Source organism: Triturus cristatus, chromosome 1_1, assembly GCF_964204655.1.
Source record: "Triturus cristatus chromosome 1_1, aTriCri1.1, whole genome shotgun sequence".
In the NCBI taxonomy this organism is placed as follows: Eukaryota; Metazoa; Chordata; class Amphibia; order Caudata; family Salamandridae; genus Triturus; species Triturus cristatus.
This window is the reverse complement of record NC_140579.1, coordinates 1025063705-1025352062: the sequence shown is the minus strand read 5'-3', so window position 1 is coordinate 1025352062 and position 288358 is coordinate 1025063705. Positions and strand designations below refer to the sequence as shown.

At 46.6% G+C, this 288358-nt stretch overlaps 2 protein-coding genes across 2 annotated transcripts; both read left to right on the top strand.

The window, feature by feature from the left end:
- The first annotated feature begins 57535 nt into the window (after window positions 1-57535).
- On the top strand, window positions 57536-203154 carry LOC146871476 (homeobox and leucine zipper protein Homez-like). Its single transcript, XM_085651080.1, has 2 exons — window positions 57536-57929; window positions 198813-203154. Exon 2 carries the CDS (start codon window positions 199030-199032, stop codon window positions 201733-201735), a length of 2706 nt encoding a protein of 901 aa, XP_085507206.1. The 5' UTR covers window positions 57536-57929; window positions 198813-199029; the 3' UTR covers window positions 201736-203154.
- A 33906-nt stretch (window positions 203155-237060) lies between these two features.
- On the top strand, window positions 237061-269593 carry LOC146871475 (uncharacterized). The gene is made up of 5 exons (XM_085651081.1): window positions 237061-237919; window positions 252440-252518; window positions 260438-260500; window positions 266913-267181; window positions 267930-269593. The coding sequence occupies exons 1-5, from the start codon at window positions 237849-237851 to the stop codon at window positions 267976-267978; spliced, it is 531 nt and encodes a 176-aa protein (XP_085507207.1). The 5' UTR covers window positions 237061-237848; the 3' UTR covers window positions 267979-269593.
- Window positions 269594-288358: the final 18765 nt, after the last annotated feature.

The window sequence follows — 288358 nt, the reverse complement described above, 5'->3', positions numbered from 1 at the left end:
TCTGCAAGCGCCATGAGACTCGCAAGGAGTGATATGTGCGCGATATAAGTTCCTCTGACTTAAGGAGGAAGAAATTCCCCTTGAGGGCTCTTGCAAGGATCCTAGGCCTTCCATCCTTAACAATCCAAGCAATCTACCCAGGTTCCTTGTACTACCGGGCACTCCAAAGAATCAAAGCCAAAGCCTTGAGAACATGTCACTTTGGAGGCTGAGAAACGCAGAAGCATGGAATGGCAGAGCCAATTTTAGAGAAGATAGTGATAGAATCGGACACGAGTTTAGAGGAAAAAGGTGCAAGATGTGGCGACTCATCAGATGGGGGATGCTGGACAGATTAGAAGGAGTTGCACATCAACTGCTTGGAATTACTGGCAGGTTCATTTGCAATTCGCTACTTCACCAAAGACTAAATTAAGTGTTCTGTGATGCTACACATGGACAATGTATCTGCGGTCAGATATGTCAACAGAATCGGGGGGCCATCACTCTAAGGATCTTGCAGATTTAGCCAAGGTCTACTGGAGTTACTGTCTGAGCAAGGGCATTTCAATAGCAGCGGAGCATATCCTGGGATTGGGCAACTGTGTTGCGGATTGGTTCTCCCAGAATTTCAGAGACTCCAGCAATTGGAGGTTGAACAAGGACATTTTCCTGAGCATTCAGTCGGTATGGAGAGCCTTAGGGGTGGATCTCTTAGTAGACAGATTGAACACTCAACTATCAAAACTTTTCAGCTGGAGGCGGAACCCTCAGGCCTTGGGGTGGGTGCCTTTCTTCAGAATTGAAAGGGCCTAGCACCTTATGCTTTCCCTCCTTTTGTCATGCTACCAAGACTACTGTTGCACGTTCAAAGGAACACGAGGTCATGGTACTGATAAAACCACTTTGGCGGTCACAGGTCTGGTTCCCAATCCTATTACCAATGAGTATACAATCTTAATTCCAACTTTCAGGGAAATAATTACAGGCACAAAAGGAGAGTCACGGCCTCTTGTAGAGCAGGGACTACTGATGCTGATGGCCTGGAGGATTTCAGGAGACAGTAGCAGAGCCCAGGCCTTTCGGCAGATGCTTTCAGACTCATATCAGAGTCATGGGCACCTGGCACGAGGAAAGCTATAGAATGACTTGAAAGAAATGGGTTTGTTGGTGTCTTTGAAGTAACTTCAATCCCATTTCAACTGATTTAGTACATGTAGTTAATTACTTATCTGATTTCTTTACATCTGGACTCTCTTATAGAACATTTAATGTATACAGATCGGCTATTGCAGCAGATCACTGCCTTGTAATAATAAATCATGCAAAGTATGCAGGTACTAAACCCACCTTATGCAAAATATGCTGCATTATGGGACGATAGAGATGTGCTACAGGTCTTAATAAGTTGGGGCAAGAATTCTGGGTTATCCCTAAATCGTATCTCTTATAAACTCACTGCCTTGCTATGCCTGGTATCTTTTAGATGGCCGTGAGACGTAAAATCCTTAGACATCACCAGCTGGGCATACCAACCTGAAGGGGTTTGCTTTTAGGTCTGCAAGATACCCTCAGGGCTGTGGATTGGTCCATTGAACGTATATTTAAAAGTTGCTATTTTAGACCTGTTACAAGCGCTATTGACAATGTGTTAATTGCACGTTAAACTTGCATAATGTTAGCCTTCTTGTCATGCCATAAAATTTTGATTTTTTACAGCCTGGTGGACGGAAAATCATCTGGATTTTATAAAAGACACGAAGGCTAAGATTATCCCTCCACATTGGCACCCTCCCTAATGGAGAAAAGTTATTGATTTTGTATTGTGTTTTTTCTTTTCAGGATTAAGAAGGTTTTACTGATAGAAGTTTTCATTTGGAAGTTATGAAACCATCTTGTTTGCAACGCCAAAGAAGGGAGAACACTACGTGTGGGGGGGACTTTACAGTCTATTAGAATGTTATTTTGAAGTTCTATATTCTTCAATTTTTGTTGCTCTGATCTGGCAATCAAGGAGATTTGAAAAATCTTAGCCTCTGTGTCTTTAAAACAATCCAGATTGTATGCCCACCAGGCTGTGAAAAATCAAATTGTTCCCCCTTTTCAATGTGGCCCATTTACAAACAGTAGGCATCTTGCTTTGAGTGGCTGGTAGACACAGTGCCATATTTATAACTGAAAAATATAGACATTTTCTATTGAATAGAAGAAATTTAAAGTGAAGAAAAAAGTTTCTATTAAACATTGTCCTACTGTTTTTCTCTACTTTAAATTAAGCCAATTAAGTCCTAATGCTTTATGAAGCATGTTTCTTCACTTTAAATTGCTCACATTTAAACAAATGACTGTCATGTTTAAATAGGTAATATGCCTACTGTTTATAAAGACTTTTTGACTGACATAGGAGAAAATTAAAATGATGAGTTTAATGTAATGCAGATAAACATAAAGTTAACAGTTCAGTTGAATTTTCTCCCATTTCAAAGTGTTGCATTTACACAAAGCAGGCATCGTGCTACCAGTCGCAGGTAGACGTGCTGCCATATTTGTAACTGAAAAATACAGCCATTTTTTTTAAAATCAGAGAAATTTGAAGTGCAGTGAAGTGGTTTGTATTAAGCATATGGAATGTTATCTAGGAATGTTATTGTGCAACAATGGTCGCCCGTGCATGGAGTGTGGGCTGGTGCTCAGTTCGATGTACAACGAGAGTTGGAGATCGACCTTCAGACCAGCAATGCGCTCCATGTTGTGGGTGAAGTCTTCATGGAATAAATTACTTCTCTTACTGGAACAATGACTCTGGAATGTTACTTACATCCTTACCACATTTGGCGACGATTCGGGAATTACTTCACCCACCGCCGACAAATTCCATGCAGTTGGTTCAACTCGTCACAGCAATGGCAGCTGGGGTCTGGTGTGCACAAAACCAGCGGACGCGCACAGGAGGGAAGGTGCCGCAGCGTCAGGGACCTTTGAGGACGCCGGCACAGGAGGGCAGGTGCCACAGCAGTCCACGGTCAAAAAAACACGCGTCTGCATTGACTCCGCGTGGTTACAAGCTGCTGCATGGTACGAGCGGCATTTGATGAAGCAATACCGCTGTTCATGGTTACTGGCGCGGGGGCTGGAAACCTCTGTATCACCGCTGGCCCGAAGTTCCTGGCAGGGAGGCCGAAGATTGCCCAAAATTAAAAATTTGCTAACATTCGTGACAAGAATTTTCAATTCTATTAAGGACAAGGAGGCGAGGATTATGCTTTCTCATTTCTTTACTAGAAATGCTCAGCAGCCAATAAAAACACAGTATAAGAAAAAAACTACAATACCCATCAACACCAGGGTATGACGTATAACCATAGAGTCCACAGTATATAAGGTAATCTGGCAAGTACAACATCCTCTTTCTTTGGTGAGGAGAACAGTTCCAATAGAAGAAAACAGATGAAGAGTCACGACGACCAACAGGAGGGACCACCATCAGAAGCCGCAGGAGTCTGTAAGGCAAAACGCACAGCACTGGAAGGCGACAGGACTCTGGTAGCCACAAGCCATCGGATGCAGATGAAACCAAAAGATGCAGTAAGATTGTCACTTCGGGTCAGAACCTGAAAAGAGACAGACTGCCGTAAAATACATCCAATATAAGAAAATGTAACAAGGGGGGGAAAAATATCAGAGAGCAATATAACAGCAGAAGATATATAATACATATGCAAACATCCGTATAAATGCAAATTAATACATCAGAAGAAACATAATGGGTGGGATAATCCTCGCCTCCTTGTCCTTAATAGAATTGAAAATTCTTGTCACGAATGTTAGCAAATTTTTAATTCTATGTCAGGACAGGAGGCTCCGATTATGCTTGTTCAAAGCTTATCCACCACTACTGAGGCAACATGATCAATAGGTTTATAATAAAAAGCCTTAAACATGGAATCAGAAGACCAATCTGCGGCCTTCATAATGTCAGACAAAGTCACACCCAAAGAAAAAGCTTTAGAAGCAATAGCTCCTCGTGCTGAATGAGCCCCAAAAATAGACACATCAATGCCGGCTTCCGACATAAGCCAGCGCACCCAACGAGCTAAAGTAGCCGGGGTAACAGGACGAAAAGGTTTCTGCAAAGCAATCAACAGTTGACCCTGTAAATCAGAACGTAAAGAAGCAGTACTTACCTCATAATCCTTGACACATTGGACCACACAAAGGTTGGGACGGAGAGGAAAAGAAGGATAGGATATCAATGAAGTATTTGTCTTGGTACGACGAGAAATTCGAAAAGTGACACCCTCAGGAGTAAAACAACGACCAGCCAAATCTAAGGCCCGAACATCAGAGACCCGTCTGCAAGAGACAAGGCATAGTAACATGGTCAGTTTGGCTGACAACTGTTTGCGGGAAAGCAAGGAGTTGGAAGGCCAGGCGTCCAAAAAATTCAAGACAATGGAGACATCCCATAAAGAAGTGTATTTAGGACAAGGGGGAGTCGTCAGGCGAATACCCTTGAGCAATTTAGTAATCAAAGGGTGTTCACCAGCAGGTTTACCTTCAAGAGGGGAATGGCCTGCCGAAATGGCAGAACGGAAGTTGTTAACAGTCCGACAAGCTAAGCCTGAAGAGGCAAGAGACGCTAAAAAATTAATAATTAGAGAGACATCCGCTGTAGCGGGATCAGCTTCCCGTTGAACACACCAATCACACCATCGTTTCCAAGAACCTGCGTAGCGTTTGTGAGTGTTGGGTGCCCAAGATTCACTGATAAATTTGCAAGCGTCGCTTGAAAGGCCTGGGACCGACCAACGGTCCCCGAAAGTCGCCAAGCCAGAAGACGGAGAGAGCCTGACTGGATTAGGGGATGCGGATTCCCTAGAGGGTCCAGCAACAGATTCCACTTCTGGGGAAGAAGGATCGGCACCGCACAACACATTTCCAGAAGAACTGGGAACCAAGCATGAGCCCTCCACAGAGGAGCAATCAGAATCAGCTCCGACTGAAATCGCTTTGTTCGAGCCAGGACTCTCGGAATCATCATGAACGGAGGAAAGGCATAGCACAGCAGGGCAGGCCAGGTCTGGAGAAATGCGTCCGTGGCCAGAGCCTCCGGATCCGGTCTCCAACTGAAGAATCGGGGAAGTTGCGCGTTGAGGCGAGAGGCAAAGAGATCGATGTGACTCTGCCCCCAAAACCGACTGAGGGAACGAAAGATGCGGGATGAAGTCTCCAATCGCTGAAATCCCGAAGGTGACGTGAATGCCAATCCGCAATCAGATTGTTGCGGCCTGGAAGATATTCTGCAATAACAGTGATCTTCCTGTGCAGACAATAATGCCAAAAATCTTTGGCGATCTCCGCTAAAAGTTTGGACCTCGTGCCGCCCAACTTGTTGACGTAACGAACCGCGGACACATTGTCCATGCGGAGAAGAATGCAACAATTGGCCTGCAGAGGCGTGAAGCAACGAATCGCAAAGGAGCCCGCCAGGAGTTCCAGACAATTGATGTGAAGAGACAACTCCTGCGGGGACCAACGACCCCCCATTGAAATAGGACCGCACCGGGCTCCCCAGCCCCACCGGCTGGCATCTGACTCTATCACTATCTCCGGAGAAGAACCGAACAGGGCTCGACCATTCCAGGCCTCCGTGTGGTCCAGCCACCACTGCATCTCGCATCTCGCCTCGTCTGACAGAGGAATCTGATCTGAATAGCGAAGACCCTGCTGAAGATGACGGATCTTCAACCATTGTAATGCCCTGTAATGCAGAGGACCTGGAAAAACCGCCTGAATTGAGAACGCTAATAGACCGACTACACGAGCTATAGATCTCAATGACACAATCCGTTTGGAGATAATCGACACCAACTCCCGTTTGATATAACGAATCTTCTGAGAGGGCAACAGAAGTTGACAGGTCAGAGAATTGACCTGGAAACCTAGAAACTCCATCACCTGAGAAGGAAGGAGGACAGATTTCTGAGGGTTCACAAGAAACCCTAAGGATTGGAGAAGATCGATCGTCCAATCGAGATGCAGGGTCAATTTGTGAGGACCATCCGCCATGATCAGAATGTCGTCCAGATAGACAATCATGCGGAGACCCCGAGCGCGTAAGTGTTCCACCACTGGCTTCAGAAGTTTCGTGAAGCACCACGGGGCCGACGAGAGGCCGAACGGAAGGACCTGGTAATCAAACCAGTTCCCTTGCCACTGGAACTGAAGAAAACGCCGATGAGGCTTGAAGATTGGGACTGACAGATAGGCGTCTTTGAGATCGAGACGAACCATCCAATCTCCCGCTCGGAGAAGATCTCGCAAAAGATGGATCCCCTCCATCTTGAAATGTCGGTAAACCACTCCGCCGTTGAATTCCTTTAGATTGAGGACCAGGCGGGAACCGCCCCCTCGTTTCGGAACTAGAAACACCGAACTTACAAACCCTCTGGGATGGCGGGTAGTTTGAAGAATAGCCCCTTTCGCAAGAAGAGAGACGATCTCCGATGAGATGATCTCCTGATCCTGAAGAGAAAAGATCAACGGGGTAGGAAGGAGAGGTTGAGGCATGGGCTGATAAAATTCTATTTTGTAGCCCTGAACAGTTTCGAGAATCCAAGCATCGCTGGAGATTAGTTGCCAATTGTGGAGAAAAAACTGGAGCCTTCCCCCCAAAACCACATCGGAAAAAGGAATCAGTCTCACCTGAAGTATTGGAGTCGTGATGACCTCCTTGCTGTCCTCCGAAGCGACCCTTCCGGAATTGTCCCCTTCCCTTGCGGGAGGGATAGAAGTTTGAACAGGTGGTAAAGCCGGAATCCTGTCCACCGCCACTGTGGGACTGAAATCCTCGTTGAGAATTTTGCTGGGATCCGCGGCCGAACGAACGTCCCCTAAGACGCCCGGCCTTTGCAAAAACCGGCCGAAACGCCCGCCGCAGCGAGGCCTGGGCTTTGTCAAGGCCACTGAAAGTGGCCACAAAACTGGAAAGTTCTTTGAGGAATGGTTGTCCAAATAAAAGCCCCTGAGCCAAGGGACCGGCCTCAGAAGAGGAGAGCTCCGCTAGCCTGGGGTCCAGGCGGAGAAGGATGGAGCGGCGTCTTTCGCATGAAAGCGCACAATTGGCATTACCCAATTGACATATGGCTCTCTGAGCCCATTGAATGAGTTCATCCGGGTTAACAAGAGCCGATGATTCTTTAGCCAGAACACCCAAATCCAACATTTTTGTGAGTGGGCCCAATAAATCTAATAATTTATCCTGGCAGGAGCGCCAAGATCGATCCAAACCTTTTTTGGGGTCTCTTGCGTACTTCTTCAGGTAGGTGACCATGGTAGGATCAACCTCCGGAGTGTCGGCTAAATGATCTGCCAGATCAGGACGGGGACATTCAGATCTCATGCGTGCTCGGGCATCTTGAGGAAAAGGTTGGCGAATGTGGGATTGGACATAATCCGCCACCGCTGGTGAAGGTAGCCAAGAAGTGGAATGGGGATGCATAATCTCTGAAGGTTCAAATGTAAGAATGGGAGGAGTGGAAGGAGCGTCAACAAAATGCTCTTTGCGAGCCCTTTTCCGAGGAGGTGGTTCAAATTCAGACAAGGAGGAATGTGCATCATCAGCGTCAGGATCATGGGAGGATGAAAAAGAGGTCCCAGCCGACCCTTTAATAGAGGTCGTGTCCGAAGACAGCGTCTTAGCCAACCTCTGAAAATCAGACTTATGAGGATTGACAGGGGACTGTGACGCACGGGACGGTAACCAACCCTGTTGCTGTGCATACAGAGACAAATGTCGCTTCAGAGGATTTATTGCGCGCACAAGCGCCTTATTCATGGAGTGCTGCACCCCTTGATCTAGAGCTTCCACCAAGTAATGCTCCAAAGAGCCAGAAGGATCCTCCTCATAATAATAACCATCCTCGTCATAATTTTCTTCCATGCTGACACAAAGTGTAACAGTATTCAATGCCCACAATAAACAATTAAATCAATAGTGGCCAAAGGCACAATGCAGGGGGGGAGTGAAAAACCCCACAGCAAGCCGAAGTGTAGATAAAACTGAACACTTCAAGTAAACAAAATTCAAATGTGGAGGGAGGGCTTGCTGTAAACAAAAAACTAGCACTCTAGGCAATGCCTATGCATAATTATACAGCCCAAACCTTGTAGAATAGCAAAATGGGCGTAAAAAGGGGGAAATACTGTGGCTGTGGGCTCTCGGCGCGTAGCGACCGCTCTGACAGGCGAGAAACACCTGTAACGGCCGCCCAGTATTTGCAAAGACGGAGCACTCGCAGCACAAGCGCGAGTCTCCGAGCTCCTGTCTCCCTCTCCACAACTCTAGACGCGGGCGCAAGGCGCCCGGCAACGGGAGGTGAACCACACGCTCCCCGCACCTGAAATGATATGCGCGGCGAGCGAAGACGAAAACAACAGCGCGGGCAGAAAAAACTGCGTAACCATGGTGATTAAATAACAATGCGCGCTAAAACATGAAACCTTGGCAGCGAAGAGCAATATTAGCAAAGCTGTAAACAATGCACAATAGATGCAGTGAAAATGAAAATAAGCACTTAACTGGCTGCGGAGCAGCAAAGAAAGAGGATGTTGTACTTGCCAGATTACCTTATATACTGTGGACTCTATGGTTATACGTCATACCCTGGTGTTGATGGGTATTGTAGTTTTTTTCTTATACTGTGTTTTTATTGGCTGCTGAGCATTTCTAGTAAAGAAATGAGAAAGCATAATCGGAGCCTCCTGTCCTGACATAGAATTCGGCTGGTGGGGTGAGTGTGACTCTCGCGCAACCGCGCACGCTCTGGCAGTATACAGCGGCTCTCACGCTTTCCTTAGCTGGCAGCGAGCGTCCTGAGCATGAGCTTGTGTACCTAGCCCAGCAACCTTCAGTGCGCACATTCTGAGCATGTGCAGATGTGAGACTACTTATGCTGGCTCTTTGTGTGTCTGCGCTTGCTCCTTTGATGCAATTGTGTGGGGAAGCGCTACCGCTGACAGCTAGGAGCAGCGTCTGCGCTGCCTTTTTGTGTGCCTGGGCGTGCTACTGTGACGCAATATTGCTGGGGAAGCGCTACGCTGATAGCTGGGAGTGGCTGTCAGCAGAGCAGCATCTGCGCTCACACACCAAAGGAACCTTCTGTGGATTCAGAGAGGCGTTGCGGTTGAGCTGCCAGGCATCTGAGAGGTAGTGGAGCGTTCTGGTGAGCTTCCGGGAGAATTTGAAAGTAAGGCACCTTTTTGGGGCTTTATATGCCCACTATTATTGAAACTGCCAGGAGGTTTGTTATTTATGACTTTTTTTTTGCTGGGTGGCTGAGAGCAATTTTGAGGCTGTTTTTTACGGCACGTGGTGGGGAATTATCAACTGGAAAAAGTTGTTTTGCCATAAGTTACCTCTCACCGGGGAGCAAGAAAAAAAGGAAAATGGCAACCCCGCAGCAGATCACACAACCACCTCAGTTTCTGGGGAAACCTGCAATGATGTGGTCTGAATGGTTTAGGCTATTCAAAAACCATTTGGTAGCCATTGATGCTACGGAATATGCACCTGCATGTAAATTTGCCCTATTGTTTGGAAGCCTGGACCAAACTAAGCAATGTATTTTCGATAGCCATCCCCGATACCTCCTTCCCCGGGGGAGTCTGGGGACAGGCCGTGGAATATCAATATGGAAGCATTAGCAAAATAAAAAAGACAATTTTCTGACACCAAATATAATGTTGGAAAGGCATAACTTTTACAAACGTTGGCAAATGGAAGAGGAGAAAGTGGATGAGTACATATCAACCATGAGGGTATTGGCAACCTCCTGTGGATTTTGTCCATTATTGGATGACTACATCTGGGACCAGTTTGTATTTAACTGCGCATCTCACAAAATTAAGGAAAGATTGCTAAGTTGTAAAAAGCCATCACTGTCTGAGGTGATCGACATAGCACAGAGGTCTGCCATTTCGACGAAGGCAAAGCAATTGGGTTTGATACCTAAACTTAATTTGGTTTCAGCTCAGGAGGAGTACTGTGAGGAAGGATTGTATGCTGTAGGCACAAAAGATAAGTTACAGAAGCTTTGCAGAAAAAGGCCAAAACATTTGCTATAGATGTGGGTCTAAATTTCATGTCAGTAACTCAACTGGGTGCCCTGCTATAGGTAAACGTTGTTCCAATTGCAAAAGATTGGGCATTTTCAGAAAGTATGCAGAAGTCAGAAGAAACCGGTGAAGGTGGGTAGGTGGATGTGGAAGTGGATCTATGCTCAGAGTCCCTAAACATTGTGGTGTTAACTTTTGATTATGAGACGGAGCCTGTCAAGATAAAAAGTCCTTTATGCACAGCCATCATTGATGGAGTTGAGCTCCAGGTTATGGCGGATTTGGGGTCGCCCTTAGCAATTCTTTGTGATTCCATGTTCTATGAAAAGTGGGGGTGAAAACATTTCGTTGTCCAAAATTGACGTGAACCCCAAAGCCTTCAGAGAGAAGGACATTGACATGGTGAGGCTCTTCATGACCAAAGTGCAGGTTATGGGTCGGGAAACTTGCACTAAGGTGTATGTGGCCATCAAGGGAAAGAACATAGTGAAATGGAGAGATCTAGCACGAATGGGTCTGTACTTGGTACCCAAGTACGACAATCCTATTAGGGTGTGTTAGACCAGGCACCATTGGCGTGGGTCTCCCTTCCATTTTTTGCTGTTGCCTCATGTGTTTTTGCTGGTTATAGATGCTTTGGGCACTGTGCCACTGCTGTTCAGTGCCACAGTGCAAGTGCTTCCTATGGTAAATTGAACTATGCATTAGTGACTCCATGATTGGCTTGATTGGTTTACTTGTCAGACCCTCATACAGTGCACTGCGTGTGCCCAGGGCTTGTAACCAAGGCTGCTGGTGGGCTTGCAGCACTGATTGTGCCACCCACCGGAGCAGCTTGTAAAGTATGTCTCAGGTCTGCCATTGCAGAGCCTGTGTGCAGTCTGGTACTGCCATGCTGACTGGACAAGCGCACCCACTTGCCAGTCCCTAAACCTTCCCTTTTATACATATTAGTCACCCCTATGGTAGGCCCAAGGGCAGAGTGCATTGTAGGTAAAAGGTAGGACATGCCCTGATGTGTGTGGCATGTCCTAATAGTGAATTACTGGCATTTTCGTTTTTCACTATTGCAAGGCTACCTGTTCTCCATAGGCCAGAATGGGCAGTTTGATTATTACATTTTATAATCCTAACTGACTCAGGGAACATGGTAGAAATTCAAGTTTAGTATGCCTGAACTCAGAATGATAAAATACATATTTTAGTGAAGTTGGTTAACATTCTGTGTTTAAAAATACCACTTTTAGAAAGTAGGTATTTTCTTGTCTAACCATCCAAACCTGCCTCTGCTAGGCTGTGTATTCCTGGTCTGGAGTTTCAGTGACAGGGGCTGGGGGATTCCAGGAGACAGGGTGAGTCAGCACAAGGCTGAATAGAGAGATCTGCATCTAGATGGATGGGAGGGGTTGCACCTGGGACCTGAATAGGGCTGGGCCTTCCCTCCACAATGCTGGCTCCACCTCCTGCGGTGTGTCTGATGACCCTGCCCTGCACTGTGAATGGAAAGTAGGAGACATGTCAACAAAGTGTTCCAGGACTGACCAGAACTGGTTTGGTTAGGCAAAGGCCTCTCTGCCTTCAGAGAATAAAGAGAAAAGTAAATGGAAAGAAGTGGAGGTGGCACCAGGTATGAAGTCACAGTCACGTGAAAATGGATTGGTTCACTGTGGTACTTTATTCTCCTTCATATAACATGTAAAAACAGCCAACGCGTTTCGTTCCGTTTAAAGGAACTTCATCAGGGCTGTAACCAATACAGAATATACATATAAATAACGACATAGATATAAACATGAACATTTACCATTACTAAACATTCAAAAATATATCCCACATGGCACTAAACAGATAAAAGACACCATGTCTTTTATCTGTTTAGTGCCATGTGGGATATATTTTTGAATGTTTAGTAATGGTAAATGTTCATGTTTATATCTATGTCGTTATTTATATGTATATTCTGTATTGGTTACAGCCCTGATGAAGTTCCTTTAAACGGAACGAAACGCGTTGGCTGTTTTTACATGTTATATGAAGGAGAATAAAGTACCACAGTGAACCAATCCATTTTCACGTGACTGTGACTTCATACCTGGTGCCACCTCCACTTCTTTCCATTTGTTTTCTCTGGTTTTCCAGTGGGATCCAAACACAGCAGATCTCGGAGTTGCCTGGCACAGGAAACGTACTAATATGGGACTTTGATATTGATGTGCGCTTTATCAGTCGGCTGTGTATCTTTTGTGTTTGTATAAAGAGAAAAGTAGTATATTCGGACCCAGACCCAAGAACTTTAGATCACTTCTGGGAATCAAGACGAACCTTTGCTGAGGAGAAGAACCAGGAAGCTGAAGGAGGAGACTACCTCTGTGCTGTGTGTTTGGGGGTTGGCCTGTAGTGGTTGCTTCATTACCAAAGAGAGGAGAAAAGGACTCAGTGTGCTTTCTATCAACTTGAAGAAGAATCTCCAAGGGCTTGAACCAGAGCTTGCCTCCTGCCTGAAGTCTCAGGGATACAAGACTTCACCAACCAGCTCCCCCCTGAATTCCCTTGCTGGGAATTGAAGTGCCTGCTGTTGTGATGGGCCTTCTGAGAGACTGCGTGTCGCTGGGAGCTGGAAGCGCGACGCAACAACGAGAAGCATGTCGCTGCCGCAGCCGCTGTCATCACATCGCTGAGGAAGCTAGCCGCCGCTGCCGCTATCATCATCGCATCACCGAAGAGTGGCGCATCGCCGGAGAAGCGGGACGCTGCCACAGAGGTCATCGTTGCATCACTGGAGAAGCGTGTTGCAGGGCCTGTCAGGGCTCCAAAGATCATTGAGTCGCCGCATGGCCGTCGGGCGTGCACGCATCACACCAACGTTGTCGCATTGCAACCAAGATGCCATTTTGTCGCATCGCACCGGAGAAGAGTATCGCATCGAGATGCCAGCGTGTCGCATCGCACCGGAGAGCAGTAAGAAACTGACGCATCAACTCCCCACAAAGTAAAGAAGCGAGCATCAACTCCCCTGCGCAGCAGTAAGGAACAGGCGCATCCACTCCCTTGCATGTAAGGAACCGACGCATCACCTTCCCTGCAACCCTTTTATTTTATTTCCATTACGCATCTAAGGTACATTGAGAGTAAAGTGTCGCCTTTACAACTTGAGAGAACTGAGCTATTTTATAACATTTGAGAGACTATTTTTGAGTACAGTATTGTGGATTTTTGTTGTTTGGTCTTGTGTTAAGTCTATATAAAAATACTTATTTTTATAAATACAACCTGTGTGGTGTCCATTTGTAGTGTTGTCACCGTATTACTGTATGTGTTCACAAATGCTTTACACACTGCCTCTGAGATAAACCTGCCTGCTCGTGCCAAGCTACCAAAGGGGTGAGCAGGGGTTATTTTAGGAGTGTAGCCCCTTACCCTGACTAGACGCAAGGGTCCCTATTTGTCACAGGTACCTACCTATGCCAACTAGAGACCCCCAAATCTAACAGGGTAAGGGAAATACCAGTGTGTAACGAGACTAGAATAGACTCAAAGGAGCTATTGGCTAAGTACCGTTCTGTGGTCAGTGATCAGGTGGGTCTGGTGAAAGGAGTGGAACACAGAATTACGTTGTTGCCGGGGGCTCAGCCGGTAGTGTACAAGGTACGGCCAGTGCTTTTGAGTGTGAGAGAGGAATTGAGAACCAGGGGTTATGTGCTCAGGGCATTATACAACCCACTCATCACAAAGGGTCGCACCTACTGTGGTAGCCCGCAAGAAAACTGGTGAAATCAGGTTGTGTGCAGACCTCAGGGGTCTAAACAAGAATGCCGTAGTTGACTACCACCCTCTTCTCAGGATCCAGGAGCTTCTGGTGAATTTGGGGGGGGGGGGGATGGTTCTCCTTAATTGATCTGAAATCAGCCTACCACCAGGTGCCGTTAGCAAAGCAGTTTCAGGAACTAACAACTTTTGTAACTCCTTTTGGGGCATGCAAGTTCCTTAGATTTCCCTCTGGCCTGGTGTGGGCAGTCAGCATATTTCAGAGGCTGATGTACATGCTATTTAGGAACACAAAGGGAGTGCAAGCTTACTTGGATGATATTTTGGTACTTGTGAAGAAGGTGTTGTTCATTCTGGGTGAACAAGGCATGTCTGTGAGGGAGGATAAATGCAAGTTCAGGGTGAGAGAGTGGGAGTATCTGGGGCACACAGTGTCGGCGGCAGGCATCAAACCCGAATTTTCTGTGATAAGGGCCATAAAAGATGCAAGGGCTTCCTACAATAAAGATACGGTTCGCTCTTTTTTGGGGCTGGCGGAGTATTATGCCAGATTTGTGGTCAACTACGCTCAGACTGTGAAACCCCTGCGTGAGCTACTCAAGAAAGGTCAAATATTTGTGTGGTCAGAGGAGGTTGATGAGATATTTGCAAGAGTTAATCGTTTCTGCCCAGGCCCTACATTTTTTGAGATGATTGTAGCTCAGTTATAACTGTGGATGCAAGCGTGAAAGGTTTGAGGGCTGTGCTCAGTCAGTGGGTGGAAGGCAGGGAGCATACAGTTGCATTTGCCTCTAGGTTTCTTAAGCAGTTTGAGTGTCACTATAGTACCATTGAGTGATAGGCGTTGGCTTGTGTCTGGGAGGCTCAAAAATTTTAAATGTATATTTGGGGTCGCAGGTTCGAAATCTGCACGGATCGCAAGCCGCTAACCTTCATCTTTAGCAGGGTTAACGGTAGCAGCAGGTCAGCCAGACTGACCAGGTTGGTATCGAAGTTGCAGCAGTATAATTTCGAGATGAAGCACGTTTCAGGGGGAAAACAATTCTGTGCAGATTGTTTATCCTGAATGTTGATGGAGAAGGAGGATGAGGAGGATCTGGTTGAGAAGGATGTGGAGTGCGTGGCTGTGGTGGATGCGATTTAGGAGTGGGGTTCGGTCATTCAGAAAGTGAATGGAGGGATGCTGCTGTGAAGGATGCTATATTATCCAAGGTGTTGGAGTATTCCTCTCAGAAAAGGCCAGAGGCAAGAAGTTTGTCTGGGGACTTGAGGAACTTTGCTCAGGTGGCGGATGAGCTATGAGTGAAAGATAGCATAGTCATGAGAGGGAACAGGTTCATTCCCCCAGTTGGTTTCCGGGATTCCTTCATAAAGGTAGCTCACCAGGGTCGCATGAGGGTTACCTAGACAAGCATGAGGGTGAAACAACACTATTGATGGCCTGCCATTGACTCCCAGGTCAGCTTGGTGGATAATTGTGAGGAGTGTTTTCTGTTGGACAAACACTGGGAGACTTCTCACACACCATTGCATCCAACTCAGTTCCCTGAGACAGCTTGGGAGGAAATTGGTCTGGACTTCTCAGAGCCTTACAATGTGTTACCAAATGAAATGAAATACCTAATTTTGGCCGTTTACTACTATTCGAAGTGGATGTATTACAAGTTTGTGGAAACACCGGATACTGATAATACTATTGGTGTTTTGGAAAAAAGTATTTTTGTTGAAGGGGGCTGATAATGGTGCACACATTTTGAGTTAGAAAAAATTTGCACATTTTTCAATATGAGATATAAAACATTTCAAGGTGGCATTGTATTCACCTGCTTCAAATGGACTTGTGGAGCAGGGTAATAAGGTTCTGATGGAAGGGATTGAGTCAGCTATCGCTTCGGGCATAGATGTAGGAAAGTTCCTTGAGGAGAAAGTGTGAAACTATAACACATCACTGCACTGTACCACTGGAGTTACTCCTTTCGAACTGCTAAGGGGCATAAAGCACACACAAACTTATTTCCTTCCTGGATGGAGGGAAAAAGGTCAGAAAAAGCAGGAGAAAAGGTTAGTGCAGGTGAGGTCACTGACAAGCTCAGGGCGAAGCAGTTACGGATGAAAGAGAATTTTGATAGGAAGAGTTATCCAGTGGGCAAGGAAATATCGGTAGGCGATCGGGTGATGAATAAAAAACCTGTGAAGGTAAAAAAGGGGGACTCTGTGTTTTCAAGCCCAGTGCAAGCTAGTAGGGTAAGCAAGGCGGCAGCTTTCTTGGCTGGTAAAGGATGGTGCAACAAGAGGCAGTTGGTGAAGCTGACTCAGGATCAAGCTAGGATCAGGATGCGTAGGAAGGAAGGATTGAGAGAGCAGGATCACGGATGGACTCATTGGTTGCAGGTACAAACTGAGTGTGGATCAGATTTGGACAGTGCAGGGCGGGCAGTTAACGGGTCTGTTTGGAGACCTTCGACTTTGAGCTCGTCAAGCGCTGAGCTTGGTAACCAGGTCAGGAGGGCTCCAGCTAGATTCAAGGATTTTGTAAGACACTAATTTGCTGATTAATTGGATATAATTTTGCACTTTGCATTTTATTTACATTGGGGGTTTTCTTTGTTTTGTTCCTGATAAGTGGGAGGCGTTGTAGTGGTTTGTATTAAGCATATGGAATGTTATCTAACAATATTTTAGTGCAACAATGGTCGCCCATGCATGGAGTGTGGGCTGGTGTACGACGACAGATGCAGATCGACCTTGAGACCAGCGACGCGTTCCATACTGTGGGTGAAGTCTTCATGGAATAAAGTAATTCTCTTACTGGAACAATGACTCTGGAGTGTTACTTACATACTTACCACATGCAGAAAAATTTTCCTTATTAAGAACAATTTCGCAGAACATTTTTCTGCATTTTAAATTTCCTCTGTTAGACCTGGCACCATTAGCGTGGGTCTCCCTTCCATTTTTTGCTGTTGCCTCATGTGTTTTTGCTGGTGTTAGATGCTTTGGGCACTGTGCCACTGCTGTCCAGTGCCACAGTGCAAGTGCTCCCTACTGTAAATGAATGTATTGATTAGTGATTCCATGATTGACTGATTTAGTTTACTTGTCAGACCCTAGTATAGTGCACTGAGTATGCCCAGAGCTTGTAAATCCAAATGCTGCTGGTGGGCTTGCAGCACTGGTTGTGCCACCCACAGAAGCAGCCCTGTAAAATGCGTCTAAGGTCTGCCATTGCAGAGCCTGTGTGCAGTCTGGTACTGTCATGCTGATTGGGCAAGTGCACCCCCTTGCCAGTCCCTAAACCTTCCCTTTTCTTCATATCAGACACCCCTATGGTAGGCCCAAGGGAAGGGTGCATTGTAAGTATAAGGTAGGACATGCCCTGATGTGTGTGGCATGTCCTGATAGTGAATTACAGCCATTTTCGTTTTTCACTATTGCAAGGCTACCTGTTCTCCATAGGCCAGAATGGGCTGTTAGATTATTACATGTTTATAATCTTAACTGACTCAGAGAACATGGTAGAAATTCGAGTTTAGTATGCCTGAACTCAGAATGATAAAATACATCTTTTCGGGAAGGTGGTTTTAACATTCTGTGTTTGAAAATACCACTTTTAGAAAGTAGGTATTTTCTTGCCTAACCTTTCAAGCCTGCCTCTGCTAGGTTGTGTATTCCTTTGTCTGGTTTCTGTGAGTGACAGGGCTGGGGGATTCCAAGAGAAAGGATGAGTCAGCCCAGTGGTGAATAGAGAGATCTGCATCTAGATGGAAGGGAGGGGTTACGCCTGAACCTTGAATAGGGCTGTGCCTGCCTTCCACAATGCTGGCTCCACCTCCTGGGGAGCGGCTGATGTCTCTGCCCTGGACAGTGAATGAAGAGAAGGAATCCTGTCAACAAAGTGCTCCAGGGCTGTACTTGCCTTCCACAATGCTGGCTTCACCTCCTGTGGGGCGTCTGATGTTTCTGCCCTACACTGTGAAAGGAAAGGAGAAGTCTGGTAAACAGAGTGCTCAGGAACTGGTTTGGACTGGGCAAAGGCCCCTCTCCCCTCAGAGAACAAAGGATTTTGGGGTATAAGTAGTGGGACCCTGATCCCAAGAATTTAGATCACTTTTGGAACAAGAAGAAACCTGTACTGAGGAGCGGAACCTGAAGAAACTGAGGAGAGACTATCCCTAAGCTGAAGTGCTGCTTGGAGGATTGGCCTGCAGTGGTTTGCCTGACTGCCAAAGGAAGGAGAAGAGACTTTTTGTGCTTATTTCAACTTGTAAGGATCTCCAAGGGCTTGGAGCAGAGCTTGCCTCCTGCTGAAGTCTCAGGGACAACAGACTTCAACCCCCAGCTCCTCCGAGTTCTTTGGAAGTGCCTGCTGCTGTTTTGGGGCCTTCTGAGCGACTGCGTGTTGCAAGGAGCTGAAAGCGCGAATCAACGAAGCCGAAGCGTGTCGCCGTCGCTGCTGCTGCCGTCGCACTTCTGAACAAGGGGGTCGCCACTGGAGTGGTCGCACTGCACCGCATCGAGAGAAGCGTCTCGCAACGAAGAGGAAGCGTGTCGCCGTCGCTGCTGCCTGCCATCGCACTTCTGAACAAGAGTGTCACCGCTGGAGTTGTCGCACTGCACCGCATCGAGAGAAGAGTCTCGCAACGAGGAAGAAGCGTGTCGCCGTCGCTGTTGCTGCCGTCGCACTTCTGAACAAGGGTGTCGCCGCTGGAACTGTCGCATTGCACCGCATTGCAGAAAGCGCCTCGCATCCCCGAGAAGCGCGCCGCCGTCAGAGCTGCTGCCATCGCATTTCTGAACAAGGATGTCGCTGCTGTAGTTGTCACATCGTGCGGAAGCTTCACGCATCGTGGGAGAAGAGTGTCGCAGTTGGAGCTGTTGCCGTCGCACTTTTGAACAAGGGTGTTGCCGCTGCAGTCCACGCATCGAACCAAGAACTTATCACATCCCCGGAGAAGCGTGCCGCTTCTGGAAGATCTTCCGTCTTTATTTCTTTGCACCAGAACTTTGCCGCATTTCCATCGCTGCGACATTGCTTGTTGTGGAAGCGCAGCGCATCGTAAGGTACATTGACGCAAAGTGTCGCATCTTAAGAACTGAACTGAACTAAGCCAAAAACTACCATCTTAAATTAATAGTATTGTGTATTTTTGTCGTTTATGGTCTTGTGGTAAATCTATATAAAGCATACTTATTTTTGATATGAAACCTGTGTGGTGTCCATTTGTAGTGTTGTCACTGGATTACTGTATGTGGTCACAAATGCTTTACACACTGCCTCTGAGATAAGCCTGTCTGCTCGTGCCAAGCTACCAAGGGGGTGAGCAGGGGTTATTTTAGGAGTGTACCCCCTTACCCTGACTAGAGGCAAGGGTCCCTATTTGTCACAAGTACCTACCTGTGCCAACTAGAGACCCCCAAATCTAACATCCCCATTAAAAAAAAAAATTATGATTATATGTTTGTGTTGTACATGTAACCGTGCTGCATTTGGCGAAAGGTATGTGCTGTGGAAATGTGCCTTTTAATGAGCACACCGGTGCAGGGCTCATCCTTCTCTGTCCACGGGTCCTTAGACCAACAAAATAGAGATTGGCAATGAAGCTGGAATTCAAATAACAAGTTTATTAATCACCAATGAGTGGGACTACGTCCACACAGCACTCTCAATTGCTGCCTGAGGTAGTACATTGAAGTCACAGAACACGGGCCTTATATACAGCTTTTTCTGCACTGGAAAGCATGTGGATACAAATAGAAGGTACAGGCCTACACAGGAATAGTAACCGACAAACATGGGCAGATGGGAGATCACTTAGTCAGCAAGGTGGGAGGGGAAGCAGGAGTGCTTATGGCAGCAGTAAGAGATTGACAGTTGAGTTTGAGACCAGGTGTTCTGGCAGCTACAAACTCTTAGCATACATATTGCTTATAGCTTAGTCAGGAAGTCAACTAAAATAGACAGCACAGGCAGGGAAAATGACGAGCAGCAGAGGATGGGAGAATTACAAAGCCAACAAAATGGATGCCACAACCAAGATGGCTTCAGCTTATGCTAACAAAAATTACTCCAGATTTCCACAGATGACCCTTTTAGCATATGCTGAAGACATCTTCCTATGCTTTTGAGGGAGTACGGAATACATTGTGCACATCTATCTGCATTAATTCAGTAATTTCTTGGTCCATTGCCAAGCGAGCATTTACATTTGTGACATATCATTTAGTTGGTATACATGAGGTACAAGTAGAAATACATAGTGAACAGAGCATTGGGCCACATAGGCAACAAGTAAAAAGAATAGCAAAAACTGATACATAGGGCTGACAATACTTTCCAGCCCCATACAGTAAACATGTTCCATTGCCATCCAGTCAAAGTCCATGTCCCTGAATCCTGGTTGATTTCGGTGGCTATTTTGTGCATCTTGGAAATTGCATCAAAAACAGAAGGAGCGTAGTCAGGGATTTCAACGCAGCAGCTACTCCCAATGATGCGACATGCTCCACTACGGTCAGCCAGGATGACATCAAGGAACATCCTATTTTGGAACGTCACAATTCTCGCAATTTGTAGTCTTTCTGTGATATTTCCAAGCGCCATTGCTGTGTGATTGGTTACAGCCTCTACAACACGTGTCAAGCGTCGGATCTTTCTGCTATTTAAGGCCGCACCAACAAAGAAGAATAGTCCCAAATTAAAGTCAATATACTGCTGTAGTGCAGTATCAGTTTGATCCACTTCATCATTGTTTATTGTCCTCTTGAATCGACTATTAAAAATGTCATTATACAGTTTATAGTCTTTATGGTAAGATGCAGGTTCCAAAAACAAAGGTGGAAGCAAAAAGGACACATAGCAGATGCCGGACCAACCAATAGGTAGATGATAATAACCTTTACTTCTGCAAATTAAATAGGTGTTGTGTGAGGACAAAAAACTGGTATTGTTCATTCCAGTAATTTTTAACACTAAAGTATAGTCACTTTTTCCCACAGGGATATTGCCAATACTGCTTACACAGAGATCTGCTCGAGCTCTAGTAACAGCAATAACAGGAGGCCCATTTCCCTTGATGGTTCGAGTGTTGGGGAAAACATAGTGTGTGGAGGAATTTCCTCGACGACACTCCTCCATTTCCCATAAAGTTCCTTTAACTTGTGGCTCTCCTTCCTCATCAGGGTAACAGACCTTATTCAACTGAGCGTTAAGTCTTACTACATCAAAGTTAGTAAAATTACCGATATGAGAAGCCCACAATATTGCAAACCAGGCTCTGCAGGAGCCATTATGTGAAAACGGCAAAGGAATAAAAGGTGTTTCTCCCTTTTTCTGATGTGCTGGCATCATTCCACATACCCAGCAGTTGGTAACGTTCGTAGCATTGCGTGTATGGTGCAACATCTGAATGAAAGTGTTATTGAGGTAGGACATTCTTTGCTTCTGCTCATGATAAGGAAGAGTAAAGTAATGATGTTCAATGGGGACAGGAGTAGTAGCAGTCAATAGATTTCGGACAGGAGCTACTTCCTCTACATTCCATGTTATTATAGCAACAGTAATAACAGTCAAAGTAAGTCCAGTAGCAATTATTGTTCTTTTGCTACAAACGCTTGCAGCAGTTGGTTTCTTCTCCTTAGGCATATTCATTTTGTCGACAAACAACAAAACAGATGGTGCCCTAAGGTGCTGTACCGGCTCTGATTTCTTTACTAACATTGAGACGAATAGTCACTAAAAGACTACCTACCTTTGGAGTCAGTCTTTAACCACCCAGGACAGTGGCTCAAACAGTCTTTTTCCGCAACGAAGTGACTTTCTTCCTGGGTCGCAACTGATACCGGGATGTACCAGGAATAGTGTGGTCCGGGAAGACTTCCTCAGATCCTTCAGGTGACGTGGCTTGTCCTTTCTCGGTGACCAGGATATCACGGCGATCTGCCAACGCAGCTGGGCTCACTAGGTCTTGCAACACTTTTCGACAGTGTGTCGCATGGACCCAGTTCTTCCGGTTCGTCACTCGAACTGCAGTCCTGGTAGCCAATAGTACCTGCTCCGGTCCTTGCCACCTCGGTGCTAGGGAGCTGGTTCTCTGGAGGAACTTGATTACCACGTAATCACCAGGGCGCAAGCAGTGGCCCTCACCTTGCAACCTGTCTGGAAGAGTCTCCCGAACCTGTTGATAAATAGAAGACAAACTATCAGTCAACTGAGACAAATATTCATTCATCAAAACATAAGGTACATCATGTATAGGGCGTGGCTTAGGAATCCCCCAAATATTCATTGGCCTTCCGAAAACCACCTCATAAGGTGTGAGGCCAGATCGTGTTTGTGGTATTGATCTAATAGATAGCACTGCTAAAGGCAGTGCATCAGGCCATTTCAAAAATGTGGAAGCCTGTATCTTGGCCAATTTTAGTTTCAGGGTAGAATCGTAACGGTCCACTAGTCCTGCTGATTGTGGGTGAAAAGCAGCATGAAACTTTTGCTTAAATCCCAACCTTTTCATGAGATACTCAACAACTTGCCCAATAAAATGGGGTCTGTTGTCACTCCACAAAACTCGGCAAATGCCAAATCGGGGAAAGAACTCCTTTAGGAGCACCTTTTCTGTAGTAAGAGTTGTATTATCTTTCGTAGCGTATGCCTCCACCAATTTACTAAAGGCACAAACCACTACCAAGACATACTTCAGGTTGTTACAGCGCTCAAGCTGGATGTAATTCATTTGCAGGACCTCAAAAGGTGCAGTTGGTATTGCAAACCCTCCTGTTGGAGTTTGTGATCCCCTTCGAGGATTATACTGGAGACAAATCAGACAGGACTGGACTATTTTCTTAGCTGTACCGACAATCTCTGGATGATCCCAAACTTGCATAAGTTGCTTTGCTATTGAGGATGCTCCAACATGTGCTGGCCCATGTGCCATATGAATCATTGGGTGTAAATAGGCTGTGGGTAACTTCCATTTGGTCATTTCTTTATTCCTTCAACAGACCTCATCATCCAATGCTCCATTCTTGGACCATTGCTCTAATTCATCAACAGAAGCAGATTGTTGCATGTCCAGGACCTCTTGCCTGGCATCATGCCAACGTTCAGCCTGTGATTTAACTATATATGTGGTAATTTGCTGCCTTGCGGTCTCCCCAGCTGTGTAATCCGCAAAGGCATTGCCTGCTCCTATTTTATCGGTCACTTTCTTATGTGCGCTACATTTAACAATTGCCACTTTCTTAGGGTAGATCAAGGCAGTAAGGAGATTATGTACTAATTCCCCATGTACTATTTGTGTCCCATGTGAAGTGAGAAAGCCTCTTTCTTTCCGTAGCTGCCCGAAGTTATGAGCCATGCCGAAGGCGTATTGGCTATCAGTGTAAATGTTAACAAGCAAATCTGTAGTAATAATAACCTTGAATTTGTAAAGCGCACAGCTACCTCCGAAGTGGTTTCCCGGCACTGGGGGCCCTCGGGAAGATTAAGCGAGCTATTGCCCATGATGCTGGGCTGACCTGCCGCCTCGCCGGGGATTGAACTGTGAACCCTGTGGTCCGTAGTCAGGCACCCTGGCCGCTGTGCCACACCTCTTCCACTACTAAGCTCACATGCTCTTGTCAGTGCTATCAACTGGGCTGATTGAGCTGACTTCTGTGGGATATGAGCTGTCTCAACTACCATCTGAAGTGTTGTAAGTGCATAAGCAGCAGATGTAGTGCCATCAGGCAATTTCAGGCAGGATCCATCAACCCACAATTTCCCATCAACACTAGAAAGAGGTGTATCTTGTAGGTCAGAACAAAGAAGGAGGGAGGGACCCTTTCTTAATGATACTCGGTACGGGGAAACAAAAAGTCCCTAGTCAAAAAATCCGGATCATGTGTTGAGCCAATGGACTGTAGTAATTTAACAATTTACATACATACACACTCAATTTCTTTAAACAAAAACAATAATAAAATCAATGAAATTTAAATTTCAAATTTATTCCAATTTGTTAAAAAAGTTTTTTTCCTTTTTAAAAACTGAACATCAGTACATACACACTCTATGTCTTTAAGCAAAAACAATAACAAAATCAATGAAATTCAAATTTCAAATGTATTCCAATTTGTTAAAAAAGTTTTTTTTCCTTTTTAAAAACTGAACATCAGTACAATATACAAAGTTAAACACAGTACATAAAATAGTGTTGAAGAATCAAAATCATGAAGAAAACTACACTTAAAAAGTCGACGCGGCGTTTCGGCGTAACTTAATTAAAACACCTTCCTCAGGACAGAGTTTTCTAACCAGCTGTTAGGTGATTCCTTGACATATATCTAGGCATGGAACCTTCTTCCAAATATGGATAAAAACAGGAGAATACCTTTATATGTGGTTCTCATTTCATGATCAATGCGTTGTGTGGAGCCACAGATGAAGACAAGAAACTATGTTTTTTTACACCATTAAAAGTTGCTTGCTTAGCAGTGTCTGGAGATAGATGCACTGTGATTGTGCTGCTATTTGTGTATCTCACGGCTCTCTCTATTTTATGCCTAGTTATATGTCAATGAATCACCTAACAGCTCGTTAACTCTTTCCTGAGGCAGGTGTTTTAATTAAGTTATACCGAAACGCCGCGTCGACTTTTTAAGTGTAGTTTTCTTCATGATTTTGATTCTTCAACACTAGTTGTTGTATTTTATGTACTGTGTTTATCTTTGTATATTGTACTGATGTTCAGTTTTTAAAAAGGAAAAAAAACTTTTTTAACAAATTGGAATAAATTTGAAATTTGAATTTCATTGATTTTGTTATTGTTTTTGCTTAAAGAAATAGAGTGTGTATGTACGTAAATTGTTAAATTGCTACAGTCCATTGGCTCAACACATGATCCTGATTTTTTGACTAGGAACTTTTTGCTTACCGTATCTTGTAGGTCAACACGACCCTTTGTATGTTCTTCATTAAGGGATATACAGTCATGTAGCTCTTGTGACTGAGACTAGGTAGCTTGAAGTGGCTATAATGTAGCAGGATTCAGAGTCAAACATCTTTTCAACGTGATATGAGGGGCCAAAAGTGTCAATTCATATCCTGTCAAGCGAGCACTTGTCAGATGCTGTGTCTTTGTTTGATTTAGCAAGGCATCGACTGAATGAGGTACTATCACAAACAATCTATGTGACAAGATTATTCCCTCACTCTGACGTATGGACACAGCCGCTGCTGCTACCGCTCGGAAACAACCAGGCAGCGCGCGAGCAACTGGATCAAGGACAGCTGAGAAATATGCACAAGGACGTTGTTTATCACCGTGTGTCTGTGTTAAAACCGAGAGGGCACAACCTTCCCTCTCATGTACATAGAGTGTGAAAGTCTTAGTGTAGTCTGGATTTCCTAATACAGGTGCAGAACAAAGAGCTTGACGTAGCTGTTGGAAGGCATTCTGGCATTCAATAGTCCATGGGAGAGGCATTGGAGTGTCTTTAGTCAAAAGGGCCAACAAGGGTTTAATAATGTACGAAAAACTAGGGATCCACTGCCTACAGAAAGAAGTAAGGCCAATCAATGCACAGACGTCCTTCTGAGTACTGGGCACAGGTGTGTCTGAAATGGTCTGAATGCGATTTGGTGTGAGTGCACGTCCCTCCTTAGACAGGAGGTGACCTAAATAGGTAACCTGCTGTCTACAAAAATGCAATATCTTCCGAGAGACTTTGTGATGATGAGAAGCAGGAAATTATAATAATGCAAGTGTTCCTTCTTTACACTGTTCAGGGGTATTGGCAGCCAAATCAAATCAATTACACTGAATGTGGTGGCAGTAGGAGTAACCATAGTAAGAAGTGTTGTGATGACAGAGACTACCGGGTATTGGGGCACCACAATTTTATTAACCTCTCATAAATCAATAAGGAATCTGTAAATTTTAGTGTCAGTGTCTCTTTTCAAAATAGGAAGGATAGGGCTATTACAAATGTTATAAGGGACTTCTTCCACAACCCCCACCTTGATCAAATCCTGAACAATGTGCGTCAATGCTTCCTTGCCTTCCCGAGATATTTTATATTGGGGCAGTCGGGGCAATGAAGCACCTTCCTTCACTTGAATATGCACTGGTGGAATAACCATTTGTCCCACATCGGTATCTGATGTAGCCCATAAAGTACTAGGTAATGATGCCAAAGCGATATCTTCTTTAATGAGACAAGACCTGTCAACCATTGGATAGTTATCATTTAAAATAACACGCACACCTTCTGGGGAACAATGTATTGTAGCACGAAAATGTTTGAGCATATCGATACCCACAATGTTATCCGGCGTGGTAGGGGAAAGCAAAAATGGACACGCTGCAGTGAATTTATCAAGACTAAATGCAAGTGGCTGTGACAGTGGGCTAGATGTAGGTGTCCCATCGAATCCTATCGATGTTATCATTGTGCCAGATAGGGGAGCTCTAGGAACCAATTTTTTAGACAGAGCACTACCAGTAGCTCCTGTATCAACCAGAAACCGATCAGTAGAGCCCAAGACATTTGCATCAACATGAGGAACTTTCTAATCTACTGGGATCTCAACCGGTTCCTTATCCCATTCTAGGCATTCCTATGCATAATCAGCATCCCCAAGACCATCAGCCGAAAAATCTGACATTTGATATTGATTTCATCTATCAAAAGTATTAGAATAATTTGGCCCATGTTCAACTGCCTCAAACCTGGGACGAGTTCCTATTCCTCCCCTATTTCCTGAATTCCCTGGGCGTCCTCTCATACTTCCTCTACCCCGTTGATACTGCTGACCAAAAGAGGGCACTCAGAACGCCAATGTCCAATCTCTTTACAATAAGCGCACTGATCAGAAGACAAAGTTGATCTAGAGAAAGGGGGTACACCATATACTGCACGTCCACCTCTACTACCACCTCTGAATGGTGGACCATATACTTGAGCCAACATAACTTTCGTTTTTAACTCCTTTGCCCTCATATCCTCTTTGCCTTTTGCTTCCAATTCCTGACGCTCATAATACTGGGCCATAGTCAAAAGGGAGGCTGGGGAAGACGTAGTCCATGAACTCTCGCTGGCCTCTAGGCGACTAGCTATTTCTGGCAACATGTTAGCAACATGTAAGTTTGTCGACGAACAGATGCTTACCCATGTCATCTGTCAATGACTGTCCACTAAAGTCATGGAATGTCTCTTCAAATCGTGTAAAGAAATCAGAAACTGACTAATCCGCTTTCTATTTACAAGACGCTAACGTTTTCCAAACTATTTTCTTTGGGGGTATGAGAGTTTCAACTTAGTCACAATACCGTGGGAAGTTCTAATATCTCCTGTTGTGGTTTCTGTGGAGGCTCTCTAGCCGCATCTATTTCTTCTAAATGCACCCAAGTATCACCATATGCTACATTATCATCTATTTTCGGAATTCTTCTCCACATATAAGGGGGCAAAATAAATCCAAAAAACATATCAATATCTGGCAAGGTCATAGTGCAGGAGCTAATGGCGCCTTCAACTTCTTCATAGAAAGCGGACGGATGTTTATGCGGGTCAATCAAACCAGCTTTAAGAGCCATAACATCTGCTCTACTCCAAGGAGTATAGACCCAATTATAGACAAAATATCCCTTTGCATCATCTGAATCTTTATCAGCACTTGTTCCCGTACCCTTCGGAGGAACATACAAAGGCGCAGCTTTACGCATCGGTTTTACAGTAACTACAGTATCACTAGGGTAATTGTCTGTCCCCAAAACTTCTTCTTTTGTACTGGGGTCTGAACTGTTTGTGCAGTTTTAACTTTACCAGCTGATTTTTGCTCCGCTTTTAAAAGTAGTGTATCATGTCTTAATTTAACTACTCGCCTAATTAAATCAGGTATATTTGACAAAAGATAAGTTCCATCATTTAATTGTTTATAATCAGAATTAATATCATTGGGCTCTAGGTTTTTAGAAATGTTTCTAAAACCAAGTATTACCTCCCAGGTAAACTTCTCTGCAAAATATAACTGCTCTAAATCCTTCCACTGCTGAACCATCGCTACAAGGTCTGGGGCAGAAGTAGCCCCATGAGCTTCTTTGCGAGCAGTGGATCTGATAGTGGCTTTTTCGTCAACAGTCAAAGTAGAGCGAGTCTGCCGCCCATCTTGCTTATCTAAGTCTTTATCATCTGAAGAAAGATGTTCTTCTTCAGAAAGATCATTCTCAGGGGCAGAGGGAAATTTATACGGGGGTCGAGGTCGATCTAACAAGATGGAATCATCCTGAGGTTTGTTGAGTATGGGATAAATGGGGCGCCTAACAGGGTACTGGCCAGTTGCCTCTAAACGATGCTCCCTTTTCTCTTTTTCTTTTATTGCCTTCATCTCTTTATTTTTTTAATTCCAATGCTTTTTGATATATCGTTTTTTTGCTGTTCTTTTTCTGCTATAGCTTCTTCTTTCCTCACTCTCTCTTGCACTTCTTTCTCCCACATTCGTACACAATCAAACATATCTTGTCGACTTTTTCTCTTGAATAAACACTGCTTTACATATTGAATCTTTTTAAAGTCAAATGACCCATTCACTGGCCATTGTAGATCAGGATCCTTTTTCGTATATTTGTTCCACAGTGTACTATACATTATGGAAGAAATACCGTATTTGACATACATATGTCTATTAGGTGTCCCCTCTGGGGGAGCCGGCTGACTTCTTTCTAAATCCGTTTTGGTACCACCAAGACAGCAACACAGCCTACGGAGTGTACTGAGAACAGGCATCCTACCAAGTTTTTGTAAAATATTACTTTTCAAAATATTCAAAAATAGAGAAAAATCTCCACATTACCTGCCTTTATTTTTTTGAAAAAAATAAATCAAACAAACAAAACCAAAATCTTGGCCAAGCAAACAAGAGTGCCGCTTCAGCGACCTTACCAAACAAGAGTCTCCAACCTCCAACTGCCAATCTCTTGGTCGACCTAATGGTCACTGCAAAAAATACCACAAAGGATACCTCAGTCGGGACCGGCCAACACCTGGAGGGTCAAATCTAGAAAACCGGAGAAATCACTATGGCTGCAAAGACAAGGGTCTCCTCATGCAGGACATCTCCTCAGCAATATTCGACTATTCCGCTAAGACCACTCCTAATGACGGCCGTGTCTCCGATGAGGACCCACGTGTCGGGCGCCAACTGTGGAAATGTGCCTTTTAATGAGCACACCGGTGCAGGGGTCACCCTTCTCTGTCCACGGGTCCTTAGACCAACAAAATAGAGATTGGCACTGAAGCTGGAATTCAAATAACAAGTTTATTAATCACTCATGAGTGGGACTACATCCACACAGCACTCTCAAGTGGTGCCTGAGGTAGCACATTGAAGTCACAGAACACAGGCCTTATATACAGCTTTTTCTACACTGGTAAGCATGTGGATACAAATAGAAGGTACAGGCCTACAAAGGAATAGTTGCCGACAAACATGGGCAGATGGGAGATCACTTAGTCAGCAAAGTGGGAGGGGGAGCAGGAGTGCTTATGGCAGCTGTAAGAGATTGGCAGTTGTTCTGGCAGCTACAAACTCTTAGCATGCATATTGCTTTTAGCTGAGTCAGGAAGTCAACTAAAATAGACAGCAGAGGTAGGGAAAAAGACGAGCAGCAGAGGATGTGAGAATTACAAAGCCAACAACATGGATGCCACAACCAAGATGGCTTCAGCTTATGCTAACAGAAATGATTCCAGATTTCCACATGTCCTGTGCCACAAACAAATATGACACAAGCTCTTAGTCACCCATACACATATATCCCATTCACACACGTATATACATTCCCTAAGACCACGCACTTGGTCGAACATTACGCACAGTGCCATGGCAGCCCTATAATAGTAAACCTAGTCACAGTATTTTGCTCAAACCATTGGGCTACATGGACATTAGTTTTAGTCAATGAAGCTGGGTATGGGATGTCTGATAAGAAACATTTTGGGGCCGATTCCAACCACAAAACGAACCGACCGACACGGACCCAGAACGGAGACCGACCGACAGGGACCGGCGCCGTACGACCCGGGCAGTATGATGCAACGCTTGTGAATTACAACCGACACGTACGGAATACAAGCCGTACGACCGAGCCGTAGGGAAAACAGTGATTCGGCCGGAAAACCGATGCGAGTTGCACCGACCGACACGTACCAGGAATGAACCCGACCGACACGTACCCGCGATGTCCGATCCGTGCAGTACGATGCAATGCGTGTAAACCCAGACCGACTCGCACGGAGCCCAAGCCGCATGACCGACACGCACAGAAAACAGGGACCTCAAGTAATAGAGATCTCTCCGACCGACACGTTTGAAACACAGAAGAAAGTCAGCGTGAACGACCCGGAGAAGCCCGCACGAGCCAACATCAGCGTCCGTCTCGGTCAGAAGAACGTCTCCTTCATGCCTAGAAAACCCAAAGGAAAAAATACAAAAAAAGGACCAAACAAGCAATGACAAAGCCAATAAATATCCAAAAAAAAAACCCGGAACAAAGACACACCCACAACTCCACCTATATAAAGGACATCAATCACTACCATGATTCTTTGCAAATAGGAGACAACAGCCAGCAGAAAACATCATCACACAGCAACCACAGACACACTCACAACTCACCCATCACACAACTTTCACACCATTAGCACCTCACCAAAAGCACACACACATACAGCTAGCAAAACCAACACTAACCCACCCTCACTTGCACCCTCACACACACATCACTCTCCACCACCACCCATCACCATGCCCCCAAAGAAGAATCCAAAGTTCACAGATGATGAGTTAGAAGTGCTGATAGACGAGATCATCAGAGTAGAGCCACATTTGTTTGGTACATTGGTCCAAAGGACCCCCATGTCACAGAAAACAAAGATGTGGGCGAGGATTGTAGACAAGGTGAACGCACAAGCACCAACGTTGCCCACAAAGGACGATATCCTGAGCAGGTGGTATGATGTGCGCAGGAGGGTCAAGAAACTCATCGAGAAAGATAACGCCTTGAGTCAGCGCACTGGCGGTGGCCCTCCTGCCAAACCAGTCTACTTCAGGACCTGGGAGGAGAAGGTGCGGGACATCCTACCACCAGAGAGCATCCATGGTCTAGCAGACATACCAGAGCCTGGTGAGTACACAAACAACATACTCAATATTGTGTGGCAAGGGGACAGTGAAGCCATGCACCGTTAGCAAAGCCACAGTAACCAATGGATAATCATCCTAAGATGCGTATGCTAGTCAGACAAACACAATACCTGCCATCTCATAGTGACTTGGAACTGTGTTATGACATGTACCAACCTACAAACAAATAGTGCAAGGCAGTGGCACAAAGCCAAATAAACACTGCCAGACAGTTTGCCACCATAAACACACTACCTCACAGTGCAGCTGACTGACAGGAAGGAATATTGGGTATGCAGGTGAAGTGAGTGTATCCAAAGGCATGATGGGGTTTGTAGTCACAGATAATGCTCCCCCTCCAAATTAGCCCATCAAGACCTCTCTGAACCGTGCCCACATCACAGGGAGTGGAAAATGACTGACAAGATGGCTGACACTGGGTCCTGCTGTGGGGAGCATAAGGCCCTGGTAGGGCTTGTGCGCCAATCAGAAGCAGGACACCACTGACTGACATCATGAAAGACAACTTGCACGCCCTCCAATGGAAGCACGTTTCATGGTGGGATGTCTGGCCAGGTGGGAAGGAGGACTGACAGCTCTGACCATACTTACCAGCATGTGGAGACACATACACCCCTCAACACAAACTCCACACAACTCACCGGGTAGAATGCATTGACTCACACCGTAGTGAAATATCAGCCAAAGATACACCGTACTGGGCGCTGCTGTGTGAAGCACAGGGTCCCTCTTCGGACTTGTAGCCAAACAAACACAAGGACTTCACAGTCAGCCATCTTGCCATTGCTGTCACACCCCCTCACAGGGAAGCAGAGTCAAAAGGAAGGAAGTATGGGCATGCTGGGAAGGAGGGTGTAGCCAAGAGCATGATGGGAGTTGCAGTCACAGACATTCCCCACCCACCCACATGGCCCAGCAAGCTCACACTGAACCATGCTCGCCTCACAGGGAGTGGGAATGGACTGACAAGATGTCTGACACTGGGCTCTGTTGTGGGAGCACAAGACCATGCGGGGAACTGGGCACCAACAAACACCAGGACTGCACAGTCAGCCATCTTGCCATTGCTGGCACACCCCCTCACAGGGAAGCAGAGTCAAAAGGAAGGAAGTATGGGCATGCTGGGAAGGAGGGTGTAGCCAAGAGCATGATGGGAGTTGCAGTCACAGACATTCCCCACCCACCCACATGGCCCAGCAAGCTCACGCTGAACCATGCTCGCCTCACAGCGAAAGTTAACCTGCACCCACTGCAATGTTGGCACGCTTCATGATGGGTTAACTGGCCTGGGAGAGAAGGTGGCCTTGACTTGTAAACAAATAACACCGATGCTGGCCATATACACATGCTAAAATACATTGCACACATGGTACCAGTCACTCACAAAGATGTTGCCCGGGCAAGATGTCTGACACGTGGGCCTGAGAAATGATGTGGCTGACAATCACACATATACACTGGCCAAACAAAACCCGGTCGCACACACAGCCATTTCAACCATATGTTCAAACTCATTGTCTGGGGATGCAGTGTCCAGGGGTGCCCCCTGGCCTGGCTGGGGAGGTGTGTCTTGCAGATGACAAGTGTGGAGAGCCATATATGGTACATTGCACAAAACACACAGGAACTCACATATACATCATTGACAGGAGACATCTGACAGTGAATGGAATGGACACACCAATATAGCCAACACCATAGCATGGTCTCATTCACACTTGGTGCTGTTGTGAGCTGCAATCCACTCCTACATCGTGCTGAAACATATGCATCCTTCACACAACACACCACTCACTGACATAGACACTGTAGACACAAGGTCTAACCTGGACTGCATTGGAGGAGACATGCTACTCACAGCAGCCAAACTGCAACACACACACCACCGGCCCTCACTGTCATGAGCATTGAAAAGCCAGAGTGCTACCTTGCCCAATCCATGTCACCATGGAGAACATTGACAAGTCAAATCACAAATGCACATACAAAACTCAGCACCAGACTCATTAACGATGGTGACATCATCACTTGTATGAAATGAGATGGGAACTAGGAACGCTGTAAAAAACACTTCCTCCAAAGAGATCGCAGGCATACCGGACTGTGACCATGTCGTACCAATACACCAATGTGGCACACAAAGACTAGCAAAATCTGCTACCACACATGCCCCAATCTTACAACATATCCTCAGTGGAATAGCATGTATGTCCTTGTTTAAGCTCACATGTGTACAGGGATGACACACCTGTGTCAGCAACGTGATGGCCCTTGAGTAGTAATGGTCATGTACAGACAAATCTATACATGAGCTGGGCATGCACACACCTCGACAGTCATTTTGGCTGGGCAATGAGCCACAACAATATCAATCTCTGTCCGTGACAACCCTGGGCAAAGCAGTGTACAGGCAGGCATCCGGACGTACAGTAGAAAATGTCATGTATGTGAACCATTGATGCCTGCAGAAACCTAACTTACATTGTGTGTCTCTTCCAAACACAGGTGGTGCTGGGGACACAGCACCAAATGAAGAGGAGTCCCAGTCCCAGACTCTGGTAGACCCTCAGCTCTCTGGTGTGGATCCGTCTCTGTCCTCTTCGGATGATGACGAACAACCTGGCACCTCCGGTGTGAGTCATCGTGCAGCACCAGCAGTACCAACATCTGCACCCCCTGTACCCATGCCTCCAGTATCTGGCAACAGACAGGGCACCCCCGCCAACACGGACAGACCAAGGCCACAGAACAACGACAGCACAGGGACACAGGACCCCCAGGAAGCTACAGACACCACCACCAGCAACACCACTCAAGGGGTCCCAGTGTCACCTGTGCGTGCCGCCGCAGGTCCTGCCCGTGTGGATAGGGGTGCTGGGAGGTGTGGGAGGCAGAGGGCGGGCCTTGCAGAGGGGTCTGCACTGCATGATGACCCCCAACTGCTACGCATCATAGATGCGTACCAGGATAGCACCAGAGGATTTGGCCAGGTAGTGGGGATCCTCACGGACATTCAACAGGAGCAGGCTGCCCAACATGCCCGCATGGAGGCAAAGTGGGATGCACTTACTGCGGTGCATTGGGACATACTCCTATGCCTCCGTCAGATCAGCACAAACATGTCCACACCTCCCTATGTGGCCATAACATCTGTTGCCACACCATCTGCCAGTGCCACAGGGAGGGAGGATGACTCTGGTGGAGAGTCCCCTGCACGTCAGACGCCTGCACCTGAGGATCCCCCCCCCCCCAAGGAGAAGAGGGGACATCTGAAGAAGGACAAGTGAGACGCAGATGTCCCTGCACATCCCCCAGGGCCTCTAAACCTGTTCTGGACAATGTTCTTTGTGCGCAACCCGTTCACCTTGTCGTATCTGACACAACTCGCCTACATGACATGAAGGGTTCATGTTGGTCCAATGCAGCAGATGACTGTGGACTTTACTCTGGACATTTCAGCTACCAACACTTCCAACTCTACTGTGAACTTTGGATTCAAAACCCAATGTACAGCACCCACCATCCTGTGCACTATCCTCACACATGTTTGTAAATAAACTCACCAGTACACCATACTTGCCTCTGTTGTGATTCCAACTTGTCATGTGTCATGGAGATGTTGATCTGTGTATGCCAAATACTACAACAATGTGACCACCGTTATGTGAGTCATGGTGATGTGACACATGTGAGGGAAACACAACACTATGGCACCACAACACATACTCACCATGTCCATGTAACTCATCACACACAATGATGTTGACCTGAAATACATTGGTATGCACAGACACAACACCTATCCACAGTCAGTGGTAACAAGTCCACAGGTGAGGTAAGCAAATGTCAGTCAGATGTGGGAAGACAGACGACGCACCTAACAAAGCATAGCACAGGTTCATTACACATCAGCAACATGTTTATTCCACAATAGTTGCAAGGTAATTGTACGTTACAGTGGACACACGGTCACAAAGTGTCGGAGAATTGAAGTCCAGGGGTGTTGGATTCTGGGTGTTGGGGGTCAGTGTTGACCAAACAACAGGCAAAGTACCCTGGGAAGGAATGAAAAAGCATTTGTAAAGCGCCTGGTTACCCGGAGGCATCCCCGCGCTAACGGACACTCTACTCATTGGTAATAATTCATGGGAAAAGTAAGGTTTTTAGCTGTTTGCGAAAGTGGACATGGTTGATCTGGGACCGGATATGCAGGGGGGCCATGTTCCAGAGTTTCGCCCCACAGTAGGAGAACCTACGGCCTCCACATCTGGTGCATTTTACTCTAGGAACTGTTAGCAGGTATTTGCCCTCTGATCTTAAGGTTCTTTGTGGTTGATAAGGGTGCATCATAGCCTCAATCAGCATGGATCCTTTCCTAGTCAGAGATTTTTGTATGATACACATAGATTTAAATTGGATCCTCTCCTGTATGGGAAGCCAGTGTAATGAGGATAGTGCCAATCTGGCTGATAGACGTTTCGGAATATTCAGCTGGAGTCGAGCTGCGCAATTTTGTACAGTCTGCAAGACTTTAGTAGTAGACAGCGGGGCTCCAAGATAAATGGCATTTGCATAGTCCAACCTAGACAGGATAAGTGCCTGTCCCAGTAGTCTTCTAGCCAAAAAGGGGAGCAGGGGGAGAATCCTCCTAATCATCCGCAGAAGACCGTAACAGGTACCTGCAACTTTTCGCGCCTGTTCCTTAAAGTCAAGATTGGTGTCTAACACGATTCCTAAACTTTTTATGGTTTTTTAGGGGTGGGTGGGGGTCCAAGGCTAACCGGCCACCAGGACTCAATGGTTATAGATGTAGCTTTACCGAGAAGCATAACCTCCGTTTTTGCTCCATTAAGCTTCAGGTAGGAGGCCTCCATCCAGCTAGCCACTCTCTCCAGACATGCCGTGAGAGCCCCTCCTGAGTTGTCATCATTGTTCAAAGAAACGACTAGCTGAGTATCATCTGCATAGGTGACAATATGCACCCTGAACGGCGTAACAATGCTTGCCAGTGAACTCAGGTAGACGTTGAACAGGGTGGGGCTTAATGCTGAGCCCTGGGGGACTCCACACGAAAGCGGTACTAGGTCAGAGATGCAGTCATCCACAAAAACGGAGAAGACTCTGTCTTCTAAAAAAGAACTGAGCCATTTCAATACAGCACCCCTGACCCCAATGTCTTGAAGACGTTTAATCAGGAGTGAGTGGTTCACAGTATCGAAGTCTGCGCTGTGGTCTAGTAAGATAATTGCAGCGCAGCCTCCGTTATCTAAGATCTTCCTGGATTCCTCCACCACCGACAAGAGCGCGGTCTTGGTGCCCTGTTGTGCCCTAAAGCCGATCTGCGATTAATGCAGCAAGCCGTTCTTTTCAAGGAGGCTAGATTACACAGAATTAACATGCTTCTCGGCTATTTTACAGACACCGGGGAGCAGGGATATAGGTCTCTAGTTCGACCAGTCTTCCATATTCAGGTTGGACCTTTTCAGCAAGGCCCTAACCATTGCCTTTTTCCACAGGGGAGGTACAATACCTGTGCAAAACGAGGCATTGATAAGTTCAACCAAAGTTGATAAGATGGTTTTCCTAATTTTGAAAAGAGCAGTAGGACAGACACAAGACACAGTCAAAAGCACAGCAGAACAGGAGAGAAATGCAATACACATGCACAAAACATGTCACAAGAAACCTACACAGAAACACGTTTGCAGTTCTACACTATTGTGGAGTACAGACAACCTGAATGGACACATCACTGCACGCATCCAGTCAAGTGGCACACAGACACACTCAAACAGCAACAGAGCAGCCACAACACATTTCAGGCTAACTCCATATATTGACATAACAACCCTGTAAACTCACATTCAGGTGAAGAAGTTGTTGATGAGCTGTGTGCGGACGTCACCCTCATCATCATCATCACTGGCATCATGGCCCAGGCCTGGATCCTCCACAGGTGCCGGAGGTAGGTCATCGTCATCCTGGATGAGAGGCAACTTCTTCCGCACTGCCATGTTGTGTAGCATGCAGCATACAAGGATAATTTTGCACACCTTTGCAGGCTCATATGGGAGGGCCCCTCCGGTCTTGTTCAGGCATCGGAAGCGGCTTTTCAGGAGACCAAATGTCCGCTCAATCGCCCTCCTGCTCCGACCATGTGCCTCATTGTAGCGCATCTCGGCTGGTGTCACAAGGTTCCTGAGGGGTGTCAGCAACCACGGCATGTTGGGGTATCCGGAGTCACCTACACACAAACAATTGAACAATTAGCAGAGTTTTGAAGGAGGGTGGAATACAACATTGCCAAACACACACAATGGTAAACAGTCAGTACACACCGACAAGCCAGGCACGCTGGTCTGGCATCTGTGACATTAGCGTTGCAATGCTACTACTCCTCATGATGTAGGCCTTGTGCACAGAACCGGGGAAACATGCACACACATGTGTGATACACATGTCTGCAAGACATACCACCAGAGCATTGATGGAGTGGAAATGTTTCCTGTTACGGTATGCCTGCTCATGTGCCTGTGGTGGTAACAGGGCCACATGTGTACCATCAATAGATCCAATGACGTTCAGCATCCTTCCCAGTGTATAAAAGGCATTCTTTCAGTGAGTTGACCTGGGCTAGGAAACTTGATGTACAGGTCAAGGAAATGCAACATCCCCTCCAAGACATCGCGTAGCTCATGACTAAACATAGTTTGCGACATACCACCAGCAGTAGCCACAGTGTACTGGAAGGTACCAGTAGCAAAGAAGTGCAGGGATGCCATCACCTTCACCTCTGGGTCAGTGCTGTAGGGTATGTCCGGCCAGGTAGCAGATGTGGCGCCAACTGCTCCGCCAACTCCTCAATCAGTGGCCTGGTGAAGCGGTACCGTCGGATGCAGTCGCGTTCCTGCATGGTTTCAAGGTCTGAGAACGGTCTATGGACAGCTGGTGCCCTGCAGAACAGAGATGCACAAAGGAAGATTGTTGGTTCATCCACCCATGTGGCTATGACCAAGTAAAATATCACATGATACATCATTACAATACACAATGTACTGAGGTGTGTGCTGTTGGGCATGGACACATATGTCACCTACATGGCCATCACCTCACATCTCAAGTCTACATGTCCACATAAGTCCCATGTAGTGCAATGGCCAATCATTGGACTGTGTCACCGTACCTATGTACTGCTGTGACATTACAAACACACGCCACAGTGACAAGTGAGGCCTGATGTCTACCAGGCATCACAGATCTTTGCCATGCAGATACCCAGGCTCCTTGTATTGCCACATGAACACTGGCATGACATGGCTTATCATGTACACACCACAAGGCAACCGTGAGTCCCACAGGTAGTGGCCACTGTTGTCTCTGCAGGCCCTACATGTACGTCTCGTAGACACACACACAACATCAATGTTGATGCACAAACCACATGGATGTGGAGACTGTCTCCCATTGGGCACATTTGATCAGCCACATCTGAGACACAACATGCACACAGACTGTGGGTGTACATCAAAATTGTGGCTACAGGTCTCACTGTGACGTACATGCCATCACCCCCAGGACTCAGGGTGTATGTGACATGTTCTAAACATATCCAACATGAAAATGTGTCCATGACTCATGCCCATAGCTGTACAGTTGCACATCACAGTGGTAATGTGCACAACACACAAAGGATTCTGTCCCCATGAACACGTGCACAGTCTAGGAGTGGCTGCACAAAAGTGCCACACAACAAACCAAATGTTGCACCCCCCAAACACACAGGGAATGCAGCCTTACATGCCATGGGACACTGTGTGGCCAATGCTGTAGTGTGGTAGGTGTGCACCTGAGTCCCTTGCAAGTAATTGTGTGCTGAAGCCGTCAAATAGTCACACCAATGAGGCCCGACGCGGGTGACAATGCGTACGCATTGCACAGTTCAGGACCGAGCCGTGCGTACGCTTAGCCATTGACTGCAATGAGGTCCGACGCGGGTGACTATGCGTACGCATTGCACAGTTCAGGGCCGAGCCGTGCGTACGCTTAGCCATTGACTACAATGAGGTCCGACGCGGGTGACAATGCGTACGCATTGCACAGTTCAGGGCCGAGCCGTGTGTACGCTTAGCCATTGACTGCAATGAGGTCCGACACGGGTGACTATGCGTACGCATTGTACAGTTCAGGACCGAGCCGTGCGTACACTTAGCCATTGACTGCAATGAGGTCTGACGCGGGTGACTATACGTATGCATTGCACAGTTCAGGACGAGCCGTGCGTATGCTTAGCCATTGACTGCAATGAGGTCCGACGCGGGTGACTATCATGCATACGCGTCAGGCAGGCATGGTCCGAGACTGGCGTACGCCTTGGCCATTGAATCGTATGGAGACAGGTGCATGTGTATTTTCAGACTACGCGTTGTACAGTCAGTTGACCGAGCCGGGCGCACCCATTGGCTCTGGACTGTCATGGAGACAGATGCAGATTCAAAACTTGTACTAGTCGTGCGCTGGAAATTCAGTTGGATGCCTACAACAATGTTGCAATTACTAGGGTTTCATGAAGGTGAAGATTTGAACGATGCGGAAGACGTGTACGAGTCGTACATTTCCATGGATTGGCCAGATTCATAGAATGCAACCGTGTTGGACCTATCACTTGGGACACATGGCACAGAGTCTGCCTCTGCAGCACCGATATACGGCTGGTTGGCCCCCAGGGAGCTCACTTGCCTGCACTACATGCTACTGGACCACATCCCTGCTACCACTGCTGCTGTCTCTGCATCCTCTGGCTACTGCTATGGCACGTACTCTGGAGAGGGCCCCAGCCTTCACTGAGGAGGAGAACCAGGCCCTGCTGGACGGGCTCCTTCCACAGTACAGCAAGCTGTATGGGAAACCAGGGCAGCAGGTGAGTGTGCAGTCCACTGCCTTCCCAATTGTGCATGTTGTCTGACTAGCAGTACTAGCAGTGTGTACACCAGTGTCAAGCATACTCACTGAGTACTTTCATCCCCCAAAGTGTGTAGGTACATGTAATGAACAGGAGTTCTGCAGCTACAAGTGCATTTGTGCAAGCTTCAACTTCCCAGGCATTGTTAACATGTCAAACATGCAGGGCATTTGTCCTTTTCCATGGGTGCACTACCTGTGTAACTCATTTTCCTTTGTGATGACAACATGTATATCCAACTGTGTGCAGCACAATTATGGGGCATGTGTGTTAATGGACTTTTAACTTTGTCATCCTCACAGGTTGATGCCCACCAGAAGCAGGAGATATGGCTGACCATCGCCCGGGCAGTTCGATCGGTGGGGGTCTACAAGCACCGGATCCGCAACTGCCAAAAGAGGTGGCAGGACCTTCGGGGCTGGACCCGGAGGATCGCAAGGGTCCAGCTGAAGCTGTTGCCTCCTCGCAGGAGGGGCGGACACCGGACACTGACTCCCCACATGCACAGGATCCTGGCGGTGGTCTTCCCGGACCTGGATGGGCAGCTGAAGGCCAGACAGCAGCAAGGAGGGGGTAAGTCCATGCCTAATCGGTGTACTATGTCTGACATGCTAATTGCAGTCTTTTGGCCTGGTCATACTTCCACATTACGTAGGTCTTGTAGTCCAATACTCATGTCCCTCAATTGTGTGATGCACCCTCCTCATCTGATCCACAGGTGTGGACCCTACAGTCTGTTGCTTGTGTCACTAGGGCACCGTGTCCCTGCAGTCAGCTATGCTCCAGCTTCCGGACAGCATCTGTTACCGTGACTCTGTTGTGTGTTTCATGGGTGGGTCAATTGTTTACACAATGCCTGAGATCTGACATGTGATATGTGTGTGCCCTTGATATGTGTTACAATTGCTGGTCTGACTCACCACATGTGGCTGGGGTATTTCAAACAAACACATGCAGCAGGGGACTCCAATTTGTGGGCCTCAGGAGTATGCATATCAAGTGTGTCACACTTGCTTAGCCACCTGACTACTGTCCAGGGCTATACACTGTTTCACGTAGACCTGGGCAGTCTTGCCTACTCAAGGGCATTTAGAAACACTCTGTAATCCCAATCCTGTGCATCAACTTACAGGTTGTGCTTAGTGACATGTGCCTTCAGGTGTCTGCCTCTGTGTCATTGTGGTGTGGCTTCCTTTTCCGTACAACTGTGGTGTTCATGAGTTTGAGGGTCAGCAGGACATCTGAGATGTGACTATGAAAGACAAGACCTGTGTGACATATAGGTGTGTGATCACTTGACAGTGCACAATGGTGTATGCAACTGTGCACTTCAGGCAGCTGTGTTACATGCACAGCAGACTGTGATGTGCTAATGTACAGGGAGTTGTGTTCGCAGAGACTCATATGTCTGTTTTGTATGATGTGGGGTCTTCTGGGTCCGGGATATGTTGTTTGCAGGGGTTGGGCAAGTGCACTTGTCAGCTGCAGAGTTTGCTTTACCCATGAGCTATGATTGTGACACAGTGCATACTGTTGTTGTCTGGATGCCCTGCCCCTGTGACAGGAGACAGTGTTGACTGACTTTCCAGGCATGCCAGTGCCATGGCATTTAAATTGCTATGAGTGATCCTGCATTGGGGTCAAATGTGCTCCATGCACCCCATTGTGGCATTGACTATCAGGACATGAGATCATAGTGTGTGTTGCTGGCATGCATCACAAGCATGTGAAATGAGAGTCTGCCCATCCCTTTATCCTGACAACTGTGCTGAGTCAGTGGCAAGAGATGTGATGTGTGTATAGTGACATACTCCTACATGTTCACTTGCATGTCCAACAAATGTGTAGGTGGTGCATGTCGGCACATTGGGGTATTAGCATCCAACATGCAACAGACATATGGGTGCAAGTCCAGGAGGGATATGAGTGCCATGGTTGATGGTGAGACTGACAATTGGCTTATTCGAAACAGTGTGAGCACTTTGAGCAGTGTTCAGCTGATGATGCCAGGGCTTTCCCTGTGATGTGATGTACTCACTGTGGTGTGTGCAGTCAGTGCAGGTGACTAATGTTGTTCTCTTTTTTCCTAATTATATCCAGATACATCCAGGGCCACAGGAGGGGACAGCTCCACGGAACAGGAGGAGCCACAATGCCTGACTGGGATAGAAGGCGAGGAGTCAGAGGGACCCAGTGGCACGGAGGGCGAGTGGAGCCACACCGAGGAGTCCTCAGCAACATCCACCCCAGCTGAGGGCCAAAGCAGCTCGGAGGATGACTCCCTTGTGGAGACGGGTGTCAGCAGCCACCAAACCCCAGCTAGTGAGGCTGTCCCCGCCACCGCCCCCACCATCACCACCCTCCCATCGGCTCCCATCCCAGAGGACCATGGAGGCTCCCGTGTTCGGGAGCATGTCTCCTTTGTACCAGGCACCGCACCCCCTTCTCCTGTGTCCCCTGCTGCCCTGAGTGAGGAGTCTGTGGACTTGCTTCGACAGATCCATGTAGGGCAGACATCAATGCTGAGTGTCCTCCATGCACACACCAGTCTGTTGACAAAACTGGTGTCATTCATGGACGGCATTTCATCGGGCATGTCTGCCCTACAGAGGACCAATCAGTCCATGGCCTCCTCCCTGACGGCAGCAGTGTCCCTCCTCCAACAGTCCCGCACCCCTCCTACCCCTGCACCACCCACGATTCCTAGCACCCTACCTGTCCCAAGCACACACACACCTGCACATTCTCACAAAACCACAGACACGGGCAGCACACAAACACCCAAACCAAGGGCTAGACGTGCACACAAGCAAGCGCAGGGGACTGATACCACACCCAAAGGGGATGGTTTGCAGACACACACACAGTCATCCACAACCACTCCGCAGTCCTCCGATACCTCTCCCTTCCAGCCCCCTTCCCTTGCCTCACCTTCAACCCCATCTCCACAGAAGGAAGCTCTTCCTCTGTGACTTTGGCCTCTTCCCCACTGACCCAGCAGATCCATCTTACAAGGGGAAGAGGAAGTCCCCATACACAGAGGGGAGTGCCCCTCACACCCGGACACCCTCCCCCAGGCACAGTCAGACTGAGGCACCCACCCGCAAGTCCCACCCGGAGCAGGAAGAGCAAGACCCCACCCCCGCCCCGCAGCTCCACGACGAAGTCTCCGTCCTCCATCCCCAGGCCACCACTCCAGAGGTTCCCCCGCCACACCCTGCCCCAGGTTCGCCCAACCACTGATACACCCTTCCCAAAATGCTGAGGCCCTCCCCCCTACCACTTGCTCTTCCACCCACGGTCAGACAGTTTGTGCCACTGATGTGGGGACCGTGTCCCCCCCCCCTCTGTCCTGCCGACCTCACCTGAACCCCATTCCACTCCCATTGAGTTAGGCACTGCAGTGGAGTCCACGACCACCCCGTCTGACTTGGGCACTGCAGTGAGGACACAGTCCACTCCATCTGACCTGCCCACTGCAGTTGTGCCGGCACACACCCCATCTGACTTGTGCCCCACAGTTGTGACTGCACCCACTACTTCAGTCAGCTCCACTGCAGTTGCCAGTGACTCTCCTGCATCCACCACCCCTTCACTGCCTCCTTCTGCTGCACCCTGATCCTGTCCCTGCGGTGCCTGGCCTGCCCCCATGTATGCCCCTCCGAGGGGATGTCCCCTGTCTTTACCAGTGCAGGCAAGCAACGTGTGACAGATGTCACTCAAGTTAACTTTTTGTCATTTGGATATGAACTGGCCATTGGCATTTGTTTTGAAAGGACTTTGCATTTTAAAATTGCTGAATAAAGCTTTTTTCTTTCTCCTTGTGAATTTGATTTAGCTGTACATTATGTTGATGATGTTTAGCATGACCTTGCAGTTGTAATGCTGGATTTCAAATGTTGAATACTGAGGTGTTGATGTGAGGTACTCCATGTGGTCCATGAGATATGTATCCTATTCTGGTTGTTATCCATATCCTCCTTTGCAGCTAAATGGGTGTGTCATGATTAACAATTTGTGGGCAGCTCTGTAAACATTTCATTTGCATGGTCACATCTATGGCTTGCACACATGCACATTTGATGTGCTTCCCATTGTCCAATTTGTCTATTTCCCTGACTGTGGGCGCATCTCCACTGAACATGTAAGTGTGGGCATCATTGGGGTAGGTGCAACTGGGTCCTCTGTGCAACTTGCTGGACATATGTATTGAGTATGTGCAGATGACTTAAGGGAGTCTCCCATACCCAGGCTGTTGTGACCAGAGCCTTCATTGTGTGGTAACTGATGGCTTACTGACCAAGTGTTCTGCTGACATGACTGAGACCTACTGTGACTATGTTTGGCACAGCTGAGCCTCCACAGGTGTTGAGTCCCCTCAAGTAAGTGTGTTGTTCCGTGACATTGCCTGGGCCCATGTTGTGTGTTGTGTGGGCGTGTGTGTGTGTACACATCCCTTTTCATACACAGGCAGTGTTCCCTTGATGTGTTCCTGTTGTTGCTGCTTGCTGAGTGGTACTGTGTTCATCCCACAACTTTGCCATGGGCTACCAGATGTGTGGGTGCATGACACACTACTGTTAATTGGTGTTTCATCATTGGGATTTGTCTGTTCTGAGTGGTGATGATGTGGTTAGACGCAGATGGGACACAGTAGGGGGTCCCCAAGGCACTTCTTTGTTCACAATATCATGAAGTTGTCCCTAGGTGGTACCTTTCAGTGATTGAGACATATGTATGTGTGTGTGAGTGATCCCACTTGTCCGGTTCAGGGCTGCGATGTTTGCAGGTGTCAGCATATGTGCCTTGTGGTTCTCCTTGGCTTCTGCATTGTCCTGGGACTGTGGCAGGTATTCAGAAGGTTACGTGAGCTTTGACGTCATGGCCATGTACTGCATACTGTGCAGTATGTCTGTCATTCACCAGGGTTGTAAACTGTCCTTGTGTGATGAGTCTGTGCACCTTAGTTCCTCCCAACATTACTGTGTTTGTCATGGGTACATGTGCAATATCACCTGTCCATGTGGGCTTCACAGATTCACATTGGTGCAGTTAAGGGTGTGTGATGTTGAGGGTGGACTGATGTAAATGTTTGCATGAATGGGCCCCTAGCTCCTGTTTGTCCATGGATGAGGGGCCATGCTGAGTGATTTGTCTTTGTATAGGTGTGATGTACGTTTGTGGCACAGGACACATGTCTGAGTTTCACAGTTTGTACGACATCTACCTTTGTCAGCACAGTGGACGTGTCATGCATGCTTGTGTCACCCCAATGTCTGGTCCCTGGGGGTAGTGCTGTTGTGTGTCAGTCTCTTGCGGTGTTAGTTGCTGTTCATTTGAGCTTGTGTCACATGTGTCTGTTGTGCTCCCTCTCATCTCACAATGCCTGATTGCCCACTAAGGGGGGCCCATTGATGGTTTACTTTTGTATGGCACTGTGTCCACATCTGTCTCACCGTGGTTCATCCCACCTCATGTGTTGTGCAGTTGCCTGGGGATACTGACACACACACACACACACACACACACATGTTGTGTCAGATGCGCAGTGTGAGGTTGCCTGTTTGTGTTTGTGCATCTGCACCAGTGCATTGGTATTGTTGTTGTGGGCCATTGTCTGGATGTTGTTTTTGTGATTTACCCTGCTGTCCCTGTGAGTCATATCACATCATTCTGTTCATTCATCCTGGTTGTTAGGTCCAATTGCTGGCATGGAATGGGAGTTTGTGACCTGACACCTACAGTCTACACAGGTTGTTTTGATTTGTGTGTCTATTTTCAAGATGTGTGTATGCTTTGTGATGGTCACTTCTGCTTTTGTGTCATTGTACACTGTATGCATTGTCAGCCCCCATGGGCGGTGCTTGTCTGCACATGGCCGAGAGTATGTTAGGTTTTCACAGCACTGTTAGCCTCACCACATCTCTGTGGGTATGGGACCCAACCACTACTTTGCCCCAAAAGTGTTTCATGTGTTGGGACCAGAAATCATACATGCTGTTTGGCATTTGCAGCTTTGACCATGATAACACTTACCTTTTGGTCACTGTGATGAGGGGGGTTTTCGAACCCATCACCACAATGCTCAACATTTGTTGCAGTTTGGAACCACACACTTAACTTTTGTTCTACACACCGAGGGGGTATTATTTTTACATTGACACAGTGCTAGTGATGCTTGCCTTGTGTAGGCCACACTCAGTTTTTGGTCACACATGTGATGGTAGTTACATTGTATGTTCGAAGTCATAATCACTGTTGTGGACATTTGTCACAGACTACACATTGTTGTCATGATGTTAGGGGGGGATGTATTTTGCTGATATACCTAATGTTGGTGTATGATGGATGTGTGGCGCATCACCCATCCTATGAGTGGGGGTGGCAGTAGTGATGGGCAAGAGGTCCCCTATGGGTGGGGGTGGCAGTAGTGATGGGCAACATAAGCCCTATGGGTGGGGATGGCAGTAGTGATGGGCAAAATAAGTCCTATGGGTGGGGGTGGCAGTAGTGATGGGCAACAGGTCCCCTATGGGTGGGGGTGGCAGTAGTGATGGGCAAAATAAGCCCTATGGGTGGGGGTGGCAGTTGTGATGGGCAACAGGTCCCCTATGGGTGGGGGTGGCAGTAGTGATGGGCAACATAAGCCCTATGGGTGGGGGTGGCAGTAGTGATGGGCAACAGGTCCCCTATGGGTGGGGGTGGCAGTAGTGATGGGCAACATAAGCCCTATGGGTGGGGGTGGCAGTAGTGATGGGCAACAGGTCCCCTATGGGTGGGGGTGGCAGGAGTGATGGGCAACAGGTCCCCTATGGGTGGGTGTGGCAGTGGTGATGGGCAACATAAGCCCTATGTGTGGGGGTGGCAGTAGTGACGGGCAACATAAGCCCTATGGGTAGGGGTGGCAGGAGTGATGGGCAACATAAGCCCTATGGGTGGGGGTGGCAGGAGTGATGGGCAACAGGTCCCCTATGGGTGGGGATGGCAGTAGTGATGGGCAACATAAGCCCTATGGGTGGGGGTGGCAGTAGTGATGGGCAACAGGTCCCCTATGGGTAGGGGTGGCAGTACTGATGGACAACATAAGCCCTATGGGTGGGGTTGGCAGGAGTGCTGGGCAACATGTCCCCTATGGGTGGGGGAGGCAGTAGTGATGGGCAAAATAAGCCCTATGAGTGGGGGTGGCAGTAGTGATGGGCAACATAAGCCCTATGGGTGGGGGTGGCAGTAGTGATGGGCAACAGGTCCCCTATGGGTGGGGGTAGCAGTAGTGATGGGCAACATAAGCCCTATGGGTGGGGGTGGCAGGAGTGCTTGGCAACAGGTCCCCTATGGGTGGGGGTGGCAGTAGTGATGAGCAACATAAGCCCTATGAGTGGGGGTGGCAGTAGTGATGGGCAACATAGGCTCTATGGGTGGGGGTGGCAGGAGTGATGGGCAACAGGTCCCCTATGGGTGTGGGTGGCAGTAGTGATGGGCAACATAAGCCCTATGGGTGGGGGTGGCAGTAGTGATGGACAACAGGTCCCCTATGGGTGGGGGTGGCAGTAGTGATGGGCAACATAAGCCCTATGGGTGGGGGTGGCAGTAGTGATGGGCAACAGGTCCTCTATGGGTGGGGGTGGCACTAGTGATGGGCAACATAAGCCCTATGGGTGGGGGTGGCAGTAGTGATGGGCAACATAAGCCCTATGGGTGGGGGGGCAGGAGTGCTAGGCAACAGGTCCCCTATGGGTGGGGGTGGCAGTAGTGATGGGCAACATTAGCCCTATGAGTGGGGGTGGCAGGAGTGCTGGGCAACGGTTCCTGATCCGGTCATAGATGTACAGTACTGGTATGACCTGCACGATGGGATTCATGATGTGTTCATCTCGTACACACTGCTTGTTGCTCCGTCTCGTACCCGTTGCAAGCTGGTCCGTCTCGTAGCCGTGGATGGAGTTCTGGCGCGAATCGTACCTGATATGCTTCTTTTCCGGATGCTGTGACGTGCCGTACGTGGCGAACTGTTCGGCGCGTATGATGTGCGCATCGTACTTGTCTGGCCAGAAACTACTATGGATACTGCTTCTGGGCGACTCGGTTCGGCGTTACGGCTCGGACGGAGAATGAAGCTTGAATCACAGCCTACGTGTCGGCCGGATTTTTGTCAGTTATACGCATCGTACTTCATCGCCAGGACGGACCGACTCAGGGTACGAGTTGGTCGCAAGGTAAGGATACGAACAGCTCTCCGAGAGCTGTTCGACCCAGATCGGAATCGCCCCCTTTGTGAGTTACCTTGCCTTCAGTAGCTCACGCGATTTTCACTGATCAAAAGTAGCTCTCTGTAATGACCCTAGTACAGAAAAGGTCACCACAGCAAAAAACACACAAAAAGATCACAAGCAAAGTTGAAGTGGGTGCCATCTTGGAATGGGATGGGTGACCAAATAAATTCTGTAACAAGCATTTGCAATGCAATAGGTCTCGCATTTACGTGAGTTTGAGCGATTGGCACTGTAAATGACAATGCTTTTTATTCATGTTTTGCTTAATAAAAATAAATAAAAGGCATTGTCATTTATAATGCTAATAGTTTAAACTTGCGTAATGCGAGACCTATTGCATTGCAATGCATGAAGGAGACCCTTACTGCTCCATGCTAAAAATTGAGCAGCTGATGTCAGCTTCCCCTCCAGGCATGGAGGAAGACCATAGTGAGCTTCTAAGTAGGGGTGAGAAAGAGGTGTAATAGAGGGGTGGCTGTTAGAGCCTCCTTGGTGTTAAACAGTAATGGTGTTTTTATCGTCAACATGGCTAGCTTTCCGTTGGTTGTTACGCGCTAGCACTTTTGCAGTAGTCCGTTTGATACGCTGTAATATTCCTGGTAATGAAGCCCAGGAAGCTGCTTTGATGCCTCTGGTGCTTTAAGCCACTGAGCTATCTTGCTGCCCTTTGAAGTTGCAATATGGCGAATGCTCACAGATCTCTGAAGTAGAGGTTCAAAATCGTAATTTAGTTTACTACACTTCACTGGAAAGTTATGTTGGACCAGTATTTCCATAGTACATTAACCTGACAGAATGAGAGTTATCCTAATATGCCATTTATGGTAAATGTAAATAGCCGACGTTACTAATACCAACTTTAGCAGCACTCTATGTATTGACCGCAGAAGGCTAAACCCTCGCGTTCACCATGCCAGATCCGGAGCTTGTGAACTGTAGCAGACAGCACCGATGTCAATGCGGGCGCTTAACTCGCTGAGCCGAGAATGCTGTACTGCCTCATTTTACAGAGCAAGGGATTGCTAACTGGATAACTCTGCCTCGTGACCTTACAGTGTTAAGTAGCAAGCTCACGCATTGTTTACTCGAGACATTTCCTGTTGTCAGAGAGTGAGGAAGGTGGAAACTGTAGCGTGCACTCTAAAAGCAAAGATGGCTGCTTAAATAAAACTTGTATGCAAAACAGCCAGTGAGGCATTGTTTTCCTCATTATATGTTTATAGCACTTTGCTCCAGATTTGTTCTCACTAGCGCCGATGCAGTTGAATATTCACTTAATATTTGGGCAGTGCTGCTTTAATGTCTCGTGTTTTCAGCGCAGCTGTTGGCTACTTTCACGTACATGTACGAAGAACCCGCTCTGCGTTATCTATAACCGAAGTCACTGATTGGGGCTTCGATCTCATTACCATCCCCCGACGTTGATTGTGTTGCGAAGCCACCTTCTTGCAGCACCGTCTAAAATTGCATTTTTCTCTCTCCACAGAATTTTGGCTTTGAGAGCGCAGAGTAGCAGCAGTGAGAAGATGCATGCAATAGTAAAATAGACCTATAAATAGACCTTATAAGAGTTTAGCTAGAGCTATTGGCAATGTTTTAAGGTATGTTGTAGAGCAGTGTTTAAAGTACGAACTAAAAAAAAATGTAAACAAAGGACCGTTAATTATTGTAAGGAAGACAGTATGTCTTGAGCCAGCCTCTGACGAGGTTATGCAGCATAAAGCCTGGCTCTGGACCCTAATAATTATTTCTAAAAGCGGATCGGGAAAACAATAAGGCGCACTTCTGCACAGCCCGTGGTAAAAACTCTGCAGCCAGTCCCCTAGGGGACGATAGCATAACAAACCCCGTTATAGCAGCAGCCAGGAAAACCACAGCTGCACTTTTAGGCTACAGCAGTTCGTGTGTACAACGCCAAGTGTATCACACGTAAGGGGGTGTTTTTCTTAAAATGGACTCTACCCTGTTCCAATAACATCAAAGGCTGTACACGCCGCACCCCGGATTATGAGAGACCATTAGAAATCAAAGTCCAATTACGGGCTGTACACAATAAATTAGCATACCTACAATGTTAGGCATGTGTGACGTACACGATAGCTGATACCGGACGTTATACAATATAAAAGTGAGCGGCTTCTAACCAGGTTCACTTCTGGGTCAGAGCATCAAAGGCTGTGTACACCACATCAAATGTAATGGGGCGGAGTCTGCTGACCTTGCAAGGATGGGAGGCAGAGTGGCCTAACTGAGAAGTGATCCTGTGGCCGGCGTGGTATTTATTTATTTGTATAAAATATTAGCCAACAGCTATGACACGCAGCATAAAGCCCGGCTGCGGGCCCCACTAATTGTTTACAGAAGCGGATCGGGTTAACAATTAGGCGCACTTAGGCACAGCCAGTGGTAGGAAACTGCACGCAGTTCCACGGGGGACGAGAGCACAACAAACCCCATCAGAGCAGCAGACACGACAATAGCAGCTGCACTTTAGGGATATAGTGGTTGAAAGTGTGTAAAACAGTGTGTAAAATGAGGGCCGATTCCAGCTTGTACACGGAACAATACTGTGTATGGTCACTATGCGCTAATGCACAGAGTACGAACCATTCTAAAGTACACATTTAATTGTTGGCCATGTTCATTATGAAAAGGTACATATACCCATTGCGGATCGCCAACGTAATCCAAAAAAATTGTGTGAATGGCTACATAAAGCATAACCACAGTCCTTACTGCAGAGTCCAAGTATCATTAAACTGTGCACAAAAAAAACCCAGTATTTGAAGGTTACTTCTTTGCATAGTGTACATCATATACTTTTTGTAAATGCAGCACATCCGTTATTTCATTAAACCGATGCAAAACGCAGATTGTGCTTAAAGGGAGCTTGTAAAACACTCGCAGTAAGATGGAAGAAAAATACTGCACATGTATAATTACAAAAGACGTGACAATAAATAAGCATACCTACGACGTTACAAAACATTACACACTGATTAATGTACAAACTAAATTGAACAAGCGCGCACTGAAGTTGACGAGGAGGGAGTGGGAGGGGGGAGTGGGGCGGGCACAGTGGTGCGGCCGCAGTTGTAAAAGGCAGGGAGAGGGTGAGATTGAGAAAGGGAAAGATAGGGATCAAAGGAAACAATAACAAGCAGGAAGGGGGTGGCAAATGGTGTGCACTTTGATGTCCTCAGGGGCCGCGAAAGTGAAAGCAAACGAGTGCTTTCAGGCCTCCAAATGGTGCGCGCACCCGGACGGCGCACATGCACTGTATTTGGAGGCCTGAAAAGCCACTGTTTGCACTTCCAAAACTCGCTTACTATAAGTCTCGCCAGAGCAGCGCTAAAGCGCTGTCTCAGACGAGACCTAAAAAGGAAGATAAAAAGGAGTGCAACGGAGTATATTTTCTGTTGCATACGTATTTATTCATGGCGCGTGGTGTCCACGAGCAATCTTGCATCTTGCTCGTGGAGACCACGCGGAGTGTTGTGGTTTAAACAGGGTGGCTCGGGTGGCGGAGAGCGTTAGAGGCAATGTTAGGCATTGATCGTTTGTACTGGATGTTGAGAGGTTGAATAAACTTCCGTTCCAGCTGAGCTTTGTTGTCTGCCGTTATTTTGATATATAAAGACATTTCTTAACATTGGCGACGATCGGGCACGGACCGCCTATACATGCTGAAAGAAGAAAGTTATTTAAAGGAATTATTCTGCCCAGATGAAATGGACATCGGAAGGAGCGGTTTGAAAAGGACGACGCAAACAATTTCAAGTACTTCGTGGATTACAAAAGTTGGCTGCAGCTGAGGTATTACAACAAATACTTAACCTGTTCTATGCTGTTTAAGAGTTTTGAATACAGCGCGGAATTGTGTAAAAAAAAAGGCAATAAGGAAGTGATTAAGGAAAACGAGGATTTCAACAGGAAGAAGAGATATTTACTCACCATTGCAGAGCAATCCTGGATTTGTTCCTTTTGGATTTTTCCAGTTTTGACGCGCATGCGCACACTGCATCAGCGCGTAACGTGTTTCGTCGAATCTGTAAATGTGACTTTGTTTATGGATTTCTAGATTCAACAAAAGCAAACGAGACGACATAAACGTGCAAAATTGAGTGTTAGTCACAGGAGGCGCATTGTGTCATCGCGAAGGGAAGTAAATATAATTTTGTCTTTGGATTGTTTGATTCAACACAAAGAACCAAGACTTAAAGCAAGAAAACCCAGCTTGAGTTACTGAAAGTAAGGTTGGGGCGCATAATAGTTTTGGTACCATAAGTCATTGACATTCAGAATAACAACCATTGTGCATGTAAAATTTAAAGTTTATTTACCATTTATAGTGCAATATGTCTGGCATTGTACCTCCCCCTTCATTTCTATCATCATCAGGCGATCCTCCCATGCCATGGGAAGTATGGGAACCAGTATTTTTGGCATATGTGGAGGTTTTAGAAGGCGAGGACTGTGAACCAGAAAGGAAATTGTCACTGTTAAAACACTGCTTAGGTGGATTTGGCTTAAAAGAATTTCAAACGTTACCTGCGTTAATTAGCCCAGGGAGAATTAATGTTTACCAGTACGCTTCGACACAGCTTAACATACGTTTTGGAAAAAAAAAAAATGTAGTGATGGAAAGATTTATTTTTTATTCCCGTAAACAACGCAGCGATTAATCCATTGAAGACTATGTCTCAGCACTCAGATCGTTGGCAGCTTCTTGCAAATTTGAGAATATATCATACGAACAAGTACTGAGAGATCAAATTTTAATGCGCACAAACAGCAAGAAAGTTCAAGAAAAATTATGGTCAACATCTGACTTATCATTAAATGCAGCTATTGATATTGCAAAATCTATTGAACACTCTGAAGAGTTCGTGAAAGAAATTAGAGGAAATGAGAAAACAGATGTATTCAGTGTCAACAAAGAGTTAAAAGATGGTGACAAACAAAAAAGATTTGTTACTCAAAGATCAGAGAATTTTGGGAAAAATGGGAACAAGCCTAAGTATCCAAATTCTAGAGTTGAGAAACATAATTCATCATTACTTTGTTTCAGGTGTGGAAGCAATAGCCATCTAGCGAATTTCAAAGGGTGTCCTGCTATTGAGAAAGTTTGTTCTAAATGTAATAGGAAAGGTCATTTCAGTAGGTTTTGCAAAACACCCACAAAGAAAGTAAATTACATACAGTTTTCTGATGATTATGAACCGTCCTATGACAATGATGAAAATGAAATTAACACAGTTATTAATGTATGTAGTGATGACAATGTTTCGAAATTTCCTTCCTGTCTCATCAGTGTGGATGGCGTTTTTTTGAGATTTTTGGTTGACTCTTGCGCTTGGTATTCTATTATTTCTTTAAAGGTTTTCGAGGATAACTGGCCAAAAAGGGAACTTAGTGACCCCGATGTTTCTCCGGGCGGTTACACAGGGCACAAGATTGATTTGGTTGGCTATTTTTATGCGAATATAAAATTCGCAGGACGGCAAACTTACAGCAAAATTTATGTGGCAAGGCCAGGGAAATCACTTTTAGGGTGGCCACATCAACATGAATTAAGCATCAAACTTGACCCTAGAGCCAATCCTCCAGTCTTTGTTGTTGACCATGGAGTTCACCATGGGTCGGTCACTGTGGGTGAGCTTATTAAGGAATTCCCTAGTGTTTTCAGTGGTAAGCTTGGGAAATACGAAGGGTTTGAACATGAAATCAAACTCCACGAGAATGCCATTCCTGTGCGTCAAAAAGTGAGAAATGTTCCATTGTCATACAGGGATAAATTGAAGAGTATGTTAAAAAAACTGTGTAATGATGGCATCATTGAACCTATTGAATCTTCCCCGTGGGTTTCTCCCATCGTAATTTCAGTCAAATCTTCAGGGGAACTTAGATTATGTGTGGACTTGCGCAGTTTGAACCAAGTTATTTGGGTAGATGCACATCCTCTTCCTAATTTGCATGAGATGGTATCTACTCTATCTGATGCGCAAGTATTCTCCTGCATTGATTTGGCAAGCGCGTACCACCAGGTAGTTCTTTCTGACAGCTCAAAAAATTATACGGCGTTTATCACACCTGAAGGTCTATTCAGGTATCGTCGTATGCCATTTGGGTTGGCTAGTGCTGCTTCTGTTTTCCAGAGGTTGATGAAAGAAACTCTGGAAGGGCTGTCAGGAGCCATCGCTTTCCAAGACGACATCTTAGTTTTTGGGAAGAATGATGAGGAGCACGATAAGAATTTACATAGCGTTATTGCAGCTTTAGCAAAAAAAGGCCTCACTCTTCGGTTAGATAAATGCAAAATAAAAGCTAAGGAAGTGGATTACTTAGGACACACCATCAGTGGGAAGGGGATTAAACCGAAACATAAGCACATTGAGAGCATTACTAACGCTCCTCTACCGTCCTCGAAGGAACAGTTGGTTGCTTTTCTTGGACTGATTGAATTTTATGCCAAATTTATTCCTAATTATTCCATGAAAACTGAACCGTTCAGGTGTCTGTTAAAAAAAAATGCAAAGTTTGTGTGGACAAATGACATGACTGAGGCGTTTGGGAAATTGAAGACATTCATAGTCAATGCACCCTGCTTAAGACCGTTTGTTCCAGGGAAAAAATGCATAGTTATGGTAGATGCAAGTAATCTAGGTCTGGGTGGTGTTTTAATGCAGAAAGATAACTCTAGTGAATGGATTGTGGCATATGCGTCCAGGGTGTTGAGAGATGCAGAGAAGAACTACTCTGTCATTGAAAGAGAGTTACTTGCTTGCGTATGGGGAGCAGAACACTTCAGAAGTTTCTTGTGGGGGACCGATTTCATAATAAAGACTGATCACAAACCGTTAGTTTTCCTAATGTCTCCTGGTGGTGGTAGATCCATGTCTGCACGGTTAGCTAGACTGTCATCAAGGTTACAATCTTTTCGCTTTCACATTGAATATGTCCAGGAGAAAGTGAATATGCATGCGGATTGCATGTCCAGGTTGCCTTTGGATAGTGATAAGGATTATCAGGAGGATGATTGTGAGGTTGCTTTCACAACACACGATATCAATCTTTTACATGGTGATAAGGCGAGTTTGGATGAAAAAGTTTGGATGGAAGCAATGAGAAATGACAGTGAATTGAGCAAGGTTAAGAATTACATTGTGCAGGGATGGCCGGAAGAAAGAAAATTATCTGGTGATATGATGAGCTATTCCAAAGTCCATGATGAATTGGCCATTGAGAATGGGTTGGTTATGAGGATGGACAGAATAATTCCTCCTTTTCCTCTTAGGGAAACCATTATGGAAATTGGCCATGAGGGACATTTAGGAGTCTCATTTACTAGAAGGCGAATAAGGGAGGCATTTTGGTGGCCTGGCATTGATTCTGCTGTTGAACATTTTGTACGCAAATGTGATAAATGTTCAAATAGTGATAAATCTGCGGTGCCTTTAAGAGTTGAGTCATGTCCTGTGGAATATCCTATTGGGCCATGGAGGAAACTAGGGCTCAACATTATTGGTCCATTTCATGTTTTGCCCAAGGATAAATGCTTTGGAATTGTTTTAATTGATTATTTTTCCAAATGGCCTGAAATCAAGATGGTTAAAGAAGTTACGTCACATAGTGTCATTGAATTTCTTGATGGTATATTTTGTAGGGAAGGTATTCCTCAGGAGATTGTCACAGACAATGGTCCCCAGTTTATTAGCAGAGAAATAGAGTCATTTTTTGGAAAATGTGGCATAACTCATAGGAGAATTTCAGTATTCCATCCAGAGTCTAATGGTCAGGTGGAACGTTTTAATCGTGTGGTGAAGGAAGCGATTCAACTTGCCGTTAAGGGTGGACTCAATTGGAGCAATGCTTTACAGTCCATGCTACTGCATATAGGACATCTCCCAATTCAGTAACTTTAATCAGTCCTTTTGAACTTTTGAGAGGACGGAAACCCAGCACTTGTTTGGTTCCGTGGTGGTTAAAGAAGGGTATGGATGACAAGAAGTTGGTTGCTGTTGACTACAATGTAGTTAGACAAAGGGTCAGTGAGTATAAAAAAAAAATGAAAGAAGTTATGGACCAGAAACGAGGCCCAATGAGCACACAAAAAATTGGAGTGGGTGATCTTGTTCGCATAAAGAGGAAAGAGAATGTTCTTAAGGGTTCCCAAAGCTGGTCAGACCCAAAGAAGGTTGTACAAGTTTTCAGCAATGCGGTGAGAATAGAGGGTGGAAGTGTTTGGAATTTGAGCAGAGTATCTGTGTTTAAGGGTTCTACTCAACCATCTGGAAATGCATCCAATGATATGTGTTTGGATGATGTAAGCAATGACATTTCATGTAGGGATGTTAAAAATAACACACGATTGGAGAATGTGTACAAGGATATGAGATATGACCAACAACCAGGTTGTTCTCATTGGGGAATGGATTCGTCTAGAAGAAAACGTGAACACCATTGTCCGGGAAGGTTTAAAGATTACATTATGGTTTAGTTTGATGAATAATATTGTTAAAAATAAAAAATAAATAAATTTTTAAAAAAATAAAAAAATACATAAATAAAGGGGGGGAGATGTGTTGCATACGTATTTATTCATGGCGCGTGGTGTCCACGAGCAATCTTGCATCTTGCTCGTGGAGACCACGCGGAGTGTTGTGGTTTAAACAGGGTGGCTCGGGTGGCGGAGAGCGTTAGAGGCAATGTTAGGCATTGATCGTTTGTACTGGATGTTGAGAGGTTGAATAAACTTCCGTTCCAGCTGAGCTTTGTTGTCTGCCGTTATTTTGATATATAAAGACATTTCTTAACATTTTCGTTTCTTGCAATTACTGACGATAGTGTAGCGTGTGACATAAACCAACTGTGGCGCATGCGACAATACATACAATACTGCATTTGGATACTCTATTAAAAAAATGTATGAAATAAAAAAAGGAAACCTCGGTAACATTAGCAGAAATTATCTAAATTAGGAAGCCCATCCTCATGGCATATAGACATCTCAGACGGGCAATCTGAGCTTTTTATGCCTGCCTCACTCAAATTCCATAAGCAAAATTATCAGTGTTCATGCTTGTACGCGCTAGGTGTTCCCTCAGATCCTTTGGGAGAATGACTCACTTTGTAGCATTCGTTTTACCCTTTTTCGAGCCCCTATGGCAAATGTTTCTCGTTGGGCTTGTTTTGGTAGGACGAGTGTTTTTGTTTTGGGCTTCTTTTGAAGGTGAGTTGTGCTCGTTTTATATTCAGATCTGGCCTTAATTACGGGACTGGAGACGTCAGTTAAAAGAGTGATAATGGACCACAGATTCCAATCTCAAATAGCGGACTATGGAGGGAAATTCTGGAAATCTGGCCACCCGCGCTATCCTTTATCAGAACCTGCCACTGACTGACGGATCTACTTCTCGATTGGCCAAGAATCGATTCGACGGTCGGGAATCAATTATCCGAAAGGACCCAATATTAGATTCACCGATTGAGTCAAAAATAGAACCAAGAATAATGAATTCCACTGTGGACCCAAGAATCTACTCACTGATTAATCCCCCAAATCGACTCATTGATCGACCCAAGAGATACTCGCAAATCGAGCATTTCATTCCAGTGGACAATATCAGGATGAATGCTCGATTAAACCACCATACATGTGAGTACGAAGTAATTCACTCGTAGCATTTTAGCGGGCCAGACCTCTTGCTAAAACATACTCTTTGTGTCTGACCCATTGTCTGGAGTCCGGTGTCAGACCCCCTTATTGTCTCACTTCGTCTCCCCTCCCCATTTTTTGCCTCTCTTTTCGTTTTGTTCACTTTACCTAGCCATCCTAATATCTGTAATCTATCTAATTTGCACCCTCCATCGTCTACCTTTCGCTCCCAATTTTTCACCCTCATGCCTATCTTTGTAGCTGTTACTTTCTTTCTGCCCATCTCGGATTCCTTCATTAGTATTTTTCTCTCTCCTTGTGCCCACTCCGTCTGTTTCCATCTCAGTCTAACGCATAATTGATGTGGGTCATGTGCATCCTATTTTGGGCTAGATTCTTATCATGCATGGAGCAATTGATGTTGTCTGCTTGAAACCTAGCCAAACCTTTTAGGCAGTTGCTCACATGAATTCCAAAAAGACTATTTAAGCAGGGTGTAACCTGAATCTGATGTCGGGTCTGTGGAATAACCAGGCGGTACTAGTGAATGCAGAAATTTTAGGAACATATTAGCAGATAACGCCTAACAATAGGGGCAAAACATTCCTGTGAGGGCGTTTCGTCCACAAAGTATTGTAGTTTAGAACGTTAGTGCCGTAGAGGTGACCCAAGACTAAAACTTACGTAATGCAATGGTTTGGTAAATCAACGTCTAGTACCGGTACTTGGTGTCCCTGATGGCATGGTGTCGTCTGGTAACCATTTTTCAGGAAAAGGAGTGACGCGACCGGTGGAGTGTCCCGTGATTCAATGAAAGGGCCTAACCGTGGTATTTTACCCAGTTGTGGGGAGTAGGGGGTTAGGGAGGGGTTAGGCGAGCGGTGGGGCCGGGGAACGAGGAGGTCATCTTTTATAGTGTATCCCCTTTATGGTGCTCTACTTGGAATGATCTAAAACGATATTTAGGCCATAATTCAAGCATTGAGTCCAATTCTGGGGGCCGCCTCTGGCTATTGGTCACTTGCATGTACTTCTTAAGTGTTCTCTTCGATGGATTTAGGCCCAGATCTCTGTACTGGGGTGAATGTATTACATTGTTGTTGGACCTGGCCCTTTTGGAAGTTTCACCCCTAAACTTTTTGCATTTATCCTAGCCTTTTTCCCTATGTAGTGTTAGTGGTTTTAGGCCTCTAGGCACTTTAGCACTGTGTCCCAGTGTAAAGTGCGTGCGCTCTGTGTTACATTTAGTGAGACTGGCCTGCCATTCCATAGGAATGCATGGGGGATATGTGTGTCCATGGTAATTCCTGGTGTGAGAAGAGTGCAGGGTCAAGTTTAGTATGTGCGAACCCGTGAGAATAAATGCTGCGCAATGGTGTGCGCAGATTTATTGGGACTGGTGGAGAAGTGCCATTTTTAGAAGTTGGCATTTCTGTGTGTCTGCCTGCCTGATGTTGAGTGCATGTCTGGCTTGTGATTGACAGGTGCTGGATGGTGTGGGGAATTCCAGGAGCCAGGGTGAGTCAGCCCAGTGGTGAATAGAGAGATCTGCATCTAGATGGGAGGGAGGAGTTGCACCTGGGACCTGAATAGGACTGTGCCTTCCCTCCACAATGCTGGCTCCACCCCCTGTGGTGCGTCTGAGCACCTAGCCCCCACCTGACAATGGAGAGAGGAGCTGAGCACAACAAAGTGCTCCAAAGCTCCCCCAAACCAGTTGCATCTGGTTTCCCCCTGGCCCTGCACCTTTGTGACAAAGGAAATCTGTGTATAAGAGAAGGGGCTGTGACTCCATGAATTTGGTGTTCTGCTGTGCTGGTCTTGACGCTGGGGGCTGCTGCTGCTGTGCTCCAGGAGGAAACGCCACAAGGGACTGCCTCCCTGCTGGAGGGCCCTGTGTGCAGGCCTGCCTGAGCCCAGCCTTGTGCCCCCTGAACTTTGCCTTACTTTGAAAGAGCTCTTTGCTGCTGGCCAGAGCGCTCCATTCTTTTCCCTGGATTTTGGGATTTCAAGCACCTGGGAAGTGCTATATCTTTATTTCCTGGTGAGCGCGCTGTTTTTACGCCCACGAGGAGCAGCGCTTCGATTTTCGGCAGCAGCATGAAGCTGCAAACATCTTTATAAGGGAATCCCCGGCATGGAGATTCCCCCGCAATCCGACTTATTTTCGGCGCAGGTGCCCACCCCGCATATCTGCCTTGTGTTTGTGTGCTTTTGGCGGCAGCCCACCCCGCTACTGACTATTTGATTAACGGGAGCCTACCCCGTACTGGTGCCAGGAGAAGGAACCACCGAAAGCCCTGAGGGCTGCCTGCGGCGACCTGGAAGCAGCCAGGGAAGCCCTGGTTGTGGGCGGGGCTTGGTAACGCGCCCCCGGAAGTAGCCGGGCCTCCCGTGAGCTGGGGGAGACCCGGGTCACTGCTGAAGACAGGCGGGAGCCCACCCCGCACTAGCGACCAAAGAAGAATCCACGCGTGGCTCCTGTGTGGAAGACGGAGCCCCGCGTGGTGAAGTGCCGCATTGGAGGAGAACGGGAGCCCACCCCGCCTCCCGCAGCAGAAAGGAGAAAGTCCCGGGTCCAAGGAGGGGGCCCGGGTGAACAGACGTACTGGCCGGAGTCGGGAAGCAGCCTGTCTCGAGGTGGGGCTCCCGTGACCATGGTAAGAGCCCCGTATGCCGCCAAGCCTGCCACGGAAACTTCTCGCGGTGAACCGAAGAAGACCGCCTGAAGAGGAGACGGCCCCGGTACAGGAACACTCGAGACAGTCCCGGTGAGTGGGGCTGTAGTCCTGTTGTCAGGGGGTGGTTCGAAGCATATTTTCGGTGCTTGCCCTCCCTCCATTGTGCAGTGATCATTGTTCCCAGAGGAGAGGGGCTTCTCGGGGCACAGTGGTGCCAGCGTGCTTGGGGGCTGCCCAGCGGCACCGCAGTTGCGGGCCGCTGCAACGTCTTGGCAGTTCCTTTGGTTATTTCTGAGTCCCGGAGGGGACTCCAACGTGTCAGTACTTTGCTGGTCTTCACTTGCGCCGCCGTAGCGGGCAACTGCAACTTGGGGGCGCATTTTGTTTTCAATAGTCCCAGTGGGGGACTCACGGCCAGGTGGTGCCAGCACCATTCCCTGTGGGGGCAGTATGATTTCAGAGACGCCCCAGTGAGACCCAGAGCAGGGCCCCCGAGCCCAGCGCCATTCTTACAGTGAGTGCCCACATTTCTGCCTGCACAGCTGCCCAGCAATTAGTGGGCAGCTGCCACGTTTAGGCGAGTTTGGCGCACTTTGCTTTCGCGGCTATTGCAGCCCGCCCTGACTTTACCGGACATAGAGCGCAGAGTTCTAAAGTGGCGCATAAGGTGGTTTGCGCCTGATGTGATGCTGATGGCATAATATGTTTTATGTTTCAGGTTCTACTACTGAGTCCAATGTCTGCCAGTAATCACTGGTAGTGTTCCACATTGATTATATGTCCTATATCGACTGGTGCTCATGCTTTCAAGTATTACCTAATGTATTTATGCTTGTGATGCTAAGTGCGTAATGCGTTATGCTAATGGTTTTTAGATCTCAGGTGTTTATGCCTACAGTGATTGCATACTGTGTTCTAGACATAATGTGATTATGATTGCGTAGTGTGTTCCTAACTTTTACCAGTAGTTACTGGTTGTGTTCTACATCTATAATTTATACGACAGTTAGCATATGTTCTACATTTGCTAATTTCCCTTGGTGATTGTTCTGACAGTGGCCCAATTGGCCCTGTCAGGTGTATATAATCCCCTGTAGATACTGCCCAGTGCCAGTTGGCACAGTGTATATTATGTGATTATGATCTAATGTGTTTATTATAATACAAAGGCTATTTTTATATATAACCTTGTGTGGAGTTCCTTTTGTGGTGTGCCTGGGGTGTTGTTGCTGTGTGCGTGCGCAAACGCTTTACACATTGCCTCCGGGATAAGCCTGACTGCTCGTGCCAAGCTACCAAGGGGGTGAGCAGGGGTTATCTTTGGCATGTAACTCCCTTGCCCGGACTAGAGTGGTGGTTTCTGCCTGGCTTTGGCGCAAGCCTTAGCCAACCAAAAATCCCATCTCTAACAGTTGTGCATTCTGTCCATCAACTGTTGTTTTTGCATTTGTCACCCCGAGTGGGACGGGTATGCCAGATGTTGGTCCCGTGCTCTCCATGCCACTGGAATCAAGCTATCCTGGCTGAAGAGGGGCGAAACCCCACAACCGGTCCTAGGATGCTTGTTTCCAGTCCAGGGAGGACCTTGCTTGGCAGTTCGGACTGGGTCAAGACTGATTTACATATAGCTGAGTTCAAAGTGGAATGGCATGGTGAGCAAAAAAAACGATGGATTTAGGCCCAGATCTCTGTACTGATGTATGACATTGTTCTGCATTCTGTCCATCAACTGTTGTTTTTGCATTCAACCACAGACAACAACGAGAAAATGTTCTAGATATGGAGGTAGTGCGTGGATTATAGGGCTTAGTTCTGCAGTCTTCATTTGACAATTGTGTTTAGCTCTGGGTGCAACGCATGTAGCATGCCTACTGGATCTGGAGGCCCTATTTTAATAGTATTTTTTATTTAAGGCTGCATCTGCAGGATTGCATTTAATCATGGTGGGTATATCTCCATATTTGATCCGATTCTGGAGGCATAATTTCTTTAACTATAGTGTCTAGTTCAGATTCAGAGTATTAGTTATTATAGACCATAACCATGTCCTATTTGTTCAAGGCTGGGACAAGTGAGTGTATGCGATTTGTGGGAGGTTTGGCGTGATGCATGAGGTTCTGAGTGATGCTTTACATCTTGCACATTTTGCTTACACTTGTATTTACAAGAGTACGAGGTGAGAGTATAGTTTTTTAAAAGTGTCTTTCTATTAGCCTTCATGGAATCCTGAGGAACAGGATTCTGTCTCCTTGGTCGGTCCTAAAACTATATTGAAAGTGTAGTGTTGACTAAGGTGCGCATACTGTGGGTTAGTGTACATAGGCGACTAATTTCTGTCTCATTTAGTAAAGGTCAGAGCCGAGTACCCTAGCTACCTGCAGGATACTAGTGTTGAAGAGGAAGAGGCCAGTAAAATAGGCTATGCCTTTGGTTCTGCAGAATGTTCTTAAGATGTTGGAGTCAGAATGGGTTTGTAGAGTTACCGTAGGATGTCAGAAGCATTCGCAGTTTTAGGAGAAACAAGCAAAACCTGAGGTTTGTGAAAACATGCCGTTGTCCAAAGTTAATAGGTTAGATTCTGCTGTGTGGTTTGTAGAGCCTGTGAAGGATGTCCAATACCATACGTGCAGAAATAGTTGTATGCAGCGGAAGGGAGGAACTTGTTTCGAGGTATTGGAATACCTGTCTTAATCCACTCTGTGGTGCTGTGATGGATGTTTGACAGTTCCACCGGGGATTACCGATTATGTCCACTCCATTTGAGAGAGCTACTGCTTGTAGTCTCAAATGGATACCCATTCATCGCTTAGGACTGTACCGGATGTTATAAAAGTGGAACATAAGTTCCAAGTGGCAGAAACTGTTGGAATCTATTTTAGTTAAGGCGCCCTCTGCAGTATGCATCTCATGGATTTATTTTACACAAATTGTTTACATTCTTTTGCATATCCTTACCGTACAGAAAAGGGGTTTCATTATGCATGGACAATCTAGCACCTGTGCTGCATTGATATTCTTTAAATAAATGATTTTTACCAGAATTATTCTGCACCCTTAGCTATGGTCTCCACTGTTTTAAGTATCATATCCCATCCACCTCACTGCCTTTCCCTTTCCCCCTCTTATTATCTTTTATCCCAGTGTCCCAAAGAGTCTAGACCAGGGGTACTCACAAACTTTCTCTCAGGGGCCAAATTTACAGTGTGGTTTGTGGCCGAGGGCCTCACTGGTGGGGGCGGGGTCAGTGGCGGAGGGGGCGGGGCTAGCGCAAAAAAAACTATGTCCATGAGGTTGAACACAGGCCCCTGCAGTGGACGCCTTCGTCCACTGAGCCACCAAACCTGGCATACGCACATCTCTCTGTCTCTGTCTCTCTCTCTCTCTCTGTCTCTCTCTCTGTCTCTGTGTGTGTGTCTCTCTGTCTCTGTCTCTGTCTCTCTCTCTCTCTCTCTCTCTCTCTCTCTCTCTCTCTCTCTCTCTCTCTCTCTCTCTCTCTCTCTCTCTCTCTCTCTCTCCCTGCCTGTCTCCCTCTCCCTCCTTCCGTCTCCCTCTCCCTCCCTCCCTCTTCCTCCCTCTGTCTCCCCGTCTCCCTCCCTCTGTCTCCCCGTCTCCCTCCCTCTCCCTCCCCCTCCCTCCCTCTGTCTCCCTCCCCCTCCCTCTCCCTCTCTCTGTCTGTCTCCCTCTCTCCATCTGCCTCTCTCCGTGCCTGTTCCTGTCTCTGCCTCTACCTGCCTCTGCCTCTGCCTCTGCCTGCCTCCTGCCTTTATCTGTCAGTCTGTCCCTGTCTATCTATATCTCTCTCTGTCTCTGGGCCTCGGGCTGTGTCTACATGTCCCCGACACCAGCCCACAAACAGCCCCCCCCCACTCCCCCCTCTCCGTGTGTAATGTAAAAGCCAGCTCTCAGACCCTGCTGCCCTCCGTCACCACACATGGCTCTCACTCCCTGCTGCCCCCGTCAGCCTCTGCCATTTCACCCGGCTCTCACTCCTCGCTGGCTCACTCCCTGCTGCCCCCCCCCCCCCCTCACCTCACTGGGCACTCTCACCCTGCTGTCCTCTGTCACCTCACCCTGCATGTGTGGCAGCCCGGCTGGGACAGCTTCCCGGGCTCACCGGAGAACTTCACGGGTCTTTAAAAGACTATTTACTTGCTAATGAGGCTTTGTTGTATTTCACCTCTTCTTAGCGCCCCTGCAACATCAAAGCCTCGTTAACAAGCAAAAGGTCTTTTAAAGACCTGTGAAGTGCTCGGGTGCAGGGAAGCTCTCTCATCCCGGGCAGCCAAACACGACGGGGGGCCTGTCTCCACTCTTATCCTGGAATCTCCTGGCCCCCATAGAGCAGTCTCTCTCGGAGTCCGGCGGAGTTTGCTGACACACTTTGGAAAAAAATAAAAAACCAAGGTACGATGTCTGCATGGTCCGCGGGCCGTACTCTGGGTACCCCTGGTCTAGACCATCAGTTGTTAACCTGTGGGCTGTGGACGCCTGGGGATCCCCAACACCTACTGATCAGGCCAGCAGCTGTTTAGGAAATCAAATAATATTAGCAGATTATTAAAGTATTTGTGCATAGAAAAAAAGAAAAGTTAACATTTTTTAACACTCATGAAGTAATGCATAATTTGAAATTGAGGGATAAAAAATAGGTTTGCATCCTTAGCTTGATTCATGGGGTCAACACAAGTACAGCACACTGAATCTAGTATGATCGATCAGTGTCCTGCATTGAAACACTGATATGCGCAGACAAAAAGAAAGCATACTTTATAAGTAAAACCAGCATTGGCAAAGTCCATAAACCTCACCTATGCGAGAGCTATTGACTTTGGCAATGTGTTTTAGACTTGTTGTACACCAGTGGGGCTGCTTTTGAGCATGGCTAAAAGTTAGTGGCATGGGGTAGATTAGAGTGGGTTAGAATGGGGTAATTGTAGTGAGAAAGATGGAGCTAGAGTGAGGTAGACTGAAGTGGGGTAGATTGGAGTGGAATATAGTGGGGTAGATTGGAAATGAGTGGGGTAGATTGAATTGGGATAGTTTGGGGTGGATTGGGGTAGACTAGGGTGGAGTGGGTGAGTTTGGGGTAGAATAGAGTAGGGTCAATTTAGGTGGATTGGAGTGGAATAGATCAGGGTAGAGTGAAGTGGGGTATGTTATGGTAGATTGGAGTGGAGTGGGGTAGATGGGGGGAAGAGTGGCAGGCCTCAACAAATCTACTCGCCCACTCAATATGGTGAGTCAGATTTTATCAGAGCAAGCCTACTTGCCCCTTCTGGTGAGCTAAAAGATAGATGTTCTGTTCACTCACAAAGTGAAGGAACATTAAAGATGCCTTTAAATCTTGTTTTTAATCTTGTCACATTTATTCTGTGTTTAGAGACGGAGGTCAAAAGTCAGTTTAAATCTAAAATTACTTTACTTTTTCTGACTGCAAAGATACAGAATTTTATTAATTAAACTATCTGAAAAACGTGCTGTACAAAAAGTGTGCAATGGAAGTACTGTAGAATGTCATGTTTTGTTCTAACACGCAAATAGCTAAAATGTTCTGTACAACTATTTCAGAATAAATTTCAGTTGCTACGAAAGCACTTGTTTTGTAATTCTGCGTGATGAAAACAAATATTTCAATAGGACGTAAACTAATCGGAACACTGCTTTGTGATGTGAAAATGATAAATATGTTTGCTGAAACCCAATTTCCACAGATTATTGTTATGCACTATATACTTTTAAAAGTAAAACTGCATATTAGTTGAAATGTTTTTGGCTATTTCAATATAAAGTGTGCTGTCTGTAAATGACAGTGCACTACCACCTCATGCTTTAGTAATACATTTACTAAAAGTAAGTTTTCAAATAGGAACTCACAAACAGTCCTGCAGCTGTCCTAATGGCAATGCTGTTAATTAACTAAGAGGCAAGTCATGGGTCATGTGCATCCTATTTGTGGGCTAGATTCTTATTAAGCATGGAGCAAACGTTTAGACTATTAAATCAAACCAAGGAAGAAGGGGGAGTTCTTAGATAAAGTATAACGGGACAATTGCGGGATCCAAGTCAGTTAAAAATACTGTGGTGTACCCAGGTTGTTCACCTTTAATGCTGGGGAACTCTGGTATATCTAAAAACAATAACGGGATAGAAAATGAGGACAATGGCGCAATCCACCCACTGCCCCCTTTAGAATACAGTGTGGGGCAGCCTACTTTAGCCACTGGTTAACCTCACAGTGAGTGACTTTACGCCATTATAAGAAGCACATCCACAAATGAAGTAGTTTCCATTAAGTGTTGAGGACTACTGTGGCAGTCAGTCCATGAGACCAAAGCATTCTTGTTTTTAATCATTTTCTAAAATTATTGTTGGAGAAGCTGCCAGACACTTATCAGCTTTGCAAAAATCACAACTCCATAAATATTGGCTTTGCTAGTGCTCGGTCTCGCAGTGTTTGTGTACGTCTGGGCTAGGTCGGAGATTCTATATAAAGCAAAGATTATTAAAATGGTGATTGTAAAAAATGAGGCTAGATTGCTGTGGCTTCCTTTTCAAGTACCTTTATATGTGGTTCTGTAGATGCAGCTTTGTGTTGGAAGATGCCCCTCGTAGCAGGATGGTCTCCAATCTGGAGCACCAATAACAGAGGTGTGAACTATCTGCACCTGGCTATTAAGAGCCACAAAGACAGATCATGATCAAGACAAAAAGGTGGTTTTGCCTAAAGGACCCTTCTAGCTCTGAACAGACTGCAGCCCCTTCATCTCCACCATCTACTAGGTGGCAGTTCCAAAGGAAGAACCTAATCGAACTTCTATAGGAGCCTTGTCTCCTTTGTTCCGCATTTCACTGCCTAGGTCTTCTCCCTCCTGCATCCTGATGTGCTTCCTCTGTCAAAACATTACTCTTTAACTTGTGCACAGTAACAGGCCCTATACTTTTGAAATTGAGCTTGCATGCCTTCATAACTCTGCTTTACTTATATATACATACAACTACTGCATTAGCCAAATATATAAACATTCACAACATACACTTGAATGGGATTAGATTACAAAACAGGTTATTATTATGACTGCACATTGGCTGGACACTCAGCCAGTGCCAAGTAACTAACTGTTAGTGTGGGAGTGGAAAAAAAGTTAATTTACAAAATTGTGAGGAAAATCTTTTTACAAGACTTTATTTATTTTTTCCTTTTCTGCGCTAACTTCTGGTGTGCAGTATACAGACGCTGTATCAATGTTGGGATACTGCAGACTTTTCAAAGGGGCTGTCCTAGACTTGGCACACAACAGGCTAGGGCTTTTAATGTTTAAATGATGTGTACACTCAGAAGCACATGTTTAAGTTGTCTGTCCCGGGTATAGAGCACTATGTTTCTTTCTATATTTTATGTTATGTTAAGAATTTTATAAAGCGCAACAGCTGCCCCAGCTAAGAGGCGTCCTGGCGCTAAGCAGCAAGAGAATGGCACGCACAGAAGCGCAGGAGGCCTATAAGGGAGGAAACAAAAATGTTTTAATGGCTTTCCTAAAGTGAAGATAGTTAGTAAGCCCACGAATGTGGGCTGGTAAGGAGTTCCACAGAATGGCAGCTCTATTACGAAAAGAGCGCCCGCCGGCGCGGACTCTTCTCACCCGGGGGATCACTACCAGACATTGTCCCATGGATCGAAGTGATCGTGTAGGAGTGTAAGGTAAGAGAAGATCAGACAGAATTTGTGGGGATGGCAGTTTCAAAAATTTTATAGGCTATACACAGTGCCTTAAACTCAATTCGCCTGGCCACAGGCAGCCAGTGAAGGCGACGGATGGCACTGGTCACTGTGCAAGTTCTGCCGCCCCAAAAGAGATCTTGCGGCCGCGTTCTGGAATCTCTGTAGCCTCTGTATTTCAGATTTATTAGCTCCCAGATACAACGAGCAAGCATAATCGAGCCTAGACAAGATCAAGGCCTGAATAATGATCTGCCTAGTCGTAGCATCGAAGAAGGCTAAGATGGGTTTGAGCCCGCGCAACAAAGCGAAGCATGTTCCCGCCACTTTTTTTGTCTGAATCTGAAAATTGAGTGAGGTGTCCATCCAGACCCCAGGTTCTTCACTACAAGCTTAGGGACGGGAGCCGTACCTAAACTCTTGGGCCACCACAGCTCGCTCCAACAATCGTAGTTCCCTCCCACCAACAACACTTCTGACTTGTTGGTATTCAGTTGGAGACAGTTGGCGGTCATCCACTCAACCGCCGAGTGGTCGCCCTGAAACTTCCTGGCGTCCTGCTTGGTGTCATTCGAGAGAGCCACCACCAACTGAGTATCGTCGGCATAAGAGACCATGGTCAGCCCTCTGCTCCTGGCTACACCCGCCAGAGGTTGAACATAGAGATTGAAGAGCAGAGGGCTCAGGGACGAGCCTTGTGGGACCCCTTGGCCTATAGGAAAAGTACCAGAAGCAAAAGGGGGGGGGGCATCCACCTGAAACGTCCTGTCAGTGAGGAAGGAGGACAGCCACTTAAAAGCTGAGCCAGTGACTCCAGCCTCTGACAGACGATTCAGCAAAATGACATGAGGCACCGTGTCAAACGCGGCACTGAGATCCAGAAGGATCAGTGCCGACATCTGCTCCGCGTCTAAAGCCTTCCACAGAGGTTCAGTCACGGCCAGAAGCGCTGACTCGGTGCTGTGGCCGTTCCGAAACCCGTTTTGAGAGGGGTCGAGCCTATGATTTACAGTGAGATATTCTGTGAGAAGGGAATTAATGTAGGCCTCTGTGATCTTCGCAGTCCAAGGTAACCGGGAAATGGGTCGAAAACGTTCAGGTTTTTTGGGGTCTAATGAAGGTTTCTTGAGCAGTGGTATTACCCTGGCCTGCTTCCAAGCCCTGGGCACAACCGCTGCGCTCAGGGACCCATTAATCACCAGTTCCAAAGGGTGTAAGATGGTAGGTAGGATTTTTTGGAATTGGTCAGGCTTCAAAGGGTCAGCAGGGGAGCCCGACTACACCTTGGAGCAAAGTGTCAGTAAAACCTTTTGAGTGATGGGGGGAAAAACCTCAAGGATACCATCAATGGGGTCGCAAGATGTCCCAATACTCTTAGCTGGATTGGAACTCCTGCTAATTTGCTCGGCGTAGAATGCGGCACGCTCAACATGGAGGGCCCTATGGTATCGCTTAACGGCAGCGCGGTAGAGATCCTTGGATATAGGCTCAAGTCCCGTCGTCAGGTTCTCTCCAGCTTCTTACAGGTCTTACATAAGATAGCTGGTTTAGCGTAATACCAAGGGTTAGATTTGGTATGCCGATTCATGGACAGCTTAAAAGGAATGAGGCCGTCCAAAGGCTGAGTGATCCAATTGGAAAAGATCGAATGGGCCTCGTTAGGATCAGCCGGAACAACCGGGGAAGTGGCAGCGAGATGGCTTTGAAAATGATCCCAATTCAATTTATGCCAGGGGCGCTTAAAAGACAAGGTGTTAACTAAATTGCGCGCTGGCGGAATATTGTGAATCACCATGGGAACTAGATAGTGATCAGACCAGTCCATCGGAACAGGAGGTTGAACCACAAGAGAGGGTATGTTTGTAAAAACAGGGTCTAGTAGATGGCCAGCCAAATGTGTGGGGCCTGAGACCCGTTGCTCGAGCTGACACGTGGCAAGATCATCCAGGAAAGATAGCACATCAGGATCGGAGAGGTTTTCTAGATGTAAGTTAAGGTCGCCTATAACAGAAAAGTTAGAGGCATTAACCGCCAGAGTGCTGACTGTCTCAAAGAGCATCTCTGAACCCTCCGGACGGACCCGGGGGATGGTAAATCAATAAACCTGACATTGTATAATTGAAATTGAGAGTGATTTTAAAAAAAGGCACATTCGCAGTCGGTAACAGCCTGCTTAGCGAAAGTACAGGGGAACCCGGTTTTAAGGGTGACCGCAATGCCCCCACCTCTCGTAGATCTATTAAGGGTGTGAATCGTATAACCCTCCGGATGAGCAAGTACCTGCTCTGTCACCATGTCCTCTGAGAGCCAAGTCTCAGTAAGGAATAGGACATCAGGGGACTTGTCCTCCAGGAGGTCATGGACATCAGCAAAGTGCTTGGCTAATGAGTGACAATTAAGCAGAAAAACCGTCGCAAAAGTACAGGGAAGTGGGTTGTTGGTCCTGGCCGGGACCAGAAAAGCAGAACCACAGCATATACACCCAAAAGGGCCCTCTAAACCATGTAACCGTGGTTGTGAGCACTCTATTGAACACCTCCCAATCGCGAGCAGCTCAGACTGGGAATAAGCATACCTAGTTTCAACCGAACTGGCAGCATCTCCGGCAACAGACTGTCGCAGACGGGCTTGCCTTTGGCGCGCCCGCTGCGCACGGCCGCTGTACGGCCGGGCACCTATGATGTTTTAATAGGCCCACAGAAAGCGGAAATGAGGGGAGGGGGGAGGAGCCACGTCCCTCTGCCGCGATCGGCAACCTACAGTATCTGGACCTGGAGTAGCGAGTAAATGGCAGAAGAACAAGTGAGCCTCGTTGACAGTGCCTAGGAAATGCGGGGAAACATAAAGGAGCAACAGTTTAAAAAAACAGAAAAAACAATGCCGCACATAACATCAGTTTTAAAGCAAGTAGCGACTTAGCAAGTTGGCGCGCTATCCTCTAGTGCAGCGCGGCCGGACACCTATGTTGTTTTAATAGGCCCCCAGGAAGCGGAAATGAGGGGAGGGGGGAGGAGCCACGTCCCTCTGCCGAGATCGGCAACCTACAGTATCTGGACCTGGAGTAGTGAGCAAATAGCAGAAGAGTTTACATTCTCCGAATGCTTTTTAACTCTGAAAGCTTTCTACCACCATACTCCTAAAACCTTGCATGAAAAATTGAACTCAGCACACTTTTTTATTCAGAGTGATCCTCTTCTTACCTTCCATCCTCTGCATACTTTTATTTCCCAGTATAGCCTCGTCTGTCTCAAGCCTGCCTGCTTCAATCCTTCTTATTGTAATTTTGCCGTTGGCTAATAACTCATATAATTACAACCGCTCCTCTCTAAAACCTTATCCCTGTAATCCAATATTACTGAATTGCCGATCTATCGCACCAAACATTCACCTGAAACCGCATAGCCTCCCTGCTAATGTTAACACCTAGCTGCTAATAATATACACAAAGTAACTGGAGTGAATGTAGGCAATTTCTTTCTTGAGCACACATGACTAATCCCAAAAACCACCAGATTAACCACTGACCGAAGTAGCATGCTACTCGCCTTAAATCGTTTTTAACATCTTGTCAGTGGTAGTAAGTGCTAAATAAATCCAATTACAGTTACTAAATGAGTATTAAGAAAGGCAATATGTCTTGCCTCTGGCACCTGTTGGCTTTGCCACTAGTTTTTTTTTTTTTAGCCTTGTGGTACAGCATCACCCATGCTTTGCAACAAACAAATCAAAAAGAGGAGCTATGATGCAATCTCTTTATTTACCTATTGGATTGGTAATAAAGTTTTTTTTAAACAATCTGTTTATTCAGGTTTGGCTCTACCTCAGAAACGCCTTCGACAATTCACCTACACATTGCCTTTATTTTGCTTTGCTTCTATGCCTACTTTAATTGTTGTTCTTTTAGGTGCTGCTCAAACATGTTATACAACTATAAGCTGTATCTACCTTAATAATGTGTCGGCTACTGATCCCCACACCTTCATATGGGTCGCTTATGTACTGCCTTTCTGTCTGCTATGTCTACATCAATATAAATGATATATATCTCTCAATTCCTTCAGTGTAAACATCGTGAAGTGTTCTGATGCCTTCACGTCAAGTTCGAGCTATATAAAACTCCACAAATCCAAAAAGAACCTATTTATTTTTATCACAGGAATGTTGAACTCTCATATTGGAAGGTGTTCTCATATATGATGGGTTAGATTGGGGTAGGAGGGGTTAGATTGGGGTGTGGAAGATTGCATTGGGATGGAGTGGGGTAGAGTGGAGTACATTTGAGTGGAGTGTGGTAGTTTGGAGTGGCGTAGATTGCAGTGGGATAGAGTGGAGAGGGGTAGATTGTGGTATATTGGAGTAAATTGGGTTAGACTGCAGTGGGGCATATTGGAGTGGGGTAGATTGCAGTGCAGTTGGATAGATTGGAGTAGAAATCGGCGTGAGGAAGAGTTGAGTGGAGCGGAATGGGGTAGATTGGAGTTGGATGGGGTGATTGGGTTAGATAGCCTGGAGTGGGTTAGATGGGTTGGAGCGGGGTAGATTGGAGTGGTGTAGATGGTAGATTGGAGTGGGGGAGACAGGTAGATTGTTGTGAAGTCGGATATATTGTATTGAAGTTATTGGAGTGGGGTAGTTGGAGTGAAGCAGAGTAGGTTGGAGTGGAGTGCGATAGATGTGAGGATTGGCGTGGAGTGGGGTAGATTGGCGTGGAGTGAGGTGTGTAGAGTGGAGGGGCATAGAGTAGAGTGGGTGTGTTGTGTCCTGGAGTGAGAGGTGTGGAGTGGCTTGGAGTCGAGTGGCATGGCGTAGAGTGGAGGTGCATAGAGTAGAGGGGTATGTCATAAAATGGAGTGGTGTGGCTTAGAGTGCGACGGCTTAGAGCAGAGTGTTGTGAAGTGGTGTAAAGTAGAGTGACGTAGTGTGGGGTATGCATGGTATGGTTTTGCACGCCATTACAGACAACACATTTTCAGATGAAATGATCATTACATTTGCATATACATATAGTTTTACTGTGCACAAATTATAATGTGTGGTAGTGTAATCCCCTAGTTTATTGATGTAGATTGTATTCAAGTATTTGTTTCCACCGCACTTCTGAATTAATTTCCTAATTCTGATATATTTTAAAACATCAGCACAGTTAATCTTTGTTGTAATCTAGGAATAATAACATCATACACCCTATCCTCTCACATGGGTACCCAGCAGGATTATCCCATAAATACTCTCACTTTCAAGTCCGAGAAAGTAAAGTAAACACCAAGCTCCCTCGGAAGACCAAGCCTGACATTTTACCTCTGTCTTTGAATGTTCAGCAAATGTGGCAAGATAAGAAAACGATTTAAAGGCCTGTTTACAGAAAGAAGGTACTCGGAAAGATGCAGTAAACAAGATATTCTCATGGGAGGGACACTCTCAAGCTGGACAGTCTGAAGCAAATACAGCAAGCAAATAAAAAGCAAGCAACTGTGAGTTACAAACCACAGAGCCAGTGGTAAGCAATGGTTAAAATGCATTGCCAAGAAAGTTTTAAAAATGGCCACAAGAAGTCTTGAGTAAACTAGATATCTGTGCTCTCTGGTATGCTTACGACCTAAAAATGAGGGTTTAGCCCAAACAGAGAGCCAGGGCACTATTGGAGTCCTACCCACTATGTCAGCCAGATACTGGAGGTCTTCCCCTTCATGAGCTATAAACAAGGGAACTCTGCCGGGCAATGACAGCAGTTTTCTCAGAAATGTATTCTCACTGATTTGCACATGCAAGCAGCCAGTGTGTCCTCACACATCAGCACCATACGATACAATAGAAACTGGTATGGCTTTATAAAGCATAATAGCAGCATCAAGGGGCATAGAGCGCAGATGGGATACAAATGTAAAAAGCAATGCTGTTTCCTATTCAAATAGGGTACCTCTCATATACTTTAAATGGCCCCAAGTTAAATTACTATCAAACAGAGGCCCCAAACAGGTGAAGGTGGGAATACATTTAACCTTAACTTGCTTGCACCACTCAAGACTATCAAGAATAAAAGGACCTTCCTCTCTAAGCCTTTGTTTGATGACAATCTTAGTAGCCATAAACAAGCCGGCTACAGACTTGAAAGGAAATGGCTCACTCAATATGAACACGATAACATTTCCTACAAACAGTCTCCAAAGCAAAATTTAGTTACTTTACAACCAAAATAAAGGCCTCTCCAAACGTCCCAAAAGAACTCTTGGCAACAGTGAGCAAGCTGAGTAAGTTACCTGAACTAAAAAAATATCACAATCAATCAAGAATTCTGCAACTCTTTGGCGGATTTCTTTCAGAACAAAGTTAAAGCGGTTTTTAATACATTTGTTACCAACCATCCCGTTGAAGGAAAGTCTGAGGAGATAAATTCCCCCATCCCGGTGGGGAATACTTCTTCTGACACCCCCATTGGAAAATAACTCTCTTTTGGAAATGTTTAACCCCCTTTCAGAACCTCTAGTTCAGGCTCTTCTTTGTCAAATAAGATCAGGGTCTACATTGGATCCCTTTCCACCAAAGTTCCTCCATTTAGTGCTCGACATCACGGCCTATTATTTAAGGGACATCTCTAATAGGATGTTTACAGAAGGACAATCCCCCCCCAAGGAATGGAAGAAGGCTTCAATTCTTCCCCTGCTCAAAAAGAGCAATTTGGATGCCAAGGACCCGTATAATTATAGGCCAATTTCACAGCTTCCTCTTCCCGCAAAAATTGTAGAGAAGGTCATTAATACAGAACTATCTTTGTTCATCAAGAACAACGATCTCCTAGATGCTACACAATATGGGTTCAGAGTTAGCCCTGATAACTGCAGGGGTGTGGAATTTAATAACATATATACTTGTCCTTGGGGCAGGTTGCTTCATAAATCTACTTGACCTGTAACAAAATCCACCTGTCCCTTTGGTGCCATGTAGTGCGGCGACAAATTATGGCAGCAATCTCATTATATAAGAGATCTGAGATAGCCTCTCTGATTATTCCAGGGCTCATACCATAGTAGTGTTTGAATACTTGCAATCCCCTAATGTTGCCACGTTTCCGCAGAACTACATACTGGGGCTTGAAGGTAGTGGTAAGCAAACAGGGTTAGAAGGCCCTTTTGAGTCTGTGCAAACCTATTATCTTGCATGTTTTAAGGGTTTTCACCAACTCTCCTCTAATCTTTTCCCATACTGAGAAATGTCGGAAATTTACTCCCCCGACAATGGTAGACGTAAACATTCTTCCAGAGTTAGGAAAAAAGTGTTGGAGGGAAAGTGAGCTTGCAAACACTCAGGTTTTTGCAAGAGAAAATTTACACATGCATATTTGAGACACCTAAGAAAAAATTCATTTTTCACCAATGAAATACCTTAAATAAAAATATTTTGTCATATAAAAAATACACAAATGGTCTTTGTTACATATATATATACCTAATTAAATGTATTTCACTGTGTTCTTTGATCAATAAGATATAGAAATGTATGGCCTGATATGCTTTATATGATCATTTTACTTGCCCTTACCCCAACCGCCTAATTGGTGGCCACAGAAGATGGGAGAGGGTGAACAGTCCCAATATCGAATTTTGAATATCGAAATGGCAAAATATCGAGTTTTAAATATCGAGTGGACATAATATCGAGTCACAAAGATATAGTGGTGCAGAATATCGAAATTCAGGTAAGAAATATCGATTTTCATAATATCGAAGTTAGTTATATCGACAGTCCTAATGTTGTTAAAAATATAGATTTTTTTTTATAGTGTTTTAAGTGTTAGTATATTTGTTAAAAGTATGTATTATTTTTGTAATGTATGTTTGAATGCGTGATTTAATTCCGTAGCAGGTTGTGGGTTTATAGGGGAATAGGGTGGGAAGTAATTTAATTGTAATTAAGTAAATATTTATTTTTAGTTATTGGTATTGATAATTTATTGTTAATTATTAATCGGTAATTAATTTGTATTAATTGGTAAATAATTTTGATTGATTATATTAATTGTATTAAATTATTATTCGGAGCGGGTTGTGGGGTTATAGGAAAATAGGGTGGGAAGTAATTTAATTGTAATTAAGTAATTATTGAAATTATTTTGGTGTGTTGGTAATTCATTTACTGTTAATAATTGGTAATTTTATTTATTGTTTGGTATCGGAAATTAATTTGTTAATTATTAATGGGATAATTAATTTTTAATAATTAATATTTATTGGTATTTATAATTAATTATTAAATTTGTAATTGGTAGTTAATATATTTTTTTTATTGGTATCGATAATTAATTTATATATATTTAATTATTAAATCATTACTTTCCCTACTGTTGCTCTCACTGGAGTGTGAATAGTAATTTTCACCCGTATGCTATCCAACACGTTCCCTACTGTTGCACTCTCTGGAGTGGGAATAGTAATTTTTACCCCTACGCTATCCAACACTTTCCCTACTGTTGCACTCGCTGGAGTGGAAATAGTAATTTTTACCTCCCCGCTATCCAACACTTTCCCTGCTGTTGCACTCACTGGAGTGGGAATAGTAATTTTTACCCTCCTGCTATCCAACGCTTTTTTTACTGTTGCACTCAGTGGAGTTGGAATAGTAATTTTTACCCTCCCGCTATCCAATGCTTTCCCTACTGTTGCACTCACTGGAGTGGGAATAGTAATTTTTACCCTCCCGCTATCCAACACTTTCCCTACTGTTGCACTCACTGGAGTGGGAATAGTAAATTTTACCCTCCTGCTATCCAACACTAAAAATATTGAATATTTTTTTATATAATTAAGTTAACATATATATGTATTAAAAAATAAAAATGCATGTTTATTTTTTTTAATTTACATTAATTATTTATTAAGTTTAAGGTTATTTAAGTATTTTTAAGTATGTTTTGCTTAATTATATTTATTTCATTATTTTACATTACTTTTAAGACATTTAAAAAATTCGATATTTTAACAAACTATTATTTACAACGATATTTTGGATTCGATATTTTTGTACTTACCTGTTTTGTAGATAGGAAGTCGATATTCTGTCATCTTAAATTTTTTCATCGATATTTTGGCAGGTCGATATTTTGCTTCTCGATATTCTGTCAGTGATCCACCCCAGTCACCAAGGTAAAAAACATAGGAGTCTATTTTGACGATAACTTTGCTTCAACGGCCAAGTAAACTCCATAACGTCATCCTGTTTTTTTACGATAAAAACTCTCGGGGAAAGTCCTGCCTTTTATTCCTCTTAACGTGCAGAAAGAAGTAATTTCCATACTAATAATGTCAAAAATTGATTACTGCAGTGTGCTTTTGAAAAATATCCAGATAAGATTTTCAAATAAATGACAGGTTGTTCCAAATGCAGCCGCTCGTTTGTTGCTGGCTATACAAAACATCAGTCTGGATCTCATGTCTTGCCATTGCTGCATTGGCTTCCAGTAAAAAGACGGATTGAATTCAAGTCCCTCTGTATTGCTTTTAAGGCATTGAATGGTCTTGGTCCTGAATATTTTAAACCTAAATTTCTTTTGTATTTCCCCACCAGACATTTGTGATCCTCATCAGCTTTTAATCTTGTGATTCCTAAAGCCAAAACAGATTCGGGGGAGGAGGGCTGGCAGAGGAGGAGGTGGGGTTAAGCTGGTACAGCCAGGCTCTGGAATTCTCTGCCACTGCTCTTAAGAAAAATTCTGATCACATTCCCTTCCATAAAGCCATAAAAACCTGGCTGTTCAATAAGTAAGACCAATCACACAGAAGGGGGCCCCTAGTCAGATAAATAGGCAGGGGAAAGCAAAATAATACTCAGACAAAAACCCCACTGCCTAATAACTCATTCAAATAGTGCTAATAGTCTCTGGTATTCATAAACAGACGGAAATAACTATCCCTCCCACATTACAGCACACATTTCAGGGAAATATGTCAGGATACCAGAACAAAATCGATAGATATAATGAAAGTAAGTTACATCAAATTTATTATATTAAATCACATAAAACATGATCATGGAAAATGAATAACAATAATAGATATCCAGGCACAACCAAAGATAATAGCACACGACCATTCATTCAATCCAACACACACTCATTCATTCCCACATATCCTCAAATACACACCAGTACAGTAAGACTAGCTAAAACAGTTACATCTAGTGACTAGTCCACCCTCCAACAGAAAAGTTGACAATGTTGGAAAGCCACAAAATCCTGGATCCCTAGGTAATGGCGTCAACACAATATCTGTTCGTCTGTCAGATCCACATGGTAATATCGTTGGTTGACACAACAAATGAATGTCTTGGATAAAAAGTTTGTTTGGCGGAGTCAAAGGAAGCAGGAACTTCAGCGCCGACGCGCGTTTCGGTGTGTGACCCCACTATTGGGTCCCACCTTCTTCAGGGCGCAGTATGAAGACATAACAAACAAGGAAGTGCCTGGACTCCAATAGGCGGGGATCACATACAGGTAGGGACAAAAAGAGAGAAGAAAATCCGGAGGCAGATACGTCGAACCGGTGTCCTACAAAAGAGAAAAGAGTTCAATCGGCGAATCCCATGCTATAAGGGTCGATGGTCCAATGAGTGGGGTCGCTAGAGAGGGCTCCTTGGATGATAACGCGGGGGTCCAAATCCGGTCAGGTGCTTCGTGGAAGACCGGAAAAAGGGAAAAACAGTCCTATTGGATGCATATGGAGGCTGGGAGACGGCAGCAAGATGGGGATTACTCCTATCCTTGCAGGCAGCGTGATAGCGTAGGGTCGAGCGCAGGACCCCGTGCAGAGATCAATAAGTAAGGCTTTCGACAACCTCTTTCTCTGCCCTCCAAATCAGAGCTTGGGCGCCTAGACACCTCCAAGTAGTAGTTTGCGGTACAAATTTAATTTTCATTTATTATTATTTCATTTTATTTGAGTGAAGTAACACATATGCGAAAAGGAGGTATCCTACTTCTTGGACGACCTCCCACCATGGCATAGGACTTAGATTTATTTGTAGTGACGCCTAAATCCGTCATAAATTGTACAAACCCATTTAAGAGTTTTTGCAGGCCCCATTGGCTCTCAAAAATGCCATTAGTGGTTCTCAGTACAGTAAAGGCACGCCTGTAACATCTGGATTGTTAGGGTTTTGATGCCAGTGCTACCAAGATTGGCGGATGCTGCTCACAATGACAACAGCAGCTGCTTTTGGAAAGTGCTACCACGTTACTACATAGGCACTATTTCTTCAAATTTCTTCTGTATGTTTTAGCAGAATGAAACATACAGGCACATAATAACAAAAACAATAAGCAGTTCTATAAAGCCAATAGGTCTTAACAGCCCTTCATTTTTAATTTGCTAGCATATGTAATGCGCATAAAACGTGTGAAATAATAAATGGTCAAAATAAGGTCTGCCTGTATACAAATTAATAAATACATAAAATGACCCAGTAAAAAATTAGATGAAAGCATTTATCGGTCCACCAACCTTGGCACTTAAGTATACTACTTTTTAGCCGGATTTGCACATAGTTCAATCAGTGTTCTTGTAAAGCGTGACTACTCACCCGTAGGGGGTCTCAAGGCGCTGAGTTGAGGTTTTGCTGTTCAGTCGAAGAGCCAGGTCTTTAGGTAGTTGGAGATTGCCTGAGATGCAGTGGTAAGGAATTCCAGGTTTTGCAGCGAGGAAGAAGGAGGATCCTCTCCCAGCAATGGGACTGCGGATCAGTGGGATAGTGGCCAAGGCCTGATGCAAAGTACAAGCAAATACTGTCACCCACATTGAAAAGAAGCAATCGCTGAAGTGAGCTCACTATTTACCCCATGTTGAGTGCTGAGTGGGCAGAAACAAAACGTGAATGACACTTGAAAAGGCCAATGGATGAAGGCTGTCCGAAAGCCCCCATGTATATAGATAAGAAAAAAAAGAGAGTTGTTTTCAAGAAAACATGAGGCTATCATGCCATGATCGGTACTCAATGGAGTGTCATGAGAATAGTGGTAACATGCTCATGGTGTCAGGTTTTTCAGGTGTGGCTAGGTAAGTGGAATTGCCAAAAATGTTCTTGAGACTGGACAAGGGCATTTTCTGGGGTATACAATGCTCTGTGTACATAATGGGAAAGACTGTTCAAACTTTTTATTTCGAAGGAGTGTTGTGTATCCAGAGCATTGGAATCTTTGATCGCTATATGAAAGCCTGTCTCTCATTTCCTTATTAAGTTAATTTGTGATGTCCCTAGTCCCCTGCAATAAGAAAATGATGTAGTTGCTCGACTATAATACATTGAGTTGTGTCATAAATACGGCTGCCGGAGCCAGAAGTCAAGGTGAAATGTAATTGACTGCTGAGGCTTTTCCCGCCCCAGTGCAGTGCATTTTTTTATGTTTGGGGCACTTCTTGCTTAAATCGTCATAAAAGTCTCTCATCACAAGGTACCTCAGCCAATTTTTTTCCCCATATGTAGGGATTTGGCATTGTACCCGGGTTTGTGGATTCCCCTAGAGACAGGTTTTTTTTTTTTTAAATTGTGAAACAAGTGTGCAATGGGGGTGGCATCTGCTTTTTTTCTAAAAATAGTATCAATAAATAGTTTGCTGTGCTGAAATCACAATCTTCCCAGCTTTCAGGGACAACGAGTTGTAAAAAAAAAAAAAAAGCAATTGGCCCTTGGTTTTTTGCATTTTTTTTTTTGAGTGGTACTCCATTTCCCTATTTTTAGGTCTCGGCGCTGCTCTTAAGGTCTCGGCTGGCAGTAGCAGCGCGCATGCGCTGCTCTGGGAATTCGAGAGCTTCTTGAAATAAATACAGTTGAGGAAGGGGACATGAAGCCCTGCCCCCTCTTCCCATTGGCTCGCGTCATAGCTTAGGCTAAACGCTGGCATTCTATTGTTAAGTAGGCTCTTTAGGTCCCTCCTTGTTGCCGTCCTGTCCATTTTTGTCCCCGCCCACCGGGACTGGATCTTTTACTGGCGGCAGTACACACACTCCTTTAATTATTAGCTAGGCACTTTTTTTTCCCCATTTGTGTAATGTGTTGCAATAACAATCAGACGCGCTTGTTGCGCCCGGGGTAAAAAAAAAAATCTTACCTCTGCAGCAGTGCCACTCGTCACTGCTTTTGAGGTCAATTCAAGGAGACTCGTTATAGTTCTTTCAGTCTTATCATTTCAGAACGGAAGCATTTTCAATGTTATATACAAGGAAGCCGTAGTTGTTGCTGATTTATCTTACACAAACAACAACCATTGGCAAAGCCAATAGCCCTGGCTTGCTGTATGTGTAATGTTACTTGCTTTATCAGTATTATATGTCTGTATGCAATGACAGAAGCAGCAAAATACAAGTTGTCATACATGACCACCAGCAAGGCTCCGTTTAATGGCACTGTGCGTCTTAATCTCCAAGTCTGTCCAGCTGCAAGGTTGACTGTGGCGTTACAACCAGAACTGCAGAATTTGTAATTTGAGAACCATGATTGAATCTCGGCGTGCTCAAAATCCTGTAATTCTGGGCACATTACTTCTCCCCGTGCCTCAAAACATGAATGTGATCTTGTGTAATTTAACCGGTGCTCATGTACAGTGATCCAATATCTTTGTGTGGAGTTCGTGCTATATAAAACTGCAATAAACGCTACTCCATCATTGTTGTGTTTCGTTTTAGATGCCCGTACATTGGTTTCCCTGAATCATGTCCTTATATAGGCACAATTCGCATTGCCCTTATTTAGGCACAGAATCCCAGTCCTTATTTAGCCATGCTATCCAAATACAGGCATGGTCACCTACATCTGTCCATCCCCATGTCACAACGAGTTCTTAGAAACCAGACCCTTAACCCATCGGGACTTTCCCTAGCTAGGATTATTGATTTCTCCAAGAACTTGTCTATTATGCATGACCTACTGTTCCTTAGGGGTTCATTCATGATGTCTTCCTCTGCCTGACTTTACGTCAGTGCTAGCATTCCTAAGCACCTTCCAGGTATAAATATACCTTCCCTTACCATGGCAAGCACGGCTCAGCTCGATACGGTTCGCCTCGGCAAGTTCGGAAGAATTTGAGTTCCCGCCTGACGCACTGACCAGACGCTGTAATCCCTGCTCACAGAGAATCCAGCTTCCAGTGTTCTGACTCCCTTCGTGGGGTGTTGGAGTTTGAGATTCGGAAAGAGATTCCCACCTTTATCATTCTAAGGTATGGAACTGACTAGAACCTAGAGGGACTCTTGGCATATAAACTTAGTATATACTATACTATAGAAAACAGCACCTACTTCTTACTTTGTACTACACTTAGGTTAGGTACACTGGGGTAGAACTATTTAGAAGCATCAGACAAGTATTCACGTTTTATTTATGTATGTATATATGAATACAAGTCATAGCTAAAAGACAATGCTATTGCAGTATTATTTTTTCTTACTGCTTACGCTGTGCATATTATATCTTGCTTACTGTCTAATGATTGTAACAGCTCATATCTCTTACACCAAAAACCAGACTGTTCAATAAATCCTTGTTATTGAAATGCCCGTCTATCTATTTCTGTGTAACTCTGAAGAAACTAATCATGCACGATTGACTGAGTGAAACTGTTATCTATTGTTTCCACGATTCTGAGACACGTTCCGATTCTAGGGGAAACAAAGTTGTCATTTTTATGCGGTTGTCAGAAACTACTTCCTTCTTGTTTATTCGAGAAGTTTCTAATGACCTCTGAGTTAGCTGGTACACAAGTAATTAAGTTTAATGTACTCGATAGAGGCATACTGACCTTAGTCCTATGCAAAAACCATAGTGTATATTATTCCAATGCGCAGAGCCTATAAGGGAAATGGGAACTACACTACATCATGGTTTTACATTTGTTTTCATCTTGTTACTTGGAGTCGAGCAAAATGCTGCGCATGGGCGGCCTGCTCTGCCACTTCTTTTCAATCTCCTAGTACTTGGGACGGCTCCTCAGGCGTCTCTGCTGCACGAAAAACCTCTTGTGTGCCTGCGCCAGTAGCGGCTCTTCCTCACACATTTCAGGTTACTGCTGCTGCACTTTGACTCCAGGGAGCACTTCAGCTGCATGCTGCAGATCCTCGCTGATCCCCCCCCCCCCCTGCTACCCCACTGCCAGGGTCTTTAATGGAGCACTCTTGTGTGCCACCGACCGAGGCTAACAGAGGGCACCTTGGCCCCAGAACTGCAGCGGTTCGTATTCCTCGAAAGCGTTTGCCTCGAGGTTAACTGCAAACGTGAAGCACTCTTCAAAATTTCACCACGCAGCACACTGTTTATTTGCAGTGTGCACCCATTATTGTGTGCCACTGTGCTTGTGCAAATTAACAAAGCAGTGCTTTCTTTTAGCTACATAAATAAAAACATTCCGATTTTGAAACGCAACAGTCACTTTATTTTCAGGTTCAATTACGGGTGCTTTTTGTTGTACATGTTTTGTGTTTAACGCACTATTCATTTATTTATAGCCTGTAAGATTTATTGCTCAATGTTTCTCACTTTTGTGCTGAAATGAGGGGGTTAAATTACTTAATTGGCGTTAGTTCAACCCCGATACGCAGCGGCAGGGCTGTTTCAGAGGTCTCCCTTCTGTTGCTCTTCCCCCCACATCTGTGCTTTTATGGCTCTCTCGCCAGTGTGCCTCTCTGCTCCGTGCACTTCCCCCACATGATGGACCTGGCATGCTGTCCTGCTCCTCTGTATTCTTTCTGTTCTGCCACACTTTTCACACACAACAGCTATTTATTTTCTCACATGAGCGCCTGCCGAGCTGGGCCTCTTTGCTTCGCTAGGTGACTCTTTTCCATAAATGAGCTCCCTGCCAAGATTTATGGCTGCGTCTGCTACTCCACCCTCCTACAGTGAGCCATTAGACTTCACATGTAATGTCACCAGGGCAGTGTCACAAACCCAGCACACTAGCAGATCAAGACTTTGTATTTATATTACCGTGCACTTTGTATGTCTGAGTTCTAATCGTATTTCAAGAAACATGTTTAGAGTTTGCATTTTTAAACATTTGAAATGCTGCTGAAGCTTTATTCATTAAATCTGCATTCGCCACCTAAATTATGTTTAAAAAGTTATGGGCTAGGGATGACTTAAAGTGCTGCATCCAAATTGTAATATTACCCGAAACCCTTCATTTAAGTCTTTCTGGCAGCATCTCCAGGATCTGTGTTTATTTATTTTTTGGAAATGTTGAGGCGGTTTCTGTCTGGTAACTTTGCATCCAACAACTTACTAAGGCTAAAACAGGCCCTGCAAACACATACAATTTTGACAGTCCTCCTGCAGCTGATTTTACCTTTATTCATAAAGGATAATAAAGTACATTCAATATAGCCTTTGCACATACGTGCACATTAATCATTGCCACCTAATTACACTCCAGATAAATACATCCCAAATAAAACCACTATGCCACATAGCAACCATCCATACAAATACACTCCACACCATGCCACATAATTCCCATCAGCATAATTTCACTCAAAATACCACACAATTCAGCTCCACACTTTTTCCATTCTGCACTACATAATTGAACAAAAAAAACACATAATTCAAATCAACACACTTACACAATCCACACCTCAAAATTCAACATCATGTCACACAATTCAACAGCTCACCACATCATTAAATTCTACTACATACCACGCCACAAGACAACATACCAATACACATATTTACACTCCATAACACTTCAATCCCATTCTACATAATTCCAGCTAACTTAATACCACATAATTACTATCCACATAATTCTACTACACAAATACACACACACACACACTATTCCACCCCACACAATTCCACAACTAACAAGTTCAATCCAATCCTTATAACTAAACTCCACACTACATACATCCACTCCATAAACAAAAGACATTGTCGTTTACAAAACCATTAACTCCAACTTTCACTAATGGGAGACCAATTGCATTGCAAATGCTTGTGTTATTGTACTTTGTGGCAGATCTGCTCCACTGTATCTCTTGGGGCTCTACAAACAGATTTGGTGATGAAGAGTAAATTGTATTTTTCTTGACAACTTTTTAATAAAAAAGTTCTTCTCTTTAATTTCCTGTAATTCCCATAGTTGAAAAAACAAGCATTTGCAATGCAATAGGTCTCGCATTTCGCGAGTTTGTACTATTGGCAAGTAGGCTGCTGGATGCTGTTGGCGTAGGAGTGGTTGATCATAAGAACTCGCAGGAGACACATATGAACTCTCGTTCAACGTTGTGTGGTGCAGTGTGGCAGCAGAGCGGTGAGCGGCAGCCAGACCTGAAAGCACAGAGGAGTGCAGCACGGTAGCGGGGCTTGGGACAGAACCAGGGTCCCTGGTGCTGGACACGGTGCAGGTGCAGATAGGCGCAGCTGTGCCTGCTGCACGCATCCTTTCATCATCCGTTTTGCAGCTGCCATTAAGTAGTTTGTGGGAAAAAGGAGGAGTGCAGGGTGCCGTGGGCGGGAAATGGAAACCAGTTATGTCACTTCCTGTACGATGGATGATCGGAAATCCAGTGACGTCCCTTTCTGTGCAGATGGTTGATAGGAAATTAAGTTCTTCTACTGCCTAGATATGAGCCCTCATTTATTCCCCATGCTTGCAGTGCAATACAGCAGGTTAAACATTTACACTACACATATAGCCAGCGCACCTTTGTGCATGACAATGTTTACATGCATGAGCACATTGAAGCTTGGTACAATCAGACTACAGCATTAGTTCTGTATCGAAGAGATAAAAGTTGGAGAGATTGCGGCTCTTCTCGAGAATACATATGGAAAGATAAACTGTTTTCAAAGCCTGCGTTCTATACGTTTTATCTTGAGTAACACAGATGCAGGCCATGGAACTGCTAAGCTCGGCGTTTCATTATTGCAAAATAGCCAAGATCAGGATTGACTGAAAAATGGTAAATATAAAACTTTGCATCTCTTTGAAATTAACACGAAGGTGTGTTATTACCATGAGTGCTTGGCGCTGTACCTGTGTGCGTTCCATCAGTGCTTGGCGCTGCACTGTAATATCATTTTTATAAAAAAAAATCTCTGGGGTAAAAATCTTTAACAACAGGGCACATAATTTGACAGATTATTTTCCCCTTCTTACTACCATACTCCCGTCGGTGCACTGTAGTCACCACTAAGCCACTTTCGTCCTCATGAGAAGAAATGACTGCAGCCGTTTCACCAACTGTATGAGGTATACGGCTGGGTTTGGCAGGTACCATGCATGCAATCGGAACAACTCGCTATAGGTCTCGCCTTTCATTAAGTTAAAACCATTTGCTTTGGTATACGATACCATTAGCAAAGCAAATGGATTTAACTTAATCAAAGGCAAGACCTATTGCATTTTCAATGCTTGTGTTTTTAGATTTCAGTCTTCTTGAAATTTACAGTGGAAACGTGTAAAACCCATGGGTGTAACTGGAAAGGTATACATTTCTAAAAACCAGACCTAATTCTCAATGGGTTTATTTGTAAAGAACGTTCCTGGATTATTCAAAGAAACTGATTGTTGGTATCAAAAATAATGTAACAAAACAATAAAATAAAAGAAATATGACCATCTGTTCATTTGTATGTTTATTTGCCCTAATGGCAGATTCACAAAAGTAATATACTGTTGTGTCCGTCAGACTCTTATAGTTACAGGGAGCTATGGTGTTTGTTGGTTGTCTAAAATATGTGATACCCAGAACCAACAACTAAGCTGCAGCATGTAAGATTTTTAGGTCTTGCCTACGCAGCGCGCATGCGTTGCATAGGAAGAGACCTCTTGGAATTGATTCGCTTTTTCGGGCAAAAACATGCATGTGTTGCAATGCTTTCAATAGCAACGCGTGCACGTTTGGCGATTCCCTTGTGGGAGCGAGCGGCGCCATCTGTTAACACTTATCGCTCCTGCAAGGTAAACGCTGCGCGTCCCTGCTCTCGGCCGCACTCCCCCCACCCCTCAAGTACTCTTTAACTTTCGCGGCCGCGGGCCCGCGCTTGTCTTACAGCGCCCATGGACTACCCGCCGGCAGTAACACTCTCCGATATGCATTCACGGCTGCGTGTTGTTTGCACTCACTAAGCCTCGGCCAGCTCTTAAGCTCTCATTTTACGCTCACTTACAGTCACAGTAACCTGCCCCATGGACAAGTCAATATTTTATTAAATTCCACTCCTCTGATCGTTGCTTCCAATGCCCGCAACAGGAACAAATCAAACCAGGGACCATGACATTTCCCATGGTCCCTGGGTAGGAACATCTATTGGGATACACACAAGTTACACTATCCTGGATTTGCTTGGTTCTCTAGGTTTCAGAAATGGCCATCGTTCTTAGGGTTTTCTGGCCTCCACCTGATCCAGAGACCAATTAATGCAACCACTTATCATGGCCAGCAAGAGGAAATTGGGATTTGCTGCCTCTCTACTGTCCCATCTGTCAAAACTGTGCCGAAAAGCACCCAAAGAATACAGATTTCCTCCTGCTTGCAACGGCGATGGGGATGTTCCATGCCCAAGGCACAGGGGCAGACAAATTGTTGGGGCTTTAGGAGTTTGGGGGGGGGGGGGGGGCGTCTTATGCCAGAATGTGCCACCCCAACCCATTATATAAAAAAATATATATCCTTGACATCCAATGGGCTTTCACCCCGGGGAGGAGGCGGGCAGTTTGTGTTTTTATTTTTTTATTTTTTATTATTTATTAATTTCTAAAAAAAGTGGTACAATACAGTACAGCTTGGTAGTGTGTAACCAATCAAATCCAGAGCGGGAACATTTGACATGCACAATCGAACAGACATTTTATATTGTGAGGGCAGCAATGACATTATAGAACTGCAATAATATCATCCAACTTTGTATATATCTTCCTTCCGGCGCGACTTCCTTGACATACAAATGAAATATGAACTCCACGTGAAGTGCATTACTATATACATTTATCATTTTCTTTCAACATTTATTGTCGTCTTGTATCCCCCCTTTAATCCTGCTTCATATATTGGTTTCTAAGGCTCAAACAGACGTTTCCGCATCTCCAGCATCTCCAGTATTAACAGAATCAACACCATGTACCCGAACCCATTCAATAAAGGGCGCCCATATCTCCCTAGGCCTAGAGGACGGTGGCATGAGATCCCAGTATGTTCCCAGCTGCGTTTGACCATATGTTGCTGTCCTTCTTTTCCCCCAAACAATTGCTAACTGACGTCTGGCAAATAATAAAAGTAGCGCATGCAACTTGCGTTTTTTAATATGCATGGTCTTGACGTAGCCTAGTAAACCCACCAGAGGGGAAGGAACCACCCTTGGGTCCAAGATTTGATTAATAGAGTCAAAAATACTAGACCAATATGTGCCAGTTGTAGGACACTCCCATGCCATATGGAGGAACGATGCAGCATCCGCTCCGCACCGCCACCAACAGTCATTTTCTCTTACTCCTATCTTGTATAGACTAAGAGGCGTTCTATAATAGCGGTGTAAGAATTTAAAATGGATTAGTCTGAGTTTATAGTTAGGGGAGAGCTCAGTCATCTGGGCGCAACAGTATGTCCACTCCTCATCTGTCATGGGGTTGGTCAACTCAGCATCCCATACAAAATCGTCCCAGGGGCACCCGTCTGCATACGTGAGTATAGTCTGGTAATCAATTTACGTGGCGATGGAGTGGTCAATTCGTTTTCCAATGCATTTAGGGTAGGTGGTGGGGATGGGAAATCTGTATGCATCTGCCGGCAGACCGCCCTAAGTCTGTGATACAAAACACCTCTCCGAACGGAGCCCTCTCTCCCTCCTCTGCTGACGGAGGGTCCCTGAATTTCCCACCTGGGTACAGGTCCGCAAAAGTTTTAAGTTTCATCGCTTGTGCAATCTTAACACCGATTTCATCGCTGACGTTAGGCAACATAGGATTATGTGCAAGGGGAATCGAGGGAGTATCCCCGCCCGTCTCCACATGCCCTCCCGCGCCCATCTGAGCGTTTCAGCCGTGTCAATCCCATCGGTGGGCCGTCTATGTTTCTGATAGACCGCCACACAGAGTGGAACAGGCTTCACTGCATCCCCCTCCACAGCCATGTGTGGCTGAAACGGCGTTGGATGCACCCAATATTGTAGAAATTGTGCCTGCGCACAAAGTGCATATAGTTTTATGTCAGGGGCGCCTAAACCTCCCATCCTAGTAGGCAGTGACAACAGTTCCCATGATACCCTAGTTTGGCCTCCCGCCCACACCAATGAAATAAGCAACGATCTCAAAGTCTTAAATACTGAGTGAGGATGAGTGGCAAGTTTACGAACGAGTACAAGAACTTAGGCAAAATTACCATTTTGACCAGCGCAATTCTACCAGCCAGACACAACGGGAGTTTGCTCCACAGCGCAACCTTGTCCTCCAACCAGTTGATCGTCTTGTCATAGTTCTTGCATATCCCGGCTAATCCATATGCCTAGATATTTCACCACATCCTCTTCCCACTTTAGTGGGAATTCCGAGTTGATTGCCTTAGTATTGTCAGTTAGGGGAAATATCACCGACTTGCTCCAATTTATGGATATTCCCGCTAGTCCTCCAAATTTGATAAATTCCCTTGGCACCACATCGAGGTTGCAATCGGGGCTCAGTATGTTTAGGGTGACGTCATCAGCATATAACAATATTAAAAGACTCCGAGCGCTAAAACCTGTATCTTTGTCTGTATGGTGTTGTCGAATACACGCAGCTAGGGGTTCCATCGCTATGGCAAAAAGCAGTGGGGATAGTGGACATCCCTGCCGTGTGCCACGCGTGATCGGGAAAGGGTCTGAGATAAGGTTATTTACACGAACTCTGGCAGCCGGTGCGGAATACAATAATTTTATCCACCTGAGAAACAGTGGTCCGAATCCCATTTGTTCCAGAATTTTAAACCGGTACGGCCATTCGAGCGACTCAAATGCCTTTGTGGCATCCAGGAACACCACCGCAGCCTGCACGTCGGGGTGGAGTTAATGCATAACCGAAAATACCGTACGAAGGTTATGAGAGGTGGATCTACCGGGTATAAAACCTGATTGGTCAGGTAAAGCAATCATGGGGAGCATAGGCTGCAGTCTATTTGCTATTAGCTTAGCTAATATCCTAACATCAACATTTATAAGCGACAGTGGCCTATAGGAGTCTAGCTCATTCTCCGGTTTCCCTGGCTTAAGTAGTGTAATAATAATTGCTTTGCGCATTGAATGAGGCAATATGCCCGTTTCATGTGCCTCTCCAAACACTGCTAATAATCTGGGCGCCAGCTCCTCAACATATACCTTATAAAATGCAGTTGTTAGCCCATCTGACTCAGGGGCTTTGTCTGACGGCATACTCCTGATTACGTCAGCGACGTCTTCAACGGTAATGGGCATGTGCATATATTCTCTATGACGGTCATTGAACCACGCCAACGCCACAGAGTCTAAAAATTCCTGCATACCTTCTGGGCAATCTGTTTGAGTTGCAGTGTATACATTTGCATAGAACGACGAGAATTTATCTATAATAGCTGGAGAGCCTCTAATTGGGGTTCCACACTCCTCCTTAATTTCAGGAACAAAGGCCGTGGAACGTGGAGCTCTAAGCATGCTGGCAAGCGTACGCCCTGATCTATCCCCTTCTCCATATCTACGGGCCTCCGCATATTTCCCTAAGAATTTGACTTCCCTTTTTGCTTCCTCCTCGTATTCCAACAACTTGCTTTTCAAATCCGCCAGTAAGGCCGAATCTCCCTCCCATTGAATGCGCAACTATAGATCTTTTAGTTGGGATTCTATGGTTCCCAGATTGGTTCTAATGGCCTTTAGGACCCCTGCTTGTCTAGATATACATTTCCCCCTGATGACCACTTTAAAGGCTTCCCATAACGAGGCCTCTGTGTCCACAGATCCTATGTTCAGTGCAAAGTACTCTGAAATATCATTGCGGATTTCCTCCTTGAATGCTTCGTCCAGTAGTGCATGCGAGGAGAGTCTCCAGGTGAATGCTCTACGCGTGGTATCTGGAAGGGAGAGAGTCAACAAACACGGAGAGTGGTCAGATAAGGCTCTAGCCAAGTGTTTCACCCCAACCACCCAACTAGCCATATCTCTAGTCATCAGCCAGTAATCCAGCCTGGACCAGGCATGACTATGTTCTGAAAAACGCGTGCCTTCCTTTGTCAGCGGATTCTGTAGTCGCCATATATCCGCCATATCCCCATCTTCCAGCAGAGCATTGAGAACTTTGCTTGCCGCTGGGTGGTGAGTCCGCGCTGTACCCTGTCCATCTAGTTCGTCGTGTAAAATGGCGTTGAAGTCTTTCCCCCCCCCCCCCCCCCCCCCCCCCCCCCAAGGGTCATGGCGCAACCGGAAGCACGCACCTTGGCCCACACTTCCTGAAAAAATTCAGGTGCGTACACATTTGGGCCATATAACGCCACCAATGTTACCAGAGTGCCACCCAGGTATCCCAATAAAACAATGTATCGTCCCTCTGGGTCTGTATAGACTTCACGCTCTCTCCAGTCCAGTCCTCGTCTTACCAACACTGCCACCCCCCTTGTATAGTTGGAGTACACTGAGGCATACGATGATCCCCATCTATTATGTCTAAGCTTCACAGAGGTCAGGTATCGTAGGTGGGTCTCCTGCAATATACATATATCAATATTGTGTAGTGTAAGATATGCATGCACCATACGGGCTTTTCTGCTGTCGTTAAGTCCGCGTATGTTCCAGGTTAAACAATTTATTATAGTCTTAGGCATGGCAAGGTCCGTCCACACATCTCAATTCGTGTCCCGGCCATAACTGCAAATGTCTCCCTGTCCCGCACATCATACCAAACCCAGCAATGCCACACTCTACCAACCCAGTACGAAACTTCCCCAAAACTCCCCCTCCCACCCACAACAACCACCCAATTGGGTTGAAGTATATCCCCACCCATGCAAACCAACAAGAAATATTTATCTGGGAACTCTTCCATGGGTACGTGTGAAAACCGAACGACATCACCTACCGAAGTGGGGTGGCTAAGAAACTGCAAGGACAAGACCTCGTTCCAGTCATGAATAGAGCTATCCCGTGGCCCAAGCAGCATTTCCTCCACCCTCCCACTCTTGCTATTACGATCAAGTACCTCCCGTCGTTTGGTAGATAAGCAGTAGACCACTTGTAAGTGCAATAACATAGCTACAGAATACTTCAAAGAAACACCTTACGCATTTGGCTATCTACAACTAGCAAGATCTATACAGTGCTTTATATCTAACAGCGTACATAACAGTTCAGAGTCCTATGCCCACCATCAGAACTAAATAATATATTCCTGGTATCATACCGAGAAGGGTAGAACATAGCAAATGGAATGTCATAGCATACACATCCGTCATTATCACTTAGCTGATTTTCAGTGGCATCTTCAGAGCGATGGCCTGATTTCTTCTACTTGCCTCCTATGTGTTTAGGGAATTTCAGGGCTGATTTAGCATCTGTGAAAAAGTGGGCGGAGCCATTATAGCACACTTTAAGTTTGGCTGGGTATAACAGAGAATAGGCAATTTGTGCTTGTAGGATCTGTTTCGCTGCCAAAAATTCCTTCCTGGACGCCTGAACTGCCGGAGTGAAGTCCGGATAAAAGGCAATCTGATTTCCTTGGTGCGTCGTAGTCCCCTTGATTCGAGCTTGACGTAGCACCACATCCCGGTCCTGATAATTTAAAATCCTCGCCAGAATAGGACGTGGCGGAGCTCCAACCGGCGGCCGAGCTCCCAAGGTACGATGTGCTCTTTCAACAGCAAACATAGGTGATAAGTGTTCAGCGAATAAGTCCTTTAGAAGGTCCGTAACATAATGACCCATCTTAGTGATCGCCGTCGTCTCTGGGACGCCCGTGATGCGTATGTTATTCCGTCGCAATCTGGCCTCCAAATCCTTGTTCTTCGCTCGGATCACACCTAAGAGCCTATCCATTTGCGACAGCTGGTCCTTGGTCTCAACTTGGAACTCGTGGAAGTCAGATTGTTTATTTTCAAGAACGTCCAACCTATGCTCGTGTACATCAATCTGGGTTTTCACAGACTCCATCCGTGTGGTCAGCGTGTCTAGTTTTGCGTCAATAGTGCACAAACTGGAGCGCATTTCTAGCATAAGGGTACGCGTGTCTTCGCCACGGTCTTCTTGCTGCCCCCCCACTGCCCCTCCAGATGCTGACTCCGCTTCCGGCTCCATTTGCCTAGTCGACCTTCGCTGTTCAAAGCTAATCTTGGGCTGCTTGGCGTCTGTAAGAAAGTGGGTTTCTGTTGCAGTAACCCCCCCTTTTTCTTTTTTGCCTAACAGCTGATGCACTTTTTCTTGTTGTGCCCTGGGCTCCTGCCAATCAGGTGCCCAGGGCCTGTGTTCCTTCCCTAAAAACTGCCTAACAGCCAAAACCCAAATTGGCAAACCCTGGCCACATGTCAGCCCCTGGTAAATGGTACCCTAGGTACCCAGGGCCCTATGACCAGGGAATGCCTCTAAGGGCTGCAGCACTCATTGTGCCACCCTTAGAAGCTCTGTACCCTAACACACACACACTGCTCTTGCAGGCTGAGTGTCTGGGTACAAGGCAAAACAAAGTCCCTGTGTGCCATGCCCACCACCTACACTGCCCTGGCATACATCAGCCACCCCTCTAGCTGGGTGCCCTATGCCAGTGGTGTGGGCACAGGAGCATGAGCCCTGTGCCCCTACAGTACCCAGGTCCATTCCTGGGCACTGTAAGTGCAGTGCTGCCATTTAAGAGTACATGGTGCTGAGAGCTCGTCAAACACGAACTCCACAGCACCATAATGGCAACACTAAAGGCTGAGAAGTTTGGTATCAAACTTCTCAGCACATTAAACCCGCACTGATGCCAGTGTGGGATTTAATGTACCAAGCACCCCAGAGGGCATCTTAGAGATGCCCCCTGAAACCTAACCTACAATCCACATCTGGTCTGGGAGGCTGCCTAGGCTGCCACACAGCAGACATGTTGCTGGACCCCTGGGTAGGAGAACCTCTGCTCTCCTGGGCCTGCAACAATGCACATCCTGGGCAAGGTGCTAAATCTCCTCCCCCAGGATGGGCAGGGGGAAGCTTCAAAGGCATGCCGCCTCTGTGAGCTTCCCCAGGCCACTGTAACCCCCCACTCTGGCGGGAAGCTTGGCCGGAAACCCCAAATAAGGACAGGGGATGTGCCAGACTGCCAACCCCACCCCTCAGGTGGGGGAGGCAAGGTGAAGCACATCTCCGGGCTCTCGCCATCTTGAAGATGGGAAGCTACTGCCCCCCCTCCCACAGGAGAGAGGCAGGATAGGGGGTGTACCCACCCAAGGACAGGGACCCATTGGTCCCTGCCCTTCACCTACCTGTAACGCCCCTAAATCTAGTATTTAGGGGCACCCTGAACCTTCCTTCCCCAGATTCCAAAATCCGAAGAACAGCTAGAAGAAAGAAGACCTGCCCTGCAGCTGCTAAGAAGAGGAAGACACTAACTGCTTTGGCCCCAGTCCTACCGGCCTGTCGACCCTCGAACCTGCTCCTGCTCCAACCCGGCATCTCTTGTGGCCAGCAACCTCACAAACCCCGGAGGACCTGGCTACCTTTTGACTCTAAGCCCCTGGGACTCCCATGAGTAGAGGCTCTACTCAAAATCTACTTCTAATCCCTGGCAGCAGCCCGGAACCGCGAACCCAGCACACTCTTCACCAGCCAAGCCTGGCCTGTGCCGGAGTGAACAAAGACCACGAGGACGACCCCACGGCGGCTGTGACCCCGAGTCCGGCACCCAAGGACCTCCCTCGACACTCCTGAAGAAGCCTGCAGCCTCAAAACAAGGTGCCCCCCAACCGCGATCAACAGAGGGTAAGATTTCCCGACACCAAAAGGCACCCTGGCGCCCCGCGGCCCCCTGTGCCCAATCCCGGGGTACCTACCTATCCTCCAACTACCCAACTTACCTCTCGAAGTGGTGGTGGCACCTGAAGAATCCTCGTCCCCGAGCTTGCAGTCTTTTTCTAAACCGGAGATTTCCCATTGAAATCAATTGAGCGCCCAAAGGCTCAAAAGCACCCTGCACCCAGCCGCCCGAGTGGCCCTGGCCGTGCAACCTCTACACCTATCTACTTCCCCACTTGCCCTGAGTAAGTGACCAGGAGCCCAGCTCCCACAGCTGCGTGGCCTGCTAGTCAGCAGCCACCAACCAAGGCCCCCCTACCTCTCTTAGGATAACATTGGGCCTAACTCTCTCTGCACCCGGTCACCCTTGTGCCGCTGGTGGTGAACAAACTGTACCTACCTGACCCTGGGAGACCCCTGAGTCTATGCCCAGAACCTTAACTCTGCCAGTTGAGTACTTACCTTTAAACCGATAACTCAATTTTCTCCATAGGGTAACATTGACTGGCTTTTTCTGAAATTTCTTCTAAGTGTGGACTTTTCAAAACTTAAAATATTCACCAAAAATCAGCCGAGTAACGAAAACGAAAATACTCACCTGCTCTTAGGTGAGCTCCCAGTGCTGGATCTTGGTGCCCAGCACTGACTGAAAAATACTTACAACTGTACTTACCAGTAACCCAATTTTCTTCCATAGGAAATCATTGACTGTTTTTCTGTGACTGTGTGTCAATTTCTGCAATCTTTAAATATTCTTTAAAAATCGTATAATATCTGAAAACGTAATTACTTACCTGTTTTGGATAAAGGTCCCAGTACTGAGTCTAGGCACCCAGTACTGGATTACAAAAGTAACGAGAACATACTATACCTGCAACTTGAATTTTCTGCAATAGGGAATCATTGACTGTTTTCTATGAAATATTTTCCAAGTGTCAACTTTTAAAATATCAAAATATTGTCTAAAAATCATCACAGTAATTAAGTCGACTTTTATCACTTGATTCCAAGTACTGACCCAGGACTGAATCTAAGATCCAGTCCTGGAATTCCAAAAGTAATCCTAAAAGTAATCTGTGGCAAATAACATGAAACTTCCATTGAACTCAATGCATTATTGTGTTTAAAATAGTGTTGCCTATTGCAACCACTTGTAACTGTTTACAAAAGTCAATTGCATATTACAAAAGTATTTATATAAAGCATCTCATTCTGAGAAAGTATATTTTAATTCCAATTGTTGGTTCTTAAAATAAAACAAGCATATATTTTTTATATATAAACCATTGGCCTAGAGTTCAGTTATTGAGTGTGTGAGACCATTTGCTGACTGATTGTGTACAACAAATGCTTTACACTGTCCTCTGATACTGCCTTACTGCTCGACCAAGCTACCACTTTAGAAAGTAAGGTTATATCTAGCTTTAGCCTCTGCCAAACCTCTGGGGACTGTGGACTCTGTACACCCTGTACCTATTTGGGAACAGTATATACAGAGCCACTTTCTCACAGTCCTGTTTCCCCATGACGGTGCAACAGCACTAGTGCCCCCAGGTCGCAGCGGTCTGGACTTCTGCACCGCAAACGGCGCGATGTAAATCACCCCAGTGAAGGCGTCCTCTTAGGCTTGCTTAAATTAGTCCATCCAACCTCCCAGGGTCTGGGGGCGCCGCCTTCTATTCACTCCACTGCCGGTGCTCCAGGGGTCAGCAAACCGACTACACGTGCTCAAGACTGACAGCCACCAACTGTAGCAGTCATGCACATGCAACACCCCTTCTACTGCACTAAGAGCCTAAGTGACAGTGCCCCGCCGCTGCAGCGTGTAGACCAATGCTAGGATTGCAGGACAGCACAATGCAGGGGAGGCTCCACTTCATATAGCCCCAGGGCTTATCTTTCCCAGCCTTCAGTAAAATGGTGGCCGTATAGCAACAAGCCCCCAGATCACTGGCAGGCAATGTTCATTCACTGGGCACCCCTTCCTGAACTTCGAGTTTGGCAAGCAGCATTCCCAACTCAGTCCAGCCCGCTGCATTCACTGGGCGCCGCCACGATGTTGCTACCAGTCGGTCCTCCACCACGGGCGAAATGGCGGCCGCTATCGCGCGGACCGCCACCGGGCGCGCTCCCCGCAACTCCGATGCACCTCCTCACCTCTTAGCGGGCAGCGGCAGCCTTCTTCATCTGCCACATGTCTCCGGGCTGGCGTCCCTGACGCTCCGATGGGGCAAACCGCAGTCCTCCGCAGGCCCGACTCGCAGACGCGGCCTCAGGCAATGCGCTCAGCCGCGACCGGGGTCCACAGCCAACGCTGCCGCATCTCGCTTACTGCCTCGCGGGCCCTGGGAGTGATCGCGCCAGCTTCAAATTCGCCCCAAATTCGCCTCGCCTGTTGCCACAGATGCCCTGATGCTCAGAGGGTATCATGATTCGAAAGTCCGTCCTGCATTATGTGCGGATGCCATCTCGGCCATCGGAGCACACTCGGGGAGCAGCCATTCTGCTTCCCGGCAAGCCACGCCCCCCCCCCCCCGAGGAGGTGGGCAGTTATGTTAACATGATTTGCTGAGTGCACATATCGCCCCAAAAAAGGTTATCCTTGTGCAGAAGTGGGGAAACTGAGATGACTGGAGTGTGAAGGACAGTGAATCAGAAGTTTGGAGATTTCTTTTGCATTTTTTGAAACCAGCTTGTGGATATGTTTAAGAGGAAACTTGTTCAACTGCTGTGCATCCTGGTCCTCGGCATCTTAGACGGATATGGGGGAAGTGTGCTAGACAAAGGGAGGAGCACAGACGGGTCCTTGAGTTGTTGAGGAATGAAACTCTGCTTTTGCGGTAGATAGTACCAGCTTTGTGGAGGGGCTTTAACTTGTGGCAAAAGAGTTTAGAATCTGCACGTTTTTATGTACCTGTAGCCAGTGGAGATTCCAGAGCTGGTGTGAGAGGTATGAGTGGAAAGATTAAGTGCCAGTCTGGCAGTTACATTCTATACAGATTGTAGCCTCTTCATCAGATGTTCGTAAATGCTGACATAAAGCACATTCCTGTAGTCCATTCTGCTGGTATTAGCATGCATGTTGGTTTTACAAATGTGAATAGGTAACCAGGAGCACGTTTTGCACAGTTTTATTTGTCCAAAGCAAGCGGCCACTACAGATGAGTTTTGCTTGGCCATGGAAAGTTGGTTGCAAAGTATGATAACAAAACGCTGGCACTGGGATGCGACTTGGCTCAATAGGCCACAATTTATTGGACCAGTGAGAGATGGTCTTCCCGAACAGGACCACCTCGGTATTATCTCGATTAAGTTTTAGAGCGTTACCTTGCATCCAGCCTGCGATATCACACATGCGAGCATTTAGGTTCAATTGCGTGCTGTGAGGTCCTCAGAAATGGAGACTATTAGCTATGCATTATCTGCATGCAAGATGACTTCAAAGCCACTGGATCTAATGATGGGATGAGGGAGGCTATGTAGTCATTGATCAAGGTAGGGTTCGGCGAGTTTCCCTGGGGAACTCTGCAGGTGACTTCAGTACAGTTAGATTGAAAAGGGCCAAAGGAGTTTGATTCAGGGTGGTCGGACAGGAAGCAGCAAAACCAGTTTATGGTGGTGAGACAGATGCCGGAGTCGCGCCGATGCATGAGCAGCCTGGCATGGGACACCATACCAAACACAGCAGATAAATCTAACAGGGCAGCAGAAGCAAAAAGACTGGAATCTAGTAAGCTTTCTTCCGCACGGGTGCAGATTGGGGAGAGGGGCAAAAAAGACTGCTAAGCCAATTCTGGCATAGGGGGATATCCCAGTGCCTAAGTGGTTCACCTCCACCCACCTTTATTTCTTTTTTCAATTATTTTAGCCCGAGTCTACCACGTAGGTGTCTGGTTGCAAAAGACCTTCTGTGAGCCTACTTGGAACATGCAGGGGGCCCTGTTGGATTCCCCCCTACTACTTGCCATTGGTTGCCTTTTCTTTTACTCTCATTTGCCTCCTTATTCATGTCTTAGCTTGCCAGTCTGGTGTTTGTCCCTCCCATGAAGTATAGCCTTGTTACCACCCTTTTTGAGTGTCTGGCTTCTGTGCTTTTACAGCTGGCTTTTCAAGCACTACTTTTTTCTTTTAGATTAAGCACTTCATGAGAGTGCATGTGTTTTCCAGCTGTTTACTTGTGTACTTCTCTTCCCTTGCACGCCCTGTTGCTCTCGTGTGTAATTCCTCACTTCCTCTGTGTTGCGCTCTTGTGTCTTCCCCTGTCACTTTCTCATCCATCTGCTTTCCCCTGCCTGTTCCAAGTTACTTTCTTGTTGCTCCTCCCCATCCCTGCCCTCACTGTTGCTTCTCCCCCATCCCCTCTGAGTTTCTTCTCCCCACACACACACATTTCATGATGCCCGCTGCTTCCAGACACCTCCCTTTGTTAGTGATCCCTTGCATATCACCTCTCACATGCCCATTGCTTTACGACTGCTAGAGACTATATTAAAAGCCTAGTAACAATAAGGAGATGATCGAGCTGGTGTAAGTCGTTTTACCAGGACATCCAGGCCAGCGCCAACTTAAGGGGATATCTGCTATTCCTTGCATCGGGTCAAACTATCACAAGCCATACTTGTTGTGAAAGGGCATACAAATACCTTTTGCCAGCCCTAGGAGACCCTGCCCCATTGCACACTTCATCCAATAGCATACTGCAAGTGCTGCACCACATGGCACAGTGATCATGAGTAACTCTGCCAGCCGTATGAGACTCTGCACTGCACTAACACAATAAGTGCACAAACCACCCCCAGCACACAGGTCAATGTGCACCTAGAGGGTGCTCTTCCTTGCACTTAAACACAATGGGACCGATTCCGATCCGGGTCGGAAAGCACTCCGACTGAGCCGGATCCGGAGTGTTTTCTGACCGAGCCGGAGTCCGGCAGGCCGACCGAGCGAGTACGATGCGGCCGTATGTTGCCGGACTCGGTTCGGTCGGACTCCCATAGAAGTCAATGGGAGCCGGTCGTACGACGCGTACATGGGCTCCCATTGACTGAATGGGTATGTCGCGGACAAGTGCCTCCCCTAGAGTGAGTACGCGTCGGTGCCATCCACACCGTCCATGCCTGTGATGGGAAGACCCATGGGTCTCCCCCTCCCCCACCCTGTGTCCGAGTCGTAGGGCTGACCCCCAAAAGGCAGCCACCCGGACGTTTTGTGAGCCGGACACTCCAGCTCGCACAGGCTGTCCGGCGCGTGCATCGTACTTGCTCGGTCGTGAATCGCATCCATTGCACGCCACGGTTAGCTTACGACCGAGACGTATGGTGCGTTTCGGACCCGGAAACGAGTCGGTCGGTGAATTTCATGTAGCTCGCATCGTACTTGCTCGCTCATACAGCTGTACGAGTCGGGCGGAAATCACGCGTATGGCACGTAGTTTTTCCGGCCGGATCGCGTTCGGTGCCCTTCCGACCCGGATCGGAATCGGCCCCAATATGTTGTAAAACATACTGATTAGAACAGGGCACAGGTGTAGACTTCGGGCACGGATGTTACATTTTGTCAGGCACTAACATGCTGCCAACAACAACAACGCAGCCTGCAGACATAGGGCAAATAGTTCACTCTTCCAGACATATCTGACTATCTGCGCCTGCGAGCCACTTTCCACGCACTGGTACACTGCCTGCCATAATCCACACCTGGCACAAAGCAGATGAGTAACTGCAACAACTCTCCACCCGCACAATACTTATGCATGCACATAAGCATTGCCTGTTGTGACAAAACACTGATTAAAACACCACCACTTGGAAGACACCGACACCGACACCTCAAGGTCACAGAGAACCCACAAACTGGCAGGTCACATGGTTAGTCAAATCACGCTCTGCACCCAAAGAACACTGACAGTTGTAATTTACAAGGGGTTTATAACTTTTTAGGTGTTGCATGAGCTGTCTCTTGCAAGATCTTTTGTTAATTTAAACTTACTTTCCATTGGTTGGCTTGATCGTCCCTCTCATTTCCCTGCTTCTCATTGGTCAGTGCATGCTGATTTCACTTTCTTTTTGTGTGCTTGTCCTTTTGATAGAGCATGGACCAAGTACAGACGTATTGCTTTATTAGTGTCCTTCCACTGCTTGTTCTCAGATTCTGGAAAGAAAAGCGCTATGATGAAGCTAGCGCTGGTAATGCCATAACAATTCTTTTTTCTTTTAATTTTTAGCCATGTTACACAGCAGCACATGATTTATTTACTCCCCCCTGGGCTTCCATTCTCTGTTACTAGTCCTACAGGAACATATATCGAAGGGACTCATTCCTCTCCTTAGCAGACTGCATAAGGTATTTCCCTGGCTCTCCCTTTGAAATTTTCACGAATCATTGACTTCAGGGTAGCTGCAGACTGGCGATTGCTGGATCACCTGCAGAGCCCCTTGCCACCCTAGATAGGCTGCTGGATGCCATATCCACCAAACATCTGGTCACTGCGATCCATTGTACTGCCCAAGAGGAAACTCCTGTAGATCTCTGATGGCAAGATTGGGGTGGGAGGAGGAGTTTGGGCAAGAAGTCTCAGATGAGGTGTGAAAATTCAGCTCCGCAAAACAGGATTGACCTCCTCTAGTCGTAGGCTCCGGATTCTTCACTTTAAGTTCCTGCAACATGCCCACTATACTCTCATGAGCCTGCGTCGATTAGGTCTGCAGGAAGATGATTATTGTGCTAGATGTGGTTCCTCAGGGATAGGCTTCCTCCATTTGCATTGTCTTGTGCTATTGTTTAGTCTTATTGAGTGGAGGTCAAGCAGGAAAGTGGTCTTCAAGGTCAGAAGACGAAGAGGACAATTATGTAGTGGCTCGAAGGGAGCCCACATAAGGAAAGTAAGAACAACATTCAAGTCCCACTGGGGCATTACGAAAGGAGAGGTAAGAAAGAGATGAGTAATGTCCTTTAGAAATCTATTTAGAGTCGGAGACTTGAAAAGAGAAGGCTGATCAGGAAGGCGCAAAAAGGCAGAGATGGCCGAAAGGTAGCCTTTGAAAGTGCCCAGAGCAGAGCCCTTCTGGGACATGAGGAGAACCTCTGAAAGAGGGGCAAAAAGGGGATCCACAGCATTTACTGTGCACCATGCCACAAATTTGTTCCATCTACAGGTGTATACCGATTTTGTGGAGGTACACCTTGCTGCCAAGATGACATTACATGTGCGCGAGGAAGGTCGAAAGCTGTCAACTGTCGCTGCTCAATCTCCAGGTAAGGAGGTGGAGACGGGACAGGTTCGGGTGGAGGCCCGTCCCCTGCTGCTGCAACAGAAGTTTGGCAGTCTGATCGGAGGATCGATGGCCATGCTCAAGAGCTCGGGGTACCAGACTCTTCATGCCCAGTCCGGAGCCACAAGAATGACTTGGGCCCGGTCGCGCTTGATCTTCTTCAGCACTCTGGGCAGAAATGGTACAGGTAGAAAGGCGTACAGGAGGCTGCAATTCCACTCCCGACGAAAAGCGTCGCTGGGCGCGTGCTGCCTTGGAAACTCCAACACGCAAAACTGCTGACCTTACGCATTCTCTTCGGTGGCGAACAGATCTAACCTGGGCTCTTCCCCACTGCTGAAAGAAGCCTTGCACCACCTCAGAGTGAAGATGCCAATTGTGATCCATCATGCACTGGCGGCTGAGTTAGTCCGCTCTGGCATTCAGGGAACCTGGCAGGTGTTGAACCACCAGGGATATGCCCTGATGTTCCAGCCTTGTCCAAAGGCGAAGAGCCTCTTGGCATAGGGTCCACTACCCCACTCTGCCCTGTTTGTTGCAGTACCACATGGTGGTGGTGTTGTCTGTGAGCACCTGCACTACTCTTCCTTTGACAGAAAGAAGGAAGGCCTTCAGTGCAAGACGGATTGCCAGGAGCTCCAAAAGGTTGATGTGGAGGCCGGATTCCCCCTGAGACCAGAGACCCCTGATCTCCGCCTCTCTCAGGTGGCCGCCCCATCCCAGGAGTGGCGCATCCGTCACTACTGTGAACTCTGGTTTGGGAAGGGAGAGGGATCTGCCGCAGACCCAATCCTGGTACGTGAGCCACCACTGCAATTGACATGCAGTACCCTCCTAGATTTGGATGACATCGGAAAGATTCACCTGATGCTGTACCCACTATAACTTCAGTGTACAAAAACAATGGGTGACCCTGTGTCCCTCAAAATCTGGGTATGTAAAAAGAAAGCTACAAATAGTTCTGTAGTAGGGGATCTCTGTGTATAGTCCTAATCTAGTGAATAGTCCCGCCCATGTGCGTGGACCCCGGAGCAATAAAAAATAATCTCTAAAAGGTGACAAATCATGCAGACCTGCATACACCTTTAAGAGAGAATTTAATTTAAAGACAGATAATGCAGCCTATACCCACAGGCTACACTGTCCAGTACTTCAACTATAATTCCACCAACATCCACAAACAGCACTGCCTGTCTAGTTTTTCTCCCCATAGGAAAAAACCCTGCCTCTACCAGCAAAAGCCTCTGGAATGATAGAGAGGAAGGAGTGGACAGACAAGCCCCATAGGCTGCCATTATGTGGCTTAAAACAGGATACTGTGCCTTTAAGAAAACTTTCCAGGTTTCCAGAACTTTCCCCAGTATCCCAGAATGCCCAGCAGGTCCCATTTACTTTCAGTTCTTTTTTCCGGCTCCTGCTAGCAGGACCCTGGAGCATTGAGCTCTCCCCTTTTCAAGGGTGTTTTTTGGAGATTTTGTCAATTTTTGTCACTTTTTCAAGTGCTTAGTAGCTGGTACTGTCAACATGCCTGGCTTGTTCGACAAGTGCCCGGAATGTGGTAGAAAGAAGGCTAAAACTGATCCACACGAGGTGTGTATAGGTTGCCTTCCCCAGTCCCACGTGCCTGAAGACTGTACCATCTGCCACTCGTTCTCTGCCAGGACCCTGAGGGACAGAATGAAAATCAGGCTTCAAGTTCTGGAGAAGAGAAGACTGAAGGCACCAGGTGGGTCTGGAGGGGCTGATTTGGCCCATACTGAGGCCTCTGGGGGGCTCCCCAGGGGCAGGAAGACCAGTAAGCGCTCCCACTCCCCGTCGAGGGCGTCGACGTCGAGGAGGATGACCACCGTCTGTTCGCCGTCTCCCCAGGGCTCTGGGGAGAAGCGGCGTCGACGATCGACGTCGAGGGACCTGAATAGGCCGCCGTCGACTGCATCGGCGACGACGCCGTCTTCGGCGCCGTCCAGCAGTCGGCGTCGAGATCGGACCCGGCGTCGGCGCTCACCGTCGAGGGGAGATCGCCGCTCGCCGTCGATGAAGAGGAGACGGTCGACGTCGACGCCGAAGAGGAGATCGACGTCGAGACGCTCGAGGTCGAGGAGATCACTGTCGAGGCACAGGTCGCCGTCGAGGCACAGGTCGCCGTCGAGGCACAGGTCGCCGTCGAGGCACAGGTCGCCGTCGAGGCACAGGTCGCCGTCGAGGCGCAGGTCGCCGTCGAGGCGAAGGTCGCCGTCGAGGCGAAGGTCGCCGTCGAGGCGAAGGTCTCCGTCGAGGCGAAGGTCTCCGTCGAGGCGAAGGTCTCCGTCGAGGCGAAGGTCTCCGTCGAGGCGAAGGTCGACGTTGAGGAGAAGGTCGACGTCGAGGAAGAGAGAGTCACCGAAATCGGTGTACTCTGTGGTGTATACGCCTCCTCGGATGCCTCCGTCACCGCCTCCTCTCCCACCTCCTCCGACTCCTCCTCCACCACCACCGCCAACGCCGCCTCCTCCACCTCCACCACCGCCACCTCCACCACCACCACCGCCTCCACAGCCGCGGACACTGCCTCCGCCGCCTCGGTCGCTGCCACGCACCCCAGTGGTACCGCCGCCGGTTCCCCCGCGGTCGGTTTCCCTTCCGAGGTACCCGACTCCGCCGCAGGGGACCCCGAAGCCACGACGCCCGCGGTCGCCGGGACCGGCTAGACCGGCGGACAGGCCGAAGCCGAAGAGGTCGCGCTCCCGCTCTCACAGGAGGAGAAGGTCACGGAGCCGTGGACGGTCATCGTCGGACTCAGGACGACGCCGTAGGAGGCACAGGTCCCGGTCGCACATGCGCTCCTCGACTAGAGACTTTTCCCCGACGCTGTCGGACTCACCGGGGACTAGGGTGTCTCCGGTGGACGATTTGGTCTCTTTCCAAGAGGTGCTGTTGAGAGGGGCAGCAAAGTTGGGTATCACGGTGACGGTTCCCACACCCACGACGTCCGTGATATTCGAGACACTTCATAAGAAACTTCTGTCTCGCCCTCTGCTGCCTCTTGTACCAGGACTGGTGGAACCCGCGTTGGAGCTGTTCCTCACTCCCGCGATGACGAAGGCCGCCCCCTCCAGGCTCATGAAAAAGTATAGGGCCCCGGAGTCGGACCCTACCTTTTTGAGAGTGGACCCGAAGCCGGATTCGGTCATCGTGACGGCGGCGAGGAAGCAACATGCGACCGCCCCTTCGTCGACGGTCCCGCCTGACAAGGAGAGCCGCTGGCTGGACTCTGCGGGCAGGAAGGTGTGTGGGACCGCCGCCACCACCATGAAGGCGGCGAGTGCAGGGGCTTTGTTGGGCCGTTACGACCGGGCCCTGTGGGAGTCCCTGCAGCAGTATGCGGACCTGCTGCCCCGGGACAAGAAGGAGGACTTCTTGGAGACAGTGCGCAAAGGCATGCTGGTTTCTAATCAGGTGATCGGCGCAGCGGCGGATGTATCCTTGCTGGCCGCCCACGCCTACTGTCATGGCGTCCACCAGAGGCGGCATTCGTGGCTGCGCCTGACGTCCCTCAAGCCAGAGGCGCAGCAAAGAGTGGCCAACCTGCCCTTCTCGGGGGAAACCCTGTTCGGGAAACATGCGGACGATGAGATGGCCCGCATGAAGGCGGAGGCGGAAACCCTGACGGCCGTCGGGTTGGAGAAGGCTGAGAAGAAGAAGCGCCCGTTCCAGAGGCGGTTCGGGTCTTCGGGCAGAGGGCGTGGGCAGGGTTCGGGACAGCAGCAGCAGCAACAACAGCAGCAGTTCCGCAAGCCCTTCCAGAAGCGCCAGAGGGGTAGAGGAGGCCAGCAGGCTACTACCACTACCAAGGGCCCGGCCGGGTCTCGGCCCTGAGCGGCTACTTCCCCCTCAACCGTTACCCACTCCAGTGGGGGGAAGCATTCAATTTTGTCCGGCAGAGTGGAGAAAAATTACTCCGGACAAGTGGGTGCTGAATATTGTTTGCAATGGATACAGTCTTCGGTTTATCAGCCCGCCTCCAGCGATTCCGCCGGTCAGCTCTCGATTCCAGCTGAGAGAGCTCCAGGCGGAGGCAGACATCTTGTTGAGAAAAAAGGCGGTAGAAGAAGTACCTCTGTCTCAAAGGGGAAGAGGTCTGTACTCTCGGTTCTTCCTCGTTCGCAAGAAGGACAAGAACGAGTTCAGGCCCATTCTGGATTTGCGACAGGCAAACAAATGGATTCGCAGAGAGAAGTTTTGCATGCTATCGTTGCACCAGATTTACCCTCAGCTGCAACGGGGAGACTGGCTCTGTGCCATAGATCTACAGGGTGCGTACTTCCATGTGCCCATAGCAAGGAAGCACAGGAAGTTCCTGCGATTCCAAGTCGGCGCCAATCACTATCAATACACAGTACTGCCATTCGGGCTAAAGTCTGCTCCCAGGACCTTCTCGGACGACAAGATACGACTATCGCTGCATGCTCTTCAGTCTCTGAAGTGGTGGTGTTCGGCGGAAAACCTCCTCAAGGGGGTTCCCTTCCACAAGGACATTCCCACGACGAGTGTAGTGACGGATGCTTCTCTCCAGGGCTGGGGAGCGCATTCCGGGGACTTGCAGATTCAAGGAAAGTGGTCTCCTTTGGAATCGACGTACCACATCAATTTCCTGGAACTCAGATCTGTCTTCCTGGCACTGAAGGCCTTCCTTCCGTCCTTCCAGACCACCTCGCTGCTGATACAGACGGACAATACACCCACGATGTATTACCTCAACAAGCAGGGGGGGTCGAGATCGCGCACTCTGTCGCAGGAGGCGCAGGCGATCTGGCGCTGGCTGCAGGTCCGAGGACTGACGATTACGGCCACGCATCTGCCAGGGGTGCAGAATGCTCAGGCGGACGCCTTGAGCAGGCTGATTCAGGAAAACCACGAATGGGTCATAAACGACGAAGTACTGGGAGAAGTCTTCGCAAGGTGGGGGACTCCAGACGTAGATCTGTTCGCCACCGCCGAAAACAGCAAATGCCGAGACTTCGCATCCAGGTACTACCAGCGGGGGACGCTGGGGAATGCGCTATGGATCGATTGGTCGAACAGCTTTCTGTACGCTTTTCCACCCATTCCCCTGATTCCGGCGGTGCTCATCAAGCTGTCCCAGTCCAGGGCGCGGATGATCCTGATCGCCCCGGAGTGGCCCAGGCAGTGGTGGTTCACGGACCTTCTTCACCGGTCTCTCCTTCCTCACATGCGGTTGCCGTGCAGGCCGGACCTTCTCACGAAGTTCGGGGGCGGATGGTGCACCCCAACCTCTCGTCTTGGCGGCATGGCTCCTGAAATAGTGCAATATGGCCATCTGAATCTCCCAGACGATTGTATGGACATTCTGAAGGAGTCTAAGCGACCTTCCACTAGGACATCCTATGCTTACAAGTGGAAGAGGTTCTGTATCTGGTGTAAGTCCAAGAACTTTGATCCGACAACATGTAAGGAAGATGTCATCCTTCCATACCTTTTACACCTGGCGCAGTCTGGCCTTAATTTCCATTCCATTAAGGTTCATCTGGCTGCTTTGACTGCTTACAGGAAATGCCCTTCACAGACTTCCTTCTTTCAGATCCCTGTGGTCAAGGATTTTTTGGAAGGCTTGAAGAAAGTGTTTCCTCCCGTCAGACTTCCCTCGCCTTCCTGGGACTTGAATGTGGTGCTGTCCAGACTGATGAGGGAGCCTTTTGATCCCCATTCACATGGCTTCATTGGAGCACCTATCCTGGAAGGCGGCGTTCCTAGTGGCCATTACATCGGCCCGCAGGGTGAGTGAACTTCAGGCATTATGTTGTCAAGAACCTTATACTGTATTTCATGCTGCTAAGGTTGTGATGCGTACTCACCCTAAATTTCTTCCTAAGGTTATCTCTGATTTTCACGTCAACCAGACCATAACTTTACCTACGTTCTTTCAGAATCCCTCTTCGCCAGCGGAAAGGTCTCTCCATTCCCTGGATGTTCGGAGGGTGTTGAAATTTTATCTGGATAAGACCAAGGATATTCGTAGGTCTGACCAATTGTTTGTTAATTATGGCTCAGTCAGGACTGGTCTTGCGACCTCTAAGCAGTCCATTTCTCGGTGGATTGTGTCCTGCATACAATTGTGTTATCAAAAGGCTAATAAGACCTTAGGGGGTAAACCTAAGGCTCATTCCACCAGGGGCAAAGCTGCCACGACGGCTTTGCTGCGTAATGTTCCGATTGCGGAAATCTGCAAGGCGGCCACTTGGAAGTCGGTCCATACCTTTGCTGCGCATTACTGTCTGGACACGGATGCCAGGGCAGATGCTCAGGTTGGGCAGGCTTCGCTGCGAAATTTGTTCGCACAGTAGTGGTAGTGTCTTGTGTGTTCTCCACCGCTTTTGTTGTGTGGGGATGGGCTTGCCATTCTATTCACTAGATTATGACTATACACAGAGATCCCCTACTACAGAAGGAGTAGTTTCTTTTCTGTAACTCCAGTTCTGTAGTAGGGGTATCTCTGTTATAGTCATAAGCGCCTGCCCTCCTCCCCGGTGGAGAGATACTTATTCATATGTAGAATGCTACAGGTCTGGCGTGCTACGCCTTCAAAAAGAACTGAAAGTAAATGGGACCTGCTGGGCATTCTGGGATACTGGGGAAAGTTCTGGAAACCTGGAAAGTTTTCTTAAAGGCACAGTATCCTGTTTTAAGCCACATAATGGCAGCCTATGGGGCTTGTCTGTCCACTCCTTCCTCTCTATCATTCCAGAGGCTTTTGCTGGTAGAGGCAGGGTTTTTTCCTATGGGGAGAAAAACTAGACAGGCAGTGCTGTTTGTGGATGTTGGTGGAATTCTAGTTGAAGTACTGGACAGTGTAGCCTGTGGGTATAGGCTGCATTATCTGTCTTTAAATTAAATTCTCTCTTAAAGGTGTATGCAGGTCTGCATGATTTGTCACCTTTTAGAGATTATTTTTTATTGCTCCGGGGTCCACGCACATGGGCGGGACTATTCACTAGATTATGACTATAACAGAGATACCCCTACTACAGAACTGGAGTTACAGAAAAGAAACTACTCCTTCTGTCGGGTATGACAATTGCTTTTACGCGCACAAGAACTTAATCATGAGGAAACTATTTAAATACATGAAATACATTTCTTTACAAATTGAAATTGGAACACAGAGGACAAACGATTTTGGCAGAGGTAAGTTTTTACTTTTTCTCTATAGATCATATATTCTTATTGGGCTGTCAAAGATTTGAAAAACATAAGTGACATAGAATGAAGTGAATAAAGTGACCAAGTGACATAAGTCAATCAGTGTTATTTACACATTAGTGAAACGATAATACAAAAAGATATACAGAAAGTAATGATGGGGTCTGACCAATTCCGCTAGCAATCTAGTGTCTCTTGTACAAGCAAAAGAGCTTAATTAGTATTCGAACCAAAAGACTTAATGGCTTTTGACCAGTAAAGACGTCGCCGTTTCGACCCTGGCGTATGCGTAATTAGGAAAGCGTCATGGGGGATCTTCTTCGGGACAAGGAAACAGTAAAATACAGCCACCTTGAAATGATAATTGGGGATGCCTCTAGTTGCGAAATTAATTCGCCTGAAGCACAGGAATGCAAGGCCTTGTCATGCTTGTATTGAAAGGAGGAACACACCTTGAAGGTTGTGTTTACCTTCAAATGGTAATTGGGGATGCCTCTAGTAGCGAGATTGATTAGCTTGAGGCACATGGATGCAAGGCCTGGATTGAAAGGGAGAGCCCACCTGGAAGGTTGTGATCTTGTTGCAGTGAAACCGAGCCTGTTGCAGCGACTGGTTACGAGGGACATCAGGTAGAAAGGGGCTTCTCATTAAATGCCGCCTTCTGCGAATATCCAGCGATGTGCGGGCTTTGTGAAGTTTCTTTCCAAATCTTGGTAGGACGAACTGCTGGCTTGCGTGTCATCGTCTCCTGACTTCAGGTCCCACTACAGAGCCCGGATATACCACCTGGCATGATCCACCAGCAGGAGGACATGAGGTCCAGCAGCCTCAGGGTCATTCTCATCAAAATCTGTGATGAAGGCTGAAACATCAGTATCATAGCCCAAATATCCCAGACTCGCTGCTCGGGAGGATAAGCCGGAGACTGCGCTGTATCCAGAACTGCTCCGATGAAAAGGAGCTTCTGAGTGGGAATCAGGTGTGACTTTGGCACGTTGATAGTGAACCCCAGCGAGTGCAGGAGGTCGGTCGTAGTCTGGAGGTGAGAGACGACCTCCTGGGGCGAGTTCGCCTTCAACAGCCAGTCGTCGAGATAGGGGAAGACTGGAACCCCTGATCTGCACAGATGAGCTGCGACCATCGCCATCATTTTCGTGAACACCCAAGGGGCATTGGTAAGTCCAAAAGGCAGTACGGTAAACTGAAAATGCTGGTGATCTACCATGAACCGTAGTTAACACCTGTGGGCTGGCAGGACGGGGATGTGGAACTAGGCATCCTGCAAGTCTAACACTACCATCCAGTCTCCGGGATCGAGGGCAGACAGAACTTCTCCTTCGGGAGGAAGCGGTTGAGGGGCCTGAGGTCTAAGAAAGGACGCAGGCCTTTGTCCTTCTTGGGTACCAGAAAGTACTGGGAGTAACAACCACAACCTACTTCTGGCACAGAGACCCTTTCGATAGCTCCCTTGGCCAATAGAGCTGCAACTTCCTGGCGGAGAAGGGCCAAGTGATCCTCCTACATGCGATGGAGTGCTGGTGGCATGGAGGGAGGGTAGTGTCGTAGGGGAGAGAGTAGCCCCTTTGGACTATCTGCAAAACCCACCTGTCCGACGTGATGTTTTGCCAGTGGGGGAGGTGATGGTGAATCCTGCTGCCCACTGGCCTCTAGTAGCCCTGAAAGGTCAGACTAGGAGGGTTTGGAGGCTGCTGCAGGGGGGGGCACGGGCGTACTGGCCCCCAGACCCGTGTCCCTGGGTCCCATGTCCGCGGCCACGCAGAGGCTGGGTAGCTTGCGCGGCCCTATGGCCAGATTGGGTGAAATGTGGTGGGGCACCTGTTAGACCTGTCCGCCTTAGGGTGATCTTCCCTGTTTTTTTCGCCCTTGCCTCATTTTTTTTCCACCCTCTTTTTGGTTGGCTCTAGGTCTTCGGGCACCTTACCATTGCTGGTCAATGCTAAGGTGCAGGTGCTCTCTACCACTAAGATGGCTGCCACCGACCCCTGCTACTGCGGAGCGGTCTTTCAAGTAGCGCCCTAGTTGCCAGGAGCTGTCTAGAACCCTTAGGTATTGTGACATCACTAGCCTGGTTCCCCTGACCATCCCTAGAATGTAGAAGCCCCTGGAACCTTCCAGAATAGAGAGAGGTCACCTGACCTGGGAGTATAAATAGAAAGGGCGGGAAACTTTCTAGTCAGTTGATGAGGTACCACTGACCTGGGGGGACCCTGTGCTGGAGTTTTAGGCAGAAGGGGGAGGGGGCACCTATACCACTAGGGGTGACTAGGTCTAGGCCTTGCCCTTTAAGTTGTGTGAGGAATCCTGACCAAACCCACTGACCTGGCCCAGTGTGAGGGAATCCCCAGGGGACATCCAGTAAGGCCTAACTGGCAGCAGCCTCCAACCCCACACACCCCCCCCCCTCCTCACTGCCTAAGAAACCTCTTGAAGCGCTAAACCGGAAACCTCCTGAAGCGCTATGCCAGAAACCTCCTGAAGCGCTATATAAGAAACCTTCTGAAGCGCTATATAAGAAACCACCTGAAGCGCGATATAAGAAACCTCCTGAAGCGCTATGCCAGAAACCTCCTGAAGCGCTATACCTGTGGAGCGCCGTTATCCCCCTGAGGCGCTGACACCTGAAGCGCTAACTCTGAAGAGCGCCGTCACCTCCCTGAGGCGCTGAGCCCCGACGAACTATCTCTTTGGAGCACCGACATCCCCCTAAAGCATTGTGGCTGTGAAGCGCTAAGTGCCCCGATACACCGCCGCTGCCCGAGTCCTGCAGCACGAGAGCCAAGACGTAATACTGTGCCCCAGACTCACCGCTGCTGCCCTAGGTGACTGCCACTGTCAGGAGGGCCGGCCGCCCCGCTCGAGGGCCCCGCGTCAGCTGAGGAGAATCATCGGTGTTATCCCCTGACGATCGCAGCCGTTCCCAGGAGACTCCCCCTCTAACACGTGACGAGAGCGCCGGCCGCGTCTCAGGCCTCGCCCCCGCTCCCGCCCACGTCCAGCCTCCACAGAGAGCCGTAAGCACTCCCCGCGAGCGGCACTGCTCCGGCGGGGGTGAAGCGGCTCCGGGACTTCCCTGTCATCGTAGAGACCTGCGCAAGGGCCCCGGAGGGCCGAAGAGAACAGGTAACATCCCCGGGGAGGGGGGCGGAGATCCCAACAGCGCGGGAGGGCTGCCGTGAAGTCTCGAGTCTCACCGGAGGCAGCCCCTCATCCGCCCCTCCCCGGGAAAGACTAAGACTGGGCCGAGGGTGCCGAGGAGACGCCGGGAGAAGTGGGACATCCCTGGCCTTAGCACATCGAGCGTATGAGGTGGGGAAAGAACCATTAGGACAGCGCCAATGTGCCATAAGGAACCCCCCTTTCCACTGTGGTGACTGAAAGCCATACCAGATCGCTCCTGTTACAAGGGGATAAGAACCCCAGTTATCGTGTCACTAGTAGAGCGGGTTGAAGTGCTAGTGGATTAATGAATTCATGTTGATTTACTGCATAAGTTGTTCACAGATAGTAATGAATCCATGCTAATCTATTGCATATGTTATTCACAGATAGTAATGAGTTTATGCTAATTTATTGCATATGTTATTCGCAGATAGTAATGACTCCATGCTAATTTTCTGAATATGAGTTATTTATAGACACAAATGAATTTATGCTAAATTACTTCCTGCTACAACAGACTACATAAAAGGTTTTGTTTTTAAACCCAAGTGGTGTGGTGTGTTATCATTGCGTGCGTAACTCTGCTTGGTTGGATGTGCGTGCTGTACAACTACGTTACACCAAAGGCCTTCGGGAGCCTTCCTGCCACGAGCCAGGCTACCTTTGTGAATTGGCAACCCCAGTTCCAACAGCACCCATTCCATAATTACGAAAGGGGCGAAAGGTGGACTGCGTGGGGCGAGAGGTTGCCGCGAGGCCCAAGGATCTGGCCGTAGCCCTAGAATCCTTGAAGCGCTTGAGCGCTGAGTCAGCCTTGTCCCCGAAAAGGTGACGGCCATCAAAGGGCATATCCAGAAGGGTGGATTGGACGTCCCCCAGAAAAACCAGTCGTCCTCAACCAGGCGTAGAGCTGCGAGGCTACTGATGTGGACACCGTTCTGCTCAGAGAGTCCGTGGTATCCAGCCCACACTAAATGGAAAACTGAGCTGCGTCTCGACCCTCTGCCACTACGCGGGTGAAAACGGCCCGGGCCTCCCCTGGGCACCGTGGCTATAGCGGCCCGAGAGGCATGCGGTGTTGTTCACTGACCGCAGCACTAAGCTGGCGGAAGACAACATCTTCTTCCCAAGGTGGTCCAGCTTCTTGGATTCCCTATCTGGGGGTGCAGTAGAGAATGTGCCCTTGGAAGACGAAGCTTGGACCACCAAGCTCTCGGGGGGGGGGGGTAGGGTGTTGGAAGAGAAAAAGTGGGTCGCCTGGGGCCAGGCGGTGGCATCAGGCAATCATCCTGTCCACAGGAGCCCCCATGCTGGGCTTGGACCAAGTGCCCAGAAGGACATTGGTGATGGTTTCATTAAAAGGCAGCAGGGGCTCCGAAGATGCCACTGCCGATTGAAGTACCTCTGTCTGGAGGTTAGTCCTGACTGCCACCGTAGGAAGCTCCAGGCCCAAGGCCTCAGCCGCCCTATGCAACACCACTGCGTACGAAGCTCCCTCCTCCGTATCCATGGTGGTGGGGGGGAACATGCCAAGGTCTGGGGAGGTATCCAAACCACTGGCATCACTCAGTTCCTGTCACCAGTCCGGCTCTTCAAGCTGGTCAGCCAAAGGGTCTAAAGACCCCTCCCAGTCCTCCTCACCCTCCTCTGGCTGCCACTTAGGATGGTACGGAATGCCAGGGTCAAACAGCGGTACGAAAGTACCCTCTGGCTCTGGTACCAACATTGAGCGACATCAGTCCTGGCACCATGTCCAAGTCGGGGGTGATATAGAAAACAATGGTTCTGTCGGGTATGATCAACCAATTACTTTGTACTATGAATGGATCAAGAAAAATTCAATATATCAATCCGAAACTGGAGAAATCAATCATAGAGAAGAGTATTCTCTTTTTGAACGGACCACATAAATTGTTAGATACAAATCACATACACAATGACAAAATACAAATCACGATGAAATCAAATTTGGAGGGTGACATGCTGTTCTTTATATATAAATTGCATCATTTATATAGACACCCATATCATTTATAGCAAAGCACGGTTGCCAAAGTAATCAGCCATAAAGTGAATTCGTGAATCAGTGAAAAAGTGACATGCGTGAGAAAGTTGTGCATAATATATACAAGAATTAAATACAAAAGATTTTTATGTACACGATATAAAAAAGGGGGGGGCCAGTTTTGAAGCAAAGTACAATGACACAGTTTCACGGATAAATCAAAGTATGTATGAAAACAGGTCTTGAACTGGTCCTAGCTATTGTCGTCGACGTTTCAACCCAATATAAGCGACACTAAATCATCATGCGGGTCTTCATCAGGACTTTAAAATACACAATGGCAACCTAACCGTCGGTCTAGGCTGGCCTAACAAGCAAGTATTCAAAAGACGAGTCACTCATCCAATGGGGTAGCTCAAAGGCAGTTTACTAACTGCTAAAGCTGTGTTAGTTGGGTATTATCCGTCAGATCCAATCTGATGTCAAAATTTATGAGAAAATTCTACCAGCGTTTAGAGTGAATTCAAAGATTTACTGTACAGCGATATCGACTCACGCTGCCAGACCGCCTTTCGTTGTTGTGGGAAAGTCGGGGCTTCGTCACTGGAATCGACGCCGTTGATGGTACCGTGAAGTCGACCGGCGCTGATCCGTATCCAGGCCTGGATCACCGGGGGCCCTCTGGTGCCAGAAATGCTGGAATCGAAGGCCCAGGGTCCCCAGCGGAGTCCGCCGGGCCCAAAGGTACGCTAGCGGAGTCAGGCTGCCCAAAAATGCTATGGAGTGCTTTGTAAAAAGCTTGAAGCTGGACAGGTAACACTCCGGCTCCCGGAAAGGGAAGGAAGCGTGGAGCCATCCCAGAAGGGGGCTCTGAAAGCTGAGCCGGAGAGCAACGATGCTCCTGTCCCGCGTCGCGTAGGTCGCGGGACTGGGAGAAGGCAAAGAGCGACGATGCTTCTTTGCCTTCATCTTGTGCTTTGACTTACCTGAGGAATGCCAAGACTTCGATGACGAGTAGTGGTGGCTTCGCGACCTGTCCCGAGACCTTGCACTCGACCGGGACCTCGAACGACGCAGAGCGGACTGCCGGACCTCCAAGTGCTTTCGTGACCACTCCCGCAAAGACTTTGAATTCATGGCCTGGCAGTCCGAGCACGACTTCGGGTCGTGGTCGCGCTCCAGGCACCAGAGGCACACGAGGTGTGGATCCGGGATGGACATCAATTTGTAACAGGAGTCACAAGGCTTGAAGCTGGTCCGATGAAGGGACATCCCTTGTGCTACCAGGAATCGAATACTCAAAAAAGACGTTCACAAAAGTCGAAAAAAGCTTAGTCAAAAAATTACTACGGGGCAAGCTCTCTCCTGATCTGCGCTAGCTGGCGCGGAAAAAGAAAGAACTGATGTAACGTGCATGGGCAGCGTCTAAGTAGCCACCTCAACATCATCCCGGCTATCACGATGCCAACGATGGACGCAGAGTTGACCGACGCCACCTACCGACGAGCTGGGGTACTGCTACAGAAAAATTACCCGGATCCAGTCTGACTCCTGTGGTAATTCTAAGGTAAGAAATCTATAACTGATGGCTTCTTTCAGATAATGCTTGTTAGTGTATTCTTATTGACATTCCATTGATATTCCTCTTGCCATGGGGGGCTGCTCGCTAGCGAGAGAGGAAGGGCTGCCTACATTTTTAAAGCACAATTTGGGTAGGCGACTCAGGTATGAGTCCTGTGCCTCCCTTTGAGCTCAAGAGCAATCACTTTGTCGTTTCTCTAATGTCAGGAGTTACAGTGGGAACTGGAGAGAAATGTTTCGAATATACCACCAGGTAGAATGATTGTCACACTGACAAACTAAGCATGCACACTGCACTCCAGAGATTACCAAGATTATACAAGCCTGTGGTGTAGCATACAATTGGAAACAAGGGGCTGTGAAACATGTATCCCATGTCCTGGCACGGAAGTTGGTCCAACAATGGTTGTCTTCAGACTTTTCAGGCAATGAAATAAAAATTACATTGTGACTCTTCATACCTTATGGACTTTGTGACTTTATAACCTATTACTGCAAACTCCATTGTTTCGTGGGTTTTATGTAACTTGTGGAGTAAGCAAATCTAAATAATAAGAAATGCCAGTACAGTTCTGTAAGTGGCAGTACGAAGAGTGTATGGAGTGTCTCATGCTGCAGAAACAGTTTGATTTGGTTCTCGTCTTCCTTCGTGTAAAGAGATCGTCATCACAACAAGTAGCACTGGAGCTTGCTCCAAACAGGAGTATCCATAATATGGGCACAATGAAGTGCAAAATCTCTCAACTGGCTGTCATTAACCTTCAAAAGCAGCATTTTGGGGGAAGATTTAGGAACAGATCTGTCCTATACACTTCCTCACCTTGAACATCAGAAACTGTCCCACCTTTCATCCCTATCATCTACCAAATAGCAGTGCTTAGGAAGTTTTAATCCGCATCCCCTGGCTAACCAAGGCTTCATGAAATTTCTAACGGTAGGTAGCCTGGTCTCTAATCCCCCTCCTTTCAGTGTTTCGGTCTCCAACCAGCAGGCACAAGAATTCCACAGTGCTGGGTTACTTAGTTCCTCGACCAGCTTGAAACTATAGAAAGCAATGTTTTAACTTATTTCTAGCCTTTGAACAGAACCGCTCTTGGCAGAAGCAGATTGTGATGCTTGCTGAACATTGGTAAGCGAGGCCGATTGGCATTGCAAGTGTTTGTTCCCTAGAGTCTAGTAGGTTACCTGCCCCCTGGGGCAGATTTGATTTAAAATACTCACCATCAGCCCACTCTGTGGGGGGAGAGTGCTTAATTTGTGCCAGTGTTTTCGATTCTCAGCACCAGCGCTAAATTCCTAACGCCAGAAAAATGTTGATGACAGACCATCAATCGTGGCGCTCTCTACCTATTTTCAGGAGAGCATATCAATTTAGTAATTTGATATACAGTAATTAATACTAACAGCAGAACTTCCAGACCATTGGGGCAGTGGGTGGTGCAGGCTATAGTAGCTCCCTAAGTAGTACCTCAGGACCTGCCACTTATTTTTGTAGAAATTAAGCACTGGGTGGGGGGGAACGATGAAAGAGTACTGGGGCAGTTATGTGATGGGGGCATGGCCCGATGCCTGGACAGGCCACCACCTCTTCTTCTTTGCCCTTTCCTTATTTTAGTGTCTAGTGAGCTTTCTGCCCACGATGGGGAACAAAGACTGTATTGCTCCTTTTCGGGGTGGGGCCAGGCTACGCCTCATTGTTTTTGGCCAATAAATTCCTGGTGTCTAGTGGGCTTTCTAGCACACTAGGAGGCAGATTTGGGGTTAAATGCCCCCATCAAACCCCCATAGTGGGTTGTATGACTGTTGTGCTGGGAGGGAAGAGCTCTTGCCCATGGTGGGCCGGATGCTCCAAACCATCAAATACATTTCTTGGTGTCTAGTGGGTTGGATCTTGATCACTGCTTAAATAGAGTGGTCACATTCCCCAGTAGGGATCCACTATGGAAGTGATACAACTGAAAAGAGGATACTGTCCCATTTAGCGGTATTTACAGCAGTGTCTTGCACAGATCTGTGATTTTGAGGCAGAGTTATGTTCCCTGAGCACTGATCAAAGCGAAAGCAGACCAGCTTAACAGTGGGGTCTGCTTCACTTTGTTCACTGTGACGTCAGCGCAGTGGGTGTCTCAGAAAAGAAAATAGGGACACGAGGGAAGCTTTTTTCCTGCATGTCAACTTTGCACTTAGAAAAGAAAATCCTTTTGGTGTAACATCTTTCATGACTTTTGATGTCCACTGCACTACAGAGGCAATGTGGTTGGATGTCAGTGGGTTGTTCACTACACTCAAGAGGCTATAGTATCTTGTTAAATTTTTTCTACACAGTATTTGTCATTAACAGGAAATATAGAATCTGCATATTTCTACACACTCTGAGGTACAGCATTTTTTAAAGCTGGCATATATTAAAATGATTTTACTATCATTCTGCAACAAATCACTAACTAACTGTTTTTTTGGTGTGTTTAATTTCACATTACAGATTCTGCTTTTTATATGAAAGAGCAAGCCATTAACGATGTAAGAAGTTTGTTGGAAGGGTGATGGTGCAACCATGAATTCTCAGTACCCTTTGTTGTATGTTAAAAGGACACTGAAAGCCTCCTAGGTGTTCCATGATCTGATGAAGAAACTCGGCCTTCGGCCTATATATTTTTTATTTGGTCACGGACCTCCTTAGTGGCTTGTTGTATCTTTCTAATGTAAGCAGCGCGGGCTTTATCCCATATATATTACGCAGGTTGTATACAACTTTGGCTGGAGCTGAAAGAGAACTCATTGCTTGTAGGCAGGCAAAGCTGTTCCAGCAGGAGCAATTTTGGGTGGTAAGTAGTAGCTGATTTTTGGAAGGATTGAGATAATGAAAGTTGGTTGACCATCACCCAGTGGTAGATACCAACTAACCCCCCCCTTACCCTCCTCCCCCACCACCACTACAACGAGTCAGCACCTATGGTCCTTTACCCTGTATAATATATTGTTAGGCACCACCCTGTTTTGTATCTCCATTAGGTTTGAGTCACAGTCAATGTGGTACCCATTCCCCTGTGGCCTTCCATGATCCCGCAGGCCTGACCCTTCCCCTTTGAATTGCTTGCATGGGCCACACTCCTCTCAAACTTCTGAGGGGTGCTGCGAAACTAACATACTAGCGGTTCCTGCTGTATTAACCACTCCAAGTTCGATCTCCATACCTTCAACTCAGGGCCGCGCCCTTACTATAGTTTCAGATTTTGCCCCACTTGGCATCGGGCAGCTCCACATTACAAAACAGATGTGCATATTTTCTGCTCTCCCCATATACCCAGTATTGCTAGAGTTGGAGAAAGGTTCAGGTTAAGTCCCAGCCTTCTCGACTGTGACCCAATATCCCCTTGAACCATGGCAGTCCCAAAGTGTATGTATATCTTTAGGTGTACCAGCCTGCTCCCAGAAGCATTATTGGTGTCTGTAACAAAGTGGGTTCTGCCTTCTGCCTCTGAAAACACATATCTTATTCACTTTTTGAACTCTGGTTCTGATGGAAACTTCGAACCTCAGATTTCTCACCTTTAGGTTAATCCTCAGATGTCATACTAGATCTTGAAGCTTTTCACAGCAATGCTCTCGCATACAGATAGGTGGAGCTGTGTGGCTCTGCATTGACGTCTTTCTGCCCCTGAAGTGACCAAACAAAGACCTTACACCCTGCACGCTGACATCAGTTCCTTTCTTTCTGTGTCTTTAGATGTGGATCAGGTGCTCTGCTCACCCTTTTATTAGTTGTTTGACAATTGTTTTGTCTTTCAAACCTGCCTTGGTTTCTGTGGCGATGTTGGTGCCAAGTTCCTCTCTGGTTCCAAAATCTGCCCCATTCCCATCAACATTGATGACTGTACAAGTATGGTGCTGGAGGAAAATCATTTACCGATGTTCGCATCTTACTCAGCAGAATTAATCAGTTCAGACTCTGATCAGAGCCTGCCACCATTTGGGGATGTTAAATCTGATGACAAGGTTATATTAACCCCATACTATGAAAACCATTCGTAAATGGAGTGGCAGGCGGCCAGTGGGCTTCATACATCCTCAAAGACTGGGTTGATTTCTGCCTCTGGACCTCCAGCTGAAGAAAGTGCTTCCTTTAGTGTTGTCATCAGGTATGCTTTTGAGGTTCTACATTCAGGACAGGCTTCCTCTTAGCCCTTGTTGCCCTTTATTGGGGTCCTGATACTTTGATGCGCATAAGGCCTTGTTTTATGTCCACCGATGAACATGCAGTGTGCCAGACACCACAGTCCGGCACCAGGTGACACTGATTTCCTGACTCAGCAGCCCACACCTGCGTGGGTTCAGGTTCAACCAGCAAAGTGAATCCCAACCCTTTTCATACCACTATCCACAGACAGTAGAAAAGAATTGAGGTATTCAGGAAATGTATGTTCTTAGCCGGCTCAACCCCGAAGTCGTTCAACATTGGTTGTTTGCTTAGCTTACATACATCATCTTTCGGACATTGTCAACTGGATATTGACGACAGACCCAGAAGACCTTCGGGCCTCCCTGGAATAAATCATTGAGGATGGCCAGGATGTGGCAAAATATTTATTTCGGTCTGGCTTGACTCCACTGATTGCTTAGACCAAGTAGTACATACCTGTGTTGTCCTCTCTGTCACCATGCTTGAATGAGATCTACTGGTTTTTCTGAGGATGTTCAAACCTCTCTTATAGCTATGCCATTTGACAGGTCATGCCTGTTTGGTGAGAAAACAGATTTGGCACAGAAACGCTAGATCACGGCGTGTTGGGCCTTTTGGTTCCTACCAGGCATTTCCTTCAGCAAACCCGTCTCCTTCTGGGCTTTTTTAGAGGGTTGGTATACAGACACCCCCCTTCGCCCTGCAACCACATGACTCATTAATGTCGGGGTAGGGAATAGGGAATCAGGCAGACAAAGTGCTGGTCAACAGGGACACCGATGTTCTCACTTCCTCAACCCTGTGGCAACAACCTCCAAGTCATATTAGTTTGTCCTTAGCAGCTTATGACCACCCTGTAGAAGGCCGGATCCACCTCTTTTCCCAGGGGTGGTCATAGATTACATCCAACAATGGGTCCTCCTAATCGTCCAGCGATGCAACGCCCTCCCATTCCTTTTTGACTCACTACATCTTCCACCTACCTCATAGCAGCTGCTAGAGGGCCACATGGCCGTCTTACAGCAAGAATTGAGGCCATCTTGGCCAAAGCAGCCCTAGATTGCTTGCCGGACTCAGAAATAGGAACTGGGTGGGGTTTCCACTCATGCCTAATGCTACAGAAGAATGCGACCATTGTCCCAGGTTCTGTCTGCCCTGGATCAGGACTTCTGGGTGGTAGTTCTGGACCAACAGGATGCATATTTTCATATGCCTATTCTGCAGTCCCCGAGAAGTTACCTACATTTCAAAGTATGCCAGGAATATTTCCAATTTGCTGTGCTTTCTTTTAGCCTTACCAGTGCTTCTTGAATATTCACTAATGCGATTGAGGGTCGCAGCACATCTTTGGAGGTTGGGGATTGTGGTTTTCTCCCACCTCAAGTTCTCAGCAGTCAGTAGGAGACCACCTCCAGTTGACAGGAAACCTCCTGACTTTGTAGCCAAAGTCACACGTGGCTCCTTCACAGAAGCTCACCTTTGTTGGAGCCAGTCTGGATATGGTGCAGTTTTGAGCTTTGCCTATGTTACAATTAGTCCAGGACATTAGCGTTATGATCGTGATGTGTCAGCCTCCGTACTGGGTCTCAGTGAGAGTGGCTTAAGGGCTCCTTGACCTATTGGCCAACAGCATCCTGTTTGTCGATGGGGCATGCAGGCTATGCAGTGAATTTGAGGTCTTGGTGGGCCCAGTACCAATGGAATTTGTCAAATTCCACCCCTGTTTTGGAGGAGACTGCAAGAGATCTGAAGTGTTGTCGACTTTACTACATTTCCAGCAACAGACTTCTTTCTCTTCCTCATCTAGGGTTGACTGTGGTGACAGATGCATCACTACTCAGTTGGGGATCTCATATGGAAGAAGTGGAGATCAGAGGACTCTGGTCTCCATCAGAAACCAGTCTCCATATTAGACTGTTGGAGCTACGGGTCATCTACCTGGCATTTAAGGCCTTCCTGCTGTCCATCAAGGGGTGGCTGGTGTAAGTTCTCATGGACGACACCACTATCACGTGGAACTGCAACAAGCATGGCAGTGTGGGTCCTGAGCCCTGTGCAAAGAGGCTTTTGTCCTCGAGTTGGACTGTCCGGGCATATACCTGGTCATAAACCACCTGGGGATCTTTTAACACTAGGATGGACAAACTCTACCGACGACACATGGAGGATCACAAATTATGACTATATTTTAAGCTGGAATAACCCTGGTTAGAACATTTTGCCTTTAAGACAGTGCAGTGTCCTAGCATTTGTGTGGTGGTGTTCTCAGGAAACATCTCTCTAGAACAGTGTTCTTCAATCTGTGTGGCGCACCCCCCCAGGGGGGCGCGACACCATCTCAGGGGGGGTGCGCACTCCACACTAAGATCTTCCCTATGTTGGTCTTTTACTGTCCCGCGTTGCAAGTCTTCACCCATTTCAAATGGTAATTTTTTCATTGTAGAGCTCCGGTAACAGAGGGGTTGGAGGGGGGGGAGGGAGGGGAAATAGATAAGGCACGACTTGCCCGTGCTTTTGTCATGTAAAGAGCTGAGTTAACTGTCCCAGGAGGGGGTTTATTCTTAGAGCTGAAATGCTTCAGCTGCAGTGGGAGGCAGGGAGTCTCCTGCTAAAAACGAAAGCAAAGGAACAGACAGTCCTGCTCCTTCAAGTTCGATTTCATAGCAGAGGAGACTCCTTGACTCCCTCTGCAGCTGAAATGACTGTCTGTCCCTTGCTTTAAGTTTAGCAGAGGAGACATCCTTCTTGCACTGCAGCTGAAGCATTTCAACTCTACCCCGTCCCGGGAGGTTTAGCTCTTAGCAAAAGGAGACAGTTTCTTTTAAATTTACACAGGCAGGCGCACAACGCCCACAGGGCTTCAAGTTGCCAAAAGAAAAATGCCAGCCAGCCATGTGTAGTTTAAACAGCCTGCAGATTGATTGTCTTGACACTAAATATGTTTATAAAGAAGTATGTATACATTCATAATGTGACTTTCCTGTCTTTGTTCCATTTTATTATCAGTCATGGTTCATTCAGGCAGCCCTAGAACACAATTAAAAGTGCTTCTATTTATATTTCCTGTTCAAGGTATGCACATACAAGTGCTGACAATACAGCTTTAGGTGACTTATTTTTTATTTTTGTACTGCCTGGGACATCAAAATAGTGAGCTGGCAACCCTAATCATAAAACTGGAAGTTTGTTGTAAGATCAGCACATTTATTTCCTCCACCCTGATCCCTGGTTAATGCCATATTAGCAATAGTTTAACTTGTATCTTAAACCCTAGGCCACCGTCAATAACATGCTGAGTTACTTCAAGTGTCTGGGAATGCACCTTGCATTCAGACAACTCGTTCCTCATTCTCGCCCTTCACTTTCACGCTCACCCTGCACTCACAGTGATCACAATGCCCTCACACTGATCCCGATGCACTCACACCATTCACCTGCTTACCTTGTACTCACAGTGATCACTCTGCACTCACAATGCACTTTGCGCTGTTAACCCTGTACCTCACCTTGCAGTCACACAAGCACACTACTCGCCCTGCACTCATGACACTTCACTCACCTGTCCCCCTTACTGCTCAATCTGCAATCTCACTCAAATAAGACCATCACTAACCATACATTAATTCGTCCCACACTGCACTTACATCCGCACCCAAATTCATATGGTCACCTCACTCACCCTGCAGTCACTCCTCTTACCCTACTCTCACACTGTTGCATGGCTCACCCTGCACTCACATGGGTACTCCTGCCACCCACACAGCGCAAAGAACGTGTACCATGCAGATCAAAGAACTGAGTGTGAGTAAACAATGAGTAGTGCTATAAAACATTAAATGTTTGCCAGAAAGGTTCAATAGAGGGATGAGGTGCATAGTTGGGGAGTGGTAGTGAGGGAATTCATGGAGGAGGAGGAAATGGGGGAGGGGCGCTAAAACAGACCGTTCCACTGTGTGCGACCAGTGCTAGGGCCTGCCCTGGCTGGGAGTGTTCGCCCCCACCCAAAGTTTAGGTCTAGTTGTGCCCCTGTACACAAGTATGGGCATGTCGTGCCCCATCAAGGTTTTCTTCCTAAATTACAAAAGGACACATTTCCATGCACTGCAATCCAGCCTTTCAGGGGGCCCACTTGATAGAGGCAGCTCTGTTTTTGCCCTGATGGCCTGGAATAATTCCTAAACAGATTCTTGTAAATACCGTTTTGTTTCATTTCTTTTTAATGTGATTGATGTGAGAGAGTCTATTACTATTTGCAGAGAAATGTTTTTGTTTTATGCAACAACCATAAAAAAGTTTATTTTATATCAAAACGGGTCCTCACATATGAGGAATTGGAGGATATCACAGATATTATTCTCTGTAAAATTTGTGGGCTGCTGCTTTGTTACAACAGTGAAAAAACATCACTCTCTCTGAATATTAGATGTAAACACTTTTAGAATTTCGACCATAGCGCCTGTGCACCGTTAGTAGCCTGGCTAAAGAGGGTATGGCAGAGCTGAAAGTGAATCATTTAATCTCAAAGCTGTTCGGAACAGGGACCCCCAAAATACTATTGGCCCAGGGCACCCAAAATCCTTAACATGTCCCTGCCACCACAAAGTCTGTCAGACAACATTGCTCTGAAGTAAAATAGGCAACATCATTCATTTATTATCAGTTCTATTTTTTTAAAACATAAGCCCAACGTGTCCTAAACACCCACTGCTTCAGGCAAGCAACTTATCGTACCACTAAGGAATTCTCAATTAGGTATTCGGTCAGCGCCCTCTCTCTGGACTTTCACCTTTGTCTTCGGATCCATAACTGGTTGGTGGGCAATTACCCATTATAATGCTGCCTAAAACGGTTGTTCATGGTTTCTAGAGAAGAATTGTTTCTCGTGTACCAACTCTGAGCTAGGGAGTGCTCGAAAAATCTGATAACACTGTCTCGCTTACAGTCACTGTTTTGGCTGAAAATTTGCAGAATATTCAGCTTTGAGAGAAACTGCTATCAAAACTCTCTTGCCTTTCAGTTTGTCCTATTTATGTGCGATTGGGTTCTCAGCACTTGCGGTATTAAAGACTAAGTACCGTCAAGACTGGATGTGGAGCACAACCTGAGGATGGCAGTAGCAAAAATCCATCCACAGATTGACAGTCTATGTGGCTGAAAACCGGCACACCCGTCACATTTGGTGGTGTTATTATTAATCTATGTCATGTGTAAAACAAAGCATCCTAGTTAAAACAATTTGCACACATTTTATCTTGGAAAATTGTGTTTTGAGCTGTGTAATAAGCCTCTGTCATTTCACCACACCCACTCACAAACCTGCAGTTTACTTAGCTCTCTTATTGTGTTGAACATTATTTGCCGGATATGGCCCGTGATATGCGTGTGGCAGTCGATTATGTAGTGAACCAGATTCCAGAAATTTCTGTCAGGTGGTGGGGGGGCCAAAATAGAAAAACCATTCAGCTGGGGGGGGGCTCAACCTACAAAAGTTTGAAGACCTCTGCTCTAGAAGATGCATTCAGGCTAGGGTAGAGCACAGGACCCCTGTACCTATATGCTGTTCCATCACTGCCATCTGCTGCCCCGAGTTTTGAAGAAATTGAGCAACGACTTTGTCCAAGTTGTCCTAGTCGATCTGGATTGGGCCATGAGAGTGTGGTACCTAGAACTCTTAGCGCGTTAGCATCTGCCCCCCAATCAGGCTTCCGCTTTGGGAGGATGTTCTGTTGCAGGTCAGGGTTGGGCACCTAGGTCTGTCCAATCTACACCTCCATGCATGGCAGTTTAAGCAGTGGAAGTTGACTGCATTCGATCTTCCTTCTGAGGCCATGGAGGTTTTCCTTGTTGCACGGCACCCCTCTATAAAGTCCATAAATGCAGGATGTTGGGACAAGCTTGTGGTCTAGTGTGAAGTCCACAACTTAGAGCCTTTGCAGGCAAAACCTGCTGACATTTTATTGTTTTTTCTGTCTTTGGCCCAGCAAAGACTTGCAGTGGACACCATTAAAGGTTATTTGCCAGCCCTTTCAAACTTCTTACGTTTGCTAGATCAGCCGTCCTTATTTAAATCACCTGTTAGGATAAGGTTTGTATGAGATTTCACACCATATATTTTCCCACTAGACCCCTTGCAATTTGACAGTTGCATCACAGTAGTCTCCTCTTTACTCGGGTGCACTCCTTTTGAGCTTATGCACAGCTGTCCAGCATGTATGTCTCTTTGCTCTGAAGACTATATCCCTTGTCACAATAATTTCAGCTTGCTGCATTAGTGAGCTCCAAGCTCTCTCTCTCTGCAGCCGCCTTACACCACCCTTTATCCAAATGAATTGGTGATGAGGACCGGGGCGCCTTTTTGCAAAAAGTTGTAACTAGTTTCACATTGCACACTCCACCACTATACCAATGTTCTTTGCTTCGCCTCACCTCTCGAAAAAGGGGAGACTCCATCAACTCAACTCCAAAAGAGATTTAAGCTTTTTACATCAATTGCACGACATGCCATCAGGTGGGCGATCAGCTCTTTGTGGAGTTCTCTGGGGCAAAATAAGAAGGTGGCGCAAAAGAGGACTTTGTTTTGCACTAGGATCTGCTACACATTGGCCAAGATGGTTTATTAGTAACAGGGGCTACCCGTATTCCCCGCCCAGAGCTGCCAGTGTTTGTTTGTAAAGCGCTGTTACACAAAAAGTAACATTTAAAACAATCAAAATACTGCATGGGAAGCAAACAGATGTTAAGATACGTCGAAACTGTACATTTAATTTAAAATGTTCAATCTTTATAAACAGCATAGTTTATTTTTCGACACTTTCCAGGTAAGTAACTAAACCGAGTTTAAAAAGAATAAGGAAGTCTATGAAATTAGGAAAACACTTTACAAAGCCTATTTACTTAGCACGCGACTTGAAACAAATTCTAGAGCCATTTTGTCTCGGTAGCAGCCCAATGAGCAGATTTATGGGCTTCCAAGAGAAGGGTGGAGGCAGATTCTAGGCAGTGACTGTACATTTTCCAGATAATTGGTCAGCATTCAGGACGAAAAGTCAGAGCAAACGTTCAGTTTTACAAAAACACCTTTGTAAATGAAACAACATTATAACAATATGTAAATACACTTGAGGCAAAAGTACATGTCTAAGTAAATGTATGTTCTTTGTTTTGTATCATGTATAGCAAACATTCATATGTAACTGGACCTATTTAAAGATTACAAAGTAGATGGTATAAGGGACTGTTGTCGCACGTTTCTGCCCCCTTTCCGGTTATGATAGGACCAGAAGCAGTGCTCCATTGATAAACATGTATTTCCAGCTCATAAGTAGTGGTCAGACTACTACTAGAGACAGTGAGGGAGAGAAATGTAGGATAACTAGTAGTTAAAGCGAACTTGAGGGAGAATATTAATTTAGAAATGTATGTATGCATGTGTGTTTATTATTTCTCTGTGATTGTTTCTGATGAGACTAATAGGGCAGTTTTCCAAACTTTGGGTCGCAAGCCGATTTTTGTGGCTTGCTAAAGTTCAATTATGTGTCTTTTGCTTTCTCGCCCTAAGTGCGCCAGGTATGCCCAGACATGGGTCCTGGGCTCACTGTGCCACTGGAATCAAGCTATCCTGGCTGAAGAGGGGTGAAACCCCGAAACCGGTCCTAGGATGCTTGCTTCCGCTCCAGGGAGGACCTGGCTTGGCAGTTCGGGCTGGACTGTTCCCATGAGGCACAGGGTCATGATTGATTTGCATATGGCCAGGTGTTAGACCTGGCACCATTGGCGTGGGTCTCCCTTCCATTTTTCACTGTTGTCTCCTCTGTTTTTGCTGGTATTAGATACTCTGGGCGCTGTGCCACTGCCATTCAGTGCCACAGCGCGGATGCTCCCTGTGTAAATATGGCATGTGAATTGGTATATCCATGATTGGCTTATTTGGGTTACCTGTTAGTCCCTAGTAGCGTGGCCTGTGTGTGCCCAGGGCTGGTAAACCAAATGCTGCTGGTGGGCCTGCAGCGCTGGTTTGCGCCACCCACAGAAGCAGCTTGTAAATTGTGTCTCAGACCTGCCACTGCAGAGTCTGTGTGCAGCCCAGAACTGCCATCTTGGCTGTGAAGTGCACCCACTTCCCAGCCCCTGAACCTTCCCTTGGCATCATGTGAGTCACCCCTATGGTAGGGTGCATTGTATGTGTAAGGTAGGACATGCCCTGATGTGTGTAGCATGTCCTGGTAGTGAATTAGACCCAATTTTGTTTTTCACTACTGTAAGGCTTCTGTTCTCCATAGGCCAGGATGGGAGGTTTGACTATTACATTCTATAGTCCTAACTGACCCAAAGAACATGGTAGAAAAACGAATTTAGTATGCCTGAGCTCAGAATAATAAAATACATCTTTTAGTGAAGTTTATTTTTATATTCTGTGTTTGAAAATACCACTTTTAGAAAGTAGGTATTTTCTTGCCTAAGCCTTCCAGTGTGCTCTGCTGTTATGTGTATTGGCTGTCTGGTTTTGGAGGGACAGGGAAGGCTGAGTCAGACCTGGGTTGAATAGAGAGATCTGCATTGGAGTATGGGGAGGGGTAGCTCCTTGACCTGAATAGGGCTGTGCCTCGCAAGGTGAATGCTGGCTCCACTTCCTACTGTGCGTCTGATGGCAGACCCCTCTTTCTGAAAGGAAGGATGCAGCCTGGTAAACAAAGTGCCCCAGGACTGGGCAGAACTGGTTCTGGCTGGGTTCAGTGACTTGTAGCTTCTGAGAACAAAGACTTTTGGGGTATACATATCTGTACTGAAACCCCTACAAATTGTATTGCTCCTGGACAACAAGAGGAACCTCTGTCCGTGTAACTGAAGGAATCTGCAGGAGGTGACTGTCCTTGTGCTTGTGTGCTGTTTCTTGGATTGGCCTGCTGTAGTTTTCACTGGACTTGGAAGAAGGGGAAAAAGGACTTTGAGAGAACTTTTTATTTCAACTTGCTAAAGCAATCACCCAAGGGCTAGAAGAGAGCTAGCCTCCTGCTGGAGTCTCAGGCACATCTGACTCCACCACCAGCCTCCTGATTCCTCCCAGCGAGGATTTCTATCTGCAGGTGAGGCTCCTGTGAGTTCCAGGGCCTCTAGTTCTACTACAGAGAAGAGAGTGCTGTAATTGTCGCTAACGCCCGTTTGCGAGCCGCCACAGCTGAAAGCGCACGGAAAATCACCGCGCCGCTGCCGCTGAGTGCTCGCTAGCGGATATCATCGCATTGCACGTTTGCGGGCTGCCAAATGCTCGCTAACCCAAAGATCATCGCATCTCACGTTTGCGGGCTGCCAAATGCTCGCTAACCAAAGATCCTCGCATCGAGTTCATCGCTTCACGACATCGCAGCGCGGACGCTGGGCGTCCTCCATTTTCATCGCATCGCACCAGGATCGTCGCTCCCTCGCGGAGCGCCATTTCTTCTCATTGCAACAAGGTCGCACTCACAACAGGTTTGGCGCATCATCCTCCCTTGCGGCAAGGATTCAACGCATCGCCGGCTTAGCGTGAAGAAGTTCGTCGCTTTGTCCCGCACGTATCTGCAGATCAGCGCATCATCCTCCCTTGCGGCAAGGATTCCATGCATCGCCGGTCTCGCGTGAGGAAAATCATCGCTACAGCTAGTTTGCGACACTTTGTTTAGTTTGCTACGAAATCCAGGTACTTTGTAAGTAAAAGGGTCGCAGAGACTACTGCTTTGAACTGAACTCCTCTTTGTACACTTTGAACTATTTTTGCAGCATTTCAAGAGTAATTCTATTTTACAGTATTGTGGCTTTTTACCGTTATTGGTCTTGTGTTAAGTCTATATATAAAGATACTTATGTTTTTATAACTACTTTTGTGGTGTCCCTTTGTAGTGTTCCTCACTGTGTTACTGTGTATGGTCATAAATACATCACACACTGCCTCTGAGATAAGCCTAGCTGCTCGTGCTACGTTACCACAGGGTTGAGGAGGGGTTATCAAAGAGTGTAGCCCTCTTACTCTGACTTAGGAAGAAGGGTCCCTACTTGGACAGTGGCCAGCCATTGCCAACTAGAGACCCCCATTTCTAACACCAGGTCTAAACTGGGGTGGCATGGTGAACAAAAGAATGATGGATCTAACCCAGATCTCTTGACTGGGGGTGAATGTTTTGATTTGTTCTGCATTCCGTCCATCAATTGTGTGTCTTTTGCTTGCTAAAGTTCAAGCAATAAATAAAGATGGCTTTATATTCTGTATTGATCTACTCACATTTGCTGCACTTTGAAGGCAGAGGTCAAATGTCAGGCTACGTCTTCTGAGAAATTGCTACTTATGTTTTTTAACTTGTGTATTGGTGTTTACAAATTCCCTCTCACTCTGCAGTCAAACATCTAAATTGAATTATGTGACCATCTTGCTGAGGTACAGGAAATTTAAAGGCAGTAGGATGTCATTTTATTTTGTAACACTACAAAATGTAAATATGTGTAAATGAACTGTACACATTCAGCTGTTAGGTAAGCAGAAAGGCAGCACATTTTTTGTAGTTCTGAAGTGTGATGGAAACAAAGATGATTTTAATAGGATCACAACAAATCAAGACACTTTACTTGGTGATGCACAAATGATATTCACTGGAACCCGATTTTCACTCATTTGTGTACTATATAGTTTTATTTTTAAAACTGTCTATGCAAATTTAGTGGCCATTTCAATGGAAAATGTGCTGTCTTTAAATGACAGTGCACCACTACACAATGCTTTAGAAGATTTCTGTGTTATTTGCTCTACCCCTGCCTCCACCAGCTTAGAAAGAGCACCTCTACAAGATGTTCTACTATACAAAATGACTAATTGGTGCATGAAAGGAAAAACAAGGATCGGCAAAGCCAATAGTTTGTTGCTCACACTTGGGGACTCAAAAAGTAATAGAAAATGCCTGCTGTAGTGCAAAACAATTAAAAGAGGATTGCTTTGTGTATACAATACCTGGGTGAGATAAATAATTCAATGTGTAATGACAGTGTGTAGATTTCAGAAGTAAAATAGTCCCTCAGGCATTGTAACAGAAGCAGTGGGTTACACCCAAACGGCCAATAGCAACAAAGTGAGGTTAAAATGTTCCTGTGGGCAGATCAAAGAGGCAATTGACAAGTCTCAAGCCAATGGTTGAAGGTTTCTGACCCAAATAAGTAAATGGCTGAAAGAGGCTGTACCAAAGCTTTTAGTAAGTGTAGAATACAATATGTTCAGCAAGACTGATGCAAATTTTTTTTACACAACCTAAATACATAAATGTGAGATAACAGAGGAGCTTAGATAAGAATAAAACTCCTACACATGCACTCTTTGATCATCATACCAGGAATGTGCCAAACATTGTACCATTAGTCATTGTAGTGGTCCTCCACCGTTGGCATAGGGCAGTACCACACGCAGTATAGGGCGCTACCACTCAGAACAGCGCACCTCCTTCCTTGGCCCATTCATTTACACACTGAGGCACACTGCACCACCACCCTCAGAACTTTGAACAATCAGCTGCAGCAATGTGCAGTGTCACTGGCTGCGGAGTGCACCTCCATCAAATTGATAGTGTGCCAGCACACAGCATATTGCAGTACTATCACAGAACATTGACCATTAGGCTCAATTTACATAGAGTCCATGTAGTTAGTGGACAGGTGCACATTCTACTTCAGGAAGACATTCAAGAGCACTACACTGCCTGCCAGAATGTAATTCTTCAGCAGGACTTTAGGCTTTTAGCACTGTACTGTCCGTGAAAGTCTTTGACTTCCTCTTTACTAATTTGGGATTTAAAAAAAATGAAATTCTGCCCTTAAAATGCTGCCTGTGCCTTAACTAAAGTCTATCTTCTAATCTGATTCAGATGAGAAGACTGCTTAGTAAAGGAACCTTTTACAAGGAAGGAACGTAGTCAAAACAGCTTGTTTAGTAACCTCTTTAACAGTGGAATAGCACTGTAGTATTACCTTACCACTGAGAGGCTCCAAGGCGTGTTAGATGCTCACTTGGATTATATCATGAGAGGCCTAGTGAGTACAATGCCCGTCTGAGGCCTTCAAGCCTTTGAAACTACCCCTGGTATTTCTCAGAGACCTTCCTGATATCTACATGGGTAGCAGTAGCTTCTTTATATCAAAGTCCAAGACACAACGCCATTACCTCCTGCGAATACAGCAAGCTGTTGCCCCTTTTATTACGTTAGGCTCAGCAGAGAACATAACACTACAATGTTCAGAATGTAGACCATGTGCATTAAGAGTTTATTCCTAGCCCTCTATCCTAGCACCAATACATTTATCCATCTCCTCACCCACCAAGATCTATACATCCACCCATCTATCCAAGCGGTCATCCATGCATCCCCCAATCCATTCGTCCAGATTCATTCAGTCAGTTCACCCACCTACACCCTCTCCATCCATCCATCCACTCATCTACTCCCTCTCCATTCATCCACACACTCTCCATTCACTGATCCACCAATCTACACCCTCGTCATTAATCCCCATATTATCCGTCCATCCACCATCTATACCCTCCTCATTCACCACTATACTCTCAATCCATCCATATCCTTTACATTTATCCCTCTCGTCCATTCACCGTCTCTATTCATTCCTACACTGTCCGTACATCCACCATCTGAATCCTCCTCATCCCCAAACTCTTCATCCATCCATCAACACCCTCTTTATTCATCCCCACCTATCTATACCCTCTTCATTCCGACACACAGCTGTTGGTAACTTCATTCATCCCCACTCCTGACTCGTCCTTCCATCCATCTTCCCGACCAATGCAGCCATCCATTCAGCCATCCATTCATCGTACACTCTTCATTCATTCCAACACTCTTCTTCCATCAACCAATCCACTTACCCATTCACTCATCCGTCAGTCTGTGCGTTTCCCCACCCATTAATCCACCTGGCCACACCATCTATTCATTCACTTGCTCATCAACCATTATAGATCTGTCTGCCTTCTTATCCATCCGCTTATCCGTCCATCCCACACAATAATAACAGACATAGCAAAGGGGTTTACCAATATGCCCAAAATAAATGAAAAACTGTCCTGCACTGATCTTGAGGACAATTCTTTATTTACTGGGCCCGAGAAATCATTTCAGTTACTGATTATTCCCAACTGTCACCTTGACTGAAGAAGGGAAGAAATTATTTTTCCAGTCCTCCACTACCCGTGACCAGAAAAAGGTCTATTCTGATGACCCTAATGACAAATAGTTTGATTGCCTTTATCCTAACTAAAAGCTTTCACGCTATGACACTTGTAATGCTTTTACTATAAAAGCTCTGAAAGACAGAGAGTCGAGATTGGCCCTTTATTTGTTGGAAAAGAAGTACCCCCCTTCTAAGGGGGATGCTCCGACGTCATGTGATGATTCTGTGAAAAGTGCTTCTCCAAGCACATCCACGAAGGCGGAGTATAAAAAGAAGAATGTGGATTTCCCTGAACTGGTTCTACAACCAAAAGTTCCAGCTTTCATCTAGTCACATGAAGACATTGAGGTTTCTTCAAAGAAATGCTCAAAACATCATGAACGTAAGTCTGCACTAAAAAAATACCTCTCTGAGCCTTCAAACTGATTTTCTGTCTCCACCGGTGACTTCACTGTCGTCCACGATGAAGAAAGATCAATGATGTTTCTGTTGTCACCTATGATACTGTCGTCGACAATGAGGCTGTTGATGACAGTCGACGACCAGATCATCTTCAATGGCACCACCTTCAACATTGAGGACACTGTCGATGGTCAAAACACTGTCAACAATGACTGCCCCATCTATGTCTAGAACATCGTCAACAACACCAAGGATGTCCCTGTTATTGATGTAGGCTCAATCAGCTACGACTTTCGGCTTAGACAACAATACCTGCAATCTTTTTTTTTTTCCACGCCGATCACCTTATCAATAATTTAAGTGACAGCAAATCTTCCAACAGAAATTCTAGACTCTGAATTGCAGTCCAATGCAGTTGGATGTCTATGTGCCAGAAATTGAAGCTGAAGCCTTAGATGAAGATTGATGCCTAACGCGACAAATTATCAGTCACAGGATTTTGTGCAATGTAATTATTGCTAACATTAGAACAGTCCTTGTGCTTACTCAGAGACTGAAATGTTTCAGGTGCCTGCTGCATTTTTTTTTATTACAGTGCAACTGATGATGGACACTTTTCATACGCTACTACCACTCCAGCCTTTCTTCTTGCCCACTCCATAACCGACACCGCCCCACCTCTACCACTGCCTTGTCCCACGCCACCTCCCCCTCCTACACCTCAAAGACATGCATTTCCAGATAAAGGAACACCTTTCTTGGGGCCAGCAACTCCAGAACACGTGGGAGAAAGATTCTTCAGTTTCACTTTATTCTGATATCGAATAAGGCCTCATGATAATTATACAGACTATTTGGATAATTACATGGCACCTAAAGATGGAGACAATTCCACCATTCAGCCAGATGGTTCTCCAGACAGCATAGTCCGACTCCATACATTAATGGAGAGAGCTGCTTTAAAATACAACTTACCTACATTCTGTGTGGAACAGCAGTGCTTGTATGAATTTAAAGAACAACCATGTAAGGTTATAAAATCTATTCCTATACTGGATTTCATCTGGTCAGAGGGCCTGAAGTTAATGAAGACACCAGCCACAGTTCCGGCAGTGGTGCATGGTATAGAGTTGTACAAAGCTCTTGACACAGCCCCAGCCTGATGTATGGGCAATCCTAAGGCAGATTATGTGATGGCCTCAGCAGCTCAACAAATGTAAAAAAATAAAACGATTACCCCTTCCTCCGGAGATGGAAATCGTATTGATAAATTGGGCCTTAGAGTAGGTTTAATTGCTGCCACATGCTGGGATAAAAATCTCGGGGCAACATTCAATGCTTATTAACCTTTGATTTAAAACTAAATTATGAGGAGTGCTAAAATTATAGACAAAGGCTGCCTATTGCCAGATAATTAATGGCCTTTGGCCAATAGCCTCAGTTTGAGGACAGTGTAACTAACGGTCAGGTGGTCGCCCTGTCCAAGAGAAAAGACCTATACTTTTCAGTCTTGCCAAGTATATCTGCCTCAAAAGTTTGCTGAGTGACTGCAGCAGCCCTCCCCTCCCTCAATGGCTTAAATGCTGCCATAGTGTGCCAAGGCCCGGACTTTATTGCAACACGGTGAATACAGGAGGTAAAACAAAACCAACTGAATGAATAATGTCTGCTCGTTAGTCAAATCCTGGCAAAAATATTTGTCACTGCCTTATAGATGAGTTGGAAGGGGTGGGGAGCAACATAGTACATGAGGGGTGGGATTGTTACGAGGAAGTATTACATGGAGAGCGAACAAGAAAACACATCCACTCATGTGGTGGGCTGAATAAGAAAGTAAAAAGTAGGTCCTTGAATGTTTTTTAGTTTGAAAAGATAATTTATTGAATGTCAAAATGCACATATTAACAACATATTACAATCTCTAAATAGAACATAGTGCAAAAATATCAAACTGGAAGGAGACAAAAAATTAAGAAGGAGTGGGAGGAAAAGGGGGAAGGGAAGAATGCAACAATGTTACAACAAAACTTTGTCATTTAAAATGTAACCATTGGTATAGACAGTAACCCTCTATTAAAAACGTATACAATCACCAAGAAATAGAATACAATAGATAATAAACAATCATTATTTACTTCAAGGAGGTTTGGGAACTTCTTCAGTGCAAGGGGTATGTAAGGGTACAGACTGAGCAGATATGGTCAAGAAATTGGTAATGGGTAACCATAATAAATAATAGCAAGCGTAATGGGGTAGACGCAAGCCCTGTCTAATCTATGATTATAACAAACACTGTACCACGAAGCTTGAAAGGAAACGCTCGAGGTATCATTCCAAGACTTAGTAATTTGTTGGAACGCTACAGCTATAAGTAAATCAACAATGGATGCGCTAATATCGGAGGAGGACCATATGTCAGAAAGACTGCCTAGAAAAATATGTGAAAGAGAAAAGGGGAGTTGTGTAGAGAAAATTTTATTAATTTGCTGCCACACTCTAGTCCAGAAGATGTGAATCTTTGGGCAGGTAAAAAGCATATGTTTAAGATCTGCTACCTCTGCCAAGCAGGACCAGCAGGTAGGGGGAATAGAGGAGTCAATTTTATGTAATTTGGCAGGAGTAATCAAAAGCCTATTATATATAAAAAATAATGTTTGAGTTGTGTTTGCTGCTCTAGAAGATTTCCTTAATTTGGACCAAATTTTATGCCAGGTAGAAATAGAAAACAACTCTTCTAAGTCCAATTCCCAATCCTTTTCTACTTTAGATTTATCCCGGGAATTGGAGGTGTCACGTAATTTTTTTATAAATTTGGGATGCAGAGGCTGAAGAGAGTAAGAAGGGGAGAGTAAGGGGAGAAGGATTGTAATGCGAAATGGAAAGCGTGCAGGCGTCATAACTGTTTTGAACAACTGTACTCAATAACTTATATTTGGGGTAAAATGACACGGGCAGAGAAAAGCGGGTTTGAAGTTCAGAAAATCGGAGACAAGTACCATCCTGAAAATGCTGCGAAGTCCAATTAAGGCCAAGATCTTTCCACTCTTACCAAAAAAGGGTTTTATTGTTGATTTTAATAAGCGGATTATACCAAATAGGGGAGTGTAAAAATCGTGAGCGGTCATCTAGACCAGCTAGAAAAAGAGGAAAGAGTGTTTTGCGGGAATTTTTAAGAATGGGGAGAGAATTTGTGTGGAATATGGGATAAGGTCACAAATTCTTCAAAAGTGAAAGGATGGAAAAAGGAGGATTCGACTTCTACCCATAGTGGCAGAGAGGTAGGATCCAATCTTCGATCAGATAATAAAGAAACAGAATGTGTGAGAAAAAATGAGGTGTGGTATATGGAGAAATATGGAAAATTGACTCCACCCAAGTGTTTAGGACATTTAGGTTTAGAGAAAGACATCCTAGCTTTTTTGTTTTGCCATAAACAATTTGATAGAATAGAGTAAATATTTTTAAACTGGATTTAGGAATATTAACTAGGAGATTGGTGAGGAAAATAAAATTATTGGGACTAACATCATTTTAATAGAATCCAATCTTCCCCACCAGGATAAGAACAAGGGATGCCAACGAGATGTAGAGTTAATCAAAGTTGTTTGTAGGTTTTTTAGATTCAGTGTTACAGTGTCTTTATTTGAGGGGGTGAACCATAATCCTAAGTATTTGATCTTAGCCAAGAAGTCAGCATGAAAACAAAACTTAATTAGAGGAAGAATTTCACATTTATCAACATTAAGTTTATGACCTGATACCAATGCAAAATCTGAGACTTCTGATAGAAAAGTTGGAATAGAAGTCTGAGTATTAGAAATGAATAAGAGAATATCATCTGCATAAGCAGAGAGTCTCAGATGCTTATCTCCATAAGGAAAACCAGTAATATCTTTATTCATTCGAATTTTTGTAAGGAAAGATTCCAATGCTAAAATAAAGAGAAGAGGAGAGGACAACCTTGTCGGACACCTCTAAAAAGAGGAAATGAGGAAGAAATGAGGCCGTTGGCTAAGATAAACGATCTAGGAAAAGAGTACAGTAATGAGATATAGGAAAGAAATTTCGGACCAAAACCAAACAAGTGTGGAGAATATAAATTGCCAGTCAAAAGCCTTTTCGGCATGTAATGCAACCGCAGCTAATGATTGTTGATAAGAATGGGATTTAATGAGAACATTAAAAAAGAGACGGTTATTGTCAGAAAGGTGACGGCCCTTGATAAAACCACTTTGTTCTTTACCAATCAGTTTTGGTAGAATTTTGTCCAAACGGAGCGCAAGAATTTTCGCGAAAACTTTATAATCCAGGTTGATTAAAGAAATAGGTCTATGATCTTTGTTTTCCTTGGGAAGTAGACCTTTCAAAGCTTCCTGAAATGAGCCCTCAGATATCTTGGATGCAATCAAAAATGAAAATAATTGATAAAGTTTACGGACGAGTAATTTGGAAAAGCCGCTGTTGTGCTGAGCGAGGAGCAGCAAGAGCGCGCACAGAGAGCCGCGAGCCGCCCCTGCTGCCTGTGCTGTCAGCTGCACGGCTGTTGGAGCTTCCCAGGGGGTGATTTTGGTGTTGGGAGCCGGCCTCTGCTGCTGCCGCCGCTGGTGTTAACGTCCATGGTGTTAACGCGAACAGCCCACAGAGCGGCTCCGGCATCTGCGAGCGTGGTGAGCCGACCCCATCCCCAGTGCTGCTCACGGTTAGCGGCTGGGGCCACCTCTGCCGTCACCTGTGTTGCGGGTTGCCGCCTGCATTGTGGGCCGCCGCGGGAGCAAGGTACAGGACACAGCGGGGGGAGTGGAGAGAGCCGAGAGCAAAGTGAGGCGTGCGGATCAAAGCACACCCTCCGCTGCTTCGCTTCGCCTCCATTGTCTCCACCGCTACCAGCAACAGCAGCGGCAGCAAGTGACATCTCCGCAGGAAGGAGGCAACTACAGTATAGTGGTCGCCGCTGCCGCTATAGCACCTGCCAAGCCAACCCCCACCTTCATCATACAACACTCTTACTACCCCAGTCAGGGGGGGCCATCAATGAAGCGAAGTGAAGTGAAGCGAAGCATCAAGGGGGTGCAGCCCAGGAGAGGAGAGGAGCCGGCTGGAAGAGAACCGCTATAGCTGCATGAGGTGAGGGCCAGCCTTTTTAAATAGCCTCTTGCCTCATAAGGAGCCAGACCTACCTTGCTTGGAACGGGTCAGATTAGCTCTGATCTGCCTCCGCTCTGTCCATCTTCTCCTACCTCGTATACACTTGTTCCCTCAACTCACAGTTACACGCTGCCTGGGGGGGCGAGGGGGGGGCCAGCTCAATTTGCGCTACTGAGTTAATGCACCAGCCAGTACAAGCCAAGCAAGCGCATGCTGAAATAGTGTCCCGACACAGCCTTCTGAGGCAGCAGAAGGCTAGAGAGTGGTCAAGAGCGTGGGGACGTGGGATAAGGCAACAGTTCTCTGCCTTTCACTCTAACTGGAAGTACTTGCATAAAGTTTTTGTTGATCGAAGACACAGCATCGTTGCCAGGAAAATGAGTAGCATCAACACAAACCGAGAGGCCCGCAAACCAGCAATAGGGGGTCCTAAGATCCACCAATATTTTACAAGACATAAAATTGAAGCTTATAGCACACATAAGGCCCACGAGACGAAAGAAGGGGGCACAATAAAAAACAGCCCCAATCTCAATGCATACAGCCAGGAGCTGGCAATATTGAACGAGGATAACCCCCTTAACTAAAAAAACACAGACCAGGATAGCCTGGAGGAGATATTAATCTCAGAGATGGCGAGACTCGCAGAAACGGTAGAGCAGGCAGATACGATTAACAATGTCATTTCAAAATATCACTGTTAAAGACAAGAACCATGAATTGGAGGAACATGGGCCAGAGCAAATTATTGAGATATCATCGACTTTAAATGATGCCGAAGCATTAAACAAATCTCAGGGTCCACTACAGGGCCCTCAATCTAGCGAGCTTACTCGCAATAAGAACGCTTTTGTTATGGAGGCTCTGGTCCACCACCACTTAAACAACCAGCCACAGGACAACTCTGATGTTTTCATCAATCCAGGTGGCCAGGGGAGCATCCTGAGCTGCTCCACGCCCAGAAACCAAGGCAGGGCACAAAGACAACAACAACCAGGTGCCGCCAGCATTTTAGATCTGGCATCCCCAGAATTAACAAAAACTACAACTATAGCAGACTCTAAACAGCAGCTACTGGGAGATGGCTCGGTAGGTGCCACAACTGACAGACACTGCAGAGCCCAGAGTGACGAACAAGAGATAAATACAAATTATGGGCCGAATATATCTTGAATACAATAAATACTCCTTATTGGAAGCAGTAAAGGCACTCTCCTGGCAATCACACAAACTAGAGATCCAGGTGGATCTAATACACATGTTGGGGCAAACGGTTCTGATAATGAACGAAAAAATGGACACAATCAGCCACAACGTCGATCAGCTGGTTGTCAGCGAAAAGGCCTTTGGGAGCACTTCAAGCCCTGCAAAAAACGTCAGTGAAGCAATTGTGGACAAATTAACCACACTCCCAGATCTGCTGGCAACGCTAATAAAACAATGCAGTGAGGCACGGATAAATCCCACATTAAATAGGAAATACTCTGAAAAACGGGACCATGGCTGTGGCCTCGGAGCCATAAATATTTCTATAGCTATGGACTCAGAGACTATAAATTATAACGTAGGTACAAATACCTGCAATACCCCGGTTAAAAGGGTCAGCTCCGTACCCAGCATAGAGGAGGTTAACCAAACCAAGAATACAGGCCATAAGGCAACTGACTGGCAGCTATCGAGACGGCAAAAGAAAAAACTTCGGAAAGTTAAAAAAAAAAAAAGAAATCGGAAAGGTGGGATGCCAGCCATGCAAAAAAAAGCATGAAACAACACACATTTTAACCCAATATGGCAATCAGGTTGACATTGAAAATGCCAGCAATAAAGAGGGTCCTATGATCTATCCTTTCTTTCAAACGAGAAACAGCTCCTCATCCAAAGTATCCAAGGAGAACAACTGCCAGGAAATCTTTGGGAAAACGTGCCCGCCAATACAGCATATGGAAGGCCCACATAAGGAAAATGCATCATCCCGTAAGATACAAACTCCCTTAAATCCACAAGCAAAAACATATGCTGAGATGGTTACTAACTTTGGCAATTCAACCAATCGACCAGAAACCGGAAATCTTAGAGTAGAGTCATTGAGAGGGAAAGAAAATCAGGAACCAAGGTTCAGGCCAGCTATCAGTAACAATACGTCTTCCCACCCAAAAGGTCAGATGCTCAGCGAAAAGCCACTAGGAGATAAAATCGAGCTAACACCATTAGTAACTGAGAAAGAAGCTGGTGTAGTGAAAATCCACCAATTGCATATGGAATGCCATTGTAAAGCTCAAAACACAGTAAGTGCTTTCCCCACACAAACAACAAAGATAACACAATCAAGGAAGACCTCTTCACCTGGCCAAAGGAGCGAGATGCATGATCAGTCTCGCTACTCTAACATTAACCTAGAAAAGGCCGCAAACGCTGTGCCCGGCCGGAATAACGGCCAAATAAAGCCCACTGCACAAACCCACCACGGGCCGAGCTATGAGGCCATGGAAAATGTCGTAGCTCTAGATCCTCGGGCAGACAGGAAGTTCATGTTGATTTTTACCCCTGAATTTGAGACAAGGGGTCCAGGTGACATCCTAAATCGTGCAAACATCCTGTATCTTCTGACAAGCATACCCTCGTTTGCCTATCTAACATCTGCCCAACTTGTAGCGATTCACTTTAAAAAATACACTTGGACAGGGAACAAGGAATCGACCCTAACAAAGTGGCTCAATAAACTAGATATCCAAAACATAATGGTAGAAACAGATACTCTTAAGGATTGGGGCATCCGAATAGACAGATGCCCAACTGAAAAGTACCCACAAGTGCTTCTTCAGAGGTCACAAAACCAAGAAGCGCCTCGTACACACTGTAGCACATTAAGGGGCACCAAGACAATTTCAAGCCAATCATTCAACAACGACATCAAAGTTGAGCTACATAAAGGCACCACTACGAGTCTTTGCAAGGAGGTGAGCATCTCCCAGGTAGACCAACAGGAAGATTGGGCATGGCTGACCGTTGCATTGCATTCCAAGGATTGGGGAAACTCCTAATACAAGGAAAACATCAAACTCGCATAGTTTATATAAATGTGTCCCAGCAGGGAGGTTTAAAATATACAACCATATAGGCACTAAAATGGAGATATTAAACCCTAAGTTTAGGCTAATTAGCTGGAACGTGGCAGGATTTAAGTCGATCATGACCAATAATGAATCTACTGATGTCTGGAGACATTTTATGCTTGCAGGAAACTTGGATGGAAACAGCCAACTACATTAAAAGCTACCAGGCCTTCCATACAATGGCAAGTAAAAAAAACATCTACGGAAGACCAAGCGGAAGGATCTCGATATTTGCAAAATTAAATCTGCAACTACAATTCGAGGATTGGCCCACATATGCACCAGATGTCCAGATTATAACAATAAATGGGCTCAGAGTAGAGGGCACTCCGTTTAAACTTGGAGTAATTAACCTATATGTCAATCCCAAAAAAAAGGATAAAAACATAAACATCAGAAGGATCATTAGGCTAATTAGAGCATACCTCCACGAGAACCCTGGACATTAAAGCATCATTACTGGGGACTTTAACATCAGAGACTTATGTGGCCCGGAACAAAATCACGAGGACCGCAGTCGCAAGCTTATGGAAGCCTGCATTAACGAATTCAACCTGGGATCTGCGAATAACGCATGCCAGCTGACAACGACTCCACTACCTACATTTAAAAATATCTCCACGCTTGACTATATTTTCCTGGGCAAGAATTTGCTGAGGAGATGCGTACAGTATAAGGTACTATCTACTCTCGAAAGCGATCATCAACCAATCTCTGCTTTGGTCAACATTAGTAGCATGATGCATGAGGAATATCTAACTGCAGGTAACCTGCTCAGTCCAGATAATGAAACCGCCTCAATTAAACGAATCAAATGGGGGCCTATAAGCCGAACAAGGTATATTAAATGGAAGCAGAACAAATGCATAAATGGCACACAGACCAGTTGGGCAGAAATCATGATCTCGCTATTCAATGCATTAACTCCAGGAAAGCAATCTACTCATAATAATAAACATACGCAATTGGGGAAATTTAACTACATGGACAATCAAATCTTCATTCAGAGCAAAAAGAGCTGCCGCTTGGCAGAATCAAAGCATAGGAAGGGAAAGTCTATCCAAACGGAAAGACAATTGAAGATAGCAAGAAAAAAACACAAAAAAATTGCTTGGCAACTAAAACAATCCAGCATAGAGGAAAAATGGAGAATCATTTATACATTACTAGCACCCAACAAAAGCAAGGCATTTTGGAGATATATTAATGGCCTACATGGTGGCCATCACATTCACAATGCTGTGCCTGCCAACAAATGGGCTGCTCACGCCACCAACCTATACGTCGACCAAAAAACACCCATGGAGAGCATTGTCAAGGCAGAAGACCACCAACATGAGGAGAGCAATGCGGCAGATCCACATCAAACAGAAAGGGAAATATTAACCATCTTCCGGGGCATCAGGAAGGGTGGGGCGCCATGGCCCAACAGGTTGCCTGGGCATATCTTTAAGGAAGATCGTGAATACTGGGCACCCCATATTCAAACCTTATTCAATCATTGTTACAATTTTTCTGTTCCGGATTCATGGAAAGGTTCCATCCTACATCCCATTTACAAAAAGGGGGATGCATCAGATCCAGGGACCTATAGATTGATTGCACTACTGGACGTGGAAGGAAAGGCATTTGCAAAAAGGCTCTTGAAAGAACTAGAGACATGGATCACGAAAAAACAAGTAATCCCGCATTACCAGACTGGCTTTCGGCCGAATTCGTCGACTATGGATAACGCCATTGCACTTTCATATCTGGCAACGAAGGCAACTGGACCCGTCTCCCCTCCACTATACGCATGTTTTGTGGACTATAGTGCCGCCTTCGATGGAGTCGATCGAAACATCCTGTGGGCAAAATTGCCTAAGTGGGGCATACCATGGAAACTGCTTGCGGCTATCCTATCACTCTATACCGGCACATGGGTGCGAGTAAAGCTCACTAGCATATACGCAACTGCCAGGATCTTTACAAACAGGGGGTTAAAACAGGGCTGTGTGATCGCCCCCGCCCTGCTTAATTTATACACTACTGATCTGGGAGAAGCACTGTTAAAAACTAACATCTTTCCCCCAAAATTGAGCCACCTCAGACTGCCAATTATGCAGTATGCAGATGATCTCGTCCTGTTGGATTACACAAGAATTGGCATGAAAAGGGCATTAGAGACGCTACATAACTACAACATGGAAAACAAGCTTGTAGCCAATGCATCTAAGGCCAAAGTGCTGATATTTGGTCACAAGCCAAAAAAACAAACCCTGGCATGGCAGCTGGGTCCTCTAAAGATAAGCACGACTAACAAGTACACTTATCTAGGAGTACAATTTACAGACACCTGCAGACCTGTCCTGCAGGTTAAAGCACTGGAGGCAAAAGCAGCTAAGCTAACATATGGCTTGTGCAAACTACACCACAAGCTTGTAAGCCACTCAACGGAGGCGATCCGACGAGTTATGCAAGCCAAGCTAATGCCAATACTCAGTTATGGCCACCTTGTCTTCCCTGGTTTGCTGACTGAAAAATTGGAGGGTCTATACACAATGGCGTATAGAAAAGTTTTCAAGCTCCCCTACACGACCAGGCGTTCACTGATCCGATTAGAGTTCAATATTACAACAATGGACATTGAATGTAAAAAAGACATAGTCGAACTCCAACACAACGTGATCAATGCATGCCCGGGCTCAATCAGGGCAGCGCTACAGGTGGTCTTTACAGACAACAGTCGCTGGGCACGGTATCTCTTGATTGCCAAACAATCACTGGGACCATCAATCGAACCTTCTACAGACATACCATTAACAAAGTGTAGAGTAAAGATCCTGCTAAAAAAGTGTGGCAAGAACATCTCGAGGCAACAAGACCGTGAACGGATCAGATTGGTCCTGGGTGCAGAAGGCCTTGTTAACTCACATGAAAGTACCACATGCCAGCCCTACTTAAAAGCCGGCCTTGGAAGGCAAGCCCTACAAAATGTCATGAGAGTGAAGCTCTTAACCTTGCCAATACAAGACTATAGAGCCCACTGGAAAAACTGGTCATCAAGTGGTTCCAGCTATTGCCTCTGTCAATATCACACAGAATCTGCGAAGCATGTTATTTGTTGTTGCCCAGCCTTGCTTTCTCCAAGGCGCTTGTATTTAAGATCCATGCTTATACATCATAGCGTTGGATCTTGCAAGGAGGCCTTAAGGCATATCTACACAACCAAAGTCCCGATGGAGTTGGCATTAATTGGAAAGTTTTATGCGGCTGCTGGAATGCTCATACGATCAGCTAGAGAAGAGTCAGCTGAATAAACTACGCCTCAGTACCACCGACACTTGAACTTTGTACACCCCCCCATGTCAAATTCTGCATAGGCTGCTACTAAACTGACTGTTTTTAGTTACTGTATAGTATTCTTGCACTTCAAACACGCTGTCTTAATCAGATTTTATGTTTTTAACTCGCACTTCTGTCGCTTTTATAAAAGATTTTAAATAATCATACAATAAAGTATTATTATTACTAAAAAAAAAAAGAGTAATTTGGAAAAATGTAAATAAAATTCTATTGTGAAACCATCCGGCCCGGGAGCTTTCCCTTTTTTGAGTACTTGAATAGATTCCAGAATATCAGAAGGGGAGATGTCAGCCTCAAAAGAGGAGAAATCTACCTCTGGTAAAGAAGGTGAGGGAATGGATGACAGGTAATGATCAATGTCAGATAATAGAGGAGGGGATTCTGGCGTATAGAGCTTTTGATAAAAGTCAGTGAATTCAGTGAGAATATCCTCGTCTTTATGGATCGTAGTGTTAGATGCGGTTACAATAGATTCAATTTTAGTGCGTTCTTTTTTGACTTTAAGATAATTAGCAAGAAGATTGCCAGCTGTATTTTGCGCACTATAATAGTTAGCACTAGATTTAAGGAGATATAAATTTGCTGATTCTGTGTAAAGTTTGTTGAAAGAAAATTTGGCCTTAAGAAGTCTATCTAAGTCAAATTGAGATTTAGATAAATAGTACAAATGTTCCAATTGTTTAATTTGCTTATTAAGTAATTGTATGGAGTGAGAGGAAGCGCATCTCTTTTGGGCAACAAATGAAATAATAAAATCTCTAGAAGCAGCTTTAAAGGTGTCCCATAACTATTGAGGGGAAGTCTGAGGAGACTCATTCTCTATAAAAAATAGGGATGCAAAATCATGGAAGGTTGATGTAAAATTGGAGTCTAATAGAAGAGAATTGTTAAATCACCACCTCCTAGCACCCTTTACGGGGGTGGGTGGGTGGGTAAGTCCAAACCCAAGGAAACCGGGCATGGTCAGAGATTAAAATAGAGCCAATGTCTGAGTGGGTAATGTGTAGAGTCAAGGCTTTGCATATGAAGAGATAGTCTATCCGGGATTGGGATGAGCGAGCAGGTGAGTAGTACGTGTATTCTTGTAGTGTAGGGTGGCAAAGTCTCCAGGAGTCAACAAGAGATCTTTGAGATATAGTGGAGGTGAATTGAGTGTGTATGGGGGAGGGTGAGAAACGAGAATTGAACTTTTTATCTAAAATGGGATCCATAATCATGTTACAGTCACCACCTAGAAGAAGGTAATCATCAGTACATTGCATCACTGAAGAGAGAATCTGAGGCCAAAACAATTTGTCTTGTGTAATAGGAGCATACAAATTAAAAATTGTGAAAGGAATTTTATTAACTAACAGAGACACTACAACCCATCTGCCATCAGAATCATTATCTTGGTGTATAAGTTGGATATTCAACCGCTTATGGCAGAGAATAGCATCACCGTTACGTTTCCCTGAGCCAGGAGACGCAAAAACATGGCCTACCCAGTTACGACGTAGCTTAGTAATTTCAGCATCCTTTATATGAATTTCTTGCAATAAAACAATATCACCATTTAAATTTGCTAGATGGGATAGAACACGTTGTCGTTTAATGGGAGAACCCAAACCCTTAACATTCCAAGTTAATATATTTAATGACCTCTAAAGTTATAATTTATATCAAAAGTTTTGTAAAAACAGTGAGTATATACCTAGAAAAAGAATAAAATATCATATGGTAACTGAGGAGAATAAGAGGAATGTTGTTAGAATGAAGCAAGACATTTTGAAATAGTAAAAAAACAGTGAGATAGAGAGGGAGAGGTATAGGGCAAGAAGAATATAGAAAATAGAAAAATGTACCAAAAAATAGAATGAAAAGAGAGATTATAGGAAAAGAGAGAGAGGGTAAGAACATAACACAAAGGAGTAAAAGGAGGGAAATGATTGAAGGAGAAGTATTGTAACAAAAACATACCACAGATAAACGATCAACACGGGGATGGTGGAGCCACATACAGGAGATGGAACGCCGAACGAAAAAACTCCAGGACGAGACGGCAAGAAGGGGGAGCAACTTCCAGGAAACGTGCAGAGAGCAAAAAACATCGAGGGACCACAAAAAAGGTTACCTAATAAAAAGAAAATAGAAAGAAAATGTTAAAGAGTCAACCAATATAACACAAGATTACATACTACAGAAGGAGGGAGATGGAGCACCCATAGGAACAAAACAAATAACAAACAGAAACAAGAATGGATACATGAAACTTCATGACCGAGGTACTTCCATGGATTCTACTCTACAACTGTCCAAAAATTGTTGGAGGAGCGCAGGATCTTCATAATTGGTTGTCTTGTTATTATAAGTCACTTTGAAGAGGCAAGGGTGGAACAAGCCGTATCGAGCATTGAGACTACGCAGCGCGGGTCTCATTTCCCAAAAAATTCTCCGCCGTTCAGCAGTTGTTTTGGCATAGTCTTGGGCAAAAAAGAGGTTAGAACCACTCCAAGAAATTTTTCCACGTTGTTTGGCAGCCTGAAGGACTTTAAGCAGGTCAGTGTACTCTAGAAAATACAAGATAACTCCTCTAGGTTTCGTAGAGGGCAACGGGGAACGAGAGACATGACCTAAACGGTGTGCACATTGAATATTCAAGGGTGGATTATCCTGAAGGCCCAGAAGAGATGGCAAAAAAGATTGAAAAAAGGAGATTTTGTTAGGGCCTTCAAGGCCTTCGGCCAGACCATCAAGGCGTAAATTATTGCGCCTGTTGCGATTTTCCAAATTTTCAATGTGCTGTTTAAGATGCTCTATTTCCCAGGATATATGAGGAACTTGATTTGTTAGTCCTTGTACAGAATCAACGCGTTTCTCTATATCACCAACTCTCTGTTCAGTAAGCGACCAATTAGCTTCCAGATTCTGCAGTCGGGTATTGGTTTCCTCCATATGTGGTTTAAGAGCACGAATTTCATCAAGGATGAGTTCCATAGATATTAAAGATGACGAGTTGGTAGGAGATGGTGGATTCACTTTCGCCCGTTTGCCTGTTGTAGACGACGACGCAGAGGGTATTTTGGAACCTTGTTTTGCGCCTAGGCGAGAATTAGATGAAGCAGAACCTTTGGGACCAACAGAATTGTTGAGATTTTCATCCACGGGGTCTTGTAGGACATTAAATGGATTGAAATCCTCTAAAACTGCCTCATTGGAAAGAGTAGGTCCACTACTGTTAGAGCGAGGCATTGCTATGAGGAAGTGAAGGTAAAGCACCTTATGCAATGTGAGGAAATAAGAAGTTACTGGAGGTGAATTGAAAAATAAATAGCAAAGAAAGTAGCTTAATTTAATTCAGGAGGCTGCAGCAACAATAAAAAATTGATGTAAACATTAAATGAGGAAGATGGGGGTCAAAAACATGTGGAAAATGAAGCTATAACCACTAGTGCGCATGTTCTGTGAGGGAAGAACATCTCACCTGTGCAGGCGGGAAATAGCAAAATCTCAGAGAAAACAAAATGGTGGCCGCGACGCAGTGAGAAGTCGCGGCCGGTAAATGGAGCAAAATGTAAGCGCTGAGCTCACCCTGCACTACCCCAGCAGTCACATTGAAAGCAGCAGAAGTTCCGACCGCTAAGGCGCCCCGTTGTAGGGTCCGGAGAGAGGAGCACTCGGGAACAGCGGCCATCTTCCGAGGCTCCGAAGCCATGCCCCCCAGGACCTTGAATGTTTGCAGGGGAAGGATTTGAGTCATCCAATTAAAAGGATTGTAAAGAAGCTGTACTCCAGGGAAGAACAAGCACAAGAAGAAGGAAACCATTGAACAAAATGCAAGCATATACGAGTGACAAGAAAGCTGACCAATGGTAATCATTAGGCTGGCGCAAAGTCTACTGTATGCTATGGCATGGGCCATGAGAAGATTTTCTACAGTATACAGCTATCTGTAGGCAAGACCTAAAATGAGACCTCTCAAGAAATGAGCAATAAACAAATAGAAAGACATACAGAAACAGTAAGTTCTGAATCGAACCATAAATAGCCATTTCTCTTTAGCATGAATAGCAAAAAAAAAAAAAAAAGGGAACGAGGTACAGTTGGCTAAGAATGCGACAAAGCTGGGACCTTGAACATCAAGATGCATGAAGTTTCAGAAACGGACCCCTTACATGGTATGACAATGCTGACCCTTCCCTGGAAGTAATCGTCCTCCATACTGTTTTTTAGTAATTTATATCTTTAAAATTGTACTTTCTGTTGGATTTTGCTTTGTATTTCATTTTCTGGCCACTAGAGGACTCATCACCAATATACCAGTTAACTCCTTTCCAAAAAACAGGATGATTCCCAGAGGCAAGTGGAAACGCTTTCACATATTTTCTGATGTGAAAATGGTAAGAAAACACAGGTGAAATGCTGGGTTTTATACCTGAACATGTCAGGCAACAGGTTTACTCTGCACAGTCGAAGTGCAGAGGACCCTTGAGAGCAATACTCAGCAAGGGTGCTAAATTCATATGGAATGAAGAGTTACAAAGCACTTTTTTTAGAGTCAAAGTCATCATTGAGCAGGCTCCTGCATTACAATCATTTCAAGACTAATGTAAATGTTTTTTGTATGTGGAGGCAAGTTTGTCTGGGTTGGGTGCTTTACTTGGGCAATGGGTGGATGCCGAAGACCATACCATTGCATTTGCTTCTTGAACTTTACAACCTGCAGAAACGTGTTACAGCACCATCGAAAGAGAAGCACTTGCATGTGTCTGGGCAATACAAAGGTTCAGATCATACATTTGAGGTCACGAATTTGATGTTTTTTCAGATCACAAACCGCTTATGTACATTCGCGGTGGTGGAACAAACAAGGTGTCTCCCAGGCTAGTACGCTTACTTTCTACACTGCACAACTATCATTTTATTATCAAGCATCTTCCTGGTGGGACGAATTTCAGAGCAGATTGCTTATTTCACATGTCTTATGAAGTGTGAAGAAAACAACACAGAAGATACAGAATGTGTTGCAGCCGTGGATGCTGTAATGGAATGTATCCCCATCTCTGAATGCACGTGAAAAGAGGAACATGCCAAAGATCAAACCCTTAATAAAGTTAAAGAATGCATTGTTATAGGTTGGCCAGAGAGTAGAACACTTTCTGGTGAAATTTAAAAAATGTATTTTGTTGCCACAGAACTTTTAGTTGCTGATGAGATGGTAATGTGTCATGATCTGTTCATTCTTCCAGAAGGTTTGCGTAAGGAAATTATCCAGACAGCTCATTATGGTCACCTTGGCGTCACAAAAACAAGTCGGCGCCTTAAAGAATATTATTGGTGGCCTGCTCTGTAGAGTCAGGTTGAAAGGTGTCCAGATTGCTTACTCTCTGACAAAAGGTGGAAAACCATTAAAACACTCTTACATCTGTATCTTTTCCAAGGGGACCCTGGGATAAAGTTGGTCTTGACTTCTCTGGTCTTTATGACATTTTGCCTTCTGATAACCGGTTTTTAATCTTATTGATAGATTATTTTTCAAAGTGGATGTTTTATTGGTTTTGTGATGGTCGCACTACTGACAATCAATGTTCCCTCTAATTTTTTTCCCTCTGTGCGGCAGTGTAAGGTCTGCAACCAAGGCTAAGTGTGCCGGAAACCAGACGACACGTGTACGCTGCAATTAACATGAATACCCCAGCCCTGCCGAGTAGCACACATTAGGTGTGGGCCACAGCACTACACTGAAATGCATTTATCACTCATTTTTAGCACCTTGACAATGCCTGTGTAATAGGAGTCAGTGACCGTTGAGTTGGAGCTGAATTTACAGCAGTGCGGCAAGTGTTGGCCATATGGTGCTATAGGCGGGACACTGGAGAATTGAACGAGGCACTTCCTGCTTGCGTCATTGTTTCAAGTAAGCATTTTACGTGCTGTCCGATTACGCAGCTCTGATGTCGTGAGGCAGAGTGTGGGAAGCGCTGTACTGCGCATGTTTGCCTTGGAGAGGGTTCTTGGTAAACGCTGCACGTACTCACAGGTAAAAGCATGCGATTTGCCCACGAGCCACCGGTCGCCCTGTCTGGCACCGGTCACTGGCGGTGTGTGTTGGTGCATGAGCCCCAAGGATCCCAGGTTCAATGTGAGAAGGGGGAGGGTGCGGCTCGCGTCCACAGGCTGTGCACCGGCAGCAGCTGAGGTGTGAACAGGTAACCTCGGAAAGCAGGTTTCTACCTGAGAGGGGCCAATGTAAGGGCTCCTGCGTGCACAGGAATGATGAGGGAAATGCAGGATTGTAAAGAAAGGTTATACTTTAAATACTTAAATGAGAGAAGGTAAAAACCTTCTGTCTGTTAGAGAGTTCTCAGAGAAGTAAAAAGAGAAATTATTTCTTTTTTATGAAACCCCACACTCACCAACCTAGTTGGTGACGTGCTTCATCATCGGGGTCCACCCGAGCAGCCAAATACCACCCGGGTGTGCTTCGACGCCTGATTACAGCAGAGCAGGTTTGTTATTATGTCAGTACGTGTAAGTGACGTGTGTGAGTGAGTGAAATAAAGTTAAAAGTAATCCTACTGTACTCCCTAATAAATTTAATATGGAGCAGCAGGGTCACGGTTAAAAAAGTGGTGAGGTGTAATACTAATGTAGGTTTGATTTGACCTAAAGTATTATCCAAATATTGATGGTCTACATGTTTCAACCTTTGAGTGTAGTCACAGGTTTTCGTCAGGACCTATCGACACACCGGGCGGTCTACACACACTAAGGTGCATCCAACCCTGGAGCGTCTGTGTGCCACCTACATATACTTGCGAAGGTGGTAAAAAGGGTTCAGGGAGTCCTCTGCGTACAGATGAACCTGAAAAAAGAAAAGAACATACAGTTCTGGGCAATCAGAAAATGATCTATTTAAAATTAGAGTGAACAGTGCCCATTTCCGTGTGAACTCTCATTTTTGCGCATATAATCACCTCATTCTGATTTATGCGCCCCAGGTAATTACCAGTGATTGTTGGAACCGAACAGCCGTTCCATATTATGCGAAATTAGCATCAACCCACTAAATCATTGTGGAACTCGTGGGTGTCTTACGGCTACACAGCAATTGTGAGCATACTTGATGTGTGATCCTATAGAGCGGCCAGACGCACGTGAAAAAGACTCTATTTGTCACATGCGTGCGCTAAGGAAATTATTTAAAAACAGAACACGGTGAAAATAAGGAAAAGACTCAAAACTCACTCGCGATTCTTACTCGAATCATATCATGGGCTCATAAGGGAGGCAGACGGTGCTGTGTTACTGTTGGACAAAAAACACAAAACACGGGCGGCAATGCTCAGAACACTCAACTCTAAGTGCCTCACGTGTGTGTGGCCACCAGCTCTTCCCTACACACTCTTACCTCAGCTCACCGACTGCCTGCCACAAACCTGCGGTGCTTCCCCCAGGCGCCCGGATGTTACTGAATGGGCAGCAAGGCTTCAACTAAATACTCCTCACTTCCTGGTTATACGTCACATGACTAGTGGGCGTGGCCTGGAGTGAGGAGACAATTCTTAAAGGGGCAGGTCGGTTTTACCGTTGAATGGCTAGTCATAGGTGAGAAAATAAAAAGGAGTCAAGAGTGATTGTTAAAAAATATATTTACATGGAATAGGACATTCCACACGTGGGAGGAATGCTCCAAAAAGGAAAACAGTAGTTCAGCTAAAATTACATGGCACATTGAGGTTACTTGTTCTGCACAGAGTTCCAAGGTATGCAATCGTTCATACCATGTTTGTGGGTGGACAATCTATGTATCCAGCGTTGTTCTTTCTCATACAGATATTTCTGTGTGTTGGTACCAGTCACAGTTTCAATTATCGTCCAACGCATGTCGTTAGGTGTATGATGGTGTTGAAGAAAGTGTTCTGTTAGACGTGTGGTTTGTTTTTTGCATCTAATAGTGCTCCTGTGCTCACAGATTCTCTGCTTCATAGTCTCGTCATGGAGCACGGTTGCGCTGTGCCCATGACGAGACTATCTCGTCATGAACCCCACCCACTAATGCAACGCCCGACACAGGAGGGGGAAAGGGCGTGGCACTGAAGGGGTTAACAAAGAACTCAATGAATACAAAGAAAACCTGACACAACAAAAGATCCAGAAATTCCAAAAAGATCTTAAACGGTCTTCATTTGTAAAAACGTATCCCTACTCTGACCCAGACTTCACCCCCCCCCCCCCGGGACTGACAGGAATTCAGATCAGTCTAGTAATGACTCATCCGATAGTAGTACCTCCAGTGCGAACAGTGGGAGGTACAGAAACAAGGGCAGATCAAGACCATTCAGTGGCTGGCCCACCGTAAATCCACCAATGATGGGGGGACCACCCGGCCTTTTCAATCCACATCAGCAATATCCCATGTACGGTTGGCAACCACCTTTCATGCAACCCTCTTTCCCACAAAACATGTTCAGGCCGCCTTTTTTAGGGAGAGGCAGGAGGGGAAGAGGACGAAGGAAGCCGCAAAATCAACAACAGGTCCATTGGGAAGAAGAGGAGGGGGCAGTGGGACACAACACAAGGAGCAAGACCAAAGAACCCCAGGCAGGGACAAGCAGCAACAGAGCCTAGTCACAAACCTGTCGAAAAAAGAGCTCACATCGGCAGAAAAACAAGTTTTGGAAAAGGGACTGGGCTTTGTCCCGACACCTAAACTAGATAAGTTCAATCTACACTGTGAACTTGCCACTTTCTTCCGTAAACTAAGACTAAAGGCGTTCTTTGCAACTAAAAGTAATGACACATCAAATGTTGACACTAATGAGACGGGACTACGACTCAAATCTAGTTTTACACCACCACCACCACAACACATGGTCCCTGGTGAAATAAGCACCTTTGAACAAGCGGTCTTCAATGAAATCGAGAGACTACCAGACAAGAAGCCGTTTTTCAATCTCAACAAAGATTACAAAATTGCTTTAGAGGGTCTCAAGAACTGTGAGGACATCGTAATAAATCAAGCCGACAAGGGTGGAGGGGTGGTCATACTGGATAAAGCAATGTATCAAACAGAATGTCTGAGACTGTTATCTGACAGGAGAAATTACCTCCCACTCCACTCTGATCTATCTAATGACCTAAAATGCGACATCAGTTCATTGGTTAACTCAGCGGACTGTAACAATGAGATCTCTAAAATGGAGGCAGATTACTTGACCACCACGGAACGCAAAATTCCTTACTTCTACATCCTCCCCAAAATGCACAAAGATAAGTTCCCACCACCAGGGAGGCCCATTGTTTCTGGGATTGGTTCACTCCTGGAGCCACTATCACGATTTTGTGACTTCTTTTTCAAGACTATGGTGCAACAATCGCAAACATATCTCCAGGACACCAAAAGTCTTCTGTCATTACTTAAAACAATCCAGGTTGACGAGCACACCATCCTCGTCAGCCTGGATATTGAAAGCCTTTTCACCAGCATCCCTCAGGATGCGACCCTAAACGTGCTTGAGCAGTCACTCAAGAACTCAGAATGGTCCCATAGAACCCCCAAGGGGTTTATCATCGATTGCGCCACCCTAGCCCTGAAACGGAATTTTTTTGAGTTCGAGGGTACCCTGTATTTACAAACGGGCGGTACTTCTATGGGTAGTACCTTCGCCCCTAGTGTGGCAGGACTCTATGTCTACGACTTTGAGAAGAAATTCATCCTGACCACAGCCAACCCCTTCTCTAGAAACATAACACTATGGCGCAGGTACATTGATGATGTACTCCTAGTATGGAATGGACCTCAGAATGTTCTAAATGAATTTTTCTTATGGATAAATACCTGTGATGACCATCTCAGATTTACTCACTGCAGTGACACCCAGTCCTTAGTCTTTCTGGACGTTGTGATCACCATAGAGAACGGGGCCCTTGAAACCCGCACACACTACAAACCGACTGCGAAAAACAATCTACTTAGGTTTGATAGCTTCCACCCCAGGCCCCTCAGGGAAAACCTCCCCTTCGGACAATATCTCAGAATTAGGAGAAATTGTAGCAAGAGCTCTGACTTCCGTTCCCAAACTAATGACCTGTCACTCAAATTGTCAGACAGAGGATATCCCGAAAAGATATTAGCAACTTGCAAAAAACGGGCTGCTAATCAGAACCGTGTGGCACTGTTGGAACCCAATCCCAAACAAGTGACGGACACGCCTCTTATGTGCGTCACCACATACAGTACTATCTCTAACCAGGTCACAAGGACAATTAACAAACACTGGAACATCCTGAATACAGGCAATCTAAAATGGGGAAAAACCCTTGTTCTCTTTCAAGAGAGCAAGGAGTATTAAAGATGCATTGGTACACACCAGACCAAAACAACCAGAAACACCAACAAGATGTACTGTCCTTAATTCATGGGGCCTACCTAACATTACAGGTCATTTTCCATGCGGTGACTGTAGCGTGTGCCATCTCACCACAGCCACAAAAACACTATCCCTAGAACCTGGCAGAGAATGGTCACAAAGAAAACATACAAACTGTAATACCACCAATGCAGTATATTTAATTACCTGCCCGTGTAAACTTTGTTACATAGGGATGACAACAAGGAAAGTGAAGCAGAGAATCTGTGAGCACAGGAGCACTATTAGATGCAAAAAACAAACCACACGTCTAACAGAACACTTTCTTCAACACCATCATACACCTAACTACATGCGTTGGACGATAATTGAAACTGTGACTGGTACCAACACACAGAAATATCTGTATGAGAAAGAACAACGCTGGATACATAGATTGTCCACCCACAAACATGGTATGAATGATTGCATACCTTGGAACTCTGTGCAGAACAAGTAACCTCAATGTGCCATGTAATTTTAGCTGAACTACTGTTTTCCTTTTTGGAGCATTCCTCCCACGTGTGGAATGTCCTATTCCATGTAAATATATTTTTTAACAATCACTCTTGACTCCTTTTTATTTTCTCACCTATGACTAGCCATTCAACGGTAAAACCGACCTGCCCCTTTAAGAATTGTCTCCTCACTCCAGGCCACGCCCACTAGTCATGTGACGTATAACCAGGAAGTGAGGAGTATTTAGTTGAAGCCTTGCTGCCCATTCAGTAACATCCGGGCGCCTGGGGGAAGCACCGCAGGTTTGTGGCAGGCAGTCGGTGAGCTGAGGTAAGAGTGTGTAGGGAAGAGCTGGTGGCCACACACACGTGAGGCACTTAGAGTTGAGTGTTCTGACCATTGCCGCCCGTGTTTTGTGTTTTTTGTCCAACAGTAACGCAGCACCGTCTGCCTCCCTTATGAGCCCATGATACGATTCGAGTAAGAATCGCGAGTGAGTTTTTAATCTTTTCCTTATTTTCACCGTGTTCTGTTTTCAAATAATTTCCTTAGCACACGCATGTCACAAATAGAGTCTTTTTCACGTGTGTCTGGCCGCTCTATAGAATCACACATCAAGTATGCTCACAATTGCTGTGTAGCCGTAAGACACCCACGACTTCCACAATGATTTAGTGGGTTGATGCTAATTTCGCATAATATGGAACGGCTGTTCGGTTCCAACAATCACTGGTAGTTACCTGGGGCGCATAACTCAGAATGAGGTGATAATATGCGCAAAAATGAGAGTTCACACGGAAATGGGCACTGTTCACTCTAATTTTAAATAGATCATTTTCTGATTGCCCAGAACTGTATGTTCTTTTCTTTTTTCAGGTTCATCTGTACGCAGAGGACTCCCTGAACCCTTTTTACCACCTTCGCAAGTATATGTAGGTGGCACACAGACGCTCCAGGGTTGGATGCACCTTAGTGTGTGTAGACCGCCCGGTGTGTCGATAGGTCCTGACGAAAACCTGTGACTACACTCAAAGGTTGAAACATGTAGACCATCAATATTTGGATAATACTTTAGGTCAAATCAAACCTACATTAGTATTACACCTCACCACTTTTTTAACCGTGACCCTGCTGCTCCATATTAAATTTATTAGGGAGTACAGTAGGATTACTTTTAACTTTATTTCACTCACTCACACACGTCACTTACATGTACTGACATAATAACAAACCTGCTCCGCTGTAATCAGGCGTCGAAGCACACCCGGGTGGTATTCGGCTGCTCGGGTGGACCCTGATGATGAAGCACGTCACCAACTAGGTTGGTGAGTAAGGGGTTTCATAAAAAAGAAATAATTTCTCTTTTTACTTCTCTGAGAACTCTCTAACAGACAGAAGGTTTTTACCTTCTCTCATTTAAGGATACCCCCTTCTTTGTTTATTTTGTATACCTCAGGGGACTGGGAGTACCCCTTACAACTTAGTTGTGAAATCCCTTTCTCTCTCTTTTGTTATATTCTACTTTAAATTCAACAATGTGTGCATCTACAGGAATGCTGAGGGGGATATGCAGATTTTGAAAGCGTTGTACTTTAAATACAACAATATGTGCATGCACCCAAGATACCAGGGAGCTGAACGTCGGGGTACGTCTATGCACAGTGACCTAATGCCATAGCAGACTATGGAAGGGGATATGGCAGAACTGAAGAATTGCGTGTGCGCAGCTGGTTTGTTGCTGTGTGTCTTCTTTATGCTGAAGGCCCAGAGCTGCCCTGCTCAGCGATGCTGCATGTGACTCCTCACTGTGGCCGAGGCCATTAGCAGTACCACAGCCTCCAGCACCGTCAGTCATTGACACCCCTGCAGCAGGCAAGGATGGAGCCCGAGGGTGGCAAAGCCACCACATTGGCAGGAGATCTTTTGTCTCATTAAAAATAAGGGTTCGTCTTGTGGCTCTGATGCACCCACTCCGCGGTTGTCAATCATAAATCATGCCCATACAGTTCCCCTCCCCTGCCAGAAATCGGTGTTCAGTCCTAGGAGAGTGTTCACAGTAGATCATCAGCTGATCTTGGTATTAGCCCCAGACCATGACCATTGCTTGTATTTGAGGTTCTGGATTCGCCCATGTCCTACGTAAGTCCCTGTCATAGAGGGGCAAAAGGATTTGTGCTGTGAAGCCACTGCTGCCCCTCGTGCCTGTTCTGCGGCTGCCTGGTCCTGAGTAGGTAATGTACAAATGTTCCTTCGTTTAGGTCGGGGACCATCCATTACCGTCTGCCTGGTTCTCTGTGGAGTTGTGAGCCAAACCTTTAGCGTGGAGCCAGGGACAGGCATCCTGTGGTGTTGAGAAGATGTGGCAGGTCTCACCATCCAGTACTTTGAGCTTTGTTGAGAAAAAGAGTGTGTACTTTAGCTGCAGCAAACACTATATGAAACAAGCATTTGCAATGCAATAGGTCTCGCATTGTTAAAGCTTGAGCTATTGGTGTTCCATTATTTAGCAATGCCAATAGCTCAAACTTTAATAATGCGAGACCTATTGCATTGCAAATGCTTGTTTATATTGTTTTTCTTTTCTAAAAAGTATATTGTTGTGTGTTTTTGTTATGCTATGTTTTGTTTCGTTATGCTATGTTTTGTTTCGTTATGCTATGTTTCGTTATGCTATGTTTTGTTATGCTATGTTTTGTTATGCTATGCTCACACACTGCTGTCTCACAGACATTGCTTTCTCTCTTACACACACTGCAGTCTCTCTTAAACACACTGCTATCTCACACAGCTGTCTCTCACAGCTGCCTCTCACACTGCTGTCTCTCTCACACATCATGCTCTCCCTAGGACACACACACTGCTGTCTCTCACACTGCTGTCTGTCACACACACTGCTGTCTCTCTCACACTGCTGTCTCTCTCACACTGCTGTCTCACACACACTGCTGTCTCTCACACACTGCTGTCTCTCTCAAACACACTGCTGTCTTTGTTACACACACTGCTGTCTCTCACACAGTGCTGTCTCTCTCATACTGCTGTCTCTCTCACACCGCTGTCTCTCCCACACCATGCTCTCCCTAGGACACACACACTGCTGTCTCTCACACTGCTGTCTCTCTCACACACACTGCTGTCTCTCTCACACTGCTGCCTCTCACACTGCTGTCTCACACACTGCTGTCTTTCCTACACACACTGCTGTCTCACACACTGCTGTCTCTTACACTCCATGCTCTCTCTAGGACACACACTGCTGTCTCTCTTACACGCTGCTGTCTCTCTTACACACTGCTGTCTCTCTTACACACACTGCTGTCTCTCACACTGCTGTCTCTCTCACCCCAGCCTCAGCCGGTGAAACCACGTCCTCTTGCGATACACCTCCTCCATCCCCGTGGACCACAGAAGTGATGCTGCAGTGAGGTGATAGTCACTTTCTCACAAGCCAGCCCACTCCACAATCAGTATAAGCTGGTGCACGCCTGTTGAGGGTTGCTAGCTCTTGCACTACACACTCAGAAAACTGGTTCCAATCGCAACACTACTCCCCTAGACAGACAACGCACCGAAGCACAGGATCGAAGAAAGCACGGACACACCTGGTTTAGCTCCAGTTCTGTTACCCGCGGGAGGTGGGAGGTCAGAAGACAATGACTGAGAGCTGTTTCATCTCCGCTTCTCCCACGGTTACTACGAGGTACCAAAGAGGACTTGAAAAACCTGTCCCGGCATCAAAGGAGGGAGCCATCACAGACTCCTGTCCAGCTGCCCGAGGGGGAGGAATCTGTAAGCAAGGCGCAGGCGGAAAAGAAACACACACACACACACACACACCTTTCATTCACAAATTAAAAAGGGGTCCTGGACAAAATCAAAAGAGCAAAGAAGAAAACGGGAATGAAAGATACGAAATTGATTTTCATTTCTGGATCATTGAAGGCGGTGTGTATGGAGCAAACAAAGGCTTGTGCAATAGCAGGACATGACTCTTCTAGAAATCTCAAACTTTCTTACGTTACGTTTTAAAAGCTCCTCCAGTTTTGCATTTTAACGCTGGCTCCTGCAAGTCTTGGTACAGGATGGGGTTGCAAACCAGTATTTGGATGTAAAAAAAAAAAAAGCCGCATCGACAAATAATCAGCTGAGATGTAAACCGCCCAAGGTGATCACGTTTCCAACTTCCCTATGCTTCCCTCGACTCAGCGCCTTAGAAAGGGTAGGTCAGTGGGCAGCGCTAAACAAACCGATCAAAGTTGTGGGTACTAAAAACGACAAAATAAGCCACACGCATGCGCTCTTCCTAGATTGTGCCTGCTTCGTGTGTGGTCGACGCTAGGTGCTTCACTGGGAGGACAGATGGGAGAAGTGGAGTCCATAGGAGACTTCAAAAGGCAGCCAATAGCATGCCTCATAGTTAAAGACACTGCTACATCACTGGTTCTCTCCCCAGCAACGTTGTTAGGTTTACCCTCCATGTAAATGAGTACCACTTAGAGTGATTGTATGAAAACCTATGTCCTGTACATGTGGCATGGCTCTGCTACTGGAAGACCACGGTTGGCCACCAGTGCTTTAGATGAAATCCCCTCAACATTAAAATGACATAATATATTCCCTTATAGGCCCCATGATAACAATTCTCCGCCGTGAATGCTTAAAAGGGAGTCCAGCCAAACTGCAAACATCCACACACAGTTCCTAGAAGACGCATCCGGCCTCTGAGCAGACACTGGGATTCAGGTTCTAAGCCTCAGGCTGGGCCCAGCCTCTGGAAAAGGGGAAGGAACGCGCTGCCAAGTGGAGGTTTCGCTGGACAGGAGTTGGCAGGTTCTCCGCGGCATGCGAGTCAAATCTGGCCATTGTTCCAGGAATCCGGCCACATTGTGTGGTGAGCCGCTGAAATGAGAAAAAAACACTCTGCTATTCTGGGCCGAATCCTAAATCATTTCGAGGCTCCGCCGCTAGCACGTGGAATGCTGTGCCCGAAGCCACCGAGTTCCTGCAGTCTGCGTGGATGTTTGTTCAAAAACAGGTATCAGTGCTGGACTGATCTCTTGACTTAAGGCTGGTAGGCACCTCGTGTGATGTGCGACACTTTCAGCAAGCTCTGGATTTCAATTCCATTTCCACCGCTCTTTTGCATGCTGGGAATTGTAGGCACGTACATACAACGTGGGCAACGGAAAAATACAATCCCCAAGACAAAAGAAAAGTTGCTTACAAAGCCAGGATTGGTTGAAGGTGACTTTTGGCCTAGAGCTACTCACCAGCCCTGTAAAGCTGTTTTACTTGTTCACTGTCACACGTGAATGAGCTGGGAGATACCAGCCCCAGATCTGTGGCGCCTCTTGGTTCCCCTTCATTTGTGTTTTCTTAAACCTTGAAATCACTTCCCTCCTGTGATGCATTTTATAAAGGAAACATGGGAGCATAGGTGCACATTATCCCAGAGAACCTGTGCGTAGTACGGCCGGGACAGCACCCTGGGTGAAGGAAAAATTGGCGTTTGTTGTGGGAGCGCGTGGGGGTTGTTGGGGTGTGACGGCAGGAGGTGTGAGGAAGTTGGGAGGAGGGCAGGGGGGTGATGGGGAGCGAACAATTACGAGGAAGTACCTTTTTTTTTTTTTGGTTGTAAGACATTTATTATGATCAAATGAAACAGATGTTGTACACTGCGTCACGCCAACAACCCGGAGGCAGGCCGCTATCTGGTAGATTATACAAAGATTACATGTAAATATCTTTAAGGCCCTCATCCGGCCGGTGGATCATTCAGAGGTAAACTTAAGATACAATAAAATCTGCAGTGTGTACTGTACATCTCTAGCGAGTAAACGGTCTTACTTTTGTCTCAGTGCTGCTGACAATTGAAAGATAGCGAAAGTCAATGAAGCCGCCTCCGAATAAGCAGCAGTCAACCACCCGCTACAGCAGCCTATAAAAAGGACGTGTCAGACAGCACCATGTTTCTCCCAACAGGACCCCCCAACAAGCCAAACCAAAAACGTCAAACATAGGTGCAAGTACTTGGAAACAGCGTTCGTACCACATTTCAGTTCACCAAGGGGTCGCGCGGGTCCGCCACTGGTCTCCCCAATAGAGGGCCCGCCATGTTCAGGGCGGGCTCGGAAAGGTATCCTGGCTGTGTACGAATTAGCGACGGACGTGCGGGGTGGGGGGGAGGGGGGGAGGGGCAATGAATTATCCACAGTCGGCCCAGTAGGGCGGGGGGGGGGGGGGGGGGGGGGGGCAGGGGACTCCATTCGGGTCAGTGGAGGCAGTAAACGCAAAGCTTACGTCTGGGCAGTTCCTGTCAGTGTAAGCGCGGGGGCAGCGGGACCTCTATCGTTAACCTACGCAGCGCGCACCTTTAGCCCATGTCGTCTGAAATACTAGTAGCACGTGAGGTACCGGCGGAGTCAGGGGCCGTGCGTTCTGTAGTCCACTGTACAAACGGGCCCCATATGTCAGTGGGCCTGGAAGCGGTGGGCATGGTCTCCCAATAGTGTGTCAGTTGAGTGTGGCCGTAAGTCACATCTCTGATCCAGCTCTCAAGCGTGGGGAGGGCCGGCCTGCCCCAGTGTATAGCGATCTGTCGTTTGGCGTATAACAGGAGTAATGCATGTAGTTTCCTGTCGCAGGGCACAGTGTGCTTAACATACCCCAGTAATCCCAGCAGTGGAGACGGTGAGTCCCTCCTCCCCGTGATTTGATTGATGGCATTGAAGATCCCTGACCAGTATGCCCCCAGCTTGGGGCAGCTCCAAGCCACATGAAGAAAGGTGGCATCGTCACCCCCACATTTCCAGCAAGAGGCGTCCTCACGTATACCCATGCGGCGTAGTAGCGTCGGAGTGTGGTAGTATCTGTGTAGGAATTTGAAGTGGATAAGCCGCAGTCGGTAACTCGGTGATAGAGCTGTGAGTTGAGCGCAGCAATACTCCCATGCGTCATCCGGCAACTGGTCCCCCAGGTCCTCAGCCCAAGCGGCCTCGGCCGCGGCTACTGTCACCGGGGCTTGTTCCTGCATGCAGTTATATAATCTGGACACCAGTTTTTTAGGGGAGGGCCGTGAGAGCAAGTTTTGCAGGGCTTCCAGTGCGCAAGGCTCTTCCGGAAAGCACGGTCCTATCTTCTTGCAAGATTCCCTAAGGGAATGATATAGTAATGTGTCAGCAAACGTGCAAGGCTGGGCATCCCCATCCGCAGGCATCTCGAAAAATGAGCCATCTGGATATAGGTCAGCGAAGGTGAGAAGTTGACTCCCACGGATAGTGAGGACGTCCCCTCTTGCCGTCAAACAAGGCAGCATCGGGTTGCCCCTCAGAGGAACCGCCGGCGCATAAAGCAGGGAGAGACCTGCTCGTTTCCGAAGTTCGCGCCAGGACCAGCGGACCATTTCCACTGTGTCTACATCACGCGACGGGCATGTAACCTCTCCATATAGTGCCACTCGTAATGGCAAGGGGGCGACTACTGCCAGTTCCACCGCCACATGCGGCTGGTAGGGGGTTGGGTAGGCCCAGAAATGTAAGAACTGAGCTTGTGCACAGAGTGAGTAGAGCTTCAAGTCCGGGGCCCCCAGGCCACCCTGTCGGAGCGGAAGCGTGAGTAGGTCCCAGGAGACTCTGGCCTGGCCGCCGGCCCACACCAGTTTCAGCAGTAATGAGCGGACCCGGGTGTGGAAGTGCGTTGTCATAGGTAGTGGCACGTTGACGAACAGGTACAAGAACTTGGGAAGGACCACCATCTTGGCCAGAGCAATTCTAGCGACCAGGGACAGCGGTAGCTTATTCCAGACTTCGACCTTTCCTTCCAGCCAGTCCACCGCCCTGCCAAAATTCAGCGACCACAACTCCTGTACATCTCGGCTGATCCAGATGCCCAAATACTTGACAGCTTCCGTCTCCCACCTGAGGGGGTAGTCAGGGGCAGGCCTAACAGTGCTCTCCGTAAGGGGGAAGGCCACTGACTTCGACCAATTAATGGATATCCCTGCCAAGCCCTCAAACCTCACAAATTCACGAAGTATCGGGCTCAGGTTGTCTTTAGGGTTCAGGACGTACAAGGTGACATCGTCCGCGTACAGCGAGATCAGTAAGCTTCTAGCACTGAATCCGATGCCCCTGGCAGTATGGTGCTGCCTAACTCGAGCCGCTAGTGGCTCCATCGCAATCGCAAAGAGGAGCGGGGAGAGAGGGCAGCCCTGCCTAGTACCTCTCGAGACATCGAACGGCTTGGAGACAAGACCATTAACGCTCACTCGGGCTCTGGGTTTCGTGTATAGGAGCTTAATAAGGGTCAGGAAGTTTTGGCTGAATCCCATCCGCCTCAGCACACAGAAGAGGTAGGGCCATTCTAAGGAGTCAAAGGCTTTGGTGGCGTCCAAAAACACCACCGCTGCCTGCACTGACGGGTGTAAATAGTGAAGGACCGAAAAGATCGTTCTGAGATTATGTGATGTTGCTCGGCCAGGGATGAATCCCGATTGATCTGGGAGCGCTATCATCGGCAACATCGGTTGCAATCTATCGGCAATAACTTTTGCGTATATTTTGGCATCTACGTTGATGAGGGACAGGGGCCTATAAGAGTCCAGCTGTTGGTCGTCCTTGTCTGGCTTGAGGAGCGTGACAATGAGAGCCTCACGCATGGAGTCTGGGAGGGAATGTGACTCGAGAGCCTCGACAAACACAGAGTGTAGTCTCGGCGCTAGTTCAGCCACGTAGGTTTTATAAAAGGAGGTGGTCAGGCCATCTGGGCCAGGAGCTTTATTGGCCGGCATGCTTTTAATCACCTGGGCGATATCTTGCACTGTAACGGTGAGGTCCATGTATTGTCTGTGATTGTTATTGAACCACACAAGTGCTATGGAGTCAAGGAAAACCCGTAGTGACGCCGGTGTCGTGGGCTGTCTCGAGGTGTACAGAGCAGCATAGAAGTCTGCGAAGGCGCCTAACACCGCCTCTTGACCTACCACCAGACGTCCAGTGTTATCATAGATAGTGTGTATGTAGTTCGACTGTGTGCGAGGGGCAATCAGTCTGGCAAGAGTCCTGCTAGGCCTATCTCCCTCCCCATATCTGCGCGCCTCTGCCTGCCGCCCTAGAAACCGCACCTCTCGCTCCGCCTCCTCATTAAATGCCAACAGCTTAGTTTTCAGAGCGCCAGCAGTCGCCAACGCTGGGTCGGAGCTAAAAGCAACATCCAGGTCTTTGAGTTCCCCCTCAAGTTTAGCTAGCGTGTTTCTTATGGTGCGTAGGACCCCTGCTTTACGTGCAATACATTGACCCCTTATAACAACTTTAAATGCATCCCACACAATGGCTTCAGAAGTGGCTGACCCAGCATTCTCAGTAAAATAATTAGTGATATCCTCTCTTATCTCCTCTACAAACACAGGGTCTGTGAGTGCGTGTGGGGGAAGGCGCCATTGGAACGCCCTATGTACAGCGTCGGGGGGATGCAATACCAACATACACGGAGCATGGTCTGATAATGATCTAGCCATAATATCAACATTTGACACCCATGTCGCAACTTCAGGAGACACCAACCAGAAATCGAGTCGCGACCAAGCAGCCTTATGAGAGGTGTAGCAGGTCCCTACTTTGGCACACGGATTTCTAACTCGCCACACATCTGAAAGTAGACCCTCCCTCATGATATCAAAGATCGCTTGGCGCGCTCTAGTGTGCTGCGGTCTACTCACACCTGTGCGATCCGCGTCATCGTTTAACACAACGTTGAAATCTCCCCCCAACACGACCGCCTGACAATCCAGCAATACGATTTTCGCCCAAACATTTCTAAAAAAGTCAGGATCGTCCACATTCGGGCCATAGATTGCAGCTAGGACAATGGGTCGCCCCTGTAAAGCCCCATGGAGCAGGACATATCTACCCTCCGCATCCCTCACCTGAGAGTACTCCCGCCAATCCAACCCTCTGCGAATGAGTATAGCTACACCCCTCGCATAATTTGAGTAAATGGAAGAGTAAACGTGCGCCCATCTGGAATTCTTCAATCTAGCTGAGGGGGTGACATTCAGATGTGTTTCTTGTAGGAAGCAAATATCTACATTGTGTCTTGACAACATGCCATGCAGCAAGCGGGCTTTCTTGAAGTCCCCAAGGCCTCTAATGTTCCAAGTCCAGATTTTGATTCCTCCCATTAAAGTATTTGACAGTCCCGGACCCCCATCACCCAACCCCGCCCCCGGAAGCCACCCTGGCACCTGGACCCCACACCTGTAGACCTAGCGCACTGAAATATAGGCATGTGTAGTAGTACAATGCACCCAATACGAACCAAAACTCGCAACATAATAAAACCCCCCCTCCACCCCCTACCCTCAGCAACCCCCCAATCAGGTCGTGACATATCCCAGTAACATGTACTCAATGCGGTGAAATACCCCAACATCAACAACAAAGGGAGGCACCCCATGAGGCGTGTTGCGCTCGGCTAACACCCCCGTATACTCGGGGTGGCTACCATCAAACTTTAGCGGTCCTGGGTTCTGGCAGTGCCCCCACCCCGTAATCCTCAAGGTCCGCAGCCAGCCTGTGTCCCAGTGGGAAAGCGGAGACAGCAGCACAAGCCGGTGTACAATGGTGTCGCATCCACCCGCCCCCAATAAGTCAGTTCGGGAGGAGCAAACCTGTGCGAGAGTTCAATCCAGCTTTCAACTGTGTCGCAAAGAGTAAATTTGCAGCCTGGCAGGGTGAGCATGTCAGAGACCTCAGTCGTTGTCACTCAGGTGTTCCGCAGCTTCCTCGAGCCTGGGCGATTTCCTCCTGACCCCAGCACAAATGTGTTTAGCAAATTTGAGGGCTGATTTGGCGTCAGTGAAGAAGTGTGAGGTGTTGTCGTGGAGTACCTTCAGCTTTGCCGGGTATAAGAGAGAGTAAGGCACACCGGCTTGTAATAGAACTTTCTTCGCTGGTAAAAATTCCTTCCGGGCTGCTTGCACCAGAGGGGTGAAATCTGGGTAGAAGGATATGTGATTACCCTGATGTGTGATCTTGCCCTTCTCTCTCGCCAGTTTGAGAATGATGTCCCTGTCTTGGTAGTTAAGTAGTTTAGCCAGGATCGGACGTGGTGGGGCCCCCACCGGGGGCTTCTTCCCCAGTGATCTGTGTGCCCTCTCCACCGTGAACACCGGGGACAAGTCCGGGTCGAACAGTTCATGCAGGAGGTTCGACACAAACGATTCCATCTTTCCCGTGTTTGTAGTCTCTGGAACGCCCGTAATGCGGATGTTGGATCTTCTGGAGCGCGCTTCCAAATCATCCGACTTGGCGCGCAGAGTGTCGAGTTCGCGCTCCAGCGTCGTGATGTGCCGCTTAGCCTGTTGCTGGAATTCGCAACACTCAGTTTGCCCATTTTCGAGACAGTCCAGCCGCTGCTCGTGGGTGTCCACCTTAGCCTTCACTGTTTCGAGTTGCGCCGTCATGGTGTCGAGTTTAGCATCTATGCTCTTAAGGCTGGTCCTCACCTCCATGATCAGGGCCCCAAAGTCTATGTCTGGGGCAGCACCCTGCGACGTCGACGTGCCAGCATCCGGCTCCATTATCGCGTTCTTCAGAGGTCTTTTACCGTCAAATGTCAGCTTAGGTTGTTTGGCGTCAGTTTTCCCCATCGCAGCAGCCAAGAGCTATCCACCGGCCAAGCAATGGGGCAGCACCCCTCTGTGCCACCTCTAGCGATTGCCCCGTATGTGCGCGACTGTCCAGGCGGCGCCAGTGCGCTCCAGGCGTGACTCTTAACACGTGGCAAGTAGGGCCAGCCGCGTTAGTGAACTCCGTGGGTGCCCAGTGAGCTCAGCAAGCCTCAGCGTTCAACTAGGGCCTCCCCCGGATCCAAAGTGGCGGGCTTCCGCAGTGCAACGAGGTGTCCGCTCACTCCACTAGGAGAGCGCCGCGCCGGGGCTCAGGGGGTTCAGGGCTGCAAGGGTCCTCTCCGGGTGTTCAATTGTGTGACCCGCCGAGCTGAAGGTCCGTGGGAGGCCCCGGCGCTGCTACGAAGCGGCAGGATCGACTGTGCCCCTCATCCCTCCGCGGCACCCTCTCACCTCCTTTGCGGTCGTCGCCTCGATGTTGCTGGCGCAGACCAACTTCCACGATCTCCACCGGGCCCGACCCCGGCCAGCGCCGCCCTCGGTGGCTGCAGGATCCCCACACCGCGGCGCGGCCGTTCCGCCAAAGCGCACCGGTCTCCTCTATCTCTCCGCAGCCTTCCGACGGGGGAACCCTCCGTCGGCAGCAACGGGGAGTTCGTTGCGAGGCGCCCACAGCAAGTGCCACTCAATCCGCTGGGGCCTCTGAAGCCGCGGCCCACCGTGACTCGCGGCTCCCGGCGAGGGGCACTTCCGGTGCGGGCCCGGACCAGCCCGCCAGCCGGCAAAAAAGGCGTCCGTCTCCGCTGCAAGGGGGAACCGTCCCCGCTCTCCCGGCTCGGTTCGGAGGATCACCCGGGTGTAGGCTGCAGGACCCGGGAGGTGTGGGGTTCCGCAGTCGCCAGGAACAGGATTATGAAAGGATTAATCGGAGTAGCCGGCGGAGCTCACTCAAAGAGCGGCCATCTCGCTGCTCGGCTAGCCACGCCCCCCACGAGGAAGTACCTTAAGCGCTGATTACAAAGTCTTTAAAGGCACCCAATCGAGACCATTGGACGAGCTGCTGTTTGCATAACATTAAGTTAGGAGGCTTCCTGCTGCGCCCAACGAATTTCGGCGCCCCGGGCCTTGGCCCAGCTCTCCATGCTCAAGGCCCGCCATGTGAGCCAGCAATCTCCTGCAAAAACTTATAGTTAAATATTGAATACTGCTGAAAAGGGCTGTACTGTACAGGGGTGCAGGACTAAGTTCCTGCATTTTAAGCTCTACACCAGGGGAGGAAAAGGTGTGTACCTGGCGCCCCTCACCCAAGCCGGCACTTCAACAAATCCAAGAGCAGTGACCTGCCGAGGGCCTAATTAGTTCAATGTACAAACATCTGCAGGGATTGTGCACAGCTACTGCGCGTCCTCCAGGTCATGTGTGACCTGCAGCTGTGACCTCAGGCTGTGTAGTCTCAGCAGAACTTTGCAAGTGAATGGAAAACTGCGAGCCCCGGAGACTGTATACTAAAAGCCAGGAGTGGCTGACGGGGTCACGTGACGGGTGCTAGGTTGTTGTGCAGCATAAGAAAGCAATTGTATATATATATTTACAGTACTGCTGTTTCCTCCGCTTGGCGTAAAAAACAAACTATGCTGAAAATTCAATAATATCGCCTATGTGTCCCCGTGAAGACTGGATCATAGATCGGTATGAGTGAAATGCCTTGATGTGCATGGATTCACTCATCCTTCTGTTGCTTCCCTGGGAAATGGATCCAAAAATAAACAATCCCGGGAGTGGTGCGCGCGCGCCAAAGGAGACGTTCTTTCAATTATCGCGCCCGTGTCTGGCCACGATAATTGGAACCACACGGCCTATTGGTGCCTATTACGCGCACCAAGCGCGTAATAGACACCAATAGGCCGTGGGCGGAGCAACGTGCCCGCCTTTGGCCAATTGCGTGCAGTCTTTTATAAAAAGACGTAGGCAAAGGCCAATGGGGTAGCACAAAAGGAATCGCACACTCACGAGCGTTGCTTGACCTTCAAGTAGGAGTCGCAAAGCCACTGTTCCTGAGCCGTGAAGTCAGGATATTCTGCAATTTCCATGTTTTCATAACGCATGGGGTCCTTCGTTCGAAATCGTTGCAGGACTAGGTCTTAGTCTCAATAACTGAGGAGACGAGCAATGATTTGTTATGGTAGCGCTCTAAGTGGTGGTGGCCTGCCAGGGCTATGGTGCGTCCGCTCCACAGAGAGCAGTTTTGGAACTTTGTTTTCCAGTACCATGGTTATCAGCCAAGTTTCGATGAAGAGCTCAGTACTGGGGCCTTCCTGGTACTCCGGGAAGCCAAGAAAGCAGATGTTGTGCCACAGTACCCTTCAGCGTCCTCTACTCTGCAGTGCAGCGAGCCTACCTCTTCTTTCATGGCACTCATTTGTGTCTGTATTTCCCATACCGTGGGGTTCATGGAGGTCAAAGCGGATTGTACATCGTCCATGCTGTCTGCCAGCTTGCGGTTGATCCACTCTCAGGAGATTCACTTCCAAGGAGACAGAGTTGATTTTTTGCCTCCGGTGACGTTTTAGTGTCCAAGATAGCATGGAGGACCTTCTCCAATTGAGCGGAGTGTGTGTTGAGGGTGGCTTCCAGAGGTTGCAGGGCACCCATGGCCTGGTCTGTGGAGGCAGTAGGCAGAGTGGGCTCGCTAGGACATGGGCTCAGGTGCCTGACAGATCGAGCTTTCCCCATCATGATAGCATTGAGCTGAGCAGCGAAATCTACTTCATGTGGGGTATGAGCGAGTCTACGGCCCCAGTTCCCCTTCAATGTGGTGCAGGTCCACAACAGTTGAGGCCCTCCATTGGGATTATGGGGCGATGATAGACTGCTTACCAGCTAGTCGCCCACAGTCAAATGCGCAGCTGGGTTCTGGTGTGGTCCCTTAGGTCGTCTTGCCCTGCTTCACTTAGGATCGGCAACCCTCTGAGCGGCAGAAGAGTGGGAAAGGGTGAGGGCTGCCCTAGGACGACCCCATTCTGCAGGTGTGCAGCACAAGCGCTGTTTGGGTCCGCCCTGGCTCACCTCATGAGTTCCAGTGTCCCCTCAGCAGTGTGGGCTCCAATGGCTTGGTTTCACTGGTGCAGGGCAGGGAGCAAGGCCCAGGGAAGAGCTGTCACCAGACAGTGCCAGGTGGCGCCTCCCTCTTGTTAATGCCAGGGCAGGTCGATCCCACTACTGCCCTGGCCCTTGGTGAGCCCGCAGGCCTCAGAAGACAGCAGCAGGGGTCCGCCCCCAGACGGGATAAAGCCAGGACCCCTCATGTGCCCAGTGCTGCAAAATGTAGGGTGTCAGGCCCATAGGGAACATCCAGCACCTCCCGGGGTCCTCAGGTCCCTGTAGGTTTCCCCAGTCACCGACTGGCTTTATCCTTTTTCTTCACCATTCAAATGATCTCAGAAGAGTTTGAAGTATTTTAGGGTGGCAGCTGTGTTTTGTGAAGGAAGGCGCCATCCAAACAAATCATGGGCATCCTGGCAGGATTCAACTTCTTAGGTGCCGTGGCCGAAGCCTGTGCGGATGCAGATTGGGGAGACATCTGTGTCAACGCCTTCAAAGTAAATTTTCAGAAGATCCTGGCTCACCCTTAAAGAGCTGACCAACAATAAGCAATCTGAAACCTTGGCAGCTATAATACTATTTCAAAGGCCCACAATCAACCCTGCAGCCTTGCACTATTAAAAAACAGAAAAGCAGAGTCTCACATATGACGTGTGTTTTCAGAATCTGAAAGCACAGGTTCTGTAGTAGGGGATCTCTGTGTATAGTCATAATCTAGTGAATAGTCCCGCCCATGTGCGGGGACCCCGGAGCAATAAAAAAGAATCTCTTAAGGTGTCAAATCATGCAGACCTGCATCCACCTTTAAGAGAGAATTTAATTTAAAGACAGATAATGCAGCCTATATCCACAGGCTACACTGTCCAGTACTTCAACTAGAAAACTCCACCAACATCCACAAACAGCACTGCCTGTCCAGCTTTTCTCCACAAGGGAAAAACACCCTGCCTCTACCAGCAAAAGCCTCTGGAATGATAGAGAGGAAGGAATAGACAGACAAGCCCCATAGGCTGCCATTATGTGGCTCAGAACAGGATACTGTGCCTTTAAGAAAACTTTCCAGAACTTTCCCAGTATTCCAGAATGCACAGCAGGTCCCTTTTACTTTCAGTTCTTTTTTCCGGCTCCTGCTAGCAGGACCCTGGAGCATTGAGCTCTCCCTTTTCAAGGGTTTATTTGTCACTTTTCAAGTGATTTAGTGTTAGTAAAGTCCTTTCCTTCTGGTGTTGTCAGCATGCCTGGCTTGTTCGACAAGTGTCCTGATTGTGAAAGGAAAAAGGCTAAGTCAGACCCACACAGGGTGTGCATCGTCTGTCTTCCCCAGTCCCACGTGCCTGAGGAGTGTGAGATCTGCCGCTCTTTTTCAGCCAGGACCCTGAGAGAGAGGATGAAGATCAGGCTCCAGGTCCTGAAGGACAGAAGGCTGAAGGCACGAGGTGGGTCTGGAGGGGCTGATTCTGCCCATGCTGAGGCCTCTGGGGGGCTCCCCAGGGGCAGAAAGACCAGCAAGCGTCCCCACTCCCCGTCGACGGCGGGGTCGAGGGGGATGACTATGGTCTGTTCGCCGTCTCCCCAGGGCTCTGGGGAGAAGCGGCGTCGACGTTCGACGTCGAAGGAGCTGAACAGGCCGCCGTCGACGACATCGGCATCTTCTGCGACGACGCCGTCGACGTCGCGCCATTGGCGTCGAGATCAGGCCCGGCGGCGGCGCTCGCCGTCGAGGGGAGAGCGACGCTCGCCGTCGGCGAAGAGAAGGTCGCCTTCGAGGCGATCGACGTCAAGACGATCGACGTCAAGACGATCGACGTCGAGAAGATCGGCGTCGAGAAGATCGACGTCGAGGCGGTCGCCGTCGAGGCGGTCGCCGTCGAGGAGGCAAACGACGTCGCGGAGGCACTCGACGTTGAGGAGGAGACCGACGTCGCAGAGGGGTTCGTCTTCGAGACGGCGCAGGGGGAGCCCTGACGCCAGGAGTAAGAGGGGAACGGAGTCGCCAGGATCGGTGTACTCCGTGGTGTATACACCTCCTTGGATCCCTACGCCATCGCCGCCTCCGCCACCACCGCCACCACCGACTCCTCCTCCTCCACCGCCATCACCACCACCGCCACCACCACCACCGCCTGCGTCACCGCCTCCACCTCCCACTCCTCGGTCTATACCGCCTCGCACTCCGTTGGGGCCACCTGCAGTTCTCCCTGCCCAGGTATCCGACTCCACCGCAGGAGACGCCGAGGCCGCGATGTCCACGGTCTCCGGGCCCGGCTAGACCGGCGGACAGGCCGAAGCCGAGGAGGTCACGCTCCTGCTCCTTCAGGAGGAGAAGGTCGCGGAGCCATAGGCGGTCGTTGTTATCAACATCAGGATGGCGCCGTAGGAGGCACAGGTCCAGGTCGCGCACACGGTCCTCGGCCAGGGATTTCTCACCGACACTGTCGGACTCACCGGGGACTAGGGTGTCTCCTGTGGACGATCTAGTCTCCTTCCAGGAGGTGCTGCTGAGGGGCGCAGCCAAGTTGGGGATCACGGTGACGGTACCGACACCCACGACGTCCGTGATATTCGAGACTCTACACAAAAAACACCTGTCTCGCCCCCTGCTGCCTCTAGTGCTGGGGCTGTTGGAACCCGCGTTGGAGTTGTTCCTCACTCTCGCGGTGACGAAATCCGCCCCCTCACGGCTTCTGAAAAAGTATCGGAGCCCCGGACTCGGACCCTGCTTTTTTAAGGATGGACCCGAAGCCGGACTCTGTCATCGTGACGGCGGCGAGGAAACAGCATGCGACAGCTCCTTCATCGACGGTACCGCCCGACAAGGAAAGCCGCTGGCTGGACTCTGCGGGCAGGAAGGTGTGTGGGACCGCGTCTACCACCATGAAGGCGGCGAGTGCGGGGGCGGACCTGCTGCCTCGGGACAGGAAGGAGGACTTCCTGGAAACGGTGCGAGAGGGTATGCTGGTTTCGAACCAGGTCATCAGTGCGGCAGCGGATGTCTCCTTGTTGGCGGCGCACGCCTACTGTCATGGCGTCCACCAAAGGCGTCACTCTTGGCTGCGCCTGACGTCGCTCAAGCCAGAGGCTCAGCACAGAGTAGCCAATCTGCCCTTCTCGGGGGAAACCCTGTTTGGTAAACATGCGGATGATGAGATGGCCCGCATGAAGACAGAGGCGGAGACCCTGACGGCTGTCTGGTTGGAGAAGGCCGAGAAGAAGAAGCGCCCGTTCCAGAGACAGTTCGGGTCTACGGGCAGAGGGCGTGGGCAGGGTTCGGGACCGCAACAGCACCAACAGCAGCAGTTCCGGAAACCCTTGCAAAAACGCCAGAAGGGTAGAGGAGGCCAGCAGGCCGCTACTACTACCAAGGGCCCGGCCGGGTCTCGACCCTGAACAAGACATCTTGTTGAGAAAAAAGGCGGTAGAAGAGGTACCTCTGTCTCAAAGGGGAAGAGGTCTGTACTCCCGGTTCTTCCTCGTTCGCAAGAAGGACAAGAACGAGTTCAGGCCCATTCTGGATTTGCGACAGGCAAACAAATGGATTCGCAGAGAGAAGTTTCGCATGCTATCGTTGCATCCGATTTACCCTCAGCTGCAACGGGGAGACTGGCTCTGTGCCATAGATCTACAGGATGCGTACTTCCATGTGCCCATTGCACGGAAGCACAGGAAGTTCCTGCGATTCCAAGTCGGCGCCAATCACTATCAATACACAGTACTGCCATTCGGGTTAAAGTCTGCGCCCAGGACCTTCTCGAAGTGCATGGCGGTGGTGGCGGCACACCTGCGGAGGAACAAGGTGTTTGTCTACCCGTACCTGGTCGATTGGTTGATCAAGGCCTCATCCTTCTCGGAAGCGCAAGAACACTTCCGGTGGACGTGCGCTCTCTTGCACAAGCTGGGGTTACACGTCAACATGTCCAAATCGGTCCCGACTCCGGTGCAGTGCATACAGTACTTGGGAGCCTCCATCGATACGCGGTCTGCAAGCGTGTCTCCTTCGGAGGAGAGACGGTTATCACTCCTTCGTAAGGCTCAGGACCTCAGGATTGCTCCATCAACGACAGTGAGGAAGGTGTCTTCACTGCTGGGATCGATGGCCTCCTGTATCTTCCTTACGCCTCACGCACGGCTGCACATGAGACCACTGCAGGAGTGCTTGGAGGATCAGTGGGATCAGAAGACAGGTTCTTGGGACGACAAGATACGGCTGTCTCTACATGCTCTTCAGTCTCTGAAGTGGTGGTGTTTGGCGGAGAATCTCCTCAGGGGGGTTCCCTTTCACAAGGATATTCCCACGAAGAGTGTCGTGACGGATGCGTCTCTCCAAGGCTGGGGAGCGCATTCCGGGGAATTGCAGATTCAAGAAAAGTGGTCCCCGTTGGAGTCGACGTACCACATCAATTTCCTGGAACTCAGAGCTGTCTTCCTGGCGTTGAAGGCCTTCCTTCCGTCCTTCCAGACCAACTCGCTGCTGATACAGACGGACAATACAACCACTATGTATTACCTCAACAAGCAGGGGGGGGTCGAGATCGCGCACTCTGTCGCAGGAGGCGCAGGCGATCTGGCTCTGGCTTCTGGCCCGAGGACTGACGATTACGGCCACGCATCTGCCAGGGGTGCAGAATGTTCAGGCGGACGCACTGAGCAGACTGATTCAGGAAAACCACGAATGGGTCATAAACGACGAAGTACTAGGAGAAGTCTTCGCAAGGTGGGGGACTCCAGACGTAGATCTGTTCGCCACCGCCGAAAACAGCAAATGCCGAGACTTCGCATCCAGGTTCTACCAGCGGGGGACGCTGGGGAATGCGTTATGGATCGACTGGTCGAACAGCTTTCTGTACGCTTTTCCACCCATTCCCCTGATTCCGGCGGTGCTCATCAAACTGTCCCAGTCAGGGGCTCGGATGATCCTGATGGCTCCGGAATGGCCCAGACAGTGGTAGTTCACGGACCTACTTCACCGGTCGCTCCTTCCTCACATACGGCTGCCGTGCAGGCCGGACCTTCTCACGAAGTTCGGGGGGCAGATGGTGCACCCCAACCTCTCGTCTTTGAGTTTGGCGGCATGGCTCCTGAGATAGTGCAATATGGTCATTTGAATCTACCAGAAGATTGTATGGACATACTGAAGGAGTCTAAACTGCCTTCCACTAGGACGTCCTATGCCTACAAGTGGAAGAGGTTCTGTATCTGGTGCAAGTCCAAGAGCTTTGACCCTACGACATGTAAGGAAGATGTCATCCTTCCATGTCTTTTACATTTGGCGCAGTCCGGCCTTAATTTCCATTCCATTAAGGTTCATCTGGCTGCTTTGACTGCTTACAGGAAATGCCCTTCACAGACTTCCTTCTTTCAGATCCCTGTGGTCAAGGATTTTTTGGAAGGCTTGAAGAAAGTGTTTCCTCCTGTCAGACTTGCCTCGCCTTCCTGGGACTTAAATGTGGTGCTGTCCAGACTGATGAACCCATTCACAAGGCTTCGTTGCAGCACCTATCCTGGAAGGCGGCGTTCCTAGTGGCCATTACATCGGCCCGCAGGGTGAGTGAACTTCAGGCATTATGTTGTCAAGAACCTTATACTGTATTTCACGCTGCTAAGGTTGTTATGCGTACTCACCTTAAATTTCTTCCTAAGGTTATCTCTGATTTTCATGTCAACCAGACCATAACTTTACCTACGTTCTTTCAGAATCCCTTTTCGCCAGCGGAAAGGTCTCTCCATTCCCTGGATGTTCGGAGGGTGTTGAAATTTTATCTTGATAAGACCAAGGATATTCGTAGGTCAGACCAATTGTTTATTAATTATGGATCAGTCAGGACCGGTCTCGCGACCTCTAAGCAGTCCATCTCTCGGTGGATTGTGTCCTGCATACAATTGTGTTATCAAAAGGCTAATAAGACCTTAGGGGGTAAACCTAAGGCTCATTCCACCAGGGGCAAAGCTGCCACGACTGCTTTGCTGCGTAATGTTCCGATTGCAGGAATATGCAAGGCGGCCACTTGGAAATTGGTCCATACCTTTGCTGCGCATTACTGTCTGGACGCGGATGCCAGGGCAGATGCTCAGGTTGGGCAGGCTTCGCTGTGAAATCTGTTCGCACAGTAGTGGTATTGTCTTGTGTGTTCTCCACCGCCGTTGTTGTGTGGGGATGGGCTTGTCATTCTATTCACTAGATTATGACTATACACAGAGATCCCCTACTACAGAAGGAGTAGTTTCTTTTCTGTAACTCCAGTTCTGTAGTAGGGGTATCTGTGATAGTCATAAGCGCCCGCCCTCCTCCCCGGTGGAGAGATGATAAGTCATGTAAGGAATGCTACAGGTCTGGCGTGCTACGCCTTCAAAAAGAACTGAAAGTAAAAGGGACCTGCTGTGCATTCTGGGATACTGGGAAAGTTCTGGAAAGTTTTCTTAAAGGCACAGTATCCTGTTCTGAGCCACATAATGGCAGCCTATGGGGCTTGTCTGTCTATTCCTTCCTCTCTATCATTCCAGAGGCTTTTGCTGGTAGAGGCAGGGTGTTTTTCCCTTGTGGAGAAAAGCTGGACAGGCAGTGCTGTTTGTGGATGTTGGTGGAGTTTTCTAGTTGAAGTACTGGACAGTGTAGCCTGTGGATATAGGCTGCATTATCTGTGTTTAAATTAAATTCTCTCTTAAAGGTGGATGCAGGTCTGCATGATTTGACACCTTAAGAGATTATTTTTTATTGCTCCGGGGTCCCCGCACATGGGCGGGGACTATTCACTAGATTATGACTATCACAGAGATACCCCTACTACAGAACTGGAGTTACAGAAAAGAAACTACTCTTTGTGTTTGAAACTCTGCATTTAAAGCGCACGGCTGCGGTGCTGATAGTGTGCCTTTGAGATTGTATTCATCTTAATTGCAGCGCCCGTGTATGCTGCAATTAACATGAATTCTATTTCAAAGGCACACTATCAGCCCCACAGCTGTGCACTAATAAAAAACCGAAATGCACACTCTCAAATATGACGTGTTTTCAGAATCTGAAAGCACACGTGGTGTTTGAGACTCCGCATTTATTTTTTCATATAGCCCCGGCTGTGGGGATGATTGTGGGCCTTTGAAATAGAATTCATGTTAATTGCAGCACCCGTGTGCTCTGCAATTAACTTGAATTCTATTTCAAAGGCACACAATCAACCCCGCAGCTGTGCACTATTAGGAAAAGGAATGCAGAGTCTCAAACACGACGTGTGTTTTCAGAATCTGAAAGCACACGTCGTGCTTTAGATTTGCTGCATTACTTTTCCTAATAGTGAGGGGCTGATTGTGGGCCTTTGTAAAAGTATTCATGTTAATTGCAGCGCATGACGGTGCTGCGATTAACACGAACACTTTCACATAGGCCCACAATCTGCCCCACAGACTCGCACTAATTAGAAAATAAATAATGCAAGTGCCGGAGCCACTTGCTGTTGAACGCGGGGATGTGGTGTGTGCGCGCTAATTATGAGACCGTCGCCCTCGGATGACTTCAGTGCGCGCTCGCACAAGCACGCAGGTTATAGGGAACAGTGCTGACAATGCCATAAAAGTTTTAGAACATATCTTTAAATTGGAGGGACCACCGAAATCACTTCTCACAGACAACGGAACTCCTTTTATTTCTCAGCGTATTAGTATGTTTTTAGAGCACCATAATATTCTACATCTAAAAGTAGCTCTTTACTCTCCTTCCTCCAGTGGGCTAGTTGAAAGGGAGAACAGAATGATCAAGGGGGGTGTCCAAACTGCAATATCATCAAGTTCAGAGGTTTCAAAAGTTCTTGAAGAATAAGATTTGGTCTTATAATATTGCACCTCATTGTACCACTGAGGTTGCACCTTTCATTTTGCTCAGAGGAAGAAAGGTACACTCTAACTTATGCCACACCTGGCTTTCCAGCAAAGTTGAATCGCTGGACTCAATTAGATCTAGGGTTGAGACTAAAAAAAATGACCTGAATCTTCATTGTGATTCTAGGAAACATTTTAAAAACGAAAGTTTGAAGGTGGATGATTGCATTCTGATCAAAAAGGGAGAAAAAAAGTGATGACAGGTGTGTTAAGGTACTCTTCACCTACGCTTGTCAGTCAGGTAAGCAAAGGTTCTGCTCTTTTAGAAAGCAGGTATTGGTGGGACAAAAGGAATTTAGTTCTTATCACCGATTCACCGATTCACAAGCAGACATCATTATGAGACGTTCTGCTCCTAATGCAGATTGCAATCAATTTTACAGTTGGTTACATGATACTGTTGCTTCCAACCCCGGTTGCAGGTCTTTTGTTGTCTAAAGATGTTTCTAGTTCTCTCCAGAAAGTCTCGTTCCCTGAGACTTCCTTTAATGAAGTCATGACCAACAGAGAGAATGCTCACTTGAGGACATTTCCTGTTAAACTCAAGGATTATGTGCTGGAATAACCATGTCTACTTACATTACAGGTTGCAAAACAATTGTTAAATGTTATGCTTTCCTGCTAGTATTCTGCATATCTCTGTAATACATAACAAGTCATTCATTTTAGTGCATCGAAAGTTTTAGTATTCGTCTTATTTTTGTCTTACTTTTGTCTGTTCAACGGGGAAATGTTGTTATATGTTGCTTGCCTCGCTCCCCGCGAGGCAGGTGCATGCAGCCTTCTCATGAACAAGCGTGTTATGATTAAAAACTTGTTTCACTCGGTGCCGGATCGTCAACTGTGGGTCTCCCAGCAACGGTCAGTTGTGGCGGAGATCTACAGGGGTCGGACGTCCATGGTCGTGGGTGCATTTCCGTTTAAAGTAAATAAAGTCACTTACCATTGCTGCCTCGCACTCATCACTTCATAATGTGTGTTGATGAAGTAGCACCACTCACAGGCCCTTCAAGGAATGGTGTGGGAGCGCAAAACCAATGTGATGGAAGCATGGAGCGCTTTTTAGGTCTCGCCTGACCCAGCGCATGCGCTGGTCTGGTGAGACTTATTGAGAGGGCTCCAAAAAGTGCTACCAGGCCAGCCTAGAGCTACAGTGCATGTGCGCGGGCGCGCATGTTACCGCGATTACTTTCGCGGCCACACGGCCGCTTTGATGTTTGATCGCAATCACTTTCGTGGCCGAAGGGCCGCTTGTTTCAAACGTGATAGGGAGCTGTTCCTTCTGAGCTCACTTTTTTATTTATTTTAGTGTAGATGCTTTGCAGATGAGCCTTCGTTTCTGGCCTCTGATTTGTTTTATTTGCCATCAGCTTAGTCTTTTTGGTCAGACTTTCAGATGGCTAGAGTAGTTTATTGTCGGATTACATATATTGACCATTCCAGTGAATACAGTGGGCTTTAGTGCAACCTATTGATTATCATGATCTTTCTTTTCAACCTCATTTGCCTTCATTTTTGAGTCTCTCATACTGGAAAGCGTTTAGCTGTCTCATACGTGAACGCCTCTTGAGGACCATACCATATGCTTGGTGTGCATGGGAGCCTGCCCATTGGTTACTTTGGACACATTTCTTTGCTTTTTATGGTGTGGCGTATCTTCCTCTTTTTTGTGCCCCTACTTTGGAACACAGTCTCTTTACCAGTCTTTCAATTGGCTGACTTCTATTGTTCCACTGCTTACTTTTAAGTAACTACTTTTTTCCTTTTTAGGTCTCGCCTAGCTATTGTGTTTACGCAATCGCTATGCGAGACTCTAGTAAGAGGGGCATTTCAAAGTGCTCCCAAAAGTGGATTGCATGGCGAGCACGCGCACAATCACGTGCATTGTGCCACCATGCAATCCGTTTGGGGAAGCGCTTCAGCCCACTGGCGCGTGCACGTGTAGCCACAGCCTCGGCATCATACTTCAAAGGGTCCGCTCCCCCGCCTGGAATGCGCTCCCCCGCCACAGCATGCAGAGAGATTGTTTCCTTATGGCGAGTCTCACAACTGTCCCTCCCCCACCACAGGGCTAGTTTGTCATGGCTCATTCCTCCCGGCACCCTTTCCTTTCCCTTGCTCTCCCTAGCGCCTTGCTCTGCCCCTCTCCACCACAGAGCGCGTCGCACGATCGCGATTACTTTCGCTTTTGCGGCCGCGTTACTTCCAAGGCCACGTTGCCAATGCTTGTTTTTTTAATTGCAGCCCGAGGCGTGCGCGCTTGTCTTTTTCTGGTGAACAGTGCATGCTTACTGTATGTGCCGGTGGTCTCCGAGCTCCAGTAAAAGCATGTAAACCTCATGTGAAAGGTTGGTCAGCACAGCTCCTCACAGTGTGTCATTTATGTGCATGTGTATAGCGCTTTCCTGCCATTTGTGTGGCCCCGAGTAACTCCTTCTTGCCGCTCCCTGTGAGATCTGCATGGGAGGCGCTCCTAACCTCTTCCCTTCCTCTTCACTTATATGGTTTTGGAGCTCACCGGCGATGCCTGATGAAGAAAGGGGGACTTAACTCTGTTTTGGACTTGTCATTCTTCTGTACCGTGGTCCTGTCATTCATATCGGCGCTACAATCAGACCGAGCGCGGCTCTCAGTGCACATGGGTGAAGCACTGACTTGCGGTGTTGCCTTGTTGACTTTGGATTTACTTGTTTGTTCTCTTTTATTGACCTGGTGTCGGCATTTTACAGAATAAACACCATCTCCCCCAATGGCGTCGTACAAATAAAACTATTAGATTCTTTGCAAGTTTCACCCGTTCGTTCGTTAGTGCTCAGTTAGCATGTTATTGTTATTGTGAAACGTTTCTGTTTGTGTTTACTACGTGTAGTAGGCGTGTCGGTTTCCATACAAGCCTGTGCTGTCAGCCCGCCCCTCGCAGGCCTTTGCCAGGTGGTGCCTGTGTTCTTAGTCGCGCGCATCTTTGATTTGTGATGGCGAAAAGCGGTAGTGTATTTTATGCATATCAAAGATTGTGTACTGTAACAATGGGTTTTACAACCTCCGAGATTAGTCGAATGCCGGGGAACTATGATAAAAATAGGGAGCTGTTCCTGCTTTTCCAAACTCTGGTTATAATGTGTGTAGGTTTGTTTACTAGCTGCGGCTGCTGTGTTCTTTTTTCCTTTTCCCCAGTGTTACTGTTTGCCAGCGCTAGTTGACTCAATCGTTTCCCCTCCACCTCGTATCCCTTTGCTCCTCTTAAACCTGCCACTAACGCGCCGTGCCCCATCCCACATAATGGCCTCGCATGGGCCTCCGTTATGCTTGTCACCATACATTTTATGTTCTTCCCACTGTTGTGCATTGATGGGACTCGGGGAGCCATTTGTCAACAGGTCTCGCCTTTGGGACCTTATAAGTGTTTAGCCATGCAACAGTTGATGTTGTTGCACCAAGGATATTGTGCTGCATAACTAAATACTTATAAGGTCCCACAAGCGAGACCTATTGGCTATGCCAATGCTTGTCTATAGCATGTCCCTCCAGCATTTCACCTTCTTGCACTACCTGAACTCTCGCACCCTGCCCTCATATATTCATGGGCTTTCCAACCCGTACCTCCTTCTGGTCTTTATTCTGCAGCCTTCTTCTGTGTGGTGTGTGTATTTTTTTATTTTTTTATTTATATATATTTTTTCTTTCCTGTTGCCTGCCTTTTGCCTCACATACCCGCCCTTCTCCCTCCGATTCTCCGTTTCTGACTGCCTTTCTCTTTGACTCGTGCTCTCCACCTCCAGCCTCGCGTGTTTGCCTCTCTGCGGGTTTCCTGTGTAAATGCTTGTTCGCCCTCCCAGAGTGACTGTTTAGCAGTTGTCCTAATTGACTCTCTGGAGATAAACTCCGCTGCTGACCCCGCAGCTTCTTCAAAGCACGCTCTGCTCAAACACAGATGTGGTGGTTTCTCTTTCTTGGCTTCCCCGCCTTGTGTAGCCCACGCATTTCATAACGCCAGGTCCCGCTGTGCACAGCCTAGCGTAACCACGTGCGGAGCCCAGGAAACACGCTGGAAGTGCGTCATTGAAAGAACATCTGTACTTCAACCACTTTGTTGCGAAATCCACGGTCGGATATTGGTTTAAGATATTGTTCTTTAGACCTGTTTACTTCCTCTGTCATGTAAGCTTAGTTATTCAGAGGGTCTCGAGTTTGTTTATTTGGATAAACCCACAGCTTTCAGTTGCTAACACGCGTATGTCTGGCCTCGGGACAAATAGGGAAGATGTCTGCATTTTTTGTTGTTTTTTTTTGTTGTTGTTTTGTTTGCTATCTCACCCAATACGATACGAGAAGTTAGCGTTGTAGGATAAGTGCAAATTTGGTTTGTCAGTCATTAAATAGGCCTTTCTAAAATAGTTTATAGTAGAATTGACAGCTTGGACCTGGTGACAATTAGATTTCCACCGGGGTTCTTATTAACGGTTTCCAGTTCTGAATGGGTAAAGAGCGCGCAGGTGGATACCCGATCTGGCCTCGCCCTTCTAATGATTCAGTCAGAAACGTGTGTAGGTTTTTATTTTTTATTTTGTCTAACTGCACACCACTCAGAAATCATACCACAATCCACAGGAGAGTGGCAAACTAAATTATTACGCTGAAATTACCCGTAGATCTTGCTGAAAATTGATTGGGTATTGGCTTTTTTTAGTGTGAGATTTTACAGGCCTCTTGCTTTTTCATGCTATGGTCTGTGTGGCAAGATGCCAATGTGGCATTTCCCTGGGTCTCTTGAATGCAGAAAGTAGATATGCAGCAAATGCAGTGGTACTGATACAGGTGTGAGGGGTACCACTTTGCCCCAATTTATTGTATGTTTTTTTTCTTCTCCTAACTATCCAACCCAGTGAATTGGGGGGGGGGGCAATTTCATTGGTTGCAGTAGAGCCCATGGCACCCTCGCTGTGCCACTGCCTGGGTCTGGTATGAGACGGGTATAGATCTTTACATGGACTTGGGTCTCAGCAGCTAACATGGCGAATTCATGCAAGCCCTTTCATTATGTTATTTTGGATTTCATACGTTAAACACATGCACACTGAAAATCAGTTGGGCTGCAGGCGTGTCTCCCCAGGATGAGACCCAGAGAGAGCATGTCGAGGGTGGAAAAATAATTTGGAGTGAACAAGGGAAACCAATCTGGAGTGAGGGAGATTTCAGAAGAGATAGAGTGCTAAAAGTTGTGAAAGGCCACCACATTTTGACCGAAGAGAAGAATTATTGCAAAAAATAAATGACAAATACACTGTCCCATCTTTCTCCATCATCGCTCATTTCCCCCCACCCCCCCCCCCCCCCAACCAGCACTCCCCAGGCCTTTGCAGACCTTTGTGCTTGTTCCTCCCCCGCCCCTCCTTAAAACATACTGTGCTAAGCGTGGAGTGTGGTCTCTCCAACACTCCCTTACTACCTTCAATTCTGTGTGTGGTGGCTTTTAGTGGTTTTAGGGCGAACGCTTCTAGGCTGCAGAGGAGCAGGAGTTGTGCAGTCCTTTGCCTTAGCCGCTGGAAACCAGCTGTATGATTCATCCAGTCTCACCCGGCCTTCTCCTAGGGGCCGATTAGGATGGCGGGTGGAATTTAGTCCGCCCGCCACACTAGCAGTGTTGGGACCGGCCGCCAGTGGTGCGGCAGTCCTGCACCTGCAATTAGGATGCCACCGCCACCGTGGCATCCTCCATTCCCAGCATTGTGGCTGACGGTGCTCACAGCATCGGCTGCCACAATGCTGAGAATGCACTGTGTGCATTGTCATGCTGACTGGCACCGCGAGGTGTCTGCCACCATGTCCATGACAATGCAGGCTTTCCATGGCAGGGTCTCCGCCATGGAAAGCCATGCACCGCTGCCCATGCTAATATGGATGGCGGTGTCTAGTAGACACCGCCACCATATGTAGCCCCTTTTTCGACTGGTCGACTGGCGGAAAACCAGCTGACGGTCTTTCCGTTTGCTGGGGTCCCCCCACCCCTCCCCCCCCGCCATACTAATATGGCGGGGGGAAATGGGTGGCGGGCGGGGAAGGATGTAGGGTGGATCGCCACCGCGGTGGCGATCCGATCTGCCGTGGCATTCCGCCCTACATCCTAATCGACCCCCTAGTGTCATTCCTGTCCAGTTAATCCCACATGTCCTAGGCCACGGTGGGACGCTTTACATGTTGTCCCTACCAGCGGTGTTTCAATTTAACCCAGCCTTTTTCAATCACGCCCCCATATTTTCTTCCCCTGTCCTAAATAAAGTGTTCCTCGATTTCTGTGCATGGCGTAGCTGGGTGATCGGTCATCTTAGGAACCAGCTGCCAAATCCACTGCTTCTTGGCTGGCACCTAGGCAGCTTCAGGGTAGAGGTGGGTATCCAAAGCTGATTCTCCTTTCATTGGCTTGTGGAGCTCCATACCCATCACAATCCGTTTTCTGAAAGCTATGTACAATATGTTGACCTCTTTGGAGTCCGTCTACTCCTCGCAATCCTGTTGTGATCCAGGATGTCATGATGACTCCTGAGTTCATAGAAAAGCTGTTTTGTAGAAAGGTGCCCACTGGTCAACCTCGCTTTCCTCTCCCTTTACCATCTGATGACCATCCACAAGTCTGTCAACCCACGCATGTACCTCAATAAAAGGCTGAGAAGAAACCAGGGTTCTGCCCAGACACATCCTATGGAAACTCCTTATATGGAGTTGTTTTTCTTATGCTTAATTTGGATCTGAATCAAGTGAGAATCCTGCCTGAGCCAACCTCTGACTTTCTACTGTGGGAGAAAGCCTTCCAACAAATACCAGCCTATTTGGCTGGCATCAAAACGTTGAACATTCCATTTAGCCTAATCAGCTTTGGGAAGCTGGCCCAATATGGCAACATTTGGGAGACTCGTCCCAAATTGTACCTCTGTGGAGTGTTTTATGAATGTTTGGAGTTGCATGCTGCTCATTTCCCCAAGGCTACAACCAAGCATAGGCTCTTTCCTAGTGCCGGTGAGCTGCCTCCTCAGTGTGTCTGTACCTAGAGAGGGTGCTCAAATGCACCCACAAACTGCATTTCTAATAACTGTGGGGATCATTTCTCACTTCAGTGTCTCTGGTACCCCAAGTCTCTCTCCGCTGTGCTGTGAACATTGTTCCATCGCCGTCCTTTTTTTTTTTTTGTATTTTTTTTTTGTGCATAACAAATATCCCATAGCCAAACTTGAGGTCACCTCTGGCCTTGTAGAGCTATGGGGAGGTCCATCAACCAATCAACACATGTGTCTCCTGATCCAGAGCTTTTGAATGGGACCAGAAGGTCTGTTCCCTTTGGTCCTTTTAGTCCAGATTACGAAAACCCTGTTTGAGGTGCAGACACAAAATCCGGCACCACATGACCACTAAAATGGGCTGTAAGGAAACGAGGACCAGTGGACCACTGCGGCTCTGTGCTGCGGTACCAGGTTACAATTATCCTAAGGTTTAGGAAGCCTCTAATCCAGTGGTCTTCAAACTTTTTAATGCTACGCCTGCCCAAAGTGGGTAAGAAAAAAAAATCACTGCATCCCCCTTCAGTTTTTTTACAATTCGTTTAAATATGTCTAGACATATTTAAACATTGCAGTTAAGTTCTGTTACTGTTGTAAAAATTCAATCAAATAAATGTTGCAAAACATACCACTCTGATCAGACAGGTCTTACTAACGTTTAAAAGTATCCTCAGTGTAATTATTGGGGGTGGAGTCCCTTCCCTTTTGACACGTACTCCCAGCTTGGATGCAAAACATGTTGGTGATGGCCCATTACAGAGCGGTTTATTGCTGCTCGTTTTTTTCAGATTTAAAACAAAGCCCTGTTATTAGTATAATGCTTCTTTTGCCCAGAGCCTGGCGTTGCCCCTCCCCACCCCCCCCCCCGTATCATTTGAGGCCCTCCCCTAGGAGGGCCCACCCCCCAGTTTGAAGACCCGTGCTCTAACCTGAGAAAAATTTGAGACTACTATATTGTTTATTTTTGGTGTACTTTAACGTGTTTGTGGCTTTGTTTGTGTAATATTACTCTAAAATGCACATCCCTGTCTAGTGAGTGTGATCGCTGTGTTTATATGTATCTGGCAAAACCTTGAAATATCTCCCATGACTTGGAACTTGACTGCTTAACTTAGTTTAATAATTAAACTTGTGAGGCCTTACCTTGACGCAATGCATGAACTCAGCATACTGGTGAGTGAAAAAGGCTCCCAGGCTCCCCTTTGCTGCTGCTTGATGGTCCATGCAGTTTCATAGATGGAAGAGTCCTTAGACTTCATGTGTTCAGAATCCCTAATCCACCAGGATCGTTTCCGTTGGCTGCTTAAAGGGCGTAGCTCTCATTAGTACACGGACACACTGCACCTCAATTAAGGTTCTTTTTAGTACCCAACTAGGTGAAGGAGTGACCTTCTTCCTCGTCCTTTGCCGTAAGGCACCACTCGTAGGTCATTAGTCTGCTTACCTCGAACCATCTTCTCCTGGACCACCAGCAGTGACCAACTTTCTCCAGGGGACAGGGTCAAATGGAGTAATCCTACCGGAGAACTCTTCAGGACTAATCCCTTCTTGGAGCATATGATGCACCAGGAAAATCGGGTTTAAAAAACGCGTGGCCTTGATGTAGAAAATGTCCCCACATGAATACGGGAAGCTTTTCTCCTTCCTTCTCTAGGCCAGCGCTGGGCCAGATCCTTGCCAGGTTTTCATGACTTCCACTTTTGATGGATTTACATATTGAAGAATGGTAATTTATGTAGGCACTGGTTATCTTGAAATTCTGGGATGGATTCAGCCCTCGTGTACCAGCATTTGACACCCCTGATGTAGATAAAACAGAAGAAATCCACGTATTTGCAGAGTGATTTAGGTCGGGTGATGTGTTTTGAAGGAGTAGACACTTTTGTTAGCTGAGAGGTCTGACCACTGCAGAGATGCGTGTTCTTGGCCTGATAGCCAGACAAAGGCTTAGTCGATTCTCCTGGGCAGTTTTAACAAGCAGGAAGGGCCGGGCCACACATAAGAAGCCAAGATTAAGAAATGGTTCTACCCTGTCAGAGAAAACACTGTCACAACTTCTCTTTTAGAATGCATAATCCTAGAACTGTATCCTACCAGAACATAAACTATTTTGTGACTGTGCGTAGTTTATTAATTCCCCAGGTGGCTGTCTGTCTGTCTACTACCTTCTGTATTGCAGATGTACCGAAGTAAAAAAAATTGACTTTTTAGGTCTGTCTTGCTGGTGTACTATATGCAACTTACTGTTACAATTAAGACATATATTTAAAGTGACTTTTGGCTCCAACCAGAAGACTATTTCACTTTCCTCTCATGCTGTTGGCTATATTGTTACCATTACGCTGTCTGAGAAGTGCTTTCATTGGCCTGCTTGAGCGACATTTTTACATCTAAAAAGTTGCCTCGAGGATTATCACGTTCACATCTTTATCTCCTGCATACGTTCTGTACAGAAATCAATATCTTCCTATTTTTCCACACCCTTGGCAAAGCCAGTAGGGCTGGCTTTACTGTGTTACACCACAGTTGTGCCAGCAACACAGCAAACTGCATTTGTGAGTTGCATGCCTGTATCTGAATGTGTTGGCACATTATAGTCGGACCTGTCGGCTTGGCCCATGGTTGTTTGTATTTTAGGGGGAAGACTTTACAAACCTTGATTTTTGCGGCTCCAGATAAGGTTTGTAGTGGGAGAATTTTACTACCTTGTTTTGGGGATATTGAATTGGGTATAAAATGAATTCTTAGAGTAAAACAAAAGTAATTATAAACGTTATTCCTTAAATTTTGATTTCAAAGCACAGGCGTTTTAAAACTTTTTCACTGCCTCTTTATTGATAGAAATTCACATAACTAACTTCGCTTTTCACAGTAACTCATCTCTTTAGGTTGGGTAACAGCAGAAATGTGGTGTCTTATGGCGCATTACGGCTGATTACCCTGATGTAGGGATATTGCAAAAGTAGTGCAGTTGCAAGCTTTAGTAGACTTTTTAGGTCTCGACTACGCAGCGCACAAGCGCTGCTTTGGAGTGACCTTTTGGAATCGCTCCGTACTTTTTTGGAAACTCGTACATGTACTGCACTGTTTCCAATGAGCCCTCGTGCATGTACGGTGTTTACCTTGCAGTAGCGAACAGCGGCGCCATCTGTTTGCAATTATCGCGCCCGCCGCTGCTCGCTCCCGTAAGGTAAACGCTGTAGATGGACGAGGGCTCATTGCAAACAGTGCAGTACATGCACGAGTTTCCAAAAAACTTCCCCGCGCTTGTTTTTCCTTTGCTGTTCCTTGCACCTCCCAGTGCAGCCAAGCCTGGCAGGTTGCAATCCACTTCTCTTTTGGTGTGTTCTCGGAGAAATACCATGCTACTTGTAATCCTAGGGGCATTTTATACACATTTGTAAGCCGTCCGATGGCAAAACTTTCCCCCACGCGTTTTTCTTCTTAATGGTAGCCATAAATTACCCCCTTCATTTCTGGTTGGAGTACCAAGCTCTGTTGCCTTTCAAATGATCAAAGTTAAGTTTCTTTTAAAGCCCAACTAGAAACAACCTATTGTATGTCACAGGACCTTTTAGCCGCAGTCCAAGCAGCCCATAAATACATAAAGCAGCCCATTAAACGCCAGGGCATCAACTAACCCGTTGCTTCAATTCAGTCACCGAATGGGGAGAACTGAACTCGAAACAAAGCAACCCCTTAAAGCACAATGCAGCCCATTGTTGCAGCACCAGAGTGTTTGCGTTGTGAGACCATCTAAGGGCCAAGCCGAGAAATGTTTGTTTTCTGGGGCAGCAACATCCCGTGGCCTATTCCATAAAGCAATGTGCACTATGGGGATATTGGAGGAGATGTATTTAAGGCACATGCAATGTTTGTCCAAAGAGCACCGAAGAAAGTGAGGCTTGCTGTGCGGAGACTGCAAAGGTTATGAACTTGTCAGTCGTCTGCGGAGAAGCAAGCTCTTGTCTGTGCTCTCCCCGCCCCTCCAAAGCCCGCACATGCCCCGTGTGGCAGACGGCCTAGGATCTCAAAGGCACCATGGGCATGGCCGCAGCTGCAGCCCAGCCTGCCTCCTCACATGGCAGCTTGTCTCTGCTTTTGCCTCGCTCCTTGAAAGCGCTTGTCTCCGCCCTCCTCCATGGTACACAAGCCTGGCTGTGCAGCCGTGGGACGGGGCTGGCCCGCCCGGATTAGCCAAGTTCACAGCTTGTTGGACGTTATACATGCATCACACCTGCTATTTATGATTTAATGGACTGAGCAGTGGGTTTCGGGACGAGTGACTATGAAGGGCTTGTCTCAAATCTGCCTTTTCAGTGTAGTCCGGGTGATGGGTGAAAACTTAAAACTGCAAAATCTAGGGTCTTTTTCTAAACTGTGTGTAAATTAATGACAGAGTTCTTTCCTTGGAAAGATTGTTATTCCCACTTTAGTCACTTACAGGGTAAGCTGGGAAAGAGGACAGCCGGTAAGTCGCATGATGTAACAAATTGCGTTCCTCTAGACTTTCACACAACTACCAAGTCTGGAGTGGCAATAGTTCTGACAGGCAGCCATGTCTCTTGTGGCATCTGGTGCAGTGGGTGCATCCTGTCACCACCGCCAATGAATACGCTTGTTTTCCAGTATAGGCTGGTATTTCGGCATGACCTGGCAGGATGTCTTGCTTAAGGTTCTACTTTACTAGCACATTGAAGCTCTGTGTGCGTATGATGGCACATCTAATGAGTTTGCGTAGACAGATGTTTTGACGCAACTTCCAAGTTAGAATAAAGGACTCTCCATGTTCCAGTTTCGTGAGCTGGTGCACAGCTGCAGGAACTCTGCTTAAAGGTGACCAGCCTTTGGTAGGATCCCTGGGGCCTGTTCCATCTTTAAAGAAGCCTTGGGGTTGTTTTTCGTGCTTAAGAAAGATTTGCAGTGGTTACTGCAGGATAGTCTGCGGATTTCACAGGGTCGGCGTGACATACGGTGTTGGCTCACCCACTGGCAATGTGAGACCCCCCCTATAGCTTCTGGTGTCTGCTGGGCCATGTTTGGCTCGCAGGTGTGATTGGACTTGTTACTGGAAGGCTTTCCGGACTCGCATATTTTTGTTTGATTTGCTGTTTGTCTCCTATGAAACACTTGAGTTCAAAGCTTAATTTATGCCGGTGCTGGGCATTGGCGCGCATTTTTTAGGGACCGTGTCTAATTTTACTTCATCAGAGTTTGAACCAGAGAGAAGGAAGGACAAGTATTTGCAATGCAACAGGTCTTGCATTTGCAAGAGTTTGAGCTATTTTTATTGTAAATGACATTGCCTTTTATTTATGTTTTGGTTTTTGAAACATAAATAAAAGCCATTGTCATTTACAATGCCAATAGGTCAAACTTGCGTAAATGCGAGACCTATTGCATTGCAAATGCTTGTTGGTTAAGCACTCAATGAAATGGGTGTTTTTCAGCGCCCTCCCTAATGTTCTTCTCCCCGTGCTCCTTGTTGCTCTCTCCTTTGTGTGCTGCTGTCGTGTGCTTCTTCCCCATCAAATCTGTTACTGTCTGCCATGTGTGCTGCTTTTCCACCCCTTTATGCCTTCTATCCAACCTGTCTTCTTATTTTTTTTGAAGACCCCTCTCTGACCAACCCCACTCCCTGTTGCTTTGTTGCTTCCCTCCTCGCACCCCCACCCCAAATCCTCCGTTGCTCTCCGACCTCTCAAGATTCTTTTAATTACTTTTGAAATACATTTCGTGGAGGACACTTGAACTCCCGTTTGCTGTTGGTTCACTCCGCTTGTAGAAATGTGCTTTAATGCAATTAATATTGTATGTTTTCTTTACCGCACCAAGTGTCTCCTGCACCCATAAATATAAAACTAATAAAATTCCACCTGCATCATTCAGTGGGTACATGCATATTTAATCATGCATGCGTCCCCTTGTAGTATCATGACATGTACACACGTGTTATGACTCATTTTGTTTTCTTTTTTTTCCCCTGTACTGCACAGCATCACCAAATAGCATTGGCAAACCAAGGTGCCCGAAAGACTAGACCTTTTATCATTGCCAATGTTTGTTATTCGATGGCCTTCCTTCCTCCTCTTGTGCTGTTCCCCTGGAGTAATGATTCTTTACCATCCTTTTGAATGAGTGACTTTTATCCTTTCACTGTTTACATTTAGGGACCTACTTTTCTTTTGTTTTCACCCCTTCATGGCAAGGCATGTATTTTTTTAATTCCTGCCCCTCTTGTCGTGCTCCCCCTCCACCCCCCCCTTTTTATCCGATCCCCAGGTTCCCCCCCCCCCTCCAACCTGCCTTTTTGGTAGTAATAGCCCCGTGTTGCTTCCCCACTCCTCACCCTAATCTCCCTATAGTTCTACATTTTTTTTTTTTTTTTTGCTAGTTGGCTGCTCCTTTCTGAAAATATGCTTTAGCGCACATTTTATTTTCGGTCTATATTTTTTATATGCTGCTCCTAGATTGCTTACAATCTCGGAACTGTAAATTAAATTACAAAAGTACATCGAAGTAGCTGTTTTTGACAGTATATTGTCAATAATTTTGCCTGTTTCTAGGTGAGATAGCATGTGGAGTACATTTAGACTGCTAAGAATGACCTAATGTTTGTATAATCCGAGTCAGATTAATTTTTTTCCCCCAACTGTAGTCAAATGTAGGTGAATTAGCCACTGTTTCATATGAGGCACAACAGAATTGCATGTCTAGCATGTGCAATATTTATAACCCTACAGTCCCACAGTTTGTGCTGCCAATGCATTAAGCTTATCACTTCAAATATTGCACTGTATTTTCCCCCCCAAATGTGAAACTGTTCGGTCTTTCCAGTTTTCCCACAAGGATCTAAAGATTATTAGGTCTGAAACCAGTATTCTGAAATGTTAGAAAATGCAATAATTTAAATATTTCCATAAAATATAAACCTTGTCTAACCACAGTTCAGCCTACTTCAGATCTGTTTAAAGATGAATTGCAGGAATATCCAAAGTACTACCTGCTGTCCATTGGCTGCTTGCTACTGGTTTCTTCGATAAAATTTCACCTTCAGAAAATGTCCCATTTCACTAGTTTATTCTCAGTCATGTTGAAATGCTTGTCCGTACTATTTAAAAATGTAAGATTGTAAAGATTTGACTTGCATTTAAACTTTTTCCATCGTGTGGATTTGAAAATAATGGTATTCCGGCCCATATGGGTTACATCAAGATGTGGTGTAAGCCCCATCGTATTTGATTAGGTGCATGACCAAACAGAAGGGCTGAAAATCATATTTTGCCTGTTATTCAGTAAATTTCAATCATAATACGAAACGGTTATATAATAAAATAAGAAACGCCCAAGTGGATAATGAGCATTTAAATGGAAATTCTGTGCATGGAAATCAGAAAAACAAGAGTTTCCCATACTAAATTCCGTCCCCAGCTGTAGCATTGTCATAAGTTAAAGCATGGAATATAATTTAATGTGGATGAGGCATTTTTTTCAAGTTCTCTGAAAAGAAAGCCGTTGGACACTTACAGCATTGTATTGGGACTGATATAGAGACGGTTGCATTTGGATTGAAATTTCCCTAATGAGCGTTGTGTGTGCTGGTTAATCTTCCAGTTTCTAGATTCATAGTATTAAATAAGAATTGACAAAGTCAAAAAAAAGTTGCCTTGCATTTTGATTTTTAAACTAGACGATTAGCTATGCCAGTGTTTTTTAGCAGCAACTCTGTGATGGAGTGAAAAAAGCCACTTTTCACTCTGAACAGCAGCGGCTGCCTGGCACAATGATGAGAAGCTGCTGGGTGTTCTGAAAAGCAGCAATTGGTTGTAAGTATTTTACTGTATAGATTGATCAAAAATCGTTCATAATAGGTGATCAACACAAGTAGTTTAAAAAAAAAAAAGCTACATATGACTGGAAAAAGGTATAAGAAATAATTACAACAAAGATATTTAAAAGTTCACAAGTCTCTTGATGCTGATAAGTGATTTGATAGTTAAAAATGTCTATATGCGTACAATGCCACTCTTCACTTAGTCTTTATAGGAAAATGAAATGGTGTCATTAATGTTTGCCTTGGCAGCATTGGAAACTAGCAAAGATATTGAAACAGTTAACGTGTCTCATGATACTGATAATTAACTACTTGATATTTTAAAATTTAATTATACATGCAACAAAACAACTTCATTATTCTTGAAAGTAAAATGACATGACGTCTTTAACAGGTCTTATATTAGCAGCCTTCGAAACTGATGTGAATCTTTATTTAAGAATTTGGAGTAATTTATAACTACAGAAAGTAGGAGCATGGAAGAGAAGAAGCCTCTTATGGTATGTCAGGATAAACCTGATAGAAATTATACAGCCTGACCCTGAAATGTATTCCCAAAATCTAGAGACCACATCTTTTGCTGATCTAGCGAGATTCAGGGCGGCATACTTGATGGATCCAAATGAGGAGACTAAAATGTTCTGGGCAGAGCCAAGATGTGATAGTGCCTCAGTCTAGTGGCTGACTGGGGCTGAAGCATGCAGTCCACTGATTTCAATGGGGCTGACCCAAAGCCCATTTGATGCTTATTAAACAAAGTGACAGTTGCTTCGCCAGACATTAATAAAAATAAAAAAAAGGAAATTGCTTCATTTTAAATCCTGTGCTGACAAACGAGAAAGAAGATTGTACTGAAAGGCCGCAACCTATTGAATGTTTGGTATTATAATGTATTTTAACTTAATGTCCTTGAATATTAATTTTAGTATTAATTTTGAATTCGACCTAGTCGAATTTGTGTTGATGAAAAACAGAGGGAATAACATGCCCCTCTACTCAAGATAAGTGTGGACTGTGAGGTGCAATAGGTTTGCTTTATAAAAGAAAATCTATATTTATATGGCAGGAACCAGTGTTTCACTCCATCTTGGGTAAGTTACCTTGTCTATGGAACTTTTAATGGGGTGTATTTGAATTATGATTGAAATGCCTCACTTAGGTGTCCTGATTCTAGTATTTAATTTATCACAAGTGAAGGTTGCATGTCTTTTACTTAATGATATAGACTGTTAAGTCTTTTCTAGTTTCCTCCTTTTTAGGTCTCGCCTGAGCTAGCGCTTTAGCGTTGCTCTGGCGAGAGTTTTAGTAAGCGGGATTTGGAAGTGCAGACTAGTGGCTTTTCAGGCCTCCAACTACACTGCATGTGCACCAGGCACGCGCACCATTTGTCAGCCTGCGTGATCACTTTCGCGGCCGCTTTGATGTTCTCAGTGAGCCACGCGGCCACTGAGAACATCAAAGCGGCCGCGAAAGTGCACACCATTTGCCACCCTCTCCCTTATACCACTTCCTGTTTGTATGACTCCCACTCGGTGCCTCCTCCAGGGTCTGCGTCCACTCCGGAGTCGCGCTCCCCCCCCCGCCGCGTGCACACGCCCATCGTGAGCTCTCCAACAATAACTCCTCCCAGTAAACTCCGACTCCCGCTTGCTTTCCCCGAAGATGGGACATTATTATTTTGCATTTAAATTCGGGCAAGATCGTGTCAAGTATGAGCTCCTGGGCTGGCGTGATGTTATTGTCAGCGCACGTTCACTTGTGCCAGTCTCTGCCCTCGTGCCGCTGCTTGAGCGGTCCCATTTCCTGCCAACGCTTTACACAAAGCTCACAAAGTTTACACCGAAATAACTCCTCCACCAAGTCCACATAAAACTTTAATAAGAATAAGTTTCTTGCTTGCCTGCGGCATCTCGTTGTATCTGCGGGTCTTTGTGATCCGCTCCGGTCTCCAACCGCTGCCCATGTTGCCTATGCTCCCGCCCCTCCCATTGTCTCTGCTCGCAACCTACATTTTTGTTTTCGGCGCTTGGTAATGCGCGCGTGCCGGTATGACGGCTCGTTGGACACGCACTGCTTGCATGCGAGCTCTTGAATATGTTGTTCCCTCCCCGCACGCATGTGGAGTGTTGCCTTTGCTCCCGCACCCTCCCGTTGTCTGCTCTGCCTATGTTGCTAATAGACAAGCGGAGGCGGTGGGGAAGCGGAAGGAAGCGGCAGCTATTCTTCTCTCCTAAGATGGCCGCTTCCACAGTCTCCATGTCCGGCATGTAAATCAGCCCCTCCGGAGCTCCCCCCAGCAAAGAGCAACCCACCACTTTAAACATGGTCTGTACGTTTTCTGTCACATATTTGTGGTTTATTCTTCTGATCTTTCTCTCTTTATTCTCAGCTCCCCTCTCTCTCTGTCTCTCACGATCTCTCTCTTTGCCTAGACCTTCCAGAACTCAATTACGAGCGCCTCTAATAGTGCTCCAGAGCCTCCCCGCAGATAAGGCGCTAGGTTAAAAAAGTCCTACAAATCTCAGCCGTGCTTTGAAAACTCCTTTTTAGTTGTGTCTGCCTCCAGAAAGAGTCACATCGGCAGAGTTGAAAACATTTTCTTGACTGACTGCCAGCCAAACGGCCTGTCAGAGCTCTGCTCTTGGTGGAGGCCAGAAAGGTTTGCATTTCTGCATGCATCAATGAGTGGGCTTGCATGTATTTTTCTCCCATGTCTTCTCACGAGCTTCTTAAAAGACACCCCAAGCATCGTGTTCATTGCAGATGCGGTGACCCGGACATGCTGCCCACTGCGACCTGGAAGGTATTCCGTATCCAGGGACATGGCACAATGCATGCTCCCCACGGCTCAGACCACCATGCCTGCCTGTCTTCCGGCCGCTCCGTGCGGCCAGCGCCCCTCCTCGTAGGCCCCTTCTGCCCAGCTCCTTTTGGCACGCTCTCCTGCTGTTTTCCATCTGTCCACTGACCCAATTTCCATATAAAAGGATTCCTTTGAGGAGGTAATGCTGCCCTTGCGAGCCCTTTGATTCCCAAGGCTTCAATGAGGCCCGGAGTCATTGCATTGGGACGGCATGAATATGCTAAAACCAGCATTAGCATAGCCAATAGGTCTCGCTTTTGGAACCTTATAAGTATTTAGTTATGCAGTACAATATCCTTTGTGCAACAACATCAACTGTTGCATGTCTAAACACTTATAAGGTCCCAAAGGCGAGACCTATTAGCTATGCCAATGCCTGTTGGCCGTGTTGTTCGTTTGACCTCCTACACGTTTAACGCTAGAATCTAGCTCTTCGTGATGTAACTATGCAGGCGCGTAACACCCATTGGGCTCACCGGGCTTCACCCCCACCTCCGTCCCCGCTCCCGTCGTGTGTGTCAGCCCGGGCTGACACAGCTTTGCGGGCTGGCGACTGTCTCATTGCAGCCGCACCCGAGTACTTCACAAGTCTTTAAAAGACCATTTACTTGTTAAGGTGGCTCTTGTTGTGTTTTCACCCCTTCTTAGAGCCACTCCGCCCATGGTTGGAAGAATTAGAGCCCCCCCGAAATCTTTTTCAGCCCCCCCTCCCCGAAATTTGGCTCCACATGACTGCCTGTAACTATGCAACGTTTAGAATGTATATGTGATCTAGAACGGTTGTTTGTAAATCATTGGTATGTTGCCTGGTGTGGAGGAAGAAAAAGAGGGTCTGTCCAAAGTCTGAATAAACTAATATGTAATGTATCTGAGAAGTGCATCTTTACACAGAAGTAGCACGGCTTGCAATGCCTAGCTCTGTGCCCATATCTATCTTTCTCCCCTAGGAAGCATACAGTTCCTAAGAATTCTGAACAACACACTTACCCCACAGCGCATAGAGAAATACATTTAAGCACAGGAAATGAGATAGAATGCTAGCAGAGGTCGAAAAAGCCCACAAACTCATCCGCCTCCATTGTTTGTACTTTGGGGGAGGGCAGTTGTAAATTGTGCGTGTCTATAGTAGTGCTTTTGGGGAGAAAATTCGACTGTATGTTTTTGTGGAATAACCCTGTAGAACCTATATAAACGCACATCCTTGTGTGTGGGTTGTGGCACTTTTTCTTTTTTTGTATGTTTACTTGTTGGAGGGATGTGGGGGACAGCGCCTTTCCCGCAAACCACATAACGTTGCCACTATAGTGTAACCTTTCGAATACCATCTTGCTGCATTCCATTATTGCACTGTCTTAGTCTTCTTTTTTTGAGTGTTAATGTGTTTTACAGTATTTATATATTTTGACAACGCAGCTGTATGGAAGTCAGTCATAATGTGCCAGCGGACCCTTCCCTTGTCCTGAATTAAAGAGAGCAGCTTAGTTGCGATCTGGGATTTTGAGCCGCTGGTGGCCTCTGCAGATCGTACCTTTGAAGTGTGACAGGAGATGTCGAGGGGTAAAGCAGTATAAGGATGAGAGAGGTAGAAAGAGGATGCTTGCAACACAACATTAATCTTCTAGGAATGCTAGGCTAAACGGGCATAGGTGCTCAGAATAAGATGATGTTATTTAACCTTCCTCAGATGAAACTGAACTTATTCTACTTTCATTCCTCCGCAGGTGCACTGATGACCAAAACAGAATAATGTCCAGGCAGTAGACACCGTTGCCAGAAGAGGGGAAGTGCCAACTCTGCAAAAGCAAGGACGTCGCAAGCACCATAGAACTGACCACATCTCAGGACACACTACCACAGGGCCATAGGTGGGCACAACGAGGAAAAATAAATTTCACTGAACAACTGTCTGCATCATCCAGGCCTGACCGTCTTGGGACCATGCCTCCTACGGCCAGTAAAGGATCAGGTGGCTGTCCGACCAGCTCCTATGGACTCATATGTCTGCCACCTATATCGGAGGACCTACAGCTAATCTGGACACAGTCCGAGTTGACCAGCGAGTTGGACGACAATGAACAGCTTATCCACACCTTTAGTTACTTCCCATACCCCAGTCTACCAGAGATTGCCCTTCTCTGCCTCTGCTACGGGCTGGAAATGGAGAAAGTCAAGACGTGGTTCATGGTGCAGCGAATCCGCTGTGGTATCAGCTGGTCTTCAGAGGAGATAGAAGAGACACGAGGCAGACTCCTTCGCAGCCAAGACTCGCTACATTTCAAGCCTCTGGTAGCCATGGCACGACGGGCAGCCGGACCACCATCAACAGAGCAAAGGGCAACAACCAGAGACACAGCCAGCTCACCAGCTGCCTTCAACAGTTTCTTGAAAACTGAAGTTGGTAAAGTGGAGATGGTTCATCGTCCACCCTCACTGACTGCACTGTCATCATTAGCCAACGCCCGCCCTCCCTCTTTGACTGGCCTCTCATCTTTGACCAACTCCAGGCCTCCTTCGCTGACAGGGCTATCTTCGTTGGCTAACACGCGGCCCCCATCTTTGACTGGGCTAGCCTCATTGGCCAACTCGTGCTCGCCATCTCTGACTGCGCTTTCATCAGCGACAAATGCACGACCGGCATCTCTTACCGGTGTGTCCTCATTGAGCAACACACGCCCACCATCGCTAGCCAACACCAGCACACCACTGTACACAAGCTCAGTGCCCTCTCTGCACAGTAGTCCACGACCACTATCATACAATGCTAGCATGCTGCCACTACAGAACAACTCATGGCCACCTTCATACACTAATTCTGGGCTACCAGTGCAGTCCAGTTCTGGCCCACCTTTCTACTCAGGCCTGACTCTGCCATCGCATAACTTGCGTCATGCCCCTTACACTAATGCTGGGCTACCACTACAGCCCAGTTCTTGCCTGCCTCATTACACCAGCACGGTTTCATCACAACACAATTCACGGTCGCTTCCTTATACTAATACCGGGCTGTCTTTGCAGTCCAGCAGTGGCCCACCTTTCTACGCCAGCGCAACACCGCCATTGCAGAACAATTCGCGGCAACCCCCCTACACTAATGCTGGGCAACCACTATCATCCAACTCAGGCCTGCCTTTCTACACTAGCATGATGCCGTCTTTGCAGAAACTACGTCCGCCATCTCACAGTAATGTAAGCTTGCTAACACAGACTAACTCTAGCCTACCATTGTACATCAACAACAGACCAGCATCTCAAAGTAACTCTCGACCACCATCGGCCACCAATACACGCCAGGCATCATACTGTGTTACAAAAGAGTCTGTTAATACAATATTGTCCGGGGACATGCGGCATCCCCTTTCTAAGCGACCAAGGACTGAAGATGACTTAACACTGGACCCTCGCCCTTCTCCTCATAAAGAAGCAAAGGGGGAGTCTTCTCAGCCAAATCTGAGAGGTTCAGTAAGTCAGTTACAGGAGGAGCCAGGCAACTCTGCAGAGCATGGTTACCCTTTATCAGAGCAATGGCAGGACCAAACAGCCCACAGACTGGAGGACAATGTCCTGGATTATAAACCTCATCAGCAGCGATCGAGGAACTGGGAACTATCTAGTCCATTCTGCTCCCCCTCTCTGGAAGCCCAGAGTCAATCTGCTGCTAAGCTACCCTCGGCGGCTGCTGGGAATATGTTTGATGTAGATGGCACTGAGGTGAGTGATGCAGTGGTATGTCTGCCTTCTGAAGAAGAGTTGCAGAAGAAGCTAGAGGCCTCTTCTTGGGACCAGGATGGGGCCAACCACACAAATCCCCACGGTGCACACGGACAGGGGTACATACAGACCAATGAGGATGGCAGCTTTTTCCCAATTATTCGAAGGCAGCGCAAGACCAAAGAACAGCTAGCAATACTTAAGTCTTTTTTCTTGCAGTGCCAGTGGGCACGCCGTGAGGACTACAAGAAGCTGGAGTTAATCACTGGCCTACCACGACCAGAGATAATTCAGTGGTTCGGGGACACCCGTTATGCTTTGAAACATGGCCAGTTGAAGTGGTTCCGTGAAAATGTCCAGGGCTGCCCAAGTTGGGTAGAGCAGGCACAGCAGCAACAGCAGCTGCTGGACAGTGACGATGCCAGGCCAAGCCTGCCAGCCACTCCCCCAGTCTCTGAGCCCTTTCAGAATGGCACAGGCAATAAAAGCCCTTGGAAAGGTGGGAGCTTAACACCACCTATTCCTCCTCTGCCTCCCAATGGCAGACCAGAGGAGCCAATGGAGGTGCAAAAACTGTCCCCATCACCACCTCCTCTAGCCCCTACGAATGCCTCTATCCCCCGGGTTGACTTTAGTGTACTGGAACGGTACTGGGACTTGCACCGACAGATCAAGGAGGGTGAAACTCAGCGGCTAGTGGAAGAGTCTGGGCTACGGTTACAGCAGGTCCAGGACTGGTTCCAAAAGAAAGCCATTAAGCCAGCCGAGGTAGAAGTGGAGATATGCCTTGATGATGATGGATTGTTGGAGGCGGATGATGTTGGAGGGCTTGAGGGGGAGGATGAGATTGTGGGTGAGGGGGAGGAAGATTATGAAGATGAGGAAGAGGACGATGCTGACGAAGAAGATGATGATGATGTGATCATCCAGGACTAGATAGCCCATTCTCCCCAAATCTTCTTCCTTATCGCAGCCCACTGTTTTTAACCGGTGGACTATTTTAAAGCGACTTGCAGACTTAATTGAAAATTAAGACAATGACTGAATCATTACATACCAAGGAAATTCTTTCTACCAGATCCCTCAATAACTGAATCACTTTGTTTCACAGTACTCCCACACTTAGCACACGTGGAAAAGAAAGACTTACAATGGTAACACTATCTTATATTTATAAAATGTTTACAGTGATCCTGGTATAGCCAGGCCAGTGTCTCAAGATTCTGGTCCTCTCATTACTTGTCGGTGTTCACTGCGTGGAGCAATATGTCTGGCCGCAGTTAGGTACTCGAGCACAGACATAGGTCAGAGTGTAATGGAAAGTTCGGTAGCAGCTGCTCATCTCATCTTATGTGAGAAAGTATGCCCAGAAACACTCCATTTCGCATCGATTAGTGAACAACTTTATTTCTCTGTCCTACCTGTTACTCAACACTCCAAAGGAGGGATGTAACACATCTGACACCCCAGCTACCCACTTCTCCCCCTCCCTTTTAACTTCCAGTGGTTGCTGACTGAATTATACATAACCAAACAGTGGGCTGGTTTCCTAACTTCTTTTTTATAATCAATATTTCGGTAATTTACTAGTCGGAGAAATAAAAACATCGAACACAGGACAGGCCTGTAAAGGTGTCTTTCCTACATCATAGTATGTCATTTCAGTCGGCCTTCACAAGACATCTGTATATCATTATAGTGCCTACTGGTAGAGGGTGACGTGGACAATAAAGTTGCCCTCCTCTGGACAGATTTTTTTTTCCCCAGTATTTTTTTTAAGTCTGCTGACTGAGTATAGACGTCTCGCAGAAAAGCATTTTCGTAGTGTGAATTGGTTATTGATGTATATATAACCTGTATTCCTAATATTGCAAATCCCAAACATTTTTTTGAAACAAAATCATGGGAAAGACTCTTTGAACGTGGACATGAGGGTATGTATGTAATCTGACTCCCTTAAGAAGCTGCTCATCAAACCAGCTATATCTTTCCATTTCTTCTGCTTTCTTTTATGCTAGTATTTGCACACACTAAGAATTTTGAAAATGTTTTCTTTTATATATTGAGAATCTTGGTAAACAACGGTGTGAGAGAGAGAAATTGTACTACAGTCGAATAACAATGTAATAGTTAAAATAGTTATTTTTAGGTCTCGCCTGAGACAGCGCTTTAGCGCTGCTCTGGCGAGACTTATAGTAAGCGAGTTTTGGAAGTGCAAACGAGTGCTTTCAGGCCTCCAAATACAGTGCATGTGCGCCGGGCGCGCGCACTATTTGGCAGCCTGAAAGCACTCGTTTGCGCTTTGATGTTTGATCGCGATCACTTTCACTTTCACGGCCGCTTGTTATTTTTAGTGCTGGATTTAAATAAACAGTGTCTAGTTTTGCGTAATCTGCCGGCTCCTTTTCTCCTTTATGGGCACGAAGCCTGCCTAAGTGGTGGAGCCGTATTAATTGCTGTTTATGTGAAGTGCTGGGCGGAGGGGGCGTCCTTCTTGCAGGCTCTCGCTCTCCGGCGGCAGCAGCCCCTTTCGAAGCGTTGCTCTCTGCGTCCACAGCTCTTGTTCGCCGTGCGTGGCCTACGAATGCCGACGATGATCCAGCGCTTGGGAAATGCCTATTGACGTTTACACAGCGCTCCAAAACCAACCAGCCTTTGAGATTTGTACAGACAACAAAGAAGATGCCGAAAACAGTAATTACGTTCCTGAACTTCTCAGGCGTGCAAGAATGGAGCCCGGTGTGCTCCTAATCACGTTAATAATACGTCTGCCGGGCTCTGTTTTCCCTGCACAGCGCTCTCGATTTCGGTCTGTGTTGTCAGCCACCGAAGAGAACTCCAGCGCATCCTTCCCCACGTGGCGCCAGTTCTCTTACCACTGTATACCGCCTACCAGCCACACACTTTCCTCGCCTGGCACTATTTCTATTAGCGTTGTAAAGCGCCATCCTTGGCTCCATACAAGTACTCGGCCGTGTCATTCTCCCCTTTGGTGCTGTTGGTGTTTGTCCTGAGATCCGCTCAGTGCAACTCTACTAGGCTTTTGCTGGTACGTTGTGCGTTCTGCACTCTATTTTTGCCTAGATTATATTGTATACCACACGGTCCTCTATTGCGCCCTAACTCTGCACTACCTAGGATTCTGGCTCAGTTTTGTGCCAAGAAAACGCCGTGTACTGCTGTTTTTATTTTATAATTTAGTTAAATTATACTGGGCCCACAGGAGTGTCATTCTCGTGCGTGCTTACCTTTCCTTTTCTGTTGTGCAGCCAGCCACAGTGAGCTTTAACTGGACATTTGCTCACATACATTTGTCTCTTACTCCTCGATTTCTTAATTTAATATGTACCACAAAGGCTTAGCCAGGCTCGCCCTTGCTTCATTGCTCTGCTCAGTGCTCTTTCTGACTTAATGCACCCAGAAAGTGTTTTAATAGGGTCCCCCCATTCGTGTCCTATCTCTTATTTTGGGCCAGAAGGATACCCTCTCATATTGGGAAAGCAAATAGTTATCACCCTGAGAGTCAACGACGATTAAAAAGAAAATCTGTCTTTACTGCACACCACCGATGTGCGCTGTATGGGATTCTTTCCCCTCCCTCACTGATTGGCGTACAGTCTTCCTGTACTGTTTACCAACTGGTAACCAGTGTAATTCTTTCCCCATCTATTTCTGATTATTTTGTACCATGTGCAGGGCTTGAACTGTACTCGCAGTTGCATCCCCTTTCCATGCTAAATGTCCCCTGCATGGTGTTCAAGTGTGTTTCCTGCCCGAGTGACTGTCTGTTTTTTTCTGGGATCCTGGGTTTTGATTTTTTTTACACTAATCTAGGCCTGTCCCTTGACATGATAACTTAAGCGCACAATCACTTGTGCGCTTTTGGCACTAAGGAAGAAAGGCATCAAACCAGCCCAAATGAAGAAAAGGAACTCTAGGAAGAGACTGACAAAAAAGCTATGTTTTTAAAGGACTAAACCTTGGTAGAGAATGCAGATTCTCCAGATTGATTAATAGGGGAATCAAGTTTATTAAGGGCACGTAGACTGCATGGAATCCTTTCAATGCTGCCCCATGCAGCACTTCAAAGCTTAACCATAACAATATGAAAGACCTTAAATGTTAGTCGGCACCTGTATAAACCCCCCTCCCCACCCCCCCCCTGCCCCAACATTCCCCTTCCCCAACATTCCATCTCTCCCCCTTTTGGTTCTGCTCTAAGGCTGCTTTATTTTTGAGTTTTCTCCAAATCCAACTAAACCTCACATTCAATTGCCATAAACTAACTCACTCGTCATTTATTGAATCATAGGCCATCCTAAATGGAAATAAATCTCACCATAATTATATATAAAGCCTGTGCTACTCAATGTAACCCTTACAGAGTGAACTGAAAATTTCTAAATCTACCCAGACTTTTTCCATGTCCAAATTCACCCAAATTGGCACAGTAACTGAGATAACAGGTCTGCGAGGCTTCACTTGAGATAAAAGCAACCATTTTCCACCCCCTCCCTTATCCCACTTCCCTCACAATGGCGACAGCTTGTCTTGTTCCTCTTTCTGCAGACGTGTGTAATCTTCGGTCAAAGGGTTGAATCGGCAAATGGCTTCTGGCTAGATGTATCTGTTTATATGGGTCATAGTTTTCTATTTTATGTAAGGTAGTTGGTTAATGCTATTATTGCAGCGAGACATATTTTAGCTGCAGGCCCCTAGTTACACTTAGGTGAGTGAGTTATGCGCCCTTTGTTAAATATACATGTAAACTACAAGATATAATAGTTATTCATTCGTTGTAATTGAAAATAATGTTTAGGCCGTTACTGAATAGTTCCTCATGGCACACTACACCCGTCGTGACTCCGCACCTTTCCCTGCCCCCATTTGTGGCCTTCACAGGAATATTGTTTCGTCACCAGTGCGTATTCCTATTCCTCCGAACACAAAACTGGAAACCCCATGGCCACTGCTGCTTTAGGAGCGGCTTTTGAGTGTTTTATCAAATGCATTACAATTGAGTCGGTCAAAACGGTCTTCCGTGAAAATCGTCTAACCAGAAGAGGGAAGACGAGGATGTATACATAAATATCGATTACGTGAAAAGTTAGAACACACAAAACCCCTATTGACTCTCGCTGTAAAAAGGGTAGTTAGTGACTTACATGTCTAACAAATGATCGACGACACCGCCATTCCATTTCAAGGTCCACAGGCAGCAGCTGATGCTGAAGGGCCGTCACCGAATTTCTATTTTTTTCTAAAAATAAAGTTTTACTCTTCGTTTTTTCCCCACACCCAATATATTCTTCTATTTCGTTTTCTTTTAAGTACGTGCGCAGAACATCGGTGCTAAAGCAGTTTGATTTGACGATTAACTCCTACAAGTAGGAACTCTTAACACACACAGATGGTGTTACCGAGGGGCGAGTTGTAGTTTTTGTCTCACAGAATAAGAAAAGATCTCAGGGAAGTGAGACACTTGCATTGACTCGTGACGCAGATAACTAGAATGGTCAAAACAAAACAGCAGCACATTTGAAAGAAAAAGTGGACTAGAGTAACCGAACCATTTCCTGTCTGTAAGAGCCATATTGGTAGTTTACAGCGTGGCGCACAAAATATTCAGAGATTCGTAAAAACGCAAAATCAAACCTAGAAGCAACCATATACTTATATAAATGGCGTGCTGTAGACATGCACCTTATCCATAATTATAGTTGAAAATTATGCAAATTGCTGTATTAGTTTGTCAGCATTATTTTTAGTCTGCATCAAAAATAATGAACTCGATTAGGGACTGTTTTAAAACATAAAAAATATTAGGTTATGTTTTAGATATTTTAAAGCAAATGATGAATCTGCCGTTTTATTGGCACTTCTATTGTAAAAAATATCGCTCCATTATGGCCGCCCCTTATGGCCATGTTTGAAGGTACTTAGGGGCATATTAACAAGCCAGGCGATAAAATTATCGCCGCTTTAGCTGCAGAAAACTGCCGCTAAAGCGGCGATAATGGGCTTGATAATATGCTCTATGGAATTCTAATTGAAGCCCATGTTAGACATCCTTCACATCTAACATGGGCTTCAATTGGAATTCCATAGAGCATATTATCAAGCCCATTATCGCCGTTTTAGCGGCAGTTTTCTGCCGCTAAAGCGGCGATAATTTTATCGCCTGGCTTGTTAATATGCCCCTCTGTCTTCATGCAATTGCTTGAATCTTTCGTCGTGACGTATATTTTAACACTTGTTTGCCATCTGTTTCCTTGCTGTCTCTCCCTTAGGAACAGCTTGTTCTTTTAAAGCAGAGATCTACTGACTTTGTCATTGCTGGTTAAAAAAAAACATCCAGGCTAGATCACGTCATCTTGACGTGTATATGAATGTATATGTCAGCCATAGTATTGATGATTTGTGGGTGTCATTTTGTTTGTGTGTTGTTTTTATAATTTTACATGTAGTTGCACTGATACTTACCAAAAACCTTTCTCGTCGCCCTGTTATCCCTTGCAACTGATACTAAAAGTATAATTTACATTCGTTTTCTGCACGACTAGCTCCTACATACAAACATCTTCTAATAATAAAATTAATGTCCATTTTTTTCTGAACCATACAGAAAGAAATTGAAACATGTTGATCTTATCTGAATGTTTTTATCAGCTGACTGACATGCAGTGCACATGAAAAGGAGCAGCGCGCATTGTACACGCGCTGTAACAAGGGGGCCGGCTGCATCTGTTTCTTTTGATGGGGTGAAGAGGAGGGCCAGGGCAGCACGCCCCCTTGTACGGCTTTACAGGCCCTTTAAAGATGGCCATCTGCTCATTAAACCTTGAATGGCGCGCGCCAGGCACATGGGACCGGAAATGGAGGATGGAAAGCAATCCATTGAGCAGGAGGCCTGAAAATCGAAAGACAAAGAGCCCTCCCTGCCTTACTGTTGTTCGCCCTACATCGGAGGGAGAAATAAATGTATCTCAGACTTCTGCTAAGCACACCGCATGGACATCCACCATTTAAATGTAGACTACATCAGATCCGCTCCGTGTTCCAGATGTGTCTTATTGTTGTTAGAAGCGATGACAAGTTTTGCTTTCGTTCTCTCTACAATGCGCTAAAAGTAAAGTTCTAACCATCTCGTTCTCTTCACGCTATTACTTAGCACCAGGCTCGTCAGAGGTTGTTGCGGTGTCAGAGTCAAACCACCCGAAGCGGGTTACTTCCTAGGAGAGGGAGCTTTTTAAAAGTTTAATAAAACAAGCATTTGCAATGCAATAGGTCTCGCATTTATAGGAGTTTGAACTATTGGCATTGTAAATGGCAATGCTTTTTATTTAAGTTTGTTTTTTTAAAAACATAAATAAAAGGCACTGTCATTTATAATGCCAATAGCTCAAACTCGTATAACTGCGAGACCTATTGCATTGCAAATGCTTGTTTGAATTTATCAATAGGTCAAATATTATTAAACTAATGTGATTGCTTTTCTTTTAAGGCTTGTGGCATTACAGAACGCGCTTCATTGCTGTTTTACCCACAGTACTGGCACAATTTCTGGAAGTAGAAAATCACGATGTATACATAGCCTAGGAATGATGACTGAGACATACCTTACATTTGCTCAAATCAAGATTAAGTAATTCAATGATTATTCTACATCGATGGAATTATACCTAGCATTGTGTGCAAACCCGTAGTATTTTACATCCCGTGTATACGGCAAAGAGCCCAGCTTGATCAAATGAGACCCTACCATCAAAAAGCCTATCAAGACACAAGTTTCTGAATTTTGAGCTCAGCGTTACATTACATCGCATATAGCACAGCCGTCTGCCTAACATATCTAAATATTGAGGAAAATGGCCCTCTGATAGGCTTCTATTAGAAGATCTAACAACACACTCTGCCCCTTTAACCCCTTCTGTGCCCGCCCCTTTCCTCGCCCTGTGCCGGCCGTTGAATTAGCGGGCGGGGTCTATGACGAGCTGGACTCGTCATGGGCACAGCGCCACCGCGGCCCATGACGAGTCCAGCTCGTCATGGGCACTGAAGGGGTTAAGAGTCCATGGAATTCAATTTCTCATGATGCCGTGTACTGGCAGTTGCCTTACATAGTCCGTTATCTTTTCCTGCTCCTGCCTGTGGGATCCCGACACACTCTGGATGTTTTTTCTCCTATTTTCTGGAGATTTGTTTTTTATCAGTTATTCTTTTTTGTTTTGGCTTGGTGTCTTTAACTCCGAAGATGTGTGAGGTATTTTTGTTGTCTAGCATTTTTCTTGTTCTGTGTAATAAAAAAAAGGCTGCTACTGACACATTCCAAGTTTGTGTGTGGTTTGTTACCATTATCTCAATCCATAAAGGAATTTGAGTTTTGTATTAAAATGTCCAAAAGGACTCATAAAGACTTGGAAGTCATCAGGCTTCATGACAAGCTACATGTTCGGAATTCGAAAGAGAAGAAAAAAAACAATATCGCCTCCATGGAGCACTCCAATTTCACTGGCATGGTGCCAGCATCTCTTACAGACTGTCACAGAGAGAGACCAAGAGAACAAACATCTAGGAGATAGTAAAAATAAAAATATCGCCATCCTCACTTGCATCACCCCTCATCGAAAGCATCAGGAATCAACTTGCATGCCATCTAGAACAGGCTCGCTGTTGACCTCGACATATCAACTTCAACACCAGTCTGGCAAGTCTTTGAAGTCAAAACATTCCTGTCTGATGTCACCTTCACATACACCATCAATCAGTTTGACGTCATCTCATTGGAACCTAGCTCCTGAGGAGTTCTTTATGCCTAAAAAGAGGCTGAGGCTGTTGGCTTCTCTGGATCAGTTTCTGTTTGTCATCAAACTGGAGGATCCTTTGCAAACATTGCTAGAGTCTCTGAATCTGTCGCCAGATAGTTTAAAGGCCACCCCCAATGTGACCCATAAGTAAGATGCACTTCTAACCACCTCTTCCTGTGAATTCCCCAATGAGTCATAATGGATCTGGAAACTTTTTCTAGCAATTGCTCCTGCGCCAATAGGTGGTGCCACAGGACTCTGGTGGCCTAATTCTGCCTCCTGAATTAAAGGTATGGGACCAGATATAGGACCCACCCTTGTGTGCTGACACCAATTGCTTTTTTATCACACCCTTTGATGCATATTTTTATTAGTTCTTCATCGACTTTCAAAACAATATTTTCAGTGAAGGTGCTAGGGAACTCTCTCTCCTGAAGACTACAGGCTTCAAACTGTGCTGAATGAAGCAGGTGTTAGTTACAGACCTGTGTGAATATGGTCTTTGGTGCCTTGGGTTCTGTCATGAATGCAGGTCCAGCAACAAATGTTTCCTGATGCATCCAAAGGCCATCAGAGAGAGGGATGGGAAGTTGTATATCACAGAGCATAAGAAACAAGGCCAATTGCGCTCCAAATCGTGGACTCATTTCCACTCCAGGTTCCTGTGTAGGTCTACATCTTCAAGTAAGTCCAAGACAAAGTAAAAGAACAAATCTCGACATAAACACTAGAAGTCCAGACTTGAGTCTTTTCAGCTCCAGGGAGAGATCGGTAGTCTGCACCCGATAGGCCTGAATCCATGCGAGTCATCTGAATTCAAACCCATTCTACAGTTGGAGCCAACGCACCCTGAATTTCACAGGCCATATTCGACATGCAGTAGACGGAGTCCTTCGAGAATGCAATGCTGCAGGTTTTCCAGATGATTCTGGTCCCCTAAGGTGTGCCCTCAGGCCATATTGGACTGACTAGGGCCCCCACACGGAATTCCTGCAGGCTGCAGCCTGCCCCTGTCACAGACTGACCCAGCTAGACCTCTGACTGGACCCATTCCGGCCCACATCTTCAACCCTTTGCTGAAAGTTACACCGGTTTTGACCAGTTGCTAGGCGCCATAGGTCTGCTTAAAGTGATCCTGCCTTCTTGACACAACACTCATCACTGGAATGTCTGGTTTTTCAGGCTTTGGCTAGAGAAATGAAACTAAATGCATTCTTTACTGCCCAACCTGATAGAGAATCAAAGCACATTTAGGCACTTGGCATGAGGGTATTTTCTTTTGAGTCTCTAAACGCTGTTTGCTTGTTGGGCAGATGCACTCATGCCCTCTGGGATATGATGAGTGAGATTTTGTCTGCTGTCCCTGAGGAGTTTCAAAATCACTTTGGTTCATGATGGTAAGGATACAGACAAGTACATTGTATTTGCAAGTTTGGACACCAAAGATTATGTAGAAAATGCTATGGGCCCTAGTTCAGTGTTTCTACATCAAGCCTCAATATTTGCCACAGATTTCTTTAGGGACCTGTGGCAACCTTCATGGATATGCCTTTTGATAGCTCCAAGTTATTTGGAGCAAGGCAGATGCAGTGTTGGTGTGGTTCAAAGGTGCCCACAGTCTGGCCCGCTTCTTGAGCTTGCTCTCTCTCCCCTGCTCACCAGTTCTATCAACAATACCAACAGTGCAGGTTTTTTTCCAGTGGACTGGCTTACTGCCAGAAGCAACCATCTCAGCCTGTTCAGCATTCCATTCACACCTTTCAAGGCTCGTATGTGTGTGCGTATATATATATTCACTGAAAAAAACCATAGGTTTCAGGGGCGTTATAGTTAGCTGGACATTTCCCTCGTACAAAACCCTAGAAATTCCCCTGTTATAGTTAGTTCAGCTAACTATAACTCGCGCCCCCGCAATGCACTGCTGATGACGTCACATATTACATCACTGATGACATGGTCAGTGACATCACTGATGACATCATCCAGTGAGTATGTGTTTCTGTACAGTTTTAATATGTTTAATATATATAGGGAAAGGCCTGTTGAAGAATGAGTGGGTGTACAAGTATGTGAATGGAAGATTTTCTAGGTGCGTAACTGACTCTATAAGTGAGTCATTAAATGTATCTTACTGCAGACTAGTGACTAAACTGTGCGAGTGTCTGTATGTGTCTGTGTTGGTGTATAAGTGGCTGCATGGTTTTGTGAATAGCTATATGAGTGTCTATATGGGTTATTGATTGGTTGTCTGAGTATCTGTATGGGTGCCTGAGTGTATGTGTGGGTGTGTTAGTGATTGAATGTATATCTCAGTTGTACATGTGTCAGTAACTACATATGTGAAACGCAGTGTATATGTGTGTAAGAGTATATAACTATATGTGAGAGTGTGATTGCGGGAGTGGCTGTATGGATGAGTGTGTGCTTGTATTAGTAATTGTATAAGAGCGTCAGAATTTGTTAGTATTTTTATGAGTAAGTGAACTTGAGTGTGTTTAACTGTATAGGTGAGTAAATTGGACTGTGTTTAATTATTTGCATGACTGACTAGGTGTGTCAGTACCTCAATGCATGATTGGCGGTGTGTGAGTGTCTATATAGGTGTATAAATGCATATGATAGTCTTGTACGGAGTGACTGTAAGTATGAGTGACTGTACAGGTGAGTGAGTGGAGATGTATGTAGACCTAAGAGTCAATGAGTGGGCATGTAGTTATTGGTATTGGAGTATCTATGGTTTTCAAAATGGCCGTCGGAAATTTTGAGCCGGTGTATCAAAGGTTGTATTAGGGTGTGAGAACATGCACTAATTTATCACATGGATGATGTCATCAGTGATGTCATTTGAGATGTCTTCAGTGATGTCACTGACCATGTCATGAGTGATGTAATATGTGATGTCATCAGCAGTGCATTGCGGGGGCGCGAGTTATAGTTAGTTGAACTAACTATAACTGGGGAATTTCTAGGGTTTTGTACGAGGGAAATGTCCAGCTAACTATAACGCCCCTGAAACCTATGGTTTTTTCAGTGAATTTCTAAGGTTTTTTAAATGCCAATTCCTAACTATAACGCCCCTGAAACCTTTGGTTTTTTCAGTGAATTTCAAAGGTTTTTTAAATGCCAATTCCTAACTATAACGTGCATGAAACCTATGGTTTGTTCAGTGAATTTCAAAGGTTATTTAAATGCTAATTCCTATCAATAACTTATCTCTAAAGATATCATGTTTAATGATTTTCATTGGATTTCTATATTTTTCAAATTCAGTGTGTCAATTTCATTAATTATGTTTTTTGAAATTCTTTTTTATCACCATTTTTTAAACTTATTTTTTCAATTAATTCTTTTAACAATTAAAAAATATTATTTGTTTTTATTGTGTTTTTCAAACATATTTTTGTATATTTTTAAAAATATTTTTTTAACTATATGTTCAAAACTTTATTTTATATATTTTTTCCATGTTTTTTGGATCCGCGCACCCTATGCGCACCGTTCTCGAACCCTACGCGATAGCATCCGCGCATGGTATGTGTTGGGTACGTGTTTAGTGCGCGATCGCAATGCGACCGGTACGCGACTCCCAGCCTATACGCGACACGTTCGATGTACGTAACGCAACGTTTACGCGCTTCCGCGATGCGTCATCTGCGTCTATAACGCGGTAGGTGCACGGATCCCACAAAATATTTAACATTTAAAAAAACATATATGTATTTCATGTGAATATTAATTGAAGACAAACTCTAAACTAGTCTTAAAAGTAATATATTTTTACATCTAATCCTATATTTTTTTTTAATTCAATTTTGCGGAAGAGTGCTGGGTGCGTGATGCGTAAGCGCAGGGTGCGCGGATCCTATGTGACCTGCAAAAAAAGATTTGATTGGATCATTACACTTCCTGTTCTAACTATTGAAAGACCCCACCCAATTCAATCATTCTTCTTTCACCTTCTTAGGAGGAGCATCTCTTTGCAGAGAAGAAGATTTTTGGGACTAAGATTTCACTTAGCTCTAATTTTTTTCAACCAAAAATGGTTTCGGGGCAGCAGGCATCACCTGCATCTCCTCATACATCTGAGGATGAATTTTTGGAGGAGACACCACGCACACCACGTTTTTCATCTGTGGTATGGACATTTTTTTACTTTTCCCGAGGGGCAAACGAAGACCAATGCCACCTTGGTCACGTGCAAGATTTGCAAAAGAGTGCTGTCGCGAGGGGATCCTAACAAGAAACACTCGTGCGGCACGGCAAGTATGATGAAGCACCTGAGGACCCTTCATCCGAACAATCTTGCACGAGAAGAATGCCGACGGATGAGAGACACTCCTGCTCCTGCGCCTTCCACCTCATCGCAGCCGAGCACTTCAAGAGTGCATGCATCAGCCCAAAATTTGGACATCCGTCCTCAATTTCAATTTTCAAAAGTGCTCTGCACTAAGTGCAATGCGACTTTGTGCTACGGTGACCAGTCGATCGATCTGATCTGCCGCCGGCAAGAAAGTCACAATTGCTAGTTTTTTTTTGTTTTGTTCCCTGAAGTTCATTGTTTGGTTCCTTATGTTTTGTTTTTTTTGGGGCTTTTTTCCAGAAAAAACAAAAAAAATCACAAAATTGTTAGAAAAAAAAAATATATATATAAAAGAAGAAGAAAAAAAAAAAGTTCTTCTAAGAACTAACTTTCCTGGTTTAAAAAAAGAGCTACATTTCTTTGTTAGTGTGTGAAAGTTTAGATGAATGTATGTATAGTACGTAATTGACTGAATGGATGCATTAGTAGCGTATGGTGAATGTATAAGTGCAGAACTATGAGGAAGTGCTGCAGCATCACACAGTAACCTCTTTAACTGCAGTGTGCTGTAGTACTTCCGAAGCACAGGGATGCAACATATGTACATAAATATGTTGCAAATCTATGCTTCTCTCTGCACGGCTGCTTAAACTGCAGCCATGTGGTGACACAGGCACCCTTGCGCCATAGTGCAAGGATATCTGTGTCATATGCTGTTTGTTTTTCTGCAGGAAGACACCTTCCTGCACAAAAACAATGAGAAAATGCATTTTTCTCCTTCAATGTCTGCTGAACATTTCAGCATGCATTGAAGATATAAAAATGTGAAGAAATGAAAACAATTCTCCTTGTTGTGCTTTCCTACACCAATTTTAGAATGGTGCAGCATTCACACATATATCGAGATTTATGATTTATGATAAATCTAGACATGTGTCTTGTTCTATGAGTATTCAGTGCAATCATGCACAACACTTATAGAACACCCTTTCAACGCAAAGTGGTGTGCATAATGAGGTTGTATTTACATGGAGTATAAAAAGTGCACAGAGTGCCTTTTCCTCTCTTTGTAAATATGAAAGTGTCTTGCGCAATAACTATGTTACAAAAAGTGACATATTTCCGGTTTTAAAATTCCTTGCGAATGATAGAAGGTAAGCACAGAGTTTTGTCTGCAAAGATGTTCAAAGAAGAATGATTGAAATGATTGCGGTCCTTCAATAGGTACAATGGGAAATATTATGAACCCCTCAAATCTCTTTTTTTGCAGGTCACATGATATCTGATTATGGTCAGATTTCAAAACTACATAGGTATAAACAGAGTGTTTTTAGAAACGTGTTTCAACTTTGTAGCTTCTTGCAGACCTCCTCAGTCTGCATATTGAGACTTAGTTAAACTTACCTTCACAATAATAGGAATAAAAAATGGTATGCATTTTTTTCAGATTTTCATTGCAATCTAAATTCATATAAATTGCTTATTTTAAAATTTGGATCTGTGAAAGAAAAGAAAAAAAAAATTATAACATGTAATAATCCATTTTTTACAACACAGCATAATTTCCACAAAGTAATTTGTTTGCCTTTTTTGCTGTTCTCAGAATATATTGAATTTCACTAGAAATAGTGATTTCAATCGTATTCATCACTTAATAGCGGGCAAAAAAAAAACAATCAGAAAGATTGTTAAAAAAAAAAAAACATGCTATTCTCAATAAAATACCACAAGATACAAATCACACATATATAAAATGCTTATGGCTAACAAAATTTTATAAGTTTAACTTACAAAAACTGTAAATGTTGTCGCTTAAAAATATTCACCGAATCTAAGGATGAATTTTTGGAGGAGGCACCATGCCCACAACGTTTTTCTTCAGTGGTGTGGACATTTTTTACTTTTCCCGAGGGGCAAACAAAGACCAATGCCACCTTGGTCACGTGCAAGATTTGCAAAAGAGTGCTGTCGCGAGGGGATCCTAACAAGAAATACTCGTGCGGCACGGCAAGTATGATGAAGCACCTAAGGGCCCTTCATCCGAACAATCTTGCACAAGAAGAGTGCAAACGGATGAGAAACACTCCTGCTCCTGCACCTTTCTGATTTTCTTTTCTTTTTCTGCCATGATTTCAATATTTTAACGTTGAAAAAAAGTATCTGTAAAAAAGAATCCCAAATAAATGTATATTAATAACTTTCAAATTTATACTATTCCATTGCTGTACAAACACATTTTATATAAAAACTGACTAAGAAACTATAGCCCTGAACCACAAGTGTGACGATGGTTAAAACACTACATGCATAGTGCATACTACTTTGAAGCAGTTCATGCCCTGAAGCCTACCTCACTAAAAGACTACATCCTAACTGACTGAATGATTACAGTACTATAAGGAGACACACTGGGTGAGTAACAGGGTGTTTGCTAGAAGTGTATGAATACTGACTGGGGAATTGAAGGTATGAAAGACAACTGTGTAGGTGGTTAAGAGGACTGCACACATAGTGGATAGGTGTTTGAAGCAGTCCATGTGCTAATGCCTGGCTCACTGCATGAGTACTTGGGTACTGACTGAATGATTACAGTACAGCAAGGAGAGTGCCTGGGTGAATTTATAAGTGGTTGGCTTTTGGCACAGTGAATGGATTAGTACTTGGTACTGAATGGGTCACTAGAGGAGTGCAAAGGGAGTGACAGGATGTTTGCTGGACTGTTTGGATACTGACTAGGGAATTTAAGGTGTGAAAGACAAGTGTATGGTATGTTAGAAGACTGCATGCATGGGGGCGTGGCTTGCGCCCGTTGAAGATGGCGGACACTCCCTGACCTCCCTGGTCACGGGGGAGAACGACGATCCTAACGCGGTGCTGACCGCTTATTCGAACTTCTATTAGCGCGTCCCGCTTGTCGGAAGCGAAGCTGCCTGCAACGATATACTTTACAATAACGGGACCACCATGTAAGAGCCGTTATTTTTATTTGTTCACTCGAGCGCTTCTGTAGCGTTTAACGGCCGCCATTTCAGCTCGCGCGCTGACAGGAATTTTATCACGCACTGCCCTCACGGAGCTCTCCTTGAATTGCGACCCTCTAAATTACCTGGAGCTGCCGTCTGCTGTTGTAATGGGCTGCCTCTTCCTTGCCTCACATAATAAGTACCTATTTTCTTCACGAAGCTAACTTTGTTTAAACAAGCCCTCAGAAAATGACTTTTGTGACCGTTTTTTCTCTGCTTATTAACTCTTTGCTGCCATCTAGTGTCCATTTGCCTCAAACATCCCAAGAACAATAATTTCATTACCAGGAATGGAATGGTTTCTGTGGAGTTTTTTTTTTTTTTTTTACTTTATTCTCTCTGAGGGGGAAAATGTCCTTTATATCCAATTGCTCCTAGTTCTTTAAATATAACTATTTTTTGGTGCATCCAACCTTTAATCTTCTTCAAATTTATTTTGTGGATTATTGCAAATGGAGGGAAAATGAATTATTAAGACTTCAGATAACTTCAACAAGGAGTGTGAATAAATTTAAAGAGCTTTTTCTTGCTGTATGGTGCACTTTCTTGTCTTTCATTGCACCCAAGTCATGTTATAGTGAACGGAGTCAGATATTGCATAAGAGGACATATGCGTCTAATACCTGGTCTTTGCATCATTCCGAGTTTTGAAGAGTCACGGTCAATAACCAATGAGAGAGGTTACATCAGAGCAGGCTCCCTGAATCGTCACGGCATCTCACGTTTATAGTCCTTCTGATCTGTGTCTGACTCTAAGCTCCTTTCACGGACATATCGTGCATCCTCAGAATCTCTGTTTGCCTTCCCTCGGGGCGGTAATCGTCGATTTTTGCACGATTCTTCATGGGAAAACTCAGGAATTTAAAGTTGTCCACTCCCTCTCCACTTCCTGGGGACTCAGATTCGGATTCTTCTCCTCGAGATATGGCGGACGCCATCACACCAAAACCAGATCCAATACGAGGAGCCATTCCTAAATCGCGCAATAAAGAGAAGTTGTCCTCTTCCCTCGCTTCTTCTAAACGATTGAAGAAGGATCCACCATCCCCAGAGAGTATCTCTTCATCCGCTCCCATGGATCTAATTCTGGAGGAGCTCCGTGCGTTCAAACCTTTCATGGAGGCTACCACCAAGAACATGCAGGCCATGCAGGAGAAATGGTCATCTTTGGAGTCACGTGTTCAGTCCTTGGAATCCCACACAGACTCCTTACAATCTTCTTGTTCCCACATTCCATCAATGGAAAAGGAGATTCTTCTACTTAAGCGCCAGACGGAGGATTTGGAAAACAGAAATCGCAGAAATAATCTACGCCTTTATGGCCTTCCAGAACTTACAGAAGGGTCAAACCCCACCACCTTCTTCCAATCCTTTCTGGCCAAGATCTTGGACGCCCCAACTTTAACCTCCATCAATATTCAAAGAGCACATCGCCTTGGCCCGAGGACCACTAGTAAACCCAGAGGTGTTATCATGCTGTTTCTACAATTCACTGATCTCTTACAGGTCCTTTCAGCTGCCAAGCTCAAGAAACAAATTATATGGGAGGGTCATCGCCTCTATCTATCACAAGATGTCTCCAAGGCTACTGCAGATCGTAGGAAGAAATTTTTGGACATGCGGCCTCAGCTGCGGGCCCTAAATGCCAGGTATGGTCTACTACATCCTTGTCTCTTCAAGGTCACCTATAAGGACAGAACAATCACGTATGAAGACCCTGTGGCCTTACAGGCGTTTCTCCAACAACATGGCCCTGACGTTATGGATGTATCCAGACCTGGTTGACATACTCTGCTTCTCCTTGTTTGAATTCGATGGTTTATGATTCTGTTGTCTCTTTGTTAACGTTCTTGTTTAGTTAAACCATGATTGTCTCCTTGTCCGACAGTTGTTTTTGCTATCACGTGCCCCCTTTTGTGGTGTTATGAAGTGTAATTTAGCTCATCTGTAGTTAATACTTCTTATTTTTCTGTGACACGTCTTTTCCTCTCATCGCATATCCTTTTTGTTTCTACAGACATTGCCTTCCCTCTTCCTGATGTGTTATGTTATTCTTTTCGCAGTGCGCTATTGGATCCATGGTATTTGAGGTTTGTCTGTGTATTCTGGTTGTTGTTGTCGCTGTCTCCCGGCGCCATCGCCCCATCCTCGTTTTTTGAATTTTTCGTTCCGTAAGTATGTTCCTCAGTCGTTCGTCTCGAACGTGTACTGTCTTTTTGTTGATTTTTGTCTCTGTCTCTCTTTCTATAATTGACTTCTTACCTTTTTCTCTTTCCTCTCTCTTTTTGCTTCCCCTTTCCTCTCTTTCCCCCCCCTTGTCTCTTCCTCTTTTTGTACTCAGTATTATTCTCATAATGGTTCTCTCTTTTCCTTTCTTCCCTTTTTCCCCTTTTCGCTCCTTCTCCCTTTGCTCCGTCCCCTTTATCACTTTGTTGAAACTTTCTCAATTTTTTCAAATTATTTTTTCTGCAATAACAAGCATGTTGCTGTCAGTTGTATCTCTTTGCTGTTCCATTCCGTGTTACATCATGGAATGTTAAGGGTTTAAACAATCCCATTAAAAGACAAAGGGTTTTATCGCATTTAGCGAGACTTAAATCTGATGTTGCCCTCCTTCAGGAGTCACACCTCTCTGATTCGGAGGCTTTGAAGCTTAAACGTTGTTGGGTGGGTCATGTGTTATGCTCCCCCACAGTTTCCAAGAAAAATGGTGTTGTGATTTTATTACATAAAAAGTTAAATGTTTCTTCAATTTCTCATGAATGTGATATTGATGGTAGGTGGGTTATTGTTACATTACTTATTGATAATATTCCTATCACTCTCTTTAATGTGTATGCCCCAACTGGAATTGATAAATATTTTTGGCCCTCTATTTCAACAAAGCTGTCCTCCCTCTCTGGAGATTATATTCTTCTTGGGGGGGACTGTAATCAAATTATCGATCCCTTCCTTGACCGTCATTCCAACGTTAAATTTGTCCCCTCTAGGATGCACTCTCAATTTGTTAACACCCTTCAAAATAATGCCCTGGTGGACATTTGGAGATTATGTAATCCTGATCTCAGAGAATATAGTTTTTACTCCCCTCCACATCAGTCGCAGTCCCGTATTGACCATATTTTCCTTAGCAAATCCTTATCCCAACACGCTATTCGTTCAGATATTGGTTCTATTCTAATCTCGGACCATGCCCCAATTCATGTGGACCTAGACCTACTTCCTTTTTCCCCCCACTCCGGCAGGTGGCGTTTCAATAATGCTTTGCTTACAGATTCGACTTTTTGTTCTAAATTTACTGCCTTCGCCACGGAATTTTTTCTTCTCAACCATACCCCTGACTCCTCTTTTGTTTCTGTTTGGGATTCTTTTAAAGCAGCCTCTAGGGGTTTTATTATTAATTTTGTGGCTAGTCGCAAGAAACTTCGAGAGGCCAAGTCTACAAGCATTTTAGCCAATATTAAGACTTTGGAGCTTGATTATCATGCTTCTAATTCTGAGGCTTCTCTTAAAAAACTTATTGATGCAAAAATCTCCTTCAATAGGTTTACAACTGATGCTGCCTCTAATCTTTTATTAAAATGTAATTCCAGATATTATGGAGGCAAAAACAAAATGGGGAAACTTTTGGCTAATTACTTAAAGATAAGGAAGGAGCGTTCAAAGATTGAGTCCATTAAGACTTCCTCTGGGATTTCGTGCTTCAAGGATAAAGATATTCTTTCTGAGTTTGTTAAATTTTATGACAATCTTTATACCCCCGAACACACTCCGGAAACTACGGATCTCCTTTCATATTTTCACTCAATTCCTCCCCCCTCGACCTCTCATGTGGATTTTACGGATCTGGATCGGGACATTACGCCCCTTGAAATTTCTCATGCAGTTTCTAAATTACGACATGGTAAATCCCCAGGCCCTGATGGATTCACTATTGAATTTTACAGTCATTTCGCCTCCCTACTCCTCCCTAAATTATTACTCTTATTCCAATCCTTCCTTGCGGCGGGATCTTCCAGTGGCTCCTTTCAACAGGCTTTAATCTGTCTAATTCCCAAGGAAGATAAGGACCACTCGTTATGTAAAAACTACAGACCAATTTCTCTGGTTAATACAGATTACAAAATTTTGGCAAAATTATTGGCACTACGCATGGATCCCCTCTTACCCGACCTTATTGGTCCTGAACAATCGGGTTTTGTCAAGGGCCGTCTCGCATCTGACAACTCCCGTGTTTTTCTTAATATTCTTAGCAAGACTACCTCTTTGTCACTTCCCTTCGCGGCTATTTCTTTAGACGCGGAGAAGGCTTTTGACAGGATTGGTTGGGATTTTATGTTTCAGGCCTTACGCTGGATCGGCTTTCCCCCCAAATTCATATCTATCATTTCCTTACTCTATTCTAATCCCCAGGCCTCTATTTTTGTCAACAGAATGTCCTCGGATTACTTCTCATTACACAGGGGAGTACGACAAGGCTGTCCTCTATCCCCATTACTTTTTGTTCTAGCCCTGGAACCCTTTCTTACTAGAATTCGTATGGATAACAGTATTTCTGGGTTTAATTTTGGTTCACGTCAGGTCAAAATGTCGGTCTATGCTGATGATATTCTTCTTTACTGCCTTGATCCTATTTCCTCTATTCCCTCTTTCCTTCAACAAGTGTCCTCCTTCTCTGCGGTTTCTGGCTACCGTCTTAATGCTGATAAATGCGAGATTCTTCCCCTAAACCCTCTCTGTCAAAAACATCTCTTTTCCCAAACAGGTTTCTCTTGGCAGCCATCTAAGATCAAATATCTGGGTGTTTGGTTCGCCCCTCTCCTGTCTGACACACTCAAATTTAACTTCGATTATATCTTCAAGAAAATGGACACGGCTATTCAACGTTGGAACCCGCTCTTTCTGTCCTGGTGGGGTCGGCTTAATTCCATAAAAATGATGTTATCACCTCTTCTTCTATATACCATTTCCATGCTTCCAGTACATATTCCAGTTTCTTTCTTTAGACGGTTTGATTCCCTGTTGTTGAAATTCCTATGGAATGGTAAACGCTCCCGGATTGCTTTAGCTTCTCTACGCAAAGATAAGTCCCAATCTGGCGTACGTTTTCCGGATTTCAGAGAATACCATCGAGCTTTCTCTTTGAAGCAATCGATCCGATGGTTCTCTTCTGACCTTCCGTATTATCCACCCGTCTGGTTAAGTATGGAATCCTCTTTTCTTTCCCCTTTTACTTTTCGTGAGTATTTATCTTTCACATCTCCCTTGGTTCGCTTTCGCTCTCCTACTATCTCACATTCTCGCACTCTTCTTCTTCCTTATTTATCATCATCTTACCCGTCTCTTCTCTCCCTTCATGAGCAGCCTATCTGGTATAACTCTCTCTTCAAAATACGTAATCGTACTATTTTTTGGAAGTCATGGTACTCTAAAGGATTGTGTTGGATCTCCCAACTAATTTCCCGAGACACTCCTCTCTCTTTTCAAGATCTTAAATCCTCTTTTTCACTGCCCTCCTCTGCTCGATCACAATACATTGCCCTACTTCCAGTCTTGACTTCATATCTTCATTCCTTGGCCCCATCTAACACTGTTCCTTTGGATCGCAAAGCTACCTCCTCATTATTGGAGACATCTCGATCGGCCTCTGCTATCTATAATTCTTTTCGATTCTCCACTAATAGATTAAAATCTAAAATTGAGACTGCATGGGAATTGGATCTTACCCAGGACTGGCCTTTGTCTTTCTGGGACAAAATATGGACTAAACTTCATAAAACCTCTAGAGCTGCTAATACTACCCAAACTTTATACTTTATTTATACTAGATCTTTATGTACCCCACACATTTTATCTCGCTTTTCACCTGACACATCTCCTACTTGTTGGTCCTGTCCCTGTCCTGTTGCAGATCTCAAACATATGTTGTTTGATTGCCCCCCTATCTCCAAATTTTGGCACCTGGTCTGGGCGCAAATACAAACGATATTTCATTTTCAAATTCCCTTCTCCCCTCTGCAAGTTTTTCTAGGTTCCCTATCACCAAGTCTCCCGCGATCGCCTCCCCACTATCTATTACTTGACCTCTTAATTGCTGTGGCTTTTCATACCATTACCTCTAATTGGAAACAGGCTGCAAACGTCTCCTATCACTCTTGGTGGAATGCAGTTTGCTTCCACCATCGTTTAGATACCAATTTCGTATCTCCCATTTCCCTAGCAGTTAAGCGTGACCTGCTTTGGTCACCTGTGGTATCCTATCTCTCCTCCTTTGCCCCAACACATGCTTCTCCAGACCTTGACACTGTTGAAGTACGTAAGCCGCCATGAGTTGATTTTTTACTGCTATAGTGTTACCCTTTGTTATGACATTGTTTCTATTGTATCATATGATATTTTCTTATATATAGGTTTGTTTGTATTTTTCATGCTTGTCATATTTACTTTTATTGAGAGTCCCCATTGTATTGCTTATTATATGTAATATTTACCATGATTGATTGTACCCCCCTCCCCCCTTTTCTTTTTACTTTAATAAACTCAAACTTAAAAAAAAAAGAAGACTGCATGCATACTGCATAGACATTTGAAGCAGTCTATGTGGTAATGTATGATTTACAACATGAGTACTTGGAAACTGACTAAATCATCAGACTACTGCTAGGACAGTGCCTGGGTAAAACTTTTAAATTTTCAGTTCTGGCGCAGTGAAGAGAATGGTACATGGTACTGCACTTTAGTGTCAAACCCTGACTCATTTTATCAATGCATAAGCAAAGACTAGCCTCTTATGCTACTAAAACTTGACAACATGACCCGTTTTAAAACAGTTATCTGTCAGCAAATACACGATGTTACCAAATGCTTCTCTCACAATCCTTATCCAAATGCACACAGACTCACAGTGTGATTTTAGACAAGCAACACTATCCTAGGAGTTTACCAAAACTCATTCACTAGTCTAGAAGAGGTAAGGGTACTGCACACAATCTACATATTTAAGTACTGCACTTTAGTGTCAAAGCCTGACTCATTTTATCAATGCATAAGCAGAGACTGGCTTCTAATGCTACTAAAACTTGACAACATGACCGGTTTTAAAACAGTTATCTGTCAGCAAATACACGATGTTACCAAATGCTTCTCTCACAGTGGTTCCCAAATGCACACAGACTCACTGTGTGATTCTAGACAAGCACCACTATCCCTAGGAGTTTACCAAAACTCATTCACTACTGTGGAAGTGGTAAGGGAACTGCACACAATCTACATATTTCAGGACTGCACTTTTGTGTCAAAGCCTAACTCATTTAATCAACGCATAAGCAAAGACTGGCTTCTAATGCTACTAAAACTTGACAACATGACAGGTTTTAAAAGAGTTATCTGTCAGCAAATACACAATGTTACCAAATGCTTCTCTCACAGTGGTTCCCAAATGCACACAGACTCACAGTGTGATTCTAGACAAGCAACACTATCCCTAGCAGCTTACCAAACCTCATTCACTGCAAGGGGTAAGGAGACTACACACAATCTACATATTAAAGTACAGCACATTAGTTTCAAAGCATGACTCATTTTATCAATGCATAAGCAAAGACTGGCTTCTAATGCTACTAAAACTTGACAACATGACAGGTTTTAAAACCGTTATCTGTCAGCAAATACACAATATTACCAAATGCTTCTCTCACAGTGGTTCCCAAATGCACACAGACTCACAGTGTGATTCTAGACAACTACCACTATCCCTAGGACTTTACCAAAACTCATTCACTACTGTGGAAGTGGTAAGGGAACTGCACACAATCTACATATTTCAGGACTGCACTATTGTGTCAAAGCCTAACTCATTTAATCAACGCATAAGCAAAGACTGGCTTCTAATGCTACTAAAACTTGACAACATGACAGGTTTTAAAACAGTTATCTGTCAGAAAATGCATGATGTTACCAAATGATTCTCTCACAGTGGTTCCCGAATGCACACACACTCACAGTGTGATTCTAGACAAGCACCACTATCCCTAGGAGTTTACCAAAACTCATTCACTACTGTGCAAGGGGTAAGGAGACTACACACAATCTACATATTAAAGTACAGCACATTAGTGTTAAAGCATGACTCATTTTATCAATGCATAAGAAAAGACTGGCTTCTAATGCTACTAAAACTTGACAACATGACTGGTTTTAAAACAGTTATCTGTCAGCAAATACACGATGTTACCAAATGCTTCTCTCATAGTAGTTCCGAAATGTACACAGACTCACTGTGTGATTCTAGACAAACAACACTATCCCTTGCACTATACCAAAACACATTTCTTCATCTAGAAGGAGTACTACATTTTAGTGTAGAAACATAACTCATTTCACAAATTCATAAACAATGACTGGTTTCGAATTCTACCAAAATATAAAAACAGCACAGTTATCTGTCTGCAAACACATGAAAAACACAGATGCTTATCACAGAATGGTTTCTACATGCACACACACTGTCAATAAGATTTTAGAGAAAAAATGTACTCCCTACACTTTAGCAGGAGAAATACATTAGTCTGATTAAAATCAAAATAGTCTACATACATCCCCTCACAATTAAATAACTCACATTTCAAGTTGTTTTGTAGATTAAGAAGTATATCAGTCACACACCAGAATCTCTGCACTGTGCACCTCTCAGAAGAACCAAAGAATGGCAAGGTTTCCCTCTCATTTCCCACACATATACATGTAAACATCAAATCACATTCCTTCCCACATAAATTTAAAAGCAAAGACACATTTCTATTGGTTAAACATTTCAACCCTTTCCAAATGACATACATTTGAACCCTTCCCCCAAACTGCCTTCTGCCCGTTACCATAGAAACAGATCATGGAACACTGTACGGAGCACACAGGTCACAAGTTCAGCACACAATGTTGCTAATCAAGACTGCAAGTGTGCTTGACTTTTCAACATATCAGCTTATCATATATAATGTTCCTTACAATCAGTTTTTGTTAACCAATAAGAATCATGCGTTTAAAAAACAGAAATATACACCCTACCTTTCAGTGTAGAAGGTTGTCAAACAACCAATGATTTCTTGTCTTTTTTTCAAAACTGCATCTTAGCCACCATTTTAGAAACATCTTACTTTCCAAACTGCCATTTCATTTACAGAGACCATCTGAGTGCATCCAGACCTCCTTTCAAGATGCTTAGAGTGTGGCTTGTGGGACACAGCTATATTGTCTGGAGCCAAAGGTATGCAGAAAACAAAGGCATTCACAAAGACCTAGGTTTGCCAAATGTAGACATTAAATGGATTGGACAGAGAGGGTTAAAGTGGCACCAATTGATGCCATTGGTGAAATCCTTCATGCATATCCAACACCCTGACCTCATAATAGTGCACTGTGGTGGCAATGACCTAGGCACTTTGACTGAGGTAGGTCTGGAAATCCTTATGAAGGACACCTTTGCAGAACTGATTTCACTTTTCCCTAAAACTGCCTTTGTGTATTCTAACATATGCCAAAGGCAGAAATGGAACTGGTCCGATCATTTTTGTCCACAAATTGAGAAAGCTAGGAAACATGTGAATAAATCTGTGTCTGCTTTTCTCCGAGACTATAGAATGGGGTCCATTTACAATAACAATCTGCGCTTTCATATGCAAGAGATTTATAGGAGAGATGGAGTACACTTTACTGATGAAGGAAACAGAGTCTTCCTCAACAACTTTAGACTCTGTATAGGTACTTACTTATAAGTACCAAAAACTCTCAATGAACACAACGGCTCTTTTTAGAGCCACTCAAGAACAAAACACTTAAGCTTGATCTTTATCTCCCAAAAATTTTAAAAAAAATTCCCTTGGATCCGCGCACCCAACGCGAAAAGGAGGCCCCAGGGGGTCCTTCTGGGACCCCCTAAGCACCTCTAGAGGGTCAGAGTATTTCCACTCTGCCCGCTTTATATGTTTTACACACTTATTCCCCTTGCTTCTTCAGCCTCGCTTCTACCAAGGCAGAAAATGGCCGCCAACAGTTCCTGGTTTCGAATGTAGACAGACACTCGACAGCCAATTAGCATTCAGCGCGCGATCGGGAAGGTGCGCGCTCGGTTCGGGGAGGATGCGCTTACGGTGCGGGTAGGGTGCGCGGATCCTCCCCGGCCATAGATATCACTAACTTTTTTACCCTAATTTTCTCAGGAACTACTGAACAGATTCACACCATTTGTGCAAAAGGCACGAGTCTGAACTGAGGACTACCTCTTTGCCAAATTTGGTGTCATTCCGTTCAGCGGTTCAGGCTGTAGCTGCGACAACAGAGCCTATAGGAAATTGTATGGGGAAAAGGCGTTTTTGGACCCCCCTTTTTTCTCGGCCCCCGCTTGACGAATCACCACGAATCTTTCAGGGTAACAGTGGAGCCGAGCTGGCCAAAAGTTTGGAAAATTTCGCGAAGATTCGTCAATCGGCGCCAGACTTATTGGGAATAGAATGTTGCGGATTTCCTATGGAAAATAGGTCCTAAGTATAACTATCTACTGGCGACCGCCAGTAGATTATATATAGATGTATATATATAGATAGATATATCTATCCAGAAAAAGGGTTGCCCCCATACGGAAAAGCCTCTCAGGTGGATTCAAATTCCTTTAATGAAGGTGCAGCGAGCAAAGCAGCGACAAGATGTCTAAAATCACAGCCAGACGTGTTTCGGGCTTCCACGCCCTTGTTCACATGCTAGGCAAAAGAGTTAACAGCGAGAACTGCAGTCACATGTGTTTCTTTCAATGATGCCCCGCCCCAACGGTATCCGAGCATTCTGGTGTTTGTAGTGCTGCAAAATAAAATAAAATCCCAGTGGGTCTCGATGTTGCTCACAGTCTCATGCACAAATTATTACCACAGTGGTTTGGCAATCATGTCTCTAACCTGCTCCCTGCCAATACCTGTAGCCTTCATCAGGAAAACCACCAGTCCCAGGTACCACGCACTTGTGGTCCACAGATCCGCACTTCCGTGGCAGGCAGTTTCACGACTGGGCCAGCCGTATTAAATCCAGAAAAAGGGTTGCCCTCATGCGGAAAAGCCTCTCAGGTGGATTCAAACTCCTTTAATGAAGGTGCAGTGAGCAAAGCAGCGACAAGATGCCTAAAATCACAGCCAGACGCGTTTCGGGCTTCCATGCCCTTGTTCACAGGCTAGGCAAAAGAGTCCACCCTTTGGATATGTATATATGATCAAGGTCCGGCTGGACCGAAACGCGTTATGGCCGATGTTAAATCAATTATTGAAGCACTTATTTTGTGTTCCGCGCCTGCTTTGGTCGACAAGGATTTGAGGAAGAAGGCAGTTGAATTGGATATATATATATATATATATATATATATATATATATTATCTACTGGCGGTCGCCAGTAGATAGTTATAGTTAGGATCGTGTTTCCATAGGAAATCCGCAACATTCTATTTGGAATAACTTTGGCGCCGATTGACGAATCCTCGCGAAATTTTCAAAATAGGTGGGGCGCTCCGCTCCGCTCCGCTCCTTCCCTGAAAGTCTCAGGGGGGATTCGTCAAGCGGGGGCTGAGAAAAAGGGGGGGTCCCAAAACGCGTTTTCCCCATGCATTTTTCCATAGGACCTTTAGTCCAAGCTACAGCCCGAACGGCTGAACAGAATTGCTTGAAATTTGGCAGAGAGGTAGTCCTCAGGTCAGGGATGTGCCTTTTGCAGGTCTGGTGTAAATCTGTTCAGTATTTCCTGAGAAAATAGCATTTAAATCAATATATATATATCTATAAGCGCGCTCCGAGCGCGTACGGTAAGCTTACCGTACGCGCACGTGGCAGTGCGCGAGCTTAATTCTGATTGGTGGTTAGATGACTGTAAACATTCGAATCGGTCGAAATCAGGAAGTGTCGGCCGCCATTTTGTGTGTCTCACACTGATAAACAAAGGTGGAGAACGTGAAAAGGGGGCAACGAAGAGAGTTGCAGACCCCCTAGCGTTTGTCAGGGGGTCCAAGAAGGTCCCAAAAGTATGAAAAATACATTTTAAATTTTTTAAAAAAAATCGCGGGGTGCGGGTACGGTAAGCTTACCGTACGCGTACGGCAGAAAAAAATAAATAAAAAAATAGAAGTAAAAATCAAATTTAAGTGTTTAGATATTAGGGGGCTCTAAAAAGAGCCGTTGTGTTTATGAAGTGTTTTTTTTGTGGTACCTACAAGTAAATACCGATGCAGAGTCTAAAGTTCAAGAGGAAGACTCTGTTGCCTTCATCAGTGAAATGTACACCGTCTCCTCTATAAATGCCTTGCATGTTGTAACGCAAGTTGTTGTGGTATATAGAACCCATACCATAGTCTCTGAGGAAAGCAGAAATAGATTTGTTGACGTGCTTTCTTGCTTTGTCAATCTGTGGACAAAATTGGTTGGACCAGTTCCACTTTTGCCTTTGGCATATATTAGAATATACAAAGGCAGATTGAGGAAAAAGCGACATTAATTGCACAAAGGTGTCCTTAACAAGCATTTCCAGACCTACCCCAGTTAAAGTGCCTAGGTCATTTCCACCACAGTGCACAATAATAAGGTTAGGCTGTTGGAGGTGTAGAAAAGATTTCACCAAAGGCATTAATTGGTGCCACTTTAACCCTCTCTGACCAATCCATTTAATGTCTACATTTGGCAAAGCAAGGTCTCTCACCATACCTCTTTTTTCTGCATACTTTTCACTCCAGAAGACATAGCTGTGACCTACAATCCACACTGTGAACATCTTTCAAGGAGATGTGGATGCACTCAGGAGGTGTCTTTCAGTAGAATGGCAATATGAAATGAAAGACAGTTGTAAAATGGAGGCATACATATTTTTTTTTATAAAAAGAACTCATTGGCTGATTCAAACCATTTTACAGTTAAAACTAGGCTGTATGTGTACATTTTTAGAAGCATGTTTTGTATTGGTTCAGAAAATTGTGTTCCCACAGAAGATTACTATGGATTTGCTGTTAGGTTTGACAGGTGAAGCACTCTTGCTCTTTGGATTAGAAACATTGTGTGCTGAACTTCTGACCTCTCTGCTCACACCAGTGTTCCATGAGCTGTTGCTATGGTAGCAGGCAAAAGTCAAGTTGGGGGAAGGGTTCATTTGGAAAAGGGTTGAAGTTTTCAACCAATAGAAATGTGTGATTTCATTTGAAAAAATGTGGGAAGGACTGAGTTTTGTAATTAACATGTATATGTGTGAATAAAGAGAGGGAACCATTGCCATTTACTGGTTCTGGTGAAAGGAGAGAGGTGTACAGCTCTGAGATTCTGACTCTGATAATCTGCTGTGTTCTCCTCTCTCTGCTTTTCTCATTTCCGTTGTACTCCCTCAAGGACCTTGTAGGGTGTTTTTTTTTTTTTTTTTAAATGCGCGTACCGTACGCGTACGGTAAAAAAAAAAATTAATAATTTTTTTTTTAAAAAAGTTGTGAGGTAAGGTTGGCTCTTAAAAGAGCCGTTGTGTTAATACAGGGACAGAGGAAAGAAAGAATGGGAATATTAACAAGGACCACAGATGTGCTGGTCTATCTTATTGTTTATTAGGGAAATACTGGTCTCCCCATGAACAATTAGACCATAACATCTGGTGCACCTCATTTGTACCCTCTGAAATCGAGGGTTCCTTTCCACTGGAGCAGAAGAAGGTGATGCTCCCACCGCAGAGGAAGTGCTCGGCTGAGCTTCTGCGGATGTGCTCGGGTGACTTACTGAAGGGTTTGCTTCAGTATGTCGAGCAAAAGTCCTTGGATGAACATCCCTAAGGTGTCTCAACATAGTGTGATTACCAAAGGAATACTTTTTCCTTGGATTACCTCTAGATAACACACGCTCACAAAGTGAGCAGGTAACTAAAGGAACATTTACCTTTTTCTGCCCCTCAGGAAATGTAAAATACTCCCAAATAAAAGAACTCTTCTGTTTCCTCCTTCTCTGTCTGATGATGCTGCTGCCCTGCTCACTCTCAGAAGAGGACTGCTGCTCTGCCATTGTATCCCAAAGACAATTCAGCTCCTTCTCCTAAGAAATCACAAGCAGTAATGAGGGGAATGGGTGTGGTGTAGGAAGATTCTGGAACTGAAAGTAGTTTAAACCAATCAAAAGTGTTCTTTCTTGATCACATGACCAACCGTACGCGCACGTTAAGCTTACCGAGCGCGTACGGTAAAAGTACGCATGCGCGTACGAAAGACACACGCATGCGTGCATGCGTATTACAGGCACACTCGTTCACTTCCGCATAACGTACGCGTGCGCGTATAAGGCATGCGCTTACGCGTCGCGTAGGAAGTACGGACGCGTCCGCAAATTGCGTAAGCATGCGCACACGGAGTATAAATATTACGTACGCTCACCGTACATAAACCGAAGCGTGCACTTACGGTAAGCTTACCGTACGCGCACGGTAAAAAAATTTATTAAAAAAAAAGATAAAGGTTTGTTGAAGATATTAACTATGTTATACAACTATATCTAACCATTTATTTGAAAAAGGTGAATTTTTCTATATTGAAGAATGCATTAAAACCATGAATATATACATAGGTAGCATAGTGTTTAAAGGGAAAAGAAAAAAGAAAAAAATGATGTAAAAAAACCAAGCAAATTCAGTGAAAAAACCATAGGTTTCACACACGTTATATTTAGGAATTAGCATTTAAAAAACCTTGCAAATTCACTGAAAAAACCATAGGTTTCACACACGTTATAGTTAGGAATTAGCATTTAAAAAACCTAGCAAATTCACTGAAAAAAACAGTCAGTGATGTCATGAGTGATGTCACTGACCATGTCATGAGTGATGCAATATGTAACGTCATCAGCAGTGGATTGCGGGTGCGCGAGTTATAGTTAGCTGAACTAACTATAACGGGGGAATTTCAATGGTTTTTTACGAGAGAAATGTCCAGCTAACTATAACGTGTGTGAAAAATCCAGTTGGCCGCACACTGCTCGTCACATCAGCATGTTGCCCCAAGGAACTCTGGTAGATGTAGTGGCGACGGCGAGTACGCCTATGCCACAGTGTTGAAAAAAGTATGTGTCGCATTAGCCATCCCTGGACACGTGTTTCGAGGTAGTTGCCTCTTGTCAGCAGGGAGTAGGTAAGTGTAAAGGGGTGCCGCGTGGACTGCCAATAACGTAAAAACAGGTAAAGTACCTCTCATGGCGCGCAGGTGCTGGTCCAGAGCTCGTCAGCCCAAATGGCTCAAGGGAGCATTTATATAACAAATCCAGTTGGCCGCACACTGCTCGTCACACCAGCATGTTGCCCCAAGGAACTCTGGTAGATGTAGTGGCGACGGCGAGTACGCCTATGCCACAGTGTTGAACAAAAGTATGTGTTGCATTAGCCATCCCTTGACACGTGTTTCGAGGTAGTTGCCACTCAAGAACTCCATCAGAGATCATCAGTTCAACAAGTACTTACTTGCACCCACTGGGGTGAACCACTCAAGAACTTCATGTACCAGCTTCCCTTGGGGCGACCCGGAGGAGGGGCTAGCGGAGTGCGGTCCATTGCGGTTGTTTAGAACGTGTATGAAACCTATGGTTTTTTCAGTGAATTTGCTAGGTTTTTTAAATGCTAATTCCTAACTATAACGTGTGTGAAACCTATGGTTTTTTCAGTGAATATATATATATATATATATATATATATCCACCAGCATCCTTGCAAGTCCTTATCTTCCTCTTGCCCTACCGCTCCTGCTGAGCTGCTCTAATTCCCTGCTTAAGGGGAAAGTTTCCATCTTTCTGCTATCTTCCTTATGGTTCTCCATCTACAAGCCACAATTCCATTTTGAGCCAGTGTAGATATTCTGTTTATAGCAGTGATTCTGGACATGTTGGCATTCAAAGCTTTTCTACCACTGCAGTGAGTCCAGGACATTCAGGATATGATCCTGATTTGGCAACTGTTTTGAGGCTTCTTGGTCTTCTAGTCTCATATTTCCTCCTACACTTTTTGTTATCTGCATGGTACATTAATCTGTTTACCTTTTTGATGGGCATGCCCTTCGAGTCTATGTACAACTAGCTTTGAAGCTTCTGACCCTTAAGACCATTTTCCTCATTGCTATTACTTTTGAGTGTGGTTTTCATGAACTGAAGGAGCTGTCACCCCAAACATTTAGCCTTTTCCTCTTTTTCAGACCTAGTTTTCGCTGGCTTTAGGACTACTCACACTTTACCACTGCTAACCAGTGCTAAAATGCATGTGCTCTTTCTCTAAAACATGGTTACATTGGCTCATACCCAATTGGCATATTGTATTTACTTAAGTCCCTAGTAAATTGCACTACTTGTGCTCCGAGCCTGTAAATAAAATGCTACTCGTGGTTATGCAGCACTGCTTGTGCCACCCAAATAAGTAGCCCTCTAACTATGTCTCAGGTCTGCCACTGCACTGCCTGTGTGTGTAGTTTACTGCCACTTCAACCTGGCATTTAAAGCTCCTTGCCAAGCCTTAAACCTTTTATTACATAAAAGTCACCCCTAAGGAAGGCCCTTGGTAACCCAAAGGGCTGGGTGCTATGTAAGTAAAAGGTAGGACCTGCACCTTTATGTTTTACATGTACTGGTAGTGAAAAGAAGCCTATTTAATTTTTCACTACTGTGAGGCCTAGTCCCTTCGTAGACTAAGCATTGGGAATTCCTTTACATGCTTCTAAGTGATCATTCCTGATCCCAGGGGGGTAGGTTTATCATGTTTGGTATGAGTGGAATAGTATTCATAAATGCTCTTTGCTGGTAATGTTGGATTTAACACTTACTAGTGCAGAAATGCTGCTTTTTGTGAGTTGGCATTTTTCTGCTCTTAACTTTGCTCTCTGTGCCCCAGCCTGTCTCCAGTACACATCTGGACGGGGTGACAGTTCACATTTGTGCATTCCTCCCAGACAGCCATAAATACAGGAAGGCCAGGTGTCAATCTGCATTCCGATGGCTGTCCTGGGCAGATGGGGGGGGGGGGGGGGGGGCTTACGCTGTGACATCCTAGGATAATGACCTGACCCCACACAAATGGCTGGTGATTCTTGTAGATAACCTGGCAGACAGGACTGTTTTGAAAGGGGTGCCCGTGCACTTCAAAACCACTCTTTGAATTTCCCCCAAATCAAACCCACATTTGGGTAGAAGTACTGGGTCTCATACCCTCCCAAATCAGACACCTATGGACCTACATCAAATCTCTGTCCGAAGAACTGCAGTTGTGCTCAAAGGGCTCAACTGAATTTCTTTCTTGGAAGGACTGCTGCCTGCTCACTGCCCTGCTGCCTGCAGCTGTCTGACTGCTAAATAAAATAGCTAAAGTCTACCTTCCCTCCAAAGTGTTCTCCAGCGGCTTGTTAGCTTGCCTCCTGTTTTCTGAAGTTTCAGGGACACAAAAGACTTCCTTCAGTTGTGCTGGTGCTGCAGGACTCTGCCTTCTGTGAGTCCTACGCTTGCCTGAGGTGCCCCCTCCAAGGTCTGGGCCTCAGAAGTGGGTTCTGCAGCTGAGTTTCTGTTCAGTCCAAGGTGAAGTTGCACGAAGTCCCATAAAGCCTTAAGCCTTGCCACACAGCCTCTTGGAACCAATGCCGGACGACTCACAGCCTCGCTGCGCAGACTGCACCTCAGGACCCAAGGATCTGTGTTCAGTGGCCCAAGTCTGTCTCTGTAGCCGGCCTGTGCTCCATTGCCGTCCGCCTGAACTTTGGATTTGCACTGGTCCCTCGAAGTAACCCTGTTGGCGCTACCTGCTTTCTGCAACCATCAATATCTTGACTGCTACTTGATGGATTTTTATCATTTTGGACTTGTTTTACTCAGATACATTTTCTAAACTGTTAAGTCTTTTTGTGGTGTATTGACTTTGTTGTTCTATTAGTTATTGCACAAATACTTCACACATTTCCTTCTAAGTTAAGCCTGTCTGCTCTGTGCCAAGCTACCAGGTGGTCAGCACAAAATAACTTAGGATTCTGTCGTGACTTACCATGAGTAGAATTGTGATCGCTACTTGGACAGGTTGTATACCTCTGCCAACTGTAGACATGATTTCTAACCCCGCCTTTCTGGACAAGCTGATGCTTTGGACTTGGGCATCTCTTTTGCCAAATGGGTCACCTTTCCATGAAGCCCAGTCCTTCACACTTCCCCACATACCTTTAAGGAAGAGGCAAAGCTTTATAGGCCGGACCCCAAGAGATCCTGTAGTTTTTATATATGTCAGTCTAAGGAGCACTGGGTGGAAGACCAGCTTTTTGTGGCGTTCTCTGGTTTAAAGAAGTTAAGAACAGTCCAGAATACAAAAACTTGACTTTCCCATAAAAAAGCCTCTTGACGATGTTCTGGTTCATTCTGCAAGGGCCAAGGTCACATCTATGACCTTGGCCAGAGTTGTTACAGTTCTGGACATCTGCCAGTCAGAAACATGGGCATTCGTCCACACCTTCACGAGGCATTACAGGCTTGACCCTCCCGTCTGCCGGGAAGACCATTTTGCCCGCTCAGTTCTGCAGATTTCCTAATGTGAGGTCTACTCCTCAGACTCCAAATTTAAGGAGACATGGCTTTAGTATCTATTTAAAAGGTGAGAAATCTGAGGTTAAACGTATCTCTCAGAAAAAAAAGTGACTTTCCTTTGGTAAGCTTCTTTGAAGTAACTTGTTCTTTAAGCATATGAAATCTGTTTCCAAAACAACATCTCATGCTCCTCCTATTCCATCATGGGATTTGGATCCACTACATATGCCCAAAAAACGTTGAAGAACCAAATTTCCTACCATTTGTCAATTCTTTTTTCCAGATTTCGTTACTCTGTGTCTTACTGCACACAAACCTCTTTGACTGGCTTTTCTTTGTGCATCTCCATGGCTGACAATATTAAGACTTTTCATGATATTTTGGCCCAAGGTGTTTTGAATCCGAGCATACCAGCGGAGTCCTAATGGAGCCTCTTCTGCTACTAGTACCAGGCTTAATAAAGTCAGTGGGGTACAAATCTTTACTCCTGCCGTAGTTAAAGCAGCTATACCATGCTTACAAAAGAAATATAAATCACCACAATATGACCCTGAAATTAAGAAGGCAGACCCCGGGCCAACTTCTGTGATTGTCAGCAACAAAGAGACATGCTCCAGCCCCCGAGTAGTTCGCACTTCGACAGGAAAAGTAAGAAAATGGATGTTGTGGGTAAGATGAGCGCTACAGCAGAGACACCGCCCCGAAAACTGTAAGTGGAACTACATTACCAGGTTGTTATGAATGTGAAGTTTGGAAAGGCTAAAAGAGCTTTTTGTTAAGATTTACTTAAATGTTGCAGAGAGGACAATGAGGTAATGAATGGTTTGTGAAGTCTCCTTGAATCAAAACAGGATATCAGCGCAACTATCAATTCAGCAGAATTAGCAGCCACAGCTTACAACCACGGGATTACCTTACACTGTTTATCCTCGTTATGCCATACTGCTTTAAAACCTGATACCCAGCTAAAAATACTTAGCTTAGCTTTTTGTGACTATTCCTTGTTTGTCTAGCACACTGAGAAAGAAATAGCTTTGCTGAAAAATTAAGCTGAAGCTTTAAAGGCTGTTCTTGAAGATTAGAATACATTATAGAGGTCTCACTCCAGACATAGAGAATGAAGCTATATTCCTCAATAGATGGTTCACTCCCCTCATTGGCCCTATCAGCAGGATCAACAAGGTCAGAGATATTCATATTAGTGAATGAGTGGATTAAAAAATACATTTGCCCAATCTTTGGGGCCTATTAGGATGGCGGCCGGAAAACCACCCCGACCGCCATGGAAGCGGAAAACAACCACCCGCCGGCACCGTGGAAAAACCGGCAGCCAAATTAGGATCATCTGCCAAAAAACACCGACCGTGGCGGAACGGGGCAAAGAAAAAACGCCCGAAGCGTGCGGTGATTGACAAAATCCGTCCGCGGTGGTCGGATATGCGGCAGAAAAACACCAACCCGCCGCAAGCATAGCGGAGACACTGCATGGGAAATTAGGATATCCCCCATGGTCCCACGGTACGTACCGCTGTTTCCGACCGCCGCGGTCGCACACTGTGATGAATGGGAGAGCCAGCGGAAGAGCTGCAGCACAGCCACCGCTGCGGACGATCTGTGAAAAATATGGCGGACGAAGCAAAAAACCCACAATAAGGCTAAAAAGTGCACACAGCAAACTAGCCATGCCCCCCAAATACACAAAACGCACCTCAATGACACAACCACATGGCAAAAAAAAAATACATTTCCCAGGACAACACACACACACACCACACCTGACCGCAATACCCCATTTGGACACACCCACATAGCTGAGTATAAAACCAGCCCCTTCCCTGACCACACTCCTTTGCAATACTCCAGGAGAGAAGGGACACACCCCCCAGCTTAAAGGAGAGGCAAAAAACACAACATCACTAGCCACACCACACAGAGCACCACCACTACTTCCACACCTGCACCACTAGCCCCCTGCACATCACAACCACACTCACCACTCACACCCCTGCACCCACAACCACCTTGCACACCACACACCATGGCAACACAGAAAATGCTCAAATTCACTGAGAGTGAGTTGACAGTCATGGTAGATGAGATAGTCAGAGTGGAACCACAACTGTTTGGTAGCCTGGTCCAACAGACACCATTAGCCACAAGGACACAGATGTGGGCAAGGATAGTCCAAAGGGTCAATGCAGAAGGGACCACCCGAAGATCCAAAAAGGAGATCATGAAGCTGTGGCATGATCTGAAGAGGGTTGTCAAAGAGAGGAGAAGCAAGAACCGTGAGCTGGCTCAGAGGACTGGCGGTGGCCCTCCCATTCCACCAAAACCATTCACACCATGGCAGGAGAAGGTGCTTGCCATACTGCATCCAGAGAGTCTCACAGGAGTAGCCGGGGGAGTGGAGGCTGGTAAGTACAAATACATGACTACTACCACACTGATATGTACTGCCTTGCACAACTACAAAGCTACACCACCTAGGACAAATCCCATCCATCTGCACCACACACTCACAAAAACATGCCTCACAGATCCAACATTCACCCACTCCCATTCACCCCAAACGTAGCTACCAACATTACCATGGGGGCATGTGTACAGGCAGACAGCACTACAACTCCCGCCAGGTCCCCTTGTCCCACAGCATCAGCAAGATGGAGCCCTCCCCCCACCCCACCCAGAAGCAAGTGTCAGCCATTACATTACCCTCATCAAACTTACAAGTAGGCAGCCAACTTCACAGTGAGGGTGTTTGTGGGTGGGAGGCCTGTACCACTACTCCCACCATGCACCCTGCCCCACACCTGAGCAGGATGGATCACTCCCCCACCCAGAAGCAGTTGGAAGCCATTGCAGTACACCAAACAAACTTACAGAGAGGTAGCCATCTTCACAGTAAGGGTGTCTGGGGGTGGGAGGCCTGTACTACTACTCCCTGAGCAGGATGGAGCCCTCACCCCACCCCACCCAGAAGCAAGTGTCAGCCATTACATTACCCTCATCAAACGTACAGGTAGGTAGCCATCTTCCCTGGGAGGGTGCTTGCGGGTGGGAGGCCTGTAGCACTACTCCCACCATGCCCCCTGGCCCACACCTCAGCAGGATGGAGCCCTCCCACCGCCCCACCCAGAAGCAAGTGTCAGCCATTACATTACCCTCATCAAACTTACAGGTAGGTTGCCAACTTCACAGTGAGGGTGTTTGTGGGTGGGAGACCTGTACCACTACTCCCACCATGCACCCAGTCCCACACCTCAGCAGGATGGAGCACTCCCCCACCCAGAAGCAGTTGGAAGCCATTGCAGTACACCAAACAAACTTACAGGTAGGTAGGCATATTATTCTGTCTTGTGACCTCACTGAGCAGGATGTAAGCCTCCACCACGCACACACAGATGTGTCACATAACAAAGCCAAATGTGAGCGCACATTACAGGTAAGTAGCCAGTATGTGCACCCACACATACGTCACAAAAGAAATGGTGCCATATGACAACACCAGCCCTCTCATTGCACACATATGCACACCTACCCCATTGCCACGCACAGTGTGCACTCAGGTAAGCTAAGGAAACTGTCACAGCTACCAAAGTGTGACACACCAATGCACATGTAGAAGAAAGTCTGGGCACAATCATGCACAGCACCTATTGACATGTGCACTGCCATGGGGCAAGTGCAACAAGGACCATTCGAAAAATACAAAAGCATGTGTGGTGGTACAAATCAAGATATGCACATGGCAGGACAAAGGTATGCAGGAGATGACAATGGCCAGTCCATGGCCAGATGTGATGCCTGTCATGTCAGACAAATCAACAAAGAGTCCTCAATGACAAACCTGTTGTGCCAGTCCCTAGATGGCAACAGGTCCCTGTAATCATGAATCATGCACGGGTCGCTTGGTATGCCTTGACACCTCACACCATGGACAAGTAATGCATGTACCACTGCATCATGTCAGGAAGCACAGTAGTGCACATAGTAAACAATGTGATGATCAGTCAATTGTGCAGTGTACAATAAGTGAATGACACACAGCTAACACAAAGCTTGTGGGGTGCACTACAATGACCATTTCCCATCTGATCCACAGGTGACCAAGAACTCACTGCAGAGGACAACACCAGCAACCTGCAGAGACAGTCTCCCCCCCCCTCCCCCCACCCCCCGGTACATGGACTCTCAGATGGTGACTCCCAGGATTCCCTGGGCGATGAGCTCAAAGGCAGCCCATCTGGTGTGCCAGGGAGCAACAGGTCCCAGGACCCCATCGTCCCCCCCCACATCTGCGGCAATAACAACTTCACTGCAGACCTCTGCTGTTACGTTCTATGTGGCCACCACCACCACCACCACCAGTGCTGCCTGCAACACCCTCCCTGTCCCAGAGGATGACCACCCCACAACACCGACTGAGGAGGGCAGGGAGTGGATGCAGGTGCCCACCGTGGTAAGGCAACAGGTCCGTGGCAGCAGGGCAGGTGGTAGGGGCAGGGTTACCCACAGACACCAGGAGGCTGGGACCCAATCCCTGGAACACATCACCAGAGTCCTTGGTGCATACGAACAGGCCCAGGCACGAACGGGCCGGTCGGACGAACTGTTGCACAAGTTCATCCTACTGATGAGGTCCATCGACTCCCGCATGGGACAAATTCTGGACCTCTTGGGCCAGCATGTGGCAGTACTGAAGGACAGGCCTGCGCCACAACCAACACCTCTACCTCCCTCTGCTGGGCCGCAGGATGACAGTTCACCATCCTCCCCTGCGACCACAGAGAGGGGTGACTCCTCAGACCCCACTGGCCCTGCAGCAGGGCCCCCCCCAGCCAAACGACGAAGGGGGCCGTCTTAAGAAGACCCTGGGAGTATCTGTAGGCAAGGCACCTGCCAGCCGCCAGTCACGGAGCCAGCCACGATGGCAACCCTCTTCACCACTGCATTGACTTTTTGGACTGTCCTTCCCCACACTGCCTTGTGAATGGCACCCAGTCTGTTGGAGTGGGTCACCACATCAATGTGGTGACTACTCGATTATCTCATTTACCATAACTGTCAACTCACTGCTCCACCACCACCTCAATGGAAATGTACACCCCCCTCACATGTCACCATTGCAAATAAAATATCCTTACACACATGTTGTCGTGTCTGCTCCGTCTTTATTGCAGGATGTAGTCTTCAACATGATCACAATGTACCAGGAGTATGGACTGTATGTAGGCAAGGAGAAGTTGAAGGGACCTAGGGAAACACAACAGAACAACATTCACTGGTCTTGGTGTGGCATCACAGACATCACACAACACCTACCATCAGGATAACCCAACATGCACACATCACAATGGGCAACAAGTGTCAACATACATGTCCTGTAGATGTTCCCAAATGACCTGTCCCAGAAACATTGCCAACCACTTCTGAGTCTACAACTGGCTGCTGTTACAATTCTCACATACCCCTTCACGACAACAGCAATATCAGCAGACAATGGGTATGTTGTACGTTGTCACCCACCTTCAAGTGAAGTAGTGGGTGATGAGCTGTTCACACAGGTCAACACCTTCCTCCTCTCCACTGTCCCCATCACTGGACATGGTTTAGTTTGCAGGCTGGGTCCTTGGGTCCTCACCATCATCCAGGAGCAGGGGAATCTCCTTGCGAATGGCTAGGTTGTGGAGCATGCAGCATGCCACAACAATCTGACACACCTTCCCGTACGAGTATGCCAGTGCACCTCCCGTCTTGTCCAGGCAGCGGAAATGTGACTTGAGCAGACCAAAAGTACGCTCCACCACACGACGCGTCATCCCATGTGCCTCATTGTAGCGGACATCAGCTGGGGTCCTGGGATTCCGCAGTGGGCTCAGCAACCACGGACGGTTGGGATATGCAGAGTCACCTAGGTATGACAAACAAAAATATACATTGCAATGTCGCTGAGGCAGAGGGCAGCAGGTCACACACCCAGCACGCCATACGACTAGGCTTACTCACCCACAATCCATTCGCGCTCGGGAAGCAGATTAGCCATCAGCTGGGGCACAATGCTGTTCCGCAGGATGTAGGAGTCATGGGCCGAGCCTGGGAATTTGGCACACATGTAGGAGATGATCATATCTGGCAGGCACACCACTTGCACATTTATGGAGTGGTTATGTTTGCGATTCCTGTAAATGTGCTCACTTGCCTGTGGTGGCACAAGCCCAACATAGGTGCAATCAATGGCACCAACAACATTGGCGATGTGTCCAAGGGGATGGAAGTCTCCCTTCACAGTTGGCAATTCTGCACCCCTGGGGAAATACATGTATCTGTCCTTGTGTATCATCGTGGCGGACAGTACACCACGCAGCACCATGCTGAACATCGGTTGTGACATTCCACCAGCGCAACCCACTGTCTCTTGGAACGATCCAGTGGCAAAAAAATGCAGGGCCGCTATCACCTTATAAGTAGGGGTGAAAGCTGTTGGATATGTCCGGCGAGGCTGCAGGTGGGGCTCCAACAGATCACAAAGGGTTTTTAGGGTGGCTCTATCCAGACGGCATTTCCGGATAATCGCCACATCCTCCGTGTCCTCCAGCACCGTCAAGTGACAAATCAGATTTGGCCTCCTCCCATTTGAGATGAAAGTGGACACGTCAATGCAATACATCATGAGATGGGCACAGCATCTCATGTTCTGGATGACACAACAACAACGACTGCAATCAATATTGAGCAACAGACCAGCTTACATGTAGGGACACCTTCAGCTACACAAAGGGCACACCTGTCAACTTACACAAAACAAGTACCTCAAACACCACCTTGGTCAATGTGAATGCACATAGGGATATGGCCACATTTCACATGGGCACACCTGGGAGTATAGCATCCAGCATATGTGTAACAAATCAACCCCACTGTCTCCTACCTAGCTGCTGTACCTGTCACACCTTCATGCGTCATTTCAACCTGGCACACATCCACCACACAATGACCACAGTCGGCGCAGAAATGACGAATGTGTGTATGAGCAGACATGAGAGGTCATGCAAAATAGATCATCCTTCATTGAGACGAGCATTGCTGTGATTGTAACTGCACCTCAACACATTGACATGTGTACACATTGTAGAGTCCAGAATAACACTGTCCTGCCTACACGACCATCAAATTCATAAGTGACATGTGAGGGAGTACAGGCCAATCTACGAAATCACACACACAAACATGGCATGTGTAGTCACCAGTGGAGTAAATGGAACATTGGCATCGTTTGTACAATGATGTGCCCATGACCATGTGGGTACTGTGCACTGTTGATGTTTGCCAGATGGCCATTGCTATTGAATGGCACCCATATCGCGGTAGCTACAGCCTGGCCCTGGCGGTGTGTCACCAGCACCCCCATTCACACAAGTGCGGCAGTGATAGGCATGGAGACATGAGGAAATGGCGGTTGGCATGCTCCGCTGCCTGAATCGTGGTGCCTCGTGTCAATGTATGGCCCCCATATCGCGGTAGCTACCGCCTGGCCTCGGCAGTGTGTCACCAGCACCCCCATTCACACAAGTGCGGCAGTGATAGGCATGGAGACATGGGGAAATGGCGGTTGGCATGCTCCACTGCCTGAATTGCGGTGCCTCGTGTCAATGTATGAACAACAAGGGAGTTAGGCCCAATGGGACTAGGAACAGGTAGGGCCGTAATTTCAACGAACAACAAGTGATTACCCGAACCTATAGGTTACTTCCAGCATATATTTTTTTGGGCTGAAGTGATGAACGAACATAACTTTTGTTCAATCAGGTTTTTATTAACCCGTATTTTTTTGTAAAAATTAATTTGTTTGTCTGCACATTTATTAAGAGGAAGACAGGTAATCATATCAATAAAGCATTACCTCCGATATTCTAAACAAAACAATCAACAATTGACTTTATATAATGAACAGTGTACATCGAACATTACACAAAATAAAACAATAAACCACGACAAACAAAATAGTTACTTGTTGAATCTTTAGACAATATTGCACTGACTATTCATATTGTGTTATTCATTAAACTTTCATGATTATCTTTGTACATCAAAGGGAACATCATTATATAGAAACGGGGAAACAGTGAAACTCCCTCAGACTCTGTGAGTAATTTAAGTTCCCCATTGACAAAAAAATGCCAACGCGTTTCGAGTCCTTGTCCTCACAATGAAAGGACTCTCGTCAGGGCTTCTGAAATGTCTAGATTTGCACTGGACTTCAATCCTGTGTGTAATGATGATTTATCTAAAACAGTGATAGACAAAAACTACTATTACTCAAACTCAATCGACTCCTTTCTATTAAAGTCTCAAAAACTTAACCACCTGAGGTTTACAAATGTACCTGACCTGGAGTTATCTTAGCTTCTCCAACTGGCGACTCTGTCGTGTGACCTGCAATGTTGCTAAGTGACCCCTGTCTGAATGCATCTAAAATCCATTGAGGGCCACAAGAAATGCAGCAATTGTGTTGCTTACAGTACGTCGTTGGAAGGCACAGAGTTTGTACACAAATCCATAAAATGGAAACACACTGCATTCACTAATTGTAAAACTAAAAATGTGGTTACCCCATTATATGTCCATGCAAAAAGGTATATATAGGCAAGACAAACCAAGAAGTGAACAAGAGGATCACCCAACACCGCTCCCGCATTAAAAAAAAGGTGCTCACCGCACCTATAGTTGAGCATTTTGTTGCGGAGTCACATAGCGAGAACGACTTTAAGTGGACTGTGCTCTTCTCCCTTACAGCATCTAAATATGCAAGCGATGTTGATAGCCTCCTATTACAGAAAGAGGCATATTTAATTTTGAAGTTCGATAGTGTTTCAACAGGCCTGAACACAATGACTGAGCTTTCGAGAGCGTGAACAAGCTAGTTTCATCCTTCGAAATACAAAAATTCTTCCCAAAATAGGTCTCCCTGATCATTGCATGGTATAGTCGTTTTTTAGAGACTGCGTGTCCCAGAATGCATCAAGTATATCCTGTAATGACCAACGATTTATGATTGGCCCATCATTTAAAACCACATTACCCATGTGCCCTAGTTGTGTCCTGCACGTAATGGAGGACGTGTAAATGTCCAAGCCGCCCATTTGTGAGCCCGAGTGCACTGCTGGTGTACTGGCAACAATACTCTATTTGGAATAGTGGGTAAGCCTCCCGCTTTTTGGTTCATGCCAACTAAATTTGACGCGCTTTTGACAAACAGACTAATCGCTCCCGTAAAAAACGTCCTTTTTCCTAGTATTACGCTACACGATGTGAGCGTCTAAACAGTGGCAGCCCTCGGCAAAAACGCTTTCTCAAAGGTAAGCTGTCGCCGTTAATGAAGTCGGGCATTAAATCCATACAGCTCTTAATAAGCATGAAGACTTAATATCGCTATTTCTTGCCATCAGCTATGTTTGATAAATACGGAGAGAGCTACAGAAAGACTAAGAGAGCAGTAGCCGCAGTGTCAAGGTACGCCCCCCAGTGATATTTACATTACCCTTTAACATCATTGGTATTCTGGCCTGAATTGGGTCAGAACTATAGGGACCACTGTTCCCTATAACCTGCGTGCTACAGAACTATAGGGGCCACTGTAATGTCGTGACACTGACGCGATACGCTGAGGCGTGCGCATCAGGTCACGTGATGTTCTGCAATACGGGTCGTGCACGCACGTACGCCAGAGCGGCGGCGGACCATACCAGCAAGCTCCGTGTCCCTGTGTCTTTGTGCAACGACCGGGCCACCAGCAGTAGTGGTCCCCACACGACACAACAAAGTGGCGACGAGGGTGGGCGTGCCCTCGCCTTTGTGCCTCGCGCGGGTGTGGCGGCCGTGTAGTGAGCTCCGCTCACGGTGCTCGTGCCCCCGCATGGAATCGGAGGACCTCGTTGTGCCCCCTGGGGCGGCGCTCGTGCATAGTAACGCACGGTGTCTGAAGCGCGCACCTGGGTGCCGGCTGTTCACGCCTCACGCGTTCCTGGCCCAGAGAAGAATCGCCTCCGTGAAGCATCCTCGGCGCACTGCCTGCCACGTGGTGTGTCCTTTCTGAAGCCTTCCTGGAGCGCTGTCACGCGCAGGCAGTGGGCGGTGCCCTCGGTGAGCCATCGGCATTGTGAGTAATGAGCCTAGCTTCCTTGAAGCTCTGAAGGGAATCACCCTGTTGGGAGCATAGAGGGGTGCTGTGGGCCAGCTGATCAAGGCCCCCAAGTGACTGCACAGCCCAGGAAGCACAGGAGAGGTCCCAATACTGCAAGTCAAGGGGTGTCGATCTGCCACGTGGGAGAGGGGCACTGGTAGGAACCACACCCATTTCAGCAACAGGTCTCGCCTAGCGCAGGCAGCACACGTGCAACATGACAAACATTCCCCCAATTGAGCCGTTCATCGTAGAGGGGCCCCTGTCAGCAGTGGCAGCCCGATGGAAGGATTGGGAAGACAGATTACGTATCTTCTTTGAAGCCACGAAGGTCCATAGGGACCAAAAACGCGCAATGATCATTCATCTCGGGGGGAAGGACATTCACAATATAGTCAAGACGCTCGTGGAAAATACATCCAAAACTCACACAACACTGATAGCCGCGTTAAATGAACACTTCGAACCTATGGCGAACCGCGATTATGAGCGATTCATATTCCGCCAAGCGCGCCAGCTCCCCGAGGAGTCGCTAAACAAGTTCCACGCCCGCCTCAAGAACCTAGCAACCACCTGTGGTTTCCGAGACGAGACGGAAGAAATAAGAGGACAGATAATACAGGGGTGCGCGTCAGTCAAACTGAGGGAGCGAATATTGGAGGAATCTGGTAAACCACTGGCGGAAATACTAACAATGGGTCAGATGAAGGAGCTGTCGAAAGCGCGCGCCGCGCACATGGAAGCTGCCCTGCAGGTACCGGTGAAGGTGGAGCCAGTCAACGCGGTAGCAGTCAGGCCGAAACAGAGGTGGCCCAAAAAGGGGGCGGGAGCTGCCGCTCCGGAACAAGTCCTGCAGATACTGTGGGGGGCTACCACATGCCGCGGCGGAATGTCCCGCACGAGGGAAGAAGTGTCTGGGGTGCGGTCGTTTCAACCATTTCGAGAAGGTGTGCCGGTCGAAAAGATTCCGCAAACCCCGCCAAACAGTGAATGCCGTGGATGAGGGAGAGCTGGTGGCCAGCGACATGGATGACGATGGCGAAGAAGAGAAAGTGGTACACAGGATACACATGATAGGCACTGCAATGCGCAAGACGCGAAGGCTCCCACAGTGCAACGTCCGGGTAGGATCGCAAGAGATCACCACAGTGGTGGATACGGGGGCCAGCATCAACATCATGGCTGCCGCACTGCACAGCTCCATGCACCCGAAGCCCGTGTTACACCCGTCAACAATAACGGTGTTCGCGTATGGACAAGAGGAACCGCTAAAGGTGTGTGGGAAGTTCAAAACCACGATATCTCACGGAACACGGTCGGTCACGTCAAATATCTACATCACGGAGGATGGGCAAGGCATGCTCCTAGGCTGCCGGGCCGCGGAAGACCTCGGAGTAGTGACTTTCGCATTCGGAGTGCACCAAGAGTCCATGCACAACATCCTGGAGGAGTTTGAAGAGGTGTTCCAAGGAATAGGCAAATTCCGTGGCAAAGAAATCCACTTACACATAGACCACACCGTTCAGCCAATAGCCTTGCGACACCGGCGGATAGCATTCCATCTCAGACCATTGGTGGAGGCTGAACTGAAGAAGCTTGAGGCGGCCGGAATAATCGAAAAGGTATCTGGACCTACCCCGTGGGTGTCTCCCATAGTAGTGGCAAGGAAGCCCAAGCAACCAGGAGCAGTCAGGATATGCGTTGACATGCGACTCCCCAATGTTGCCATCAAGAGGGAGCGCCACATCACTCCCACCATCGACGACCTCATTGGGGAGATGGCGGGTGCCAGGTGGTTCTCGAAGTTGGATCTTCGATCAGGATCCCACCAACTGGTACTGGATAAAGCGTCCCGGAACATTACCACGTTTTCAACACACGTCGGGCTAAGACGGTACACCCGGTTGAGCTTCGGAGTATCGAGCGCTGCCGAGGTGTTCCAAAACGTGATCCAGGAGCTCATCGCGGGGATCCCGGGGGCAATTAATGTCAGCGATGACATTATGGTACACGCCACGACGGTCGCAGAACACAACGAGCGACTGCTAGAAGTGCTACGGCGGATAAGAGAGGCGGGTCTCACGCTGCATCGAGAAAAGTGCGAGTTCCTGTGCGATAAGTTGCAGTTCTTCGGGTACACTTTCTCGGCAGAGGGAGTAAACCCTGACCCGGAGAAAGTGAAGGACATTAAAGAAGCGGCTGCCCCCACAAACATCACTGAAGTTCGAAGCTTCCTAGGAATGGTCAACTACTGTGGTAGATTCATCAAAGACTTGGGCAACCTAACAATGCCTCTGAGAGAACTGACAAAAGAGTCCACCCCGTGGACGTGGGGCAGCGAGCAGGCTCGGGCCTTCGAAGAAATCAAACACGTGCTTTCTGAAGCAACCACGCTTGCATTCTTTGACCCTGCCAAGCTCACGTTAATCGCCGTGGATGCTGGTCCGGTCGGACTGGGCGCTGTCCTTCTGCAAAGGAAGACGAGTCAAGAGGAATGGGCTCCAGTGGCGTTCGCCAGCAGGTCACTCACTGAGACGGAACAAAGATATTCCCAGATAGAGAAAGAGGCAATTGCAATTCACTGGGGCTGTCACCATTTCCACTTATATGTGTATGGAAAACCATTCGTAGTGACCACCGACCACAAGCCCCTGGTGGCCCTCTTTTCGGGCACATCCACGAAACCACCACCGAGAATTGAGAAGTGGATGCTCCAGTTGCAAAATTACAATTGCAAAATAGAATACCAGCCTGGGGCACGGAATCCAGCTGACTACCTCTCTCGCCACCCCCGTAAGGCCACTCCACAAGAAATGGAAGAAGCGGCGGAAACTGAGGAGTATGTGCGATGTGTCACCGCTCGGTCGTGCCCATACCGGTGTCCATGGCCAGCCTGCTACGTGCCACCAATCAGGATGAATGTCTGCAGAGAGCCAAGCAAGCCGTCCAGAACAATAACTGGAACAGAGAAGAGTGGAAGAGCCTGACGCCCATGGCGAAACAGATAATGGACAGCCTCTACCATGTCAGGGAGGAATTGACCGAGGGTGACACCGGATGTCTGCTGAGGGGGCACAGACTGGTCATCCCGACGTCATTAACTCAAAGGATGGTGGATCTAGCCCATGTCGGCCATCAAGGCATGGTGGAAACCAAGTTGAGGCTGCGCACGAAAGTCTGGTTTCCCCTCATGGACGACCTGGTAGAAGCCACGGTTCGGGCCTGTCACGCCTGCCAGGTCACCGGAGAAGCACCCAGGCCTGCTCCCATTGTTATGGAACCTCGTCCAAGAATACCTTGGTCCCAGATAAGTGTGGACTTTGGCAGCTTGCCGGACGGAAGGCACACTCTAGTTGCCATCGATGACCACTCAAAGTATCCCGAAGTAGAAAGACTGGCGGCCTAAAGCGCCAGTGAGGTGATTCCAAAACTAGAGAAGATGATGGCTACCCATGGACTGGTGAAGGAAATCAGAACGGACAATGGGTCCCCCTTCCAGAGCCAAGAGTTCGCTGCGTATCTGCAGGTTTTGGGTATTCGGCATCGGCGGATCACGCCCCGCTGGCCTCAAGCAAATGGGGAGGCCGAACGCTTCATGAGAACCCTCAACAAGGTAATACGCATTGCTCATGACAAAAGCCAGTCTGTAGAACTCGCCATCTTTACCTTCCTCCGAAGCTATCGCCAGACGCCCCACTCTACCACTGGAACTACCCCCGCTCACTTGCTGATGGGAAGGGTGGTCACGGACACTATACCACATCATCCGGAGTGGCGACCTGAAGCCCCCGACGACAGTGCCATTGACACCCGGCGCCGAGGAGCATATGCGCATGCCGATACCCGACGCCGAGCAGTGGTGCCGGACATGGTACCAGGGGACGTGGTACTTATCAAAAACCAAACACCTGGCAGCAAGTTTAGATTGAGGTTCGAGACAGAACCATCGACTGTGGAAGAGGTCAAGGGTACCTGCGTTACTGTGAGGCGAAGAGGAGAAAAGGTAACCCGGAATATTTCTTATTTAAAAAAGATTCAGCCCTCCATCAGAACGGGAAGTTTGCATCAGGGGGTGCACCAGGGCCGCCCTCGGAGTGTGGAGAGGTCGCCAGAGCAAACTGAGTCCATGGACACAGTGGTCGGAGGAGCTGATTCCCAGAACCGGATGCCCCGGCCGTCGGTGATGGGAATGCCAACGATGACTATGTGGGTAGGAGCTCAGGTGTATTGCCGGACAGTGGAGAGTCTCGATACAACTTGTAACAGCACCCCGAGCCCTCCCGTCGCCTTAAGGACTACGTCAAGTAAGATTGTTTTGATTTGGGTCAATAAGTTGGCATATGTTGAGGTTGGGCCAATGTCAGAGTGGACAGTCCTTTCAGGTCCAGGGTATTAGGATATGTTTTGAATGTTTAGTTTTTTTTGTGTGTTGGGGAGGAATGTAATGTCGTGACACTGACGCGATACGCTGAGGCGTGCGCATCAGGTCACGTGATGTTCTGCAATAAAATACGGGTCGCGCACGCACGTACGCCAGAACGGCTGCGGCGGCGGACCATACCAGCAAGCTCCGTGTCCCTGTGTCTTTGTGCAACGACCGGGCCCCCAGCGGTAGTGGTCCCCACACGACGACACAACAGACCACTGTTCCCTATAACCTGCGTGCTTGTGCGAGCGCGCACTGAAGTCATCCGAGCGCGACGGTCTCATAATTAGCGCGCACACACCACATCCCCGCGTTCAACAGCAAGTGGCTCCGGCACTTGCATTATTTATTTTCTTATTAGTGCGAGTCTGTGGGGCAGATTGTGGGCCTATGTGAAAGTGTTCGTGTTAATCGCAGCACCGTCATGCGCTGCAATTAACATGAATACTTTTACAAAGGCCCACAATCAGCCCCTCACTATTAGGAAAAGTAATGCAGCAAATCTAAAGCACGACGTGTGCTTTCAGATTCTGAAAACACACATCGTGTTTGAGACTCTGCATTCCTTTTCCTAATAGTGCACAGCTGCGGGGTTGATTGTGTGCCTTTGAAATAGAATTCAAGTTAATTGCAGAGCACACAGGTGCTGCAATTAACATGAATTCTATGTCAAAGGCCCACAATCATCCCCACAGCCGGGGCTATATCAAAAAATAAATGCAGAGTCTCAAACACCACGTGTGCTTTCAGATTCTGAAAACACGTCATATTTGAGAGTGTGCATTTCGTTTTTTTATTAGTGCACAGCTGTGGGGCTGATAGTGTGCCTTTGAAATAGAATTCATGTTAATTGCAGCATACACGGGCGCTGCAATTAACATGAATACAATCTCAAAGGCACACTATCAGCCCCGCAGCCGTGCGCTTTAAATGCAGAGTTTCAAACACAACCTGTGCTTTCAGATTCTGAAAACACACGTCATATGTGAGACTCTGCATTTCTGTTTTTTAATAGTGCAAGGCTGCAGGGTTGATTGTGGGCCTTTGAAATGGTATTATAGTTACCAAGGTTTCAGATTGCTTATTGTCGGTCAGCTCTTTGAGGGCGAGCCAGGATCTTCTGAAAATTTACTTTGAAGGCGTTGACACAGATGTGCCTCCAGGGACTGCTGCCTGAGACCCCTCACCTGCTGCTGCCTCCAGAGACTGTTGCCCTTGCCAGGTAGGTCGCTCCCCCCGCTGCAGCTCCACCTGCATTCTGTGTGCCCTTGTGTGCTCTTTTGCTCCTTCTGTGCCCCGCTGCCCATATTTGCCATCTGTTCCCCGTGCTCTTGTGTGCCCTTGGTTCCTTCGGTGCCCCGCTGCCCGTTTTTAGGTCTCGCTGAGCCCAGCGCATGCGCTGGCTCGGAGAGACATTTTGTAAGGGACTTTTCAAAGTGCTACCGCTGGCATAGAGCTACAGTGCACGAGGCGTGCACGCGCGCAAAGCAGCTATATGGCTTTACATCGCCGCCATGCGCTAGCCAGCCAGCAGCACTAGCGCGTCATCGCGATCACTTTCGCTTTCACAGCGATCGTGCTCGCGATGACTTTTGTGGCCAATGCTTGTTTTCCTTAACTTTGTGTATAATCACGGCACCCGCGCTTTACTTTTAACGTTAAAAGTAAAGCGCGGGTGCCGCGATTATACCAAAAGTAAAGAAATATAAAAAACATCTATTTCTTTACTTTTGGTATAATCGCGGCACCCGCGCTTTACTTTTAACGTTATAAGTAAAGCGCGGGTGCCGCGATTATACCAAAAGTAAAGAAATAGAAAAAACATCTATTTCTTTACTTTTGATATAATCGCGGCACCCGCGCTTTACTTATAATGTTATAAGTAAAGCGCGGGTGCCGTGGCTGCCTCGCGAGCGCTTGTTAGTAATCTTCTCTCAACCAGAGTCGCTGAAAAAACAATATTCAGACTCATTATTGTGGAACCTTTCTCACACCCGTATCTTTTGTCTTCTCCTCTTTAGCCAGTAGTTGCCTTTGGTCCTTCCCAGGGTCCCGCCAGCAGTACAATCTCTATGAATGAAAACACAAGGGGGGCCATATACAAACCCTACAATGCATTACAGTGTCTTCTCTTTCTATCTGTCTGTGCACTGATCTCGTGCAGCTGTTTGCACAAACAGCTGTGGCCAGATTCACTTTATTCATGTTTGTTCTGCCTGCATTACAGGGAGGTAAGTGTCACTGATTCATAAGCACCAGGCATGCGGTTGGCACTGCAGTGCGGTCTCCATGCCCTTCACCTTTGTGATTCGTGCCTCTTTTTTGCAGGAAAGTGAAGTATTTGAACATGAAGGGGAAGTTTGTGGATAAGCATACAGTCTGCGGTTCAACAAAGTTGGGGAAAGAGGTGAGTGTCTATGGAACAGCGCTGTAAGCTGTGCGGTTCTTGTGTAAGCACCTGTGCAGCGAGGTTTGTGGTCATTGCATAGAGGATGCATGCGAGGTGGGTTATATAGGCCTGGCCCGACCAGTCTTCGCTTTCTGCTGCAACGCCTTACAATATTCCACATACACCCTATGTACCATCTACCTCTGTCCTTGCTCCAACACTGCGATTGGCTCCTGTGTCTGTCACTCTCATCAGTCATTCACTTCCCGGGTAAAGGCCGTTCCTGCCTGACCTCACTAGTAAACTGAGACTGATGTAGTGCCTTCTTTGAATACCTTCAGAGTTTGTATAAGCAGCCAGTTCACAGCTATAGGTCTAGGGGGAAGAGGCGAGATTACCATATGGCAACATTGGGGTTATGTGTTGGGGAATGCTGCATCTATGAACACACAATAACACAAAAAAGTCTGATGGTCTGTGTGTTGAAGAAAGACAACAGAAAAGACAAATGTAAAAAGTGAGAGAGAAACATTAAAGTGCTAATTGGCTATAAAGGATTTCCATCAATAACCAGTGATTGGTCAGTATCATCATCTGGATATCCAACCTTCCCACCACAATAAACCTCTCCAACAGGGGGTATTACGTGTGGTATAGGTGTCGACCAGAGCACCTGAATGTAACCCGGGAAGGGGGAAAAAGAAGACAGCAAAGTCACTGGCTTAGTCAGAATGTGTAGATATATACCGAAAATGATATATGAACAGTGCAGTGCAATCAAGTGAAGGTATTAAAAAAGGATTTAGAGGAAAGAGGAAGTTTAATTCAGAATATTCCTACTAATCCTTGGGTTAAAAAATGGTGCAGAAACAGCTTTTAACAAATAGGCTGTATAACAATATGGTCGACATGTTTCAGCCTGCTTGACCCCATGGTCAAATGGCTTTCTTCAGGACCTTGTAATCTATTTATTGCTACTGCAACAATCAAGTGTGACAAAGAATAATAAGTGTGTAAAATACAACCTTTGTGGTGTATGACTTCTTCGTGCAGTCAGTATATATGAATTATCTGTGCAAACAAAAAAGAAAACCAGAAAAAACACAGTTGTAAAGTTAAACATTCTCTCTCAAAATAGAATAGTGAGTATTGGGCAAGGCCAATAGCGTTTTCCAAGGTGCTTACCTGATTAGCACGAGAAGTGAGCCTCACCTCACCCGGTGCTGACTCAGGTTAAAGGAGGCCCCGCCCTATGAAGAATCAGAAGGGAAGTAGGGAGACTGTTAGGCCACAAAGGTGGTAGGCTCCCAATTAGAAAAAGAAACAGGACAACGTACAACAGCCCTGTTACACGCTCTGCTAAAAGCTCTGTTGAAAAATTCCCAGGCAGAGAGATTATACTAATATAAACCAAATTGCGGCGTGTGTCTAGTAACGCAGCGTGTGCTGCATGCCAGAGTCTCTATAATTAAAATGGAGTAGTATCGGCAATCACTACAGCAGTACAGCCGTCAAGTAGATGGTTACAACATTAACTATACGGTAACCTGTGGTTCATAAAATGGAATGAATTGAGGCAGTTCGTAGTTAATCTAGCGTATAAAGCGGAGCACGCAACGAGTAGTGTACAAAAAAGGAGAAGTCATATCCCTTACCTCTCCGTCGGTACCTCGGGATGTATCTGAGACGTATGGGAGGTAACTGTTGAATCGGATCATGGACATTTAAACGCCCGCGATGTGCGTGAAATCGCGTTTGCATTGGACGGCCAATGGCCAGTCTGTGTCGTCATAGCTCCGAAGTAAACCTCCAATCCTAATCCGGTTGCGCTAAGAACTACAGAATGACATCAGCGCACCAGGGGATTGTAGTTTACCGAGAAAATGTCAACTTTATCGATCTTGTCAATGAGAGACAAAACAATGCCAAAGCTGATATATTAGCTGTCATGCATACTTGATTGGGGGTAATGCATAGTTTAGGTGTTCTAAAATATATTGAGCACAAGGACACCGAGTTACTCAATCGCGGGTATGTGCACATATTACGTGTGTATAACAAGACGTATAAATCCAACTATGAAGTGCATACAGCTGTTTGTACAGGACAGTATTAACTACAGGACACAATGGTATCAGCCGGGTCATGTAGAGCGATGGACCTATGACAAAAAACACTCATGTGTTGTGGAGAACTCCGTAGAAATACATGTCACTGCGATATGTATGTTTGTTAACCGACCTATATGGAGGTAGAGACATATGAAGGCAACTCATGGACTGTAGAAGCCAGTAGTGTCTCACTAGGAAGCCCAAGGGATGTCATCATTTAGACCTTCTAGATCGCTGTGAATTTTGAAAACCCATCTTTGTTCTTTGAGAAACAAGAAGCGAGATATATCACTAACGTGAGATGGGACAAAGGGTTTTTCTAAAACAGTCCAACAAAAATCACTAGCTTGGTGATTTGCCTCAAGAAAGTGGCGCGTTAGCCTAGTGTTCGTTTTTTTGCATCTGAAGGTGCTCTTGTGCTCAAGCATGCGTAGTCTGACTTTACGAGTAGTCATCCCCACGTATCGAAGTTTACAAGGGCACTCGATCAGGTAAATTAAGTTTTCACTATTACAATTAGTGAAAATCCTTTGTTCCCACGGTGTCCTCGTGCCAATGTCTAAAGATTTAGAATGTTTGGTTTGTGGGCATACTGAGCATGTACCACATGGGTGGTGTCCCTGGACCGCTGGTAAGTCCCACAGAGTACCGATTGGACGTGGTCTCTCTTCTTGAGGTCTTGTGTGGACCAATTTGTCTCTGAGGTTGCTACCTCTCTTTAAAGAAAATAAGGGTAACTGTATCTTTTCTTTACATGAGTTAAGGAGACGCCAGTGTTTCTTCACACATTTCTGAATCCCGTTGGTTAGAGTGCTGAAAGTATGGACAAAGGTTAACCGATCCAGCGGTGGTTTAGCATAAGGTGGTTCTATTAAGGCCTCTCTGTTGTTGTTGGAGGCCCGTTTGAAAGCTTTTTTAATCAAAGATTTTGGATATTTCTTCTCAATCAATTGTTCAGTAAGATTTTTCGCGTGCATCTGATACTTGACGGTTGTTGAGCAGTTGCGTCTTACACGCAGAAATTGTCCGTAAGGGAGATTGTCCCTAAGAGATTTGGGGTGTTGACTGTCATATCGAAGAAGGGAATTACGAGACATTGGTTTTCTGTAAAGTTCACTTTCTAATCCAGTTGGAGTAGTGAAGATAGATAGATCTAGAAAAGCCAATCTTTCTTTCTGCGCTTCAACTGTGAACTTCAAAAAATTGTTTCTGGTATTAAGCCAATGTAAAAAGGGAGAGATCGATGACAGATCCCCACGCCATACTACAAAGATGTCATCGATGTAGCGCTTCCATAATGTGATGGAATCGAGGAAGGGATTATCGTGATTGAGCACGTGTGTCTGTTCAAAAGAGTGCACATACAAATTGGCTAGACTTGGAGCAAAAATGCTTCCCATGCTGGTACCGGAGACTTGAAGGTATACAGTGTCCTCAAATTTGAAAAAGTTCTCTTTCATAGCCAAATGTGCAAGCGTCATAATAAAGTGAACAGGAGTGATGGAATCTAAAGTCGTATTGTTCAAGATGGAAAAGATGGTTTCAAGTGTCTCATCTTGAGGAATAGATGTATACAATGATTCTACATCAAATGATACTAAAAGGTCTTTTTCGATATCAAAATCTACCGTGGGTAGTAAGCGTAAGACGTCTTTGGTATCTTGTAGATAAGTTGGCATATCTTTAACCAGAGGCCGCAGGAAATAGTCCACAAAAGTAGACAAAAGTTCTAGTAATGACCCTTGACCCGATATAATGGGTCTTCCTGGTGGTGGACGTTGAGTTTTGTGTACTTTAGGTAAAGTATAAAAGTATGGCATCACAGGATGAGAAGTGTGCAGAAACGATGCTTCTTGTGAAGTGATCCAACCATTAGCTAAAGCTTCTTCCACTGCTTCAGTGATGGCTTTTTTAATTCTCTCTGTTGGAACCTGTTGGAGAGGTTGGTAAAATCTCCTATCTGCTAGTTGTCTTATACATTCCTGGCGATATGTTTCAGTGTCCTGAATGACGACCGCGCCGCCTTTGTCGGCCGGCTTGATTACAATTGTCTGGTCTTGCATGAGTTCTTTCAGTGCCAATCGTTCCTGCTTCGGGAGATTGCTATATTGATTTGCCTTCTTCTTGTTGTTACATAAGGTTGTAATCTCCTCTGTAACAGCTTTCTCAAAGGTCAAAACTTGAGGAGGTACGCTGTGTAGTGGAGGATTGAAGGTCGATCGATTCTTTAGACCAGTGTTAATCTCCTCTGTAGTAGTAGGGGGCATATCTTTGTTGTTAAAAAAGAAATGTAATCGTATTTTGCGGAAGAATTTAGCCAAGTCGCACTGTACTTGAAAATCATCTCCATGTGTTGTCGTAACAAACCCAAGCCCTTTGTTAAGGATTGATATCTCATCTGTTGTCAGGATCTTCTTGCTAAGATTGAGTACTAGATTGTCTCTGTGCTCGTTCCTGGTTGAGGTTGTCCCTTCTTGGTTTGGCTGCGTGTGCTCATTTGTTGAGGCATTGATGTCGGCAGGTTCCAGTGTACCTGTGACTGTCGTCCTCTTCTTCTTCCTCTGGGCCTCCCTTGGCCAGACCCTAAAAAAGGCTGGTAACTGAGGTCCTGTTGATGCATTGGGAAGGGATTAGGTGGAAAAGGCTGAAAAGGCTGAGGGGGAGGAGGGTATCCCCAAGGTGTTGGGGGCCACCATTGTTGGAAATGGGGTGTATACTGTCCCCTCCAGTTCCTTCTGTTGCCGCGTCCCCTATATTGTGGCCTGTTCAATTCTGGGCCTTCAGTCTCATTGATGTCGTCATCAGAACTGCTCCCTGAATAAGTAGACCCATAGCGACGTCCTTTTTTGTTAAACTCAGGTGGAGTATAGGTGTCACTGGTGTAAGGATATATCACCTCATGCTTGAATTTGGCTAGGTATTTTTTGAACTTTTCAATCTTAGAGATCAGTATTGAATCTTTCAGTTCTTTGTTACTTTTATTCACCTCATCTTGTTTTTTTTTAAAGAGAGTAGCTGTAACAGTAACCTTAATTTGGGCCTCCAAAACCTGTATCTCAAGAAGGATGGTGTCTGCAACGCGCTTGGCTGTACTGATTATTAAGATGAGCCAATCGCGCGTGCAGCGCCACGCTATGAGGGACCAGTGTTTCAAAAATCTTTTGTCTTGTAAGAACAGGCGAGGGGCGTTGGTAACAATTAGGCCTGAGGGGGCACAATTGCCCCGTAAATATTCAGCCATGATTGCGCCATGTATCGTTGTCCGTGTGTGTGATTTTTTCAAGGACAGTATCTGGCTCCCAATATTGGTGCCTGGTAAAGCAAAAGCATTGTCTAAGATGCTGGGTGTATTATCCAATATAGATTGGTAGATGGAATCATCGTATGCCAAGCCGCTGAATTCTGCCATATTGAGAAACAAAAAAGTGTCTGTCTAATCTACAGTGAAATGGGAAAATTAGCAACAGAGCAAACAGAGCGAAATCTTGTTTAGTTGGCTGGTTAATTTAACCATGCAGACTACCAATAGCTAGTGTAGTTAACAAAAACGTTGAGGTACACACAGACAGGGTTTGAATGTCTCGTAACACAAATAGTGACTTTTACTGAGAGTTTTTAGCCTCCAAGGCGAGAGCATTTGTGCCCAAGGCTTATTGTCCAGTAAGGCTCCTTAAAGCCGTGGCACTGTAAGCTGGCTCTGGTCTGTTTGCTTCCTATGTCAATACCATCCTCTAATGAAATAGGATTAAGTGCTTTTTAAACGCTCTCCCCAAGGAGGATTTCCTTGATAGCCCTGTGAACGTCCCGTTTACCCCTCCCAAGGTGACTTCTTTTGCTGCTGCCCGTCTGAAAGTCACACCCCCTAAGCCTGCTGCCAGCAGCCCCGGGCGGGCTGTAATCCTGCCACGTTTTCAGGATCACCCAGGCCTGTGTAAATGCTTCTAACCTAGACGCACTCTATGCACATGTGCCTCCTGCACTGATCTCTAAACCCTGCTGCTGTTCCTGCAGTCGGCCTCTTTCCGGGGACCACGTCAGCATTTTATCCCAGACCGGGACTTCTGTTGTTTTTTAAGCATAATAACACGAGCGCCACATTGAAAGGCTAGTAATAGAGTTAACCTTCACCAGCTCTCCCGCACACTTCTCCAGGGAGCTTTGTTAAAGATTTACACACTGATCTGGACTCTGAACGTGTTGGTAAAATGTGCATGCGGAGCGAATTTAAAAAGCCAAACCAGTGGACAGACCTGTCGAGGAACCTTTAACAAATAGTTTGCATACCATATTTTGAGACTTTGGAGTTTAGAATACTGTTGTATGGCTGGCTGTTTTTTTAAATGACCCGAAGCAGCATAATCTGCAGTATTTTGACCTATTGTGCCCAGCTGCCCCCTGCACTCCTGCCTTTTGAATTACCCAGCATCACTGTAATAATGATTTATAATCTGGGCATTTAAAGGATGCTACAAAGATGGCGGCTACACAGTGGGGCCAAGACCAGAGCCTTTCTCCTTCGTCTCTGCTATCTCATATTCACTCGCTTTTTGTTTTAGATATGGTTCAAGTTCTACCGATGGCAAAAGTTTAATTTTGTGCACTTTGATGACCTAAGAAGGGCTCCTTGACAGCGATGATGTAAAGCATGCTCAATTCTGGTGGCAGCATCATCTAGATCCTTCCAAAAATAACCCCAATCTCCCTGTGATGGACTGTTGGTCGTAGTATCAGTGAGGATGTAAAACCCACGCTACAAGACTGTATCCCACCTGGGGCTCCTTAAAGGCAATCAGATCACTCTAGAGCCCCGTCTCGAGATTGAAGATAATATGATGTTATTTCTGCATCTTCACATTCTGCGCTGGCCTTTAGTGAAGGCACAGGTATCGTTTACATCTCATTGAACTCCACAGATTGATCTTGTGCATGTAACATTGGAGGGATTACATCCTCTGACACTCCCTCAGCAGCGGTGCCATCTCTACGAAGGGCTATGGCTCCTGCATCTGTGTGGCAGTGCTGTGGCTTTTGAACAGCCTGGCCTCTAGATGTTCACATCAGATGAAGCTCTCCGCCTTGCCTCATCTCCCAGATTTTTGGGAGGGGTTGCTTCCTGTTAGACTGCTTGCAAGAAATTAAAATGCAGTACATTTGTGCGGTGCTCTGCTTAAAATGGTACTCTGCTGGTGAGAATTCCTTGTACTTTGCTATCCTGGCCTTGCTCTGTTTAAGGTGTGTTAAAAATAGTGCTCATTAAATGTGCCCGATTGATACACCTTGGTATTACATTCTGTATCGCTAGAAATGTACATCCTGGCAAAATTGACCCATGCTCCCTTTATACTCCCCTCCAACCATTAGTCTTTAGATCTACACTCACCATGGCGTCGCCACCCGTGAGCGTGGATAGTCCCATGCCAGGACTCCTCGGCCCATGTGCAAAGACTGCCGACAGCGATGTAAACGAGGGCTGGTTGTGGTACAGGGAACACCTCGGATCCAGACTGCAGTCTTGACTCTCTCCAAAGATCCCACCATGGTATGGTCTTTCTTACATCACACACATGCTTCCTGGACAAATCCTTCTTGTGTGTAGGCCTGATGCCAGAATCATGGACTGCAGAAGAGAGGTGGTAAATCCAGAGGGTTCTTTGTTCCCTTGTGCAGGTTTTACTGTGAAAACATTGTCCTTTCTGGAGTGTGTTGATGAAACCAGTCAATGCACCAAGCCTGCAGAAATTCTTTTGGTATCTTGTTTCCAGATATATCGCCCACAGGACCTTTTAAGTTTTGTCTTCTCATTGGCACCATTTTTTTTATTCACAGACTAGAATTACTGCAAATAACATTGTGATCGCCACCGGCGGACGCCCACTGTATCCTGCAAACGTGAGTACCTTTTAAACAATTTGATGCAAAATTAAGATTTCCACCAATAACAAGAAAAAGATGAATAAATGTTTAAACTAGACCTAAAGCAGGACTGTGATCGATGAGAAGTTGAACAGCGTTTCCGTTTTTGCGTGTATTGACGGAGTGAGCCTGTCCAGTGCAGTGAGCAATATTTTGCTTGTCTTGAAGATTCTTCATTAACTTTGAATGAATTTGACGAAGTTTTGGGATATTTTTTCATCCTCGTCGAGCACCATTTTTTCATTCTATCATTTTTCCTGTATTTTTTTTTTAGCTGCACTTTACATTTGTTACGTCACAACTTAGGGGTCATTTTGAGGAATCTACTCAAACTCTGCTGCTCCCCTCCTGCAATTGGCTACGTTTTGTAATGTGAATTTTCATGCAGGTCCCTGCAGTCAAAAAAGTTAAGTGAAGCTCAAAAAAGATTCATTTTATATTTCAGTTCTCATGGGAAATGTTGCGGTCTGGCACATCAACAACTGGGTTATGGATTTAAATCAAAAATGAAGCTAGGCCTTTTACTCAGAAATCCTTTCAAGGTGTTTTCGAGATATTTGCATTCGAAAAAGGTCCGAGGCAGCTTTAAATGGTTACATTTTAGAGATGTCTTTGCCACCCACTCACAACATGAGTTCTATCAGTTCTACATTTACGTTTTTATGAAATGTGAGGAGCTGATAAAGAACTTTACTTATTTTTTTCTGCCATCTTGAGATTTATAAATGTGTCCATGTTTGAGAGTTTTGCACTGAGGATTAAAGTTCCATAGAGTAGAGGGATATGATAAGTTGTCGGCAATAAAGGAGAGGTAGGCAAGTGCCCCTTCAGAAAAATTGTAAAACACGTATAGAATTCAGCAAACTCACAAATGCCAAAAAAAATCAGCAAGCAGAGGGCATCCAGTTCTCAAAAACACAATATTGTCTCGCACTTGTGAGTTTGAATGAGTTAGAAAATTTCAGAAATGCAAAACAAAAGTGAATGTACATATGACATTACTGTAAGCAAGATTTATGAAAAGAGGGAGTGGATGAAGGAAGGCACGGGGTACAATAAAAAAGCACTTAGAAATTTAGAACAATCTTGCAAGTAAAGGAAAAAATGTGAGCTTGGAAACAATGTTTTTAAAAAATTGCAATTTTCCAAAAACAAATTTCTTTTAAAGGGGGAATTAAGGACCAGATCTAGAGTGCAGTTTGAGTTGAATCAGGGCAATAAAGTAAAATACTCCGTTGCTGTGATAGAGTACCTGGCCTTTGCATGTAGAGTTATCCGCCGGAACAGTGGACATCATTAGTCATTGGCAGGAAGCGCTGTCATGGCGTCATTTTCACGGATGGTAGACTTATACTGATGAACATTAGTCAATTCTTTTTGGTTTACTGTTGTGTGGGCGTCATTTAAAAAAGCATATTGTCCTTCTCTGCCAATAAAAACTGGCCATTTGACCACCCACTCTAAATAGGGAGGGCAGTTGAATCACCCAAACTCCGACAGTGTGTACTCTGTCAAGCTGTTTGAGCACTATCTCCGAGTAGACACCTTTTTGAGATATACACACACACACATGCGCGCGCGCGCGCACACACACACACACACGCACACAACCACACACACACACAACCACACCCAACCACACATCCACACACACCCCCACAACCGCACCCACAACCACACACACAACCGCACCCACATCCACACACACAACTGCACCCACAACCACACACACACACAACCATACACACACAACCACACACACTCAACCACACACACACACACAACCACACCAAGCATTGGCATAGCCAATAGGTCTCACCTTTGGGACCTTATAAGTGTTTAGCCACGCAACAGTTGATGTGGTTGCACCAAGGATATTGTGCTGCATAACTAAATACTTAGAAGGACCCAAAAGCGAGACCTATTGGCTATGCCAATGCTTGTTCCTTCTGTACCCCATGCCCCCTGTTGTGCCTGCTCACCCCCCTCGCTGCTCCTGTTCCCGCCTCTGCATCCCCTGCGGCCCTGCCCCCCTCCGTGCCCATTCTCTGCCCCCTGCCTCCCGCCTTCCAGCTGCTCCTCCCTCCCACCTCCCCTTAAATGGCGGCCGCACGCAGCAGGCGTGCCTAAGGCAAGCCAGTCTGTGCCCGTCCGCGCCTGGACCGCACCCAGCGCCAGAACCCCTGGCCCCCGCACCAGCCATGAAGACCGCCTCTGATACGACGCCAGCACTCTCATCGCTCTCAACCCAGGACGGACCCTCACCTGCTGCAGGGCCGCCCCGAAGCGCACCCACGGTCCCTTCGCCTGCCGGAACTGCAGCTTCTCCTGCATCAAAGACGCAGAGACACCCGCCACGACAGAACACAACCAGCTCGATGCATCCTGATCAACACCCGCTCCGCACGCAAACACGCCATCAAGCTCTGGGACCTACTCGACACCGCATCACCAGACGTCGCCTTCCTGACCGAGACCTGGATGAACGAAGCCTCCTCTCCAGACATCACCATAGCCATCCCCGACGGATACAAGATCGCCCGCAGAGACCGCAAGGAGGAGGAATCACCATCGTCCACAAGAAGACCATCAGGGTCTCAACAAACACCGACAACACTCTCAGCACCGCCGAACACATGCACTTCCAGATCCACACGGACCCCAAGGCCACCCTAAGAGGCACCCTTGTCTACAGACCACCCAGACCCCAACCACAATTCTGCGACGCCATCGCCGACTTCATCAGCGCGCACGCACTGACCTCCACCGACTACATCCTCCTCGGAGACCTGAACTTCCATCTGGGGAACAACAATGACAGCAACTCCTCCACCCTGATAGACAACCTCGCCAACCTCGGACTGTAACAGCTCATCACGACGCCGACCCACATCGCCGGACATACGATCGACACCATCTTCTCAAGCCCCCACGTCTCCTTCAGCCACGTCTCCGATTCCATCTGGACCGACCACCACTGCATCCACTTCACCTTCCGGAAACCAGTCGCACATCACCGCACCCTACAGATCCCCCGTCGCTGCTGGGGCAAAATCACCGAAGTACAACTACAGACAAACCTCGCACTCAACCCACCGACCAACCCCGATGATGATGCAGGCACCCTTAGACGATGGATGGATGACTGCGCCAACACCTTAGCCCTGCTGAAAAAACAAACCCCCCGAGACACCAGCAAGAGAGCCAACTGGTTCACCCCGGAACTCCTAGCGTCAAAGCGCACCTGCCAGAAGTTGGAGAACATATGGCACAGCGAGAAGTCGCCGGGCAGCCGCGCAGCCCACAAAGACGCCATCCGCAACCACCACCACCTCATCAGGACCGCCAAGAGGATCTCCTTCAAAGATCGCCTCAACACCAACGCACACAACAGCAAGGAGCTCTTCAAAGTCGTGAAGGAACTCTCCAACCCCAGCTCCAACAGCAACGACATCCCGCCGTCGCAAGCACTGTGCGACTTCCTCGCCACCTTCTTCCACCGCAAGATCGCCGACATCCACGACAGCTTCAACCCCCGGACGACCCTAACAGGCCCCAACACGCCGGACCCACCACACCCCACCGACCACGACCCCCTGACAACCTGGGCCAACGTGAGCATCGAAGACACAATCAAGACCATGGGCACAATCCACTCCGGCTCGCCGTCTGACCCTTTTCCACACCACATCTTCAACAAAACCGGCAGCTCCATCGCACCCCACCTGCGCAACATCATCAACCTCTCCTTCGAGACCGTGACCTTCCCTGAGAGCTGGAAACACGCCGAGATCAACGCCCTACTGAAAAAACCCAAGGCGGACTCGAGCGAACTCAAAAACTTCCGGCCCATCTCCCTGCTTCCGTTCCCAGCTAAGGTCGTCGAGAAGATAGTCAACATCCAGCTCGCCCGCTTCCTCGAAGACAACAGCATCCTGGACTCCTCCCAGTCAGGATTCCACAGCAACCACAGCACTGAGACCGCCCTCATCGCTGCCACAAACGACATCAGGATCCTACTGGACATCGGCGAGACGGCGGCCCTCATCCTTCTGGACCTCTCTGCCGCCTTCGACACCCTCTGCCACCGCACACTACGCACACGACTCCACGACACAGGAATCCGAGACAAGGCCCTGGACTGGACCTCCTCCTTCCTCTCCGGCAGAACCCAGAGAGTACGCCTCCCCCGTTCCGATCCGAAACCTCCGAGATCATCTGGGGCGTCCCGCAGGGATCCTCCCTCAGCCCGACACTGTTCAACGTCTACATAGCGCCTCTCGCACGCATCGCCCAACATCACAACCTCAACATAATCTCCTACGCCGACGACACGCAACTGATCCTCTCCCTCACCAAGGACCCCCTCACCGCCAAATCCAACCTCCACCAGGGAATGAAGGCCGTTGCCGACTGGATGGAGGATAGCCGCCTTAAGCAGAACACAGACAAGACGGAGATCCTCATCCTCTGGCCCAACCCCTCAGCTTGGGACGACTCCTGGTGGCTTGCATCGCTGGGGACACCCCCCGCATGTACCAACCACGCACGCAACCTGGGAGTCAGACTCGACTCGAAACTCACCATGACCAAACAAGTCAACGCTGTCTCCTCCACCTGCTTGAACACCCTCCGTATGCTCCGCAAGATCTACAGATGGATCCCGACAGACACAAGGAAAACAGTAACCCAGGCCCTAGTCAGCAGCAGGCTCGACTACGGAAACGCCCTCTACGCCGGAGCCCCAACCAAGCTCATCAACAGACTGCAAAGAATCTAGAATGCTTCTGCACGCCTGATCCTCGACATCCCGCGCCGCGACCACATCACCCCCCACCTGAGGAACCTGCACTGGCTCCCTGTCGACAAAAGAATCTCCTTCAAGCTCCTGATCCACGCACACAAGGCACTCCACAAGACCAGCCCAGCCTACCTCAACAGTCGACTCTCCTTCTACATACCCAACAGGAAACTCCACTCCGCAGACCTCTCCCTGGCTACCGTCCCACGCATCCGTAGATCCACAGCCGGAGGCAGATCCTTCTCCCACCATGCCGCCAAGACCTGGAACACTCTCCCCCTCAACCTACGACAAACCGAAGACCTAACCTTCAGGAGACGACTCAAGACCTGGCTGTTCGACCAGTAGCAACAGCACCCCCCCTACTCCCCACCCTCAGCCCCTTGAAACCCTTGCGGGTATGTAGTGCGCTTTACAAATTATTTGATTGATTGATTGCCAGAGACCCCTGACCTGCTGCTGCCTCCAGGGACTGCTGCCTGAGACCCCTCACCTGCTGCTGTCTCCAGGTACTGCTGCCTGAGACCCCTCACCTGCTGCTGCCTCCAGGGACTGCTGCCTGAGACCCCTCACCACCCAATTCCGCCGCTGTTGTCTCATGTCCACAGTGATGGCAAGGACAGAGAAGATCCGTGCCAGTCCCTTCACGAGCGAGGAGCTGGAGGTCCTCGTGGATGAGGTGCTCACACAGTATCCATGGCTATATGGTGCCGCAAATGTCATGGTAAGTCCTCAACAGTGAGGGGCTAGGGCAGGGGGGACACACATGTAGTTGGACTGATGCAGTATGTGCCTGGGAGTGTGGGGTTATGTCATGCACTGCCTGACATGCTGTCTCCAGGGGAAAGGTGTGTGTACCCAATGCCACAGGTTTGCCTGCCTGCACATGTATGTATGAGTGACCTGTGTTGTGTTGTCAGCCATACTGTGATGCAGAAGGTTGTTCATGCAGGATTCAGGACAGTGATTGCTTGGCTGAATGGCTGTGTTTGCCCCTGTAGTCCATCTCAGTGTGAGCCCAGCTGGCCAGCACAGTCCCCGCCCACAAAGACAAGGACACATCACTTCACTTACAGAGTATTACATCAGTCTTTTCACATTGCACTCCAGCTATGGGCCATCTCAGCACTGTAGATTGCACACGACCGGCCCTATGAAGAGGGTTTTGGATTTGTGAGATCCTCTCCCTCAATGTGACATCAATGACACAGTCATCTATTCACAGGGCAGAGACATTGAGGGCTGCACAGTCTTGGACACAGTGAGTCTACCCCCAAACACAGGTTGACGTGATGTATGTGTTGCTCAAGCCAGCAATGGACTGGAGATGTGGGCAGGCTACATAGGTGTTTCAGTGCTGGCATCCTGCATGTGTGTGAGATGTGCAGGGACTGTGTTCCCCACCACACCTGCATGCTTTTACATCAGCTATTCTCTTGCAGATGTACCATGTGAGATGTACTCTAATCTCTGATAGACATATCGTTGGATATGTGATGAGTTTGTATCTTGCTGCTATACTGATAGATGTCGGTACACTACACAGTGTCACTGATCATTTCCCCCTCTTGTCTCCCATGTCTGCAGTTCAAGGGACACCAGCGTAAGGCCGTGTGGAGGGCCATTGCGGCGAAGGTGCGAGCTCTAGGGGTCTCAAACCGACGGCGCACCCACTGCCACAAGAGATGGGACGACATCAGCCAGCTGGCAAAGAACGTGACAGAGATGACCTTGGGGCTGCTTCCTCGCACTGGGCGTTTAGCACGGCGCAGCATGACACCACTAATGGGGCACAACTTGGCGGTGACACAGCCTGAGCTGGATGCACGTTTGAAGGAGCATCAGCAGCAAGCCAGGTGTGAGCATTTGGGGAGGGTGACTTTTGCTGGGAGTGGCTGCATGTGTACAGAGCCTGTTCCAGCGCTGGCCTATGTGATGTTGGTAGTGTGATGCAGTGGCTGCTGGGCTGGGTGCCGGTGTCATGCATTTGCCCTACCTGTACTTACAAAGGTGATTTGGATGCTGTGCATTCACATTGCATTCTGAGTTGTGCTCTTCAGTTTTCTTCTGCATTGGAGTAGTCTTGGGAATCCCATGGGAGGGAACGGCAGTGTGCCCAATCTGACTGTGCCTTCATCAATGCGTCCATTGCATGCACCCAGATTGGGGAGGCCTAGACATCTGACAACAATGTGCACCAGTCTTTTGTCCCAAAAATACAACATGGTGGTTGGCATGGGCTAATGGCCGTTGTGGACTGTCATGTTGTAGTCTGTGTTGTCCCCTCCTGTTCCATCCATATCTGTCATTGGCAACAAGTAGTCTGCCCCCATCGTGTCCCTAAGTGTGCTCAGAACTAGTTGTGTGTCTGGTTGAACAGAGCCACAAGCAGGGTGTTGTGCTGTGTGGTCATCACATGAGTCACTCATGCCTGAGTGTCCAGTTTCCACGCACTGCTTGAGTCTATATAGTAAGTTGGCACAATGTGATTGCACAGGGTGGTGTGCAACATGCAGATTTGGTCAACTTTTGTCATGCATTGCTTGCATATGTTTGTTCTGCTGCTGCCACTGACCTGACCCTAGATCTCTCTCTATCATGCAGCATCTCCTGTGGTCACGGAGGGACAAGAGACGGACACCAGTGGGAGTGAAACAAGCACAACAGCTGCACAGGAGCCCAGTGACACAGATGTCACCAGCGCCTCCGAGGGGGACAGGAGTCTGTTGGAGGAATCCCAGCCCGAGACGCAAAGCACCACATCATCTGATGCCGGCGGGGATGCATCCATGTTGGCGGGCACAGGGAACGGGGACTCTGCATCGTCTTCCACCACACAGCGGCCAGTGCCCACCCTCCCAGCCACTTCCTCTGGTGCTGCCCGTGTCCGCCTCAGTAAGAGGGGAAGAGTGTCCTTCACCCCTGACACCGCTGCCCATGCCCCTGTCCCCCCTGCTGCCATCAGTGCTGAGCCTGTGGACCTTTTGGGCCAGCTGTGTGTAGGCCAAACAGCTCTCCTCAATGCCTTCATTGACCACGACAAAAAATTGGCCCAGGTGGTTGTTTTCATGGAGGGCATACATTCAGACGTGGGTGGGCAGCACCGGACTGTCCAGGCTTTGTCCTCAACAGTGACGTCTGCCCTTCAACAGGCACATATTCACAGTCAAGCTCCGGTCCCTTTGTCCACCCCCCTGGCAGTGGCCACGTCTGACGATAGTGACCACGGTCCACATACATCAAAGTCACGATATGGCACACGAAGCACACAGCAGCAGCAACCCAAGCGGTCCCGGGCGCAGACACCATCCCCACAGAAGACCAAAGCCACCCCAGAGCGCAGAGAGAAAAGCCCGTCAGGCGATACCAGAGGACAAAAAGCAAAGCAGTAGACCTCAGGCACACATGCCTCAGAGGCATCCCCATACAAGGACTCTCCTGCCCCTAAAACATCGTGCAAAGAGAAGCATACAGTGTCTGTGCCCACCAAGGAGGTGGTGCATGCCAAGGGTACACCTAGGAAGGGCTCCAAGGCATATTCACCACCACCTCGACTCCCATTCTAAGCCCAGTGAATTGGGGGAAGGAGGGCACTGTAGGGGTGACACCTAGTTAATAGGGGAAGGGGGCCAGAGGTGAAGCCAGGCAAAGCGTTCCGCTGGGTCCAGCACATCACCAGAGGGGGTGCCAGCGTCTGCACCTGATGCAGCTTTGGTGGTGAGTGTTCCTGTTGTGTCCACACCACTTCCCATTGATCCAGAGTCAGTCAAGCCATTTAGCATCCCCAAGAAGTGGAAAGACACCCCTCCACAATCTCCTAGCCACACCGTGTCTCCTGTCTGCATGACTCCACCTCCACATGACACTACACCACCTGGTCCAAGGAGCCCTCTGGCTTGCCAAGCCAGTGATAGCTCTACCTCAGCTGTTCCGCTCTCTCCCCGGTCAAGTGCCCCGACAGTCCCCGAGACACAGCCAGCTCCCAGTCCGTCTGACAGCCAAGTCTGAGTGTTGGTCACCCTCACACACCTGTCTCTCACACACATAGGCCTGTACTGCACATTGTTACCCACTGACTGTGCTGCTAACCATGGAAAGGTACAGTCGCACACATTCCCTGTGCAGCTTCTCATGGACCTACTCTACACTCTGCCCTGGCCACTGGCCTTGCTGTTTTGCCCTAGCCTGTGCAGCTTCTCATGGACCTACTCTGCACTCTGCCCTGGCCTTGTTGTTCACTGCTGTTTTGCCCTTGCCTGTGCAGCTTCTCCTGGACATACTCTGCACTCTGCCCTGGCCACTGGCCTAGCTGTTTTGCCCTTGCCTGTGCAGCTTCTCATGGACATACTCTGCACTCTGCCATGGCCATACTGAATAAAGTTATTTTGCTGTGTGTATATGGTTATTGTGCCACATGGTCTGTGTGCCACTTCAACATAGTCAATGTTTGGGCTCACTTACTCTCTTTTCTTCAGGGGTGACGGGGTCTTCAGTTCTTCCTGGCCCAGATACTTGTGGGGCAATGGTGTCAATTTACAATGGATAGCAGTTGTCATTTACTTGATTTGTTCTTGTTGGCTATATTGTACACATGTCAGGTTGGGGGGCACTGCCAGCACAGAGTGGGTTTCTGCACACAGTATTGCAGGCAGGCTGGCCAGTGTCATCATGTATGTGTGTTCTTCCTTAATGGGTGCCCAGTGGTGTATGTGTGTGGTCATCTTGTGATGGCCAGTCATCCTAGTCCCATGACTTTCTTTCCATTTGTGCTCTGGGATGGTCAGGTAGTGTGCTGTGTGAAGGGGGTAAGTTTGTCGGGAGTGTTGATGTGTGCATGCCCCTGCATTGTCAACTACACACGTGTCACCCAGGAGTTGTATGCCTGTTGTTTTGATTGTTCAGCCCTGTGGATGTGGTTGTATGCACATGTGTGAGTTGTATGTTGTGCACTGTGCAGTGTATTGGTGTGTCCTTGCAGTTCTGTCTGACTCCTACTTGTTTTTATCACTTGTGAGCATGCAGAGTGTGTGACTGGCAAGTCAGTGTTGTGTTTTGTTGCACATCCATGTGTCTTGTTGCTGTTTGTGGAGACTGTGCAGAACTGCTGTTCCACACTGCCATTGTGGTTGTGTTTTCTCATGCATTGCTGTCACATGGTGCCTTCTTGCCTCCAGTGTGGCATGTTGTGTGTGTTGTCATACCATCCCCTATCTGTGCTTCAGATGCCTACCCATTGTGGGTCTGCACTCCCTCTCTTTGTGTATGGTACACTCCTGCCATGTCCCTTACTGACATGCAGTAGACTTCACTTTGGTGTCAGCTGTCCACTTGGTTTACATGTGTGTGTACCTCCCCATCACTTCATTTGTGACACTGCTTTGTAGCGCAGTTCTGTGGCCAGGGTCAATGTGTCACTCAGGACATTTCACCAATGGGTTGTATGTGATGTTCTGTTGCTGTTTGTCAGTCATGTGTGCTCCTATGCAGTTCAACTGTGTGTGCTGGTCAAGTTGTTTCCACCTTTGTGTCCCAGACTTGTGCATCTGTTGGTGTTGTGTTGGATGTATATGTGTTGGCTGTGTTATTGCTTCACTTCCTGGGTGTGCTGTTGTTTCTGCGCTGTGCTGTATGGTGTTGTGTGGGTTGCTGTTCTGTCACTGATGTCTGTGTGTGGCTAGTATGCATGGTGTGCAAACACTGCTTGTTGTGCATGCAGTGCTGTGTGTGTATGTTGCCTTGTCATTGCCTGGTGTGCATCCTCTGATGTCCAGCTGTGTTTGCTATGTGATGTTTGTGCCTGTGCATCTGTTGTTTGTTTGATGTGGCTGTGTTGTTCTGTGATGGTGCACTTTTTGTGTCTGTTGTGGTATGTTGTCTGTGCATTTTTCCTGAGTGATGAGGTTGTGCACTCCTGTTGTGTCTGTGTTCCCATTGCCTTTCCACAGTTTAGCTGGACAGGGCATGTCTGTTCTTGTTGTGGTTCTGTGTGTGTTTCTGTTGGGTTATGTGTTTGTCTGTTGTTTTTGTGCAGACATTTGTTGTGGCATCCCTGTGTGTGTGTGTGATGCTTGTGGCTACCCCCAGGGTGTGTGATTGTTTGTGTGTGTATTTACTGTCAAGTATTGCCAGCCTTCAGTGTGTTTGGCACTGGTGTTGTGTGCCGCTGGTGTGAGGGGGTATGTGTGTAGATTCCTACTGGTGTTTGTCAGTCATGGAGTGCGTCAATGGGCCCTGTGTGTGGTGCTGCTGGTGTACTCCTGTGAAGAGTTGGATAGATGTGTGGCTGTTCAGGGCCTTCCTTTCATCCTTGTGCCTATACATGGTTTGCCTTGCTGTCTCCCTGTGTTGTTGCACTATGATGTCTGTGGTTTGACCTCACTGACTGTACAAGCCATGTGTGCTTTGATGGTCTGAGGATGTTGTTCTCTGTTCCTTGTCTTGCATGTGATGTACACATGCTTGTTGTGTGTCTCCATGGCCTTCCATTTGTGTGCAGCCCACTTTGGTTTCCCTATTTGTTGTGCTCCTTTGCTGTTGGCATGTGGGGTGTGTATGTGTCTGTGTGTAAGTCTGTGGTATGTATGTGTGACTATGCAGGCTGTGTGTCCATTTGGAGTGTGGTGTTGTGGTGGTGTGTGTGTTTCCCTGGCCCTGTGCTACTGTGCTATGTGTTGTGTGTTCCTGTGCAGCCACTCCTGCAGTGTCTGTCTCCATGATTGTTTGTTGTGTGGTGCAGGGTGTGTATTGACCTGGCTTGTTGTGCATGGGGTGCATAGGAGGGGCACATGGCATATGCCTTCATGGGGTGTGCTAGTGTGTGGTGGGAGGGGGTGTGGCCCTGTGGTCTTTGTGCCCTGCCAATGCCCGGCACTGGCCCTGCCTTCTGATTTGTGCGCATGTATTCCCTTGTGTTCACCGCTGCGGTGACTTGACTGGGACATTGCTGCATGGTCGCGGTAGCTGTGTGTCCAGGATGCAGAGGGGTGACGTGGTGGCAGGTGGGTGATGTGTGGGTGCCCTGGTGGATGTGTCCCTGTCCCCACCAGGGTGTCTGATGTGGATTTGGACCCTGTGTCTGCAAATGTGTTCTGTTTGTGCTATTGCGTACCTGCGGCGGCGTCCGCGGCGGTACATTAGTTCCTGGTGATGTAGCAGGTACAGCACCGGAAAGACGTGTAGAGCTGGATCCATGGCGGTCGTGACTGGGTGGTGTGGACCGGGACTCTGGTTTCGCGCTCCGCTGTCGAGCTTCCGCCGTCTCTGGTTGGGCGGTATCTCCACTGCGGTGCGTCTACTTGTTTGGGTCATCCTAATTTGTGGAGCGGGGCGGACGTCATTCTGCACGGCGGAGAGTCTCCATTGGCTCCCAGCACCGCGGCGGTCAGAAAATGGGCTATATTTGGCCATACTAATATGGCGGACGTGACGACCGTTCCTCGCGGGCGAAAAAAAGCATTTTTCCGCACCGTCAGCACCGCCGTGGTGCCACCGCCCGACATCCTAATGGACCCCTAAGTCTGCCAACTTTTTGGGGTTACCATCAGCCAGTAGTCTTCAATGACTTCCCCTTCCTCCACCATTATTCACTGCAGTGAGGTCATTATAAAGCCAGATTTAGAAAGAATGGTAAAAGATCCCAGACAACAGGGTGCTGACTATAGTGAACAAGCATTGGTAAATGCATTACGTTTTGCCTATGTTATTTTTATATGATTAAGAGGCATGCATGGAAAAGGTCTTGGCAAGTTCAATATAAACAGTAGTTTAAAACATATACAATGTAACTACCAAGACTAACTGAAAATGTTTCAGAAACATCAGCGTGTTGGGATTCCAGTTTGACGAATGTGGAATAAAATAATTTGGACCGTCCTTAACAGCCTTCCCAAAATCCCAACACACTCCTGATCCTATGCTCTCAATAATACAGCCCCTCTCATTCTGCCGCAAAGTTACCCTGAGCCGGTACCAATAAACTCCATGGAACAGTTGTGACACACTGAAAGACTGAATTACAGAACATTTACGACATTACTCTGAAACTGGTAAAAGATATTAAACATACAAAAATGTAAACTACAAACATGCATATTTCTCATGGCTACATCTGCCTGTGGATTCCTCACCTTTTGAGTGACCCCATGCGCAGCATTCCACAGAAACTTTTCTCCATAGCTCTCCCACGTTGACAAGGATCTCACAATGGAACGGCTCCGCACGCTACTCCGCGTGACGTCATCGGAGCCATTAGAACACTTCGTTGGCGTGCTGACGTCCGTTTCCTTTTTTCGCGCCATCAACGCGCAATAGTTTTTTCCAGGGCTCTCCATTTCTGGGAGTTTCTTTGTTGCAGGTCTACGTGTAATTGGAGCAGTGATCATGGCTGCCCAGAAGAGGTCCGGTTTTAATACGTGCAGGGAATGTGGAGGTTATATGTTGATTACTGACCACCATGAGGATTATTTATGGTGCCACCGTCGGACCAAGACATTGAGAGGTGTTTGTCATGTAGGCGCATGACCCCGAAGGCCTGAAGGAGAGGGAGACCAAGCTTTATATGGCTATGGCGAAAAAGCAGTAAAGGGGCTTAAAGAGGTCTTGATCCAATTCCAGGTCGCAGACTCCGCATACCTCGAAGTTGTCGGGAAAGCATAAAAAAAAGCGGCGCCATGGATACAGACATCGTCATCGAAGGATGATATACTGAAGTCGAGGTCTCCAGTTCTCCGACATCACCGCAAAGATGAATTCTCTCCTTCCCCTTCTCCTCAGGTGTCTCCGGCTCCGAGAGTCTCACCGACACCCAGAGAGACAACGCCTTCCCCTCCAGCCACTCCACCCCCGGCTCCAGGGTCTCCGGCGCCGCAACCGGAGCCAAGTAGACTGCCTCCTCGAGCAGTCTTTGAACCGGCGGTACCGGATCCAGGATATCCAGTCTTTCCGGATCTGTCGCATTTCCTAAATTAGATGTTTGGCATGTTTACCAGTGCGGCTAACCCTGCTGGTGCGATGTTTGACCCCATGGGACCGCTTACTTACTGTCTTGGAGGTTTGCCACCTCACGTCTCTCAGGCACCTTTCATGCCTTTTATGCCAATGGCTCCAAGCAGTTGGCCGCTCCCAACGCCGATGCAATGCCTGGAGGGAAGAGTGCCTTGGACGGTTTTTCCCCGGCACTATCTGGCACCGGTCCGGCGCTGACTCAGGCTCATCCAGCGTCTTCTACTATTCCTGTGGAGATTGATGCCAGTCCTGAAGTCACTGGCACCGCGTCTGGCACCGCCAACAAAGGTCGCAAGGTTGAGATCCAGAAGGGAGGCATAAAGGCTGCTGGAGGAGGAGGAACATCAAGAACTGCAGGAGGAGACTGAAGAGGGTGAGTCTGTTGACCATGTACAAAAGTTTGAGGGACTACACGAGGCTAGTGGACTGAACACATCACCAAAAGGCCTTCGAACGCAGGAGGTTTCCTCATATCACTCTCTAATAAGGAAGGCAGTGAACCTGGTGGATTTGCTATTGCCTACTGCAGAGCTTAAATCTAACATTTTAACGGAGGTGCTTAATTCCCCTTCTGTTTCGGAACCTCTGCTTCCTTTTAATGAGGCTTTGACTGAGCCAATTTTGGAGGTGTGGCAGAAGGCAATTGTAATTGTAAGTCGCATTTCTATAGCGCGGCTGTCACCCAATGGGTATCCTGGCGCTGGGATTACCATTAGGGGACACTGTGGGTAACTGAAGGTCGGGTCAAGGGGACTGAAGAATTAATTATTCGGAAAGAGTCTGGTTTTCAGTTACTTCTTAAACCGCAACAGAGTATTAATTTGTCTGACCTCGATAGGCAATGTATTGCAGAGTCTGGACGCTACAAGACTGAACGATCTCCTTCCTAGTCAAGCTTTGTTAAAATGTGGGGTACATACCAAATTAGCTGAAGAAGAACGGAGGCCTCTAGCTGGAGAGTACCAGAGGAATTTCCTCTGTAAAGGCTTATGCCCCATTTTATGAGCTGCCCTATAAACAATACAGAGTGCCTTAAACTGAACTCTCTGTGCCATAGGTAACCAATGAAGATCTTTTAAGGCAAGCGAGGCAGAAGCTCTGCGTTGTCTGTTTAATTCAAGCTTAGCTGCGATTACTTGAATCCTTTGCAGCTTTTTTAGCAAGGAGACTGGGGCTCACAATAGTATCGCATTGCAATAGTCTAGCCGGCTCATAATAATACTCCTTACCACTTGGGGTCTGGCTGAGACTGGTAGAAAAGGGAGTATTTTTCGAAGAGCTCCAGAGCAGAGATAGACAGGTGCTCACTTTTATTCACTTGGGAGTCCAATTATAGGTTACTAATAGTACTCCTAAGTTACAAGTTGTCTTAACAGGCAGCCGGGGATTATTTACAGAGGCTGGCCAAAAATCCGATGGAAGAGGACGGGGGATTTTACTTGCAGCACAATATAGTATTTCCGTCTTGTCACCATTGAATTGCAGAGAGTTATCTCTGAGCCAGCCTGCTCTCTCCCGCATACAGCTATGACATTTTTCCAGGGGGATTGCATTATTGGCCTCAAAAGAAAAGACAAGTTGGGTATTGTCTGCATAATTTATAACTTCAATGCCAAATGATTTTATGAGGGAAATGAGTGGGCATAGATAAAAATTAAAAAGGATTGGGTTAATAGCCAAACCCTGCGGGACCCAATGTTTTACAGGGCAATTCTGAGAGAGAAAAGGCGGCAGGGTTACTGCCTGCTGCCTGTCTAAAAGATAAGACTGCAGCCAGTCCGATGCCTTGCCCACAATACCATTTTCCTCGAGCCTTAATCAAGATCTTATGGTTGACCGTGTCGAATGCGGCCAACATATCTAATAGCACTAAGATGGCGGTTTGGCCATTGTCAGCCCACATTCGAAGGTCATCAAGGACTGTCACCAGAGCAGTTTCGGTACCGTGTCCCGGGCGGCACCCAAATTGAACTTCATCTAGAAGATTGTTTTCTTCCGCAAATTTCGAAATGGCCTTACTCACTATTCTTTCCAAGATCTTTATCGGGTAAGGTAACAGGGAGATCAGTCTATAGTTAGATGAACACAGGGGGTCCAGTGTAGCTTTTTTATAGTAAAGGGGACCCAACTGCCTTTTTCCAGCATTTTGGTACTATGCCGTTAGTTAGAGACTGGCAGCATATTTGGTATAGATAAGGAAAGAGCTCCATTCCGAACACCTTCCACATATTATGTGGAAGTGGATCCAGGGGAGAACCTGAGGAGATGCCAGCTGCAATTATATTAAACTCCTCTTGTGAAGGGGCCTGAAAAAGCTCCAGAGTCGTCGTAGTTTCTCTTACAGATTCTTCACAGAGAATACTGCTACTGAGTGAAACAAGTATATCAGCTTCATAATCCTTCTCTACTTCACTGGGGGTATTTAAGCCAATTAAAATGTTAATAATTTTTTCTTCGAAAAACACTGCCAGACCATCACAGAGCTCTTGTGAGGCTGGAATCTTATTCTTTGCACAGTCAGGATTAGACATATCGTTTACTATGTTGAATAAGGTTTTCGACTTATTAGATGCATGCATGATAGTTTCCTCAAGATATTTAGCTTTGGCCTTACCCACCATTTCTTTATAGGTATGTAGCAGTGTTTTCAGTGCAGCTTTATCTATCTCCTCATATTTCCTCCTCCATTTCCTTTCTGCCTGTTTACATTTGGTCTTCATCAGCTTCAGCTCCTCGTTATACCAGGGAGCTGACGGCTTTATTTTGCTTTTAACTTTTTTCAGCAGGGCCACCTGATCTAATGTGTTGGTGATCTGTTCACTCAATTTCGTATAATTCTCATCCACCGATTTATTGAAATCAAAGCTACTGCCATTAATGAGTCGTGGGAGTTCTTTCAGTTTTAATAGCTTGGACCATTTACTTCCCATGCGAGTATTGATCGGGTTGGGGATTTGTTTATTTGTGGTGGCTAGCCTAAGTGAAAAAAGGACCAAGAAATGGTCTGTCCAGCATAGTGGGAGCATCTCCCTCATATCTTCATCTATGTTATTGGCAAAAATTAGGTCCAACACATGACCTCCCTGATGGGGGGGGACGCAGCACCAGCTGCTGTAAATTAGTGTTCTCACAAGGTTGGCACAGTTCTTTAAGAGCAGTCTCATGGCTACCATTCTCCCAAAAATTAAAGTCACCAAGAATCATTAGTTCTGCATAAGTGTGTGAGAGATTATATATCACATAAATCAGTTCTTGATAGTGAGGAGCAACTTCTCTAGGTGGTCTATAACAGAGAATTCCTGAGTACAAATGGCCACTGTTTTCTGTGACTGAAAACCCAAGTAGCTCAAAACCATGTACTTCCTCTATGACCATTGGGGCTAGATTCCAAGCTTCTTTATATGTGATCCCTACCCCTCCACCTCTCCCAACTGCCCTTGGTTTAGGAAATATTTTTAAGCCTGGGGGGCAGGCCAGGCCCAGCTCGACTTCCCTGTCCGGTTGTGTCCATGTTTCTGTAAGAAACAGTACATCCACATTCTGATCTTTTACCAGTGAATACATTTCCGAGTGATGTTTGACCAGGGATCTAACATTAACCATACCGCAGTTAAGAAATTTTGACCTAACTTCTGTGTAAATATCCTTACCCCAGGTCTGTCCCCTTCTGTCAGTGATCGTATGCCTCTGTGCGCCTATGGCGATGAGTTAATCCCCGGAATATGTGAGACAGGAAGAAGAAGATGCAGCGTGACCGGTGCTGAGCGCGACCGGTGTGCGGACAGGCACAGATGGGCTTGCCTTTGGCGCGCTTTCGGAAATGACTTTCCCTGCGGGGTCCAGATCGGTGGCAAGGAGGTATAAGGTGGCCCTGGGAGATCCTGCTTTCCTTTCCACACACCGTCTCCTGAGAGTTTAGTAGTCCAGGATTCATGCTCCTCTGAACATTCTGCAGGCTCTTTCCCATCCACGCCTGCAGATAGAGAATCCAAAAGGATGGAGCAATCGGCAATGAAAGTGTTTTCTTCGGCAGGAATGGCTCTGAAATCAACAAATGCGACATGCCTGCTGGGTCGCTATATCCATGCTCTGCTGGACTCAGTAAAGGAGGTGTTCCCTAAGCTTCCGGAGGATGTTCAGGGCCATTTCGCAGAAGTACTAGCCAATACCCAAGCTGCGGCCTGTCCGGTCATTCAATCAAGACTTGATACTGCGGACTCTGTTGCCAGAGTAATGGGTTCCTTGGTTGCATCCAGGAGGCACGCTTGGCTAAAGGGATCTGGGTTTTCACCGGATGTACAGGCCACCCTATTGGACTTGCCTTTTGACAGCTCTCGTCTTTTTAGTGCCAAGGCGGACGGCGCTACAGCGCTTTAAAGATAGTAGAGCCACAGCGAGATCATTGGGTCTCGAGTCCCAACCCAGAGGTTTTGGGTTCCACAGATTTCGCGATTTTGGCAGGACTTCATCTTTTCTAGCCAAACAACAATAGCAGACACAACAGCAGCAACAGGCGAATGCTCTGTATAGGTCATAAAGAGGAAAAGGTAGAGGTTTTCTGCGAGGCACAACTCGGCAGCAAGTGTCCTCCTCCTCTTCTCCTGCCCCTCCAACTGGTACCGCAGGGAAGCAGCTCTAGATCCTCCATCCTAGAGCATGTTGGTCCAGTGGGGTGACGGGTGTCCCATTTTCTACGAAATTAAGGATCTGTTACTTCAGAACTCTGGGTATTGGATCGTGTGGAAAATGGGTATGCCCTTCGCTTCCAGGAGTTTCCCCCTCCTTTCCCCCCTCCTTAGGGTTGCTGTTCAGAGGAGCACCTGTTGCTACTACAACAGCAGGTTCTATCTTTACTGCAGAAAGGTGCGATAGAGCTGATTCCGGAGAAGGAAAGGGGTCTGGGATGATGCTCACAGTACTTCCTGATTCCCAAAAAGGATGGCCGGTTGAGGCCGATCCTAGACCTCAGGGGCTTTCATTTTTACCTCAAGCAGGAAAAGTACATGATGTGATCCGAGCTCAGGTTCTTCTGGCATTGCAGCAGGAATACTGGATGGTGTGGATCAGGATGCATAGTTTCACATTCCCATCCCTGAAGTCGCATCAGAAGTATCTCCTCTACGGTGGGGTCATAACACTACCAGTTTGTGGTCTTTCTGTTCGGTTTTACTTCAGCACCTCAGGTCTTCACAAAGGTGATGGCGGTGCTAGCAGCACATCTCAGAAGGTTGGGGATTACTGTATTTCCCTATCTGGATGACTGGCTGCTCAAAACAAAGTCGCCAGAGATGGTGCTGCATCATTTGCAAGTAACAGTGAGTATTTTGTTCGACTTGGGTTTTTCAATAAACATACCCAAAACTCATCCTTGCAGCGCATCTATTTCATAGGGCAGTCCTGGACACTACTGTGAGCCGTGCCTTCCCACCTCCGCAAAGGATTCAAGACATCCAGGCTATGATTCCACTTTTTCACAATGGAGCTGTTGTTTCAGTCCTGAAGGTCTTATGCCTGCTCGCTTCCTGCACACTGTTGCTCAACCATGCACTGGCACATGAGGGCCCTCCAGTGGTGCCTCGGCAGGCAGTGGTTCCAACACAATGGGGATCTCAAGGAGGTGGTCCGAATCTCTAGAGACTCTGCAGCGGAGTTTTTATGGTGAAGTGTCATGGACAACCTTTCTCAAGGGAAACCGTTTCAACCTCCTCCACCGGTGGCCACAGTGATAACAGATACCTCCACTTTAGGGTGGGGAGCTCAACTGGGGGATCTGGAGGTCAAAGGCCTTGGGTCTCCAAAGGAAAGATTGTTTCACATCAATCTTCTGGAATTACGGGCGTTGTGTTTGGCTCTCAAGGCCTTTCTTCCTTCCCTTTGCAGTCAGTTGATTAAGGTCCTGATGGACAACACTATTGCGATGTGGTACATCAACAAACCGGGAGGAGTGGGGTTGTATTGTCTCTCCTGAGAGGCTCTGCGACTCCGGTCCTGGGCTCAGGACCATCAGATTTGCATGACTGCGATTCATCTGGCCAGAGAGCTGAATGTGCGTGCGGGCAGTCTCAGTCGGCAGTACTCGGCTGATCACGAGTGGCGTCCGCATCCGGAGGTGGTCTGTCACATTTACAAGATTTGGGGTTTCCTCGGTTGGACCTATTTGCCACTCAAGAGAGTGCCCGTCGTTCTGCAGTCTCCAGTATCCGATGCGGGTAGCATTGGGGGACGCGTTTCAGTTAGATTGGGGCTCACAGCTTCTTTACGTGTTTCCTCCTATACCCTTGATTCCTCGAGTTCTGAGGAAGATTTGCCAAGACCAGGCCCAAATCATATTGATAGCCCTGGATTGGCCAAGAAGGGTGTGGTACACAGACCTTCCTCACCCCTCATCGCATCCTCCGCTCCGTCTCTTCTCAGGGCAGACCTCCTCTTGTAGTCGCAGGGGCAGTTTCTACACCCCCACCTCCAGAGTTTGCACCTTCATGCCTGGAGATTGAACGGGGCAACCTGAGCTCTCTCTCCTGCCGGATGACATTGTGGATCTTATTTTATCGTCCAGAAGACACTCCACCAAATCTGTCTATTCTGGTAGGTGGGCCAAGTTTTTTAAATGGTGTGGAGAGAGATAGGTTGATCCCTTGCGAGACCATTTGTCTGATATTCTGAGTTTCTCTTTCCCTAGCGCAACAGGGTTGTGCAGTAGCTACTGATAAAGGCTACATGTCTGCCTTGTTGGGTTTTCTCTGTTTACCAGACCAACTCTCTTTATTTAAATCTTACTTAGTTATGAGATTCATTAAGGGTCTCACCAATAGGTTTCTTCCCACTGTCTTTATCATGCCTCAGTGGGATTTGAATTTGGTCTCCCTATGAACCCTTGCATAGTTGTCCCTTGAGATTTTTGGCATTTAAGGAAATATTTCAGATTGCAATCACTTCCTCTAGGAGAGTGAGTGCGCTGCAAGCTCTTAGCTCCAAGTCTCCTTTGTCCTCATTTCATGCGGATAAGATGGTTCTTAGGACCAGAGCTGCTTTCCTACCTAAGGTGGTACTCACTTCCACCAAGGGCAATCTATCTCTTTAACCACATTCTATCCTCCCCCTCCCCTTCTAATGAGTAGGAGAGACTTCACCACCTGGACCCTAAGAAGGCAGTCAGCTTCTACCTGGACAGGACTAAGGACTTCAGGTTTGACGACCAACTCTTCATCAGATATGTGGGGAAGATGAAGGGCAAGGCTGTCCAGAAAAGAACGCTGTCCAGGTGGATCATCCTCTGTATCAAGTTCTGCTGCGCCTTGGCCAAGAAGGTGCCTACTGAAGGTATTCAGGTTCATTCCACCGGAGCTAAGTATTTTTCTTCGGCTTTAGCTAGAGGTGTCCCTGCTGTAGACATCTGTAAGGCTGCAACTTGGGCTTCCCTCCACACTTTCGCAAAACATTATTGCTAAGACTTGGAGGTGAGGCGGGGCGGACACTTTTTACGTTCTGTGCTACACGATTTTTTGGTATAGGTAGGCAGGCACCATCTGCCAGGATTGGGACTGCTTGGGTATTCAATTCAAAAGGTGAGGAATCCACAGGCAGATACTGTATCCACCAGAAAAGGCTTTACCGAAAGGAAGTAACTTGTTTATTAGTGGTGCAACAACAGTGTTCTCTAAACACATCCCAAAAATCTACAGACGCCAACACAATGATCCTCTTTTAATACTTGAAATGTGCTGCATTACACTGCATGATTTGCCGTTTCTTGCCACCTCATTAAGTCAAACCTGCTTTTCGTCCTCTCCTGCTGCCTAATTCTAGTGGTCCTGAATATTGACCTTCAGCTGGATGCGATATAAGATATTCAATGTATATTACATTATGCATTTGCATCTACCTGCTTTTTTTTATTCAGTCCATATATTCAGAAGAACAGTCTTCTTTATTTTCTTGTCTCCCAAAGCTTCATTGCATGACGATTCACAATATAAGGTAAATACAAAGATTGCAGCCAACACGTGTTTCGTCTTGGGAAAATAACCCAACGACTTCTTCTGGGCTACAGAAATGAAAAAGATACTGTTCAGACAATATATCATTATAACACAAGCATTGGCATAGCCAATAGGTCTCGCTTTTGGGACCTTAAAAGTGTTTAGTTATCCGGCAGAATATCCTCGGTGCAACAACATCAAGTGTTGCATGGCTAAACACTTATAAGGTCCCAAAGGCGAGACCTATTGGCTATGCCAATGCTTGTTTTTGTATTGCAATGGAAAAATGTATTGCAGATAACAGCCCATGTAAGGGAACTGTGCTCAGATCATACTTGCATCAAAATGAGATAACTGTGGTGGGTCCTGAGGCCAGGTGGGCACAGAACTAGTACTCGTGGCCAGCTACCTCACAGCACACGTATCCTCACCGTAAATCATGGGAGGTACCTTGTTTCATGGCGTACATGAATGAGACAGACATGCAGTGAGAACAATGCTCATCAGTGTGCAGAAAGGGTACTCCCTTGCTTTGCAGGGATGGGTAGGATGGCTTGGGATACATTCTCGCTCCCATTATCTGTCTACAGACTTTAGTCCTAGAGACAAGATTTTGTATTGTGATTGCACCAGGTTTTTTTGGAGTAACTATTACACAAAATGTCAGTCTGCATTTACAAAGGCATATAAGGGCAATTGCCTTGTGCTGCGTTGCATTACACTGCGTTGGTTACCATTATATCGGTGGAGCATGGTCATTTCCATGCATCCTTTCGTGTAATTTGATGCAAAACCAGATTTACTAAATCCAGTATACCTGGGTTTGGGCCAAAATGCTGTGCCTACCCAGGATAGGCATTCGCAGGCACACATAGAAGTTGGAATATATCTTCGAGGAATGTTTTCGTGTTGAGGACGTTTGCCTTACTGCATGAAATCAATCCCGACCGCAACACAGGCACCCTTGCAATATGATGCAAAGGTGCCTGCGTTGGCACCAGGCAGCCACAAGTGTGCCAGTAAAGGGAGAGAGAGCTGAACAGTGCCATATCTTTATAAATATGGCGCTCTTCAGCTTTCTCCCATTTATGCTAAGCAGCACAGTAACTTGCCTTGCTGAGTTGGGTTGCATGGAATTCTATTAAATCTGCCCCTGTATTCTAGGGTGAAGTATGTTGGAGCTGCAGTGGGTGCTCTTTTTTAGCCTGAGAAGTCAACAGATGGGACCAGTGGCGGCCACTATGACAAAGGGTGGTGAGGCGGTTGGAGTGAGAGTGAATGCGAAAGGTGTTGAGTCACGCGGGGGGGGGGGGATTAGTAATAATATATGAATATCTTTACAAAAAACATTACTTGAAGCCGCCGGCTACCTCCCATGTCACGTCACACCTCCTCGCCTCTTCCTGGTCCCAGCAGCCCCTTGGACAGACTCTCATCCAATCCCCATGCTGCAGAGCAGCGCAGGGATTGGCCTGAGTGGGCTAAAAAGACGTTCTGTTCAGGTCAGGGAGTCTGTGGGATTTCTTCAGCCCGGCTGCTCAATGCAGCTGGGCTGGAGAAACCTAAATGCGCATGTGTGTTTTTGTCGGCCTGGGACGGCTGACCAAAACACATATGCGCACTTAGGGAGTGCAGATAGCTCTCCTCTTCCCCCTCCCATGCTTCCGCTTCACCCCTCCCTACAGAGCTGGCTCAGAGCTGGCAATGAAAAAGAAAACGATGCTAGAGCATCGTTTTAGTTTTCGTTATCTGGCTCTGTGCTAGGCAGTGGTGCGACGCTTCTCCGCCATTGCGGAGGAGCCATCACTGAAAGGGACCCAGAGAGCATTCTCCCTCACTTGCGTTTGAATGTGGTGTGGTATGGTCTGGCGTGGCTAGATGAAGCCAATAGCTGAATGTAGCATTTTTAAGCCAAGAGCTTTCAATAAGGTCTATTTAAATGAATTCATGAGCTGAGAAGAGGTGGTAGCATCCGTTTAATTAGATCCGCTCTCCTAGGCAGGCTGGGTACAGAAGCTAACAAGCGGTGGGACTGGGAGAATGGAAGCTTTCTAAATGAGGCCGTGCTGACTCATGGGGGATGACCTTTGCCCTCATGAAAAAAACTCCATGGTCGGATTGTGATGGGTTGGAACTAGTTGGATTTTCGGGGAGTTTAGTTCGTGTCCATCTCAGGTAAAGAGGCCCTAGAGAGCTGACTTCTCTTTCAGAGAAGGCTTGCGCTAGTCCAAAGGGCAAAGGGTTGCTCCGTTGCAAGGATGCTTAGGTTTATTAAAGAAGGGCTGTGTACAGTGCTGAAAATGGAAATAACATATGTACTATGAGATCTCACAAATTGCAGGGCAAAGGGCAGGAAGGCAGAGCCCGGAGGAAAAGAGTCCTGACTATCGTCCAATGGTTTGCAAGTAAAAATTCATTATTTCTACAAAGTCTGCACCCAAAGAAAGGCAATAGCAAAAATCGTAAAGTGGTACTGGTGACACAAACAGCGTGCATGTTATGCCAACTTGCAGGGCTAAGCAACCTGCTAGGACATCTATATGTATCCAGCAAGGAATCATGAAGATAGCGCAGCTTAGGTGGGCGCGTGCACACGCTGCAGAGATCTGATCTTTGGTCCCATACTGAAATCAGTATTTAAAACGGCATAAAGGATTAATATGCTAGGTGCAGAGCATAGCGTGAAATCTGTAGATCACACATTTTTATACTAGTAAGGTATCTTAGTGGGTTACTATTTTTCTTATAGAGAACTTTCGTTATGGAACAAGAAGCTCAAAGACTCTGAGCTTAGTAAAATAGCTCAGCCTGTGACTTGCAATGATTCTTTGAATCCTTCAAGTTCTAACTCAATATTTCACTCGTCTATGTAATTTACACTTAATATTATGTTGAAAACACAATTAGGGCCTGATTTAAAGATGGCAGACAGGGTACTCTATCACAAATGTGGCAGAGTCATTTTCGGTCAACCCCTCGGCCTGCCTGCTGTATTAAGAGTCAGGCAGATCATACTCTTTCCGAAGGCAGCGCTCCTGCTGGCTCTACAATCGGAAACTTAGTCCGACAGGCTGTCACAATAGGTTCAATCAAAATAATGCCATGAAACTAACCTCTCTATTCAGAGCAGTACTGGAAAAATAAACAAGTACAGGCTATGCCAAGCAGAAGTGATCGCGTTTGCGATCAAACATCAAAGCGGCGAAAGTGAAAGTAATCGAGCAGAGCATCAAAGGGCTGGGTGAGAAGGGAGGGGGGAATGCAAGGAGCAGCTGTGCACGTGCACGCCATCGTGCACTCAAGCCCTAGGCCAGCAAAACCATGTGAGTAGCACTTTTGAAAGCCCACTTACAAAATGTCTCAGCGAGACCTAAAAAATAACAACATGTATATCCAACTAAAAAAAAAATCCATTGAAAAAATGATCCAGAGAGGGACCAGGTGAAAAGAGTAAAACCCAATGAAAATAAACACCAGAAAACACAGTGCACAGTGCTCCCAAAAATTCAACTGAAATCAGATCAAGAGTAGACACCAAAGCCAAACAACTAAAAGCAGAAGATCGACGAATAAGCAATAGGGTCAGAACAGAATTCTATGTCAGGACTGGAGGCGAGGATTATGCCTTCTTTCTTCACTTTATTTATACAGCAGCATTGAAAGAACTAAACAAAGACTACGTTTCCCATGAACCATAGGAAAAAAGTAGTCATTCACATTGTGTTAACAACCAATCAAAGAAAAAGAACAGCGTCCAATCAGGGCCTCTCCAGCTCCATATAGTCCTTTGTTAGTGTCCTGATCTCCTCTTTCTTCGCTGCTGCGCAGCCAGTTAAGTCTCCTCAGAGTCTTATACTGTTTGGGGGGGCTTTGATATGCTAATTTGTGCCTATATTGTGCTTATATTGTGCTGTTTCGCCTTGTATCCCGCTATGTTTATGGCGCGTTGCTTATTTACATTTAATTGTGGTGATATTCAGCTAGATTATGGCGCGTTGCTGATTCACGTTTAACATCGCGACCGCCGCGATTCCTCTGTAGGAATTTTTGCTTTTCTCTGCCCACTTTCGCTGCGCGGGGCTAATTCTGTTGGTATTTCAGCTTTACCGATTCCGCGGGACCGAGAGTTTTCTCTCGCTCCTACACGGTAGTGGCTGGCGTGCTCCGGTCCTCCCGCCACCTGGGGGCGCGAGAGGCTGTGGCAGGACGCGGCGCGTCTCTGGTTTTTCAATGTTTTCCAGAGACGCGCGCGCGTTCTGATTACACGGGAGCCCTGGGCTGAGAAGTACGCCGTTTTCACGGTCTGTAGAGGACCCGCTATCCTGTCACTTCGCTCGCGGGCCTTTTTTTCATGATAATTGATGCTCGTTTCCCTGCATACATTAGTAAAGGGAATCGGGTCTGTGATTGCATGCTAGCGCTGACGCCTCCCTGGGAGGTCTAGTACCGGCCAATATGCCTTTATTGGGGACAGTTCCAGCCCAGGTCTACTGCAATAATAATTTAAATTGGATTTTGGCCAGCTTTTGTCCCCTCAGGGCCAGTCACCTGGCAAAAAATTGTGGTTTCTGCCACACGTGAATATTCCAAGCTGACACCCAGCTTCTGTTACTTGTTTGCGATTGCACCGCAAAGGTTTTCACTTGCCCCTTCCTCGCCTGTAATGGATTTTTACGAGGATTATCACGAAGAGGAGGAAGACCCTCTGGCGGACATGCCATTGGGTGACACATTTTATGAGGCTGTGTACGCCTCTATTTATAGGGCAGTGGACCAAGCCATTTCCCCTTTGGAGGATAGGCTGACGCAGAAAATAGAACAGGCGTTCTTGCGTCTAGAGCGTAGATCGGCTCTGACTTCTAGTCCCCAGGAACTCCCGGGCCCACCTCCTCCTAAACGCCCCTGTGCCCCGGGGGTAGATGTGGACGCTTTTGAGCGCCTCAGGCAGGCTTTTATTGATAGCCACCCTAGTAGAAGTTCCGGTGACCCCCCCCCCACCTTAACCTTGCTCTCTCCCCAGGATTACCAGGTCCTTCAGGGGACCCCGACTCCAGCCCGTCCAGGTCTTGGCTCCCGTCCCGGCCCTCGCAGGTTCCTCAGATCCCTTCAGTGCCTTCTGATTTGCAACCGCCCCCAACGCCTTCAGACATGTTGGACCCTAATGACATTGTCCATCCACGCTCTTCCGACTGGGTCCCAGCCGAGAAAGTCGCGACGTATGTCGTGGAACATATCAGACGCCCGCTCGAAAAGGAGGCTCGCAATTGTCTCCGAGCTAAATGCCCCCGCCCTTCCCTAGAGGGAAAAGTCACCCTTACCCCGGAAATTGACCCGAGAATGTCAACGTTCCTACAGAAATTTATTAGAGACCCAAAAAAGGGCATTGACAGGTCTTGGAGGGCATGCCAAGATAAGCTCTTGGACGTCCTGGGGCCCGCCACTAAAATTCTGGTTATGGCGGAGGAAGCCAAGGCTTCGGGATCTATGATTTCACCCGAGACGCTATCAGGCTGGGCTCAGCGGGTAGTGATATTTCTAGGTAACGCTAACTGCGCTCTCTCCACCGAGCGGCGGAGGTCCCTCCTTATTAAGATCGACCCAAAACTCTGCGACTTGGCGGATTAAGAGGCGGGGGCCATTGCCCAAGGGGGACTCTTTGGAGAACCCTTCATTAAAGAGCTGGGCAAATTTGTGAACACCTTTACTTCATTAGACAGGGCACAATCCACTATTAAGAAAGTGTTTCCTCTGGTTTTTCGAGGGGCCGGTCGAGGCAGGGCCCGCTCGACCGGTTGACAAAAGCATCAAGCCAACCAGAGAGGCTCCGGTCAGTACCAAGACCAGTCGAAGTTTGGGAATTTCTACCCCACAAGAGGACGCCGTGGCAAAGGCAGAGGACACAGGGGAGGAACGTCTAACACAAACTCTGGTGAGTGTTCTCCATTTTCCCCACAAAACATAGGGGGGCACCTGGCAAGTTGTTACGGGGCATGGTTATCTATCACCCGCGATGCCTGGGTTCTTCAGACGGTGAGGGGGTTCCACATAAAG

Bases quoted from the DNA above. Each gene is read 5' to 3' on its own strand.
- LOC146871476 (XM_085651080.1), top strand. From the start codon at position 199,030: ATGCCTCCTACGGCCAGTAAAGGATCAGGTGGCTGTCCGACCAGCTCC.
- LOC146871475 (XM_085651081.1), top strand. From the start codon at position 237,849: ATGGCAGGAGAAGGTGCTTGCCATACTGCATCCAGAGAGTCTCACAGG. The intron at 252,519-260,437 runs GTGAGTGTCTAT...TTTTATTCACAG, and splicing joins CAACAAAGTTGGGGAAAGAG to ACTAGAATTACTGCAAATAA. The intron at 260,501-266,912 runs GTGAGTACCTTT...CCATGTCTGCAG, and splicing joins GCCCACTGTATCCTGCAAAC to TTCAAGGGACACCAGCGTAA.